The sequence below is a fragment of the Dasypus novemcinctus genome, chromosome 26 (assembly GCF_030445035.2).
Source record: "Dasypus novemcinctus isolate mDasNov1 chromosome 26, mDasNov1.1.hap2, whole genome shotgun sequence".
NCBI lineage: Eukaryota > Metazoa > Chordata > Mammalia > Cingulata > Dasypodidae > Dasypus > Dasypus novemcinctus.
The window spans coordinates 48881092-49169449 of NC_080698.1; the positions used below are offsets into that span (position 1 = coordinate 48881092).

The 288358-nt window shown below is 48.3% G+C and overlaps 1 protein-coding gene and 1 long non-coding RNA gene across 2 annotated transcripts; one reads left to right on the plus strand and one right to left on the minus strand.

The window, feature by feature from the left end:
- The first annotated feature begins 67622 nt into the window (after positions 1 to 67622).
- Positions 67623 to 214379, plus strand: SLC6A11 (solute carrier family 6 member 11). The gene is made up of 14 exons (XM_004469541.4): positions 67623 to 67890; positions 70747 to 70881; positions 71013 to 71153; positions 74476 to 74566; positions 109131 to 109263; positions 145931 to 146065; positions 178948 to 179051; positions 185820 to 185944; positions 201433 to 201545; positions 202695 to 202832; positions 206715 to 206817; positions 207563 to 207663; positions 208505 to 208675; positions 211778 to 214379. Exons 1-14 carry the CDS (start codon positions 67656 to 67658, stop codon positions 211928 to 211930), a joined length of 1878 nt encoding a protein of 625 aa, XP_004469598.3. The 5' UTR covers positions 67623 to 67655; the 3' UTR covers positions 211931 to 214379.
- LOC131276157 (uncharacterized) lies at positions 117851 to 119381 on the minus strand. The gene is made up of 2 exons (XR_009183638.2): positions 118510 to 119381; positions 117851 to 118054 (listed from the first exon to the last, which is right to left on the minus strand). It is a non-coding gene; the product is annotated as an uncharacterized lncRNA (long non-coding RNA).
- Positions 214380 to 288358: the final 73979 nt, after the last annotated feature.

Below are 288358 nucleotides of genomic sequence, written 5' to 3' on the forward strand. Positions count from 1 at the left end.
TTCTGTGTCAATCGAGATGATCGTGTAATTTTTCTTCTTTGATTTGTTGAATGTGATGTGTCACACTGATTGATTTTCTTGTGTTTAGCCACCCTTGCATGCCTGGGATAAAACCCACTTGGTCATAGTGGATAATTGTTTTCATGTGTTGATGGATTTGATTAGTGAGTATTTTGTTGAGGATTTTTGCCTCTTTATTCATTAGGGAAATGGGTTTGCAATTTTCTTTTTTTGTAATGTCTTTGTTTGGCTTTGGTATTATGGTGATGTTGGCTTCATAGAACGAGTTTGGTAGCATTCATTCTTATTCAATTTTTTGGAATAGTTTGAGTAAGACTGGTATTAAATCTTCCTTGAATGATTGGTAGAATTCACTGTGAAGCCAACTGGTCCAGGGCTTTTCATTTTGGGGAGGTTTTTGATGACTGCTCTGTATAAATGTTGAGCTTTTAAAATTTATTGAGACCTGTTTTGTGGTCTGCCCTGGAGAATGATCCATGAGCACTTGAGAAGAATGTATATCCTGCAATTTTGCAGTTCTGTATATGTCTGTTAGGTTGAGTTCATATATCATAATATTTAAGCTCTTTGTTTCCTTTTTGATCCTCTGCTGAGACTGATGCACTGAATTCTCCAACTATTATTGTGGAGATGTCTATTTTTCCCTTAAGTTTTGCCAGTGTTTGCCTCATGTATTTTAGGGCACCCTAGTTAGGTACATATACATCTATGATTGTTACTTCTTCCTGGTGAATTGCCCCTTTTATTGATCTATAACCTGCTTTATCATTTTTTTCAAAACACTTTCTACCATGAGACATAAGACATATGTATTTATTTTTTCCTCTCCTTCCTCCATTAGAGTCCAAACCCCATGAATGCAAGGACTTGGTATTTTCTGTCCACTGTTGCATCTCCAGCACATAGTACAGTTCCTGGCACTGAGCAGGCGCTTAAGACTTAAAATTAAATGAATGAAGGCCTGAGTGAAAATCTAATTCTCCACTGGATCTTCCTCACAGCCTACAAACATGCCCATGTCTCTACATTTAAAACAAGTGAGAAAAACCGAAATGTTTGCTAGCCCATTTAATTTATCATCTTTGTTTTACCTTTCACTGCCAAGCCTCTTTTTAAAAGGTTTTTAAATGCCTCTTTAAATGCCCTGAAAGAAACTTCCCCTGATCCCACCCTCTATCTATAATAACTACATGTATTTATCTGTGTCCTCTTATAATCCCTAGCCAGATGCATAACTCATTTTGTTCATAGCTGCTATCAAGGTGTGTGTACAATTCTGAGTGCCTCCTTGTCTCTTACACAGACCCTGTACATGCTGGTCTCTGTTCTAGATGCTGGGAAGCGTTCCCCACAGTTCATTCATTCTGATTCCACTCCCCAACTTTTGCCACATCCTTACAGCTCCATTATAATCTTCAGTCAAATTTTTCTTTAAAACCACTCACTTTTTATTTAGGTAAAGTTATTTTCCAAAGAAACCTTATAATGCTACCACAGATGGAAAGTTAGTGTAACCAGCTACAATTCGAACACACCTATAAAAATAAAATAAAAACCAAAAGCAACGTGATTAAATTCTAGACGGAGGCTGCCTTGCTCGAGGTTCTGGGCCTGAGCTCTGCCCCCGCTTTTCTCTTGGTGGAAGGGAAGATTAGCATGAACCTAATGCTCTAATTCATGAGGTGCATTAAAGGTAGACAGCACAAAACAGAGACGTAGCGTGACTGGGCTGAAAGCCCTGAAAAAACGGACTGCCCTTTTCGTAGTGTCGTTCAAAGACAGTTCATGCCCCTGAATCCACGGCACTTAATGTCCTGCCTGTGTTCCCCTGAAACTAATCTCCTGAGTGGTACATAAAGCACACTTTGGAGAATCCTGAATTGGTGGAAGAGAGACAGCTGGCCTGGGGGCAGCCCTGAGCGCTGGTCCTGGCCCCAGTCCTGCCTTGTACACAATCTCAGAGACATCCTTTCTACCTTCTGTACCGCAGTGTCCTCATCTCTAAGAGATCAACAGCTGGCCAGGGGCAGCTCTGACCTCCATGATCCACTGGGTCTTAGGCTTATCCTTTTAGTGGCTGTAGAACATTCCGCCCAAACCACTTAGCCCTGCTCTAGCATGTTTACACTGTTTTTGTTCTTTCGCAGTTCTCATTCCCAGGGCTACAGCAGTCTTCCCCTCATACATTATTTTTTCTATCTTTGAATAATTTCCTTAGAGTAAATTTCCAGAATTGGGATTCCTGGATCAGAGCACCTGAGTTTCAAGGCCTCACTGGCCAATGGCCCTCCCAAAGGTCGTGCTATCTCACGGTCACGCTCACCGAGCCTGGGGGGGGCTACGGGCACAGTCCACGACTGCTATCATCAAGAAGAGCTCTAACCCACAGCTTATTCCTACATCCTACGGACCCTGGGATGGTGATGTCCTCTCCACCTCTATATAAAGTGGGACTTAAATCCCATGTGGCTGATGGGTGGAATTCTCCTGCTTGCAGTTGTAGACCTTCTCAGTCCCCTGGTGTGGTGGTTGCCCATCCTCACCTCCTTGTTAGCTGACCTGGGTGAGTCCAACAGACTGGAGAGTAGGTGTTGCAACTCTGCTGAGGCTCAGGGCCCAGCTGGCACATGGACAGTCCAGAGATTCAAGTCTCCTGAGCGTACACCAATCCCAGTGCCAACCACAGGTTCAGTAAAAGTGACAGAAGAGGCATGTGTAGAGAAGTCACATCTGAGTCCAACTCTATCACACTCAGGAGCACAAATTCCAAAGTAGGGCCCACTGGCAAGGCGCTGCGCTCCAGAGCCACCTACCATGACCTAGGACCCGGGTGTCTCTGTAGCCCTCAGGAGCACCACTACCTGGGGTTGTATCTACTGGGCTGTCCCTGGGATCCTGCTGAGACGTGCGTAAGTGCGACCCTTCTGATGACTTCCCGACTCATTTTGAAGTCTTTTAGCTATACGAACTCATTTGGATTTACCATTTCCCCCTTTTTATTTGTGACTTTAGCAATGGAATAAATTGTATCATTGATGTGGAAACAGTGGCCATGGGAGTTGCTGGGGGCAGGGAGAGGTGTGATATGGTGTGATATGGGCCATTTTGGGGGCTTGGAGTTGTCCTAAATGATATTGCAGGACATCATATATCCTGCCATAACCCAATGAATGGACTGGGGGAGAGTGTAAATTACAATGTAAACCATAATCCATGCTGTGTAGCAGTGTTCCAAATGTATTCATCAAATGCAATGAATGTGCCACAGTGGTGAAGGAAGTTGTTGACGTGGGAGGAGTGTGGGGTGTGAGGAGTGGGGTATATGGGAACCTCCTATATTTTTTTAATGTAACATTTTCTGTTATCCATGTATCTTTGAAAAAAAAAGACAATAAAAATAAATAAATTTTTTTAAAAAAGAAGAGCTGACACCTTTTTTAGACGTCGTAGGCAGTCTGGGGCTTGGGGGAGATGTGTGACTTTGAGGGGAAGAGCTGGCCCCCTTTCAGGCAGAGCTATGAGTCTGCACAGAGCTCGCCTCCTGCCAAGCCCAGGGGCCTCGAACGCCCCCCCCCCCCTTTATCTAAAACCCTGTTCTTCCCGTTCTCAGGTTCTCTGACAGCCAGAACATGTGATGGGTTTCAGTGAGTGGAACTTCCCCCTTTGCTTTCCCTGTGGACTCATCCCTTCCCACACCTCCAGGAGCCCACCAGGATGGACTCGGAAACAGCACCCAAGACCGGCACCCTTTGAGATGAGTTTGGTTGTTTGGGTGTATCTTTGCTTTCCCAAAGATTTATTTTTTATTTCTTTCTCTCCCCCCACCTCCGGTTGTCTGCTCTCTGTGTCCATTCACTGTGTGTTCTTCTGTGTCTGCTTGCTTTCTTGTCAGCAGCACCGGGAATCTGTGTTTCTTTTTGTTGCATCATCTTGCTGCGTCAGCAGCAGTGTGGCACCAGTCCTGGGCAGGCTGCGCTTTTTTCGCACTGGGTGGTTCTCCTTATGGGGCGCACTCCTGGCATGCGGGGCTTCCCTACAAGGGGGGCACCCCTGCATGGCACAGCACTCCTTGCGTGCATCAGCACTGCACGTGGGCCAGCTCATCACACAGATCAGGAGGCCCTGGGTTTGAACTCTGGACCTCCCATGTGGTAGGCAGACGCTCTATCAGTTGAGCCAGATCTGCTTCCCTAGGTGTATCTTATTCTTGATTATGAAGAGGGACGTGGTTTTTCTAGATGTTCCCTCATTCATTTCTCAGATATATGATTTCTCAACTTCATCCAGCTATGAAAGGGCTTCTTCTAAAGCTCCCTGGTGAGCATGTCCACTCCCTGAGGGTGGGGTGCTATGGGCACAGTCCACGATTGCTATCATCAAGAAGAGCCCTAACCCATAGTTTATTCCTCCATCTTGCAGACTCTGGGATGGTGATGTCCTCTCCACCTCTGTATCAAAAGGGGGCTTAAATCCCACATGGCTGATGGGTGGAATTCTCCTGCTTGCAGTTGTAGACCCTCTCAGTCCCCTGGTGTGGTGGTTGCCCATCCTCACCTCCTTGTTAGCTGACCTGGGTGAGTCCAACAGACTGGAGAGTAGGTGTTGCAACTCTGCTGAGGCTCAGGGCCCAGCTGGCACATGGACAGTCCAGAGATTCAAGACTCCTGAGCGTACACCAACCCCAGCGCCAACCACAGGTTCAGTAAAAGTGACAGAAGAGGCATGTGTAGAGAAGTCACATCTGAGTCCAACTCTATCACACTCAGGAGCACAAATTCCAAAGTAGGGCCCACCGGCAAGGCGCTGAGCTCCAGAGCCACCTGCCATGACCTAGGACCTGGGTGTCTCTGTAGCCCTCAGGAGCACCAATACCTGGGGTTGTATCTACTGGGCTGTCCCTGGGATCCTGCTGAGACGTGCGACCCCTCTGATGACTTCCCGACTCATTTTGAAGTCTCTTAGCCATACGAACTCATTTGGCTTTACCATTTCCCCCTTTTTATTTGTGACTTTAGCAATGGAAGAAATTGTATCATTGATGTGGAAACAGTGGCCATGGGAGTTGCTGGGGGCAGGGAGAGGTGTGATATGGGCCATTTTTGGGACTTGGAGTTGTCCTAAATGATATTGCAGGGGCAGATGCAGGACATCATATATCCTGCCATAACCCACTGAATGGACTGGGGGAGAGTGTAAACTACAATGTAAACCACTATCCATGTGGTGCAGCAGTGCTCCAAAATGTATTCATCAAATGCATCATTGTGGCACATTCACTGCATTTGTGTCTGGGCTGGTCACAGCTGCCCTTCCAGAATCTAGAGCAGTGCCCGGTGCACTCAGTACCTGTTTGCTGAGTGCAAGGACCTTGCCACAAAGTTCCTCCACTTTGAGGTGTGCGTGGTGTAGGATATGGGGAGAGACATTCCAAGTCATAGCTTTTGGCCCCAAAGGGAAAGAAAAAAATTCTAACAACACCGGAGCTATGGAGAAATAAGACTTCTTAGCTTGGAGAACTTCAGGATTACTCAAGTTCAAATTAAGAATATGAATAAAGTGAGTCCAAAGCGAATCAGTTTTTTTCCAGAAGGTAATTCACACGTGTTTCCTTCTCCCCTGGAGGAAGAGGAGATCCAGGCTGAACACAGAGGGAGAGGGTAGAGGAGGAGAAGGACAAAGGAGAGGGGAGGAAAAGAGAAAGGGGAGAAGGACGAGAGAAAGAGAGAGGGAAGAGAGGAGCAGAATATGTGACTTGTCGAACAAATACAAAGAATAAAAAGCAAAACAGGGCCAGTCCCAGGTCGAAAACATTGTTCAGTAAATTGCTTTAAAACATTAGGAGGGATGGGGAATGGTTGAGGCTCCCCATGCGTGGGGTCCTGCGTTCAATCCCCGGTACCTCCTAAAAAATAAAAATAAATAAAATAAAAAATTAGGAGGGAAAGGTAACTGGTTTTAAAGCAGATTAGAAACAGGTTTCTGAGTGTTTTCCAGGGTGTTGTGATGAAGCTTGCCCCGAGGCCCGCCTCTGTCCCTGGGGAACTGCGGCTGACTTGTCACTCCAGGGCAGAAGGAACGGCAGGGATGAGGGGGCAGTTTCCAGGACCAGGAACCAAAGCGGGGCCAGGCTGGCACGGGAGAGCTCCAAGCCTGCGTGGAGCACTGCCCGGCAGACCCGGCCAGCGGGAAGAAGCTGCTTCCTCCGACGCCCTCCTGGTCTTTAAAGGGTTGGCGTCTTCCACTCCTGGACGAGAGCTGGTGTCCACCAGGGCTGCGGGGCTGGAAAATGGAACCTTGGAGTTCTGGATCCGAAAGTAGCTGTCACTGTTTTCCCTGTGAGATTCCAACCTCAGTTCTGAGGGCTTTGTCCCCTCACCCACCTCCAATCCCCCATTATAGACTTCTGGGTGCAGGAGATATTTGGTCCTCTACTCTGCCCATATTACAGGTGAGAAAACTGAGCCCCAGAGAAATGACATGAAATTAACTCAAAGGTTACCCCTGAACCAATAACTCGCATTCTGAAGGGGAAGAGGATGTGCAAAGGGGTTGGGCACTTGTTAAACTATGACTCCTCCTCAGAGGGCAGCGCTGGACCCTCTGGGCTTCCAGTAAGGTGATTCCATCTGACGGCCCATGAAGACTCAAGGCTTTGAAACTCTTGGTGCTTTAGTGTAACTTGCTTTTCCTTTTTTCCCTCCAGCTGGGGTGCTGCTTAAATACTCACTTTCTCTAAGGAATGGTCACGATGCTCGTCACAGATCAGTGGACAGGGACTGACTCCTCACAGCTTTGGAAACATATAAGCCCCCACTCTGCTGTGGTCTGGAGAAAGCTCAGTCCTTCCTGGGGCTCGTCACTGTGCTGCTAGGTGGCTGCAAATGCAAAATTGTGAGGTCCCGGTGACTGCAGGAAATCAGGAGGGCTGGATTCTGGTGTCACTTCTCCGAGGAAGCACCAATGGCACCCAGAGCTTAGAGAGAGAAAATCCCCTGCTCAGGGTCAGAAGCAAATGAGCCCGGAGCTGGGGTGGGGGCAGAGCAGCTGGACAGTCTCAGACTTCGGATGAGACCTCAAAGCCATTGCCGCTCCACCCGGGGGTGGTCCATCTCCTGGGGCCGGCGTGACACTCTCGGATGGGACTGGCGTGGGGTCCCCCCACTATAGGTCATGAGGGGCACAGCAATGTGGTCTCCTGTCCCCAAGTGCCCCCTCCCCCAGGCACAGCAAGGTCAGAAATTGCACCCTTTCTTTTATTTGCGCATTGCCCCGTCTCCCTGTGCCCTCACGGGGGACACAACTAGTGCTTCAAAGACAAGCAACTCCAAAGCTGATCTCTGGCCGGGGGCGGGGACTTTGACCCCGACCGTGCCCCTGGGACAGGACTTTGTAAAGACCCCTTTCTGCCGTGACCCTGGGGGTCTGATCTAGGGTTGGAGGGTGGCCTCGTTCCATTCTCAACCCACACGGGCGAGTTTGCCCCCAAGAGTCTAATTTGCTGCTGCTGCTAATTCAGCATCCACGCATGTGGCTCACACCTGTGGCTGCAAGGAGCCACCTGGGGGGCTTTTAAACCACCCCCCTCGCCAGGATCGCACCGCAGACCAACATCGCATGGGCACCTCTGAGGCGGGGCCCAGCCTCTGAAGTCTGGAGCGCTCCCCAGTGGTATCAGCGTAGAGCCGCAGCTCTGCTGGAGAGCAGACACGGGGCCTTTCAACTCCCGGTCCACCGAGTGGGAGCCCGGCGTCAGCCCGCAGGAGGCAGGTTTTAAATGCCCGCTGCACGCGAGGAGGCAGCAAAGAAAACCCACAGAGCCTAAATGGCAATGCTTGACAATCTAAGGTTTACTGCAGGGAGAAGATACAATGTAACAGCACCACGAATGTAACATTGTACGTCACAGCTTAAAGGGACCCAAGAGGCCAGGGGAGGGCTCGATCGTCACACCAATATGCCAGGGCCATACCCCATGTACTTTCTCTTGGATTGAGAGGTATACACCTAAGCTCTTAAAACCAGGAAGCACAAATGGAATGTAGTGCTAGGCTTCTTACACCTGGCCACTTAGGCGTACTCTGGTGACCTAACCAGCCCCAGTGGCAGCATCCTCTCAGGGGCTCACTGAGACCATCAGTCTCATCCTCAAGAAACCACACTGACAAGCTGACCCAACCACCTGAAGCTCACCCGGACTCCTGGCCACAAAGCAGCACACCTACTCAGTACCCTTTTGACCCCCTGACCAGGGGTCCAAGCTGAGCAGGCGCATCTCTTACCTCAGCAAAACAGCTCAGGCCACATCCAGACCTGCTGCAAGGAACCCTCACAGCTTACCTGCAAGACAAACTGACCTGCTTCTCCTTCAACCTCCAACTCAAAGTGCGGCCTGGAGGCCGCAGCATCAGGGTGCGCGGGGGCTTGTGGGCAAATCTCCAGCCCCACCCCCTGCACCGGCAGCTGCCCGTGACACCCACCTCGCCCTTCTTTTCTTCTTCCTGGCCCGCGAATGCAGGCGAAGTAGCCGAGAGCTGCAGCTGATGGCGCCTTAAGGGGAAATCAGCGTGACCAGTCATCGCCAGCAGCGGGCGACATCCACAGCCACCCGGCCCCGCCTACCGCCAGCCGGCAGCGCCCTGAGCGTCGACTGCGCGCCGGGCACGCGCCACAGGCTTTGTCCACCGCAGCTCACCCCTTTGCACAACTCCATCGAGTAGATGCTTGTTATCCCCAGTTTACGGAGGAGGAAACTGAGTCTTAGGTGACCTTATCCAAGGTCACCCAAACTGAAGGACCAGTGTCAGGACTGGGGCTCAGAGATCTGCCTCCAAAGACCCCCTGCGCGCCACGCGGAGCCTGTCCTGTTTTGAGAACTGAGCCCTCCAGTCCTGCCGGGAACACCACAGAGCTCCTGCCCTGTAACATCTCAGGGGAATAATTTCTGAGCTTGTCTGTGTGCGTGGCCCTGTGCTTTGCTTATACACAGCCATTTAGCTATAGAACGACCCTTAACACACCATTTGACACACTGAGGCAAGGTTCAGAGAGGCTAAGGAACTGCTGGAGGGTTGCACAGCTGGATCTGGCAAGGTGGAGAAAGGGTAGATGAACAGGTGCCCCAGGGACAGTTCAAGGGGTGTGTGTGCTTACGGGGACTTTTTGAACCCTGCCTGACCTCTTGCCAGAGGCTTTTCTGAGCCAGAATTTCAGAGTCCTCTAAACCCACCGGGAGGAGGCTGGTGTCCCCTCGCATCCTCTGGCATTCCTAGGCATTCTCTCACTTCTGGTCCCAGCGTGTCCCCAGCTAGCTGTGTGGCTGGGACCTCCGAGCCGCTGCTTCCTCAGCAGTAAGCGAGATCATGCTCTTTACCTGGCAAGGACACTGTGATGACAGACGTATCGGTCAGCCAAGACTCTGCTGGCTTTTATGAAGGGTATTTATTTGGGGTAGAAGCTTACAGTCACAGAGCCACGAGGAGTCCAACCTTCTCATCCCAGGTCTCCTGCCCTGTGTTGACACAAGGTGGCAGGTGGCGCTGCGAGGCTTCAGCTCCCTCTTCCCTCTCGAGGCTCCTGGTCCCAGCTTCTTCCCATCTCAGCCGCGGGCGGGCACGGGCTCGTCTCTCTCCCGGGGCTCGTTTCCTTCCGGGCTCAGCTGCTCTGTTCTCTGCACGAGGTCAGCTGTGAATGGCTCAGCCATCCCTGCGGCTCCAGCTGCAAAACCAAGTCCTCTGCTCCGCCGTGTCTGCTTCTGTGTGTGTCTACTTCCGCGTGAGAGTCAGTTTTATGAGGCCAAGGAGGACTGGACTCGACACCGAGTCGCACTCTAATGGCATGGTCGAATCAAAGCCCTAATCTTAACATAATTTAATCAGACGGCTCCGCTGAATCTAACACAATCAAAGGGCACCATGCCCAGAAAACAGACCAGGCTACAGACATAATCACTCTCTCTTTTTGGAATTCATAAATACTATCAAACTGCCCCAATAGAATAAGACAGGCTGTTTTCCTAAATCACAGTGGGCGCCTAATACATGTCAGTCTCATCCAGATCTCAGAAGGGCTGTGAGGTCACGGGAGAGCCACACCGGCCCCTGGGAGGACCATTAGCCAAGCGGGAGCGCGCAGACGAGCCACAGGGCGCCAGGCGCAGAGACGCCGCCAGCACTGGTGCAGTTCCCACCTTTGCCACATGAGGGCAGCACACACCCGTGCAAAGCCCACCCTGGCCGCGGCGTGTCTTGGGAGCGGGGATCTTAGCGCAGCTTCCAGAATCCAGGGCAGCCCGAGCTCCTGCGCACAGAGCCCTGAGACCTCGCGCCACGGTGCCCGCCTCCCCTACTCTGCCCAGTACTCCCCTTGCCTACACCCTGGCTGACGGACATCAGCAAATCCTCTCGGAGCTAAGCGCTTACTTGAGGGGTGGAAGCCACAGGCCAGCCATTGTGCTGTCTGCTCCGTCATTTTCCATCCAGCCAACACTTCCTTGAGTTCCCGTTTCATGCCAGGCACTATTGCAGGTGCTGGAGACTCAGAAGCGGACAAAACAGGCAAAGGTCTCTGTCCTCACAGAGCTCACATTCTGAGACTTTTGTAGCTGCCTTCCCTGCGACACCCAACATTTTATCACAGAAATGTTCACGCAGGCAGAAAAGCAGAAATAATTGAACAGTGGACATTTATCACATAGCTGTCGTCTTTCTCCCCCCTCTCCATCCATCAACTTTTTTATGCATTTCAAAATAAGGTGCAGACCTCACCCAACCTCATCCAGAGGTACGGCATTTCATTACCGAGCGCACAGTGTCCATTTACACTCTTTTGAAGACATAAAATCAACAGAGAGCCAAAGGCACAGATCGTAGGTGAACCATTTGATGAGTTTTGACAAATGCATCCTTGTGCGCCCACATCTCATCAAGACCGTGTAAGTTGCCCCGTGGACACTCTACAGCTTTGAGCTGCTATTCTCACCTTTCTGGATTGGTTTTCTTGGCTTTCTACAGAACAGTAAAGTTGTTGAGAGCATCAAGTGAGATCATATATGAGAGCAGCTCGACCCCAACAGACATCTGGGCTGCACAATCTGCCTCCTGAACGGGATTCTCGTGCTATTTTCTTGCTGTGTGACTTTGAGTAAGTTGCTTAACCTCTTTGAGCCTCTGTTTCCTTCTCTGCAGTCAGTCATAAAACTCACTTTCTAGTAATGGGCTCACCCTGGCTGAATGTTAGAATCATCTAGGGAACTGCTAAACACTACACCTGGCCTTCACCCAACCTTGTTGGGTGAGAATCTCTGGGAATGGGGCCCGGGACCTCAGTCATACTTTAAATATTCCCCAGATGATTTCCACATCCTTCTAGGATGAAGGACTGGTGCTTTCTAGGGTAGTTTATGAAGATTCAAGGAGATAATGCATGTACAGTATTTGTTATGGAATCTGGCACATGGTAAGCATTTACGAATGTTAGTCTTTTCGTTAGGATTGTAATCATCATAAGACCTGTTCCGTTACTTATGGGTGATATATCCTGGGGCAAATAATTTTCTGTTCTCTGACCCTTAGTTTCCAAGAGGGTGAAATGAAATATCACACATAACGCCCTCACCGTGGAGCCAGGCCCCTAAAGGAAGCTATGTGAACGCTAATTAACCGCCGAGGGAGTGAGTGCGGCAGTGGGAGCTTCAGCCCGGGGCAGGAGCCCGGGTCTGTGTCTAGAGGTGGTTTGGAAGGCTGAGCGCCATCTCTGCCTCTCTGTAAAAGAGCCTTCATGTTGGGGTGGCTCAGCCTCTGCCATAGGCATCCGCAGCACCCCCATCCACTCAGGGGGACGTTTCCCGCTGCCAGAGCTCTGTTCCAAGACGACAGAGGAGGTTGCGTCAAGGGAGCCTCCCAGCTCTAGGCCCCGCCGTGCCTCCGGCGCTTCGGGCCTGTGCCTTCAGAGGGCAGAGCTCTCTGAGAGAGAAATCTCAAAAGTCCACCCTGGGGTACAGGCTGGGTCAGGGAGGTAGGGGGGGGGCCCACCCTGCACAACCGCAGGGAGGGGTCTGGAGAGCCAGAGCAGGACCCCTCGCAGCCTTGAGAGCCCCTGACCCCAAAATTCTTCTCTTCCTCTGAAAGCAGACGCCTTAACAAGGGCCCGTCTCCGTAATGATTTAGCCACGTGCGAATGCACCTTCAGATTGGAGGTGGCCGGAGTTGGGAGAGCTGGGTGCTAGAACTCCCCTGCTGCTCACTGGTGGGCTGACCTTGAGTAAGAACTTGGCTTCAGCTCTGCAGACCTCAGGTCTTTCTTCTGTGGACTGGCAGCCTCATGGGCTTCTATAGAGCACAGAAGAGCCAATACCTATGACGGGAGGGTGGGGACTGTCAGGTGTTCCACCTTCGCGAGATGTTAGTATTTAGGGAGTATAAGGTCGGAAAGGACCTTGCGGATCTTAATTTGACAGAATTAACCATTTTAAAGCAGAAGAAACAAAGGCCCAGGGAAGAGCCAAACTTTATTGCATCTGAGTAAATTCGACTTGAACCTGATGCTGCCTCAGCCCCCAGGGGGTGCAGTGACCCCAAACAGCTCACATCCTTCCTCCTTCAAGCAGCCTCTCCTAAGCCCAGCATTCTCTTTCTCTTTCCTCTCTTGTCTGTTTTATATAACTAGAAACTTAGTATAAATGCTCCTGTTTTCCACTGTGTAGAAACAGAGGCATGAAATCTGTGGCGCGTGTACCTCCACTACCCACTCCTGTGCCCAAAACAGACATTAGGAGTTGATTACTGAACGTTTCTCTCTGAGTCCCTGGCAGCCTCAGATGCCTCGCCCACCCAGTGCTCGGGCAGACATCCCCACGTGATCAGTGCTGACAGGTGAAATGAAAACTTTGCCATTTTTTTTCCTGATGTGGAATTTGAATAAACACTGGCCAGCAAGGTGAGTTGTTTTGTTTCATCCAATGGAGTATATTACCTCTGTGTTCCGACCAAGTTCCAAGCATGCTGGAGGCAGCTGTCCTCAGTCAGCCCTCTGTGGCTTCAAGGCCATGTGGGGATGGTCGCTAGAGTTAGAGGACCCTGAATTCTCACCATTGCACCTGATTGGCTGGGTGCCCTGGGGCAAACTGACTTCTGTTCTCCGAGCTCACCTGCAAAGCCTGGAAGCACACTGCCTCTTTGCAAAATACATCACAAAGTGTCCATGAGCCTCTGCAGGCAAATCCCCGAGCAGGGAGCCTGGCACTCAGCAGTGGCCAGTGAGTGAGCGTGTGTGCCATCAGCGTGTCTGCGGAGGAGGAAGGAGAGCCTGAGCCGAGGCTGGCTCACCAAGCCTGACACGGAATAAAACAAGACGACCCCAGGGCTTGAGACGGTGAGAGCATGGTAAGTGTGTGTCAGTTCACGTGGCAGCTGATAGGGATATGTGTCTCTGCAAAGGTGGCACATTCTGGGACAGAGCTAGACCGAAAAAGGCCTTGGTGAATTTGTGTCTGGAGAGCTCACAGTATCTAGGAGGGGGTGGGGGCGGGGGTCACCATGCCAACCAGGCACAGCCGGGCAGGTGCATCTGGAGAAGTACCTGTCTGCAGGCGAGGAGGAGCAAGGCAAGCCTGGCAGGTGGGACCTCGCATTGAGAGGACGGGGGCAGCGAGCAGCCCCACCCAGGTGCAAGGCCGGCTCAGGTGAGCCACCTGGGAAAAGGTGATGGGAAGGGGTCCAGGCAGGCAGGTGGTCGACAGGCAGAGCCCCCTGTCTGGAGGTTTGCGGGAGGGTCCCAGGCTTGGGGCCAGGAATAGCAAAGAGAAGAGAAACTGAGATACACGGTAGGGGTTGGGGTTTAAAAACGAAGCTTCGTTCAGCTCAGCAGCCAAACGAGCAGGGAAGGTTGGCGAAGCCAGGTCATGCGTGCTCCACTGCACCCGCGGGAGGGACCGTGACCCCAGCCCCAGGTGGCTCCCTGCTCCCGAGGCGCCCCCTGCCGCCAGCCCGCGGAGCGTCCCCGCGGCAGCTGCTCCTGGCCCGGCAGGAATGGGCGGGCGCGGCTGGGCCCTCCTGCCGGCGGCTGTCGGGGCGCAGTTGTGGCAGCCGCGCTCATCTGCGCTCCGCGAAGTCAGGGCCACGCCGGGGCACTCGGCGCATGGCCGCGTTTAGTGATGCTCAGTATTTCTGGATGACACCAGGGGACCCCCTTCCTGGTCAAAACAATGGAAAGTGGAGCTGGGTAGGTTTCCAGGGAGAAAGGAGGAATCTACCCAAGTGCCAGCACCTTGACTGCACTGGTCCCGAACGCAGGAAGAGCCGAGGTACCTCGGTGCAAAGTCTTGGCTCTGCTAAGCTGCTGTGTGTCGCGCCGGGTCTCTGTCTCCCCATCTGTAAAACGAACACAGTTAAACCTGCACTAACAGGGCAAAAATGAGGCTCAGAGACGAGCAAGTGCTTCAGAGCGTGCGAAGTAATACAGGAGGGATGACCGAGGCACCATCTCTAGGTGTCAGCTCCACCTGGTAGTGGCTCCCTGATGACTGTGTTGAGAAGGATTCTGAAGCTGAGGCCAGGACGAGCCAGGAGGAGTGCTGGGATTGCTTAGCTATGTCTGCCAGGAGCACAGAATTGGACGGTGTGTCCTCATATGCTATGCATTTGCCATTCCCTTTCTAAGGTACTATTGCTGTCATTTCTTCCTCTTTAGCCCAAAGCCAAAGTCACTCTGAGAAAAAGCCATTCAGGAGGATTGGGTGCTAATTCCACTTGCCCTTTTCTTCTTCCCTTCCTCCCTCTTTTTCCTTTTTTTCCCCTTCCCTTCCCTTCCCTGTTCCTCTCCCCCTCCCTCCCCTCCTCCCTTCCTTCTCCTGGTAGCACAGCCAGGTGAAGTAGACCCAGGCCAGATCTCAGGGTCGGGGTCCACCACATCAAACCCTGAAGAGCAGAAGCAACTGGAGACGCAGCTCCAGCCAGAGGCACGGCGGGCAGGATGGAGAGCGGCCTGGGAGGGCGCCCGGCTCGGAGAGCAGGCACGGAGGAGGGCTCGGGGCGCTGGGTCGGAGGGGTGGAGGCAGCCAAGGTCACTGAGGTTGGCGCCGGGCACATGGGCAGAGCAGGGGCTGGCTCCCACCGGCCTGGCAGGTGCGCGGCTGCTCCTGGAGCCCCAGTCTCCTCTCCTGTAAAACGAGAGCACGGCCCTCCCTCACCAGGTCGCTGTGAAGACTAACGCACACCTGGCGGGCCTGAAGGCAACCCCTCTCCCGCCAGGCTCTGGATCCCAGGTTCACCCCTGCAGGCCCAGGAGGGACCCCTGGCCAAAAGTGGGGGGTCTGAGGGCAAGGTCGCTTTTGGGCCATTCACCATCAATGGGCTTTCTCCCCTGTTCTTGAACACATGTGCAGAATGGCCCAGATTTCCCGGGATTTAGACCCACCCTGCCCAGGGCCTTCCAGCCCCTTCCAGGACCACCTTGGAATGGGGCTGGGAAGGAGGAAACTCGTGGCTCTCTCTCCAGGCCTTTGGAGCTCTGAATGGGGTGCTCGGGAGCATGCACTCGTCCCTCGGGGTCCTTGTCCTGTCCCAGGATCCCAGAGCCCATTTAGGGACACGACGTGCATGGGCTACAAACCCCTCTCCCAGGGGCACGTGCCCCCAAGACCTGCCTTGACAGGGAGGCGCGGGGCAGGCTGGCGAGAGCGCAGGTGGCAGGCTCGGGGCTCTGCCTCCAGTGCAGCCGGTCACTTCCTGCTTCAGACACCTCCGGGACCTTCCTGGGCCTCAGTTTCCCCATCTGCAGGTTCCCTCCCATCAGGGTGACTAGAGGGCTAATAAGATCGTGTGCACACATGAAAGGTCCTGTAAACTGCAGAACAGCGGAGATCCGTTAACTAACGCACCTCCCCGCATCCCCTCTGCCCAACTCACAGCTCAGAGAAACTCCAGGGACCTCTTTTGGCAGGACTGGGGGGCCGCTGGGTCACGGGGTCGTCCCACACCCATCGCTGCCCCATTTCCAGCTACATCCGCTCTTCACTTCAGTTAGAAGAGACTTTTGGTTAACCTCTAATCACGCCACGTGCTTTCCAACCACAGGGCCTTTGCTAAAGCTAGCCCTGCCTGGAAGGCCCTTTTCCTCCCCGTTTGGCGAACTCCTATGAATCCTTCAGGAGCCAGCACCAAGGCCAGCTCCTCAGCGAGGCCTCTCTGCCAGGCAGGGTTGGTGGCTTTCTCCTTGGGCTCCCACAGACCTTCTGGGCGTGCCGTAGTCAAACAGGTCGTCTTCCCCTCAAGGCCGTGAGCGGCTGAGAGAAGAAATGAGTTTGCCCGATGTGCGCAGGGACTTGAACTTGCTGCCCTGGCCTCAGGACTCAATGCAGGTCCACTGTCCTGGCCTGGTCCCGCGCCCCCGCCTCTCACCCTGGTTCAGCCTCCCCCCCCCCCACCTTCTCCCAGGCGGCACGCGCGGAGGTGGCCCCGAGGCGGCCCCTGGCCACGTGGGGCGTTGCCTCTGCGTGGCGGTGTGGGGGGGACACACGCGGTAACTAAAGGGGCAGTGGTCACGCAGGAGCCAACCGGAAGCTCCGAGGGCTGCCCGTCGCCATGGAGACGGGCCGCGTGGGCCAGCCGGGCGCGCTGGCCAGGGAATGAATCAACGTGGCCCATTTTTCGGCCTTTGTCTGCGGCCTCCTGGGGCCCCCCGCCGGCCGCCCCAGCTGTGGGGAAGGCGGCTCTCGCCTGATAGCGCTGAGCCGCGGCCTGGCAGCGCCCGGCCCCGCCGCCCCGCGCCAAGGCTCGCCCGCGAACAAGCCCCGCTTTGTTCCTGTGGGAAAGTCCGGCCTCTCAGGAAAGAGCCCCGTCTCCAGCCAGGCCCGGGGCTGGGCCCGCGGCGAGGCCAACAAAACCTCCATCCGCTGGCGCGATTCGCGGCCCGGGCCGGCCACGGGTGCTGCTCCGGGGCGGGCCTCCGGGGCGCCCTCGCTTTCCGCTCATCCCGGGGGGCCAAAGAGCTTGGCAGAAGGTCCCCCAGCTGCCGGGCGGTGATCCTGCCGGGCCTCCGGGTTCAGCAGCGGGGGAGGCCGCTGGGGGAGCCGGGGCTGGGTCGGCGGGCATGCGGGGGCCTCCAGGCGTCCCGAAGCTTTCCAGATAGTGCTGGCTGGAGCCCTGACTCGGCCGCTGTCCAGCCGGTGGCCTTGGCCTTAGAACGGCCCTGTGGACATCTCGGTGGCCGCCGGTAGGGACAGTAAGAGGAAGCAGCTGTACTTAGCGGAGCCCGTGCCAGGCTGTCCGCGAAGGGCCTCCCGCGGGCCGTCTCGCTGGACAGGTGCTCAGAAGAGAATTCACGAGCGCGGGTGTCGCCGGGCAGCGGGCGGGTGGCGTGCAGGACGGCGGCGGCCCCCGGGCTAGGCCAGCGGGGGCAGGCGGGAGCCGCGAGGATTCGGGCGTCACTGCCCGCCAGCGGTGCCCCAGGCTCCTGGGCTGCCAGCTGCCGCTGCGCGGAGATGTGGGTCCAGCCGGTGATGGGTCTTCTGATATTTGATTTTTTAAAGGAAGTTGGAAACCAGGATGTTGGCGTGAAATATGTCAATTTTAAAAAGTGCAAAACGAAACAATAGATAGTCTTCACACAAAGTCAAGCTTTTGAGGAAGGCCTATAGGGGCCGAGGAAGAGCACTTAGGGGGCCCAGCAGTCTTGGGGGGGATTTCCAAAGCAGGGAGGTGAGTTCGTGGGTGTTTACCACACGAGGCTTTCTGCCTTCCATCTGCTTTCTAAGATACTTTTAAAAATTGTGGTAAAATACACGTATAAGTCGGTTTAACCATTTTTAAGTGAAAAATCCTGTGACGTTAAGTAGAGGGACAATATTGTATGATTTTCACTACTCTTTCCAGAATATTTTCATCACCCCACACCGAAACTCATACCCATTAAGCAATACCCACCCCCACCCCCGGTAAAACCACTAGTCTGCCTTCTGTCTCTATGAATTTGCTTATTCTAAGCATTTCATGTAAGAGAAATCCTACAAAGTCTGCCCTTTTTTTATTTCACTCACACTTCATGTGGTTGTACGGACCAGAGCGCCATTTTCTTTTGTTGCTGGTAACGAGAACTGGTCCTGCTGCAGTAGAAAACAGGTGGGCAGCTGCTCAGAGAGTTTTACGCAGAATTACCATCTGAACTGGCAACCCCACTCCCAGGTGTCTACCCAGAAGAACTGAAAGCAGGGACTTGGACACTTGTCCGCCAATATTCATAGCCACATAATTCACAACATCCAATGGGGGAAGCAGCCCAAGGGTCCACTGACAGATGAATGGATAAACAAATGTGATACATCCATACACTGGAATACTATTCAGCCATCAAAAATGGGTGAACTTATATATTCTTATATACGTACGCTATATATTTTCTTTTGAATGGATGACATAGCCTCTGTGATAAATTATTTGAAAACCATCTGAAGACCAGAGAAAGCATATCTTGTCCTTACACTACCTGTTTGGGACACCTGCCCGATGCCTTAAGTGACATTATCCCCATTTGGCTGATGAGGAAACATGGATTTGGGGAGTTTAAGGAACTTGTCCAGGTCACACAGTCTCACTGACTGTCATTGTTTGGGTTCTTCCAGGAGCAGAGCCTGAGCTACGCATCTGAATGTGTGGCAGTTTGGTACTATTCGTGAATTCCAAAACGAGATATTGATTATGTTTGTACATGGCCTGTTTTCTGGGTGTGGTGCCCTTTGACTGTATTAGATTCAGCTGAAACCTCTGATTATTTTAAGATTAGGGTTTTGATTCAAGCACGTCCTTAGAATGTGACTCGGCATTGAGTTCCAGCCCCCTTGGGCTGATTAAACAGACTCACAAAGAAGTTGATAGAAGAACACAGAGGAAGAGAGATGGCTCATTAGACATGGCAGAGGCCCCGGGAAGAGAGACGAGCCTGACAGTTTGCAGCTGAAGAGAACAGCGCAGCCGGGAAGGCCTGCCAGAGGAGCCCTGTGCCAGCCTACAGCTGAGATCGGAAGAAGCTGGGACCACAGAGCCATAAGAGGAAGAAGGTGGGCTGACCCCTCGCGGACTTGGCCCGCCATCTTGCTTCAACACATGGCCAATGGCGGGGTGAGAAAGTGCCTCTTATGGTACCTTGAGTTGTACTCTTGAGGGCCTTGTGACTGTAAGCTTCTACCTCAAATAAATACCCTTTATAAAAGCCACCAGAGTTCTGGAACGTTGCATATGCACCCCTTTGGCTGACTAATACAGATTGGAAGTCATTTACTGGGAAAGTAGTTTATGCCACGGAGTACCTGCTGGGGAGCGGGAAGAGAAGGAGACCAAGGTAGGGTGTGCACTCAAGCAAGTGACCACAGGCCACTGGAGCCAAATCCTGCTGGGGACCTCTCGGAGACAGGGTGGACCATGCGCCTCAAAGCTGCCCTGCCTGCCTGTCGAGGAGCTGGGGCTTCATATTCAATGCCCGTCAGCCATCGGTCGAGCTGCTCCTGGAGGAGCTAATTTCCCAGCATTTCTGGCTTGCTGTTTGCAAGGGCAGAGTGACTCCCGGTTCAAGAGAGCCCTCGGGGAAGCAGGTGCAGGGCCAGCTGGCAGGTAGGGGTCAGGGGGATGTGCACTGAAGGGGTCAGAGAGAGGAAGCAGAGCAGGAGGCCGGTGGTCAGATTTGAAATGCAGGTGGCCAGGCTTCCGACACCAGGCTTTCGTGATCACCTCTTGGGAGCACGGCTCCTGTGACGTCACGCAGCTGCTCAGCCCCACTCATCCACTGCAAACCACTGAACAAGGGTCTCGGGGCTGGGGTCCAGGCAGCCATGTTTCCCACGTGGTCCCTCGCTAACTCTGAGGCCCACTGAAGTCCAAGTGCCACCGGCCTATGAGATAAAGCCCAGCTCAGCCTGCACGCAAGGCTGCCGCTGTGCTCAGCTCAAAACCTGCTCCTCCCTGCCCCAGCTCCCGCGGCGACAGTCCCTCAACCCGCTGGAGTCTCATGGAGCAGCCGGTGCACGGAAATGCAATGCTTGCAGAAAAGTTCATGGACAGCAATTTCAGACTGGTGGGATTTAAGAAACTGCCCAAATTGAGGGTTTCTGAAATTACTCCACTTATCTTTTCTTGGCCTTAAGATTGCTTTTTATAAATTGAGATGATGGAAATGTTTCTCTCTTCCACTGAGAGACATAAAGGGAACCAATTCCATTTCATAACCCAAAACATTGGCCTTAATTTTCTGTTTCCTCTGCAGCCACAGTAAAGCTGTTTATCTTTAAACCCACACTGATAGTCCTATCTTGGACATTAATGGAATCTCAAGGTTTATCCTCCTTCCCGGTGGTTTGTCAGAATTCAACCCTATACAACAGAGTTGGGTCACGTAAGCCTCGAGAACATTAGGGAGTCCTTTGATTTGAGAAATGTGTCTGCACTCTGTGTACAAATGTTTATTGAATAACTACTATGTGCCAGGCACTGCATTGAATTGTGGGAAGGCAGTGGGACTAGGCACCAGCCCCCATCTGGGCAAGCCAGGGTTCTCAGGAAGATGATCTCCTTACTATATGATTGTGCCGTGACCTATTCTGGGGGTGTGCAAGGGGCTCGGGTGTGAGCTGGAGGGTGTGAGCATGCGTCCCCGTGAGCTACAGCAGCATTTGCCTACTCCCTCCCCACCCCCAGCCAGGAATGACTCAAGACTGAACCCGATACAAAATGTAGCTCCAGCAATTTCTACTCATTCTTTCCAGACTCATCTCTAAAGACCACCGAGGAGAGGAATCTGAGCATCCTTGTTGCAGCAAAATGCCCCGGAGGCTCCTCCTCTGTTTTGGCAATGATCTCCAGGTTTCCCGATGGGATCAACAAGATCCCAGCAGGAGCAGGGGTCAGTGAAGGGGTCACTCAGGCAGGGAGGTGTGGCTTTAACATCAGCCCCTGCGGGGAGGGCCTTGCTTCTGCAGGGGAGGCAGACCAAGGGGCTGCGGTTCAAGAGGTAGGAGAGTGTCTTCCACCGTGGGCTGTGTGCGACACTGGTGCCCAGATGCCCTTTAGGAGAAGGGTCCATGATCAAACAGGTCTGAGAACAGCGGACAATGTTGCAGGGTCCCAACAGGATGGCGATGACATTGAGGCTGTTAAAGGGTCTATAACTTTTCTTTAAAAGCAAAGGCTACAGAGATGACCTGTTTTGTTTGGGGGTTCACACACAAAGCAGGATGCGGTACAGCTAGTGCCTGAAGGAGATTCAGGCTCTAGCATCTCCTAAGTGCCCCTCAGTTGCCAGTGCTACCTCCGACACGGTGTGTGGCTTCTGCCAGCGTCAGAACCCTGAATCCTCCCTTTCTCGGGGGTCGTTGCAGTCTGTGGCCCTTCTGGACTGTTTTGGACATTCTGGCTATAGCCTGTCTGTTCAGCAGGTGCAAGAAATGGCTACAACCCAACCCCAACCCCTTCCTGGGTGCTGGCTCCTGCCGGCTTCCCACATTCATCGTCCCCCTGGAAGTGGTTCTCAAATTTGGCAGCCCATTGGAATTACCAGGTGAACTTAGAAAAACAATCATCCCCAGAGATGCTGATGTAATTGGTCTGGGGTGGGGCTTGGGCATGGGGAATTTTTTAAAGCTCCCCAGGTAAGTCTTATGTGCAGCCAAATTTAAGACCACTGATCTAGAAGGACCAGGTCTTGGGCCCAACTGACCGTCTCTTTCTTTGAAAACGAAAAGATTCATTATAGTGAAGGCTCTGTGAATTCCCACAGGAAAGACCCCTGTTTAACCCAATGTTTCCCAAACTTACTTAACCATGGAGCACCTTTGTCTCCCAATACCTACTGACATCAGGGAAAGGAGCGGGGCTGGATTCATTGTGCACCCCAGTTTGGACATGTCCTTGGTCTCGGTCCACATTCTCGTGGGGTAGGCTCATGGTAAGATCTCTTTAAGATTTTACTTCCAACTGAATCAGGTTGGGCTTTAGTACAGATTCCTGGGGTCCTTTATTAGCAGAATGAAAGTCAGGTGGAAAGAGAAGCCACGGGAGAAGCAAGAAGCTACAAGTCAACAGAACCCAGAAGAGAAAGGGGAAGATGCCGCCATGTGCATTGCATTGATGGAAAAACCAAGCCAAGGCTTGCCAGCCAGCCAACGATACCACCCGGGAGGAAGGGAGTCTTCTAGCCTCTGAAACCCCGAGCTAATAAATCCCATAGTGAAGCCAACCCATTGTATGGCATTTGTTTTAGCAGCTGGGAACCTAAAACAATAGCCACTGTGGAGCAGACTTGAGGGTATGCTGGGAATGGAAACTGCACTGATCAAAGTGTCTACAGAAGAAAGTGTTTGGGAACAAACCATTCCATAGGGTACAGGGGCCCGTGGGGTAGAGAAATGGAAAGGGAGGGTCGATAGAGGCAGAAGATAATCCTGACCTTTGCCCATGGTGGCAGGCTGTTTTATAGATCAAAATACTCACTCTTCTTCTCTGTGGGAAGATTATACCTCCCTGATCTCTGGTTTGGCCATGTGACCTGCTCTGGCCCATGATATATGAGAGATGCTTTAAAAGTCACTTCTGGGTGCCACTGAATTCCTGTTTTCCTTTTATTGTGAGGCAGCAACATCCAAGAGAGGGGCTGCTCTGTTAGCCTAGATCTTACCATGAAAGAGACAAGAACAGAGCCATAGACAACCCACAGGGGACAAGTGACATGAGCGAGAAATAAATCTTTGTGGTTCCAAGTCACAGAGACTTGGTGGTACCTTGTTACCACAGCATAACTTAGCTTAAGGTGACTAACATAGCCAAGGAAATGGGGTTGGTTATATGCATGTTCTTGCCACAAAGCACTGAGAATTTAGGCTGAAGATGGAGAACTTCTGTACAATTTGAATTTTTCCTCCAGCGCATCTATTATTATTTCATTTAAGGAAAAAAAGGCTGTTTTAAAATGCTTCAAATTTTACCCTCATGTTGACCCTCCCAGATGAAATCTTCCTTCTGCTCAGATTGGCAGGGTCAATTGGAAGCTCTAAGCGCATTCTTTTCTCAAGGAGGACAACAAAATGCCTTTCCCGGAGGAGATGGCTAACCTTTAAAAAATTCCCTTTCAGAACTTGGATGTGCAAAAGGAAATGCTGCTGGGGACATGGTTTTAAAACCAGAGAATGTTAATTTTGGTCTCTGCCCAACACACACAGGCTCTGGGTCACCCACCTGGAGGGGAAATGGCTCAGTCAAAATGTCAAGGCAATAATTTCCACAAGACCTTCCACTTTCCTGCTCCGGGGACATCCAGGCAGCAGAGAGTCATGTCCACCCAGCCTTGGGAGGGGTGTCCAAGGACAGCAGGAGCTCATCCTTTCACGGCTCCCTAAAGTCAGCCGGCTCCCCTGGGTTGACCCCCATCATGGTGTCCTCCTGGCCTCCCCCAGCGCTCTGCGATGGAGCTTGGCTTATTCATAGGCAAATGTAATTGGCAGCAGGTCTGAAGATCGAAAGGGTGGTGCGATGGGATGGAAGTGAGTGGAAGGAGGCTAAGACACAAACAAGCCTGGTGTCACAGACCTGGTCAGGGGTCAGCAATACGCACGGCTGGTATTTAGCTGGCGAGCACTGGTATAACTAAGCCCATTGTTAAAATACTGAAATAATTCCATCTTATCGATAAATAACTGCAGTGATTGTGGGAGTCTAGGTACAGCGACAGGTAATGGGACTGCCCTAACCACTTTTCCCTGAGGACCCCCCCCCCCCATCCAGCAACCAAAAGGATTTGCACTAACTGGTCAACATATAGGACTTACTGGTATTCTACTATAGAACTATTGTGACTCTAGGAATGGGAGAAACTGTATCATTGATGTGGAGACAGTGGCCATGGGAGCTGCTAAGGGCAGGGAGAGGGAAGAAGAGATGTGATGTGGGGGCATTTTCTGAACTTGGAGTTGCCCTAAATGATATTGCAGGGTCAGATGCTGGACCTTATATAACCTGCCATAACCCACTGAACGGACTGGGGGAGAGTGTGAACTACAATGTAAACTATAATCCGTGTGGTGCAGCAGTGCTCCAAAATGTACTCACCAAATGCAATGAATGTGCCACAATGATGAAGGAAGTTGTTGATGTGGGAGGAGTGGGGTGAGGGGGTACATGGGAACCTCTTTTATATACATATATATATACATATATATATTTTTTAAGGTTTGTTTTTATTTATTTCTCTCCCCTTATCCCTCCCCCCCACCTCCCCTTTGTCTGGTCTCTGTGTCCATTTGCTGTGTGTGTTCTTCTGTGTCCACTTGTATTCTTGTCAGTGGCACCGGGAATCTGTGTCTCTTTTTGCTGCGTCTTCTTGCTGCGTCAGCTCTCCGTGTGTGTGGCGCCACACCTGGGCACGCTGTGCTTTTTTCACGCGGGGCGGCTTTCCTTATGGGAAGCACTTCTTGCGCGTGGGGCTCTCCTACGTGGGGGACACCCCCGTGTGGCACGGCACTCCTTGCGCGCATCAGCACTGCGCATGGGCCAGCTTGCCATATGGGTCAGGAGGCCTTGGGTTTGAACCTTGGACATCCCATGCGGTAGGTGGATGCTCTATCAGTTGAGCCAAATCTGCTTCCTTCTTATATTTTTTAATGTAACATTTTTTGTGGTCTATGTATCTTTAAAAAAAAAGACAATTGAAAAAACAAATTAAAAAAATACAAAAAAAAAAAAAGTGATTTGGTTTTTTTGGTGGCTGAAAGCAGGCCCCCATGGGAACTAATCCTGGGTGGGGGGGTTACCAAAAACTGAAAAGAAAGCCCAGAGGTGAAGGTGGGAGGGAGATAGGGACAAATTTTCCAACTTCTCTGAGTGCAAAGGAAAAAGCAGGCAGCATTAGGCTGCGTTTGAGAGCTGGGGAGGAGTGAGTCCCTCGAATGCTCATAATTAAAGGGGTTTCTATCAGAACCAGAAACCCCAGAGTCCTCAGAGTTTATCTGAGTGAGAGGTGGGAAACTTTCCAAAGGTTCTAAGGACCTAAAGAGTATCAAGAAAATACATAAACTTCTACACATCAACAAGAAGACAGCCCAATAGTTGCTTGGGTAAAAGATTTAAGCAGGCACATTAAAAAGATGATGTCCAAATGGCCGATAAGCATCTCTGCAGAAGCTCGTTAGTGGTCAGGGAAAGGCAAATTAAAAGCACAATGTGGTACCTCTACACCCTCACCACAATGGCTAAAATGCAAGACAGACAGTGCAAGTACAAGCATGGGGAGCCCTGGAACTTACATACCCTGGAATGGCTGGATGGATAGATCTCAGCCATGTAGCATCAAAGGAAAGAAGCCAGACACAAAAACACGACACGCTATAGGACTCAAGATCACGTCTTCTGTTGCTCACGGTGCGATGCTAACACCAAGAAGAGCACCCCATGGCTTCTGGATGCTAGTTTCATGGATGTCTTCAGTTAATGAAATCTGTCAAGCTCTCCACTTCTGATATGTGCATTCTTCTGCATGTCTCTTATGCTTCAGTAAAAATTAGGGGGGCCCTCAAAATAATTCAATGTTCTCTCCCTAGTCCCACATATCTAAGTGCAGAAAAAGTATTGAAAGAAATATCTTTCCTGAAAAAATGTTTTTCTGACTACATTTCCGGCCCTTTCTGCCAACACTGAAAGAACAACCATGTCTGTTAACACACACCTCTCAAAATAGAAGGTGCTTGGTTTGCAGGGTCTCTGGATGGATAGGTGAGCCGGCTTGCTCTGGGAACTGTTGTCTGTTCCCTGGTAGGGTCGTATTTAGCCATCATTTATCCAGAACCTGCAGCGTGCCAGGAACTTTCACCTATAGCATCTCACGTAATGCTCCCAGCAAGTGGCAAAGTAAAGATAGAGATGACATACATTTCACAGATAAGGCAGGAAGACTCCGAGTGGGTGGACAACAGTTACAAGGCCACCCAGCCACGTGCCAGGACTGGCTTGTGAACCCATGTACTTCTGGCTGCAAGTCCAGGGTTCTTCCTTCAGGTCACAACTGCCTGTTCACATTGGCCCCAAAGTACTGACACTTGAAATGAAAGGAAATCCTACATCAAGAACCATCTTTCACTGATGGTAAATCATTTTTCCCATTCACCCCTCTATTTCTGTTTAATTCACACAAATACACATCCAGCATCCTTCAAAGCAGTCTACCACCCGGCTCCGGGACCTGGTGGCCCCGGTTTCTGGGGAGGGCCATGGGGAAAGGCATGACTGTGGCCATGTCCTCATGCCCTTCCTTCCTGAGTGTGGTTCTGGCTTTTTCCCCTAGAACAGCCCAGAACTCCCTGCCCAGAACTCCCTGCCTGGGGGCCTGTCGCAGCTTTCCAAACAAGCCTTATGGATGCCAGCTGCTGGTATGAGCTGGTGAGTGGGACTTCTGTCCCAGCTGGGGAAGCTGGCGGAGGACTTTCTGAGAGGAGCGCTCCAGCCGTGAGGCTTGACTGGCGGGGGGGACAGACACCCCCAGGCACCCAGTGCCAGCTTCAGCCTCCAGGAGCTCCAGGCCGGGCCACTCCTATTGAAGGAGGTGAGCTTTGCCTCCTCCAGACCCACCTTCTCCTGAGCTCAGAGAAGGACTTAGCCACCCTGTTGTGGGACCCTGGCCAAGAACCTCCCTCTTCTCCTCCAGAAAATGAATTCTGGAGGCCTTTTCAATTTTCATACTTGGGGGTTTCTCAGGTCCCATTAAAAGCACAAACACCGATACCCCGTCGCTGCAGGATTCAGGATGGGCGTTCCTCTCTGACAATGGGTCTCAAACATGGCTGAGTCTGAATTTCCAGAGCACCCGTGCTGGAAACGGGTATTTTTAAACACTCCCAAGAGATGCCAATGAGCAGAGATGTGGGGGAATACTGGCCTTAGTTAAGGCAGGTTCTGCCGGCCGAGCTCCCCTACCAGGGATCCAAGTCTACTTACCCAACTGTGCCTTGTACATAAAGTGGAAATAGTGTTTTCCTATAGCCTCTGATGGGTAAGCGGGCATAGTTGGTTCCTGGAGCCCCACGAGGGAGAGTTCTGGGTTCTCTAAATCACAGGCGAGGCAGGATCGGGGTGGGAGGAGGGAGGCAAGCCCAGTCCCACCTCATAAATCACTAGCCAGGAAATGAAGGGCAGGCGATGCTGCCTTGATATATACTACACATTAGATGCTTCACTGGTGTCCCACAAGCGAGCTTTGTGAAACAAGGGTCAGGGAGGAGTGGGGGGCAATTGACATAAATAAAACCTTGGGCCAATTCTCCCCCAGGATCTACCAGCCTACAAGTCTCCATCACACAGGGGCCTGAAACTTAGCTGGGAAGGAACATTTGGCTCTGGGTTTGAGGACACACAAAAGGCCCTCAAAAAGGAGACAGAAATCCATTACCCGCCCGGCCAGAAACAGCCCTGGCAAAGGCTGGGCTGACGCCAAGGCTGAGAAGCCATCTGAGGGGGCTCGGGAGGCCTGCCGGGGCCGAGTGGGACAGCTCGCTGGGTCCCACGGTGCTGCTGGCTGCGGGGAAGGGCTGGCAGGGGACCTTTCAGCCTTGGGACAGTGTGTGTAATTTCAGGCTCTCCAACAGCAAGGAGTCCAGTTGGGGAGTCGCTCTGGGGTGCCTCAGGGGAGCAGTGAGCGGCCAGCCCAGGTGCACAGGCTGGCTCCTGAATAGGGGTGCTGGCCAAGGGTTCACATGAGGCTCAGAGGCCTGCCTGGCCCAGTGCCCCCCGGGCTGCACCCCCAGAGAAGGCACCCTGTTTAGAGCATCTTCCCCGAGGCGGTGGGGTTTTAGGGGGCCCTGGCCAAACTGACTCCCAAACCTGCTTTACTCTGCCTCAGGGTTCCTGATCCACCCAGCAGGGGAGTTGGGGGAACAGGGCTGTGGGTGGCAGGGTGAGCTGTTCAGCGAGGGCACTGGGGCGAGTCGAGCTTGGGCACTGGAGAACCCAGAGGCCAAGGTCAGGCAATGGGCTGGGCTGCAGGCTCCCCCATCAGTGCCTTGAGGAGGAGACAACGCCAAGGCAGGCATTTGTTCAGCCAGATTCTCAATAATGGGGCACACTCTCTGCCAGGCACTGGGTTAAATGCTGGCTGTGCAGGGGAGACAGTCTAGCTTAATGGCTAAGAACACAGATTCTCTTTCAGATCTAGCATTTCCCAGCTGTGTCGCCATGGGCAAGTTATTTCATCTCTCTGTGTCTGGATTTCCTGAGCTATAAAATATAGATAATGCAGTTGTTTTGAGGATTCAGTGAGAAAATGCATGGAAAGAATAATGCTGGGCACATAGTAGGTGCTTATTACATATAGCTGTTCTCTTTATTATCTCTTTAGGTCTTCACCACATAGAGGCAAGATTATGGATTAGTTAGGGTAATACTGGCTGCTGTAACAAATAAACCCTCCAAATTCAGGGGCATCACAAATGTCTTTTGAGCACATAATCCAGTGCTGGTGCTTCTTGTTGGGCAGGCAGCTTCCCTCCACGTGGGAATCAGGGACCCAGGCTTAGAACTCTGGAATCCTCCTGGGGAGGAAGCTGAAAGAGACAGTGAAGAAGATACACCTGCTTCTTACCCACATTGGCCTGGGAGAGCCACACATCCCTGGCACCCTCATCCATGGGTGGGAGCTAGTCACATGCCCCCATCGGGGGCGGGGGCATGCTGAGAAGTGCAGACCCTGGCTGGGCAGCTGCTTTCCAACTGAACTCTGTACTATGGAAGAGGGAGCACAAACTATGGAAGACTCTTGGCCATCTCTGCCCACATCTTTTAAGGTAAAGATGCTGAATCTCGGAGAGAGCAGCCCACTCAAAGAGGAGCAGCTTGTAAGTGGCAGTGCTGAGATTTGAACCCATATCTGTCCACCTCCTAAACTTGATGTCTTTCCATTGAGCTACACGGCCTCTGCCTGGGGCACTTGATCGCTCCCTGAGGTCACATCCTCCAACTGATGGGAGGGAAAACCTGAGCACCTGGCTCTGAAATGGCAGCTATACTAGCCACATGGTCCATGAAGACTTGAAGGTCTTCATTGATGCTGCAAATGGCCACCTCAGGACAGGTGGAACAGGATGGAGGGGGCCCAGGCAAGACCCCAGCTGGGAGGCAGACCCAGTCCTGAAGGTGGCATGGGGTGCAACAAGTTAGAAAGAAAGTGCAGGAAGAGAGGGAGGCCAAGCCCACCGGGCTGCACCACCTGCAGGGAACGGCAGCCAGGAGCTTCTGGGGAGGAGGTGAAAGGGTGTCTTGGTTTGTCCCTCCAGGAAAAGCCTTGAGACAAGGCTTCAAGCATCACAGTGTATTTGGAAGGCGGTCCTAGGAAACACCAGTAGGGGAGGTAGGGACTGAGGCAGGGCAAGGAAGGCAGCCAATAAATGGTACGTTCTCAAGCCAGTTTCCACAGTGGGCAACTGGGGCTCAAGGCTGCTGGGGACCTCTGGGACAGTGTAGAATACACCTCAAAATTGTCCCACCAAGTTTTTTTTAAATCCACCAGTTCTCCACGGTAAGCACCCTTCAGCATGTGGAGGGGCACGGGTGGGAAATCAGCAGCATCTGCTCACTGGGTATTATCCTTGGACTCAGAACTGCAGTAAGGCCCTGGATGGTGGTGCCAAGGCTCCTTGGCCAGGGATGGCTGAGAAATTGGGGTGAATCCGTGGCTGCATGTGTGGCAGCTAAAGGCCAGGTGTGACCTGGGAGGGAGGGTGGTAACCAGATCCTCCAGAGATGGGGGGCGCCATGTGGCACCCTCGAGAACCCCCAGGGTCCCACTGCCAGTGGAAGGCGCCCGTTCTCCCTCTCCCTTTCCAAGTCTACACCGAGACTGCCTCACCTGTATCCAGTGTCATCCACTGTGCCGCCCACCTAGGGTGGCAGAGGCGGTGTCCACGTGGGCTGGCGGCAGGAAGGCTCCCTCTGCACTGTGCAGTGACCCCCAGCTGCCAGCCCTGGCCCTGGAAGTCACACCTCTGAGGTCTTTTCTTTCTCATTTCAAAAGATTCCAGGGAAGACACCAGCCACAATGAATGCTCAATTAAATGCACTTAAAGGTAATTAAGTGTAATTTCCCTGCCGGAAACGCCAAGGCGGCTGGGGGCTGGCGGAATAGCAGCACCTCTCAGGCAACTCTTGGGGTTCCAGATTTGAGGTCAGAGTGGATGCAGAGTTTGGGGAAGTGGGAGGGGATGCCAGACACAGGCCCATGACCTTGTCCTTCTAGAAAAGCACCAGGACACCCAGGAAGTGGCAAAGGTTTCTCTGGAGACATTTGTGACAAACTATAGCTGAGCCCCAAGGAGCTTCCTCTGGAAAGAAAAGAATTGAGGATGCAGAGCCAACTCCCAACCCCCAGAGTCTGACAAAAGCCAAGCACCACCAGGCACGTTGTGGCATTTCTCAGAGCCTCTCATGTTCTCTGATTTCCAAGTGTGAGCAGTTCGTTTTATGTTTTCCAAATTCCACCATTCAATTAACCAGCCAGCAGGTGCCGCCTCTTCCACACAGCCTGGCCCACTGTGGGGTGAACTGGAAAGTTCTGCCCCCTGAGGTTCGATATTCCTTGTGTTTTACGTTCTGCCTCATCCAGGACTCTGCTCTCCCCTGTCAGTTCCTCTCCCCTCACCCCTTCTTTTCCATCTGCGTCTTTTGTATTTCTTTGCATCTCCTCACCTAAGCTTGTTCAGTTCAGGGTTGTCCACAACTGCAACTTAAAATAATTCTACACCTTTGTTTCATCTGCATTTTGATTGGTGGTGTGTGTTGATGTCTTCCTAAATGCCATTCAGTGAGTCAGACAGGTTTAGAAAGGAGGGGAGAATTGTGCAAACCAAAATGCCAAAGCCATTATTGAGATTTTTTAAAGTGGCAAGCCTTTTCGATTTGTGTCTAAAAGGCTATCTTTTCCTTCCCTTCCCTCTCCCTGGCCCTGCTGTTTTTGCTGTCTGTGTCCATTCACTGTGTGATCTTCTGTATCTATTTATCTTTTTTGTCTTCTCTTCACGTCTTTCTCCTCTAGGATTCACTGGGATTCGATCCTAGGGACCTCTGCTTTGGAGAAAGATTCCCTGTCAATTTGCGCCACCTCAGTTCCTGGTCTCTGCTGTGCTTCACCTTGACTCTCCCCTTTGTCTCTCTTTTTGTTGCGTCATCATCTTGCTGCGTGACTCACCTGCACAGGCACTGGCTTACTGCGCGGGCACTCAGCTTGCTGCGTGGGCACTCGGCTGGCCACACAGGCACTGGCTCACCACGTGGGTCCTTGGTTCGCCATGCGGGCACTCGTGCGGGCACTTGGCTTAAAAGGCTCTTTTCCAAAGGTTCTGACGTTCTGTTCCCCATGGACGCCCTTCCCCTCCCACTTGATCATTCTCTGCCCAGAAGGATCTCTGCCTCTGGGAGGAAAGATGAAGGCGTGGGGAGAGCTGGTAGCTGGGAATCAGATCTAGGGACCAAGCTGGGCTGCGGTGGAGGCACTGGACCAGACGGCCGTGGAATGCAGCCAGGACAGACGGGAAGGGCAGAGGCCACGGTTCAGGAACCTAGATGAGCCGAGGACGGCGGGGGATAGAGGCATTTCACCAGTTGTGATGGCAAACCCAGGCTAGGCGGTGGAAACCTGGGAATCGGCAAGTCTTGGGGTGATGTCTGAAAGCAGCCCCCAGGGCCAAAGTCATCACTGCGGGAAAGCCTGTATATAAAGCCTGGTTCCTGTTTGGAGTGATGGAAATGTTTTGGGTAATGGATGGTGGTGATGGTAGCATGTAATCACCACCACCAAATTGTCTATCTGAATGTGGTTAAAAGGGGGAGTTTTAGGTTGCATGTATGTTACCAGAAAAAAGAATTAAAAAAACACACATGTGAACAGTGAACCCTAATGCAAACTGTGGGCTAGTTAATAGTATAATTATAATAATACTATTTCATCAATTGTATCAAAGTTTCCATGCTAACGCAAAGTATTAATAATAAGGAAAATTGTCCATGTGTGGGTGGTACATGTGAATTCTGTACTTTCTGCATGATTTTTTTGTAAATCTACTTATCTAATTTTTTAAAAAGGCAACTGAAAAGAGAAAAAAACAAACAGACCCAATTCCAGTAAGCTACACAGTTGTTTTTTTTTTAAGAGGTATTTATTTCTCCCCCCCTCCCATCCCAGTTGTCTGTTCTCTGTGTCTATTTGCTGTGTGTGCTTCTTTGTCCGCTTCTGTTGTTGTCAGCAGCACGGGAATCTGTGTTTCTTTTTGTTGCATCATCTTGTTGTATCAGCTGTCTGTGTGGGCGGCACCATTCCTGGGCAGGCTGCACTTTCTTTTGCACTGGGCGGCTCTCCTTATGGGGCGCACTCCTTGCGCGTGGGGCTCCCCTACGTGGGGACACCCCTGCGTGGCAGGGCACTCCTTGCGCGCATCAGCACTGTGCGTGGGCCAGCTCCACACGGGTCAAGGAGGCCCGGGGTTTGAACCGCAGACCTCCCATGTGGTAGATGGATGCCCTAACCACTGGGCCAAGGTCGACTTCCTATGCAGTTGTTTTTGAGAGTAGAATCCAATGGTTCCATTCACATCTTGGATTGTTTGACACTTTTTCATGTGTGTACTCCTTGTCGTGGCAAATAGGCTGCAAGATTGGGGAGTGGCTGCAGGCTCCGTGCCCTCTTTGGAATCCCCCGGGGGCTGAGCAGAGAGGACAGTGGCAGGGAGAGTCAGTCTAGGGATGGCTGGACCTGGGCTTGACACCACCTCTGCTGTGACCTTGGGCAAGTCACCGAAGCTCTCTGCACCTCCAGGGTGAATGGCATCCACTGTTCAAGGCTGTAATGAGGATTCGATGAGATTATATAGAGAGCATTTGGGTAATGGGGCTGGCACACAGGATCTGTCCTTTTCTCTTCTTCTTCCTTATCGAACACTTTATGCTTGCTGATTGCCTTTTAAAGATGTCATATTTATTTTTTTGAAAATGTCAGGGCACAAAGGCATAGGAAATACTCTCAGCCTTGAAGTGGCTTCTACTCTTTTGGGGTGTAGTCTAGTGTGCTAAGCTGTCAAGCAGATACCATGAAATGCACCGGCTTTTACAGTGGGGATTTATTAACTTACAAGCTTACAGTTTCGAAGCTGAGAAAAATGTCCAAATCAAGGTGCTGCAGGTGACCCTTGGGTCCTCTGCCCTGTGCCAAGGCATGAGGCAGGGTCTGCTGGTCTCTCCCTTTTCTGGGTTTCGTTCCTTTCAGCTTCTTGCTTCTGTGGCTTTCTCTTGTCTGAATTTCATTCACTTATAAAGGACTCTAGTGAGAAGATTAAGACCCTAACTTGGCCAAGCCTTAACTGAAATCACCTCATCGAAAGGTCCTAATTGCAATAGCTTCACACCCGCAGGATTGGATTAGCTTTAAGAACATGATTTTCTAGGGTCCAAACAGCTTCAGACCACCGCAGGGTGAAAAGCAGATGCACAAAGCAGGGAGAAAGCACAGAGGCGCGGTGAGGAAAAGCCCACCCTTCCAGTCCTGCTAACTACACCCCCGTGGGGGGTCACGTGGCCCCCTGAACTCTGCCATGCCCATTACCCTGCCATCAACAGCAGCAGACAAGTGCCAGCCAAGGGCCAGGCATCTCCCTCCTGCTCCACTTGGCTGAACTGGGCTGGACAGGGAAGTTTCCTCATTCAAAACTCACAACAGGTTCTGCTTTCTCTCTGCTGGGTCTTGCCTTGGCCCCTCTAACTCCTAAACCACTGAGGGGCTTCCCGAAAATTCAGCAGGCACCTTCTGGCCAAAATGAGATGGCAGGAGCAAGGGAAGAGCTCGTGCATAAAGCTTTCCACGGTTTACAACTTAACTCTGATCAGAGGTCCTGTTCCTGGGATGCAAGGAAGCAAATCCCACCCTCTCCCCAGCACTCACCAGATCTGGGGGTGGGTGGTATTTTCATGCACTGCAAAGCAGCCCTGCCCTCACTACATCAGTGTCAGCAGACGTGGGTGCAGCAGGAGGGACCTGTGGGGTGGAGACGTAAGGCCTGCCCTGGAGTCCCCGCTCTGCCGTTTCAGGGACCTGCAGTCCCAGGTGTTGAGGATAGGGGTCCCAGGTGCTACAAAGCCAGAAGAGGACTGCGGTGTTTGCAGGGTGGGGACCGCTCCTCACTTACCTGGGAGGTGCTCGACACAAGAGCGCATCTTCCTCTGGCACGAATGAGGTTGCGGTACTCTGAGACTGCCTTCCGTGGCCGTGGCATGGGGACCCCTGAGGGGCACATGACGTGCTGCATCCTTGGGTCTACCCTTCCCCTCCAGACGCAGCTCCTGCTGCTCCCCAGCAGGCTTCGCTCAGGCAGTTTCCTCTGCCTGGAATACCCATTTCCCTTTCTCCGCCTGGAAAGTTCCGGCTGGTCCGTTGCCCCGTCCTCCTTTCCTTCAGCGGAGCTGGTGGAGCACAGGAGGAAGGGCTGTGGGAGCAGAGCCCGGGTCAAACCCCAGGTCCATCACCTACCAGCTGGGCCGCCTCAGCCTCATTACCCAAAAAGACCAGGGATTCTATTTCTTTTAAATCCCATTCTCAGAGTAGGTCTGCGGTTGCTCAGACTCACATTACATTTCCTCCCTCTTCTTTGCCCATCTCTACACTCAGCAGAATGACGGCCCGAGGGACTGGGCAAACCTTAACCACCAATGACAGATCCAATGTTCTCGAGATGCGTGGGTGGTGGAAGGTCTCACCTGCTACCCTGTGGCAGAAATAAGGGACAAACCTGAAGGAGTCCAGGCCGTGTGCCATTGCTGATCTCCTCTTTACATAGTAGAGCTCCTACAGACCTTCCTCCGTGCTCACGCTCTCTCTGAACCATCTTGTCCGTTCTTCTGGCTCCACTCACCCCAAGACTCCATATACCCAAGAGCTGGCTGGACAGAGCCACCTGGACGCCCCATGGGCAAAGCACACTCAGTGTGTTCAGAACCAGCCGTCAGTGCCTCTCCTTGCCAATCTGTCCTTTCCCCTGGGTGCCCCATCTCAGGAATGAAGGTCCACCTGATTCCCCAGGCCAGCACCTGAACGCCAGCCCCCTCGACTACTCCTTCTCGCTCACCACGTCCTGCCAAGCCCACTCTGTTGGACACGTGGCCCTTTTCTCCCCCCTCGTCTCCATCCTGTCCCTCCCTGATGTGGGTCTCCTTCATCCCTCGCCGTGACAACCACGACAGCCTTTTCCCTCATCTCCGTGGAAATCTTCCTCCTCGCTGCCATCCAGGAGATTGCCCCCAAACCTAGCTGTCTGGTTCAGTCGCTCTCCTGCTTACAGAAATTCCAGCTGTCACATGATAGGCTCCAGCAGAGCAGGAGTCTTAGATGCTGTTTCTACCCCTCGCAGTCCTGGAAGGCTACAGATGGCACGCACCCAGGGGCAAATGAGCAAGCGGAGTAAGGGGGAAACTTGTACAGACAGGGGCAGAGTTCAAGGAGAAACAAAATGGGGAGCTCTGAGGGCTGGGAACAGTGGGGAGCTATCACCAGCCCCGAAGGACCACAGAGGGGAGCAGCTTCTCCAGAGCTGCTGGAGAGGGCGGCGGGCAGGAGCCGTGGCCAGGGTGCTCGGGTGCTGCTGACACATGCTGACCGCACAGGGAGGGAGCTGGGGGGACAAATGCCCTCACCTCACTCTCCTTCATCCTCTTCTCTCTTGCTTGTGCCTCCGATTTGCCAGCTGTGACCAGCAGCCAGGGGACACAGATGCCCCTTCATGCAGCCGGTAAAGATCAGCCTCCTGGGGCAGGTAGCAATGCCGAGAAGTGGGGCGAGGGGACCGGCAGGAGAAGAGGGACATTCCCAGCACCCCAGTGCACCCCTGACCCACACAAACCACCCAGAGAGTTGAATAAACCAGAGAACAAATCAATGTATTCTGACTGCCCTTGAAGGCAGAGACTTTTGGCCTGCATGTGGAATCCCTCACAAATCTGACCCAAATCCCCTTTCCACAAACCCAAGAACTGAGTTTCTGCCAGAACACTGCTCCTTGCCCAAGGCACATCTCCAGTGCCACCTCTTCTGGGAAGCCCTCCCTTTGCTCCCCCTGGAAAGCTCATCGCTCTGCTCTCACAGACCGCATCTATTCTTTGACTTATTATGTCATTTTGCTTTCTATTCACATTGCTTTTTGCACCTCTCTCTCCCCACTGGTATAGGCACTAATCAAATTTATCTTTATATCCCCGGCATCTGGTCCATATTAGTGCTCAATAAAATATTGAGTAGTGAAAGCATCCAAACTTCAAGGACAGAACTGCCAGCTACGATCCTCTGGAAAGCCACGCTGCAAGCACAGGGAACATTTTAATGTTCATTGCCAAAGACAGTTAAGGTTTTTACTTTCTGATTTGAGATCCAAAGCTGATGTAATGCTTTTATGCATCATAAAAGCCCCAAATTGGTAAGAGACCCAAAGGTGCTTCAGTTCAGACCTAAGCCAAATAACTTGGTGCCAGGGGAAGCTCCCCCATCGACGGTGGAGCCTGCCAGATTGCAATTCCTGCTTAGCTTCTCAAGCATCATAAACTAATGGAATTGAAAGCCACTGTTTGGAAGCAAGGTTTACAGTCCACTTAAGGATGGAGAAGTCTTTTGTGGACATGGGCTATGGCAGCTGTTTTCATTTTGATTGTTTTAAGAAAAAATCTAATTTCCATTCAAATACGAATGGATGTGTTCAAGAATAGGGACTTGGCAGATTATATGAACAGTGAGCTGCACAAATAATATTTGTGGGGCTGGAAGGTGTCCAAGAACATTTAAGGATTCCAGTATTAAAAAGGAAACGTAGTATGTTGTGATTAAAGCACTCACTGTCTTGAGGAAATAAATGAGCTGGCTTGGAAAAGGAGCCCTTTTGCACTGTCCATTGACTTCTGAGCCAGAATCTGTAATCATTTAAGAAGGTGTATTGTTTACACGTTGATTTAAAACTTTATACTTATTCAAATATTTTTAAAGTAGGATTTAAATATTCAGAGGAAGAAGAATGCAAAATTTCAGCCCTCAGATTGTGGAAATAATTTTTTAAAAAGGCAACACAGAGGAGGAGGGGTCCGCTAGCAGAATTTTAAGGAGTAATTTGTTTTTGCATTGCATGCAATACAGCACTGAGAATCATCCTGGACTTTAAAAGTGGGAGGGACACCCCAGTGGAGCATCTCTTAGGATTGAAAAAAAAGCATCATGAAGAAACATGGTGTGGGGAAATCAGGTTTATAATTCCAGACTTCCTTGGATTATGGCATATAAGAATTCAGCTTTGGGAATGTAAAATGGTACAGCTGCTGTGGAAGACAGCGGTTCCTTCAAAAAGTTAAGTATAGAAATACCATATGACCTGAAAGTCCCACTCCAGTTACAAATCCCCAAATAACTGAAAGCATGGACTCAAACAGATAATTACACACTGACGGTCATAGTAGCATTGTTCTCAATTCCCATCAGATGGAAGCTACCACGTGTCCACCAACTGATGAATGGATAAACAAAATGTGGTATGTACATACAATTGAATATTATTCAGTCATAAAAAGTAAGGAAGGACTGATACATGGACAACTTGGATGGCCCTTGAAGATAACATGTTGAATGAAATAAGCCAGACACAAAAGGACAACTATTGCAGGATCTCACTAATCTGTTCTAATAGGAACAAATTAGAATAAGCAAATTCATAGAATATAGATAATCTGGGGATGGGTTGGGAGTAGGGAATAAGAGTTAAGGCTTGAATATTACAGTTTCTATTTGGGATGATGAAAAAGTTTCAGTAATGGATGGTGGTGATGGTAACACAACATTGTGAATGTAATTATCAATCCTGAATTATATATTTGAAAGTGGTTAAAAGGGGAAATTTTAGGTTGCATATATGTTTCTAGAACAAACATAAAAAAAACAACATAGGACTGCACAATACAGTGAACCTTAATGTAAACCATGGACTATAGTTAATGAAAAATGTTCTTTCATCTATTGTAACAAATGTACTGCCTTAAGGCAAGGAGTTAATCATGGGATGGTAAATGGAAACTCTGTATTTTTTTTTTAATTTATTTTTTTATTTTTTAAATTATTTATTTATTTTTAAAAATTACATTAAAAAAATATGAGGTCCCATTTAACCCCACCGCCCCCACCCCCCACTCCCCCCACAGCAACACTTGCTCCCATCATCGTGACATATCCATTGCACCTGGTAAGAACATCTCTGAGCATCACTGCACCCCATAGTCAATGATCCACATCATAGCCCACACTCTCCCATGTTCCATCCAGTGGGCCCTGGGGGGATCTACAATGTCCTGTAATTGTCCGTGAAACACCACCCAGGACAACTCGACGTCCCGAAACCGGCTCCACATCTCATCTCTTCCTCCCATTCCCCAATCCCAGCAGCCACCATGGCTACCCTTCCCACACCCATTCCACATTTTCTCTGTGGACATTGGATTAGTTGTGTCCATTGCACATCTATGTCAAGTGGGGGCTTAGATTCCATATGGATACTGGATGCACTCCTCCTGCTTTCAGTTGTAGACACTCTAGGCTCCATGGTGTGGTGGTTGACCTTCTTCAACTCCATGTTAGCTGAGTGGGGTAAGTCCAATAAATCAAAGTGTAGAAGTTGAAGTCTGTTGAGGCTCTGGGCCTGGGTGTCATATTATCAGTCCAGATATTCAAATCCCCTAAATATATCTTAAACCCCAGCACCTATTACAATTCCAATAAAGTAGCATGGAAGTCTTGTGAAAAGAGATCCCCTCTGAGTCCAATTCCATCATGCAGAAACACAGGCTCCAAAGAAGGGCCATCTGCCCTAGCAGTGAACCCCATCTGCCATGACCATAGAACCCGTGGGTCTCTTTATCCCTCAAAAGAACCAATACCTGGGGTTGTATCTACTTTATCTGCCTCTCAGACTCTGCTCAGTTGTGCATAAGGGCATTCCTTCTGAAAACCTCCAGACTCTTTTTTAGAGACTCATAGCCTTATAATCTCATTTCTCCTTTCCATTTCCCCCTTACATTAGGTCAATCAGCATTTTGAAGTCATGTTATTATATGTAGACAGGGATATTCTGCTGATCCGTATTGAACCTTTAATTCAAGGTCATTTTCTAGTTGTATCTTCAGCTGGTATGTGGTAGTGGTCCCTCGGTGCCAGGGAGGCTCATCCCCGGGTGTCATGTCCCTCGCTGGGGGGAATGCACTGCATCTACATGCTGAATTTGGCTGTGAGAGTGGCCACATTTGAGTAATATGAAGGCTGTCAGGAGGAAACTCCCAGGCACAGTGCTACTCTAGGCCTTGTTCTCATTGCAGGTGCACAGGCTCAAAAGCATAGCCATTAGTATCAGGAGCCCACTGTTGGGCCCTCCTTCCTTCCTGGTTCTTGCCGTTGCACCTGGGGGACTGCCGCTGCTCCTCCAGGGTCCACGACAGTGACCCCCCGGCCAGGGGCCCAGTAATCCCCCCCGGCTGTTCTTTTTAATTGTTTCCACTAAAAAACTCTGTATTTTTTCATGATTTAACTGTAAACATACAACTTCTATAATAACCAAGTAAACTTAAAAAAAAGAATTCAGCTTTAACCTTATGTAGAAAGAAAAAGATATTTTATGGGGGGAGGAATAAAGTAGGAGAGGTAGTTCACATAGGAAGTTCACCAACTGAAATAGTTTGAAGTGGACAATTACTTTGTTTTATCTGATAAGATCAAGTGAATAGTACAAGGCTTTAAAGGGAACAAATGTACTCAGGTTTTTCCTTCGGCCTCTCTGTCTCTCCATCCCCAGTCCCCCCAGATGATGCCTGTGGCCTGCTGTTGGCCTGCAGGGGTTCCCAATGCAGCTTCCTTGGACCACTGCCCTGCCTTCTCCCCTATTTTGCAAGAGAGCTGCGCCCTGCCTGAGCTACTCTGCCACCATCTTCCCAATATCTTCTGTAAAATACACACGTCTTTGGTTTGTTTCTTTGTGGAACATTCTGGTACTAACAAAAAATACACATGAGAAAAGTAGTATCTTGGAATGTGTCATTAAGGTGACAAAACTTAAGACTGAGGAAGTTCCAAACAGGCTTAATGATTGTGAAAGTGGATTCACCCTGAGAAATCATGTCTGATGGAATAAAATGCATGTCATGATAGCTGAAGACTGGTGCAGAATGAAACAAGGAAAAAAGGAAAATGATGGAAGAAAATGCCTAAACCCTTAAGGAACCCTTTCGAAGTGACTCATTTCAGTGGGTTGTGTAATAGACTTATATTTGGTCTAATTTAGACTTTGATAGTGTCACTGAATCCAAGTTTTATATTTTAAGAAAAAAAACCCACTTAATTCACGAGTCAAGTGAATAAATAAATAGGTAAATTCGTAGCCTCCATACAGAGAAGCAAGAAACTGAGCTGGGGACCTGGAAAGCCCAGAAAGCTATTGTTTCTTCCTGATGCCAACTCAGGGACCAAGCTCAAAATACACAGTTAGAAGCCCATAAGGAGGGATGCAAGTTGGATGTAGACGTATGGAATTTTTCTTCTTTATTCCAAATCTTATATGAATGATAATTATTGTTTTGATATTAAGACCTTCCTGAAAGTATATATATCTAGGACATATATAGATCTAATATTGGATCTTAGTTATACACACTCCAAATCCACACTAATCACTACCTCCCCTAGTGGCCATTTCCATAGTTGCAGGCCTGTGACATGTTCTCTTGACAAAAGCACCCAGGGATACGCACCATCAATGAGTTTTAGAAACATGATTCTTGGATTCTTATTGCTCACAGGGTACCACTGCCAAGGGGAGCATACGTATCAAAAGCTCTGAAGGTTCCAACTAATGGGCCTGTGACATCCTTATCACATGCCTGTGAATTCCATTTTGAATAAAAAATTCTGGGAACTACTCTTCCAAGCCACTGAGGCAGCAGGAACTTCTTCCCTGCTTTCCTGGTGCACAGGCCAGAAGCAAGCTACATGCCCCTTCTCGGTCCCAAGGGGCCAAACACGTCCTTCATCCTGAGTCCCCTTAAACCGGCAGAGAGTCTTTAGCTCTCCCTTCCCTGATCGGAAAAAGCTGGTTGTACTTGGAAGATCTGTGTGGTGTGATGTCGACTGATCTGAATCTTTGTTTCAGTCTCATTCCTGCTCAAAGTACTCCCGGTTTGCATTTCTGCCACCGTTTTAGTCTAGTATCTTGGCAACCGCCTCCAAGGTTCTTACTCTCTGACAAGTGATGCAGCAGGGCAGGAGAAGTTGGAGAAATGTTTCTTAAAGTTGGAGGGGAAAGGAAGGTGGACTTGAGAGTGGATACGGTGGAGAAGAGGGGAGAAAGTGAGAAAAGGAGAAGGAAAGGGAAGGTGGGAAAGACCAAAAGGGAGAGAAAACACAAGGAAAGAAGGTGAAAGGAAGCCAAGGGGATGAAAAGGGGAGAGGAGATGGCAGGGAGGGGAGAGAGAGCTTGTGTCTATCGGGCTAGATGTCACCAACAGGCCATCATGGCTCAGCAGTGACACAAGGTGAGCAAGTGGGTGAAAACGAAGTCCTAACATCTGCTCCGGCCAGCCAGAGATGACTCACCTGATGACCTGGGAAGCCAGGTCAGCCCCTACTCCCTGGGACAGGAGGAGCAGGTAGGCTGCAGCATCCTTGGTTTGGAGGTGACTTGAGTTCAGGGGCTCAAGGCCACACCTAGCCCTCTCTTGGTTTCTGACCTGGACCTTGGTGCTACCTCTAGCCTCATGCCCAGGATTCTTCAAAATTTTTCTGGTTTCTGATTCATGCATTAGTTTTTGTGGTCCTATCTCCCAGGGAAGTCTTGGTTTGAGTACTCTGGGGAGGCTTTCCAGAGATCCTGAAGACAGGAAGGCTATCTTCACCACTGAAAAGAAGGGCAACTTCTGGCTACTCTGCAAAGGTAACACAAATAAATACAATGACTTGCCTTGGACGCTGGGTGACTTCTGGCAACCTGTATTTTCCATCCCACCTTAGGGCAAGAGACAGGCTTAGCAAAAGAGTGCCTCAGGCATTCTGAAATGTGTCCCCACCCCACTAACAACCAACAACACTATTTAAACATGCACTTAAAAACAACTAAAATGTTGTCACATGCTATCATAATTATTTCCCCAAAAGTGTTGGGATGGCTACCGGATTAGCCCATTGGCCACAGTAGGTGTGCTGATAAGCTAAAAAAAAAAAACCACTTTTTGGTTCAGGAGATTTTACATGGAGTCAATAATTATCTTGTTATGCTGGGAGGGAAATTTCTATGCCATAATTCCTTGAAAAACACAACTTGCCAAAACAGAAACAAGAATAAATACATCTGAATACATACATACACACATACAGAAACAAGAATACATGCATCTGAATAATCGTATGTTCTTAAAAAGACAATCCTCCCACACCGTAAAAAATCAATCTTATATCATCTTGTTGCAAAAATAGAGGAAGAGGAACATATCCCAAGTTTTTTCTTGAGACCAGCCTAACCCTGATACCAAACCTGACAAGAATATTATAAGAAAAGAGCATTACAGATTGATATTGCTCATGGATAGATGCTAAAGTCTAAAACAAAATATTAGCAAATTGAATACAGCAATATATAGATAGATAGGTAATGTATTATGACTCAATGAAATTTATTTAAAAATGCAAGAGTAGTTTAACATTCAAATATCAACTGATACATTTCACTACTTTTACAGATAAATCGTATCTTAATATATTTAGGAAAAACATGATGAAATCAACACCTGTTCATGATTTTTTTTTTAAAAAAAAACCTCTCAACATTAGGAATAAAAGGAAATTTCTTTAAACACAGTTTTTACAATATATAAATGGCTAATATCAAAGTTAATGGTGAAATACTGTACTTTCCCCCTAGGGTTAGGAATAAGGATGCCCACTCTTGTGATCCCAACCTCAAGGGCAAAGAAAACAATTAGAATTAATAAGTAAAGATATCAAGGTCATTAGGTATAAAGTCAATATAAAATGAATGAGTTTAAAGCTATTCAAATCACATAAATTGTGTCTTGAACTATAATGGAATTAAATTAGAAATCAATAACAGAAAGACAGCTGGAAAATTCCACAAATATTAGGGAAACAAAATAACACAGTTCTAATTAAACTATGGTTTAAAAAGAAATTACAAGTGAAATTACTAATATTTCAACTGAACCAAATTTAAAATATAACATATCAAAATTTGTGAATGCAGCTAAAACAGTGCTTAGAGGGAAATTTATAGTAATAAATGCTTATATTAGAAGTGAAGAAAGGTGCCACATCAATGACCCAGGTCTCTAACTTATGAAACTAGAATAGGAATAACAAATTAAATGCAAAATAAACAGAAAAAAATGAAATTTAAGAAAATCAATAAAATTGAAAACAGAAAAGCAACAAGGAAAAATCAAAAGTCAGTTCTTTGAGAAGATCAAGAAAACATATAAACTTCTTGCCAGAATAATCAGGAAAAATGAGAAGACATTAATTACAAACATTAGGAACGAGAGAGAGGATATTGTTACAGATCCTATAGGCTAATAAGAGAATATTATGTACAACTTTATAATAATACATTCAACAATTTAGATGAAAAGGGAAAATTCCTTGAAAGACATAATTTACCAAAGCTCACTCAAGAATAACCATATATCTTAAATAGACATATATCTGTTTGAAAACTTGAATGTGTAGTTAAAATCCTTCACATAGCTCACCTGCATGCTGCCGAGAGCCGCTGGCCTGGGTGCCGTGGGGTGCGGCCAGCCTGCCAGCGCTGCAGAGAGCCAACTCAGCAAAGTGATGCAACAAAAAAGGGAGACAAGCGAAAACACAGAAGAGCATACAGTGAATGGACACAGAGAGCGGACAGCAAGCAAGCCACAAGGGGGGGGGGGGAATAAATAAAAAATAAACACAGACACAGAAGAACGTACAGCGAATGGACCCAGAAAGCAGACAGCTAGTAAAAAAAAGCCTCGGGGGGGGGGGGGGGGATAAAAAAATCCCTCCAATAGCCTCACAACCAGCAAGATGGCAGCAGAGTAAGGAGCTCCTAGAGTCAGCTCATGCTACAGGGCAGTTAGCAATCACCCAGAGCTATCTAAAGCACCTGTTAGGGGGCTCCAGGAGACCAGGAGAGCATCCTGCAACATCCTTGAAGGAATGGAAGGAGATTGCCCCTCTGGAAGAAGGTTTGTAAGTAGAGCACTCCACGCTACAGAGGCTGGTGCCCATCCTCCACTGGCAGCACAAGCCACCCTGAGAGCTCTTCCGAGGCTGAAATGGAAGCTCCACTTCCTAAACACAGGGGAGGTAGCTCCACTTCAGCTACTGATTAGTAAATTCAGCGGGATAAAGTATAATCCTAAGAACAGCTAAAGTTTGAAAATGTCCAAGTCAGAAAGAGGCCAGTGGCCACCATCTTAACTCTGCCCCTGGCACGAGGGGAAGTGGTGCAGACTGAAAATCACAGTGCTGGGGGGACCAGCTTCTTTTCATCCAAAACAGATAGCAGGTGTAGCATAAGACCCAGTCTCGCCTCCAACAGAGAGGAGGCTGGGGGACCTGCGCCAGCCTCTCCAGGAAAACAGAGGTCAGCTGCGGGAGCCAGTGACCATCCTACTCTGGTGGCATAAGCTGTCCCAGGAGCTATTCTGTGGCTGGAATCGGAGGCTCCATTTCCAAAAACAGGGGAGGGAGAGACGGTTGGCCACTGACTTCAGCTATCGATGAGTAAATTCAGCTAGCTAAAGTATAACCCTAAGAACAGCTAAAATTTGAACCTGTCCAAGTCAGAAAGAGGCTGTCAGCCGCCATTTTGACTCCACCCTCAGCATAAGGGGAAGCCCAGATGACTGAAAATCACAGTGATGGCAGAGACCCGTTTCTTTTAGCCAGATGGGACTGCAGCCCTAGCCTAGGCTTCAATCCCACTGCTAGCAGGAAGAAAGCTGGTGAGCCCTGCATCATCCTCTCTGTATAAGTGCAGGAATATTTGGCTAGCACAGACAGAATAGTTGAAAATCTACCAGAGCAACTATGGTCATTTTGTACCTGCATGGTATAGACTGCTTCCCACACCTGCAGCTCCATCCCTGCCACAGGTAGGGGAGAAAGAGGTGTGAAACTTCATCAGTCTCTCTGGGCAACTACAGTATAGGCTTACACAACTTGGATTATTACACACAGCTATGGCTCTCTCCCTACCTCCAGCAAAGGAGAAAGTTGGGAGAAGCTTCATTGGTCCCTGAGGCAACGAGGGCAGCTTGAGCCTCCACAGCTTGCAGAACCAGCTACATCCTTGGCTCCTACTACACAACCAGCAAGAGAGAAAGGGCAAGAAAGCCCTAAAATTAAAGAGAGAAACTACACCCAGAATAAATATATCTAGTATTCCAGATGCCAAGACATCAACAAAAAATTGCAATCCACACTAAGAAACAGGAAAATATAGCCCAGTTAAAGGAACAAATGACATAAAGGAGTTGAGACAACTAATCACAGATGTTCAAACAAGTCTCCTTAGTAAATTCAATGAGATGGCTAAAGAGATTAAGATATTAAGATGACATTGGGTAAGCAAAAAGAAGAATCTGAAAGCATACATAGAAAAATAGCAGATATTACAGGAAAGAAAGGTGCAATAAATGAAATTTAAAATACACTGGAAATCATATAATAGCAGATTTTAGGAGGCAGAAGAAAGGATTGGTGAGCTTGAAGAAATGGTATCTGAAAGCAAACATACAAAAGAACAGATAAAAAAAAGAATGGAAAAAATTGAACACGTTCTCAGGGAACTAAACAATAGCAAGAGACATGCAAACATACATGTCATGGGTGTCTCAGAAGAAATAGAGAAGGGAAAAGGGGCAGAAGGAATATTTGAAGAAATAATGGTAGAAAATTTCCCAATCCTATTGAAGGGCATAGCTATTCATGTCCAAGAAGCACAACATACTCCCATTCGAATAAATCCAAATAGACCAACTCCTAGACACATATTAATCACAATGTCAAATACCAAGGACAAAAAGAGAATTCTGAAAGCAGCAAGAAAAAAGCAATGCATAAAATATAAGGGATACCCAATGAGATTAGGTGCCGATTTCTCATCAGAAACCACGGAGGCAAGAAGACAGTGGTGTAAGATATTGCAAGCAAAAAACTTCCAGCCAAGAATCTTATATCTGGTAAGACTGTCTCTCAAAAATGAGGGCAAGTTTAGAGTATTCACAGATAAACAGAAACTGAGAGTTTGTAACCAAGAGGCTGACTTTGCAGGAAATACTAAAGGGTGTGCTACAATCTGAGAAGAAAAGACAGGAGAGAGAAGCTTGGAAGAGAGTCTAGAAATAGAGTATATCAGTAAAGTAACCAAAAGTGTTTAAAGAGTGGTGAAAATAAAATATGACAGGATAAAATTCAAATATTTTGAAATAAACTTAACAAACAATATAAAGCACTTGTATTCAGAAAACTACAATTCATTGTTAAAAGAAATTTAAAGAGACCTAAATAATTAGAGGAATATTCCATGCTGACAGATCCGAAGACTAAATATCATTAAGATGTCAGTTCTACTCAAATTGATACACAGATTCAAAGCAATCCTGATAACAATTCTACCAGTATTTTTACATAAATGGAAAACATGATTATCAAATTTATTTGGAAGGGTACAGTGTCCTGAACAGCCAGAAACATTTTAAAAAGGAAAAGCAAAATTGGAGGACTCTCACTTCCAGACTTTAAAGCATTATTATCTAGCTACAGTGGTAAAAAACAGCATGGTACTGGCATAAAGACAGATACACAGGTCAATGGAACTGAACTGATGGTTCAGAAATAGACCCTCATATCTATGGTCAAGTGATTTCTTTTTATCACCCCCCCCCCCGGCTTGCTTGCTGTCTGCTCTCTGTGTCCTTTCACTGTGCATTCTTCTGTTGTGTGTCTGTATTTTTATTTTTATTTACCCCCCCTCCCCCGTGGCTTGCTTGTTGTCTGTTCTTCCCTGAGTCCATTCGCTGCATTCTCTTCTGTGGGAATGTGGCTGAAAAGGGCATTTTAGGGATGTAAATGTCAACTTAAAGAAAGCTAGAGAATAATCTAGGGGCTGAATAACACAGTGAACCCAAAGGTGAATGAGAATTGTGGTTAATGGTACAGATGCAAGAGTGTCCTTTGTGAGCTAGAGCAGACGTGCATCTCTATTGCAGGGTGGTGGGATTGTGGAGAAGCTATGGAAATAGAAAACTGGAGTGACCTATGGACTGTGGTTAACAGTAATAATGTAATATTCATGCATCTATGCCAAAGATGTACTGTGTTGATAATGGGGAAGTATGGAAAAAGTTTGCCAAATGTAAACTATGGACCTGGTAATAGTCTGATGATATTATCCCATAATCTGTAACAAATGTTCTACCACGGTGTGATGTGTTGACAGAGTGTTGTATGGAAATTCTGCACATGTGCATCATTGTTTTGTAAGTTTACAACTTCTATCATAAAAATATATTTAAAAAATAATAATAGGGTGAGTTGAGGGAAAAATACACCAAATATAAGATAAGGACTATAGTTAGTAGTAAAATTTTGACAATATTCTTTCATAATTTGTAAGTGTCTCACAATAATGCAAAGTGTTGGTCATGGGCTGATGTATGGGAATCCTGTATGATATGCATGCTTGTGAGTTCATAGCTTTTACCATACACACTTATTATTTATGTATGTTCATGTATAAATAATATAGTAATAATAAAAATAATAACAATAGGTTGGGTTGGGGGGAAAATTATACCAAATGTAAGATACTTTGGTTAGTAGTAGTATTTTTTTTCTCTCCCCTTCCCCCCCCCCAGGTTGTCTGTTCTCTTTGTCTATTTGCTGTGTGTTCTTCTTTGTCTGCTTCTGTTGTCAGTGGCATGGGAATCTGTGTTTCTTTTTGTTGCATCATCTTGTTGTGTCAGCTCTCCGTGTGTTCGGTGCCATTCCTGGGCAGGCTGAACTTTTTTTCGCGCTGGGTGGCTCTCCTTATGGGGCGCACTCCTTGTGCGTGGGGCTCCCCTACGTGGGGGACACCCCTGCGTGTCACGGCACTCCTTGTGCTCATCAGCACTGCATGTGCCACACGGGTCAAGTGCCACACGGGTCAAGGAGGCCCGGGGTTTGAAGACGGACCTCCCATGTGGTAGATGGATGCCCTAACCACTGGGCAAAGTTTGCTTCCCAGTAGTAGTATTTTGAGGATGCTCTTTTTTCATTATTATTATAATTTTATTTTCTTTTAAATGTTACATTAAAAAAATTTGAGGTTCCCATATACCCCCATCCCACCCAAGCCTCCCCTCCCCCATCAACAAACTCTTCCATCATTGTGGCACATCCAATGCACCTGGTGAATACACATTGTAGTCCACACTCTCCCCCAGTCCACCCAGTGGGCCATAACAGGACACACAATGTCCAGCATCCATCCCTGCAGCACTACCTAGGACAACTCCAAATCCTGAAAATGCCCCCACACCATATCTCTTCTTCCCTCTCCCAAGCATCAGCAGTCACCAGGGCTACCCTCTCCACATCACTATTACAATTTCTTCCCTTACTAATAACAATAGTTCCCCAGGAGAGCACCAGTTAAGTCCATTCTAATCCATATTCTATTCCTCCATCTTGTGGACCTGGGATGGCTATGTCCAGTCCCCCCCTACATCAAGAGGGGGTTTAGATTCCACATGGATGATGGATGCAATTGTCCTGCTTGACGCCGTAGGCATTCTTGGCTCCCTGGTGTGGCGGTTGACCCTCTTCACCTCCCTGTCAGCTGGCCAGGGTAAGTCCAAAAAACCAGAGGGTAGGAGCTGCAAGTCTGCTGAGGCCCAGGGCCTGGCCATCACATGGACAGTTCAGAGATCCAGGTCTCCTGAGCATACACCAACCCAAACGCCAACCACAGGTCCGGTAAAAGTGACAGAAGAGACATGTGTAGAAAGGTTATATCTGAGTCCTTTAATCATTAGTTAAAAATGTTTCATAACAATGTAAGGTATTGGTGGTAGGGTGAGGTGAGGTATGAGAGCCCTGTATGATGTTAATGTATGTTTGTTTTATAAGTTCACAACTATTACTATACACTTATTGTTTATGTATGAGTGATATACTTCAATAAATTTTTTTTAAAATCCCATAAAAAAAAAAAAATTTCCAGGCCCACATGGCTTCATTGGTGAATTCTACCAAATATAAAAAAGAAATAACACAAACTCTTCTAGAAAATTGAGGAGGATATAATACTTCCCAACAAATTCTATGAAGGTACCATTAAACTAATATCAAAACCAGAAAAAGACATTATAAGAAAAAAAAACAAAACTACAGACCAATATCTTTCATGAACACAGATGTAATTTTTTAAAAAATTAGGACATCATAATTACAATATATAAAAGAATAAAAAAGGTGGAGTTTATCCCAAGAATGCAAAGTTGGTTGTACATTTGAAAATCAATGTAATTTACTATATTATAGTTATAGGCTAGGAAGGAAGGAAGGAAGGAACATATGTTGACGCACAATAAATGCAAAAAAGAAAAATAAAAGAAATAGGCATTTGACAGAATTCACCAAACATTTATGATAGAAAATCCAAGCAAACTAAGAACAGAAGGGAACTTTCGCAATCTGATAAAAGTGGTCTATTTAAAACCTGCTAAGAGTTACCCCCTGAAAGCCTCCTTGTTGCTCAAATGTGGCCTCTCTCTAAGCCAAATTCAGCATATAAAATCACCACCTTACTTCTGGCATGGGGCATGACTCCCAGGGATGAGCCTCCCTGGTACTGAGGGATTATTACCAAATACCAACTAGTGATGCATTTGGAAAAAGATCTTGAACAAAAGGGAGAAATATTAAATTCAAATGAGTTTTTATGACTAAGAGATTTCAAAGTGAGTTGCGAGGTCATTTCAGAGGTTGCACATAGGCACATCTCAGTAGAATCTTATTGACCGCCACAGTAAACAGTGCCTCATACAGTGGGGTTCCTGAGGGCTCTAGAGACATCTAGACACTATAGGCAGAGTGGACAATCTCAGGAATTCAGCACCTTGCCAATGGGCTTGACTTTGGAATATATGCTTCCCAAAGTAACAAAGTTAGTCTCTTTTATAGTTTCCCTACATATGGCTCTTCTACCCCTTCAATTTGAATCTATAATTAGCACTATACTCTTTAAATATATGTCCCGGAGACTTAAATCTGCAGTCTGTTTATATGCTGGTTGAGCCCTGAATCTCAGCATAGTTGCACAACTTACTCTCCAGTTCATTGGACTCACCCAGGACAACTGAAAAAAGGATGATGATGGACAACATCCATCCAAAAAACCAGTGAATATCTACAACTGCAAAGAAGACAGTTCCATCCATCTGCCCCATGGTTCTAAGCCCCCTTTCAATCAGAAACAGGGTAGGAATCACCACCCTCAAATCCTTATGATCGAAGAATGAACAAAGATAAAGGGAAATGCAACTATGGCCTTATTATATAGTAGCAACGGAAGGACATGTGCCTTTGATATAAAGGCAGTGGCACCAGAGGTTTTGAAGGGAAGAAGAGGGAAGAAGAGGTGTAACATGAGGAATTTTTGGGACATTGGAGTTGTCCTGCATGATAATGCAATGATGGATACAGGCCATTACACTTTTTTTCAAAACCTATAAAATAGTGTGGATTAAAGTGTAAACTATAAAATAAACTATAGATGATGGTTAGTAGCAATCTGTTGGGTGGCATCCTGAAAAACTGAACTATGATACTCCTCTCTAGCTCCTTCTCCCTGAGCTTGCCCTGAAGGCAGAAGCAGTTTTCAAGCAATGGAAGCAGTATAAGAAACAAAGTGGCCTGGGGCAAAGGATTATGAAATACAACAGAGTGAGTGTGGAGGGGAAGACTCTCAGTTTCTTTTCACCTTAGACTGATCTTCTTCAAAGGAGGGCTAAATGCTGGAGGAGAGCACCCGTCAACAAAGAGCTAATTTTCAAAGACTGTGGATGGTGTATTTTGCATGTTTGTATTTGTTAGCTCCTGACACTTAAGGAAATCTCTGCCTTATCATAAGCTAGAAACGAAATTAAAGAACAGACTGCTCAGGGACTAAATCCCAAGGTTGATACTTTAAAATATTAAAATATACAGTGTGCAGTAAAAGATTACAAGACAAAGAAACAGGCAATGGTGGCCTATCCAAAAGAATAAAGTAAAAATTCAGAAATCATCAACCAAAATGACCATACTTTGGACCTATTAGACAAAACTTTTTAAAAATGATCTTCAATATATGCTCAAGGAGATAAAGAAAAATGCAGAGAAAAAACTAAAGGGTAAAGGAAAATGATGAATGAAAAATATGAGAGGAAAGCGGACTTGGCCCAGTGGTTAGGGCGTCTGTCTACCACATGGGAGGTCCGCAGTTCAAACCCCGGGCCTCCTTGACCTGTGTGGAGCTGGCCCATGCGCAGTGCTGATGCGAGCAAAGAGTACTGTGCCACACAGGGGTGTCCCCCGCATAGGGGAGCCCCACGTGCAAGGAGTGCGCCCCATAAGGAGAGCCACCCGCTGTGAAAGAAAGTGCAGCCTGCCCAAGAATGGTGCTCCCCACATGGACAACAAGATGATGCAACAAGAAGAAACACAGATTCCTGTGCTGCTGACAACAATAGAAGTGGACAAAGAAGAAGACACAGCAAATAGACACAGAGAACAGACAACCGGGGTGGGGGCGGGGGAAGGGAGAGAAATAAATAAATAAATCTTTAAAAAAAAAAGAAAAATTTGAGAGTCTCAATAAACAGACATGTATCTTTTTTAAATTATTTATTTATTTTTAAAAATTACATTCAAAAAATATGAGGTCCCATTTAACCCCACCGCCCCCACCCCCCACTCCCCCCACAGCAACACTTGCTCCCATCCTCATGACACATCATTGCACCTGGTAAGAACATCTCTGAGCATCACTGCACCCCATAGTCAATGATCCACATCATAGCCCACACTCTCCCACGTTCCATCCAGTGGGCCCTGGGGGGATCTACAATGTCCCGTAATTCAGACATGTATCTTAAAAAGAACTAAACATAAATACTGGAGTTGAAGACCATAATAAATGAAATGAAAAATTCCCTAGAGGGTTTAAATAGTAGATCAGGAGGAAGAGAAGAAGGAATCAGTGAACTTGAAGATAAGACAATTGAAATGAGTATGCTGAGAAGAAAGAAAAAGAATGAAAAAAGTTAATGAAGTCTAAGAAACCTGTGGGACACCAAGTATATCAATATACACATTACGAGAGTTCCAGAAGAAGAAGAAAGAGAGAAAGAGGCAGAAAGAATATTCAAAGAAATAATGGCAGAAATAATCCCAAATTCAATGAAATTTAAAGAAGCATGACCAACATGTGGTATGTCCATATAATGGGATATTATCTGGTCATATAAAGGAATGAAGTTCTGATACATCTCAGAACATGATAGAACCTCAGAAGCATTATGGTGAGTAAAATAAACCAGCCACAGTGGACAAATACTGTGTGATTCTATTTATACAAAATACCTAAAATAAGCAAGTTAATAGAGAGAAAATAGATTGTAAGTGACCAGGGACTAGTGCAAGTGGGAGATAGGGAGTTATTGCTCAATAGGTATAGAGTTTCTGTTTTGGTTCATGAAAAAGTCTTGGTAATGGATGGTGGTGATGGTAGCACAATATTGTGAATGTAATTAATATCAGTGAAGTATACACTTAAAAATGGTTAAAATGGCAAAGTTTATGGTTTCTATTACCACAGTAACAATAATAAAAATAAACGCTGTCAGTTCTCCCTAAATTAATCTATAGATTAAGTCAATCTCAATCATAATACTAGTGAGCTTTTTGGTAGAAAATGACAAATGTTCTAAAATTTATATGGAAATGCAAAGGCCCAATCATTTTGGAAAAAAAAAACAAAACAGATCGGAGGGCTTAGACTACCTGATTTCAAGACTTATTATAAAGCTGCAGTAATCAAGGCAGTGTGATATTAACATAAAGTTATAACATATAGATTAATGGAACAGAATAGAAAGCTCAGAAATACACCACACATGTGTGTGATCCATTGATTTTCAACAAAGGTGCCAACAGAGTTCAATGGGAAAAAGGATAATCTTTTCGACAAATGATCCCAGAACAACTGAACATTCAAAAGCAAAAAATGAACCCAGACTTTTATGAATTACACTGTACACAAAAATTTACTCAAAATGGATCATAGACCAATGTAAAAGCTAAAATTATAAAATTTTGTAGAGGAAACCACAGAAGAAAATCTTAGTGACCTTGATTTGGTAAAGATTTCTTAAACAGGACACAAAAAAGCACAAAAACACATTAATCAAAATTAAAAACTTTTGTTCTTCAACAGATACAGTTAAACAATGAAAAGGCATAACCCTGGAAGAAAATACCTGCAAACATATATCTAATAAAAGACCTGTATCTAGAATATTTAAAGAATTCTTACAAAGCCCAATAAATAATGGACAAAAGCTATGAACTGACACTTCACCAAAGAAGCACACTGATGGCGAATAAGCACATGAAAAGATGCTCAACATCATTAGCTTTTAGGGAAATGAAATTTAAAACCACAATGAGATACCACTACACAACTACTAGAAGGACTGAAATTAAAAAGAGTAAGCAATCGAAGTGCTAGTGAGGACATGGAGAAACTGAAACTTTCAAACTCTGCTGGCAGAAATATAAAATGGTTTAGCCACTTTAGAAAACAGATTGCAGTTTCCTGAAAAGAAATATACGCCAACCACATGACCCAGACATTTCAATCCTAGATATTTACACACAAGAGAAATGAAAGTAAATATCCACAGAAAGACTTGTCATAGCCCCAAGCTGCAAACATCATTAACAGATGAATGAAAAAATGAACTCTGTTATATCCATGCGGTGGATGCTAAGCAACAAAAAAGGAACCAAATATTTATACATGTAACCATATGGTTAAATCTCAAGATAATCCCAGTGAAAGAATGCAGACTCCCCCCTCCAAATGTACATAATGTATGAATTCCATATATATAAAATCCAGACAATACACACTTTAAAATACTCATCCATAGGGTCAGAAAGCATGTAAGTGGGTGTCTGGGGACAGGTTAGGGTAGTAAGGGATGGATTACAAAGTGTCATGAGGAAACTTTTGGGGATGATGAATATCTTCATTATCTTGATTATGATGATGGTTTCATGGTATATATCTACGTCAAACTTATTAATTGTATATTTTAAACATGTTCAGTTTATTGTACCTCAATAAAGCTGTCGAAGTCAATTGTATTCAACTGTATTGCTACTTACTAGCAGCAAACAATAGGAAATGAAATTTTAAAAATACTTTTTACAAAAGCATCAAAAGTGTCAAATATCTGAGAATAAATCTAACAAAAGATGCTGAAATTTTAAAACTTGGAATTAAATTAAAGAAGACCTAAATAAATAGAGGAGACTCAATATTGTCTAGACATCTCTAAGTGATTGAGAGAATCAATGCAAACCCAATTAAAAAAAAAACCCAATGAATTTTTTGTGGAAATTTAGAAATTATTTTAAAAATTTATTTTGAAATGCAAAGGATACAGAATAGCCAAGTCAATCTTAACGAATAAGACCAAGTTGGAAGACTTACAACATTTCACGACTTAGTAAAAAAATGACAATAAGTAAAACCATGTGGTATTGACACAAGGATAGACAAACAGACCCAAGGAACAAGACAGAGGGTCCAGAAAAGACCCACACTTACAAGGCTATGCAACCGTGTCACTGCAATACAGTGGAGGAAGGATGCTCTTCTCAATAAATAATGCCAGAGCAGTTAGATATCTGTATGGGGAGAAAAAACAAAGAGTCGTGTCCCCTAGCTTGTATCTTTCACAAAAATAAATTCCAGATGGCTCATAGATCTAAATGCGAGAGATAAACAATAAAATTTTCAGAAGAAAATATAGGAAAATATCTATGTGTGCTTGAGAATACAAAGACGTCTTAAACTAAAAACAAAAAATACAAATCCTAAAGGAAAATGTAGATTACATTAAAATTAACTAAGGTAGTGTAAAGGAAATACACATAGTAAGAGAAGATATTTGCAATACAAATAAATGACAACATTGTATGCAGAATTTAATAGGAATCCCTACAGCAAGGAAATAAAAAGACGAATAACCCAATGGAAAAATGGGCAAACAACCTGAACCAGCATTTCACAAAGGAGGATATCTAAATGGTCCAAGGACATATGAAAAGGTGCTCAACATCATGACAGAGAAAGGTAAAAATGTAAACTAAAAACAATATAATACCATCAAACACCAACCAGAATAGCTAAATTTAAAAGGCAGCTAATAGTAAGTGTTGACTAGGAGGTGGCGCAAATGGAACTCTCATATGTTCAAGTGTTTGGGGGTGACTCTTTGGGAGAATCTAAACTGATCATACATATGCCCGATGATCCAGTATTCTTCCTTCCCAGGTATATAAGCCAACAGGAATGTGAGCATTTGTTCACTAAAAGATACACAAAAATGTTCATTGCACACTATTTCTAATAGTAAAAACTGCAAACTAAATGCCCATGAACTATAGAATAGAAAAGTAAATTGTGGGAAATGGATGTGGCTCAAGCAGTTGGGCTCCTGTCTACCACACAGGAGGTCCAGGGTTCGATGCCCAGGGCCTCCTGGTGAAGGCGAGCTTGTCCATGCGGCAAGCTGGCCCACACGGAGGGCCAGCCCACGTGGGAGCGCCACCCCGCCGGGATGCTGCCCTGTGCAGGAGTCCCACCACCTGCAGGAGTGCTGGCTGATGTGGAGAGCTGGCGCAGCAAGGTGACACAACAAGAGACAGAGGAGAGACAATAAGAACAGGGAGCTGAGGTGGTGCAAGAGAATGATCGCCTCTCTCCCACTCCGAAAGGTCCCAGGATCAGTTCCCGGAGCTGCCTCATGAGAATACAAGCAGACACAGAATACACACAGCGAATGGATACAGAGAGCAGAGAGTGGGGGCGGGGCGGGGGGTGGGGATAAATAAATAAATCTTAAAAAAAAAAAAGGTAAATTGTACTGTGTTCACACCATGGGAATGAAGAAACTATAATGACATGGATGAAGCACTCCCAGGTAAAACTGAGCAAAACCACCAGAAACAAAGGAGCAGAGATGGAACCATTCGATTTACATGTAACATTTAAAAACAGGATGAGCAATCTATAACGTAAGAAGTCAGGATAAGTGCTACTCTAGGAGTGGTAGTTATTGGAAAGGGGTTGAAGGGTCCCTCAGTGCTGGCCTTGTTCTCTTTCTCGATCTATGTGCTGGTGACAAAGGTGGGTGCACCCCGTGAAAAGTCACCAAGCTGTACAATTACGATTTGTATACTTTTCTTATATATGTCAATTTTGAGAGTCAGGGAGGGCTCCCTGGAGGAGGGGGTATTTAGCTGAGAGATGGAGGATGAGAAAGAACACCGGGGAAGAGCTTCCTAGAGAGAAGGAACAGCATGGCCAAGGTTCTGAGGCTGAAATGAGTCTGAGACATTGGAGTGACTGAAGATAGAGGTGAGCTGGAGCTGAGGGTGCTGAAGCTGGGGGTGCTGGAGCTGGGGTGTGCCGGAGCTGGGGTGTGCCGGAGCTGGGGTGGCTGAAGCTGGGGTGTACTGGAGCTGGGGTGTGCCAGAGCTGGGGTGTGCCAGAGTCGGGGTGTGCCGGGGCTGGGGTGTACTGGTACACATACTGGTGCTTATACCACCTTGCAAGAGCTGATTCTGCTCATCTCTTCCCAGCTCCATGTTCAGAGATGTCATATTTGTAACGTGAAATATACAAATGATATGGAAAATCAGCAAATGCTATGTCACGACTCTTTTTTTTCTTCCTAGAAAACCACAACGGACCTGCCTTTGTTGAGCATTTAACTGTCGTCCAGTTAAATGCTGTCCCTTGATTACGTCCTAGGGTCCTGAGCTTGGTCCTCAGCTTTCTTCTCTTTCCTGCTGGAAAAAAAACAAGAGCTTCTTTGAATTCAACCAAAGAGGACCTCTGGCTTTCACTTGTCTGTTACTGACCCTTAGCTGTTTATTGTTTTTCTTTCACATAGAGTCAGGGTCAGCAAACTATGGACCATGGGCTGAGTCTGGCCCACAACCTGTTTTTGTTGTTGTTTTTGGTACTGGGGCCGGGGATTGAACCTGGGACCTCACATGTAGGAAGCCGGTGCTCAACCACCGAGCCACATCGGCTCCCATGAGTTGGGGATTTTGTTTGTTTGCTTGTTGTTTGTTTTTCTGTTTTTTTTTTTTTTTTTTTAAGGAGGACTGGGAGCTGAACCCAGGACTTTCCCATGTGGGAAGCAGGAGCTCAACTGTTTGAGCCACATCCACTCCCCCACAACCTGTTTTTATAAATAAAATTTTACTAGTTTACATACGGTTTAGATCTGCTATTATGCTAACACAGCAGAATTGAGACCATATGAGCTGCAAAGCCTGAAATATTTACTATTTATCCCTTTATGGAAAAAGTTTGCCAACCTCTGGTAGAGCATCAAGGGTGCTTAGCAGTAGTCACCCAATCCTTGGGTCTCCTATTGTCTTCATCCACATCAAATCCCTGTGATGCCAAGCCGGTGTGGTGTTCCCTTCCACAGGGACACCCTTATGGCCCCCCACCCATGCAAGTTTTAACACATGGGCTGTCCCTGCCCAGCTAGTCACCAGTGATGGGGAACTTACAGCCAGCCAGGCAGTGAGTGGTCTGGCTCCCAAAGTCCATCTTCCCACCCACGTTCTCAGACCAGTCCCAGCACCAACTGTTGGAGGCTGAGCTCCCCAAAAGGAGATGCTGAGATGAAGTGGGGGAGGGGGGGCAAAGCCATTTGTTAGAGGCCAGTATCTGAGAAGGGAAGCAAGCAAACGCAGGATTGGACAGATGGAGAGACGAAGCATGATGAAAGCCTGGCAAAGTCTTGGCAGGTCCAGCAGGGAGCTCCAGGGACCATCAGAAGGCCCTGGCCTGGCCGAACGGCTGGACCTCATACCCCTGCCCCTTAGTCACCAGGTGTGGACTGCCAGGCCGGGGGGACCTCTACAGCTGAAGCAGACCCTGAAGGAGTGGACAGCTGGGGGCACCTGCGGAGGCCACCCTATGGCTGGGAGGCGCGTCCTCCTTGGAAGGAGGAAACAGGAGGCAAAAAGACCACCACCCATGGGGCCAAGGTCTACCGTGAACCCACCACCTGGCATCCCAAGCTTCTTCCCATCATGGCCCCTTAGAGTACTGCTTCTGAAACATTGCACCTAACAAGCAAATCATACTGAGGAAAGGGGAGAGAAATCACCCTCATTGGGAGGTTACCGTGAGCCAGCTGCTTTATGGACATGACCTCGTGGTGCTCTGTTTTGCAGATGAGAAGACTGAGGCTCGGCACGGTGAGCTGCCTTGGCTGAGGTCACCCAGCTAGGAAGCGGCTGGGCTGGTAGTACTCACATGTAGTCTATCTAGCTTTCAACCCCAGGTTTTCTCCACTGTGTTCTACCACTTTTTTAAAGAAAGGATTGTGTGCTGCTACATTTGGTTCATCAAATACAAATAATGGGCCATCAGATCTCCTGAGCTCAAGCCAGCCAGCGTGCGTCTCGCCAGGGTCTGACGGATGTCAGGCACAGCGCCGAGTGCCCAGCTAATCCCCGCCCTGAAGAAGGTGCTGCTATTATCCCTGTTTTTCAAGAGGTGGAAACTGAGGCTTAGCAAAGGGTAAGTGCCTTGCCAAAAGCCCCCAGCCGACTGTTACACACGTCTGTTCAACTTTGCAAAGGGCTTCTGCCCCCCTGGGCGGAAGAAATTCTACCCAGCAATAGCAATTACTGTGTTGATTTTCTTGTACCTTCCAAGTGTAAGGATCTGTATAATTTTAAGCTCTTTGAAATATTTAAAGTATCCCAAGGAATCCCATCGCTGCCTTCACAGACCCCCAGGAGCCCAGGCACAAAGGAGGGGCTCCACTGGCCAGAGCAAGGGCAGAGCCTGGGGCAGGGGGAGGGCACAGGGATGGCACTCAGCTGATTTGGGGATCCCTTTCTCTGTTGGCTATGTTTTGTCTGTCGCTTTCCCCCTGAAGATTTGCGTTGTAAAAGGCAGCATTTACATCTTGTTTTATTGTTTTGCAATATGATGGTAAACAGCATCAGTGTTGCAATCAGCAGACAAGCACGCAAATCTGGGTTCTGCTCCTTAGGAACTGTGTGACCACCGTTAAATAGCTCTGCCTCTCTGAGCCTTGATTTTCCCATCTGTAAGGTATAACTCCTAACATCCCTATCTCCTGGCATTGTTGTAAGGAAATGTTCTTAAAAACAGGGTATGACACAGTGATGCTCAAAAAATGGATGCTGCTCTGGTCACCTCAGAACATGAGCTCTCTGGCCATCCAGGTAGATGATTCCTATTTCCAGCCCTAGATCACCCCATCAGCACAGAAGTCCTGCCTCAGTGCACATGTGGGGTCTCTCCTTCCCTCCCTGACTGCCAGAGAACCCCCATCTCCCTGACTCCTGGCCAGGTATGGAGTCTTCTTATACCTCTGAAGAACTGCATCTTGAAGAGGTGGAGAGAAGTTGGTCCCTAGATCCAGGCTGGGTTGTATTTTTTCTGAGTCATTTGTTAGCTGTGTGACCCCAGGCAAGTTTCTTAACCTCTCTGAGACTCCAAATCGTCACCTGCATAATGGGGCTAACAACTGTACCTACTTCAGGGGACCCTGAGTGGTCAAGGGATATATTTTTTGTAGTGGGTCACAGTAAAGAAAGTGGTAGAAAACAAGGCTTGGAAAATCATTGCCACCAGTGACAGAAACTCTGAAAAGCTGTGATTTGGGGCTGGATGTACCTTCACTAGCTATCCAGTTCTTCCCTTATGATCCCTTCTAAGAATCATCTGAGCAACCTTCATATATAGCTACAAGGCACTGTGTACCCGGGACCAGGGGCATACAGACCTCAAGGATTGCACGATGAGTTTCAGGAGGAGAGCATGGCACTTTACCAGCTGGGTAATCTGGGGTCCAATTTGGCATCTATAAGGGGGGGATCAGGGGCACTATTTCACACGACTCCAGGGGGCACCACAAGGTAATGTGAATGATGCTCCTGGAGCTGAGTGAGCACAGCCGGTGGGGCTGGATGCCGTGGTCCTGAGTCCCACCTACAGGTAAATGTATACGTCTGTGACATGCCATTGACTCTAGACATCCGACCCAGGATAGCGAGGAGGTGAGATGTAAACACAGGGAAACTCTGAACATGTGTGTTCACACTCACAGATGCTGTCAACTCCAGAAGGGCTGCAGCTTCAAGTCCAATTGTAAAATAACTGCTGTGGAACTTGGAAAGCTTTCTCCCATAGAAACAGTGCCCAGATGGGAGCGTCTCTTCCCAGATTGGCATCCAGAATACAATGATTAAGTTTGAGCCAATGTTCTTAGATCTTCTTCCTTACATGAGGAAGAGGATATCAACTTCCTCCTTTGTCCCCTACTTTTTTTTCACCTAGTTTAAACAGGGAAGGACAAAGTTCATGTGGGTGAAACCACTGACTAGAAAAGGACTGAAGTCAAATATGACAGACTTTAGAGAGTAAGTCAAAGATTTCTGACTTACTGGCTCTGCTGTGTACTTTCAGACAGGTTGCTCAAACTCTCTGAACTTCAGTCTCTTTATCTATAGAAATATACTACCACCCTTCCTCTATACTGTTGAACAGCATAACAGAGATGGGGTACATGGGGCCTCAGCACAGCCTCTAATAAGTGTATCAGTCAGTTTTTGCTACATAACCTCAAAATCTCAGTGACAAACAACAACACACATTTATTTCTCACCGCTGTGTCTGGGGGTTGGCTAGGGAAACTCTGCTCCATTGTCTCCTTCTGGGGCCCAGACTGGATGGGCAGCAACTAGATGAGCCACGTGCTTCTTCTGCTACAAGCAGCAGCTAGGGCAAGCTCAACTACGTAAGCACATTTCAAACCTCTGCTTGGCCAAAGTGAATCACATGACCAAGCCCAAAGTCTAGGATTGGAGACGTATACTCCACCCACCATGGGACATGACAAGAGTGAGGCTATACAATATGATTACCAGGGAGTGAGGAGTTGGGACCAATAATTCAATCTAACAACAAACAAATAGACTTATCGTCTAGATGTGCTCATTCACCCAAACATTTCCATGGAAAACCAGGCAGTTTCTATGGCATTTGCTTCTTTCCAAAGAAGGTTGTCCTAGGCATGTGGCAGAGGACAAGCACATGGGGTGAAGATTCAGGGAGATTGCCCAAGGGCAAGTAGAGGGAGGCACTACAGCAGAGGGTGTCCATCCTTCCATCTTAATTCTTCCCCTAAAGATGAAAAGAATTAAAGATCTTGCCCTGGACCAGCACTAGAAGTTTTAAAACAAGTGTTTCTACAGCCACCTGGCCAAGGTAATCCTGAGTCTGGTGTGTGTGATTGTAAAGATTGTGTGATGATATGACATCCTGGATGCCACAGTCATTGAAGTTCTTGAAGAGTTTAGAGGGTGAAGAAATCATTTTAGAATTCATGAAAAAGGTGAACACTAAGCTGGGATTATAAGAATGGACTGTATCAATAGGCAGCGAGGAATATTCAAGGATGGAAAGAATGTGAACAAACCTGTGTAAGTCTCATCAATACTCAAAGGCTCAAAGAAAAAACATTTATTTTTACAGGTCATGAGGCTGGAGGTCAACTGATCTGAGCTGGGCTAGGCTGATCTGGGCTGGTTTTGCTTGCATGTCTATGGGTTGACTGGCATTTCTGCTTTAGGCTGGGTTTGTCTGGGGGCTCCAGAGCTGGGACAGTTCTGCTCTGTGTGCATCTTGTCTTTCTCCTGGAACCAGCAGGCTGACCTAGAAGCATGCTTCTCCCAGGTGATGGCAGAGGCACAAGAAGGCAAGTAGGAATACTCAAGCTCTCTTGAGCTTGGAACTGGCACATCATCACATCTGCCTCATTCTAGTGCCAAAAAAGCCACATGGCTGAGCTCAGGTTCTGGGAGGACCCTACAGTTACGTGGTGAATCACGTGGATACATGTAAGTGTGAAAATTTGGGACCATGAATACAAGCCTACTAGAAAAATATGGTAGGAGAATAGAGATAAGGTTTTTTGCAGAAAAGGTGGACTCAAGGATTCTCATGATTGGGAAATCCCATCCCGATGTCCCCTCTCTGGTATTCCTGCCATGTGACACTCACTCCCTCCCCCCATATCCCTAGTGCCAAGGAGCTTGCTACCTTCTGGGGAACATTATTTTGTCATTGAACAACTTGCAGGGAATTCTTTTTGGTATTCAATTCCTCTTTGAGTCCACTCTCTGATCTTGGTTTTCTACCTTATGAGTTTCTGGTTCAGCAGCCAATTCCATATTTGAGGACAATCCACTGCCTGGTGGGCCATCACTCCAAAGTGAGGCAGCTGTGGGGGCATCAGCAGGAGTGGAGCAGGACCATTACTCCCTTGATGGGATGTCGTAGTTCTACTAATCTGGTGGACACACTTGACATGCTCCTTTCCCTTACCCTTCACATCCAGTCCTAGGTCCGATCGGTCTTGTTGATTTTACTCCCTGAATACCACTCAACTCCTCTTCCTTTCTCCCTTCCTAGTCTAAGCTGACATCATCCCCTGCCTGGACCACTGAGTAGCCTCTTCACTGTCTACCTCTCCCTGCCCTCTGTCATCCATTTTCCACACTATGGACAGACTAATCTTTATCAAATGCTAGAATGCTCATGTCACCCACTGGTAAAAGCACTTCCCCTTTAGGTACATCTTGTTCCACGCTCTGGACTCCAACCTTGGCGAGCATCTTTCAACATCCTCTGGGCCCCTCTTCATCTGGTTCACTGCTTTTCTCCCCTTAGGCTTCAGCTCATCTGCCACTTCCTCGGGGAGCCTGCCATGGTCCCCTTTGCAAGGTCAGACCCCTCAGTTACAGGCTCTCCCAGCTCTCTACACCTCCCCTTTGCAGCAGCTTCCACAGCCTCTGAATTTCTATTCACGTCTGTGATTACTTGATCGGCATCTGCCTCCTCCACCTGTCTGTGGAAATGTGCTGATAAGTCAAATGGGGGCGCTGGGGGCAGGGAGGTAAAGAGCTGATCTGCAGTACTTGCAGATTACTGTGGTGTAACTACATCCACCAGGGTAGATTTCAAGATACCAACAACTGTGGCTCACAAAACTCCTGAAGACTTAACAATCGGCTCTAGCACGTTGGCATGAGCTGGCTCCACTGGGGCACGCCTGGTATCTGGGTTTCTCCCTGGTGTCCCATAAAGTGCCTGGCCAATAACTGAAGAGCCATAAATATTTTGTGAATGAAAGAATGAATGAATAATGAACAATGCTGACATTTAAATGAAACTTTAGGATAGCAATTCCTGTTTCCAGAAGATGAAAGACTTTGAATGTCCACCCCAAGAAAGAAATAAGGGGGTCACGATATTTCTGTTGTCTGAAGACTATTTATATATTTAAATTAACAGACATGTCTAAATGCCAGGCACAAATCCAAGTGCTTTACAAATACTCATTTTATCCTCATAACAATGAAAAGGTAAATACTATTAGTACCTTGATTTTACAGATAAGGAAACTGAGGCTCATAGAAATGGGGCAATTTCCCCAAGGCCCTACAACTAGTAGTAGAAGAGCTGGGCTTTGAACCCAGGCACGGTGGCTCCAGAGCTCATGATCTTAACCACTCTGCCATGCTGCATCAGGATGAATCTTTAGAATGAAACATGGTTCATATTCTCATCTGTGCCCCACCTGAGTGCATCCATCTCATGGAAACTGATCTGTGCACGTCAAGTCACAGCACCTCAACAACAGCAACAAAAAAAAATGAGATGCAAAGCCTAGGGAAGAGGTACTGAAATAACAGAGCATTCTCAGCATTCTCCGAAGAACATAACCGATAGGATATATATCCTATTTATATTCTTTTAAGGAATTGGCTCATGCAATTGTGGGGGCTGGCAAGTCCAAAGTCTGAAATCTGTAGGACAGGCTGGAGAGTGGAAATTCTGGCAAGACTTGATGGAATGGTCTTTAGTCTGAATCTATAGGGGAGGTTGGCAGGCTGGATACTCAGACAAGAGTGGGTACTGCAGTCTTGAAGGAGAATTTATTCTTCAGAAAACCTCGGTTTTGCCTAAGAGCCTTCAACTGATTTTATGAGACCCACCAAATTACTGAGAGTAGTTTCCTTTATTTAAAGTTAACTGATTGTAGAGTCTAATCACATCTACAAAATATGTCCATAGCAACATCTAGGCCAGGGTTTGACCAAACAATTGGATGCAATAACTTAGCCATGTGGACACGTGGGATTACCCATCCCAGAGGGGAGGTGGGTTCTTCTGGAAAAGGGCAGAGTGAAAAGATTAAGGCTTTCAAGCCATTAAAAAACAAAACAAGGGATGGACTCTAAATATTTATTTACTAAATTCAAATACGAGGAAATTGACCTGGCCAAATTTCATAAAGGGAAACATTTAAACTCGAGAGGCAAATTCGGGATATTAGTATTTGTACAATGTTCTTCTTTGCAGATGGTCTCATTTCGACTTCAGGACCACCCTGGGAGGTGAGGATAATCAAGCTCGTTTTAAATAAATGAGGACAGTGAAGCTTGGAGAGGTTAGATGATGTTCCCAAGGCCGTAGATCTATCCCATCCCCTGCCCTCTCTTGCTGGTTCAGGATTACTTCACAAGCAGATCTCGCAGGAGTATAATTGCGCAGAAGAAGTAGATTCCAGGAGCTAATTATGCTGGATAGCAGTACAGAGTGAAAATATAATTAGGCCTAAACGAGGTTTACACCAATTCTGGGGTGATAGCCTAATACTGCAATAGTTAGGAAAGAAAACATGAGATTTGGGAATAGGTTTTTAACTTTGGTGTAGTTGATTTAACAAATTGACGCTGATGTGTTGTGGGCCTACTGTGTGTAGGGACTGACAAGGTTGAAGGTGGATTCCTTTCTTTACTGTCCGTCCTATATGCTACACTAGGGATCACCTGACATAAAACGAAAGCGTTGACTAGGACTTTTAAAGTGGGAGAGAATGGCGTTAACTCATAAGGCTAGGGCGTTCAGACTGTGGGAGAACATCGCGTGCCAGAGCCAGCAGTCTGATTTATCCTGTGGGTGAAGAAGGGCTAATGGGGGCTTTTAAGCAAGGGAAAATGTGGCTCATCGTCATCGCCGTTGTCACCACTGTCGCCATCCTCATCACAGCGTCATCACCATCCTCTCCATCACATCCCCACCGTCATCATTACTGTCACCACCATCATTATCACAGCCACCATCATCATCACAATAAAAATAATAGGTACTGCTCACACAGCACCTACTATGTGTCACTGTGCTCAAAGCTGTAGCTATACTTAACCCCTTCACCTTCCCGGTGAGATCAGCACAGAGATTATCCCTACCCGACAGACAAGGCGCCTGAGGCAGAGGTCAAACAGCTCTTAAGGAGCAGAGCCTAATCTGAACTCACCTCTTTCTGAATTCTATTTACTCTTATTCTCAATACTCTGCAGGATCTTTGCTCCCAAATTTACCTAGGCAACACCTGGGACGAAGGTTTGGGAGCCATCAGCATTTAATCGGGTGGCTGAAGGCACGAGAAAGGCCTAATTTAAAGGGAGGGAAAGAACCACCAAAGACACAGGGAGAGAAACAGCCGCTCAGGCTGGTGGGGTCAAGGAAACCGCGGTGGTGAGACTTTTAAGAAGGAAAGTGCAGAGCAGGAGCTAGAGGCCAGGCGGGATGGAGACGGCAAAGGAGCTGCAGGATTTGCCATATTCCAAGGGCTTCCAGGGGCCCAACAGGCAGCATTTGCAGGGTCAATGGGGTGGGTGCTAGGTTGCTGTGGGCACAAGAACGAGTGAGAGGTGAAGACAGGGCCTGCAGCAGGTAAGCTTCCTCTTTCAAGAAATATGACAGTAAGGGCGAGGGAAGGAAAGAGCCCAAAGGGGAAGATGGTGGCAGGAAGGGTTTCCTGGGCGGACGGAGGAGGGGAGAGACTTGAGCCATTTTGAGACAGGAACAAAGGAGAAGCAGAAGGCAAGAGTCTGAAGGATACAAGCAGAAGGGCTCTTTCCCTGACAGAGCCTGAGCGCTCCAAAGGACGGGTGGAGAGCAGAGCGGGCCTGCGTAATGAGAGCTCCTGCTGCACAGGGACTTCTCCAAGGCTGTCAAAGGGCGGGCTTGGATAGGCAACCTCCACGGCCCTTTGCAGTTCTCACGGTCTTTCTTTCCCTTTCCTTCTCCTCCCCTCAAATGTTTGCAAAGCACCTACTATGTGCCAGGCCTTGTGCTAGATTCTGTGGCTAATGTAACGAACAAGATAGTTTATATCATTCTTACAGTTGGGTGAGGAGACAGATATTAAACAAGAAGGCAAATGTGTGCCACTAAATTTCACTGACTACTTCCCATGCACTAAGAACTTCATAAGCACTTTCTCATTAACTCCTCACCACAAAGGAACGAAACGAGCAAGCCTATAAGGAAATGCTCTACTGGCATTCCCCTTTGTGGATCAGGCAACGAGGCACAGAGAGGACGATGACGGGGCCAAATAACTGGAGATACGGCTCGAATGGGTGAGGCCTGAGGTTCACTTTAGGTCTGCCTGTCTTGTGGCCCACGCCCTCTGCTCCCCCACTGCCCTGACTCGCTGCATTTAGAGCACTGGGTGCAAGGGTGCCCTGCCCTACACCGTCGTCCCTGAGTGCTGGAAAGACACCTGGGGTTCGCTTATTCCCTTCTTCCTCCAAGCGTGGTGCACCGACCGCTGGCATCACGGGGAGCTCGTTAGAAAGGAAGACTCTCCAGCTCCTCCCAGACCTCCGGGGATCTGGAGTTTAAGAGAAGCCCCGGTTGATTCGAGTGCACACTAAAGGTGGGGAATCTGGTCTGGCGATGGGAAGCCCACCGGGCCGAGAGGGTGGAAGGTTGCAGAGAGCGATGCAACTCCAGGGTTGGTGTGTGAAGCCCGGCCTAGGCCTGAACCGGCGCTTCTCCTCTCGTCCTAAGAGGGCAGCGAGGAGGGCCGGGAGGAGGGTGCGCGCCGCGGGCGCAGCGGTGCAGCAGGCCCCGGGGGCCGGCCCGGCCGGGCGGCGTGTTCGCCCCGAGGGCCCCGGGCGGCCGCGCCGCGTCCCGGTCCCCGCGCCGGCCCGGCCCGGCCCCTCAGCTCCACCCCCTGCGTCCCCCGCCCGCGCGCCCGCGCCTCCTGAAAAGCCGGCCCGCCCGGGGCGGCGGCGCAGAGCCGGGCCGGGCGCACGAGGCGGGCAGCGCGGCCATGACGGCGGAGAAGGCGCTGCCGCTGGGCAACGGGAAGGCTGCCGAGGAGGCGCGGGAGCCCGGGGCGCCGGGCGGCGGGGGCGCGGCGGGGGCGCGCGGCCCGCGCGACAAGGCGGTCCACGAGCGCGGCCACTGGAACAACAAGGTGGAGTTCGTGCTGAGCGTGGCCGGGGAGATCATCGGGCTGGGCAACGTGTGGCGCTTCCCCTACCTGTGCTACAAGAACGGAGGCGGTGAGGCGGCGCGCGGGCCCGGGGAGCGCGGGCGGGCAGCGGCCGGGGGCGAGCGCGAGACCCCCTCTCGCGCCTGCGTGACACGGGACCCTGGCGCGGACCCCCCGCCCCCCCACAGCCTCTGGCCAATGCGCACGCGCCGCTTCGCACCTGAGCGTGCCACCTGTCCGCCGGCGAGGACCACCTGTCCGCCGGCGAGGACTGGCACACCAGGCGCGTTGCGTCCCGGGCTTGGGGTGCGACCCTAGGGCGCAGAGGCAGGAGCCGGTGCTTCTGGTCCCTGCCCTGCCGTTTGGAGCTGGGAGACCTTAGCCCTCCGTGCCTCAGTTTCCCCTCTGGAAACCCTGAGGGGAAGAACTCCGAGTAGGCCCGGCTTCTGAGCTTGGAGCTGCCAGGCACCGTGTTAAACTCTGCCTGCAGCCGCTCCTTTAGTCCTTGCCGTCATCTTCCTGAGGTGGGCAACGGTATACCCATTTTGCAGATGAGGAAACCAAGGGTCAGAGAGGCCATGCCCTTAGTAAATGGTAAAGGTGATATTCTGACAAAAGATCTTGTTTTCAGCTGGACTGACAACAGGTGAGGCATTGGTGTTTGATTTCCTGCGCAGTCTCTCATGTGCCCTTTCTCATACTTGGAGCCTCGTTTTAGAAGAATAAACAGAGTGGTTTCTTTCATCCACGGCAAACAGCGAAAACATTGATTTAATGTTTATTTTGCATAGAGATGGTGGGGGCAGGTGCAGGGAAAGGAAGGTGAACGGAGAGGCCATTTTTAGTGACGACATCTCAGAGTCACTTTGGCAGAAGTAGCTGAGTCCACACGTCTCCCAGCTCAGGGAACGGGCCATCAGAAGCACCCACCTGTCATATCCGCGGGCCCATGGCAAGGGCTCTTGTCAATCTTAGCTCGGTGGCACAGTTTCTCCAAGAAAAACATCTTGTGCCTATGTACTCTCCCCTCTCTTGTGGTGCTTTCAGCCCTTCCAGAAAAAAGCCCCAAACCCCAAAGAAGGTAGCTCAGAAGTTGGCTAGGCTGTGTGGAGCAGGACTTCCTGTGCGAGTGCTGAAGGGAGAGTGAGAAGGGTACTTCTTGGCCTGCGTCCTTTCTTTGGAGACATTCATCCCGAGGGCACAGGCTGCTCCAAGCCTGCTCTGCACTGGCAACGAAGTGGCCGCCGGTGTTGGTGGCTTGGCAAGGGAGGTGGAAGGGGTGGACGCAGAGACCCTGAATGCACCCCACGTCCTTGGCTCTGAATCCCACCTCTCTCTGCCGATTCATCCTTTACACGCTGTCATGTCCACTTTGAAACCAGTGGCTATCCTTCCGGGTAGTTGCATGCAAAACTTGCTTTAACATCTTTTTCTTAATACAAGAAATTTGTAAGGCCAAAGCAAAACAAAACAAAAGCATTCCTTAAAAGCAGCACACAGGGTAAATTAGGTTCATTACAAATTCTGCCGCAGATTAAAAAAAAAAAGTTGTAATGAGTTAAGTTTAAAAAATGAGTCATTTTATTTTTACTCTAACTTGGCAAGAACCTTTGTTGGGTATACTGAGATACTGGTTTGATTGAATTTGTTATCTTAAGGATTCCTAGCTTTGTGAATACATGGGCCAAAAATAACTTTCAGAAAGGGTGAGCTGTTAGGTTCTAGAGGACCCATAGGTGGATTATAACACATTAGGGAACCTGCTACAGCTTGTTTAAATCACTTATATTTAGATTCAGGCAGAAGACTCTCCTATCCCTTTTCACATGCCTTTTTGCCTTGTAATATAATTGGGATATTTGCTCAACTGTTTGCCTTTTAAATAGCCTTTTAAATAGCATCCACATAGCTCTCTCCTAGATCTCAACAATAGTTGAAAATATTTCTTTCCCAATGTGAAACTTTAAAGTAGCCTCCTGCCCAGAAAAGCTAAGACGCTTTCAAAACCTGATAGATGTGGCCCTGCTATCGGGATTGATCAAAACTGTTGTCATTAATCCTTGAAGTTCAAGTGACTTCATTTAGCTAAAAGCCATTTCAGTTAAAGTCTTCATTTAGGAGATCAGATGGTGGGGAAATAGCATGTGTTTTCAGATTTTGTTATTAGAAGGGGGAGAGAAAGAGAGGGATTTGGGAAAATCCCTTTCAGGTTATAACAGCTCTTATTCACCTCACTTATTTAATTTGTTTCTCAGAAAGGCCCTGCTAGGTATTGTGTTTCAAGATTGAGGCACTGAGGCTTAGGGTGATCTTTTCTCAAACCCGTTTCCAAGCCAGCCTTGCTGGACAGATTCTTGCTGCAAACGTCTTACAACTCAGCCCCACACCTGGGCCTTGGGTACAAGGGTGCTGAAAGATTTGAAGCACATCATTACTTATTGCCCGAAGATGCTTTGCTTCATGATAAAGAAAATTTGCAAGTCACTTTCAAAGTAAACAAGAAGGCGGGCGCTCCCCATCACCTGACCTGTTGAGGTTACTTAAAGATGAAAAAGGAAGATGTGGCATTCAGGAAGGGAGTGGATTTGACCCGTGCTGAAGGAGAAAAGGTATACATAAAAGAACCAAGCAAACAAAACAAGTCCACATTGTTGTCTTAGCTGTACAACTGTTCTGTGCGTTCAGTGGTGCAGGTAGTATTTCATATTAAAGCCCCACTTTACAGATGGCTAAGTTGAGGCTTGGAGATGTGAGGTAGTAGGTGGCAGGGAGCACAAACTGAGGTCCATGTTTTCTGACCCTGATCCTCATTGCAGGACCATGCCCTCAAGTTCAGAAAACACTGTGCCTTATTAAAGATTTGTACGCTTAACAGGAAATTGTGGGGATGGTTTTCATTGTGCTCCTTAACTTTGTATCCTTGCAGGGGCGTTTCTGATTCCCTATGTGGTATTTTTCATTTGCTGTGGAATACCTGTATTTTTCCTGGAAACGGCTCTGGGGCAGTTCACAAGTGAAGGTGGCATCACCTGTTGGAGGAAAGTTTGCCCTTTATTTGAAGGTAAGTGTTGAGTTCATCAGAAAATAAAGTTTGGCCTGGGAAATGTCCAGCTGTTAAGCATAGCAGAAGGCTCTTTCGAGAAGGGAGGGAGAGAGAGAAACTCTGATTACGCCTTGGCCTCATCCTTGCAGGCATCGGCTATGCAACGCAGGTGATCGAGGCCCATCTCAACGTGTACTACATCATCATCCTAGCGTGGGCCATTTTCTACCTGAGCAACTGCTTCACCACCGAGCTCCCCTGGGCCACCTGTGGGCATGAGTGGAACACAGGTATGGCCCCCAGGGAGGGTCTCTCTGCTGGTCCTGCTGGGGACCTGGGGTGGGGGTGAGGGTCCTTGTCCTCGAGGCCAGCCCTGGCCCCGGGCCTCTCTGGTCCTGAGTCCTCCAGTTTCCGGGGCTGGCTTCCCGGGAGCAGGGGGGGCATCCTGCACTGGCCTCGGGGCATTCTGTGTGCCGTGCTCCTGAAGCCTGAGCTGAGCGTTCAGTCCAAAGGTGAGATGGTTAGTAGAATGGCGATGCTCTTTCCTCTCCAGGCCAGATACAGAGGCTGAGCCCCTTGGGGACAGAGTGGGGGCTTGAGGAGGCCACATTAGGCTGGGATTCAGGGGTTTGGGGCTCCAGGTCCCCTCCCTGAGGATTAGATTAGTTCAAGGACTGGGGACAGGGAGCTGATGGGCCAAATCAGTCCTCAGACCAGTGACCGGCAAACTTAAAACATGCATTTGATTGCTGAAAAGTAAAAAATCAGAAGACTTTATGTGAAAATCTGGATTTCCAGCTTCTCTTGAAAAAAACAGGAGATTTGGCCAGACCCGACCCACCTTCCTGCTTGGCAGCGCTCAGCTAGAGCTGATGAGTGGGCATTCCCTTAGGAGGGGGCCACAGTGCCTGTCCAGCCCACGTTACCTGCTCAACCCAGGTAGAGGTTTTAGCATATCCACCTCTCTGCACCCCGCCCCTCCCCACCAGACTATATGGTTTTTTTAGATTGCTTTAGCTTGAGGTATGTCGTTTGTTTTACAACTTGTCCTCCTTTCAGAGTTGCCTTATAATCTTGTGAAGGCAATGCCTGCCCAGCTCCTTTCCTCAGTGGCCACGCTGAGCACACTCATGTGTCCATCGTGGACTGTAGCACTCTTTCCTTTTGGGTCTAACTCTGGCCTCAGGACCCATTTTAGCAGTCCTCAAGGTAGCCCATACCATTTGACTGGAATTGGTACACACACCATATCCCATTTACCGTCCGTGGTCTAACTCGTGTGTGCTCGGCTGTGCTTAGAAGTGCCTGCCATTCCAAGGGCCGAGGTGCAGGAGGGCGAGTAGGATGTTGGAACAGCAGGTATTGGATCTAGAAAGTTCTGTGATCTAGTTCTTTGCCCTGTTTCCCCGATCTCACTGTATCTCTTGAGAGCCCTGGTTCTTAGCCTTTCTTTGGCCGGCGGCCTCCTAGAGATGTTTATCAAATGAAAATTCAAGGACATGTTCTTGGAAGCCTGAGTCCTGGATGATCATTTAATTTATGTGTTTATTTTGAGGATACTCTAAAAATATAAGCATGTTCGGGATCCTCTGTATAACACCTTTTAACTGAGAACGGTCAGGAGACCTTAGTGCCTGAGAGTGGGTGTGTTTCCAATTTCAGATTGTGTTTGTGGCAGAGAGGGTGATGGTGACCAAAGACAGAAGAGCAGAGAGACTAAACTCATGAATGGTGCCTTGGTGTGAAGGGAAGGTCACTTGAGAATATAATAAACTGTAGGAACAGAGCTTTTATAGAAACGTGATCGGAAAAAAAGGGGTTTACAGTATTGACTTTCAAATAGCCTGTGGAAGGATAAGCAAGGTGAACTCAACACACCCTGCCTCCTCCCTGCCTTTTTTGTGTGTGTAGGTGGGAAAACAATTTTGCAAAACAGGATTATCCTGCAGTCATTTTATGTTATCAGTTTGAATTGTGTTGGTTCCATAGTTTAGCTTGTATTTAATTTGCAAATTTATTTTGGGTTTTATAGTCGTATGAATGCTATTATCATCACAAAGACTTTATAATTTATTTTCCATTTGTGCATGATTAAATATCATTTTAATAAAAATAACCTGCCAACCTTGGATGTCTGAGAAATTTTTTTGCTCGAGAAAAACAGTTTGAGAGACACTAACTTTGAGAGCCTGATAAGAGTTAGAACAGGCGCAAGGGCACAGGCGCACGTCTTTTGCATATAATTTCAAGTTTCCAGATTCCTGTGCAGACTTTGGGCCCCAAAGAACCATGCTTGCCTCTCTGCAGAATATGGTTGCCACTTGCCCAGAGGAGTGGGGAGCAGGCGGGCAATGGGGGGGGAGCTTACCCCAGCGGACTCCAGACCCGTCTCTTTCACTGCCTTGCAATCCTTCTCCCTCTTTCTCCAAAGGCGTGTGAGCACTTGCTGCAAGGGAACATCACACACAGGAGGCGCCTCCTGCCCCAGAGGCCACAGAGCTAGTTCAGATTGTTCACACCAGTGAAGAGAGAGAAGTACAAGTGGGAAGCCGAGCCCAACTCGGTGCCCAACTCGGTGCCACCGCTGGCTGGGCACAGGGAGTTCTGGGTGGTTGGGCACAGGGACACCTGTCCTCAAGGAGCTCGTGGTCTGGTGGCCCAGGCTGCCCTGCAAGCAGAGCGCTGCTGTAAGAGGCTCGGGTGCCCGGGTCCCACGGTGGCCGACGGTCCCGGGAAATAACTAGCCAAGGACGCGAACTCCCGGTTTGAGTCCATTCCTAGTTCCACCCCTCGCTGGCTGGGTGACTTTATAGAGAAGAGGGTGGGCGTCCCTTGAGGATTTCTGAAGCTTAGAGTCTTCCTCCTCCAAATAAAGGGGCTGGGGAAAGTGATTCCCTGGAGGGCCTTTACATTCTCCCTTTCTTAGAAAGGTGGGAGTCAGGGAGGGTTTTCTGGACGAGGGGAGAAGTGGCGGATCTGGGCCTTGAAGGAGGAACCCTGGAATGTTTTCACTTCAGCTTCCCAACTCCCTTGGTCACCAAGTTTCATTCACTGGCATTGACTGGCTCCGAGGAGGGAATGAGGAGGAAACTAGGGATTCTCTACACACAGACTCAGTCCTCTCATTCTTCATCAGGTCTTTCAGGCAGCTGCGTTGTTAGTGCCTTTTTACAAAAAGGGAAACTGAGTCTAACCACATTGCTGCCCCAGGGTGCACCGGGACTAAGCCATGCCTTTAGTTCCCCTCTCTGCACCCCCCAGGGGCACTGAGTAGGGCAGGTAAATGCCAGGGACAGGCCTAAGGCAGAGAAGTGGAAGAAGGAAAGGAGGCTTCTATAGGGCATGCTGGGAGGGGATGGGAGAGAGCAGGCCTCCTGCCCAAACTGCTCCTCCTGTTCTAATCAGACTGGGCCTCCCTCTCCCTCTTCACCTGCTTCTCTTCAAACGATTATTGATCCCTGCCCGCCCCCCTCCCCAGTGTTCTTTGAAGCATGTTTACTCGAAATGACTAGGTAAAGCTGCCCGGTTGCGTCATCAGCTCTGAATGTTTTCCGAAATGCAGCCCTCGCGGAGGTTAATTTTCCTGTCTTTCTTACCTTGTTTCCACTGTAGAGAACTGTGTGGAGTTCCAGAAACTGAACGTGAGCAACTACAGCCACGTGACACTGCAGAATGCCGTCTCCCCAGTCATGGAGTTTTGGGAGTAAGTGACAAAAGAGCTTGTCTCCCCGCGACCTGTGGGGGCTGTCTTGGTTCTGCTCAGTTGACCTGGCCCCCGCTCCGAGCGAAAGCCTGACCTTTCCTCCGTGGGAAGGCGACAGCTTTGGAAGCCAGAGTGAGGACTTTTAGAGGTTTCCCAGAGGGGCAGCTGAAAGAAACGCTTTCCTATTCTCCAATGACGTGTCAGCATGCCTGGTTGCTCTCCAGGGCAAGAAGCACTTGGTAAAATGATAGGCATTTAGAAAATTCATTTATTAGCTTGAGAGAAGATGTAGAGTATTTGCAGTAAGCTAAATTAAGAGTGTATTTAGGGAAGTGGACTTGGCCCAATGGATAGGGCATCCGCCTACCAGATGGGAGGTTCACGGTTCAAACCCCAGGCCTCCTTGACCCGTGTGGAGCTGGCCCATGCTCAGTGCTGATGCATGCAAGGAGTGCCGTGCCTCGCAGGGGTGTCCCCCGCGTAGGGGTGTCCCCCGCGTAGGGGTGTCCCCCGCGTAGGGGTGTCCCCCACGTAGGGGTGTCCCCCGCATAGGGGTGCCCCCCGCATAGGGGTGCCCCATGTGCAAGGGGTGCCCCATGTGCAAGGAGTGTGCCCTGTAAGGAGAGCTGCCCAGCACGAAAGAAAGTGCAGCCTGCCCAGGAATGGCGCCGCACATGCGGAGGGCTGACACAAGATGACGCAATAAAAAGAAACACAGATTCCTGGTGCCGCTGATAAGGATAGAAGCAGTCATAAAAGAACACGCAGCAAACGGACACAGAGAGCAGACAACTTGGCGGGGGAGAGGGGAGAGAAATAAATAAAAAATAAATCTTTAAAAAAAAAGGAGTGTATTTAGCCTGGAAAGCAAAAGTCTCGGGGCGGGGTGGGGCGGGGGGGGGGGGGGGGGGGGGCGGGGACGGCAGTTGACTTTCAGTCGCTGAAGTGTTGTCCTGTGGAAAGGAAGTAGATTGCCTTTATGGCACAAAAGCAGAGATAGTCCAAAGGGTGGAGGTTATAAAGCAGCAGGTTTTCAATTTGCATAAAGAACTAAATCTCATAGTATTGTCTGGAAGTACTTCAGAGGATGGCCGGCACATAACCCCTGGAGGTGTTTAACCCACAGAGGGCTGTTGAGTGTTGCCAAGGAGGTGTCTGAAGCTACTGGAATTAGAGGCTGCATCTTGTGTCTGTGTGGCTGAGCCTTTCCCTGGAGATGAGCATGGTTTTTATTAGAGTTCTTCAGGGGTCTGTGACCTTAGCTACAGGGCTGCTGCAGATGGATGTATAAGTTGTTCACTGCACAACCCTAGGGGGCACTGGTTACACTATAAGATGTGCACTCCAGACTTGTGTAGTGTGTGACCTGCACAACCATACAGAGTGGCCCTGACTTAGGAGCTTCTCTAGTACAGGTCAGAGGGTCTCTTACCCCAAGATTTTGAAGAGCAGGTTCCTCTATGGGTTGAAGGCTGAACTAAGTGCTTTCTGAGGCTTTACAAACTGAAAAGGCCTGGCTTCATTGAAGCAGATCCCCTACCCTGATACTAATTAATTGTAGTGGGGGGCGGGTACCCACAGTGGTTTTATGAATGATCTTTATTCTTTTCCCAGATCCTGTTCTTCTCTGTCCCGTCTAGAGGTCACTATATTGAATTTAGATTTCTCATCCTCATGCATATCTTTGTATTTTTCTACAAATGTATAAGCCCCAAATAGTACCTAGGTCTTTATTAGATATATAAATATATTAATAGGTTTTTATTAAATATATTAAAATATACTTAATATAATATTAAATTTTATATTAATAGTATTCACTACTTACATTTTGACAATTCCTTTTCGCTTCAGTATTGGTTTTGAGATATCTCCATGTTGATACATATAGCTCTAATTCATTTGTTTTTCCTTGCTATATAGTATCTCATTATAAGAATATACTACCTTGTGTCTGCTCTCCTCTTGATGGGAATTTAGATTGTTCCCCATTTCCCACTGCTGCTAAGTATACTAGGAGAATGTCTTGGTCATGCTTCCCTGTTTGCTGGAATGAAGGTTTCTAGGTTGGATACCTAAGAGTGGAATTGCAGGGTCTTAGGGTCCATGTGTCTTCACTTTTATCAGATATTGCCAAATGGCTTTCTGAAGGGATCGGTCTGATTTACACTCCAGACAAAAGAGTATGAGAATTTCCACTGCTTCACATTCTGGGTAGCAGTAGGTATGGTCAGAGTTTTTAAGTTTTTCCAATGTCATGGGTACAAAACCCCTTGGTATTTTTTTTTTTTTCATTTCTCTAATTATGGGTGAGGTTGGGCATCTGTTCACATTTTTCACTATTTGGGTTTCCTCCTCTGTGAATTTCCTGTCCATATGCTTTTTTTTTTTCTCTCTCTCTCTTTTTTAAAGATTTATTTATTTATTTGATTTATTTCTCTCCCCTTCCCCGCCGCCCCAATTGCTTTTCTATTTGGATTGTTTGTCTTTCCTTATCGGTAGGAATTCTTGATACATTAAAGATATTTTTCTCTCTCTTACAAATATTTTTTCCACTGTATGGCTTTTCTTTCTTATTTGTTTCTGGCATCCTAGAGTTTCAATTTTATTGAAGTCAAATTTTCAGTCTTTTTCTTTTTGGTTTACACAGTGGTTGTCTTATTTGAGATATAGTTTCCTACCCCAAGGTTGTAAAAATTTTCTGTATTTTCTTCTAAAAGTTTAAAACCTTTGTTTCCACATTTAGGGGTATAATCTACATGGAATGTATTTTTGTATATGGTGTAAGGTTGGTATCAAATTTAATTTTTAATATAAATAACCAATTTTCCCAGCGGTATTTACTGAATCAGTCATCCTTTCCCCATTGATTTGCAATACCATCTTCTGCATATGGTTTTCCTAAAAGCACAGCTGGTTTGGGGGTCTTTGTTATGTTCTGTTGGTCTCTTTGTCTATGTCTGTGTCGATACCACACCTAGAACTTTATAGTAAGCCTTGAGCTGCTAAGGCAAGTCCCTCACCTTGTTCTTTTCCAAAATGGTTTTAGTCTTTTAAATAAATTTTAGAATCAGTTTGTCAGATTAAAAAATAATAACAGAACAACAACAACAAGAACAACTCTGTGAGGATTTTGCTTAGAAGTATATTGAACTTAAAAGTTAATTTGAGGAGAACTGGCATCTTTACAAGGGAACCTCTCTGTCCATGAACGTGGTATAGCCCCACCCTCCATTTATTTAGGCCTTTTACAATACCTTAGAGAGTAGTGCTATTCAAGTGTGGTCCACAGACCAGTAGCATTAGTGTCATATTGTTTGGAAAGCAAATTCTCAGGCCCTATATTAGACATAATGAGTCATGTCCACAAATGGAGAGTCCACTAGATGTGTCAGAGGGGAGGCGTCTGCGTGGGTATGCCTCTGTGGCTTTTCTCCACCCCATGGAAGCACCATAGTTCCCCAAGGGAATGTCACAGAGATCTCCTTTGGACCTGAACGTTTCAGGGACTACAAAGCATGGTGTCTCTGCTTCCTCAAAGAACCCAACTTGAACTCCCAGGCTGGATGAGGTCCCTGTGTAACTGACCGTTGTTTTGCACAATTCTTTTTCTTTATAACATATATGGAAAACCTTCATTAAATACTTCTTTGTGTAATATATTTGCTCATTATTTGTATTCCTAGTTATGCAGCAGCATTTTGTCATATTTTATTCATGGCTGGGCTATAGAATACTTTCAATAAATACTCATAGAATGGATGGGTGGGAAGAAGGAAGGAAGGAAGGAAAAGGGAGGAAGGAAGGAAGATATTTTCTAGAAAACACTATATGAAAAGGGTCAAATTGGGCTCTAGCAAGAACTCATGCTGTCACTAAGTTCCCCACCCAAATATTTGATTGCTTCGAGGATCCGTTTACAGTATCTATGTCATGCACTCATTTGGGCACCAAGTGGTTGAAGTTGATGGCTTGTCTGCATCCTCACAGTTCAATGGATCTTTTTTTTGCCTGTGACTTGGCCATTCAAGATAAAAATTCAGTGGGTGAATGGGCCCATCATTCTAATTTTCTACTCAGATTGCTTCAGCGACACATAGGCAGTATTGAATTCCACATCCTAAAAGTACACAAATACTTGTGCAGTGCTCACCCTTGCATAAGACGCTTTTGTCAAATAGCTCTAATTTTTCGTTTCTCCAGTGATGAACTTGGAACACAGGCTGTGTGAGATGTTCATAGCACCCCATGCAAAGCTTCTGGAGCCACATAAGTTTGGGAAGGGCTGAAAGCCATATCCTTCAATGAGACATCTGTTTACCTTTATTTAGCCCAACTTTCCAAACTTATTTTCCTATGAAATCATTTGAGATCTATCACCTCTGGTGGGGGTTGAATCAAGACATGTCCAGGTCCCGACCTCTGATGCTCTGGGTGTGAACCCATTTGTAAATAGGACTTTTTAAGATGTTACTACCAGTTAAGATGCATCCAAACTGAATGAGGATGGGTCTTAATCCAATACGGCTGGAGTTCTTATAAGCAAAGGAAATTGGACGCAGAAAAGAGAAACCACGGGGAACGGCTAGAAGCTGGGATCAGCGGAACCTAGAAGAGAAAGGAGGAGGTGCTGCCATGTGCATTGGAAAAGCCAAGGACCAAGGGTCTCCAGCAGTCAGCCTCAGAATGGCACAGTCTTCAGGGAGAAAGCATCACTTTACTGACAACTTGATTTTGGACTTTTCCTGGCCTCAAAACCATGAGCCCATAAATTCCCATTGTTTAAGCCAACCCACATTATGGTATTTGTTTTAGCAGCTGGAAATGAAAATCTTTTCCACCCTGGCTGCTCACCCACCCTCCCATCCCCACCTGTGAAAGCTTGCATTCCAGCAAACACACTCTGGGGAACACTTTGCTGAGAGGAAGCCCCTCCTTGAATTCAGCTGAAAGTTGACCCTTGAGGCTTGGGAAAGAACATGCCTAGTTTCTTTACCATGTGATGGCACTTCACAGATTGGATTCGGTTTCTTCAAACATGCTTTTTCTCCAGTTCTCTCCATTGTGTGGCCTAGTTCACAGATGCCCCTCTCTGTCCATATCTTGCATGTGTCCCCCTGGTGCTTTCATCATGGCCTCCAGCTCTGGGACCTCGTTCTGACCCACACTGTTTGGTCAGCGGACTGGATGGCTTGGTGTGGGGGGAGGGAAGGGATGGGGAAATATTGCTCCGTAAGCACTGAGTTCCCATTTGGAGTCATGAAAAAGTCTTGGTGATGGACAGTTGAAGATAGTACAACATTGTGAGTATAGTTGATACCTTTGAAGTGTACACTTGAAAATGGTGAAAATGTGAGGTTTTATTTTGTGTATTCATTCATAAGTTGCACATGAGGAGGTCACCATGAGGTCTCTTGGGGGGTAGAAGTGTGAGATGCAGTGTTAGCCCTCTAGAAGCAGAGGTAAAGCAGACGCACACATTCCCATAAAAGCAGTTACAGGGTGTTGCTTACCTGCCCATGCTGGCCGTGGCTTCGTTTTGGCCATGGAGACCTGGCCCATTCCCATCTTGAAGCTTCCTGTCGCTCTTCAGGGTATAATTAAAATCACTGAGGAGGAAACTTAGCAGTGGTCAGTCCTGGATTCTGCCATTGGCAGGAACACCTCCCACCCCCCGCCCCGGGGGCCTATGGGACAGGGACCTCTTGTCTTCCTGGGGTCAGATTTCAAAAGCAGGTCATCCTAGTTTCCCTTCCTCACCAATGATGCATCTGGCATCCATGCACTTATCTAAAACTGTTGGCAGGTCTGTATTCAGAGCCTTTCTTCTATGGGGGATTGCATTCTCTCAAGTGTGTAACTGGCATTAAGACATGAGGTGTGCTTTTGTAAGTCTTCACTTCCCTTTCCCAAGCCCCCAAATGCTATTAGCCCCGAAGTTTACAAGCAAGCTGAGCTCAGCATGCATGCAGTCTAAATGGCTTTTGCACTGCAGGCCAAGCAAGAAACATTTGCTGGGCGGGCCCCAGGGAAGGCCTATGAATGTTTGGTTTTATATATTTGTTCAAATGGCACAGACCTCATCTTTCTGGTCTGTCTCTGCTGTGCGTTACTGTTGGTAACACCCGGACACTTTAATTAATTTTCTTTGGACACCGAATGCGGGATCAGAGGAGCCAGGGTGAACCCTGGGCTCACTCTGGAATGGGGCAAGTCCCTGCTTCCCTCCCGGCCCTTGTCTTCCCCTTTGCCCACCGCCCTCCAGCCACCCTGGCCTTCTTTCTGTCCTTCAGTGGCCTGGGCTTGTGCTAGCCTCTAGCTCTTGTCCTTGCTGTTCCCTTTGCCTAGAAGATTCCTCACCAGATCCTTGTATTTCTAGCTCCTCATCACTGAGGTGTTTCGTTCTGTTTTTTTTTTAAGGAGGTACCCGGGTTTGAACCCAGGACCTTGTTCATGTGAAACATGCTCTCAACCGTGGAGTTATACCCGCTCCTGCTCCTCATTATTGGTTTTAATGCATTATAGAGTTTTAATGCATTTGGGCAGCCCTCTCTGACCACCCCAGCTGAGTCAGCACCCCATGGCTCTGTTTTATTGTCTACATAGTACTTATTCTTATCTGAAGCCCTAATGTAGTTCTTTACACGTTTATTCTCTCTCCTTCTGTTAGAATATAAGCCCCATGCTGCCAAGGACTATGTCTGTTTCATATACTGTTGTATTGCCAGCACATTCTAGGTGCTCAATAAATATTTGTTGAAATTAATGTTGCTTGGAGTTGCGTGTAATCTCCAGCTGCAGGGCTGGTAAGAGGGCTAAGCGAGAGCTCCCGTGGACCTAGCCCAGTACGTCAGTGGTTCTTAGGAAAGGTTAGAAGCCTAAGTACTTCTAAGTGCTTGCAGTTGATTCTGCAGCTGGGAAGTGGGGATGAGCCCAGATCCTACCTTACCAGCCCCTCTGGGGTGCTATGAGGATTAATGAGATAATGCATGCTAAGGATGTTGATAGGATATAAGTGGGGTACACAAGTTGGCTCCTATATTTGGGGGATGGTGACCTGGCCGGCCTGTCTCTGCAGATGATGAACCCATGGTTGAGACTGTCCTGCTGAGACCTGCCCAGTGTCAGCCTTTTTGCCTGACCTAGCCTATGGGACTCTAAGTTCAGGGTCAGAAGTGACCCCAGACCCTTCCCCTAAGTCAAAGCTGAACATTTTGTGGCACCATCCAGATGGCTAGGTTGGCTACTCCCTCTTCATGTATCTCACCCCACATGAGGCTATGGAGTGGACTTAACTCAGGCAAGCTCTGGGGCCCACTTTAGTCATTGCTTCCTGTACCTGCCAGCTGCCTGATTCTGGGCAAGTCATCTGGCCTCTTTCTGCCTCAGTTTGCTCCTCTGAAAAAGGGGTGATAACAGTAGCTACCTCTTAGAGTTGTTGAGACCATCAAATGAGATGATACCTCTAAAGCACTTAGCACATTGCCTGGCACACAGTAAGTGCTTAATAAATGGTAGCTATTTTTATGAGAAAAGCTATCTAAATCTTTGAAAGCCCACATGGATTATTTTCAACATTCTTTAGGAAAGGCTCATCAGACAGGCCTTGTTTGCCCACCAAGGTGGACATGGTGAACTTTCTTGGTGTATTTTCTCCATTTGGTTGTCTTTTGACATTTTCTGAGCATCTGCTGGGTGCTGGATGCCTTACCAGTTGCCAGAAAGATGTGGAGGACACTGCCACTTCCTGAAGAAGTATACTGCCTGGAAGGGGAAGCTGGAAAGTAAAAAAAGAAAGAAAAGAGGTTTTGGAACACAAGGCAACAGATACGTGTAGGATGCTTGCTTGGAAGCCAGATGAGGAAGCCTGGTTGCCTGGGCTTCGGGGAAGGCTTCATGGAGCTGGGTTTTGAAGGATGCATAGAAATTCAGGTGGTTGACTACGGAACGAGTGAATGGCATGGCATGCAAAGTGCAAGGAACAGCATAGGCAAATGCACAGAAACCTGGTTTCTGTTGAGGCCGGTGGATTTTACCTGTGATGCTCCTGCACCTGCAGGCCTAGAGAAGGGATGTGGACTTGAGGAGGGGGGCAGGGGCCAGAGCACTGGTGCAGTCCCAAGTCTTGCTTGAGCACTAATGCTTGTGAGGTATCACTGTAGGTTCTGCGGTGCAGCATGAACGAAGCAGACACGCTCTCAAGGAGCTGACATCCTAGCGGGGGCGGCTGCACAAACAAGCACATGAGGTACGATGTCAAGTTGTGATCAGTTTTCTGAAGCAATGTGAAACAGTGAGCGACTAGAGAACATCAAGGACTGTGGCTGTAGTCGGGGGTCAGGGAGGGCCTCTCTGAGGAGGTGGCATTTGAGCAGAGACCCAAGAGAAGTGAGGGGGCAAGCTGGGTGGGTGTCAGGGGCAAGCGCTGCCGGCCAAGGGGGCAGCCGGGGCGGCACCGTGGGGACGGGTGCTTGTGCTGGCCGAACACTCAGGTGGTCAGAGGGCTGGAGTAGAGCCTGAGGACCTGTGCCTCTGCAAGAGGTGGAAATGACCCGTGGTGTGCCTTCAGAGGGAAACCGTGGCTCTATGTGATCAGGTCTGGGGACAAGCCAGACCCCAGGGCAGAGGCAGGCGGAGCTGCAGTCCACATGCAGAAGCTCAGGCTTCTGCCCGGGCTGGGAGGGTGGGCAGGGTGCTCCTCACGTGTTGGGAATAAAGGGGCGGTGGCAGTCTTGGGAGGAAGGTGGCTAACTCTTCGTGGACCTGCCACAGATCGAAGGGGATAAGAGGTCTGTCCCTCTGACCTGTTAACAGTTCCACAGCCACCCACGTGTTTGAAGAGGGCTATTCTAACATTGCACATCCTTGGTAGGCTTTTCCTGAAAGAGACAGATGGGGGCTCCCAATTTGCCTGAACACTCAAGGCTTTTTGGACAACGAAAGTCGGTTTAACAATAACCCTTAACCCTTAGATTCCATACATGCTGTGTGCCAATTCTGAAACTTGTCCCAATTCTGAAATTTCACTTCTGAAAACTTGCTTTTACAGGGTGGCCACCCTGATTATGCAGAGTGTGTCTACAGCAGCGCTATTCATGAGATTTAAAAAGAGACGTGCAAAATGTTTTTTCCTTCTTCTTTATTTTCTTCTAAATATTACATTAAAAAAATATGAGATTCCCATATACCCCCCACCCCTCCCACATCAACAAACTCTTCCATCATTGTGGCACATCCACCACATCCAGCGAATACATTCTGGAGCACCACTGCACCACATGGACAGTAGTCCACATTGTAGTCCACACTCTCCCCCAGTCCACCCAGTGGGCTACAACAGGACACACAACATCCAGCATCCATCCCTGCAGCACCACCTAGGACAACTCCAAATCCTGAAAGTGCCCCCACACCATATCTCTTCTTCCCTCTCCCGACCATCAGCAGCCACCCTGGCCACCCTTTCCATATCACTACTACAATTTCTTCCCTTACTAATCACAATAGTTCCTCAGCGGAACACCAGTAAGTCCACTCTAATCCATACTCTATTCCTCCATCTTGTGGACCTGGGATGGCTATGTCCAGTCCCCCTCTACATCAAGAGGGGGTTTAGAGTCCACATGGATGATGGATGCAATTCTCCTGCTTGCAGCTGTAGGCCCTCTTGGCTCCCTGGTGTGGTAGTTGACCCTCTTCAACTCCCTATCAGCTGGCCAGGGTAAGTCCAAGAAACCAGAGGGTAGGAGCTGCAAGTCTGCTGAGGCCCAGGGCCTGGCCATCACGTGGACAGTTCAGAGATTCAGGTATCCTGAGTATACACCAACCCAAACACCAACCACAGGTCCAGTAAAAGTGACAGAAGAGGCATGTGTGGAAAGGTTATATCTGAGTCCAACTCCATCACACTCAGGAACACAAAGTAGGGCCAACTGACATGGCCCTGAACTCCAGAACCATCTGTCTTGACCATAGAACCTGTGGGTCACTGCAGCCCTCACGAGAACCATCACCTGGGTTTCCACCTACCTTGGCTGTCTCTGATACCCTCCTGAGGCATGCATAAACATCACCCTCTGATGACCTCCCGACTCTTTTTTGGAGATTCTTAGCCATATAAACTCACTTGTCCTTTCCATTTCCTCCTTTTTATCCAAAGTCAAAAGGCAGTTTTTAACACCTGATATTACATGTAGGCTGAGATATTCTGCCAGTCTGAGTTGACCTCTTTGTTCATGGTCTTTTTGTAGTTACATCATCAGCTGGTGCTTGGTAGTAATCCCTCGGTGCCAGGGAGGCTCATCCCCAGGAGTCATGTCCCATGCTGGGGGAAGGCAATGCATCTATATGCTGAGTTTGGCTTAGAGAGTGGCCACATTTGAGCAACATGGAGGCTCTCAGGAGGTAACTCTTAGGCACCCCACAGCTATAGGCCTAGTTCATATTTCAAGCACACAGGCTCATAATCGGAGCCATCAGTATCAAGGGCTCATCGCTGGACCATCAATCTTTATTGGTCTTTGCCATTGCACTTGGGGGATTGTTGTTGTTCTATTGGGGAATGTGATAGAGCTCCCCTGGTCAGGAATTGAGCACTCTCTCATTTGTCATTTCCAACTGAAACCACTATGAAAATATCCAAGCCTTTCTATTACCCTGTACACATGCCCTGGAGAACTCCCTCCCAACCGTGTGCCCCTCACCAATGACACCCCACACAAGTGCTCCTCCCCCGCCATAGTTGAACCTCTCTGTAGTCCAAAACTTCTTCAAAAAGGAAGCCCAATATATTGCCAGGTTCCCTTAATAGAAAAATGGAATACAGTGATGGGTTTAAAGGTTAGATATAGGATACATAGAAATTTAGAAAAATTAAATAAAGGAAAAATAAATTGGGGTATCAAAAAAATGAAAAAATGAAAAAGCTTTGTTTTTGACATTTTGCCTTTCATCACTGCTACAGGTGTTGCCCTGTATGTACAGTGGCAAGGCAGTTTCTTCCATTTCTTCCTCAGTGTCTACCTCCTTTCTTTTTTTTTTCCTGATTATTAAGTTTCTCTTGACATAAGTTTTAGGTCACAGTAATTCACATATACAATATATGGTGCTCCCACATATCCAACATCAAACTCTTTGTCCCTTCCCCAACAGTGATCTTTTCACATGTTCATATTTTATTTGCTGCAGCTAATGTACAGATATTGAAACAATAGCTTTCAAACATGGTTCCACATGCGTTTACGTTATGGTTTATATTTTAGACTTGTATAGTCTAATTGTATATTTTCAAAATTTTTAGTTATCTTATGTTTTACATTATGGTTTACATTTTAGCTATGGACTTTTATACATTTTTGGTGTAATTTAACAAGACCTGTATCTATCATGGCATGATCTTGTGGAGCACTTCCATTGCCCCATGGTTACCCTGATTCCATGTATTCAACACCTCTTTCCCCCTCCCTCAGAGCCCACCATGACAATCAATCTTCTTTACTTGAGGGACCATATGCAGAGATATTTGCAAAAATGTTGAGGGCTTCACATACTTGACTGCCCTAACCCTTTGGGAGCCACCGATTCTCTCAAGAGATACAATTCCCTCTGTCCTCCCCAGGATGTGGGTATACCTTCACTCTCATTGTATGGGTTTCCACCCAATGATATAATCCACTATGACAAAATGAGCACTCACACTCTCCCCAGAAGCTTGCCCTGTGTCAGATGCTACCCCCTCTCTTAAGCATCCCGAACAGGCAACCTTCCGTATTACATTCTCTAAAGAGTTTTCTCTGCACCACAATTTCAACCACATACCTGACAATCTCCCATGAACAAATGTTCCCTCACCCTCTCCCCAGTTTTTTGGGCAATCTGACTCATCCTCATCCCTAGCGCCTCTAAAGCCCACGCAGCCCCACCCTAAGTTATCCCTATGCCCTATTTTATCCCTTCCCTGTACAAATACTTAACCTTCAGCTTATCATAGATTTCACCCAAGTACCTGTCAATTCACAACCTTCCTCTGTCCTCCAACCACCGTAAAGTTTATCTTCCAGTCTCTAGCTCTCTGAGACAGCTTGGTTTACTTATTTCATATCAGAGAGATCATGTAGTATTTGTCCTTCAATGCCTGGGTTGCTTCATTCAACATAAGGTTCTCAAGATTCATCCATGTTATCACATGTGTTTTTACTGTATTTGTTCTTATAGCTGAGTAGTATTCCATTGTATGTATATACCACATTTTATTTATCCATTCATTTGTTGATGGGCATTTGGGTTAATTTCAACTTTTGGCAATAGTGAATAGTGCTGCTATGAACATTGGTGTGCATATATCAGTTTGTGTCCTTGTTTTCAGATCTTCTGGGTATATACCCAGCAGTGGAATTGCTGGGTTGTATGGCAAATCTATAGCTAGTGTTTTGAGAAACCACCAAACTGTCCTCCAGAATGGCTGGATCCTTCTGCATTCCCACCACCAGTGGATGAGTGTTCCCATTCCTCCACATCCTCTCCCAACAATTGTAGTCTTCTGATTTTTTGATAGCTGCCAGTCTTATGGGAGTAAGATGGTATCTCATGATTGTTTTGATTTGCATTTCCCTAATAGCTATGGATTTTGAGCAGTTTTTCTTGTTTTTTTAGCCATTTGTATATCATCTTTGGGGAAGTATCTGTTCAAATCTTTTTCCCATTTTTTAGATAGGCTGTCTTTTTATTTTCAAGATATAGGAGTTCTTTATATATGCAAGATATAAGTCTCTTATCAGATATATGGTTACCAAATATTTTCTCCCATTGTGTAGGCTCTCTTTTCACTTTCCTGACAAACTCCTTTGAGGTGCAGAAGGCTTTAATTTTGAGGAAGTCCCACTTATCTATTTGTTCTTTTGCTGCTCGTGCTTTTGGTGTGAAGTTCATGAAGCCCTTTCCTATTACAAGGTCCTGTAGATGCTTCCCTACTTTACTTTCTAAGGTCTTTATGGTTTTGGGTCTTATATTTAGGTCTTTGATCCATCTTGAGTTGATTTTCGTATAAGGCGTAACTTGGTAATCCTCTTTCATTCTTTTACATATGGATATCCAGTTCTCCAGGCACCATTTGTTGAAGAGGTCATTCTCTCCCAGTTGAGAGGGTTTGGTGGCCTTGTCAAATACCATATGGCTGTATGTACGAGGATCTATATCAGAACTCTCAATTTGGTTCCATTGGTCAGTGTGTCTATTCTTGCGCCAATACCATGCTGTTTTCACTACTGTAGCTTTGTAGTATGTTTTGAAGTCACTTAGTGTGATTTCTCCAATTTCATTTTTCTTTTTCAATATGTCTTTGGCAATTCGGGGCCTCTTTCCTTTCCAAATAAATGCCATAGTTAGTTTCTCTAGTTCATTAAAGAATGCTGTGTTGATTTTTATTGGGATTGCATTGAATCTGTAGATCAGTTTTGGTAGGATCGACATCTTAATAATATTTAGTCTTCCTATCCATGAACAGGGGATATTCTTCCATTTGTTTAGGTCTTCTTTGATTTCCTTTAACAGTGTTGTGTAGTTTTCTTTGTATAAGTCTTTTACATCTTTAGTTAAATTTATTCCTAGTATTTGATTTTTTTGTTTACTATTGTGAATGGTATTTGATTCCTGATTTCCTTCTCAGATTGCTCATTATTGGTGTTCAGAAATGCTACTGATTTTTGTGCATTTATCTTGTAACCTGCAACTTTACTGAACTCATTTATAAATTCTAGAAGCTTTGTTGTAGACTTCTCAGGGTTTTCTATGTATAGGATCATATCATCTGCAAATAGTGAAATTTTGGCTTCCTTTCCAATTTGGAAGCCTTTTATGTCTGGTTCTTGCCTCAGTGCTCAAGCAAATACTTCTAAGATTATGTTAAATGAGAAGGGTGATAGTGGGCATCCTTGTCTTGTTCCTGATCTTAGAGGGAAAGATTTTAGGATTTCATCATTGTAAATGATGTTAGCTGTGGGTTTTTCATATATACTCTTTATCATGGTCAGAAAGTTTCCTTCTATTCTGATCATTTGCAGTGTTTTTATCAGGAAAGGGCTCTGTATTTTGTTAAATGTTTTTTCTGCATCTATAGATATGATCATGTGATTTTTTTCCTTCAATCTGTTTTTGTGGTGTATTACATTAATTGATTTTCTTATGTTGAACCATCCTTGCATACCAGGAATGAACTCCACTTGGTCATGGTGTATAATTTGTTTAATGTGTTGTTGAGTACGATTAGCAAGTATTTTGTTGAGGATTTTCGCATCAAGGTTCATTAGAGAGATTGGTCTGTAAATTTCCTTTCTTGTGGTGTCTTTGTTTGGCTTTGGTATTAGAGTAATGTTGGCATCATAGAATGAGTTAGGCAATGTTCCTTCTGTTTCAGTTTTTTGGAAGAGTTTAAGCAAGATTGGTGTTAGTTCTTTCTGGAGTGTTTTATCACCTGTGAAGCCGTCTGGCCCAGGGCTCTTTTTAGTTGGGAGGTTTTTAATTACCGATTCTATCTCTTTACTTGTGATTGGTTTGTTGAGATCGTCAACTTCTTCTTTTGTCAATGTAGGCTGCTTATGTGTTTCTAGGAATTTGTCCATTTCCTCTAAATTGTTTTTTTTGTTGTTGTTGTTGGAATATAGTTTTTCAAAGTATCCTCTTACGATAGTCTTTATTTCTGTGGAATCAGTGGTGATATTTCCTTTCTCATTTCTTATTTTGTGTACTTGCATTCTCTCTCTTTTTTTCTTTGTTAATCTAGCTAAGGGTTTGTCAATTTTATTGATTTTCTCAAAGAACCAGCTCTTGGTCTTGTTTATTTTTTCAAGTGCTTTCTTATTTTCTATTTCATTTAGTTCTGCTCTGATCTTTATTATTTCTTTCCTTCATCTTCCTTTGGGGTTAGTTTGTTGCTTTTTAACTAATTCCTCCAAGTGTGCATTTAGTTCTTCAACTTTAGCTCTTCTTTTTGATGTATGAATTTATGGCTATAAATTTCCCTCTCAGTACTGCTTTTGCTGAGTCCCATAAGTTTAGATATGTTGTGTTATCATTTTCATTAGTTTCATGGTAGTTATTAATTTCTTTTGAGATTTCCTCCTTGACCCACTGTTTTTCTGAGAGTGTGTTATTTAACTTCCAAATCTTGGTGTCAAATCTGGGTCTCTGGCCCTTGAAGATTTCCAGCTTCATCCCACTGTGGTCAGAGAAATTATTTTGTATGATTTCTATCTTTCTGAATTCACTGAGACTTTTTCTGTGGCCTAGCATGTGGTCTATCTTGGAGAATGATCCGTGTGCACTTGAGAAGAATGTATATCCTGCTGTATTTGGGCGTAATGTTCTGTATATGTCTACTAGGTCCAGCTCCTCTAATATATTATTCAAAGTCTTTGTTTCTTTATTGATTCTCTTTTGAGATGTTCTGTCCAAAGTTGATAGTGGTGTATTAAAGTCCCCCACTATAATTGTAGAGGTATCTATTACTTCACTTAGCTTTTCCAGTGTTTGCCTCATGTATTTGGAGGCACCCTTGTTAGAAGCATAAATGTTTATGATTATTCTTTCTTCTTGAAAGATTATCCCTTTCACTAATATGTAGTGTCTGTCTTTGTCTCTCTTAATTGTTTTGCATTTGAAGTCTATTTTTTCTGATAGTAATATAGCTACTCCTGCCTTTTTTTGGTTATTGTTTGCTTGTAAGATTGTTTTCCAGCCATTCACTTTCAACCTCCTTGAATCCCTGGGTCTAAGATGTGTTTCTTGCAAACAATATATAGATGGGTCATATTTCCTTATCCAGTCTTCCAGTCTGAGTCTCTTGACAGGGGAGTTTAATCCATTGACATTCAGTGTTATTACTTTCAAGGAATTACTTGTATTAGCCATATTTTCTTTGGATTTGTGTTTGTCATATTCTGATTGATTTTCTTTTTCTGTTTTTGTCTTTTTAGTTGCTCTTACACTCTCCTCCAACTCTTTCTTGTTTTTTTCTTTCTTCCTGAGAACTCCCTTTAGTATTTGTTGAAGGGCAGGATTCTTGTTGGTATACTCTCTTAGTTTCTGTTTATCTGTGAATATTTTGAACTCTCTATCATTTTTGAATGCTAACTTTGCTGGATAGAGTATTCTCAGTTGGAAATTTTTTTCTTTTAGTACCTTGACTATATCATACCACTGTCTTCTTGCCTCCATTGTTTCAGATGAGAAATCAGCACTTAATCGTGTGGAGCCTCCTTTTTATGTGATGGTTCTCTTTTCTCTTGCTGCTTTTAGTATTTTCTCTTTGTCTTGAGCATTGGATAACTTGACAAATATATGTCTTGGGATAGGCCTGTTGGGATTTATGGTGTTTGGGGTGCGTTGTGCTTCCTGGACATGTATATCCATTTCCCTCAATAGGTTTGGGAAGTTTTCAGCCATTATTTCCTCCAACACCCCTCCTGTCCCCTTTCCCTTCTCTTATCCTTCTGGGATGCCTATGATGCATATGTTTGTGCATTTTGCATTGTCATTCAGGTACCTAAGCCCCTGCTGGATTTTTTCTATCTTTCTATCTACCAGTTCTGCTATCTGTTTGATTTCAGATGTACTGTCTTCCACATCACTTAAACTCTCCTCTGCCTGTTTGAGTCTGCTGTTATTTGCTGAGAGTATATTTTTGATTTCTTGAATTGTGCTGTTCATTACCATCATATCCGTTATATTTTTGCATATGATTGCAATTTCTTCCGTATTCTCTTCAATTGTTTTCTTCATATTCTTAACCTCTTCCTTTACCTCATCAAATTGGTCCCTAATATATGTTTTGTTCTCTTCAATGTTCTGCTCCTCTTCCTGGTTTTTAGTTTGTTCATTGGATTGGGGCATGTTTTCCTGATTATTGGTTTGGTTTGTAGTTTTTTGTTGCTGTCTGGTCATCATTTTATCTTGACGGGTTTAGTCAGTTGCTTAGCTTCTTTGTCTAGTTTGGAGTTAAATTAGTTGTTGTTTTTGTGCATGGTAAGTATACTCTTTGTCACTTTGTTCTTCTTCTATTTCCTTGTTGTTGGCTAAGTTCACTTGAAGGAAAATGTTAGGGCCAGAGAAAGCAAAAGGAGTAAGAAAAGAAAATGAATAATAGTAGTATTGATAGTAAATATTAACAGAGGAACCATCTGAGATATAGGAGAATGGATATTAGACTCATGTAAGGTAAGTAGAGTTATAACAGTAAGAAAAGTAGAGTACATAAAAATCTGAAATAGGGAGGAATACAATGTGAATTAAAAGGCCTGTGCATTCAGGAGAGAGAGAAAGAGAAAAGAGAGGACAATAATATAAGGAGTGAATATAAGGCAGAAAACAGAACAAAGGCATTAGTAATAAGAAGTCAAAAAATGGGGCAAACAAAGAGAGGTGTAATGTAAGAGAAACAATCAATGAGGAAGGATAGAAAGATGTAGAGGAAAGGGAATAGTTTTGGTGGCCAAAATCAATACACAGAAAAGTGTAAATGGAGGATGAGGAAATACATCAAATGTGAAGCTATCCCTGCAGCACCTAATGTAAGAAGAAGAATAAAGCAGAGAAAGAAGGAAAGAGAAAAAATAAGGGACAAAAGGGAGTGGGGAAGTAAGAAGGAAAAAGAAAAGGAAAAAGAAAGAAAAAAGGGCTTTGGGGGGAAAAAGAGGAAGGAAAAACTAGGAAAAACCAACCAAATACTAGGGAAAGTTTCAAGCAAGGAATCCTGTTTGTAGTTAAATAAAATGCTTAGGGATCTGACGTTCCCTCTTTTCTCCCTTCCTCACTTCCCTCTCTCCCAGGCAGCAGGAAAGCTGCCTGAGCGGTTTGGTAGGAGATGCAAGTGGGTCCTTGTTGAATCAGCTCCACACAGAAAACAATGACTCTTAATTTCCAGAGAGAGAGCACTCACACCTCACCAGGAACCCCAAGTTTCCTATTGGAGGCTTGGAAATCACCTCCTACAGTCCCTCTCCTTTAGGTGTGCTATGAGAGGTCTAGTTGATTTTCTGACTCCACCTTCTCCCAGGCCAAGTTTCCTATTCCAGGGTATTTAGGTAAACCGGGCTTTCTCAGCAGATTCGCCACTCCGATCTTCCCAGACTATCCCCAAGCCAGCTGGTATGCTCCTCCAAGAGCAAAAAAGGAAAAAAAAGAAAGAAAAAAAGAGGGGGAAACACCAGAAAATCGAACCCGCACTAGCCGGGCCCCCCTACTGCACACAAAATGTTCTTAAATTATGGTGTATCCCTGCAATAGCTGCTGAATGAGGAGATAGAAAATGTCTTGATATGGAAAAGACCTCTAAGCTACAATTATGTTACCAAGGTGAGGTGTAGACTGTTGTATATAATACCATATACGTAAATGCATGTTTATGCCTTTATACCCATAGAACATTTCTGGAAGGATACACAAGAAACTTCTGGCAATGTTTATCACCTGGAGTGGAGTAGGGGGTGAGTTAGGGCTCAAAAGACAATTTTACATTTTACTTTATATTCTTTTGTGCTATTTGAATTTTTAAAAATTAAAACTTGGAACATGATGATTTCATAATTTTAATAAAAGGAATCACGAGTTTCCCAAATAAGCGGTAATTTATTCTAGCAATCCCTCCCATTTGTGTGATAAGTGCCGTTTACGGCTCTGGTTTCAACTTTACAAGTCATTTCCTTTTTAAAATAAAGTCATGTTTGTTAACGTTATTTCATTTCATTCTTAAACGTCCTTGTGCAATGCTGTCTTAGTTTGTTGGGGCTGGTAGAACAAATACCACGGCCTGGTTGATTTTGAACAACAGCAGGTTATTGGCTCTCGTAGGGAGGTTAGAAGTCCAGAACGAAGGTGCGGGCAGCTTGTGCCTTCTCCGACGTCTGTAGCACCCTCCCTGGTCAGGGATGCGGCAGTCCCAGCTCAGCCCCTGCCTCGTCACATGGCCATCTGCCTCCTGCCTCCTCCTTGATGGAGACCTAATTTCCTCTCTTCCGAGCCTCTCGTTGTGCTGCTTGAAGGCCCACCTGATTCAGTTTGGCCTCAACCAGTACAGCTTCACAGACCTTGTTTGCAGGTGGTTCCCATCGGGGGTTAGGACTTGAGCATGTCTTTGGGGAACGTGGTTCAATTCATAATAGAGGGGGAGACAAGCACTCCGCATTTTACTATTAACCAAGGCGTTCTTGGAGTTGCTGAGGGATCGATTGTCCAGCTCATAGACCCAGAACCCAGCCCCCATGTCTCCGGAAGCCCCTGCCCTGGGGAAGCTGCCTCTCCCATGGGTGCTGCCGGCCACCTGGGTGAACAGAGGGGCTTGATGGAGAGAGGTTCGTTCCTGTGCTCTCGGCCCACCAGCAGAGTGCTTGGGTCCCCAGTTAGAGTCCACGGGACCATTGAGTTCGGTACACATTTCCGCAACACCAGTGGCTCGTGCCAAGGGCCTAGTCCTGGGCAGCCCTTTAGAATTCCCAGGGGTGTTACCAGAGCAGACCCTGCTTTGTTGTCCAGCCAGGGTGTGGCTGTCTTTTTTATTCTAATAGTATAATATTTAACTTACTCCAAAAATAGAAGATGCCCAGAATCCTCAGGGTTGGGGAATAAGATGTGGACTAAAGTGGACTGACTGGTATTCTTCTATAGACTTCTTGTGATTCTAGCAATGGAAGAAATGCTGTCATTGATGTGGAGACAGTGGCCACTGGAGGTGCTGAAGTCAGGGAGAGGGACAAAGAGGTGTAATATGGGGGCATTTTCCGGACTTGGAATTGACCTGATTGACATTGCAAAAACAGATATAGGACATATATATCCTGCCATAACCTCCAAAAGGAGTGGAAGAGAGTGTAAACGACAATGTAAACTATAATCCATGCTTGGTGGCAGTGCTCCAAAACGTGTTCATCAATTGCCATGAATGTACTACACTAATGAAAGAAGTTGTTAATGTGGGGAAAAGTGGGAGGCGTGGGGAGTGGGGCATATGGGAATCCCTTATATTTTTTATGTAACATTTTATGTAATCCAAGTATATTTTAAAAATAAATAAAAATATATTTTAAAAAGTAGTGGATGCTATGACAAGCAATTAAAATGCAACGGATATATGAACATAATACATTGACATATGATGTTATACAACTTATAAATATGTTGCTGCCACAGCCCCCTCTCTAGAGATAACTCAGCATTTCAGTCTCTTCCTGCTGGTATTTCGCTGTATATTTATTAACATTCTTTTTACCTTCATTTTTGCCCTAGAATATACATCCTCAGCTTCAGAAGTATAGGCATTGAATTCACCTCTTTTATGGTTCTCCTGTGGACCCGTGATTTCCTTCTTGCCAACGTAATCTGTGTTGATTGTAGAAATTTTAGGAAACATATTTAAGAAGATAAATCAGGTTACCTGCCAAAGTCTGCTCTCCCCAGCCCTCTGGCATCTATCAGACCCACTCTTGCAGTCATCCTTGTCACTTTTTTTTTTTTTGGCCTATTCATATTTATTTTATTTAAACATTTGTATCAATTTTACAAGTTACTCACGATAATAGCTACGATAACAATAAATCTGCTTCAGCCAGTGGCTACCCTCCCCCCTTATTTTATTCATTCCTCAGTCTTGAGGGATTTGGGACCATGGCCCCTCTGCTCCGGGCTGGGAAGGGATGTGGGATTGGGGGCAGAGGTTTCGCCTGCAGTTGAAGTTGTCCTTTGCCTTTGGGCAGGGGCTGCCCATCGTTGTCATTTTGTTAGGTCCAGGGCAGGCCTGGAGGGCTGGCTGGGAGGAGGAGCTGGCCGTCCCTGCTGGGTGTCAGGGCTGCGTCGGCACAGGACGAGCCCAAGGCCTTATTGTCTGGGAAATGTACTAACAGGTCAATTGAAAAGTGTAGGTTCAAATAAAAGAAGAATATGATCAGGGGATTTATAAGTGAGTGTTTCTAGGTTATACCGGAGAAATAGCTTTTCATGTATTCCCAAATAAGGCCCCCCAAGGGGGTGTTGGTTTCGTGAGGCCTTGTGCCGTGCCTGTGGCGCCTGCGTGGCCTGCCTGTGGCATCCGTGTGCCGTGCCCATGGCGTCTGTGTGCTGTGCCCATGGTGTCCATGTGGCCTGCTGTGGCATCTGTATGCCGTGCCCGTGACATCCGTGTGCTGTGCCCGTGGCGTCCATGTGGCCTGCTGTGGTGTCCATGTGCCGTGCCCGTGGTGTCCATGTGGCCTGCTGTGGCGTCTGTGTGCCATGCCCATGGCATCCGTGTGCTGTGCCCGTGGCATCCATGTGGCCTGCTGTGGTGTCCGTGTGCCGTGCCTGTGGTGTCCATGTGGCCTGCTGTGGTGTCCGTGTGCCGTGCCTGTGGTGTCCATGTGGCCTGCTGTGGTGTCCGTGTGCCGTGCCCATGGTGTCCGTGTGGCCTGCTGTGGTGTCCGTGTGCCGTGCCCGTGGCATCCATGTGGCCTGCTGTGGCATCCGTGTGCCGTGCCCGTGGCGTCCATGTGGCCTGCTGTGGCATCCGTGTGCCGTGCCTGTGGCGTCCATGTGGCCTGCTGTGGCGTCCGTGTGCCGTGCCCATGGCATCCGTGTGGCCTGCTGTGGTGTCCGTGTGCCGTGCCCGTGGCATCCATGTGGCGTCCGTGTGCCGTGCCCGTGGTGTCCGTGTGCCGTGCCCGTGGTGTCAGTGTGCCATGCCTGTGGCGTCTGTGTGCCGTGTCCGTGGCGTCCATGTGACCTGCTGTGGTGTCCGTGTGCTGTGCCCATGGTGTCTATGTGGCCTGCTGTGGCATCCGTGTGCTGTGCCCGTGGCATCCATGTGACCTGCTGTGGTGTCCTTGTGCTGTGCCCGTGGCATCCATGTGGCCTGCTGTGGCGTCTGTGTGCCGTGCCTGTGGCGTCCATGTGACCTGCTGTGGTGTCCGTGTGCTGTGCCCGTGGCGTCCATGTGACCTGCTGTGGTGTCCGTGTGCTGTGCCCGTGGCATCCATGTGGCCTGCTGTGGCATCCGTGTGCCGTGCCCGTGGCGTCTGTGTCCGTGCCTGTGGTGTCCATGTGACCTGCTGTGGCGTCCGTGTGGCCTGCCCATGGCATCCGTGTGGCCTGCCTGTGGCATCCAGACATCCCTAGAGCCCTTGGGAGCACTTTTGCTTGAGGCTTTGTTTACTGTGGCAGCTTGTGAAGTCTACCTGAGACCTGCACAATCACAGCTCCTGAATGACCTCCCAACTCACTTTCAAACCTCTTAGCCATAAAAACTCCATTTTAGTTAATACTTCCCCTTTCAGTAAAGTCTTCCTCCAAGCGTGTCGCTGATTAACACTTGGAATGATCCCTCGGGCCAGGCCTTCTGTTGACCTAGCAGCTTGAAGCGCTCCCTCACTGCCAGCGACGCTTAGGAGACGGAGGCCCAGGGTGAGCACCCAGGTCCCTGTCTTGTCCCTGCAGGAAGCTCTCTGCCCTAAGTGGTCAACTCTGGAGGTGGCCCTTGCTCAGGGCCCCTACCCCAGAGAAGGACAAGTTAACGCCCTGACGCTGACGCCCGCTGAATGCTGCACTGGAAGCAGGAGCTGAGTGGAGGTGCTGCTTGTATCCGTGATTACTGAAATGCTCTTTAAGACTCCTCGGCTGGATGTGCTCACAGACACCTAGGCTCTGAGGTCAGACAGCAAGAATGTGAATATCCCATGTCTTCTACTTACTAGCTTAGGGCTTGTGACTCAAATCTTTCTGCAACTCACTTTCTTTGCCTGTAAAATGGGAATAATGTTAATAGTAATTTGTATTAGCAGAGTTCTATAAGTAAACAGAATCAACAGGAGATACCTTTTTTTTTTTTTAAACAGGAGATACCATTAATAAAATGAGATTTTATAAGAGTCTCTCACGTGACCGTGGGGATGCACAAGTCCAGGTTCCGCAGGCAGCCTGCAAACCAGGGGCTCTGATGAGAGTCTGGTGAAGGTCCTTGATGAGTTTCCCAGAGACTCTGGCTGTCCAAAGACGAGCTGAGAAATTCTCTCTGAATGCTGAACTCACTTCCCCTTTTAAAGCATTCAACTGATTGGTTCAAGCCTCACTCATTGCTGGCGGCAATCTCCCTGACTGATGTAGGTGTAGTCAGCCATCTATGCTGTGAACTCACTGGGGACTAAAGTCCATAAATGTCCTTGTTTTACAATTAGCCCAGTGCTTGCTTGACCAAACAACTGGTCACAGTCCCCTGACTGAGTTGACAGAGTAGCCTAACCACCACATAGTTGTAGCAATTGGGGTTAGTAAATACAGAATATCTGCAATCTATTATCCATTCATGTTAATTAGAGTAAAAAAAATGGGGTATAAAATCAGCCACAAGGGTTTTGTACTTTCACATTGGATGTCTTCTACCTTATAATGGGAAACAGTGATTTATAGAACCAGAAGAGTTTTTCCCGAAGTTCCTTTTATGCCACGATCGATGCAGTGAGGGAAGGGAAGGCACGTGTACTTACTCAGCACCCACTGTGTACCTGGGTCTTGAGCATGGTGTGTTATTTGCTGCTTCATTTCATCCATCCACCCAGTATAAATGACACAGTAGGTGCTGTCCAATCTTCATCTCCTCAGGAGGTATCCGAGGCAAGGAGAGGTTAAAGGACTTCTGTGAAGTAACTCCCCTGGGGGAGTCGAGCCTAGCGAGCCTACCTGCGGGCTCCGAGCCTGCCGGCGCCCCTCTGCTTGCCCGCCGGTGCCCCTCTGCTTGCCCTGCTCCCCAAACCTGCCTGAGTCTGAGACGCCGGCAGCTCCTCTTTTCTTGTGGGCAGCAGAACTGACCAGCACGTGCTTCCTCCCTGCAGCCTGGGGGACTTAGACCCTTGAAGGAAGAGCTTTTCAGCAGATGGGAGGTATAATTGATCAAAAAAGGAAGGAAGGAAGGCAGAGAAACCAAGTAGGAATGGCTTAAGAGAAGGCTCCGGGGCTCAACAAAGAACAACTGTTGGGTGAGGTTGTGCCTGGATTTCCGGGAGTTCCTTTAAGAAGCGACTTGAGGTTTCTTTTAACAGAGTACCTTGGTTTCTAGCTGAGCAGACTACGTGATGACTAGATGGAAGCTGGCTCTGGGCCCCAGCCTGCTTTGCGCCCTGCAGCGGGTGACCCTGAACGAAAGCGAATGACTTCATTTAGGGTCGAGAGAAGCGTAACAGCGCGGTGGCTCTTAACCAAATTTCAGTGCTCCGTCTTGCTTCCAGATTATTTTTTAATAAGGCCACAGAAAGTATGTAAAGCCCTCCAGATGTAAACGCACTCATATGCAGGCGCACAGCCTCTGTTTCACGTTCCTGCCCCTGAGGGCGGACAGGTGGGAGACATCCAGGTGTGGGAGAAGCACCAGGGCTGGGTGGGAATCTGCCTCTCCCACCTACAGCTGGGCACCTTGGGCAGGTGTTTCTCAACTCCAGTTTTCTCCTTGGCTTTAAACAGGTGTGATGATCCTGCCTGTGAATTTTATGTGGCAACTTGGCCAGGCTGTAGTACCCAGTTATTCCACCAAACACTAAATCTAGGTGACGCTATGACAATCCGGTGACTTTAGGAAAGGATTACCTTTGGGAATTGGGTTGGGCCTCATCCAGCTAGTAGGAAGCCTTAGGAGCAAAAATCGAGGTATCCTGGAGGAGATGGTCTGCCTTAGACTGCAGCGTCAGGTCCTGTGTGTGCTTCCAGCCTGCCGCCCTGCCCTGCGGATCTCAGACTTGCCAGCCCCACAATCACATGAGCCAATTCCTTAAAATACACCATGCACCCTCATGTACGTCTATGCATGCACATATGTCTCCATGTGTGCGTGCATTCACACATTTGTCTTCATGAAGTATCCTCTGATTTCCTCTTGGTTCTTCTTCTCTGGAGAGCCCTGCCTGGCACGCCAGCCTCCAAGGTGCGACTGCTGCTAGATGAGCTGCGCCGGGGAAGGTGAAGGTCAGGGGCAGCGTGGGCTCCCCTTCCTCTCTTCACCAGGCTCATTTTCCATCCCACCCCGGCTGTCACTTTACTTTTAGGCCTGGCATTCAAAGAACAGAAGTGACCGGCCTGGGGGAACCAGACACTGCCCCACCCCGGGCCTCCTTCCCCAGGACTTCCCCGATCGCCGGCCCAGCCAAGCAGCAGCGCCCTGCCGGCCTTAGTGCAGAGCCCTCCAGAGGGCCCAGGATTTGCCCAAGCTCTCGTGACTTGTGTGTTCAGAGCGCTTTCCAGGGGACAAAGCACAGGGCTCTGAGAGGGCTCGGCCCTCTGTTCTAGAAGCCGGCTCAGGCAGTGCCTTGGGGCCGAGTGCTGTGAGGGGAGAAAGGGCCAGGAATCAGAGGGCCCGGGGGGTGAGGCCCTTTTTTTTTTTTCATTTATTTTATTTTTTTAATTTAGTTACCTTTTTAAAAAAAAGATGCATAGATCACAAAAAGTATTACATTAAAAAAAAATAAGGGGTTCCCATATATCCCACCCCACTCCTCCCACATCAACAACCTCTTGCATCTTGGCCCATTCACTGCATTTGGTGACTACATTTTGGAGCACTGCTGCACAGCATGGGTTATAGTTTACATTGTAGTTTACACTCTCCCCCAGTCCACTCAGTGGGCTGTGGCAGGATATGTAATGTCCAGCATCTGTCCCTGCAGTATCATTTAGGACAACTCCAAGTCCTGAAAACGCCCGAGTGCATCAGCGTCCACGTGCGAGAAAGGGCTGCGTGATGGACTGGCCTCTCTGTGCCTCGGCCCTCCACTGGCACACTCGCCCGGCCTGCAGAGCCTCTGTTCGCTTCTCTGTGAGGAACACGGGGCCTTCTCCTGACTCTCGAAGCTTGAACATGCCCCGCTTCTAGCCCCACTCTCTTCTTTCACACCCTTCTACTTCCCCAGATCCCACCCTGCAGCCCTGGGGGAGCAGGACAAGCGCTGACGTGGGTTTAGGAGACTTGGGTTGAAGGCCAGGCTCTGCACCCTAGAGTTTTGTGATCATGGGCAAAGCAAATAACCATTTGGAGCCTCCGTTTCCTCTGAGCTGTGGGTGTAAAGGTAACATGCATGAAAGTGCAAGATACTATTCTTTTTTTTTTTTTTAACTTTATTTTGTAAGTTTAATTGAAAATATAAACAATAATTTTAAAAGAAAACATAGTTGAATAAAAATGTACATTTCTCAATTAAATGTACCATATTCATAGATTTTTTAAAAAATCATACAATGTTACACAATGTATTTGGTTCATAGTAATGCAGTCATACAGTATTTGTCCTTTTGCAGACACTATGCTAAAGTGTGTTCTGTGCAATGTTACTAATTATTGCTTTGGAGAAGTAGAAGCATGATAGCGGGTGTGGCACTTCCTTCTTAACAACTTTTTTAGCAACTTTGTTAAGGTACAATTGACATGCCATAAAATCTAGCCACTTTTTAAGTCTATAATCCAGTGAATTTAGTAAGCGTACTGAGTGTGCAACCATTGCCACATTTCCATCGCCCCCAAAAGACCCTTCATGCTCATTTAAAGTCAACCCCGTTCCTCCCTCCAGGTGACCGCTAACCTAATTTCGGTCTCTGTAGATTTACCTGTTCCAGACACTTCGTAGACATGGAATTGTGCAATACATGGTCTTTTGCGACTGCGTCCACTTTCCAAAATGTTTTGAGCACCATCCATGATTTAGCACGTGTCAGTGCTTAATTCCTTTTTGTGGCTGAATAAAATTCCATTGCCTGGACATGCTGCCTTTTGTTTGTCCATCTGTCAGTTGATGGGCTTTTGGGTTGGTTCTACTTTTTGGCTTTATAAATAATGCCATGATGAACATTCATGTTCAGGTTTGTGTGGACTGAGTTTCCATTTCTTTTGGGTAGAAACCTCAGAGTGCATTTGCTGAGTTTTATTTTTCACTTTTTTTTTTAAGATTTATTTTATTTATTGCATTGTGGTTCCAATATGCATTTTGGTCCAGGGCACGTCTAAATAAATTTGGGAAACACTAGGTTAGACAAAGCTATACAGGTGTCTTTATTATAGGCCTTTTCAGAGCTTTTAGTATACCAATGGGCCTTGAGAATCTCTAAGGAGGGCTCCAGGGTGCAGTATTTTCTCAATGAGGTCCTAGTTTGGCCTGGGAACTCGGAGTGTCTTGAAGCATTAGTGTTGTTTGGGGAGCATTAGCCTAGGGCAGGAGTTAGCACACTACTGGGCAAATCCACTCTACTGCCTGTTGTAAATAAAGATGTATTGGAAGACAGCCACGCCCATTCAATTACAAAATTCTATGAAAGGCTTTCTCATTATGCAATAGGCTTGAGTAGTTGGGACAACCATGAAGACTGCACGGCCTGAAATATTTGGTATCTGGCCCTTCACAGAAAAAGTTTGTTGACCCCTGGCCTAGGCAAGTGCCTGGGACGGGAAGGGAGGATCCAGCCCTAAGGGAGCATGGGGCCTGCTGAAACACTGGGTGAGTGTGGCATTTGAGGGGTGCTTGAAGGATGGGTAGAATTTTTTTTTATTGTGGTAAAATATAGACATAACGTAAAATTTGCCTTTTTAACCATTTTAGGTGTGCAGGTCAGTGGCATTGCTTACAGTGTTGCACTACCATCACCATTATCCATTGCCAAAACGTTTTCATCATGAGTTCGTAGAATTTTGATAGATGGGGAGACTTGGGAAGGGCCTTCGTGGCAGGGGGAAGAGTGGGGTGACTTCTGGAGGATGGGGGGGTACGGGGTGTATTTAGAGACTGGCAGCCGTGGTGGAGGACTTCTGGGATGACAGGGGAAATTGGAGCAGTAGCTTCACACCCCTTAGTGCCTGGTTGTGCATTCCCCGGAACCGGCTGTCACACTCCTAATGACACGATTCTGGCCTGTTCTAGCCAAAACAAAGAGGGGGATCCAAGCTCTGCCTCTGAGCCTAACAGATGTCTGAAGCTCATGTCCCGTCCCTACGCCACAGTTTCCCCAACTGAAATGGAAACAGTCGTTGCATTCACCTCAGAGGGTGCTGGGAAGGGTGAATGAGAGTCTCCTGTGGCGTGCCTGGTGGGAGACGCCAGCCGTCGCCGCCCTGGTTATTTTTTACCCCTGCACAGTGAGCTCCCTGAGGGGCCACGTGCCTGCTTCCTTCCTCCCTGCACCTCTGGTCTGCAGCGGTGCTCAGCACAGCATCAGCCCACCAGAGAGCTGCTGAGTGCATGGAAATGATGCAGCGGCCAGGATTTCTTGCAGAGGAGGGCCCTCTCTGGGTCCCCAGCTCACCTCAGGGGTCTCTGCTGTGGACCCTGGAGGAGCAGGCTCCCATCGACAAGGTGGCGGCTACACCTCCTTCTTTCCAGAGAAGGCGGAGGAGAATCCCCGGCCCCGGCTGCAGCCCTGGAGGGTGAGGAAAGCCACGTTTGTCCCGGTGATGGGCCCTTATTTTGTTTGTCACTTGGGGAGACCAGAAAGGAGGAAGGAGCAAGGCTGTTTCTAGGCCAGCCCTCCCACGCCGGCTTTCGGGGCAGTCCCTGCGTCCGTGGCAGCACTTTTCTTGGTGGCGGGTTAAATGGTGACCCCCGGGCAAAGCAAGGTCATCTGTTTGCTGCTCTGGGCAGGACAGTAAAATGAGGGCTCCCCAGGCCGGCTGGGGTTTCCCCCGGGGCCTGCGCCGCCCTGCTCCCCACGGCTTAGCACGGGTGGCTCTGGGAAGCTGGTGTGTTTGGAAGGGCCGCTTCGGGCGTGAGGCGTCCTCCTCTCCAGGCTCAGCACTGGGGTATGTAGGTGCCAGGAGGGAAACGACGGTGATGCGGCTTCACGGGGAGGCGTTTCCCTCAGACTGGCGAGGGCAGGAGAGCCTCAGTCAGTGTGCACCCCCTCTCCAGGGTCAGTTCCTGCGGGCAGCGCGGCATGTCAGCGTTGGAAGAACCTGGTTCAAGTCCCAGTAGGGGCACTTTACCTCTCTGGGCCTTGGTTTGCCCATCTCTAAAACGGGCAAAACAATTCCCTCTTAGTAGTTATGTTTGCATGAGGCCTGAATAAAGCAGGATGTACGGCCTGCCAGATGGTGCCAGCTCCCTTCCGGTTCTTTCCTCCAAGAGCCTCTTAAGAAGGATGTAGTCTGCTGTTAAGCCCAAGCTCACCTCTTTTCTCCCCAGTCCTCCCTGCCATCCCTGTAGAAATAGCATCGCCATACTTAATGCCTCTACCTGGGCCCTGAATTCTTTCCCTGCTGCAATCTCAGAAACCTTTTCTCCTTTCCCCCCTCTTCTTCCAGTCCCTTCTGTATCTGAAACCTCTCCTTCCTCTCTTGCCTTTCCTATTAACTGTTCAAGTTGTGTTTACCTGAAAATAAAACAAATATAAGTAGAAAGCTCTCTGTACCTTGGGGCCCCTTCAGCTACCACCTTTTCTCTAACCCTTCAGAGCCAAACTTCCCAAAAGAGCCAGCTCACTTAGGAGCGCACCTTCTGTTCGCTCCCCACCCACTGCGTTGAGAATGCTCCCCACCTTTCCTGGTCCCCAAATCCTGCAGACTCTGGCTGCTCTGAGGCACTGGACAGATGGACGAGCACCCCTTCTGGGAACTCCCTCCTCCTCTGCCTTTGGGGAGTCCATCTTCTGTTGCCTCCCATTTTGCTTGCCCCTTTCCTCTGCTTCCTTCAAGGGCTCTTCTCTCTGCCCTTACAGGTTGGGGGCTCGGGGCTCTGGGCAGGCCCTCTCTCTTCCCGTTCTCCCACTCTCGGCAGGCAGCCTGAGGCTGAGAGATCAGGTCTGAGTCTCCTGCCTGCGTTTGGTCACTGAGCTTTGCATCCAGAGTTGCCTCTGGGCATTGCAGCTACCTGGGTATCCTGCAAGCACCTCCAAACCATCTTGTCGAAAGGAATGATTCTCCACCTTCTGCTCTCCTATCCCGCTCCAGTTCACCCCTGCTCAGCTAATGCCCTTCTCCTGCCATCATCCCCCAAACCATCCAGGAACTGGTGGCATGAACCTGAGTGCCAGCCTAGACCTCCCTTTAGCCTGCCACACCCAAACTTTTTGCTTCTGCTGCTCTCAAATCCATCCATTCCTCAGCCTCAGACCAGACTATCCCACCTATTGCCCAAAGGCGGGCAAAATTCTTTGCACTGGTCTCACCCTGACCATCTCTTCTTCCCACTGCATCCAAAGAGGGTTTTCTAAAATGTCCATCTGTGGTGTCTCACCCCTGCTTGAGGCTCTCCTACAAGGGCGAGGCCCCAGCTCCTCAGCAGGACTCCCCACCCTGCCCTGGCCACCCTCTCCGCCTCTCACCCAGTGCCCCTGCGGCACTGGCCTTCCCTGGCCGCTGAGCACCCCCACAGCCTCCAGCTTCCACCCTTGAGTGCACCTGCCCCCTTTGCTAACTCTCCTCCTGTTCTTGAGGGCGCCCCTCTCTGCCCCCCACATCCTGACACCTGGCCCTCATCCCTGACCCCCGGCGAGGGTCCTCTGCCGTGCCAAGGGGCTTGCAAGTCCCCGGCCTTCCCTCTGCCTTGGCCCTCTGCATGCTCGGCTCTGCCTGTCCTGTTATTCCACGAGCTCCTTGAGGGCCCCTAGGCTTAGCACAGTGCCTGGCACGTTGGAGACGCTTTAAAAACTATGACATTACTCCATGTGTAAGTGGATGCCTGCTACAGGCTACTTGTACCTGGTACACGGAGGTGTGGAAGATGGCTTAATTTATAAAGAAGAGAGAAAGGAGGGGATTTCAGTGTTACGGAGCAACGGAGAAGCTAGCCCTGAGGCTCCAGAGCCAGGATGCTTGGATTCAAATCCAAACTCTGTCACTTGCTTGTGACATGACTTTGGACAAGTTCCTTAACCTCTCTGTATCTCGGTTTCCCTGGCTTAAAAATGGTTATACTAATTGTACCTACCTCAAGGACTGCCGGGAGGGTTAAATAAAGCAGTGCTTCTAAAGTCATAGAAAGTAGAGCTCCTTCCCCTCCTTTTACAGATGAGGACGCAGAGCCTCAGAGAGAGGGTCGCCCCTCACCCGAGCTTGCACAGCTGCTAAGGCGCAGAGCTGGGATTCGAGCCCAGCTCATTTTCCTATGTGCCAAGGTCTGAAGCAGCAGGCGAACTGTAGCCTCGAGCTCTGAGCTTTTGGCCTCTGGGTGGAAATCTCCAGAAATATTCTACATGCTAGCCCGACAGAGGTGCTTTGTGAAGCCCCTGCTTTAGTGCCGGGCACCGAGGAGGTACACAGTAAATAATTCTTCGCGTAGATGCGCCTCTCCCGAGAGCCCCGTCGTTTCCCGCTCCCTGAGCGGTGTCTGCGGCTTGGACCTTTCTTTGCCAGGGTGTTGGCAGCCACCTCTTCCTTATTCAGCCTCTCTTCTGTCCGGCGCTTCACAGGGGAGGGTCATTAAGAAAGTTTTTTCCCAGGAAGAGCTGTGCCTTCTCCAAGTCTCCGGAGTTGAGTGTCCCAGCCCCCACGCGCTGAAAGGCTGTCCTTGTGGGTTTCGGAGCAACTCCGCGGCCCTGCGAGCTGAGAGCCTGGCCCTCGAGCCCCCCTTTCTTTAGCAACCGAAGGTCCAATCCTAGGCAAAGTCAGCACTGGTAAACCCTAAAGAAAATAGTTTTAGGATGTTTTCAAATAGCGTCTGGTGGAACAAAAGAGCAATTCATCCTCTGTCGCTTTTAGTAACCTGCTTCCCATTCTGGGAATTAGATTGTTCAAGTAACCGAGAGCGCCCAGGGGTAGGCAGCGTGACTCACAAGTTTGCAGCATCCAAAACGTGGAGGAGAGGGGTGCCCGCAGCCAGCTTGCTCCCGGCAGGTCTGCCCTTTCTTTTCTTCCTCTGCCCCTGTGTGGTCTCCGGTTTTCAGATTCCCGGTTGGAAAAACAACTGCATCAACAAGAAGGCATGTGGGGTGTGCCCCCCTGCAGGAGAGGGGCCTCGTGTGTTTCTTTGATGATAGGCAGTCTGGAGCGGCTGGTGTGGAATGCACCCAGGTCGGGTCCGTCTGCAGTGCCCAGTTCCTTTCCTGCTCTGTGCTGTCCTTGCTCATGCGTCAGCTCTCGGGCGGCGGGACGCCCTGAGCCACAGTTCGTAAGGTGGGAGGCATATGGGGACACGTAAGAATTTTTTAAAACTTTTTCAGTTGGAAAAAAATACAGGACAGTTGCAAAAATAATACAAATCCCATACAGAGAGCACCAACATACCCTTAACCCAGATTCCCAAATTGATCATCTTTTAACATTTTGCCACATTTGCTGTATCATTCTATTCATCCACCCAACCATCCATCTCTCCATCCGTTTGTCTGTCCTGTCCGTGTTCTAAACATTTGAGAGTAGGTTGCCTGCATCATGCTCCTTGAGCCCTTAGTACTGCCATGTACATTTCCTGAGAACAAAGGCAGTCACCTGTCTACCTGAAGCACAGTCATCAAGTTCTAGAAATTTAACATTGGCATAAAGCTTACAGTCTATATTCCATTTTTTTCATATGCGGGAAAAGGGAGGATTTTGCGAAGGAGGGTATTTCTCTGGGGAGAAGCTCCCTGGCCTCCAGTGGCTGGTCAGAGGAGCCACAACCCACTCCCCACCCATGCAAGCTCCTTCCCGAAAGAGAGTTCAGAAATATTCAGGCAGAGTTTGTCTCCCTTCCTTCCTTACTAGGAAACTACTCCCGTGGTGCTTAAGCTTCACTGAACATAAGAAATCCTTGGGGAACTGGACAAAATGCAGATGGCTGGGACCCACCCACAGGGGTTCTGAGTCAGGGGGGCTGGGGTGGGATGCAGGTGTGTTTGTATTTTTGCAAGCACCCCAAGGACCAAGCTCTGGCACATGCCTCTCGGTTATCCTGATAGATTCTCTTAAAGGTCCCATTAATAAAGCCTAGAGTTTTAAAATGAATTAAAGACTGATCCTGCTAAGGTATAAGATGGAAATAATGTAGTGGTTGCTAACAAGTCATCACTGAGCAGCTCTCTCCTTTCTTTCCCAAATCTCTTTTTGTCCAGCTTATCCTAGTAGAGGACAAGAAATCATATCATGCTTACCTTTATTAGCTTCAATAGCTAATGTAGTACTTGGCACACAGTAGGTGCTCAATAAAGATTTATTTGGTTGGAGGCTCCCTCTTCTCCTGGTTATACGAGGGGGAGCTGGTTTTCCTTTTGAATAAATGCACGGCTGCACACAGCCCAATTTTGTTTGGGACCTGCCTGATTTCTCGGGCGGGGTTAGGGGCTGGAGGGAGCCTGCAGCCCAGTGCTAATTGGTGGTCATTCAGTAATTAATGCAGAATCAGGCCCCAAGTGGACTCCCAGGGAGACAGACACGAGGCTTTCATGCTTGGTGGGATGGGAGCTGCTCTCTCGAAGGACGTTCCAGAGCGCCGAGGAGGCTGGCATGGTTTGGGGGTGGTTTGGCAGCCCGACTGGGGTTCGTGGAGTGAGCTTGGAGGGGGCTTGGGTTGGTGCTGCCGTTCTGTACAATATGGAGTGTGGCAAGTTTGACTTTAAAAAACACAAGCCACAGGCTTGGGGGCTGGGAGCCAGGCTCAGGTTGAATCTGAAGAATTGACCGGTTCAGAGGGAAGGGCTGGCCAGGCGGGCCCAGGAGTCCTCCCTTTCCTGTGGCCTGGGCCCTCCGGGGTACTTCTGCCCCTTGGTGTGATAGTTGGGGCTCCCTGTGCTCCCTCCTCTGTCCACCTTCCCTGCTATTCCTGCTTTAGTGCTGTGTTCTAGCTGACTGTGCCCCAGGTATCCACGCTCCATCTTCTGGGCCTTTGCCCTTCTCTTCCCTTGGTCTAAAGCACTCTTTACTCCCTTCTTCTACTGGTTAAATTCTGTTTATCCTCTAAAAGAGGATATCCTCTGTTTATCTCGCTTCTCTCAAGAAGGTTTCCCTGATCCCCTGTAGCAGTCAGGATAAGTTGGGTTGTGCTGTGGTAACAAATGTCCCCCCCCCAATTTTGTTAGCTTAAAGAAACAAAGTCTATTTCCTGTTCACACTACATCTCTGACAGAGAGTGAAAGAAGAGCTTGTGTAGTCGCTCGGCAACTGAGACTTGTAGAAAGTCCATCTTGACATGTGCTCTTGTGAGAGGCGGGGAAAGAGAACAGGGGAGCCACGTCTCCTGGCTCTTAAAGCTTCTGCCTGAAGTGACACACGTTCCATTGGCCAGCACAAGTCGTGGGGCCACACTCGGACTCAGCAGGACAAGGATAACTGTGAACAGTACTACGGGCTCCCAGGCACCCCTAAGACAGGTTGATGTCTGCCTGGTCTCCCCGAGCCCCCACGCTTCCTCCCTCACAGCCCTTACTGCTGTCCTGTAAAGGATCTGCTAACTGGTTCATCTTTTTCCCTAGAAAGACTGGGGCCCAGGTTTGCTTCTCTCCAAGGCCCCTGTGCCCAGGCCAGGGTCTGTCTCCCAGGAGCCGCTTGGCGAATAGCGGTGGGCCGGGTGAATGAGTGCCTGGGCTTGTGCCTGCACCTCTGCAGCACCAGCTTTGCTGAGGACGGGCCTGGGGTGGGCCGTCCCCCAGCCCCAGTGCCTCTTCGCCCTCTCTTCCGCAGGCGCCGTGTCCTGGCCATCTCCGACGGTATCGAGCACATCGGGAACCTCCGTGGGGAGCTGGCCTTGTGTCTCCTGGCAGCCTGGACCATCTGTTACTTCTGTATCTGGAAGGGGACCAAGTCTACGGGAAAGGTAAGAGACGGCACTTCAAGCAACCGAGGGGAACAGAGGAGGGCACGCGTCGTCCTCGTGCAAACCCCAGCCAAGCGCTTGGAGTCCCTGTTGTACAGCCCAGCGGCTCAGTTGGGAGGTGTGAGGAGCACTGGCCTGGGAGTCCATTTGGGGGCCCAGGGTTTGAATCCCAGCTGCAGCGCTTATTTGCTGCACATGCTTTAGGGCTCTTCACTTTACTCTTCTACGAAATTGCCAGGCCTTGCCCTGTCATTCTTACTGAGTTGAGTCACACCAGGTAAGGGGCATTGAAGTGCTTTTGGACAGGAAGTGTGAAACTCCTGTGATGATTCTTTTGTGTTTTATATTTATTTATTTTTAATTTTTTTTAAACTTACAATTTTTATCATCTATTTTTTTTGAGATTTATTTTTAATTTATTTCTCTCCCCTTCCTCCCCTAACTCTCCCCCCACCCCCACCCCCGTTGTCTGCTCTCTGTATCCATTTGCTGCATGTTCTTCTTTGTCCGGTTCTGTTGTTGTCAGCGGCACAGGAATCTGTGTTTCTTTTTGTTGCATCATCTTGTTGTGTCAGCTCTCCGTGTGTGTGGCGCCATTCCTGGGCAGGCTGCACTTTCTTTCACACTGGGTGGCTCTCCTTACGGGTGCACTCCTTGCGTGTGGGGCTCCCCTACGTGGGGTACACCCCTGCATGGCACGGCACTCCTTGTGCACATCAGCACTGCGCGTGGGCCAGCTCCACATGGGTCAAGGAGGCCCGGGGCTTGAACCGCGGACCTCCCATGTGGTAGATGGACGCCCTAACCACTGGGCAAAGTCCGCTTCCCTCTTTTGTAATTTAGACATAGCTTCAGTAGTGTGTAAGGGCAAGGAATGCTAGCTGCCTTCACACACACATCTTAAGATCCCAGTGAAGTATTTCTTACTCACATGAAGTCTCTGGAGGGTGAAGAACCCTCTTCCAGCTTGCTAAGCCACCTGGACCACGTGGCCATCAGGAACTGAAACCGAGGAGGCAGCCCAGCTCTTAGCCACCTAGGCCTGGAGGATACATGCAGGACTTTGGCTCATGGGCCGTGGGCCAAACCTGAGACCTGGCCCAACCTACCTGCAAGGGAGGCTGGGAAATGCTGGAGGGTACGGGGCATTTAGTGAACTCAATTGTCTGTACCCAGAAAGGTCAGTACAGCAGTTATAAGCTTGTAGCTCATAACCAAACCCAGCCCATATGTGTGTTTTATTAAAAAAAAAAAAAGTTGCCAATATTCGTAAATCAGATTTCATGTGGAAAAAACAAATCTGAGTTCTCGCAACCCTGGAAAAGTTGGAAAGTTTGGCAGCACAGCTTGCATAGCCATAGGGCAGCATTGGGCTGAGCTGAGCAGCAGCCACCTTCTTAGCGAGGTCCCTGGTTAGCTACAGTCCCCACCATTCCCTATCAATATGCCCAAGCCTGTGATTAAGTGTCAGTGCTGTTAGTCCCCTCATTTGTGCTACTCATTTTTCTAATTGAAAAGAGGAAAATGAAGCATTTCCTATGTGTAGGTCACCCTGATCACATCACTCATTGCCTGTCTGGTTCTGATAGGCAACTGTTTACAAACTCTGTTCTAAGCCATTGGGCCCGGGCTGGAGAGAAACAGGAATTTAGCAACTCTGGGCCCTTTTACCAAAAGATGGGTCCCTCAGCTCCTACCATGGTGGGAGGGATAAAGAGGAGACTGCTCAACTCTTTGAGGTTGAGTGGACCTGCAGAAGGGAAGTTAGCTGAGCCAAGAAGAGAGAGCAGGAGCCATGTTTGGTGCTCAGAGGAAGCTGAGGATGGCCTGGAAAAAAAAAATAACCACAAAGGGTCTTGGAAGGTAGAATAGAGATTCTCAAGTCCCGCCAGCCAGGGTGATTTTGCTGATCTTTGCCTTCTCTAGTTTTTATTATAAAGACAAGAAGATTTTTCTAGTTTTTCAAATATAAAATTGAATTACTGATATACTTCATTGGAGCAAACACCTGCTCCCCACCCTCCTCCTTGCTTCCTCTTCTGGCAAAACAGAAGGACAAAGAAGGACCAAGGACAAAACAGAAGGAATCATTCCGAGATCTGGAATCAGGTTTCAGATCCCAGGTCTGTGACTCACTAACGGCGACCTTGTGTATACAACTTAACTTCTCAGTTTCCTCTTCTGTAAAACAGGGACACTCGCTCCATGGGATGGTTGTAAGGATTAAATGCATTCCAGAATGTGTGGCTGATAGTAAATGCTCAGGAAATGGGAATTTTTTAAAAATCTTGCTGTAATGATACTTCTTTTTATTGTGCTTCGCTTTATTGCACTGACCTAGAACCAAATATGCAACGTCCCTGAGATCTGCCTGTATCACCAACTATGTACCTAGTGTTATACAGTGAGTGTCTAACCGTGAATTAATCACACCCTGTAGCCTTCCCAAATAACATATGTGAGAGGGCTTGTGAGCCATGAAGAGGAGGGGAGCATACCCTGTGGTTATCACTGTTAGGACTACTGCTGCTTTCTCCACCTTCTGGGAAGTCGAGGCAGAAGCCTGCAGGCCTTGGCCAAGGCCATGAGGGGAGGGCTGCTCAGAAGAGGTTTCAGTGGATGGACACATTTGGACTGTCCATGCCCAGGACATGGGCCACAGCCAAATTTGGTTCCTACAGACCTCCAGGGAAGCTCAGGTCGAGAGCGGCATCATTTGCCCTTTGCTGGGTGATGGAGCCTGTATGTAAGCGTCCTAATTCAGAAACCCGTTTCCAGGAAGGACAGGCCAAATTCTCAGAGATGTCAGACGAGGCATGTGGCACCACAAGGGAGCTGATATTTATCGACAGCCTTCGGCTCGCTAGGCACTTGGCCGGGAGTTGTCACCTACGTTAGTTCTTCTAATCCCAGGTCTGGGTGAGAGGGAATGCCCCTGTTCTGTAGATGGAGAAATGGAGGCTAAGAGAGGTTGGCCACCTGGCTGAGGTTTCAGAGCACCTTTCTACCTCAAGCCAGGTCTGGCTGGCCCCAAAGCGACAGCCCGCCTTGCTTCTCCCTGGACTCAGTGGTGTTTTGAGTGATGTCCTTTCACGTGCAGCCCTGGACCTTTTTTTTCATTCCTTGCTGTAGTAATCCTAATTAGGATTTGACATTTATTAACATTTCTTGAGAGCCTCCTGTGTGCTTCACGTACTTATTCCAGTCGGCCTTGAAACAACCCCACGAGACAGGGGCTGTCCTTATCTCCATTTTACAGGTGAGGGAAGTGAGGCTTGGAGAGACGAAGGAGCTCAGGGAGGACCAGGTAAACACCAGCCTCGGTGACGGCAGGACCATGCCTGGAGCGTGCTCCTGGCCTGCCATCTGTGAACTGGGGACAGCGACAGCCTCCTCGTGGGGCAAAGAGGCAGGTCAACCACAGAGTCTAACCTGTGGGAGTGCTCACTGACTGCTGGCTGCAGCTGCATCTAAGTGGAGTCACTAAGGAAATGCCATGAGCCACGGCCGCATGTTCCTGGAGACTGGGTTTCATCGGCTCTTCCAGATGGCCCGTGCCAAGACTGTTAGTATCCAGGATGAAACGTGGCTTCCAGAGCTGTGAGAATCCTTAAATACCGCCTGGTCCACTCCTACCCTTATTTTTATGGATGGAGGAACTGAGGTTCAGAGGGGGATAGGAAATTGTCCAAGGCCACACAGCAACTGAGTCAGACCAGGAAGAGAAGCTGGTGGCCCAGGTCCCCAGCCGTGTATAAACAATGTGGCTCTGAGGGTCCCATCAGACCAGCAGCCCGGGTCATCAGCTGGGCTCTACAGGGAGAACTGGTACCTCTCTTAGTGTTTATTACTTGCTTCACCTTGGAGAGGAGCCCAGTGTCCAAAGGTTTGTTGTTGGTTTGTTTTTTTTGGTTCGGTACATAAATATCTAAAATTAAACACAGGGTCATCTGAGTCTCCCTGAGTGAGCAGAGGTCACTCCTGCCTCCCTGTCTGTGAGACCCTGGCCAGAGTCACTTTCAAGGAAGAAGCCCCATCTTCCCGTCCCGACCCTGATGGCGTTGTCGTGTCCTCTTCCTCTCCTGACGGGACTTTCAGTCTGCTCCCCGTACTCGGACCTCGGCAGAAACTTCTGTTTTAATCAATGTTTGTTAACTAGAGAAAAAGGTCTTGGCTCTATGTATCCCCTGGATAAAAACTGTAAGCCCAACTTTAATTCAGTTCAACAGCATTGCCCCCTGGTTGGGGAGTTAGAAATGGCAGGGCTGACCTGTAGGCGAGGGGGTCTCTGTGTGGGGATTTGAGAAGTAGGCCACCGAGGAGGCATGGCACGGCCACAGGGCAAGCCCCAGCCACACCCCCCAGCGGGCCAGCGGGCAGGAGGTGGGCCAGCGAGGCTGGGCGGGCGCTGCGGCGCGCCGCCCGGGAAACACCCGCACGAGCTCATCAGGCTGCCCTCTCTGGTGCCCCGCCTCCAGCATCTCACAGCCTCTCACGTCTCAGCGTTGGGGATCTCTCCAGGGTCAAGGTGAGCAGACGAGACTCAGACATAGCTCCTCTGACCCTGGAGAGTCACTAACTAGGTCACAGCTGCAGGACCTAGAACCGTGCCTGCCACCTAACCATTGCCTAATGAGCATTTGAGGAATGACTAAATTCCAGCTGTGCCTCAGCTCACCGCAAAGTGCTGGGGATACAACAGAGAGAGCAGTGCGTGACTGTGTCCCTGCAGAGGGTGCAGCCTCCCAGGCGTGGGGCAGCAACAGATAAGCAGTCGTACTTCAGAGTATTGGTGCTAGCATTCAACAAAAGAAGGGTTGGAGGAATCAGATCCTAAGAACTTGGAGATCCTAAGGACTGACAGGCTGTTAGAATAAAGCAAGTCAGAGCTGGGAGGCATCTTGGTTTTTAATCCAAATCTCATCTTACAAATATGGAAGTGGAGGCCTAGGGGATTGCAAGGTTTGCCCAAATCTACCCCACTTGGAAAGGAACAGAGCTGGGATTCAAACCTGGGCCGCTCTTGACATCTGTCTCAGTAGGCAGTTTATTTCCAGGGCTCAGGGACGTAGCTTCAGGTTTAGTTCCACGTAGTTATTCTTCCTCTCTCTTTAGACAGTATTGAACATTCCAGAAGTCTCCTGTGCATTAACAAGACGCAATAAAAACCTATCTCAATTGTATATTAAATGCTGAGAAAAGGTAGGATCTGAAGCTCTAGCTTTGTTCAGGAGGAATCTTCCATGCTATCTGAACTTGACATCTTCTGGATGATAAATAATTTCGCTCTGGATCATTGAAACCTGGACAATTGAAATCAAGTGACCCGAACATGGAGATAGCTTTGTGATTTTCCCATGTCCTTGTTTTCATACATCAGCCAAATTCATCTCACCCATTCCTGCCTCTGCTTCCCCTCCCATTCTCATAGGGCTGAAACCATTATGTTACTTTTGACAACTTCTCCCTTTACCCTCATCCAATTATTGACCATGTCTATTTTTTAATCACCCTGGAAAAGTTCTGTCTTCTACATTCTTCTCCATCTTCCCATCCACCCACCCCTCCTCTTCTCCAACTATGCATCCATCCGTCTACCATCCACCCACCCACCCCTCCCATCCCTTCATCCACCCACCTTCCTATCTACCCACGCTCCCGTCCATCCATCCATCCATTCTCCTATCCACCCACATTTATCTACCCACACAGTCATCAAATACTGAGACCTTAGTAACTCTCTAGTATCTCCAGATTGAACACTCTTCTTAGAATTTCCCATTTAAACAAACATATTGCTGATATGCATATAATATGTGTGAAATATCTATATTCTATGAAACAGTTTCAAATATATGCATAGTGCTTCTGTTTTTATTCTATCATGTGTGACAATGTTATGGTTTTGTGATAGTTTCCCAGCACCTGCTATGCCTATTTGTTGATGACTAAAAAAAGCTCATTATTACTATGTACCTTTCTCTTGTGGCTCTCCTGGGCCTTGGTCTAATCCAGGGATCAGCCAATTATAGCTTGAGGGCCAGATCCACCCACTGCTTGTTTTTGTAAATAAAGTTTTATTGGCACACAGCCACATCCATTTGTTCATGTATTATCTGTGGTAGCTTTCATGCTACCACAATGGCAGAGTTGAGTAATTGTTACACAGACCATGTGCCCCCCAAAGCTTAAAATATTCACATGCTGGCCCTTTGCAGAAAAAGTCTGAAGACCTCTAGTCTAACCTAGAAAATGAATGCATGCAAATTATTTTCCATTTAATAAGAAACTGTAACGTATAAATTGTTGTCACCCAAAGGATCCTTGAAATCTGACCCCCAGTCTTTCCAACTCCTGAGTATGATTAGCTCTTGTATCCAGATGTTCATGTGTTGGTATCATTCACTCATTCATCCTTTTGTTCATTTACTGTGCACTTGCTGTTTGCCAGGCACTGGCTGGGGACCATTTTCAGGGGTGAGTGAACCAGATCTCGTTGCTCATAGACTGGTGAGGAGATAGACAGTAAACACGCCACAGTGTACTGTGGAGGGGAGAGTGAGGGCTGAGAGAGAAAAACGGGGCAGCGGACCGCCTCAGAGAGGGCAGGGAAGGCCTCCCAGACGCTGAGTCTTCAGCTCCATCTGCTCTAGAACGATGAGAAGGGACCGGCCAGGGGAGAGGCACTTGGAGTCGTGAAGTGGGAAGGGTGGGGTGTCTGGGAGGCGAAGGAAAGCTAAGGGGCTCGAGTCTGTGGTTGAGAGAGAGGGTGGCGAGAGGTGAGGCGGGAGATTGGCAGGGGTCAGGCCTCGTGCACCTTGCTGGAGCACTGGGAGTCTGATTTGAAGAGCGGTGGAGAGCCCTGAACGTTCTTAAGCAGGGGTGACATGGTCTGATTTTCATCTTTAAATGCTCGTTATGCCTGCTTTGCTGAGAATGGGTTGGTGGGGAATTGAGCAGCGGTGGGAGATGTGTGTAGGCACCTGGGGTGGTGGCGACTGGAATGGAGAGAAGGGGTCCGATTTGAGACCTCTTCTGGGGCGGCGTTCTTGTGCTCCAAGGCAATCTTGAACCTGGCCCGATGCTGGCTTGTATTTGGAGATCTTGCTGTCCTCTGACTTTGGAACGGAGGTGGCTCCCCGGCCTTTGGCCTGGACACTGTGCCCTCTGCAGACAGCTGCCCCCATCACGCCCACCAGACAGAGTGTCCCCCGTGCTGCCCCCACACCCCTTCCCCGGCTGGCTCCTGGTCTCTGCTCTCTCCCCTGCCCAGTTCCTTCTCCTGTCCCTCGCTTGGTGGATGATTTATGGATTTTTCCCCCTCATTTCCTGGTTTCCAGGAGCAGTGGTTGAGAGGGGAGGGCACTGCAAAAACAATTCTGGGTCCTTCCCCGCCTCCTCCTAGTGCCGTTTTAAAGGAAGCTGCAGGATTAGCTGGGATTTTAAGAAGAATCATGCCTTTTCACTGCTTTAGGGCTCTGTTTTCATTCTTTTCAGCTCCAGGACACCAAGGCAGGAAAAACACACACGCACTCGCACAGAAACAGCTGCAAATAGCCTTGAATTGGTTTTTCTTTCTTTCCCTTGCTTCATTCACTGGCAAGTTGAGGAACTGGGGGTGGCACCAGGACTCCAACAGGCCCCCTCCTCGGGAGGATGATCGCGGCTAAGCAGACCCTTCCAGGGCGTTTGTCCTCGCTCCAGGCCTGCCCTGCGGCCTTGGCCTGTACTATCCATTCCTCACCAGGACCCACCGAGGGAGGTAAGGCCTTGGCCCCATTTCACAGATGAGGAAACAAAGGCACGAGTGCACACAGCCAGCGGGCGGTGGCGCCCCGAGACCGCGGGCTGCAGGGCAAGGCTGAACGAGCCGCACGGGTCAGGGAGGAGCAGGGTGCGGGTCCCCTGGGCCGCAGCGGGCCCTGCCTCCCCGCTGCCCCGTGAGCCCGCGTGCCCTCGCCGCCCCCCTCCCCTCCGCCGCCCACCACCGGGGCAGGCCCGGGCTGCCCACAGGCAAGACTGTCAGGAGCCCCACACAGAAAATTTATTCTTCAGGAGCACCCTGTAAAGTGGCTAATGGATTCAATGAGGCGTAAAGAAGGAGCGAAGGGGGCCGGGGGGAAAAGAAAAGGGAGGGATGTGTGAAAGAGAAGAGGACAGGCCGGGAAAGAGAACTGGCCAGCGCTGCCTCTGGGCCCTGGAGCGCCCTTTGTTGCAGCCCGGCGCGGGCGGGAGAACGGCCCTTGGTGGCCGGCCCTGCCAGCGGGGCCGGGGCTGATGTCTGCATTCAGAGAGGAAACTAGAGCGTTCATGAGATGCATGCAGAGAGCCCGCCGCCTGCTGGCCCTGGGACCGTCCCCTGCCCTCCGCGGCTCCCAGGGCCCCAGGACACCCGCCGCGACCAGGGGGCCTTGGAGCGGGCCTCGGGACCCTTTCCACGCCCCCGGGGCTCTGGGAGAGCGGTAGATTGCAGCGTCAAGTCAAAAGCCTTTCGCCTTGATTCAGCCCTTTCTTTGGCCTTGACTGGCAGGACTTCACCTTTAGCGAGAACCCTGGCAGCCGAGGAAGGCTGGAGAGGAGGGAAGGCTTTGCGACTCAGTAATACTGTCTTTATTAGAGCACAAAGGCCCCCCAAAGTCGGAGCGATGGCTGGGGCCGGTGGGGGCTCCGCGGGCTCTGGGCGGCCTGGGGCGGGATGGACACTGTTAACCCTTCCCCCGCAGCTCCGGGGTTTCGGCCCCTTCCTCTTCCCGGGGACATGGAGCAATCAGTGGGATCAAGTGCAGCGCTACTGCAAAGCGAAAGCAGAGATCAGTTAGGTGATCATTTTGTGCCTTTTAAGTTTTTCTTTTTAGACCAGTAATTTATTAAGGTAGGGAGGGAAAAGAAATGGGAGAAAATAACAGAGCAGGGGTCGGTCCCAACGAGAGAGGAAGGGGCTGAAAAGTGATAAAAGAGGGCTAATTTACAGGCGACAGTTTCCCATTATAGGTTATAAAGGCCCAGGTGTTACTTGCGTGGTGATTCAAGCAGGGGAGAAGGCACCTGGAGTCCGGGTCCAGAGGCGAGAGAGCACGAGAGCCCTTTTGAGAATTCACGCTGTGTGAGACACAACTGGGGGTGGCCTTTAAAAGAATTCCTAGCTGTGTGTCCTACCCTCAGAATTGGGGGAAGAAGACGAAAACACAGACAGCAAAGAGGGAGAGTGGAACCAGCAGGCATATGGAGTCAGAAGTCCTTACTTACCAGCTGAGAGATTTGCTGGACAAGCCACCAAGTCCACCTGGGCAGTGTCTGCTCGAGCCGCCTCTCTGGACCTCGTTTTCCCCTTCTGCCAAGGTGTGCTGACAGGTGCACTGGTGGGTGCGGAGCTGTGCTGTTGACCGGGCGCAGTTGAGTCGGCCTGAGCCTGGCCAGCACGGAGCAGCAGAAGGCGGCCTTGGGGCCAGCACGTGCCGGGATGCTCCCAGCAGGGGCGGCGTGAGCGGGCCCTGAGCAGAAGTGGTGGAGCAACGAGGAGCAAGGACAGATGACGTAAGCACGGGAAGGTGACGGAAGGGCAGCTCAGCCTGGGGTCACGTGTTCCGGAAGTGTTGCCTGCCCTTGGCCTAGAAGCAGCGCACTCTGCCTCGGGAAGGACAGCTTCTTCCAGAGGGTTGTGTCTTCCCCCAGGGTGCCTGCCTGGGCCCCTCCCCACCGCCCACCTGCACCCGCCACGTCCCTCCAGAGGAACAGAACTGGCGGAGGGCTGATGAAGACACATGCAGGGCATTAGCTTGGGCAGTCGTGGGGCTGGCTAGGCAGGTTCAGAATCCAGAAGGCGGCCGGGAAGGGCAGGCAGGACTCCTGCGAGGCGGATGCTGCCGTCCACAGGTGGAATCCCTTCTTCCCCGGGGAAGCCTCAGCTCTGCTCTTACGCCCTCTCAATAGATGGCATCACACCCTCCGGATTATCTACTTAAAGTCACCTGATTCCGGACTTCAATCGCATCTACGAAATACCTGCACAGCAGCACCAGGTTAGGGCTTGACTGGGTAACCGGGTCTGCCGCCTCGCCAGGCTAAGGCATGTCAAGCCCCAGACCCTGTCTGTTGGGGCCGCCCCTGCCAGACTCAGTTTTCTTAAAGACGCCTCTCGTTCTGTGACTCCTCCCCTCAAAACCCTTCAATGGCTCCCTATTGCCCAGAGCATCAAGTTTGGTTTTTAAAAATTGCCCAAAAAAGATTATAAAACAGGCTCTTTCAAAATCAAAGAATATTCTTTCCAAATCCCACGACCACAAACACTTGGTGTTGGCATGTTGCCTTCTAACGCCTGTGTGGGTATAACCGTGTTTGTACCTCCTTTAATTATAACACGATATAATTTAATAGACTGCCTTTTTCTCTTGACTGTTTACCTCTGTTTTGCCAAACAAAGATTTTTCAAATCCCACTGGGTAAATATGCCACGACGTGATAAACTATCCCATGACTGTTGGACTGTGAGGATGGTCACACTTTTTCCACACAGTCACTATTTCATTCATATGGAGTTTATTTTGTTAGGAAGGTTAGACGGTGGGAACCCACTGCCAAAACTGCCTGTTTTATCTGTCTGGAAAAATCTGTGTCCTTCTCGCCCCTCCAAGCAAGGCTGGCTGCCCCGCTGTCCTCTCTCAAGGGGGTGGAATTGTTCTTTCATCTGCCTGGAAGCCTCTTCCCGCTCCATTCTGCGCATGGTTGAAAGCTCACTTAAAGCCTGCCTGGGCAGCTGGGAAATGTTAGGAGTGGATGGAGAAGATTTAAGACCCCTCGTCCCCAACGCTCCTCCCCTCCCCTGCCCGTGTCACTCCCGCTTCCCCCTCCCCTCCTCCCTTCCAGACCTGCCCTCTTCCCCGCCCCCCTCGCCACACATACACGCCAGCCTTCCCACAAGGTGCTCTGCCCAGTTGCGGCTCTGTGCTTTGGAAGCATCTAGAGCTCCTGCTGAAGGAAGCAGCTGCGGCACCATCAGAGCTGATGTTCATGGGGTTCTCACCATGGCCACTGTGCCACGTACTTTGCTGCTTACCTCCTTAATCTTCAAAGCAGCCCTCTGGGGGCCGTGTCGCCCAGAGAGGTTGCATAACCTAGTCAGGATTTCAGCCAGCATGTGGTAGTGGCAGGATTTGAACCCAGACCTGTCTGATTCCAGAGCATTTGCTTTAATGTCACTCCTTAGCCTGGAACTGAGGCCCCTTCTCCACTGGAGTCCAGTCTTCCTGTCACCTTATTGTAGACTTAATAAATTTAGAATTTTACTACGTGTTTATACACTTATATGTCTCATTAGAAAATAAGTTCCTGAAAGGCAGGGTATTTTTTTCTTTCATTCTCCAGTGCCTGGCAATGAACCTGCTGCATAAATACTAAATGATGACTAGGAGGTTGGGTGGATAGATGAGAGGGTGACTAAGTGGGTGCGTGAGGGGGTGAGTGGATGGATGGTTAGATGAACAGAGGTATAGGTAAATGTGTAGGAGGATGGTTGAATGGATAGGTGGGTGGATGAGTGGGTGGGTGGAGGAATGGAAAGGCATATGGGCAGCTATATAGACAGATGGACAGGTGGATCAACTAATCAACAAGTCCAGTCCTCTCTCTTTACTGGTGAGGTGGTGATTTGCTTCGGATGACAATTAGCTAACAAAATACCTCCCTTCATATGTGCTCGCTTCACAAGCACCTCTGAAGTAGGTATGAGTCAGCCCATTTTGCAGATGTGAAAATCTGAGGCTCTGAAGGTTGAAAACCCATGCCAAGGTTAGTTATTAGTGGCAGAACTATGATTCAGATCCAGGTATTGTGACTGGGATCCCTAGCAGTCCTCTCCCTCTAGAATACTGTAGTTGTGGGTGCTCTGGCTCTTGCTTCTTTGTCCCTTGTTTTTGACCACACCCTTCTGTCCCTGCTCTTGCAGGAAGCCTTCCTGACTTTCCCCACCTCATCATTCTCTGCCTTCCCTTAATTGCACCTGTGACTCCACTGCAGCAGCTTCCAACTCGTGTCCGCAGTTGGCCCCTCATTGTCTTGTGACTGTCGGGCTTGTGAGCTCGGGGACTTTTACCCCATGAAGCAAATATTTACTATCCACCTACCACATACCATGGCCTGTGCCAGGAGCTGCAAATATAAACTCGAAACACGTTTACAGGCTACAGTGTGAGACGGACAAGTAAACAGGCCGTTAACAAATTCCCCACAGAAGGGATAAATTGAGGTACCTACGCTCATCACCATCTCCATCTCCAGAGGTTGGAGAAAAGGAGGCAGGGTCATCTAAGGTGGTGAAGGATGTAAATTACCTGAAGGCGGGAGAGAAAGAGGGTTCGTCTACAATGGTCACAAAGCCGGCTTGCTTCCTCCTTAGCCCCTCCTTTCCTCTCTTCCTTACATATGTTGAGCATCCTTTGGATTGAGCATCTTTTGCCCATCAGGGACTCTGAGAGCACGAATTTCTTGGTCCTTGAGGTGAGCCACATACGGGGTGCAGTGAGTGGTCGTTGGTCGATTGGCCCCATAGTCATCACGTGATTGTGGTGAAACTTCCACAGCATTTCCTGGAAGCCACACAAGCAATTCCTCTTCTCCTTCTCCCCCCACAGTGGCTAAGGAAGCATGTCTTGGGGAAGAGGAGTGGAAACTGAGGAATTTGTGTATGATTGAGTATGCAGCTTTGGGCGTGAGGCCCGGGAGCAAATGGAGGGTGAGCGCAGGGTGATGGGGAAGCGGGGAGATGAGGGAGAAGGTGCAGATGCCATAGAGTCAGGCAGAGCGGAGTTCAAAGCTCAGCCCCTCCCCTGACCCCCACTCCCCAACCGCCCCACACTCACCCTTGAGCGAAGGAAGCATCCTTGACAGAGGACCCACCCTGTCTCACTGATTGGGCTTAGGACTCTACTCTCATTATTTAATTTAATCCTCACAACAGACCGTCAGGGACGTATTAGCAAACCCGCTTTACAAATGAAAATACTGGGGCCCTGAGAGGTAACATGCACAGGATTCCAGAGCTAGGGCAGAAGTCAGAATTTGAACCCAGGTCCACACAGGTAGATTCCAAACCAGTGCTTTCCCCACTGGCACGACCCATCCATCGGTAAGTGTGGGGTCCCTTCCTCACCTTGGCGAGCACTCACTCATCAGCCAGGCTGAGTGCTTCCCATACCCGAGGACACAAAAGCGGGCGGGCAGAAGAAAGCAGAGTCCAGGGGCGCTGCCCCTGAGCCAGGTGGACTTGGGTTGACTCCTAGCTCTGCCTCCCGTGTGACCTCAGGCCTGGGCCTTTGCCTCTGAGCTGTTTCTCACCTTAATGTGGGACGATCATAGCCCGCCTCTTTAGTTTATTATAGGATTAAGTGCATGGAAATATTAGCACAGTGCATGCTCCACACTCAGCACAGAGGCTCACACCACTGTTAACTTTTTTGTTTGATCCCTTGGGGTTTTTGTAAAGCCATTCTCTGCCTTAAAGGCATTCTCAGTCTAATGAAGAAGTAGGATTTGATTCCCATATGAAGATCATGACTGTGAACTCGTAGTATATATTCATTGCCAAGTAATGGTACAGTCAAAGCTGCTACCGAGTTTGCATAAGGCAGTTCTTGTGGCCCCGGGAAGGCTTCCTGGAAGAGGTGGGATTTGCGCTTCACTTCGAGGGACAGCCAAGTGGAGAGGCTGAGGGGTGGGGAAAGGGAGTTCAGGATGACGAGGGGAGTGGGAAGACATAGGTTGAGCCGAATTGAGGGGTAGGGAGAACACGCCTGTGGGCAGTGGGGGGCTGCCGAAGGTTCTTGAGCTGGGGTGTGTTTTGGGAAAGTGGAGGTGGCACCGACAGACCTCACACTGTGCTGTATGCTGCTGCAGCAGCCGTCTTCCTTCCTGCCTGACAACCCCCCACATGTAATGAACAAGAAGCCCCTGTGAGAACATGGGAGCAGGTGATACTTCGCTGTTCTGAGCCAGACAAGATCTTCATCCTGAAGCATGATGATGCCGCATCATCGCTGTGATTGACCCACTGTCTTGATGGTAACAGTGCCAACCACAGGAAGTGAGTGCTTACTCCATGCCAGCACCGGCGCTGGGGACCTTACAAACCCCTGGTGCTTCCCAAGCCACTCACAGACCCAGCACCCCACTTACGACAAGGATAGTTTGTAATGCTGCCTTGAACCCCCTGAAACAGAATTTGTAAATAACCTATGTTATACATAGATTCAAGAAAATGGATGTCAAAACCCTAGCTATAATAGAAGGGAAAACTGAAGGAAATCAATTTATGATAAAATAATGAGTTTCAATATGTAAATGCTCAGGCGCACTGGAAAACATAATGAAGCCATCAGGTGCTGGCACCAATTACCATGAATATATTTGGATGTAAGAGAAGAGAGACAGTGTTGCACTGAATATTGTCAGGCCTTTTGCTCTGTGTGCTGTACCTTGAAATGAGAGCTAACATATATTCTTATAGAATCACCGTGAACACAACAGCTACAAATGCAGACTGATGCAGGGCTGTTGGGTGGGGGACTTTAAATTCCAGGGGTAGCATTGTTATTACTGACATGATATTGCAAAATGATAAATGACATTTGGTAAAGAACTGAGCAAAAGAGAGTACATGCATCCTCCAGTTTACATGGTAATTGCATTTCTGGAAAATTGTTCATATGTTAAAATGATGTAAAAAATACTTTGCTGTTATATGCAAAGCAGAGTTCGATTCTAGGCTTAATAATTATAAACAGCTTCTCCACTCATGCCCAAGTGTCTGGTGGGACATATGGAAATTGCAAGGAGGAGGACAGTTTTTTATTGTGCAGGTCTGCCCCATGCATTGCAGCTTTGCCAACCTTCCTAGCCCTTAGTCATTAAATGCCGCACCTCACTCTTTGTGATGAACACAAGTGCCCCCAGCCTCTCCAAGTTGCTCCTGAGAGGACAGGACTGCCTTTGTTGCAAACAACCACTTGAATTCTATTGTTTAATCTTCACACCAGTCCTTTGAAGTGAGTATTTCCCACCGCACTTTATAGATGTGCACTCTTGGGCTTAGAGAGGTGCCGTAACCTGTTCAAGGTCACAGAGCAGGAGCTGGAACCCGCTCCATTTCTCTGCCTTACTGTCACTTCTGGTACTGTGTCTGCATTTTCTGGATCCATGTACCTCCAGGGGAATGGAGCAAGCATTTATTAAACACCTACTGGGTAATGGGCAGGTAGGTGCCCTTACTGGGTAAGGTGCAGGTAGTAATGGGTGCTGGAGACAGAAGGCAAATATCTAAGATGTGGTCCCTGTTCAGCATGTGTGATAGTCCAGAGAGAGAGAGAATGTGGCCCAGTAAAAGTAAAGGAAGGGAAAAAGCTCAGTGTGCCTGGAACAGGGAACCCTCGAGAGTGGGAGGGAGACAGGCTGGACTGGTAGGTAGAGGTTTTCCTGGTAACACTTTGAGCGCAATGGAGAGTCACTGACGGGCTCAGAGTGGAGGGGTGATATGGCCAGTCTTTCTTTATAAGAGAGCCACTCTGATCGTGGGGGGTGGATTGGAGGGAGGACACTAGAGCCCTCCTGGTGCAAGTTCCGGCCGGAGAGGATGGCAGCTGAGACACGGATGCAGGTGGACAGCTTTGAGAGCTATGCAGATGTTTGAATGAAGCCACGGAAGACTGAATGTAAAGGGTCCCAAAAGAAACTCATGGGAGAAGAGGTCTTTGGGTGGCAGGCAGGGATGTCTAGAGCTTGAAGAGAGAAATGTGGAGTGATGTCAATAGCATATGTTAGAATTTCTTTGCCTGAACCCTTTGGAATTGTGTAAAAATCATGGGATTGTATGAATATGTACATTTTCTACGGTGAGTGTCTACAGCTATAATATGATTTTCAAAGTGGCCTGAGCCCCGAAATATATTTCATATGATCAAATTGATGCCATATTTCATCTGCCCTAAGATACACCATTATTTTATGTCCCAGAGGGTACCTAATATATCAAGTTAAGGATATTTACCAGAAGTAAAATACTTCCAATTAAACCCCTACACTTTGTTTTAACATTGTTGCTGTGTGACTCATCAAGTAGTCATATCAAACTCTTTGGAAGTTTCTTTATTCCCAAGGAATTGGCAAATTCTCCTGTCTTCGGTGTATTGTTTGGGAGTTTAATAGCAATTTAATTCCACGCATTGTGATCACAGAATGTGATACATCTTCATCTACTTGTGGGTATTTTCTTGTCTTAGATCCTGTAGCAGTTTGATATTATTGATGAATTCCAAAAATAGATATTGGATTATGTTTGTAATGTGATCTGTACCTGAGCATGATTGAGTTACGATTAGGGTGGTGAGTCCCCACCCCTTGATGGGTGGGGACTTGCAGATAAAAGGCATGGCAAAGAACAGAGTTGAGGGTTTCTGATGTTGGAGATTGATGCTGAAGACTTAAGCTGGAGCCCAGGGAAGGAAACTCACAGAGGAAAAAGAAGCCAGCCCCAGGAAGAAAGGAACCTTGAACCCAAAGAAAAGCAAGACCCTGGAAGGGAGGAACCCAGGAAGCCTGAACCCTTCAGCCGTTGGCAGCCATCTCTCTCTAACAAGTGAAAATAGACTTTGGTGAGGGAAGTAACTTATGCTTTATGGCCCGGTATCTGTAAGCTCCTACCCCAAATAAATACCCTTTATAAAAAGCAACCAATTTCTGGTATTTTGCATCAGCACCCCTTTGGCTGACTAATACAGATCCCTAAAGCACTCGATTGCTTCTTTGCAAGAAAGTGTGGAATTGGCGTTTTCTCTCATGATTTATATTTGCTTCCCAGTATCAAATTTCACCCTGCTTTGTTTCTGTGCCTTTCTGCCAAAAACACAGCATCATCTTTTAAAAGGCATTTTAAACACCAAAGAGCAATTAATTTAATTTAATGAAAAACTCTCTAACCCCCAAAGCCCATACCTCAACGGAAGGGCAAACGTAGGAACAGCCAAGTCCTGGGCCCTACATTCAGGCCCCGGTAATGACATCACAGCTGCCACCGGGGAGACCGCCTGACTTCAGAGACGACACTGTGAGCAGTTCTAGCAAGCTGCGCCTTAGGATTGTTGGGTCGAAGCAGAGGATACCCAGGAGGAGACTGTAAAAGAGAGGGGCAGAGAGGTCAAGGTGGAACTCAAGCAGCGTGGGAGGGGCTGCGAGGGGAGGAGGAAGCTGCGAAGGAAACAGGAGTTCCCAGAGAAGTAGGAGAAAAGCCAGGACAGCCCCACCTGGAGCAGGCCAGGGGAGGAGAGCGTTCGAGGAGACGTGGAGGGGCCCCACTTGGCAGGAGCAGCTTCTGTGGAGGGAGAAGGCTTGAGGGGAGTGTGGACTGATTGTGCATTTTCCCCTTTCCGGAGGTTTATCGTGAAGGGAGGAGAGAGAGAAGGTGGTTGCTGAAATCGAAGGTGATACAATGGGTTTGTATCTAGGGTGGCACCATTATTCCAAACAGGGACACCAGAGGAGGAACAGATGTGGGGGAGAAGATCACGGTTTTTGTTTTCAGCATGTGGAGTTTGTAAGAAACCCAGGTGGACGTGTACACAGGGAGTTGAACATACGAGTCTTAATCGCAAGAGATTAGGCTGGTGGGAGAAAGTGGAGGCCATCGGCTCGTAGCTGGCTCGTGGAACCTCAGGAGCAGAGAAGGAAACTCATGGGAGTGTGGGGAGAATAGAAGTGGGGTGAGGGCAGATTTAGGGAGTGGCTTAGACATCTGCAGAGAGCAAGCTACCACGGTGAGCTCTGGAGGGTAGGAGTTGCTCCTGATTAATTTACCTTTGCGTCCCCTAGGCCTAGCACAGCATCTGGCCCACGGCAGAAGCTAATCAAAGTGGATTGGTTGGTTGATTACCTGAAAGGAGAAGCAAAGAAATGAACCTGTAAAAGTTACTAAAAAATCATGGGGAAATCATGAAAGCAGAAAGTGAGAGGAGTCTGATGTGGAGACAGAGAAGAGGGACAGTGTTTAAAGCTGAAAAGATGGGGAGTGGGTGTAGCTCAGGGGCTGAGCGCCTGCCTCGCATGTGTGAGGTCCCGGGTTCAATGGGGAGGAAGACAAAAACCATGAAGCCGTGAGGTCTGACTAGCGGCGGGGGGGGGGGGGGGGGTCCTGGTGGCCTCTGGATTGGCTGCTCAGTAGAGAGGCGGATGGCAAAAGCCAGATTGTGTCAACTGAGGCAAGAACAGGAAGTGAGCCTAGATTATACGTTCAAGAAATGAGGCTGCATCAAGAAATGAGGCTGCGTCAAGAAAGGAAGGAGCACATTGTAGTCAGCACAGGTGGTCCGGGAGGGCTGCCTGCTTGCTTAGGACTCCTGAGGAAGGGTCCTGGAAAGCCCCACGTCCTGGGTCTAGGGGATAGCTGGGGGGCAGAGAGTCTGGTTCAGAGAAGAGGATCCGGGCAGCCCCTTGCTCTTTCTGGCTGCTGATGTTGTCCCTGAGTATGGCGCTCTCCTCCCCGTGCCTCCCCACCACGATCCGGTTTGATAGAGTAAGAGGACGCGGGATGGTGCTTCTCACCCACCAGCATCTCCCCACCAGCAAATCCCTGCCTGGGGAATGTGCACTTGCATGGTGCGCTTGGTTGCCATGGTGACACCAGCTTTCTAGTCCAAGAGAGATGAATGGGATTTAAATCATTATTAGCCAAGGTACCGAGTGTGTCTTCCAGGCAGTAAATAATAGCCCCTAATACCAGCATCAGCTTGGCTGGGCACTGCATGGAATATTTATGTTGCTTGGGCTAGTTTGGGGATTTGTGTTCACTTTTGTGGTCTTTATGGCAGAACTATGTAAAAATCAACAGCTAATCTTAATTCTCCAGCTAATCTTAATCCACCGTGACATGGGCTTCCGCGCTAGCCTGGCCACGCCCCAGGCAGTGCCGGTTGGCTGGCCCATGGACAAGGATTCGAGTCGCGGCTCAGCCATCTTAATGGCAGTGGTTGCTGTTGAAGAATGTCTCCCTAGGCGCCTGGCTTTGTGGACCCATGCAGGGCTCGTTTCTTTCCCTGGAGAGGCTAATGCGCTCTGCCTGCTCCACGTCCTGAGCCCTTCTTGGATTAAGGCATTTGTTCATGTAGCTCATTCTGGGATCAGGAATCTCTGGAGCAGCAGGGTCCCCCTCTTGCCCCCTTGAGAGCCCTGCTCCAGGAAAACGTCCCTGGCTGCACCGTGCCTGCCCCGCTCTGCCTGAGCTGCCCACTCCAGCATCACCCTGCATGCCCCTGAACTTCCACTGAGAGGTCAGTTGTAGATTTATGTCCGTATCTAAGGGTCATCTTATGCACGCTTTGCTGGCAGGGACCCGGCTCAGTCGTCAGCATGCCTTCAGAAGCCAGCACAGGGTCTGGCACACAGCGGGCTCAGTAGGCAGCTGGTGAATTGACTTACAGAATGTGCTTTGCTCTTGGATGGAGAGGCTTAAATGAGAACATGGACTGTTTACACAGAAGGCCCATTACAGACGTGTGGGCTTATCTTGCTTTGTTCCCTTCATTCTTACTGCATTATTCATCCAACTATTTGCATTCTCTCTAGGACTTTGGGAGAAGTGTTTCGGAGCCCTTATCCTACTTATCCTTGAATAGATTCCAACCTACAAGGGGAGGCAGATGTGTAAACAGCTAACTAGATTACGAGGCAGAATGCAATAAGGGGCTAAATCAAAGGAGGAAGGAAAGCTCCTCTTCATTAAGGGCTGATGGGTCAAGATACTATACCTGGAGCTGTTGAGGCAGCAACTCATGTCATTCTCACACTGGCCTTGAGAGGCAGGAACTCTTCTCCACGTTTCATAGATTAAGAACCTGAGATGCAAAAGGGTTGAATTAATCCACTGTATTATCATAATCCCCATTTTGCAGAAGAGACCAAGAAAGACAATAACTTGCCTGAGGCCAGTCACACAGATAGAAAGTGCCAGAGGCTGGGTTTGCATCTCGTTTTCCTGAGGTCAAGGCCATTCTCCTGAATCCATATGTCGTATTGCTACAGTGTATGGTGGGTTTGTAAAAGGGATGTTTCATTCTACCTGGACAGCCTATGCTGACTCTTGGAAGACCTGGTCGTATTAGTCAGCCAAAGGGCTGCTGATGAAAAATACAAGAAATCTGTTGGCTTTTCTAAAAGGTATTTATTTGGGGTAGAACCTTACAGTTACCAGGCCATAAAGCATAAGTTACTTCCCTCACCAAAGTCTGTTGCCACATGTTGGAGCAAGATGGCTGCCGGTCTCTACAAGGGTTTAGGCTTCCTCTTCCTCTGTAGTCCCAGTTTCTTCCAATCTCAGCTGCAGTCTGGGACAAGTCTTATCTCTCTCCCAGGGCTGGCTTCTCTCCAGGCTCAGCTGCTCTGCTCTCTCCACAAAGCCAGCTGTGGACTATCAGGCGAACAGCTCATCTCTCTTACAGGGGCCTCTGCCATGTCTAAGGAGACTCTCTTCCTCTGTGTTCTCCTCTGTGTGCTTACTTCCCAGGGCTCCAGCACTGAAACTCCTCCTCCCTTCTCTGTGGTACAGTTTCTCTCTCACCAAGGGGGTGGGGACTCAATGTCCACCTGACGTGGCCCAATCAAAGCCTTAATCATTATTTAATCAAGTCAAAGTGAAACCTCTGAGTCCAAAATAACCTAATCTGCCCAGAGAAACAAACCAGCTTATAAACATTATCCAATACCTATTTTTGGAATTCATAAAATATCGAATTGCTACAATGGTCACTGAACTGGTCTGGAAGGTTGGCAAGAATTTGACAGGTAGAGAAAGGGGAGAGGACGTTGCAAGGTAAAGAGCATGGCAACATGCGCAGTGCTGATGCACGCAAGGAGTGCTGTGCCACGCAAGGGTGTCCCCCGCGTAGGGGAGCCCCATGCGCAAGGAGTGTGCCCGTGAGGAGAGCCGCCCAGCGCGCAGGAGGGAGCAGCCTGCCGAGGAATGGCGCCGCCCACACTTCCCATGCCGCTGACGACAACAGAAGCGGACAAAGAAACAAGACGCAGCAAAAAGACACAGAAAACAGACAACCGGGGGAGGGGAATTAAATAAATAAATAAAAATAAATCTTTAAAAAAAAAAAAAAAAGAGCATGGCAAAAGCAAAAGCTTGCAGGGTTTGTTCAGGGAACACACAGGGAGATGAGGTGTGAGGATTCCCTGCACAGGACTGCAGTGGTTGAGCATACAGGCTTCAGAGCTGGGTGGCTCTAAGTGTGACTCTTGCTATATTGTCTGGCTTTATGAGCAAAATATTCAACTTAGGGTGTTCAGTTTCCACTTCTGTGAAATGGAAATAATAGTTTCTACCTTATAGAACTGAACTATGTAATAATAAAGCAGACAATAAATGCTGGCCCCATCATTATTAGATATCTCTTCATTGTCCTTTTCTTCTGAGCACTTCAAGCCCTCTGCTTCCAACCAGGATGTCACCAGTTGCCAAGTAGTAAGGCTATCTCAGGGTCGAAAAGGATCTTGGTGTTGATGATCTTTTTGACTCCAACAATCAGCAAGAAGAAAGGCTCACACTTTTCCTGGACTCCTAGCATGTTTTGTTTCTTGCCTTCAGTCCCCCAGCCCCTGAAGATGTCTCTGATGGTCTCACCCTTCCATTTTGATCTTTTAGAGCTGAGGAGTGGCATTTTGGGGTCAGCATCTGAGAAGTCTCAGCAACTTTTCCTCCATTAGCTGGATCTGAGCACCCCCAAAAAAAAATTCCACGTAGCCCCACATTTCCTGGTCGTGGCCCTCACCAGATCCTGGACCTCACAGAGCTTGGTGACACTCACTGTCCTCACCATCTCGAGAAAGTCTGGCTTCTGCCTTTATAGGACAAGCCTCATCCTTGTTATGTACGTGTCTGAGATGGCACAGTTGGGTCCCATCCTCCCTCTTCACTCATCAGTTAGTCCCTTCTATCCTTTCAGATTGGAATTTGGCCTTGCCTGGTTTCATCTGATAAATTTCTTCTAAGTCCTGCCTGTACCTGGCCCCTCAGTTGCCATGGCCATTGGCTGGAGTGGGACTGGAGAGGATTCTCCTCCACAAGTCTACTTTGTCTGACTCTTCATTCCAGAGTCTGGCTCCTCCAGCTCCTCTTCTGAAGTTTTTCTTCTCTCTGGGTCCCATTCACCCAGCTGTCCCCAGCCAGGAGCTAGCAGTGACCACCTCTTGTGACCAGCCTTCCCTGCCACTACATTGCCAGCTGCCGCCATCCACCAGGGAGAGGGTCCCCCAAGGGTCTTAGAGAGCCACTCACCTGTCTCCACGCACAGCCGAGACAGGGCTGACTCCAGCCCTGCTGCCCACATGCTAGAACCCCCAGTTCTCTGCCACCCAAGGCCCTGCTCTCACTGGGTGGGAGAGGCGTTGCTTATTGATCCAGTGAGAGCATGCCAAAGGCAATCGCCATTTTTCCCTTCATTGAGCAGTTTCTTTGTGTCAGGTGCTTTGCATAGTGAAAGTTAAGTACTTCTCACATCAATCTTAGAAATAAGCATTATCCTCATTTCACAGATAAGGAAGACAATGTCAGGAAGGCCTTAAAGACCTTCTAACCCATGCATGGATCTTTTTACTTGGTGATGGGTTCTGTACCAAATTTGGCCACCCCTATAATGCTCATTTTAAACTGTGGCAGAGAAGGTTAACCATGGTTTAGCCAAGAAATGGTGATATCTTGGCTGATCTGTTATATCTGGGTTTTTTTTCCATCTATTTTACTTGCTAGACCTTTCTAGTCACTTCCTGACTCCATTTCTTGTCATTCCTCATTGACTTCAGGTATAGAAGGATGGTCACTCTCATACATTCACTGACAGGAGACTCAGATCATCCTTAAAATCTTCTCTTCATGTCTGAGTCAAAAGGATCAGTGAGAATCATCTGATCCAGTGCCTTCATTTAACTAAAAAGGGGACAGACTTAGGGGCATGATCACAGAGGCAATCAGTGGTGGTTTATTTGGGTTAAAAATTTCATTTCTCATGATGGAGACCTCAAAGAGCAGTAGCTTAAACAAGAAACTCTACTTCTCTCTCACACAACAGCCCAGGTATAAGCCCAGAAGGGGCCCCAGCACCTTCTGTTCTGTTGCTGGGCCTGCCTAGCGAGCTGCTCTCGTTTATGTGGTCTACCTTGGCCTGCTGCCTTGTCCTCGTTCCAGCCAGTGGGAAGGACAAGAAGGTTGGGATGAGATATACCCCTTTCTTTTAAGGATGTGACCTTGAGGTTGTACATATTTCCTTTGTTCATATTTTAATCAGGGGAATGTACACACGTGGCCACATCTAGCAGCAAGGTCTTTTTTCGAGGTGACCATGGGTCCAGTTGGAAATTAGTGGTTTACCACTGCAGAAGAAGGGAAAGCAGATATGGGGGAGAACTCATGGTCTCTGCCACAGTGGAGATCGGACACTAGATCCTGCCACGCTGCCTGTCACCTCTAACCCTGTCCCTTCACACCTTCCCTCTTTTCCTTTGCATCTCAGCTCAGGTATTGTTTCAGTTTGCTTGCCTGTCGAAAGCAGATGCCTTAAAATGGATTGGCTTTTAACAGTGAGAATTGTGTGTGTGTGTTTGTTTTTACTTTTGTTTTTGTCTTTTTATTGTTTTTGTTTTTTGGTTTAACGGTAGGAATTTATTAGCTTACAAGCTAACAGTTCTGAGCCTGTGAAAATGTCCAAATCAGGGCATCATCAAGGTGGTGCTTTCTTCCCAAAGACTAGCTGCCCGTGATCCCTGACTCCTCTGTCACGTGGCAAGGCACATGGCAGTGTCTGCCGGTCTCTCCCCTCTCTTCCAGGTTTTGTTGCTTTCAGCTTCTCACGTTCATGCTTTCGTGGTGTTCTCTCTCTTTTTTTTTTTAAGATTTATTTATTTATTTCTCTCCCCCTCCCCCACCCCAGTTGTCTGTTCTCTGTGTCTATTTGCTGCATCGTCTTCTTTGTCTGCTTCTGTTGTTGTCAGCGGCACGGGAATCTGTGTTTCTTTTTGTTGCATCATCTTGTTGTGTCAGCTCTCCGTGTGTGCGGCACCATTCCAGGGCAGGCTGCACTTTCTTTTGTGCTGGGCAGCTCTCCTTACGGGGCGCACTCCTTGCACATGGGGCTCCCCTACGCAGGGGACACCCCTGTGTGGCAGGGCACTCCTTGTGCGCATCAGCACTGCGCATGGGCCAGCTCCACACGGGTCGAGGAGGCCAGGGGTTTGAACCGCGGACCTCCCATGTGGTAGGCGGGCGCCCTAACCACTGGGCCAAGTCCGCCGCCAGGCATTCTCTCTCTTTGTATTCATCCTGTTTATAAAGGACTCCAGTAAGAGGATTACGACCCATCCTGAATGATCTTATAGCCTTGTTATAAGATCCTACTTAAAATGGGACCACATTCTCAGGAGTAGATTAATTTTAAGAACTTGCTTTTCTGGGGTATATGTATTTTCCAACTACCACAGGGCTGATGGCATGAAAATGGATCCTCAGGCAAGCCAATGTTTTGTTCAATTATTTTAGATTCCATGCATGGGCTGACTTTCATAGCTAATGAGAATCCACTTATCATTGCACAAAAATTATAACTTTAGCTCTCTATGGAAATGTCACTGCAGTGTTAAAGTATCATTACCTCCTTGAAGAAATACTATGATTTTCTTGTGAGAACGTGCTTTTACCTATTTAGAATTGGGTTGCTTAAAACAGATAGGAAGGTTTTTTCTACATTTGTTATTTGCATTAGGACATTCTATTAACAATACCTCTGATGCTGGTGAAGATTGTGAAAAGGCAAAATGTGTCCATGGTGACCTTTTCTCTTCAGATATGCTTTCTCATAGTATCATGTTCCCAAAGATAAATGATATCTTAGTGGAGATTATGTCTGATTGTTTGGTGACTGCTATAGCATTCTTTCCTGGGTATTCAGATAGTAGTCTCTAAAAACCCAAAGGGAAAAAAATCAGTTGGTATTCAAAAGAATGATTCTGTAATAGTTGGGTGTTCAGTTCCAACCATATGGGGTGAGCAGATGCACCCCAGACACAGAGGCAAGACTGGCTGGTGACGGCAGTGGGGGAGGGGCGGGAGAAACAGTCTCCCCGGCTCGGGCAGTGGGCGGTGATGACTCACTGCCAAGAGCAGGCAAGCTGGACCCTTGAGATTAAGGCATCCTAAGGAGAATACAGGAGGTGAAACAGGAAGGCAATGACTAGCCAGATTTGAGGCAGAGAGCAGTCACTTGCTTCCTTAGTCTTCGGAGGCTTGGGGACTGCAAAGTGGGGATAGCACCTGAGTGGCGTGAAGATCAGCTAGAGATACTATGTAAAGGTCTCTGCCACGAAGTTGATGTTCCATTAACGGCAGCATCCTCTAAGGCTCTAAGGAGCCGCCTCACAGAAGGGTCAGTTCACGTCAGGACCCTGGACAGCTCCGCGGCGCCCTGCTGCTTTGGAAGGACTTGCAATTGAAAAAGGACTTTTCTGCTAGTAAACACTGTCAGAGCTGGGAAGGACCCAGAGATCATCTATCTGCTATTCTCCCCAAATACAAGAAGTGTCCTCTTGTATACGCTGTCCCTAGGCTAATTTAGTGATGCATAAGCCCAGATCAATCTATGACATTCAATCACGTCATAAGAAAATTTTTCTCTTAAAGAGAAAGGTTGAATGAGGTGCTGGTTTCTTTTTTAACACTTCTCTGACACTTGCTACTCTTGTTTTTGAACAAAGAGAAAGCGTAGCTCAGGCGCAGATCCTTCGGCAAGAATTTAATCAAATTTTGTTTTCATTGTTTATTTTTGAAATTACCCTCTGTGGTAAGAGATAATCCTTTTTCAATTTACAGTGGTGATTCAAAGCTTTCTCATTAAATATATCTATGGTAACAAAGTGTATTGATTTATAGAAAATACTAAGTAAATAAGACAAAGGTGATAATATAACACACACAAAAAAATCAGGAAAATGGTACAGGAATGATTGAAGGTTGGGTTAGTCTAACCTGGCCTCTTTACAGACAGTAAAATGCCAGCCCAGAGAGGGGGTGGAAGTTGCCCGCGTTGCCCAGCACACTGGATCTTCTGACCCTGTGGTTCTGGGTTCTTGCCCTCATGCCACCTGCTTTTCCAGTGCCTTCTGAGCAACACTGGGCCTTCCAATTAACCCCGTTACCCTGGAAAACTTGAGGAGGGATGGCCCGTCTGCAACTTGTGTGACATTCCCAGTGATCTTCCTGCTATGGAATAAGTAGCTGTATCCTGGAAATAGGGGGGGAAACACCCCACTATGCTGGGAGTGGTATGCAAATGAGCAATTAGAGCCCATTAAAACAGGATACAGTGTAATTACCACCAGTTGTGCTAACCTTTATTTCACAAGGACTTGACCTGCTAAAAGGAAATGAAACAATAAGGGGAAAACTCTTTCTTAACCACAGTGTGTGTTTGGGAAGCAGGGCTTCATTTCCCTGGGTCTGAGAGGGCTGGCAGATCAGACCCCCCACCCCAGCCCCCCACCCTGACCTCTCAGTCTTGAGCCGCTCTGGCAGGAGCAGCCTGGCTTGATGGTACCTTGTCAGAGACCTTATTGTGCCTGTCACCAAGCACTGCATAATTTAGCATAATGCCTGAGCCCTGCGGCAGCCCCTTGGCTCTTCCAGAGAAATCCGAGGGCCTTGGGTGTCTTGAAATGGACACTGAACTTTGCCAGGAAGTATCCAGCCTCCCCACCCCTGCAGTTCCTTGCCCTCCGTCTTTGGCCCTTCCTCTAAAACCAAGTCCCTTGGACTTTTCCTACCTCTAAACACACCTTTTAAAATTCAGTTCTATTTTCTGAATCCCAGCTTACTTGGCTCCAGCGTTTCTTGCTGGATGATGCACGCAGGGGCGCTCCAGCCTCAGAGCCCAGACCTCAGCCTGCGGGCTTGTTTATCCCTCCCACAAATATTTATCGAGCACTTCTCATATATGAGGCACTGCTCTGGGCACTGTGGACTCAGCAGGAAAATGAAAAACAAAAATCCCTTCCCTCGTAGAACTTGTATTTGAGAAATCATGAGCTTACGGCAATAAGACAGCCGACGGAGGCTGCCGGAATGGCTGGGGTGATGAACGTGAGAAAGGGGTCAGGCTGGACCTAGTAATTCCTCCTCTCGACCTTTGGGCTGACGGTTTGGTGTGTTGGTTAAGGAGGGAGCTCCTATAGCGAGACTAGTAAGACTTCACATGGGCCACTCTGAACCCCAGCTTTGTGACTGTAAAATGGACAGAACAATGGTGTCTCAGCTGGGACGGACGAGTCTTGGCTTTGTGGGGATTCAGACATACGCAGGACTAAGGCCGATACGGTGGGGTGCCGAGGGAGGGACAGACAGCTTCACCGTGCTGGGGAGCGGCCAGCTCTGGGAAAGGCTCCATGAAGATTGCCTCATAAGCTGGGCTCCAGAGGGTCAGTTTCCCTTGGGTGACTGAGGAGCTGGGGATGGACATTATGAACTTAAGGAAGCATGAGAAAAGACTGAAGGAACTGGCCTGGTCTGCCACAGCTGCACACCTGGGAGAGCAGAGTGGCTGGGAGAAGGGACTGAGACAAAGTCACATAGCCAGGCACTCAGCCGGGATTTGAACCCAGGGCTGTCTGACTGCAGAGCCCAGCCCATTTCACTGTACCCCACAACCTTCAAAAGTGGGGCTAGAGAGGTTAGACTCCAGTAACAGGGACGGGATGTGTCAGATTAGTATTTTTGAAACTCACATCACTGTGTGCAATTCACGCCCTGGTGCGGACAGTGGCTGAGAAGAGAGGTGACAAGGGCCGTGGCAGTGGGAATGAGGAGGGGAGGCAACTTGGGAATACAGCTGGAGATCAAATTGGCAGGGCTGGGTCACTGACTGAATGTGGAGGAAGATGAGGCAAGAGGTGAGGCTCATTCTAGCTTGAGCCCCGGGATGGTAACCTGGGGGTTCCTCCGTGTCCCAGGGGGGCAGTATTCTGTGCCCACCTCCACATCCTTGGCTAGTTCCCTGTATCCCCTTCTTGACTCTGCCTCTTCCTTGGAGTGGAGACCCAGCTCAAACAGCAGCCAAGAGAAGGCTGAGGCCCTTCTCAGGTACTGTGAGAGCCCTTTTCCAGCCTATCTTTATGGCTTGATCCTGTTTGTGGGTTGTCATGACTTAGGGAGTCTTATTCATGCACGCAAACATTCAGCAACCCTGTGCTCAAGGGTGCTTGGGTAAGACCTGCAAGCAACCCTGACAAGGTATCAATGAAAGATGGACTGCATCACGCAGGCAAATAGGTGGATTTTGTCCAGGCGGATTCTGAGGGCTGCCTGGAGTGCTATTCTTAGGCTGCATCCAGGCTCAGCTGCAAAGAGTGCTGTGATCAATTAGTGATGCCTGGCATGAGCACAGCAGGATAACTGGCAGCATGCATGTCATGTATGAGCAATCTCTGGATGACAAGATCTGTATGGATTGCTTCCATTTTGACAGTCTACAGCTGGTCTTAGGATAATGGGAGATGATGTTCAAGTGTCTGGCATGTTTGAGGGCAGATGTAGATTAGAAGGGGCTTTTAAGAGACCTGGGACAAGCAACGGATGCAGACTGTTCTTAGTCTCTGCATTTTCAACTTTCATCCCACCCTCTGCTTTTGTGCATTGCATAATGATGCCCCTAAACTACCTTTTGTACCCTGACTTGAGGCTCTCAAACCTCAGCCTACAAATGAATTTTTTTTAGCTAATGCCTGCCAGCCAGTGGTTTTGTCTTTTGGCAGCCTAACTCGTTGTCTGCACTGTGTTCTTTGGGAAACTCATTTGAATATTTATTTTCCTCACAGCTTTATGAAAGGAGTGTAAAAGTGAAGGTGCGGACAAATGTAAGCTATGGGTTATAGTTAGTAGTGATATTTTGACGATGATCTTTCAAAGCTTTTAACAAATATTTCACAACAATGCAAGGTGTTGGTGGCGGGACGATGTATGGGAGTCCAGTGTGATGACATACATGTTGGTTTTGTAAGGCTATCTACTTTGACTATACACTCATTGTTTATGTATGTTCAGGTATGAATCATATACTCCAATAAAATTTTCAAAATGAAGGTGTGGCTACCAGTGGAGGGAGAAATCATACCACTGTAATAATGGAGCATGGCCTGCTGTATACGTGGCATCTGAGGTCTGGTGCTGGTGCATTTGGCCAGGTTATAAAGAACCCCTACTGATACCCAGTCCACTCAATACAGACCAGGCAGAAGATAAGTAGCCAGTTCAAGGGCATCAGGATGGTCCCACAGTGAAGGACAAATTGCTATGATTTTCACTTGTTATGTTTTACATGGTAATGCCCCTTTCCTTAAATTTTGTGAACTTTGAGGGTTAAGATAACTAAGCTATCTCAACTTCATCTGGAACAGGTCAGGTCCTGGGCATTCTGGATAATTAATCATCTGATGTTCAGTTGAGACAAAAGTGGAAATTGTTAAGTGAAAGCAACAGACTTTTAACCTTCAATTGGTTTAAGCTTAAGCTGGTTGACCAGGGGGGGAAAAATTCAAGAACTTATATGAAATGCTGAAGATCTATCATAGATTATGCCTACAAAGCTAAGTGGAATTGGTGATTTTGTTACTCTTTTAGCTCTTCAGGCAGGAACCATCAACTCTTATCCATTGCTGGCATCTTGTTTGAGTATTACGTGTCTGACCTATGTTCACCTTTTCTGGATTATGTTATATTTCACAGTGAGAGGTTGTGTGGATCACCTGAAGTGTTGATTGGAAACTGATGGCTGATTTGGAAAGAGGGATGTGGGAAATGGTAGGGGCAGGGTGGTGAGTGGGAGGATGCTGCTGGTCCTTACCATAAAATAGAGCTAGTGTCTGCATAAAATAGTCCAGCCTTTCAGGCTGTGTTTGCAGGACTCCCAGTCCCCCCCTCTTGTGGTCCCCCCCCCACTTGTGGCTTTTTCGTGCTGTCTGCTCTCTGTGTCCATTCACTGTGTGTTCTTCTGTGTCTGTATTTTATTTATTTCCCTCCCCCCCCCTTGCGGCTTGCTTGTTGTCTGCTCTCTGTGTCCATTCGCTGCGTGCTTTTCTGTGTTTTTGCTTTGTCTCTCTTTTTGTTGCATTACCTTGCTGAGTCGGTTCTCCGCAGTGCTTGCGGGCCAGGTGGCTCCACGGTGCTTGCAGGCGAGCCTGCCTTCACAAGGAGGCCCTAGGACAGAAACCTAGGGCTTCCCATATGGTAGGCGGGAGCCCAACTGATTGAGACACAGCCGCTTCCCCTCATGTACTTTCTGTTTCCTATTTTTGATATCCGGAATGTACTTCTCTCCCTGGGCTTAAATCCTTGCTCTGTCGCTCACTAACTGAATTACCACTCTGATCCCTAAAATGGGGTAAATAGCACTCTATTTGCATGTATGTCCTGAGGATTAATATACAGCCTGACGTTGAAGCCAGCCAGGTCTGCCTGTGAATCCTGCATCTGTTATTCCTTAGCTGGGTGACCCTGGGCAAATTATTCATCTTTGACTCTCAAGTCAGATATGAAAAAAAGAGCTTATCTATGCCTGTTCAGAGAACGGATGCATTTTGTTGATGTGCTAATAGTTGGTAACAAATGTAGTCTGAGAGGCTGCACTTGAGCTAGGGGAATTTAGGTAGTAGATATTAGAGCATAGGTGCATTATCTGGGGAACTTGGGCCTCTGAACCCTCAAAGATTGTACCCAAATCTGTGTCTACGCAGACTTGGGGGTGCAGGGAAGGGAGAGGGTCCCTTAAAACGGTCCATGGCCCCCAAATATTGACAAGTCTAAACAGATGGGAAGGCAGACTCCATAGAATAGAGAGAAGCAAACTATGGGAGCAGAGGATGGGACAAAGAAGAAAATATCAGACACTGTCCTGCAGTGGGGGATGGGGTACAGCGCTTGCATGTAACCCCCATGGCAGGAGCCCCAGCAAGCTGGGAAGCCACTGCCATTTCCTTCTAAATAGCTCCTGTGCAAGAAAGCTCAGGGAAGGTTTTTGTTTCTTTCATCATCTCAGTTCTCTCACGGAATCCATGGGCTGAAAAGGCTTCCAGATTATGTCTGCTCACTTGCCTCCAAGTAGACCAACCCAAAGTGACGCCAGACAAGCAGAAAGTAGAGCCTTTCATGCCACAAAGTTTTCCTTTCCTTCTTTTATCCTATGCTATGCTGTGCTATGCTATGCTGTGCTATGCTGTGCCATCCTATGCTATGCTGTGCTATGCTATGTTACACTATTTTATACTTATTCTATGCTGCTCTATGCTATGCTGTGCTGTGCTATCCCATGCTGTGCTGTGCTATGCAATCCTATGCTATACTATTCTATACTATCTTATGCTATGCTGTGCTATGCTATGTTACACTATTTTATACTTATTCTATGCTGCTCTATGCTATTCTATGCTATGCTGTGCTGTGCTGTGCTATCCCATGCTGTGCTGTGCTATGCAATCCTATGCTATACTATTCTATACTATCTTATGCTATGCTGTCCTATGCTATGTTATCCTATGCTATCTGTAGCAGTTTGATGTGGTTATGAATTCCAAAAATAGATATTGGATTATGTTTGTAATCTGGTCTGTACCTGGGCATGATTAAGTTATGATTAGCCACATCATTAGGATGTTGAGTCCCCTACCCTTGGTGGATGGGGACTCACAGATAAAAGGCACGGCAAGGACAGAGTTGAGGGTTTTTGATGTTGGAGTTTTGATGTAGGAGTCTGATGCTGAAGCCTTAAGTGGAGCCCCAGGAAGTAAGCTCACAGAGGAAAGAGAAGCAAGCCCTAGGAAAAGAGGAACACTGAGCCCAGGAAGAAGCAAGCCCTGGGAAGAGGGGAACTCTGAACCCCAAAAGAAGCAAGACCCTAGAAGGGAGGAACCCAGGAAGCCTGAACCCTTGCAGATGTCAGGAGCCATCTTGCTCCAACATGTGAAAATAGACTTTGGTGAAGGAAGTAACTTATGATTTATGACCTGGTATCTGTAAGCTCCTACCCCAAATAAATACCCTTTATAAAAGGCAACCAATTTCTGGTATTTTGCATCAGCACCCCTTTGGCTGACTACTACAGAATTTGGTAACAAGGGGTGGGGAACTGTTTTTGCAATTACCGAAATGCTGGAATGGTTTTATAAATGGGTAAGGGGTATTTTTTGGAGGAATTGTGAGATGCTTGGAAGAAAAGACCTGCGGTCACCCCTCGGGCTGAAGTGTGGTTTGCTGGCCTGGCGGGGGAGCAGCCACGGCAGGCCAAGCCGCTGCCCCCATAATAGGGTGGCTGGTCGGACTCACCGCCACCCCTGAAGGGAGCTTGGCATGGGCGCAGAGTGCCCTCAGGTCTCCCCTTCTCGGCAGCCATGCTTCCGCGGCCGCCCCTTCTCCCAGATGGCGCCACCCGATGCCTGTGGGGCGGCACCCTTCTTCTTCCTTCTCCCTGCACAGGCGCAGGGCGGAAAAATCCAGTCTGCCCTTTTCCCCTCCCCCGACAGCAGCAACAGCCAGGCGTGGGTGGGAAACTCAAGTCTGCCCTCCACCCCAGCAACAGCAGCCACCAATCCCTAAACCCTGCCCCTTCCCCCAGCAACAGCGACAGCCAATCCCTAACCACCACCCCTCCCCCGTCCAGTACCGCCCACTGACCTTTCTCCGGCAACCAATCAGAACAGGGCGTGGCTTCGACCAATCAGCCTTCCCCAGCCCCTATAAAACTGTTGCCTCTCCCTCAATAAAGTGGACTTGCGTGTTTACCTTGTCTCCGCGGTAGTTCTTCTGCCGTGCGCCCTCCAGTCCTGAGAGCCCCCAACAAGGGCCTGGCCTCCCTTGTCCCCAGTTCATCGCCTGCTTCTCCGGGTGACCCCTTCATCGCCGGCTTCGCCGGGCGACCCCGTCAGCCGAACCGCGCAACCCCTGTGAGACCGACCCCTCGTCTGCTGCCGGACTGACCCCTCGTCCCAAGCGGGACCGACCCCTCGTCCAGAGCTGGACCGACCCCTCGTCCGCAGCCAGACCCCACCTCTACCGACCGAGCAAGCCGCCGCAAAGACCTGCAGTGCATTGAAGAGACTGTTGATAGCAATGTGGATGCTAAAGAGACTTTTTATGGTGCCTCAGATAAATGATGAAATTATTATTGGAAACTGGAGGAAAGATGATCCATGTTTTAAAGTTGCAGAGAACTTAACAAGATTAACTCCTGGTGTTTTATGGAAGGCAGAATTTGAAAATGGCGAGCCTGGGCATTTAGCTGAAGAAGTTTGCAAAGCAAACCTGGAGAATGCAACTTAGCTTCTGCTTGCAGCTTATAGCAAAATGCTAGACAAGAGAGAGATGCTGAGGACTGAACTGTCGGGCACAAAGAAAACAGAAACTGATTCTGGAAATTCCAAGCCTCTGGAAAGCAAGCTCCCAGATGAAAGTGCCCCATTGGAGGACTTAACTAAACTTGGAACTGGTAAATCAAGACTGAAGATGCAGTTATCTAGGAAAGACTTGTGGAAAGTATTATTGTCTGATGGCTTGGATTCCTGCTCTTTCATGCTAAACCAACAAGGTTTTTGAGAGAGCTGTATGAACAAAACCAGTGTCAGCCTGGAACAAAAAGGACACGGAAAGGAGAAATTGAAGGGGAAACGACTTCAAGGGGAAAACCATGGAAGCTGAGGTCTGGAATTAGGACATCACCTTGGGCCAAGAGAGGAACCCCACCCAAGTGTACAGAGAGGGTGAGTTTGCCCCAGCAGTTAAAGAGGGTGAATGTTCCTACCTGATGTTCTGGGAGAGTTTTGCTGCCACAGGGTGCAGCTAGGGTGGAGCACATTCCCCAAGGATTAGGGCAGTTAAGGTCAGCACCCCACATGTCTAGAGGGGTGGACTTGTCCCCCAAAGGTTAGGGAAGGCCAGGTGGTCAACTCATTGCTCTGAGAGGATTGAGCCTATATGCCAAAGGTTAGGGGAATGTTGTCTTCACATCACTGTACTAAAGGGGTTAATACTCTAACCCAAAGATTGGGTAAGATGTGTCAAGCACCCCAACACTCTTGGAGGGAGAGGTCTAGAATGTGGCCAGCACCCAGATGCTTGATAAGGGTGGAACCAAGAAAATGGCCATTGGGTAAGCATGTGGAAAGGGTGGGTTCCTATAAGGCGGCAAGGAGAAGAAACCATCATTTTAAGAATGACTAACAGACTGAAATCAAATGGAGGATGCCCTGTGAGTTTACTGAACAGTAGAGGACCCATGACTCATGTTTCCCCTCACTTTCTCCCAATTGTAATGAAAATGTTTATCCTTTGTCTGTCCATTTGTGTATTGGAAATAGATAAACTGTTTTGTAAGTTTCAGGGATCTATAAGGTCTATAGCAGATGGGACTTTTCCCCAAGACAAACTGTATTTCTTTAAATTGATAATGATATGATTTAGTACTTGCATTGCTGCTGATTTAATGTTTTTTTCAAATATTGTAATATCTTTTTGGAATTCAGAGGGTGGAGTGCAGCAGTTTGATATGGTTTTGAATTCCAAAACTAGATATTGTAATCAGATTTGTAATCTGGTCTGTGCCTGGGCATGATTAAGTTATGATTAGGGCTTTGATTGGGCCATGTCATTAGATAAAGGCATGGCAAAGAACAGAGTTGGAAGGCTTTTGATGTTGGAGGTTGATGCTGAAGCCTTATGCTGGAGCCCTGAGAAGTAAGCTCACAGAGGAAAGAAAAGCAAGCCCCAGGAAGAGAGGAACCCTGAGCCCAGAGAGAAGCAAGACCCTGGAAGGAGGAACCCAGGAAGCTTGAACCTTCTCAGACATTGGCAGCCATCTTGCTCCAACACGTGAAAATAGACTTTGGTGAAGGAAGTAACTTTTCTTTATGGCCTGGTATCTGTAAGCTCCTACCCCAAATAAACATCCTTTATAAAAGGCAACCAATTTATGGTATTTTGCATCGGCACCCCTTTGGTTGACTAATACACTATCCTATACTATCTTATGCTCTGCTATCCTATCCTATGTTCTGCTATCCTGTGCTAGGCTGTGCTAGCTATGCTGTGTTGTGCTATCCATGCTCTGCTATGCTATCCTATATTACCTTATGCAATGATATCCTATGCTATGCTTATGCTATCCTATCCTATCCTATCCTATTCTATTCTATGCTATGCTGTTCTGTCCTGTGCTGTCCCATGCTGTGCTATGCTATGCTATGCTATACTATATTGTCTTATGCTATGCTGTCCTGTGCTACGCTATGCTTATGCTATCCTATCTTATGCTCTGCTATCCTATACTAGGCTATGCTATGCTATGCTCTGTTGTGCTATCCCATGCTGTGCTATGCTATACTATGTTTTACTATACTATATTATACTATCTTATGCTATGCTTATGCTATCCTATCCTATCCTGTGCTATGCTATGCTATGCTGTGCTATGCTATACTATTCTACACTATCTTATGCTATGCTTATGCTATGCTATCCCATTCTATACTGTGCTATTCTGTTATCCTGTCCTATCCTACACTATACTACGCTATCCTATGCTATGATATCCTGTGCTGTGTTATGCTATGCTCTCGTATCCTATGCTACTCTCTATTCTGCTATGCTATGTTATGCGATGCTATCCAATGCTATGCTGTGCTGTTCTATGCTATGCTCTTTTATGCTCTCCTCTGCTAGGCTATGCTATCTTATGCTGTCCTATCCTATGCTATGCTTTGATGTGCTGTGCTATGCTATTCTATGCTGTCCTGTGCTATCCTATGCTATGCTAGCCTATCCTGTCCTATCTTTGGCTACGCAGAAATGATTTTCATTAAGAACAATGTTTTTTAAAAATGTGGGTCTTGGCCCTTTGATGAATTATGAAATTAAAAAACAAAACATATAACTGTACAACAAAAATAGTGAACCTAATGTAAATTATGTACTATAGTTAGTAGTATAATTACAGTAATAGCCTTTCTTTGGTTATAATAAAGGTACCACATTAATGCAAAATGTTAATAGTATGGAACACTGGGAAGCAGATATAGGGGGACTCTCTCCTTTCTGCATGATTTTTCTGTAAACCTACAACTGCTCTAATAAAAAAGAAAAAAAAGGGCAGGTCTTGGCCCATCGGTGATTTATGAAATGACTGCGGTGGGTCATGATCAGCTTTTTTTTAAAAAAAAAAACATGAACTAGAACATGATAGAAAACTCCTGAGTGCACCACATAGCAGAGTAAGTCTTGATTGGGAAACTCCTGTTTCAGCTGTCTGTGACTGGGTTGTGATATAACCTTTCTGTCCATGGGTTGTGGTCAGAAACATTTCAGAATTGCTAGGCTCCAGTCCTGGGCTTGGAACATAGCAGGCCCTCCCCAGATAAAACAAATATTAAACGAATATTGTTTCTCCTTCTATAAAGAACCAGCGCTTTATAAAAAAAAGTGGCTAGAGATGGGCGGGAGAGCAGGCTGAGTCCAGGACTCGGTGCGACGCGCTGCGCTGGATAGCCCCTCTTCTGCTTGCTCCCGCCACAGGGCTGTAATCCCCCGCTTGACGCTGTCCTCTCTTCTCCTGGGCAGGTCGTGTACGTCACCGCGACATTTCCCTACATCATGCTTCTTATCCTCCTGATCCGAGGGGTGACGCTGCCCGGAGCCTCTGAAGGCATCAAGTTCTACCTGTACCCCGACCTCTCCCGCCTCTCTGACCCACAGGTAAGAGGTGCTCAGAGCCCCCTGCCACCACCAGGATGCCTTCTGCAGGGTCCGTACCCCAGCGTGGGGGACCAACGGCTGGCTTCCCACCCCCAGGCCGTTGGAAGCCATGCATCCCTTCCCAGAACAACATTTTTAAATGCATAAAATAAAATATGTAGGAAATCACACATATTGAAGTATAACATGGTAAAATATGTGCTTCTTTACTAGTATATTGAATCAAGATCCAGTAGCAGGAGCTAACAGCTGCCATGATTCCGAAGCAGCCATTAGCATAAAGGATATTTCAAGATATCTATATTGTGGTATGAAAATATCTGAGGTTTCTACTGCTAACAGCACTGCCGTTTTTCATCTGCATTCATAATTCAGGGAAATGCTGAAATTCCGTGAGAAGTTAGTGAAAATCAAAGCATTTTTTTCCCCCATCTCACTCTCAGATGGCTGCAATGGTGCAACTCAGTGAGAGAAAAGGGGTCTAGGTTGGCATTGATTTTTCCTCTGTGGGGTAGCGCACAGAAAGAACGTACTTGGAGAGAACTTGCTCCCCGCTTAGTTGTCTTGGGTGAAGCAGTGACAGTTCAGAGAAGGAGGTCATTTATGCTTTGCTGTTTATACTTATGCTTCTCTAAGTGGGTATGCAGTGGTGTGCTGGGAGGTGATTAAACCAGAAAATGAAAATGTGGCGTCTTACTAGCCCAATGGTTACTCATTAGAAGTTTCTAAAAAATTCCAACACCCAGACCACAACCCAGATCAATTAAAATAAGTTCTCTGGGGGTCACCCCCTGGCATCCATATTTTTAAAGACCCCCACATCATCCCAATTTGCAAAATGTCTTACTCAAAGACAGTAGAGTTGGGAGGGGGGACACATTTTTCTATTAAAACCAATATGGTTAGACCATGCAGCAAATGTGGAATCTGCATAAAAATTTTCAAACAGAACGTGAGGCTTGTAAGAAATTTCAAGTGTCTGTCTGTAGCTTCCAGCCACCCACTTTTAGAGGAACTTGGGTGGAAAGATTTATGGAGTGTCTCAGCTGTATCTCATAGTGGTTAATTAAAGCAGACAGCGGAGTGGCAACGTGTGCTGGGATTTTTTTCCCCCTCTTCTCTCAGTTTGCCATGCCTCGGGCTGGTCTCTTTGACCTTGAAGCTCAGAGCACCACCATGCACCTGAAGGCAGCATCCTGAATCAGAGGCAGAATCCCTAGGAAGCAGGAAATTAGCTCCCGACTGCTGGCCTTGCCAACCCCAACCTCTGATGGTCAAGGCTCAGTTGAGGCAGTTTTGGAAAACCTATTTCCACAGTCACCAGTCTGTGCGTTTTTGTTAGGCACAATTCTGCCTTGATCAAAGACCAATGTCCTGTTCTGTCTTCTGCTCCTGGACTCTTTACTGGACTTCAAGGTCATCAGTCAAGAGGTTCCGAGCACTGCCCAGAGGTGAGCAAACCTACCTGATCATCGGAATCCCTCGGAGCTTAATAAAGATGCAGACTCCAGTCTCTACCCCTGGAGATTCCGGGTCAGTGGGTCTGAGATGGTGCCTGGGAATCTATATTCTTAAGAAGCTTCAGAGGTGATGATGATGATCAGAAAGATCTGGGAGTATGCAGGTGTGTGCAAACACATGCACATTCACACAAACACACACACACACACAGCCAGCACAAACGTGAGGCCCAGGCAGTTCTCCGTTCAGCTCATCTGCCCGAATCATCCCAGTTTCTTACTGTTTCTTTTCTTTTTGGCATTGGCTACCAGGCCAGTGCTTGTCTGCAAGGCTCTTCTCCAGAGTGGTCACTTGGATAGTGGAAAATACTAGAAATTGGGACGTGGCTTCTGCTTCTGGTTCTGCCACTGATCCCAAGTGACTTTGGGCAAGTTCTTTCCCACTTTTCCCTTCTGGTCCTCAGTTTCTCCACTGATTAAAGATTTGAATTCATTCAGTGGTTTTCAAAGTGGGTATGGGTTTTCCGTGAGTATCGGTTGGCAAACTATGGCCTGCAACCCAAATCCTGCCTTCTGCCTGGTTTTGGAAATCAAGTTTTACGGGAACACAGCCGTGCTTATTTGTTTACACACTATCTATTTCTGCTTTCACACTACAAGGACAGAGCTGAAGAGTTGAGACAGTTGTATGACCTACTGTGGTGGGGGTCCCAAGACCACCCATACATTCGGTGATTCCCTGGAAGGACTCACAGGACGCAGAAGCAGTTATACTCATAGAAATGGTTTATTTCAGTGATCACCAAGGGAAGAAGATGCATCGGGCGGATCTGGAAGAATCCTATGCTCACTCTCTTCCTCCCGCCTTGGAGGGGTCCCACAGAACATGCCCCTTTCTCCAGCAGTGCAGTGCAGCAGCACACGGGCAATGTTTCTGCCCAGAGGAGCCTGCTGGAGACCCAAAGTCCAAGGTTGTGATTGGCGGCTGGTCACACGCACTCTCTGCCCGCGTGATCAATCACAATCTGCAAATCCCACGCTCTCGGAAGGCACGCCGGTGCCTACCACCTGCTCGTCCCAGCAGTCCAGGCAGGCTGGCGCAGCGGAATTCCGCGCTCCTGCCTTGAGGAGCAGCTTCGTTCCATCGGGAACATTTTAAAAGCCAAGTCCCCAGACACCAGTCAAGGGCCAGCCGCGCCAGCAGGCCCTGCTCATGAGCACGGGGCCTGCCGGGTCAGCTCTTTCCTGCACACCTGCCAAACCTCAAAGCCTTCCCGGTTAGGCCTTTATGGACTGTGTGTCTCTCCCCGGCCCTGGGACATCCTGGGGCGGTTGAGGGGGGATGCCGATGGGCGGGCTCCATGGCCCTGCCCTATCCCCGGCCCTGGCCAGGCTTCTCTCCGCCTCTGCTGTTGCCCCTGTGCAGACCACCGCCGTCTTCCACTTGCTCTTCCAAAAGTGGCTCTTGACTCCACCAGACCATCGCCCGTTCAGCCGCAGAGTGATCTTTTCTAAGTGTGAATCCGATGGCATCTCTTTGCTCAAACCCTCCTGGGGTACGCCGTGGTGTCTGATCCCCCGTGAACTGCCTCCTCGTCACATTCCCTATCGCCGTCCCCTCTTTCAGGTTATTCCAGGTATCGGCCTCCTTTCTGGACCTCAGGTATGAATGATCTTCCTGCCTCAGGACCTTTGCACTTCCTGAACTCTCCCTTTTCCTTCCCCAAACTCTCTTTCCCACCTTGCCTAACACCCACTCATCCTTGAGGACCTTAGGCAAGTCCTTCCCCACTGCCAACCGCGCATCCCCCTAGCAGCCTGTACTTCTTTTCCAAAGCAGCTTTGATGCTTGCAATGAAATAGTTACATAATTACAGATATACTCTATGAATGATTTATTTGCTCATTGCTCATTCAATAAACAAATATGTACTGCATGCCTACTCTGTATCAGAGATTATGATAGGTATTAGGGATATAGCAGTGAACAAAACAGTTATCCCTGCCCCATGGAGTTTATATCCTAGGTGAAGTAGGCAAGCAAGAAACAAAATTAGAAAGTAAAATATGTAATCCATTCGAGGGTGACAAGTACCACGGAGACAAAAGGATGACAGTGGAGAGGAAGTGCTGGAGGCAGAGGCTGTGATTTTCAACAGATGGCTAGGGAGGGCTGGCTGAGAAGGCAGCTTAGGAGCAGCCCCTACATCTTCATTGCCCGCCTTTGTATACCCAGGCCCTGGTGAGCTCACTACCTGGTACGTAGCTCAACAAATGTTTGTTGAATGAATATAAGAAGCAGAGCTCTTCTGATTTTTGAAGAAACATTTCTTTTGCTTTAACAAAAAGTATCTAGAAACCTCCAGACCACCAGATCTGTGAGCTGTAACTTTTTTTTTTTTCAATGTACTGTTAGCACTGTCCAGAAAAATGTGCGTTTGTGTGTGTGCCTGTATGTCCTAAAAAGTAGTTGTGACGGCTGGTTGGCTGGAGCAAAGAAGGAAAGGATGTTGCTGACAGCAAGAAGAGGCATACGTAAGACTTCGGTGGCCCCAAGAGGGAAAGGGAAGCAAAACTCCAGGTAAACTGGGGTTTTGGATGCTGAGGTGTGTTGCTAAAAAGGGAGGTGGGGGCTTCTCTGAGCCTGGCTCTCAGTCTGCTCGGGGGCCTGAGAAACCTGGCAGCTGGGTGTGTAGCCACACTGAGTCTGGACAGGCTCCTCAAAGGTTTGGAAGCTGGCGCTTGACATAAGGTTTGTCTCGGGCGTGCACAGGGAAGGCAGCCTGGGAGAGGGTCAGAAAAATCAGAGTACCCCAGCTAGAACATCCATTTAACAGATGACAAGACCCAGATCAGAGAGGCTGAGCTGCTTTCTCATGGCCACACAGCAGCTGAGCAGCCTAATTAGGACAGAGCCCAGAGTTTCCAGGGTTCAGGGAGGGGAAATTTCTTAAGGAAAGAAAGTGAGGTCTTAGAAGAAAACAACAGATACCTACTATCCAATTTCAACTGTACCATTTCTCAATACCCAAGTCTATGAAGAAGCAAGAAGAGGATTCCTGGACCCACTGCTGCTGACATTTGACCTTGACCAAATCTCCTAATTTTGCTGGGGCTGGGCCCTCTTTCGTAGAATGAAGATTGTAGGTTGTACTTTCCTGCCCTACCAGAGGGTTGTAAAGGTCAAGTACAGTGAGTTTTTAGACAGAGGAGCTTTTTTCCTTTTATGTTATGTGCAGTTGATCATCATTATTCACAGATTTCCTATCTGTGGATTTGCCTATTTGGTAAATTTATTTGTAAACCTCAAAATCAATACATGGTTTCTGTGGTCTTTCATGGACGTGCACAGAATGCAAAATGTCGAGTGCCAGACACCCGTGTTCCCAGCTGAGGTCAAACGAGATGACGCTCTGCCACCTTGTTTCAGCTCTCATGCTGTAAATGAGCATCCTGGTGGCACTGCAGGTGGTGCCACGTTTTTGCATTGTTTGTGCTTTATGTTGTTGGTTTCACAGTTTAAAATGCCCCCAAGCACAGTGCCAAGTGCTGTCTAGTGTTCCTGAGCACAAGGAGCCTGTGACCGCCTTACAGGGAGATTGTGTGGGTGGGGCCAGAGCTCCCGAGAGCCCCACCCTATATTTCCTCTCGGAACAGTTCAGGACTTTTTTTTTTTTTTTTTTTTTTTGAGGTAGCAGGGCCAGGGCTTGAACCCGGGACCTCGTGCATGGGAAGCAGGCGCTCAACCACCCAAGCTACGTCCACTCCTAGTGGTTCAATATTTGTAGATTCAGTGTTCATGGTGACTTTATAGAACATAATTACCAAAAATAGTAAGAACTGTCTTTTTTTAATGTGCACTAGGAAAAAAAAATTACAGGAACACCAATCACATTAAATCCATGATTTCATAGTTTTTATTTGTTTTTATTTTTTATTTACTTTATTTTTTAATTTTTAAAAAATGTTAGATTACATCAATGTTACATAAAAAATATAGGTGATTCCCATATACCCCACTCCCACCCCTCCTACACTTTCCCCCATTAACAACATCTTTCATTGGTGTGGGACATTTGTTACAATTGATGAACACATATTGAAGCAGTGCTTCTAACCATGGACTATAGTTTATATTGTAGTTTAGATTTTGCCCCACACAATTTTGTAGGTTTTGACAAAAGTGTAATGACCTTATCCATCATCACAATATCATGCAGAACAATTCCAGTGTCCCAAAAATGTCCCCATATTACACCTGTTTTTCCCTCTTTCTCCCCTCAGAACTTCCAGCGGCCACTGCCTCCACATCAATGATATAAGTTCTTACGTTATATGTAAGTCCCATTAAGTCTATAGTAGAATACCAGTAAGTCTACTTTGGTCTTGAGTTCATTCCTCAGTCCTGAGAAGTCTGAGATGGTGATGCCCATTCCACCTCTAATTGAGAGGGGGCTTCAATCCCATAGGGCAGATGGATGGGACTCTCTTGCTTGCCGGTGTAGACTGTCTCAGTTCCTTGGGATGGTCATTGCCATCATCATCTCCTTGTTGGTTGTCCTTGGTGATCTGATGAGCTGAAGAGTAGGTATTGCAACTCCGTTGAGGTTCAGGGTCCAGCTGGTACATGGACAGCCCAAAGGTTTAAGTCTCTTGGGCATACATCTATCAACTCTAGCACTAATTATAGGTTCAGATAGAAGGGTCAGAAGAGCCTTGTGTAGGGAAACCACAACTGAATCTACCTCTGTCACACTGGGGAGCATAAATTCCAAAGTAGGGCCCACTGCCAAGCACCAAACTCCTGAGCTGTCTGCCCTGCCTATAGTGTCTGGATGTCTCCAGAGCCCTCAGGGGCCCTGCTATTTGAGGTAGTATTTACTTTGGCAGTCAATGAGATCCTGCTGAGACATGCATAAGCATGACCTCTGGATTGACCTCCCAACTCACTTTGTAGTCTCTTAGCCATGTAGACTCATTTGTCTTTACATTTCCCTTTTGGTCAAGGTCTTTCTCAATTTGCATTGCTGGTTGGTGCTTGGTAGTTAGCCCTTAGCGCCAGGGAGGCTCATCCCTGGAGTCAAGTCCCACACGTGGGGGAAGGTGAGGGAGGGAAAAAACGTGACAAAAAATGAGGTTAATTTTAGGCAAATATTAAGCAAATAGTTGAACAAATATGGGTGTGACAAGAACCGTGCAGGCGGAAGATGGATAGCTAAAGTTTAGAAAGCAGTATTGCCTGGGGCAAGACAAATGTCTGATGATGGGGCTAGGACATTGGAACTTAGCCACACAGTCCCCCAGAGAGAACCGCAGCTGGCCCCTCCAGCTGGAAGTCTTTTATCAGGAGTGAGTCAGAGGATCTACCTTATTTCTCTTGGTGATTGTCTTATTTTGTCAGAGATGCTATGATAAATCCCACACAATGGGTTGGCTTAAACAGTAAGAATTTGTTGGCTTACAGTTTCAGAGGCCAGACATCGAAATTCAGGGCACTGGCAAGGCATGCTTTCTCCTATGCCTGCTGGTGCTGGCTTGCGGCAGGACTTGGGGTTCCTTGGCTGGCGTCTCTGCATCTGTCACCGGGTGGTTTCTCTCTCCTTGTGTCTGCTCTTCCGGGTCTGCGGACGTCCGCTTCTCCCTGTGGTACTCTGCACCTGACTTTCCTCTCTTTGTAAGGCCTCCGGTAATACAGCATGAGACTCACCCTGATTTCCTTTGGCCACACCTTATAGCAAACACATTTTCGAAAGGTCTTATTTACAAGTGGGTTCGCACGCGCAAGAATGCAGGTCCAGGCTGCGCATTTTGGTTGTTGGGGACATGATTCCATCTACCGCAGTGGAGGTCTCCCTTTAGCAAGGCAAGCTCTTTTGCTGAATAATGATCCCTATCTGTCCTTCAAATCACACCACAAATAAAAAGTCCAGGAATGTGTCACTGAGCCTGAGAGCCCCTGTAGCAAATCCTGGTGGTTTGGCTGGTCTGGGGTGTGCATACCTCATTTGTTTGGGATCATCTAGAAATCGCCATTCCAGGGCACTTGCCTCTATGAGAAATTGAAGGGTTGATACCATAGCTACCGAAGCCTCTCTTTGGGATGGAGAGAGGGGCAGGAGAGCTGATGACAGAAGGGGAGGGTGAGCCCAAGGGACTTTGGGGGACAGGGCTGAAAGGGGAGCTCCAGGTCACGCTCCGATGTCCAGCCTCTGGGTTCACTGGTCCCCAGGGATGTCCCTCAGTCCCTTGGGGTACAGGGGAGGGTGTGCAAGGCAGACTGAAGTCAGCAGAGTGGTGAAATGAGCACTTGATTGGGAGTCTCACTAGTCTGTGAGCTCTGTGAGGGCTGGGGTTCATGACCGTGTTTCGTCCCACTCATCTCCTGCCAGAGCCGAGCAAAGCTAGTCATTAGTTTATTCCACTAATATTTATTGCATGCCCACATGGGCCAGGCACTCAGCATGGAGAATAAGACTTGACTTGTCCCCGAGAAGCCCACAGCCTGACAGCAGAGAACGTTCTCACCTCTCCTCACCCAGGTTTCCCTCCGCACAGAAAAAGGGAGACGGGATTGGGTGAGATCAGGGGTTCCGAGAAGACTTGTTACTGGGACTGGCCTAAGGGTCGAGGCCTGCGGGAGACTCATGCTTTTTATCAATTAGAGGGGATTGAAAGTGACTGCACCTGTGCTGTCACCGTCCCTCACTCGTCTTCCCGGGGACTTGCGTGGAGGGGGGTCAGGGGAGGCCTTACAGTGGAGGCCTCAGGCCTTAGAACCCCGAAGTTGCTCGTCTCTCCTGCAGCCTGGGGGGCCGTCCTGGTGCCCAGCAGTAACCGTGGGATTCCCGTTATCATCACCTCTGCACACGTGTGTGCGTTTCATTAATCCTGGACCTGGGGCATTGTGGGGAGGGGGACAGGAAATGGCCCTGGGAGGAGCGGCCCGGGTGCCGTCCACCCTGAGGGGTCCTCCTCCTGCCTGGGTCCAGGCGAGGGCAAGGAAAAGCCCGACGCAGGCCTGCAGCCTGGCCATAACCCGGAGGGACCTGGAGCCCAGCGCCCTCCCCTTAGTCACATGGGGCCCACGCGCCGATTTCCTGTACTATTTACATTTCTAAGGGGCCGCCCTGGGCAGTGCCTAGTGAAAGGCCTGGTTCCGGCTCCCAGGGTCTTTTACTAGGGGACATGTCCTTTGAGGGGTCCAGGAGCTCCTGGACCCTTCCGGGCTCCTGAGGCAGGAACTGGGCATCAAGGCCCATAGAGCAGGTTCACAGTGGTCCCCACCGCCTCTTTCCCCAGACAGTGGGGGAGAGAACCCCAGAAAGGGCATATAGGAGAGCTCGGCCCTCCGGGAGCTGAGGGGGCAAAGCACATCATTCCCACTTTCTCCCTGGAGCCTTGGAACATTTCACCTTCTGTCTGTAGAACAGAGCTGATAGCTTCCTTACAGGTCCTGGGAATTATTCAAAAAGTCTAAAAGGTGTATTCTCTACGCTTGCATTCTCAGCAAGATCTTCCTGGATGCCTTATTTAAAATCGCGTCCCCTCCAGCTCCGGCATCTCCTCTCCATCTGCCTGGATTTTTTTTCTCTGTTGCACTCACATCTCAAACATTATTCATTTTATAATATATTTTCCACCCACTAGAATGTAAGTTCCACGAGGGCAGAGGCTTTGTTTCATTCCCTGCAGCCCCTGGTACACAGTAAGCACTGAATATTTTTTGAATGAATGAATGAGTGGAAAAAGCATGATTTCCAGCAGAGCCCATGTTATTTTGGGTTGCAGTGACAGAATACATCTTGCTCTGAGGGCCATGGTCTTCAGAGAGAGGGGATTTTGGGGTGGTGCAATCTGGTGTGGGGAGAAGTTTGAGACATTCTCTAATGCCACTAACGAGCTGGGTGACCTTTGTCGCGCCCTTGGCTTGCGGGGTTCAGTGCTCTGCCTGGCCGGTAGGGTTACATAAGAATCTCGGTGGCACCAGGCAGCTGTGAGATAGATGCAGCTGTGTATACAAAAAGGCTTGTACTCATTTCTGCTGCCCAGCCCAGGGCCTGGCGCTTAGTAGGCCTCCAGGACCCCCAGAGCTGTTCTCGTGTTCCCTCCGATTTCACTGGCCCAGGGCAGGGGGAGCCCCGGCCCCACAGCCCAAAGGGAAGGCTTTGAACTCGGAACCAAATGCCTTAATTGTGGATCCAGTAAATTAAGTTTCTCGTCAAGAACTTGAAGCGACACAGCAGCTTGCTCTCTTTGTTCCCCCGAAATTTGCATTCCGTGGTCTGTTATAACTTTCTAAACATCTATTTGTCTTCCCTGTCAGCCCTCTGTTCTCTCTGAAGTGTGAAGTGCTTCCACTCCATTTTTCCCCCTCAAATTTTTATTTTCTGTCTTTTCAGTCTTTGGGGAGTTTAGGGCCTCTTGCAGGAAATCACATTCTCCCTGCCCCAGATTCCTGCCACTCTCACTCTTTATTGTGTTTCGAGTGTGTGTTTTCAGGGCAAGAACAGAAAGACCTGTCACAGATCCAAAACGCGGGGTCTGCCCTCCCAGTGCGTGAACAAGTTCCCCAGGCCTGCGTTCCCCCTGGAGGGAAATGGAGCCTGAGGCTGAGGTGTCCAAATCCTGGGGGTGGAGGGTGGAAAGATGCCCAAATAGCGAGAACCCCTTAAAAAGAAAAAAAGAAAAAAAAAGTCCTTGGTTAAAAACCCTACCTGCTTAGCCTCATGGATGCGGCTTTGGAATTGCTGCCACCTGGTGGCAGCATACCCTGATTCCAGGCAAGTACTGGGGGAAATGGGCCTCTTGGCTACTGGATGTTCGAACTAAAACATAAATGTTGACATCAAGACATTGGAGATATTTTTGAAATGATTGCATAAATGACTTGGGGGCTACTTTCTGGGGCTGAAAATTCTTGAAAGGCCTCCTTTCAGTAAATTCGACTCTGTTCCACCAGTATTTGTTGTCCTCTCAGCGGCAGGCACTGAGGATGCACTGTCAGGTCAGTGGTGGTTCCTCCTTCAAGGAGATGACAGTCTCTTGGGAGACAGACACATGAGGAAGTCAGTGATAACAGTATGGAGCCGTGCCAGAGCTGGAATTCACCTGACACGGGTGTGCTCCTTCTAGGCAATGGGTCAATTCCTTGGGAGTTAGTGATCCATTACTGATCTTACATCAGACACACTTGAAGGAAGGTGGCAAACGTTTCTTCTTTCCTTGTCCTTGAAGTTCCTTAAGAGTTGCCTGTCTTTTGGAATCAGAATTCCTGTATACCCCACTGAGATTCTGTGCATCATTGGGGTGCCTCATTAAATTGTTTCAGCCACAGGTTTGCACATAAAAACTATGATTTTTAGTTCCCAGCTGTGTTAGCAACACCTTATTTCTCCAGAAAAATAAGGTGGCTGGAGAGCTGCTTAGGTACCCATAATAGTAGAAATGCTAATTATCATTTTTATAAAGGGCTGACTCTGTGCCAGGTACTGGGCTTACAAATGTGTCATTATCTGATTCACTCAATTCCCCCAATTATTGAAATTTTTGATGTTCTAGATGCAGGGCTAAGTGCTTTATAACTACATTAAGTTCTTATGAGAATTTAAAACCTGTGTCTTAAATTTGGTGTTATTGAGGAGGACACTGAGGCGCAGAGAGGTTAAAGCACTTGCCTGGAGCTTGCACAGCTAGCATTTGACCCCAGTGAGTCTGATGCAGTTGGTCAAAGGATACCTGAAGCTGCCTGTTGTATCTGACTTTTCTGGCCTCTCTCTGACTCTGCCTGTCCCTGACCTGGCAATCCTAGTCATCTTCTGGAGGCTTTGAGTGTCCCAGACCTATGTCCTTTGATGACTTTGCAAGAATCCTAGAATCTCAGCCTCAGGAAGGTTCCTTCCCCACCCACTGCAGGAATCCCCTCAGTGGTGACCTGGCTGGCCTTGAGTGACTCCCTGTGACAGGACGGCTTCTCTCCTTGGGTGGTTCTTTCTCATTGCTGAGAAATTCCTTCATGCCTTCATTTGTTTATTCATTATTGACTTAACTGCCCTAATTTGTCAGTGCCCCACTTTGAGAGTATTCCCCAAGGTTGAAGACATTAATTTAAGTGCAGCCTAAACAACAAGCCAGCCTCTCCTGACAAATAATGCAGCCTCCCAGGTGGCTTCCCTGTTCTCTCCTGCTCACTGCTGCTTTCTTCCTCACACAGCAGACTGAAAGAGCTTTTAGAAGTGGATCTTAGATCAAGCAATTTCCTGGCATTGTTCTTTGAATGTGTTTTTTTAAATCTGTGAATATATTTATAATAGTTACTTTAAAGTCTTTATCTGCTAAACCTAACATCTGGGCCATCTTATTGGTTTATAGTGATTTTTTTTTTCAGACAATGATCATATTTTCCTATTTCTTTGTAAGACTTGTAGTTTTTGATTGAATACTAGATATTGTGGGTCATATGTTGTAGACATTCTGTATTCTGTTATCTTCCTCTGAAGAGTATTGATTTGTATTCTATAGGTAGTTTAGGAACAGGCTGACCATCTTAAACTTGTGTTAATTGGTTTTATGTTTTCTTAGTGCAGACCTGTGGAAATTCCATGCTGTTTCCCAAGCCTCTCTAACTTAATAGGACTCAATTTGCAAATTGTCTCCCCTGTAAATCTTAACAGGGCTTGGTTTTAGAACTTATTAGGTTGGGTCTGGAGTAGTTCTTATCCTAGATCCGTGGTTCTCAACCAGGGATGATTTTTTACCCTTCCCCCCTCACCCCCAGGGGACATTTGTTAATGTCTAGAGACATTTTTAATTGTCACAACTGGGGGCATGGGTGCTACTGACACCTAGTGAGTAGAGGCCAGGGGTGCTTCTAAACATGCTACAATTCACAGAATGGCCCCACAACAAAGAATTATTAGGCCCCCAATATCATTAGCGGCACAGTAGAGAAACCCTGCCGCAGGGCAGCGTTCCCGAGTTCCTGTTGTCTCAGCTGCGCCCGAGGGTGGGAATCTGATGCTAATGAGGATCTCCACCCTGGCAGGCAGGGCCTCTCAACAGCCCTTGGCCCTGCCCTTCCCCAGCAGCGTCTGACCTCCAGTATCTGCTCCAATGCCACCGCAGCGCTATCTGGTCAGCCCTCGGTGGTCATGCCCTGTGCGCGTACCCTCCAGCCCTCAGCCACCGCCTTCCGGGGGCCTCCACGTGGACTCCTGCCCCCAGGCATAGCCCCCTCTCTCTGATGCGCCACCCTGTGAAGTCCAGTTATTTCAGCCTTCTCAAACTCGGGCCCCACCTCCTGCCTCTGGGAGACCACGCGCTCTGCTCGGATGCCGGCACTCTGTGCCAAGTTCAGGTCATGGGGCTCCCCTCAGAGGGTTTCCCCTTCTCTTGGGGATCGCAGTCTTGCCCTGCCTCTGATCCACTGCCTGAAAACAGCGGCCTCCTGTGTTTTGTCTGCTCTGATAGGCGCTTATGCAGGAGGGGTTCGCCTGCGGCCAGATACTCCAGCATCACTAGAAGCAGACCCCTGGCCTTCCCTCAGTGGCTTCCCCTTGCACTAGGATCAAAACCCCGATTGCTCACCGTGGCCAAGGCCAGGGGGCGCTCGGTGACCTGACCCCATCTCCCATACAGCCCTCTGCCTGCTCCTTGGGCATCTCAGGCTCATTCCCACCTTAGGGCCCTGGCTCCCCGCCCACCCCAGCTGAGTCGCCGTTCCCCCAGGTCCTCCCATGGCTGGCCCCCTCCTACCCTGCAGGCCTCAGCTCCAAGGTCAGGTTGTCTCAGACCACCTCAGCTAAAACATCTTCCACTGAACACTTGACTTTTAGCAAAGCCCATTTTATTTTATTCATAGGATGATCGCCATCTCAAGTAACCCCATGTGTTCATTTGTTGACTTGCTCACTGTCAGTGACGGGAGCACAAAACTTGTCTACCTTGTCCACTGAGGACTTGCCGGCCCCCAGCACAGAGTCTGTTACACAGGCTCACAGTCAATACTAGCAGAATGAATGCATGCACGAATGAGGTGCATGCAATAATAGTGCTTTAAAAAAAGACTACAAACGGTCAGAGGAGAACAAAATTATTTACAGTTGCGGGTACCAGGGAAGTCTTTATGAGATAGGTAGACTTTGATTTTATCCTTGAAGGATGGGGAAGGACAGGCTGTTTGGAGATAAGCAAAGATAAGACATAGAAAAGTCTTAAATATATAGAGGAGTATTATATGTTTAAGAAGCATAATATATTGTCTACTCGCAAATGTTCAGAAAAATGGGTGGATGGATGGATGGATGGATGATACGGCAAATGTGGCAAAGTGTTAAAATTGGTGGATCTGGGTGTGGAGTATGTTAGAGTTCTCTGTGTGGGTTTGGTATTATTTTTACAACTGACCTATAGTTTGAAATTATTTAAAAATATAAAGTTTAAAGAAAGAAAAAGACATATGCAGGAAACAGTAGTTGTTTGACTGCAGGATAGATTTTGTAACAGGGAATCAATAGAAATAAAGCTACGAAAGTAGACTAAGACTCCTTCATTGGGTTCTCAGAAAAAAATTTTAGACTTCATTCCATGGTCAGCTCTTGAACCTTTCTGAGCAAGATATTGAGTGGCATGAACAGAGCTGTAATTTCAGAGAATTACCCTACAACTTTTAATGTAAGCTTTTATTATGTTCGCTGTCATTGTTCATGTAGGCAGAGCTAACTGACTTGTCAAGACAATTGTCTAAGATCTTACTACTCCAAGTGTGGCTTCCGGACCAGCAGCATCAGCTGCCTTTGACAGCCTGTTAAAAACACAGACTCTTGCTGAATCAGAATCCACATTTTGACACCATCTGGTGGTTTGTATGCACATGAAGATTTAAGGAGCACAGGTTGAAAACATTCTAGGCAGGCTGAGCTCTGTCAGAACAACCAGGGAATGCTGTGGTTGGAGGAGGTAGAGGTTCTAGGGCCAAGTGATTCTAGCAAGAAGGATTTTCTGGGTGTTGGGACCACCCACCTGCCCTTGCCCACACCCGGGGAAGAAGGAGGTAGAGAATCCCATGTCTCATGGGAGTGGAATGAATTCCTTCAAGGACTGCCCACTCTCTAGAACTATACTACATAGTATGATAGCCCTAAGTCACATCTATTTAAATTTAAATTAATTGAAATGAAATAAAGTTTCAGACATAGTTGCTCAGTTGTGCGGGCCACATTTCCGATGCTCAGCAGCCCCGTGTGGCTAGGACTGCCATGTTGGAGAGCACATTTGTATCATTGCAGAAAATTTATTCCCCAGTGCTGCTCATGAGGAGCAGGGGCCCCAGAAGCAGGAGAATTTGTGGTAACTGAAACTCGGATTGCACCAGGCACTTGGAAATGGAGCCGTGACCTCAGGCCTGGCTACCCACTGGCACACGGTCAGTCAGTGAAGATTTCCATCCTTTACTCCCAGGGGGCGGGTATTTCCAGCAGAGTCCAAAGAATGCTCAATGAAGAGTGGGAACCAGAACTGTGGCCACATCATCTGGGACAGGAAGGGCCGCAACTGGAAGTCCACCCTGTGGAGTGCTGAAGGAGCCTGAGAGCTGCACCTGTAGGAGCTCCGGGCTGAGAAGAGTACGTCTTCCCTTGAGCACAGGAGAGGACAGAGATTTGGGTGCTGAGTCAGCCCAGGGGCCTGTAGACAGGCTTTGTCCTCCTCCTAAAGAGAAAGTACCATAGGACACTAATTTCTTCCCATCATCCATGTTTTTATCTACCACTTTTTTTTTTGGTCTTTATTTTTTTAATGTTACATTCAAAAAATATGAGGTCCCCATGTACCCCACCCTCCTCACCCCTCTCCTCCCCCCATAGCAACAACCTCCTCCATTTTTAATATTGCCTTATTACATTTTAGAGTAGTAATTACTTAGATTCTCCAAGATGTTATACTGATTTCTTTGCTCCCAATCATTTTTACTCCTTACTACTATTAAATTTCCTTCCTGCTGAAGCACATCCTTTAGCGTTTGTTTTTTTTTTTCCAGCAAGGGCCCTTGGAAACAAAGCACTCTTAGTCTGTGTATAGCCAAAAAGATAACTATTTCACTGTCCCTCTTGAATGGTAGTTTAGTTGGGTAGGGAATTCTTAAGTTATTAAGTGGTAATTTTTAACTTATTTTAAACTTGGAGGTCCATATTGCAGGAGCAGTGTGTGATCAGACTCATAATTAATTCTTCCATGTTGAATCCTGGGCCAACAGGTAGAGTTTTCTAACATCTCATTTACCATAGGACAATCCTTTTTCAGCTGATTAGCATTTTACACTAAATCCTTTCACCTTTCGGTCATACCCAGGGCCTGTGATGTTACCTCTGCCCTTGGAAAGGCATTAAAACCTCAGCTGCTTGTGCTTCTCTCTGCTTGCATAGCCTCACAGGCTACTGGATCTACTACTCCTCATGAGCTTTCAGCTTGGCCTTTCATTCCTGGCACCTGGGAGAGTTTTGTATCTTCCTTTCAAGCAAGGCAATGAACATAAAATGTTTTTTTAATATTTCATAATCATTTTCTGTATGTCTCAAAAATATTTTTAACCTTTGGTGTTTGCTTCTCTTGATCTGCTTGGCTTGAATATGGCATACTTAATGTTCAAGTAGCAAATTAACCCCAAGAGAACTGTTCCCTAGTCACTCAAGATTAACTCAACAGCTCAATTTTATTCAAAGTCATCTGTTTGTGGTGGTGACTTCGTACTTCATAAATGTCCCTGGTTATGTTTTCGGACAATAAAATTGTTTCTAGTGCAGAGTAAAATTATATTCATCAAGGTATTCAACAAAGAGCACCCCCGAACCCCGTTTATTTGCTGCTTTTATAAGATTAAGAGTCAAAGCCAAAGTCTACCTTCTTTTGTGGATGAGCCACTGAGGCTCAGATAGAGGCCAGTACCTCACTCTAGGCAGCACAGTTGGTGGAGAACTGAGACTAGAATGGAGAACCTCCAGTTGCCTCATCTGTCTTTGAGCCTGTTCCCTCATCTATGAAATGAACAAGGTAGACCCAACAAGCAGCCAGGTCCTGACTCGCTAGCTTTGTGACCTTGCCATGCCGCTTAACTTCCTGTGCTTCCATCTCAATAAGCCCTATCCTCTTCTCCTCGAATGGCCATTGAGATAATCAAACAAGCTGATGTGCAAAGAGCATAGAGAAATGCAAGAGCTTAGAAAAGTGCAAGAGGCATACACAATTCGTGTTATGAAGTCGCCGGCTGGCTCCTGCCCTCCTTGCCGGTTTGGAAGGAAGGTGCTTTACAAATGCAGGGTATTCTAATGAGGTCTTGCCCAGCACTGCTTTGTGAGAGAGGAAGGGTTTCTTCTGTCTTCAAAGCAATATGACGGGGCTTTGAGACATCTTAGTTTGCTGGATTGTGACATTTGACGTTCTTCTCTGTGAAAACTCACTGGTGCGTGAATCTCATGTTCCATTTCTCTCACTTCTCATATGCAAGCCAAGCACTGGAAAGCCCTTCCGGCAAGTCCTGAGTACAGCACAATGTTAACAAAGAGGTCAAACGCAGCCCTGTCTTCTGGATTAGAGCACTAGAGATGTTCCAAATGCTAGAGCAGCTGAGCCTCCAGTGCCACCTGCCCACCACAGGAGGCAGCGAGGCTCGGGGGCGAAACTCCTGGGGTCAGAATCAGGAAATTCAACTCCATCACTAATCTTGAACAAGCCATTTTCCCTCCCTATACCAAAGTTCCCTCATCTGTAAAATGAGAGGGTTGAGTAACACCAATGATTTAAAATATCTTCACTATCAATAACTAGTTTTCTTTCCTTCTTTATGATTCTGCCCCTCCATCCCCCCACGCCCCAGTGACTATTTCAGGCTGATAGGAATTTCTTCATAGCAGTTGTATATGTCTGTTTAATAAAAGGTGTCAAAGCCCAGGAATTTTTTAAAAATGTCTTTTGGGGAAAATGAGGCCCAGAGAAATAAAATGACCTATCTATGGTCATGTACATGTTTTTATCATATAAATCATTTGAAGGAAGATTCCACCTGTCTCCAAGATTATAGAAAACAGTGCATGCAGATTTCTCAAGGTTATGTGAGTAGGTGGGGGGAAGGTGTCAGATGAATTATTTCTAAACAAATATGTGGTTAACATCCTTGCGAGAATAATCTAAACTACACGTGATTACCATCTAAGAGAACCCTTCCAGAAATGAGCAGATCTTACTCATCTCTGCCTCTCCCTTGGTGGTTGGCATTTTGCCTGACCCATAGTAGGTGTCATTAAATGCTCATTATAGAATGTGATCATCATCTCAGAGCTATGCTCCTGCCAGGGTAGTGGGTACTGTAATAATGCTTTATACCTCAAGAAGAAGTGATGGCTGGAGAAGATACAAAGTTGGAAGGGAGGGAGAAAGGGAAGGAGGTAGGAAAACAAGGAGGGAGGGAGATGGGAAGTGGATTTGGCTCAACTGATAGCTTGTCTGCCTACCACATGGGAGGTCCAGGGTTCAAACCCAGGCCCTCCTGACCTGTGCGGTAAACTGGCCCACACACAGTGCTGATGTGCGCAAGGAGTGCGCAAGGTGTCCCCCGCATAGGGGAGCCCCACGTGCAAGGAGCGTGCCCCGTAAAGAGAGCCACCCCACGCGAAAAAAGCACAGCCTGCCCAGGAATGGCACTGCACACATGGAGAGCTGACGCGGCAAGATGATGCAACAGAGATACAGATTCCTGGTGCCATTGACAAGAATCCATGCAGACACAGAAGAACACACAGAGAATGGACACAGAGAGCAGACAGTGGGGGGGAGGGAGAGAAATAAATAAAAAATCTTTCAAAAAAAAAAAAAAAAAAAGGAGGGAGGGAGAGCTCCCTGATAGACAGATGAGGAAAATAACAGCTAGAGGCTTTTCTGTGAATGCTTCAGAGACAGAATAAAAAATAAATCCATAAAATTGTGCAAGGTGCCGTTAGGACAGTGCAAACTCTCACGTTCTTGTGCACTGCTTCCACTTCTCTTCGACCGTGAAAGATTGTCCCACCTCCAGAAGGGAATCATGGCTGCAAATGAAGTTGAAGAACTGCTCAGATAAAATGATTTAAGGAATTCCAAAGCATTTTTTCATCTTTGAGGCAATGTCAGCGAGGACAGACAACTCCCTTGAGACAACTGAACCCCAGAAAACTCCTCTAGCTTTTCTGGTCAGGGACTGAATGCTGGGTTTGGATCCTAACTGTCCCCGCAGCAGGGTAGGAATTTCCTTAATTAATTCCAGTCAGTTGATAATGTTATCTGTCATAAAGTGTATTTCTTCTCATTAATGCATCCTGGGAAGTGCTTTCCTTCTTTTAGGTAGATAAAACACATCTCTGCCCGCACCCTCCCCCTCCACGAGACCACCAGTTCCCACTGCCAGGATGGAAGCTTCCCTTTTGTCATCTTTTTGGTTCCACTTGCAGAGTGAACACACATGTACCCACTACTAGAGTCTACAATCAACATTTTGCTCTTTCTGCTTCACGACAGATCTCTCCATCTTCTATTCATCCATTCATTTAATTTTGAGGGAACGTTTCAAAGTAAATTGCAGACTTCAGTACACTTCACCTCTAAACACTGCAACATACATGCCTCGATTTTTAAAAAATGGTCATTCTTGATGTTGTTGCTCAAGCTAAGGCCTGGGGAAGTGTCAGAGGAAGGCAACGTTTGCCCCAAAGCTGAGGCCACTGTGTCCTAGAGCCTCTTGTGTGGAAATGCTACTTTGCACTGCTGGAGTGATCATTGTAGCAGCCTGTCCTGTCTCCCTTTAGTCCCTAACCTCATGGCTGGCCATCACTTCTATTTCCTTGTCCTCCAAGACCTTGCTGTGGTCAGGAAGACTGATTTGGAACTTGCAAATGGGAGGAGCCCGCCATCCCCCTGTCCCCATTCACCCATTCAGCCATCCTGGGCGTGCTTCTCACCTCTACCATGGATGCTCTGAGCTTGCTGCTACAAGAGTCATAATCCATAGGCTCTGGTGTCCTTTTGATCTGTCAATTCTTCCATCCAGATGAGTAGAGGAGAATGTGTGGACCAGGTGGCTCTGTGTCCTTGAAGGTAGGCAAGGGTTCTAAAAAGTGGAGAGAGAATAGCTTGTGTATACATACAGGAGGTCACCTGATGGCAAGCAACAAAATCAGGTTGGACATTGGGCTTGTGAGGAATGGAGAAAATGACAGCATGGAATAGCTTATGAATAGAAACATGGGCCAGGGCAGTCCATGCAGGGCACTTTCACCTTGGTTAAGATGGTGACAATCTACTGTGAAGATTTAAGTGAGGGCTTTGGGCCAAACATTTCTGGGTTTGATTCTTCCACTTAACTGCTGGGTGAGCAATTCCTATAACCTATAGCCTCTCTGGGCCTCATTTTCCTCATCTGTAAGTGGAACTAAGAGTACCTATTTCATAGCCTTGTGGTGAAAATTAAACAAGAAAATGCCCAGCCTCATTAGCACCCCATAAGGGAGGCTGTTTTTAAGCAAGAAAGGTCAGTGAGGAGTCAGGAAGCCAGTTTTCTGCTGCTATGATCTACGAAAATCCACCCACCTTCTCTTTTCGGGAGTGAAGGGTTGTCTTTGTATTTCCAGGTGATACTCATATGGGCAGCTTATGTGGGTTCTCAGAAGCCCACATTGGGGTGTTGGCTGTCCCCACCATTCTTGCGTCTTCTGATGCTACCCAGAGAATGGCTTTGGGTAGACCAGAAGGCCTAGTGAGGAGGCCGGGCAGGGGGACCGGCTCTCGTGGCATTTCCAAAGCACCAGTGTGTAGGCCAGACCCACTGCCCTGGAAGGAGCCATCTCCCAGGGTGGTGAGGAGGGGAATGTGGCAGCTAGGAAGGCTCCTGCCCACATCTGGAAAAGCTAACTTTCCTCTGCTTCCCCATCTGGGACACACCTACTCAGTCCGCCCACCCAACCCCAGACCCACGGCAGATGCTTTCTCAGCCCAGAGGGACAACCTCTCTCTAGCCACTCATCCCCCCTCAGAGTGGAGGAGCACTTCCCGTGAGCCAGGTGCTGGACCATAAGCTTCACGTGCATCGGCTCATTCCATCTCCAGAGCAGCTCAGCAGCTCAGAGCTACCAGTAATGCTCATTATTAGTGATGGCTCCATTCTATAAAGTCTGGATTAGCAAATACCGAACCACTGCTCCTGGGGGAAATATAGGGGGAGGGTTCTGTGAGCGTGTGCTCACAGCATTTTCATCAACTGAATCAATGAATGACCTTGTTTTATGTGTTTCTGTTTAAAGTCACCTGCTTACTATGTATCATTGATTTGCTAATATTGAACTCAAGGCTAACAGCAAGATGACTCATACCTGACCGAAGTTTTTCTAACACTTGTATTTTCTCTGTAAGGCACATCACAGCCTTCGTGCACTTAGGAAGAGCAGGTGAGCGCTACACTTGGGGGCTATTTTAAACAGTGAAATCAACGTAAAGCACAAAAATGAAAAAAAAAAAGCGGCACTAAATAAACCGTGAAAAGGACATTTGTTTACAGGATGTGAGCTGAAACAAGAAGGCAGAAGGTTGCCTTGTTCAACCTCAGCGGGGAACGTGTGCCTCGGGTGGGTGATAAATTTTTCACCGCTCTGTGTGTGTCCGTGAATGACCACAAAGAACCATGAATATCGAATGTGGGTTATAAATAAATTTTAGCAAGTAGGTGAACTCACAAATATAGAATCACGAATAATGGGGATCAACTGCATTATTATCCTTATTGTATCCATGAAGAAACCGAGGCTCAAAGAATTAACCTCCCCATGGCCACCCAGGCAAATAAAAAGAGGCAGAGCTGGACCCAGAAAATAATGTTGGAGGAAATAGACCCATCGACTCTTCAGTTTCTCAGCAGAAAGCTTCTGTGATCTTCCGGCCTAACCTCCAGCGCATTGCAGAAATGTCCTCAGTGGCAGCCCTGACTATCTGATTATCTGTAGGAGCAGGGACTGCATCCCAGCGTAGAAGCTTGGCTGGGCCACGAAGGAAACTCTTCCTCTGTTGCCTAAGGTCTCCAATCTGTCACCGTCCCCAACCCTCACCCACCATGGATTCGCCTCTGGGAATCTCCTCAAGGCAGAATTCCAGTGCTTCCTTTTCACGGTCCAAATTGTATTTCACACCAAACTGAGTAGTGTCTACCTATCTCCTGGCTTCAGCTACCACAGTCCTTTTTCCACTCAGGGTCTCTGAGCGACTTCCTGCCAAAGATGTAGTGACTAATGAAGTCCCAACTTTATGAACTCCATAGAGTTCCAGAAGGTCCATTCCATTCTGTCCCTCAGTCCTTTTCTTAGAAGCGTTCCTTTCGGGAAACTTCAGGCAGATCCTGCTTTTTCCTGTCTCTAAGACGTGGCTTATGCTGTTTGCTCCACTGAAATATCCCTCCACTTCCTTCCAGCCTTCCAGATCCAGCACAAGTGCCAGAAACCCATCTCTGTGAGCATTTTATAAAGACTCCCTATCCCTTGTGTTTGCCTTGACATTGGTCCTTAATGTGGGGGAGGACTTTACATTCTGTGGTGCAGTGGGCTCTTCCTGGGCTTTCAAGACTCTAAGGTTGAAACACCCCAAGGAAGATGAACCTCAGCTGGCACCAAAACATAAAGGTCCTCACTCTATAAATCTAGGATATCTGAGCTGGAAGATCTTCTCTCTTCACTTTCAGCTCCCATCCCAACTCTAACTGGGAATGGACGTCTTTCTCCATAGCTTGACCCAGGGGAGAAGAGTGCTGTGATTGATTAGCAATGTCTGCCACAGGCAGGAAGGGAGCATGGTCCATGTTTGCCATCTCTGTTGCAATTCAGTTTTCTTATTCTACAGACTGGAAGACTGAGGCCAGGAGAAAAGAAAAAGTTTGCCCAAGAACAATGCAGTACCTTTAGGAGTAATTGTTCTGAGTCCAGGTACCCTGACCCTCTCAGTCCAGCGCCTTGGCCTTGGCCTTGGCCTTGGCCTTGTAACTGGAATTCTGGCTGAGCCATGAACGTGCCCTTCCTTTGTGCCAGGGACTCTAAGCAGCTGTAGGTGTTCAGTCACTGAGCAGATGTTTTTGGGGGGTGTGAAGTGCTGCAGATTCAGCAGTGAAGAAAACACAACAATCCCTGCTCTCCGGAAGCTTCTGTTCTGGTTGGGGGACACAGACAATAACCAGTGAATGTAATCAAATGACAATGTTTATTTCTCATCTGTGGGCAGGCGCAGAGGTGGCTTCTTTCATCAACCTTGGCTGCTTCCTTTTTTCACGTTCCTCCCCAGGTAGCCCTTTCTCCAGAAACGGCACACGCGCTGCTGCTTGGCTCTTCCAGGGTGGGAAGCCTCCCAGCTTGCCATTTCCCTGGCTTTCTGCCTCTGGAGCAGTTCCGTGGTAGTCAGAAGGGAGAGAGCCGGTACGGGGGGAGCTGGTGAGGCTTCATCTCAGCCTCTTGCTTCATTTCAGTTGCCACGATGACTGGGGCTGTCCCTAGGGTTTAGAGTGTGGATGCCGTGAACAGGAAACATCTCACCTTGAACAGGACAGTCCCTCCCAGTGAACGGCCCTGTCTAAAAGGAACCTAGCTCCCCACTTGAGAGACGCCCCTGGGGAAAGGCCTTTGCTTACGTTTTAGGCCCCGAGGCTCTACTGGCATGCTCATGGCTGAGAACGCGCCGTCTTTGTTGCTCGAGCTCTTCATTACTCTGAAACTCTGTCTAGCTCTTGGTAAAATGGAATTGAACAGTATCACGTGGTAGATTAAGGGGCAGGTGTGCACGACCCCCAGGACTCTACCATATAAGGCAGGGGGGGTCACTGCCGGCTGCCCGGTGCCAACAACGCCGGCCACTCCCCCCATTCCATGCCTGGCCCCCCAGCCTCCTGGGCCCAGGCCCAGCCACCGTGACCCCTGCTCCACACAAAGGGGCCACCAGGGTCAGCCTACAACCCCGGCCCCCTACCCTCACCACCCGCAGGGCAGCCCTTCAGCCCAGTGACACTTTCCTGGCAGGGCTGCTGGGCCCTGGCCAAGCTGGGGCCACAGCCCCGACCCGCTCCGGGTGGGAGCCCAGAGTCGGCCCCCAGGGCAGGCTGCCCGGGGAAGGGCTTGGCATGGGCGCAAGAAGCTGCAGAACATATTTCCAGTTGAGCTTCCAGGCCAAGAGCTCCAGTCCCTTCCCACCGCCTTGCCGCTGGCCCTGCCTGCCTGCCCAGCGCATTAGCATTTAAATATAACCGAAGTCCTCTCCACCAAAGCCCGCCCTCCCTCCCTGAGTCTACCAGGGAGGGAGCATTTGAATCCTTCTCCTGGCCTCCCCTGCCCTCATAATGGCCATACTGTATTCTTCAGCTTCTGTATGTGGCATTAGCCGAAAGAAGGAGAGAGGGCGCCTAGCAACCCATGGGAGGCTGAGAAAGAGGTGGGAAGGAAGTGATTTTCATGTAATTATTCACTTCTACAAAAGCCGTTGTCAGGTACACACTGGAAACACAGCTGTTTCATTCTTCTCCTAACCTACTTTTAATCTTTTGAGAATCTTTACCCACATAAAAGGTGAAAAGAAAGAGCCTAATTCAGCCATTTTCTGCCGGGCCATATAAGTTATGTTCTTGCCTCCATCGGCCGCTTGGCTTACCAAAGTGGTGCTGTGGATGTGTGTGTGTTTGTGTATGTGTGGCTTGGCTGCCTGGAAGGAAAACGTGGAAGAGAGAAAAGGCTGTGGCTGAGGGCCCCGGGAAGGGCCCCGAGCCCCGTGCGCCCTACTCGGGTCCACAAGCCAAGAGCCGCATGTGCCGCTGGGCCTGGCGCTGGGGGCGGCGTCTTTGGGGCAAGGAGCCCAGGAGGGCCGAGATGCCGACCCTTCCCGCCAAGGGGCAGGGTGGTCTGCTTCAGGGGTGGACAGCTGCAGTATCAGACAGGCGCTTCTCCAAAAGCTGCCCTCCTGCGGGAGCGGGCTGGGCCCTTTGGAAGGACGTGGGAGGCTGTCATCACAGTATCCTGAGACGTGCCCGCCACCAAAAGAAATCGGATTGAGAGGATTGTACCCGGTACCTCACTATGCACACTTCATTCACCGATAAAGGAATTGAGTCTCAGAGAGGTGAAGGAACTTGCCCAGGGTTGCACAGCTGGCAGGTGTCCCACCTGGGAATGTCTCTTGCCCGTTCCATTAGACCCCTGCAAGGCTCCCTACCGGGCACCTGACAAAGGCATCTCCTTGAACTGATCTCCCGTTCCACAGTACTTTGGCGCCTTCTCCCATAGGGTGGGCCAGGTTCCTGAGGGGTGTTCATTTGTTCCTAAGCCCAGAGTGACTCTTTAGACAGTGGCCAAGGTGTACATCTCTCTGTAAAGCTAAGTAGGCGAGTGACTTCACCTTTCTGGGCATCGGGTCTTTCCATCGATCTAGAAGGCTACGGACAGCACCTGCTTTCACAGTGTGGATGAGGAAGTTGAAGGAGAGCCCCTGCTATGAAGATCAGCTGCTCCCATCAAGATTCCTAGCCCCACCGCCCTCCTGCACTTCCTCTTACTAGTGCTTGGGGGGCAGATGCCTCCATGCCACGTTTGGCGAAACCGCAAGGTTCAGCGTGGGCCGCAGAGGCCGGTGAAGTGAAGGAGGCGGGGCCCAGCACACCACGCACCTGCCTCCGGCGAGGAGCAGACGCTGGGCGCTCTCCCTGGCGGGTGGCGCTGTGGGGAGACCAGACACGCTTCTCCAGGGGAGCTGCTTTCGCAGCCTGTACCGCCCTAGACGCTGTAGGAAATCCCGCCTTCCGCCCCAGTGCCCTTTCAGCTCCCCGGCCAGCAGCTGCCCCCCTCACGGAGCCACGTCCCACCTCATCTCCCGTCCTCTTCTCCCCCCTCTCCTCCTCTCTGCCAGATGTTGTACTGTAGTCTGTCCATCTTTGCTTCTTGTCAGTCCCTCCCGCTAGAATGTAAGCCCCTTGAGGGTCGGGACAGCACCTGCAATTGTGCCTGGCCCTTAGCAGACACGCCGTGTATATTCGTGGGCATGGAGGAAAGGGCAAGAGGCCTGCTTTCCCCTCCAGATTCTGAGTATTGGGATATCTTGGGGAGTTGTGCAGTAAACCTCCCGGCGCTTCGCGTCCACGGCAGGGCGTCCGGGTGCTTCCTCCCAGAGCGCGGCGCTGGCTGGGTGCTTGTGTCACGTGTATGCTCTTCATCCTCTTGTGGGAGGGTGAAAGGGATCCACTGGCCACATACACGTGACAGCCTCACCCCGATGGCCCCTACTGGATGCCACGCCTCTCCAAGAGGTGGCAGAGGCCCACAGCTCTCCCCCAGACCAAGAGAGCAGCCATTCTCGGTTTATGTCAAGACGGGAATGGAGGGAGAAAGCAGTGTTTCCCCCGCACCCGTCAGGCACCTGGGGACACTGACGCCCACCCCGGAGCAGTGGGCGGGCCACGAGAGTTAAGGTGCCTGTACGTGGCAGTAATATTCTGACAATGCCCTTCCATGGTTTGTAGCAAATGTTTCACAAACATGCAGGGTGTTGGTGGTGGGATGATGTAGAGGAGCACTGTATTATGATATGTATACTTTTTTGTTTTTTGTTTTTGTATGTTTATTAGCCTAAACGAGAGAGTTTATTGGCTGGCTGTTTTGAGGCTAGAAGTCCAAAATCAAAATGTCAGCCTGCAAGGCCGTGCATTGTCCCAGAGCCAGTAGCATTTTTTTAAAAAACAAATCCATTTTATCAATACATATTAATAAAACATACAATCTATCCAGAGTGTACAATCATTGGTAGTTGGTATAATCACATAGTTGTGCATTCATCAATTCAGTCGTCATTAGAGCATTTTCATTATTCCAATAATAATAATTTTAAAAAAACAGACAAAAGCTCATCACCTCTCAATCTCTCTCTGCCTCCCCTGCTGTACATAGCTGCTGTTCTGTTTCTGTCTCTCTGCATGTTTGTTTAGTAAGTTCACAACTTTTACTACACACTTATTGTTTATGTATGTTCATGTATGAATGATACACTTCAGTAAATTTTAATGGAAAAAAAAAGGAAGGTGCCTGTAAACTGTAAAGTGCCGTCCATGTGGGCTGGGACGGGGGTTGCAAGCGCCCATCCTGACGAATGAAGCACCCAAGTGTGGTAGGAGAGAGCTGCTCCTTGTCCCTCCGTCCCTCCTGGCTTCTCTCAGCAAGTCATGGAGGCCCTACTCTGTGAAGCTCTGCACTGACCCTGGGGTGTGGTCACTTTCTGTACCTACTGTGCGCCGGGGCTCACCGGAACCAGTTGCTCTGAAAGAGCTAGAGAGAGGGACCCACCTCTCTCCAAAAGGGGCTCTGCTCCCCTGTTCCCATGCAAATCTGTCCTCCAGGCCTCTGAATGGGGACCGCCCCCAGCCGCGCTGCCAGAACGCCCCCATTCATTGCTGCAGAGTATGGGGAGTGACCCGTCTCTCGGCTACTGACCCAGCTTCCTTAGGGTTTGTTTCGTTGAGGCTATTTTCCCTTCAAATTGTGTTGAGAAATAGGAAGCCCTTTCTCCAGTGGGCAGCTCGCTTCGTACGTCCTGGGAGATGCTGGTCAATGGGCTGCCTTTCCCTGAGGTCGCATGGCCTTTGTTGTCTGACTTGACGGCCACTGAGCAGTCGGAATCCCAGCCGAGGCTCCAGGCCTGCTGAGCAGAGCAGGAGGCCCCGGAGTTTCTCTTCAGTGTGCAGCCAGGGTGCCTTGGGTTTGAACTGACGCCCTTATTAGCTGCTTGACCTTGTATGCAGCCATTTCCTCTTCTGTAAAAAGGGAGGTAAGGATATACTTACCAAGTGGAATGGTTGTGCAAATTATAAGATTGTGTGCATGTGAAGGCATGTGATACTTGGTAAGTTTTCAGCGTATGTTAACTCAGTTTCCCTTTTTTTAAGACATGACCAAAGTGGTGGAAGAGTTCATGAATGTTCTATTAGTCTGTTTTGTTAGCTTCTTTTTTTCCCCTTTTATCAAATCACTCCAGGGGACACCACAATTTTGTTTGATCTCTGGGTGTTTGTGGGATTCCAAGGTGAGGAAAGACATGGCCCTGGATGACCTTGACCCAAGTTAATGGCTGTGGCAGGGATAATGCTGTGTTCACCAACCATTTATATTTTTCTCCTCCTGGATAAGAAGAAGGACTACATTTCCCAGCCTCCCTTGCATTCAGGTTGCCGCCATGCAACTGGTTTTGGGTCAGTGACATGGGCAGAAGTGACGTTAAGAGACTGGCCCTTAAAAACACATCAAGGAAACCTCCAGTTTTCTGTTCCTCTGCCTAAGAGGCTGTAGACACCTGTGTTGAGATGGCGGCATCACAGTCAGGGGGAAGGGCTCATGTCACTAAGTCATTTGATGGAAGAGAGCCCCCACAATCTGCACTGGGCTTTGTGGAGATGAGAAATAAACTTTTATTGCAATAAGCCCCTGAGATTTCAGGGTTAATTTTTTAACACAGCATAGCCTATCATTAATCATCTTGATAAATACAGCAGTCCACTGATGAGGTAACTCGTTCTTCCCAGAGTGAGGAACAAGGCTGAAAATTGGAGCCCTGTTGCATTTTCATAACGCAGAAAAATATTTAAGAATATTGAACCATACATCAAATTATGCCGATGTGCTGAAAAGTCAAATGCTGCAGGTTCTGTGCAGAGATGCGTACAATCTAATCTTGAAAGCTCTCAGATACTGCTATGCCCAAGGAGCAGGTGTCACAGCAGAAAAGTTGTTATCATGGGTTTTCCAAATGTGGAAAATAGGCTTTCCTAATGTGGACTAGATGAAAAGCCAGTGGAAAAAGTTTTGGATCTGGAGTCAGGGAGATGTTAAATTGTAACTAAATTCCTCATGACTTTCAAATTGCTTTATTTAGCCCTGGAATTTCCAGCTGTCTTCTGAACATCTCATACTTAGCTCATCCAGAACTATACAAACCCACCTTCCCATTTTAACTTTCCAGCTCCCAAAACAAACAAACAGCAACAAAAAGCTGATGTTTCTCCCACCCACTGAATTGCTCAAATTGGTGAATTCTTCTCTCACGTCCAGCCAAGACTAATTTTGTTTATTCTACCCTCTAAAGATTTCTTGAGTATACACAGGCAAAAGAGCAAATAGAAAAAAATGTTTTTTTTTTAATTCCCCAGAATCTCCCTGCCCAGAGAAACTAGGTTAGGAGAACAAAAATCCTATGGACAATACCTTCCGTGTAACTGGGTAACTCCATGAACCACAAAACGTGAGCAGATGGGGCCAAACACCGAGAGCAACCACACTGCGTGACGTCAGCGCTGTGGGATGAGGTGAAGATGAAGATGAAGGGGGAGAACCAAGAAACCCAGGAATCTCTAGCACGTGTGCACCCCCAGAAGGAGAGGACTGCGCTTGGGAGTGGAGCTTGGGGGGCTTATCTGAGGCTAGCACGCCAAACTGGAAGGGCTGCGCAGGCTCCAAGCTGCGGGTGGATGTAGGAGGGCTGCAGGGAGTTTGGGGAGGGCCTGGGTCCTGCAAACTCCAGGAATTAACCAGCTGAAGTTCCATTGCAAGAGAGCTCCTCATTGAGGAGAAACTCCTAGAAGTAGAATCAAAACTGAGCACAACAGAGACACTGGAGGAAAAGGAAAGAGTTTTGGATAAAAGTTGGGGAAGGGAACAGATAACTATAATATCAGAAATTACCATCTGCATGGCCTTAGCTTTAAAGACTCTTTTTTTAAAAGATTTATTTATTTATTTCTCTCCCCTTCCCCCCAACCCCGGTTGCCTGTTCTCTGTGTCTATTTGCTGCATCTTTTGTCTGCTTCTGTTGTTGTCAGCAGCACGGGAATCTGTGTTTCTTTTTGCTGCGTCATCTTGTGTCATTTCTCCGGGTGGGCAGCACCATTCTTAGGCAGGCTGCACTTTGTTTCGCGCTAGGCGGCTCTCCTTACGGGGCGCACTCCTTGCGCGTGGGGCTCCCCTACGCAGGGGACACCCCTGCATGGCAGGGCACTCCTTGCGTGCATCAGCACTGCGCATGGGCCAGCTGCACACGGGTCAAGGAGGCCTGGGGTTTGAACCATGAACCTCCCATGTGGTAGACGGACACCCTAACCACTGGGCCAAGTCCGCTGCCTAAAGACTTTTTTTGTAACAACAGAAGGGCCCTGAGAGCTGTGAGACTGGAAAATGTATTCTGGACTAGCCCCATTCATCTCTTCTCTCATCTTTAAATCTTCTCCAGGAAGCCTCCGACTGCCCTAGCATGTGTAGATCTTTCCCTCCTCTGCCCCTCCCAGGTACTGGACATCTTGTTTGTGACTATTTTGTCTTATCTCATCTGAGGCCAGAGATGGAGCCATCTATATCATGGTGCAGTACTTGTTTTAGAGTCTGGCTTAGGTCACTGCAAACAAGAAGCACTCAGCAAATTCAGATTGATCGGTAATTCAGGATTTGAGCTTATATCCACTAGATTCTTCTAAAAACTTAATGTTGCTATTAGAATTCTTTCAGTTTGAAGTGACATTCATCCATTTCACACTAGCTTAAGTAAAACAGGAATGTATGGTCCTCCGTAAAGGAAGTGTTTCAGAGCAGGTCTGACGTCAGGCATGGCTGGATACAGTCTTTCTTTGCCCCTCGACTCTGCATTCCTCTACATAGGTTTTATTCTCAGGCATGCTCTTCCCTCGTGGCCAATGATAGCCCTAGCAGTTACAAACTTAACATCCCCAGCAGAAAAGACGGTTCCCATTTCCAATAGCTCTAGCAAAAGTCCCAGGATTGAGTTTCATTGACTTGGCTTACATCATGTGCTCATCCCTGAACCAATCACATGGCCAAAAAAATGCTTTGACTGGCCAGGTCTATGTCATGTGACCACTCCTGCAGCTAGCTCTAAGCAGGAAGGAAGTTATTTCCCCAAGGAAAATTAGGGTGCTATTACCCAAAAAGAAGAGATGAATCCTGGGTAGGTAAAAAAAAAACAGTGGATGTCCATTCTAGTGTTGACATACTCAAATATGCAAGCTGCAAGAAAAATTACCTGCCGGTGAAAACCATTGGTTTGGGGTGAGGGTCAAGGACACATACTTGGGGTGTGTGGATTGAAATTTCTCTTTGGTGTTTCTCTAACCATGTAGGGCAGCTGTGCTAATGATGGGATCGAGTTGCAATGGGGGAACCAACTTTTTCCCAAGTCTGACCTGCACACTCAGCCAGAGGACAGTAAAGGGCTGGAAAGATGGATTCTCAGTATAGGTGGGGAATTTGCAAATGCATTAAAAACAGAAATTAAATTAAAAATTATTTTTTCAACACAAGAATTGGTGTTTAATCAAGGGACTGGTCATCTCAGTGGGCTCCCCAGTTATCTGGCTTCCTGTTTCCTGGGTCAGTGGAATAGGAAATAATACTGTTTTTTGCTTCTCTATATTGCTTACTGACCCAAGCAAATAGAAAAGGGAATTCACTCAGGCAACAAGTGCGGGAACTGAGACAGCACAGGAGAAATTAAAAATACCCTCATTCCTGTACTGAATCGTCAACACTTTTTTTTCTGCACTGGATCCTACTTAACATTTAATCTTTCTCAAATTCCTACCATTTAAAAAATCCTAAGTTTTATTCACCCCTTACTGAGACCCTATCTCCCCCTTCTCCTTTAGGACAAAATTTCTTGCAAAAGTATTTTTTGTTTTTCATTCCCGATTTCCATTTCCTCATGTCTCGACCTACTCCAAATGTGCTGCCACTCACCGCCCCCCTCCCCATTTTACAAAAGAGCCCTCCCTAAATTCCCACTTGGTTCTCGACACTGTGTTAGAAATAAAAACAACAGCAGCATTCGTTTCTAAGGTTCAGAGGCAGCAGTATGATATCCAATTTTCCTAAGTAAGTGTTGAATGACCTCACAAATGTGAACAGATCCCGGGTGGAGTAACCTGTTCTATGTAATCCAGCCCCCAAAAGAGAGGAAATAGAGGTCTTTTGCCTGGAGAGTCCTGTGGTCCTGGGGACACTGCTGACTTCTTTGGGCTCTTGGTGCCACATGGAAGAGAGAGGTGGCCCCAAAACTAGAACACAGCAAGGGAGAGTCTCTCACTTTAAGAAATGTTCTCATGGTCAAGACTCGCTACAGCAAAAAGAGGCTACCTCCACAGCTAGTGAGCTCCCTGTCACTAGCTGTAATCAAGCAAGGGTACTCGGAAAAGAGTCCTAATTGGTGGGAGGCTACACCCCAGGATTTCTGAGGCAGATTCCAGATCTGAAACTCTGTGCTTTGGTTAAGGCTGTGTGGAAACGCATCTGCCACTTTCAAGCTGTGTGCTCCTGCACAAGTTACTCAAATCTCTCTGCTCCTCAGAGTCCTCAGCTATAATGGAAGGATAAAAATAATTATTACAATAATAGTAGAGTTGCCATAAAAACCCAAGTGCATAATGCAAAAAAGACTCAGCACAGAGACTGGCACAAAGTAAGTACTCAATAAATATTTGCTGTTCTTTGTAGTTAGCGTAAAGCCCTGTTCTCAAGGTGGTGGTTGATTCCCAAGCATCTGTCTCATCACCTGCATTTGGGTTTTAGCCCTGGGTTTTCCTTGGCAGACACCAGAAGTAACTTCCAGGAGCTGGGTTCAAAGAGAGCACAGGTGAAAGTGTTCCAGCAGCCACTGCAACTCCCCTTTTGGTGAAAGTGGTTACTCTGTAGCAGATAGGAAGCTAAATGGGAGGGTCTACTGTGAAAGGTGATAAGATTGCGAGAACTTCCTTCCCCTTTCCCCAACCTTCCCCCCTCCTCTGGGGCTCCATCAGCTGTGCAAGTGCCCTCCCCCAAACACAACCCTAAGACAGTTTTCTCTTGGCCATCTTAAGCACAAAGAAAAAGCCCTCGTTTTGGCTTTCGGCCTGACCTACTGAGCACGCACCAGGTCTTGGGTGTTTACGCCTTGTCATTAATACTCACCCCAATTATGAGAGAGAGTTGATTCCCCAGTTTACAGGTGAGAAAACGAAGCCTCTGAGAGGGTAAATTTTGCAAGGCACAGAGCTGATTGATGATGGAGCCAGGGTCTTACTATTACAAATTCTTGCTCTTGCATGTGCAAATTATCCATAACCTCCAGAAAATTTGGAAATTAATTAAGGACATGAATTTTGAATCAAGTGGTCCCCAAGAATAGAACTTAAAAACATGTGGTCCTGAGAAGGCCAGGAGTTCTGCATCATCACTTTGCTGAGGTTTTTTTTTTTTATGGTGTAGGGTATGGGGGTGGGGTGGGGATTTCGGAAACCTGGGACCACCTCTGCACACCCACCGCTGCACATCTGACTCCTCTGCTTTATGCCCGCTTCTTTGTGCCTCCCTGCAGGTCTGGGTAGATGCCGGAACGCAGATATTTTTCTCCTATGCCATTTGCCTGGGCTGTCTGACCGCTCTGGGAAGCTATAACAATTATAACAACAACTGCTACAGGTGAGCACTTTCTCCAGACCCTGCCAGCTCTCCACCAAGCCCCAGAGCCTATCAGGCTCTTCGTTGGCCTCTTCCTCTCTGAGGGTCAGAGTGGGCCACTGAAGGAACTAGCAAAATAGCAACTGTAAGCATCTGTTTTCTGTTCCTTTCTATCCACCTCTACAATCTCACCTGGGCCTCAGTCCCATCCTGTAAGGCAAATTTTTCTCTTCTGTCCCCTCCAATGGATGAGGAAGAGAAGCCCAATGTGAGCGGGTGGCCTGTGGCCGCGCGGCCAGTAAGTGGTAAAGGCAGGGTCGAAACCAGGTCTCAGCACCGAGGGCCTTGATCTTCGGCCTCTGTCCAGAAACCGGCTTCCTGCCCCTCTCACTCGACTCTAGGATCCTCTCTCGCATCGTCCTGGAGGGGCTGGTGACCCCTGTCCCTTGGCCTCCCCGGCCTTGCAGGGGGTGGTCTGAGCCTTGGCTCTCGGCCCCCGGCTGCTTGCCCTCATCCCTGCCATCTAAATTCTGCAGCGAGGCTGAGACCCACAGAGGGCGGAGTTGCCAAGGCCATTTGCAGTTCCTCTAAGGCGACAGCTGTATGCCGAGGTCTCGTAGGGGCTGCGCTCGTGGGTGGGCGGGCAGTGTGCCCCTTAGAGCCTAAGCCCTCTGCAGGAATCCGGTCATCGGAAAATGGCCGCGAAGCCATCCCTGATCACAGGTGCATTGAGAAAGGAAGTTTTTCAACAAATGATTCTGAGCTAAGGTAAGTATCAAGGGGAATTTATAAAATTAGAGTCTCATACCTTGTCCCATATAGTCACCAAAATAAGGGTCACACTGATTAAAGAGCTATTTTTCTTTTAATGAAACCATCCTAAAACTAGGAATAAAATAATGATTTTAGAATGGGAAAAGATGTAGAAAACATCAAAATAATTAAAGGAAGCACAAAAGAAGGAAATGGCAGATTGGTCCTCATAAAACTCTAGAACTTCTAACATTTCTGCAGAGAAACACAGTAAACCATTAAAAATAGCCACCTCTAAAGAGTGGGACAGGGAAGTCATAGGTGGGACTTTTTCCTCCCCTTATACCATTCCTATACAGTTAAAATGTGTGTTTGTTTTTATCCTAAATACATATTGCTTTTATAATTTTTAAAATCCAGTTATATACTATTCTGTATTATATCTCAAATGAAATATTATGAAAATCATCTATAAAATTAAAAGGCATACTAGCCACATATCATACGGTACTCAAAGGGCTTGTATCCATAATATGTAAAGAGTACAAACAGATCAATAGGAAAAACATCGAAACACCAGTAGGAAAAGAAGCACCATACTCTGAAAATAACGGAAGAGTGGTTTTCAACTTACAAGTTGGGAGTGGTCTAAATACTAAGCCCATTTGATGAAAGAAAAGATGCAGCCAGAGGCCTATTTCACACCTTGTTGAGGGGCGGCAAGGTGGAACAACCCTTGGGGGGTTGTATGGCGCAAAGGAGGCCATTTAGTTGAAAGAACTTTGTAAAGGAAAAATTCCCTCCCTCATCATCCCCATCGTAGAGGAGAGTGAGGCTTGCGGAGATGAAGTAGCTTGTCCACAGTGCCCAGCTAGGAAGTGCAGAGTCTGGAGTCTGACCAGGCTCTCCAGATCCCCAGCCCACCGTGGCTGAAATGTCTGTTCCACCCTTGCTGAAAGCTTAGTGACCACTTTTTTAGTGCATTCGTTAAGTCATCCCTGTTTCTGGGCTGCCTCCTGAGTCCAAGACACTGGAATCAACACCAGGGGAGATACGGAAAGGAACGGCATGGCCCCCGTCCACACAGTTTGTAATTTGGAAAAATCGAGGTGCTGAGGAAGGTGACGTGGACAGGTACAAGCTGCTGAAGAAAAGCTGAAACTGAGGAAAGAAAAGAAACCCCAAGGAAAGCTACCGTAGAATCTAGATGTGCCATTGGGGAGCGGGCCTGATAGTCCTGGGGTCTTCGGGCAGAGAGTCACTGGATATGGTCAGGGCAAAGGTTGGTGGGGGACCGGAAGGACAGGCAGGTAACCCCTAGGGTTCTTCCTACCTGCAAGGCTTCGGAGGTCAGGTGGCCAGGCCTGGAGCGGGGGCTGTGGTGGGGCTGGAGCGGGGCTGTGGTGGGGCTGTGGCGGGGCTGTGGTGGGGCTGGAGCGGGGCTGTGGCGGGGCTGTGGCGGGGCTGTGGTGGGGCTGGAGCGGGGCTGTGGCGGGGCTGTGGCGGGGCTGTGGTGGGGCTGGAGCGGGGCTGTGGTGGGGCTGTGGCGGGGCTGTGGCGGGGCTGTGGTGGGGCTGGAGCGGGGTTGTGGTGGGGCTGTGGTGGGGCTGGAGCGGGGCTGTGGCGGGGCTGGAGCGGGGCTGTGGTGGGGCTGTGGTGGGGCTGGAGCGGGGCTGGAGCGGGGGCTGTGGTGGGGCTGGAGCGGGGGCTGTGGTGGGGCTGGAGCGGGGCTGTGGTGGGGCTGTGGTGGGGCTGGAGCGGGGCTGGAGCGGGGGCTGTGGCGGGGCTGGAGCGGGGCTGTGGTGGGGCTGGAGCGGGGCTGGAGCGGGGGCTGTGGCGGGGCTGGAGCGGGGCTGTGGTGGGGCTGGAGCGGGGCTGGAGCGGGGGCTGTGGTGGGGCTGGAGCGGGGCTGTGGTGGGGCTGTGGTGGGGCTGTGGTGGGGCTGTGCGCCCCGGTTTGGACACCGTCTTGGTCTTGGCATTCTGCCATTGTCGATAGGCTCTCTTGAAGATGCTACTTCAGTTTAGGTGTGGCCCAACTAAATCAGTTTGGCCTTTAATTCAGATTACTAGAGTCCCTTATAAGCAGAATGAAATCCAGACAGAAATAGAAAGCCACGGGAGGAAGCTGGAAGTCAGCAGAACCCAGAGGTGCATTGCCATATGACAGGAAAACCAGAGACCCAAGGATCACTAACAGCCTGCCCTGGAATGCCAGCCTAAGGGAGAGAGCATTGCCTTGCTGGTGCCTTGATTTTGGAATTCTGTAAGCCTCGAAACTGTGAACCAGTAAGTCCCTGTTGTTTAAGCCGACTTATTGCCTGGTATTTGTTTTAGCAGCTGGGAAGCTGAGACAGGAGTTGACAGCTTGTCAGCCACAATACAAAATAACAACCATGGACCGGAAGAGAAAGGCACCCCTGGAAAGGGAGAACAGGCCAGCAAAGACTTCCAATCTGGGTTGAGCGGGTTCTCCTTGGGATGCTGGAGCAGGACGCTGCCTGATACCATTTTGACCACTTGGGGAGCCAGTGTCCAGGGCGCACACGGCCCCTCTGCGCTAGGCATGGCTGAAGTGGCTCGGCCGCTGTCCACCACCTCCACTGGGCTGCCAGCTCCGTGAGGGCAGGGGCTGGGTTTCCTTGTTCACCACCGTGTCCCTGGTGCCTCGTGTAGGGCTGGCTTACATGGCAGGAAGGAGCCACACAAATGAGAAACTGAGGCTCCTGGGATGAGGTCCCCTGGCTAAGTGCACGTTGCCAGTGACGGAGCATGGCTTTGAACCCAGATCTTTCTGGCTCCAGCACCCCTGTTGCTCACTCCCTGAGGTGATCAGTCCTTTCCCGACTGGTAGAGTTGAAGAGGATTTGGCCAAGACCACTTTCTCCTTTGGGACAGTGGCAGCTTTCTTCCACTGAGCATCGTGGATTGCTGTGTTGGCTGCCTCGGCTCTCTTCTGCTTTCCCATCTAACAGGCAGGGTTCCCCGCCTCCGATCAGTAAGAAAAAGCAAATCCCCCAGGTGATATTGCAATATCAGAAAGCTTATTTTGTTTCCCTTCCCAGACTGTTCCACACGTGGCTCTTCCCAACCCAGAGTAAATTGGTGCCCTCTCTTCTGACAGTGTAATAGCTTCTGCAAATCTTAAAAGCCCAGCTGAGCTCCTGCCAACTTCAAAGCGCCTGTTACATAAGCCACCACCTAGACCATCGGGGGAGCAGAGGGACTGGAGACGAGGAAACCAGACGGGGAAAACCTGACTTTCCAAACACACACCGTTAGGCCCTAAGGACAGGAGTCACAGGGCTGGAAGGGACCTCAGACTCTATCTAGAGCTTCTCTGTCCCTCTCTCTGTCTCTCTGGTGGTGTGAGAAAAATCACTGGAGAGTGCTCCAGGAGAAGACTGTGATTTTTTTTTTTACATGGGATATTGGTTTTTCAGCACCTAAGTGGATGCTCAGAGACAACTGTTCCAAAGTTAGGACTTGGACATTTTAATTCTTAAGCAGCATCGTTTCTGTTTAGCTCCTAGAAAGTGTGTGGGCTTTGGTGTCTGAGAAAACTGGATTCACATCCTGCTTCCAACAACAGCTGACTGTGAGGCTTCATACAAGTCTCCCTCCCTGAGCTTCCGAATGAAATGATGTAGTGGTCCCAAAATCCTATCACAGGGTCTGGTAGGTACTTTAAAAATCACACAGGGGAATCCCAGAATGTAGAGGATATGGGGGAAAAAACACTTTCCTCACCAAACCACTTTATATCCCACTACTTAATAAGTTAGGGTTATTTTACTGAAGACTTCAGGAAAAAGACCCAATGAGCAGGTTTATCCCATCTTTAGGAATAACTCTGCCCTTTTCTGGGCTAAACTGAATTCCCTTTGAAAGATGGTAAATCAGACTTGCTGATAAAGTTCTCAGGTTTACCAGCTCAGCCAATGCTTACAATGCCAGAGTTTGTCCTTTATTTTTGAAGGAGGTATCAGAAATTGAACCAGGACCTTGTACATGAGAAGCAGGCACTCAACCACTGAGCTACACCTGCTCCCCAGCAATGCCAGCATTCTTTAAAGAGACTTGTGTCAGTCAGCTACTGCCACAGTAATGCTATGTAACAAGCAATCCCCAAACTCAGAGGCTTACCACACAAGCATTTGCAGTTACTGCTCATAGGCTGCTGGCCATCTGGGGAAGATTCAGGCTATGAATTGGGTAGACTAGGCTCCAGGGTCCAGGCTAGGCATAAGTCTGTTCCACATGTGTTCATGCTGGGATCCAGGCTGAACGGACAAGTTCTTCTCGTGGCATTTTACTGAAGTGAGATGGGACAAATCCATTCACACTAATGCAGCTGAAACCTCTGTTTATGTTACATCTTAAATATCCCAGTGGCCAAAGCAAGCCACAAAGCTAAGCCCAAAGTCAGTGGGAGAGGGAAATATACCCCACCCCATGGAGAAACTAAGGGTAGTGACTAGTTGGTGGAAAATAATTCAAACTGTCACAAAGCCCAAGAGACCTTCTTAACTAAGTACTTTATCTTACAGAGAGTGAGATCAGACCCAGAGGGGGTACTGCGGGAGAATTGGAACTCAAGGCTCTTGACTCCCAGCCCAGTGCTCTCTCCACTATTCTCTTGATTCCTGTGGTCATCACAGGGAACAGGTGTTACAGTCAACAAAACATTAGTGCAACCTTTGGTTGCATTACAAAGAGTATGAGATCAGGAAAAGATGAGGTGAGAGTCCGACTGTGTCCTTGAGCAAAGTGCTCCGTCCTGGCTGTGATATTTGAAGACAGACTTGACAAACCAGAGTATATAACATATCATGAGTAGGATCAGAAATTGGTAAGGGAACTGGGACATTTGACTGAGAACTTAAGGAGATAGAGGGCCACTGTCTTCAGATCCCCCAGGGCTTAAGGAATTCTAGGCACTTTGGGAAAGTAGAATTAAAACCTGTGGTAGAAGACTGATTCGGGGTGAATGTAAGGAAGCTCTTACCAGTCTAAGTAGTAAGAACTGCCCACCCCAGGACCTTTGCACATGCGCTTCCTGCTGGAACCTCTCCCCCTCCCTGTCCTAGATGTAGAATCACCATGAATGTGAGTGCGATCAACAAGCCCCTTTTCACTAGGGGTACAACAAAGCAGAGGCCAGCTCCCCGCCGCCTTCAGGGATGCTGTTGAGATTCGGCATGCCTCTGAGAGGAGGTTGAACAAAGTCCCCTGTGGGATCCTCCCCTTTAAAGATCGCTCACATGTACTGATTTTCACCTGCAAGTGCACGCCCTGCAGTGGCTGAGGTCCTAAGAGACTGACTCTGTGGCTCGGTGGCATAAGGACGCAGAGCCCGTGGTAGGAGCGGCACTATCCTCCTCAGAGCCCCGTTGCTTGTGGTCTGATTTCTCTTGGTCTCAGTCACATCCCTGACACTTCACACTGGCGCCTCCTTGCTGGGGAGCCCTCCCGAGAGCAGGTGACGGTCTGATAAATCCTCCATGGGAGGGGCGGACCCTGGAAGGGCCTTGCTGCCCCGCAGCGGAGGGCAGAGCGAGGGCAGAGTGAGGTGCTGCTCTGGTAGCGGGGCTCGTGCTCTCTCCAGGGGCTGCTAGGAGCTGCAGGAACGCAGCCTGCCGTTGCTCCCTGGCTGAGCCGCGGCCGCTGCTTACGTCCAGCTTCTGGTGTCCTCCTGCCTGACTTCTGAGGGGCACAGTCCTCCCTGGCTGTGCCTGGTTTTCCCTCCTACCTGGGACTTAGGGGAGTGGGGGTCTGTTCTCACCTAGGCGCGCCCCCTCCCCCTCGCCAGCCTGCCTTCCCTCCCACCCCCTCTCGGGGCCTCAGCACACCTTGTATTCTAGAAAGGCAGGGGGATCCGCGTGGCCACAGGTCACCTGACCTCTCTGAATCGCAAGCACTTCAAGAAAACCAAGCGCCCGCCCTGCCCGCCCCACGGTGTGGCTGTGGCGCCCAGGTGGGGACGCGGGCAGTTCAGCCCCGCTCTGACCCGCGTCCCTCTCGCTGCTCCCCGCAGGGACTGCATCATGCTCTGCTGCCTGAACAGCGGCACCAGCTTCGTGGCCGGGTTTGCCATCTTCTCCGTCCTGGGCTTCATGGCGTACGAGCAGGGGGTGCCCATCGCCGAGGTGGCGGAGTCAGGTGGGTTTGCCGAAGGCGCGGTGCTAAAGCAGAGGGGGATAACTCGGGGCCGGCTGGAATGATCCTCCTCGGGTGTATCCTTCTCCTGCGCGGCCCTGCCGTCTATCCACAAACCGGGACCTTGGGAATTCCCCAGGAGGGACACCTGGCCATCTCCCCACTCCTGAATCCAAAGCGTCCCCAGGTCCGGCAGGTTCGGCCTGCTCAGTGTCTCTCCTCCCCCCCGGCTCCGATGTCTCCCCACTAGCGCAGACCAGCACCCCTCCCTGGATGACCAAGGACACCCTGCCCTGGCCTCCCCACGTCCCTACCGCCCCTCCATTACGTTCTCCACGTCAGAGTGTTAGTTTCCAGAATGCAAGTCTGAGCATGTCGTTTTCAGAGGAAAAAGCCTTTTCTGGCTTCTCATAGAGCTGGGTCCTTGGGTGGCTCCCCAGAGCCCCGTGCCAGCCTGTGCCTGCAGCCTCACCGGCCACAGGTGAGCCACCACCTTTGTCCCCCCACACTCACTCTGCCCCGCCACAATGGTCTGCTTCCACTCCTGCAACATCACTCCCTCCCTCCCACCACAGGGCCTTGGCACATGCTGTTGCCTCTGCTCCGAGAGCCTCTCCTCCTCCCTGTCCTAGATGTAGAATCACCACGAGTATCACGGCCTTAAATGCAGACTCATGTCTGTATCAAATGCACTGAGGCCAGGTTATTGCGGAGGTGATTTTGCAGAATGGTGAATAATGCTTGCCTTTACTTGGTGTGCGAATGCTAGGAAAATGCAGCATACGTTAAGTACAAAAATATTTTGTGTTTACATGTTAAAGTTATATTCTAGGTCGGATAACTCTAAATAGTTTTTTTTTTTTGCAACAAAAATGTCTGATGGGACAGTTTGTCGCGAGCAGCACAGGGAGTCTAGCCGCCCTCCACCTACTCAGTGCTCATGGGGCCCCCCATTCACTGTGACAACTCTACAAGCCCCTGGGGCCTCATTGCCCCCATCAAGAATCCTGGTCTAGGGTATGGCTGTTTGCCCAGTGCTCACAGTCCCTGCCAAAAACAGGAGTTCAGAGCTAGACCTGATGATATTAATGTGATCAAAGCTCTCAGTCATTGCGTGCCCACTCCAAGCAGGAGCTGTCTCATACGTTATCACACAGGACCCTCAGATCAGTGCTGTGAGGTGGTACTTTTTCTGTCTCCACTTTACAGATGAAAAAATTGAGGATCAGAGAGGGGAGGTCACTCTCCTCTGCTCACACAGCCTGGAAGTGCAGAGCTGGGATTTAGTCCCAGACCATCTGGCTCAAGAGTCCATGCTCTTACCTCTCCATACAACCTCTCACTGTGGACAAAGCACCTGGCAATTCACAAACCACCCCTGTATCTTTCTCTCAATAAACCATATACAGCACTGTGAGGAGGGATCATTATCTTCTCTATGACAGCTTTCTCCTTGAGAACCCATTTCCTTCTCTGTAAAATGAACATCCTAATCCCTACCTGATGGTGTTAAGTGAGATAGGATATACTGCATTATTGTTTCCTGACCTTCCCCGCATGTCTCCCAGGCTGTATCTCTGATACTCTTTACATTCAGGGTACTCTGTCCTGAAGATTGAATTTTCAAACAGCTTATAGTTGGATCTTTCTCTTTTTATCCAGTCTTATAATCTCTGCCTTTTAATTGAAATATTTCATCCATTTGTACTTAATGTAATTATTTTATGGTTGGGTCCTGAAGTCTGTTTTAAGACAGAAAGTAGAATAGTAATCATAAGTGGGAAGTGTCAGATGTGCAGTAGAAAGTGGTACACTATTAACTCTAAGTCGGCTTTAATATATTACAGATGTATATTGTTAGCTCAAGAGCAATTTTCTAGAAAATAATTTTTTAAAAGATAGAACTAAAAAGCTAAGAGATGAAATAAAATGGAACATTAAAAAGTATTGATTAACCCAAAAGAAGGCAGGAGAAGCACAGTAGAGTTTTTTTTAAAAACATAGGGATAAAAGAAAAACAAATACAAAATGGTAGACTTAAGCCCCAACCATACCAATAACCACATTACATGCATATGGACTAAAAATTCAATTAAAAAGCAGAGATTATCAAATTGGATAGCCAGACCCAAACAAGCTATCTGAAAGAGACATATTTTATTTTAAAGGCACAGATAAATGAAGAGTAAAAGAATAAGAAAAGATATACCATGCAAGTAATAAATAAAAGAAAACTGACTTGGCTATATTAGAATCAGACAAAGTAGACAAAGTCAAAGATAAAGGATATTACATAATGATAAAAGGGGCAATTCATTGGAAAGAGATCATGTTAAATGTGTTTTATCTAATAACAGATTAAAATACATAAAACAAATGTTGACAAAACTGAGGGAGAAAATAGACTACTCCACATTCATATATGGAAATTTTAATATCCCCCTCTCAGTAACAGAACAACTAGACAAAATATTAGTAAAGACATAGAGATCTGAACAACACAATAAACAACATTGACTTAACCAGCATTTATAAAATACTATGCCCAACAACTGCAGAATACACATTCTTTTCAAATGCACATGAAACATTAACCCAGATGGACCATACACTGGGTCATAAAAATAAGTTTCAATACATTTCAAAAGATTAAAATCTGATAGAATGTGCGCTTTGACTGCCACTGAATTAAGTGAGAAATACATAAATTAGAAAAAGACATCTAGACTATCACCAAGCATATGTGAATTGAAAAACACTTCTAACTATCCCATGGGTTTAAGAGAAAAATATTTCCAACTGTATGCTGATGAAAACACAACCTTCAAATTTTGTGGGATAGTTAGAGTAGTGTTTACAGGGAAATTTATAACCTTGAATACCTGTATGAGAATGAAAAGTTTAAGATCAAAGGTCTCAAAGCTGGAAAATGAGGTACAAATTAAGCCCAAGGTAAGTACAAGGAAAAAAATGATAAAGAACGTGAGACATACAAAAAATAGGAAAAAATTTTTAAGTCAAAATTTGGTTCTTAGAAAAGATTAACAAAATTTATAACACCCTATCAAGGCTAATTAAGGAAAACCATGAGCAAGAAAAAATTACTAATATCAGGAATTAAAGAGGAGCTATGACTACAGATCCTACATTTAAGAAGATAAGGGAATATTTTGAACAGCTTCAAGCCAATATATTTGATAACATAGATAAAATAGACACATTGTTATAGAAAAACCTACCTTACTAAAAGCAGACATGAGAAGAAATGGAAAAACTGAATAGCTCTGTATCTATTAAAGAAATTGAATTTATTATCAAGACCTCCCAACCGAAAAAAAAAAAAAAAAAAGAGGAAACAAAACTTCAGGCCCAATTGGTTTCATTGGTGAGATGAATTCTATCTAACATTTAAGGAAGAAATAATATCAATATTATACAAATTATTTTAAAAATTAGAAGAGGTAGACTTCTGGGTATCTGAGAACAATGATACTTGACATAATTACCTGTCTCCCCAAAATTTCTCCGTAAACAATAAAAAAAAAAAAAGGAAAAGTAATTTCCTCATAAAAACCACACCATCTGCATAACTTAGAGACAGAAATTGCAAAAGTTGCAGAATAACTCTGAGTTAAAAATGTACAAGAAAAGAAAGAAAAACTACCAAATCCCAGAACACACTGGCTCGTACTGCTACCCGACTCCTATCTTGCTGTGAGCCTTTGTGGTAAGCAAAGGCAGATTGAAAAAAACTGGGGAAAATAGGAGAGAAAGGCTAGCGCCTGTGGGTGGTTTAGAATAATCACCAGAAGGAGTAAATCTGTTCTAAACCTGAAAATACCGGGAAATGGTCAAGGAAAATTTTATCATGGACTAATGAGAAGGAATTCAAAGTATGTGGCACTTCATGGGGCGGGCACCTTTTAAAGAGGAGGTGGGATTGTAAAGCACGAGCAGTCCTTCAAGAGGGCACTTTGAAATACATAGTTCCGGAGCAGAGAGAGAGGCAAAAGGAAGGGGCAAGTGCCCTTTGACAACTGGGTGATGAAGGGAAAATTAAGAAAAGGGGAGACAATTTAAAGTCCTAAATCCAAAAGAAAACCTTAAAATTAGGGGATTCACAACCCTTCCCTCAGCATCAAAGCAAACAAACCCCCATTTAAAACTCTGGACTTTGGTATACTGACAAAAGAGGACACCACTAAACTAGGAATATTGTAAAACACACCACTAGCGTAAAAATGAATAAGTGAAGTCCGTACAAGAGCTGTTACATAAAATCAGGTCTAGAAATTTCCCACACATCTACTGAAGAATTGCAGCCCCCAAAAACTAATCATGGAGCAGAAGAAAACTGCAAGGCAATTCTCCAAACATGATTAAATTTGCTCAAATAAGCGTTTGTGAAGAGGAAAAACCACTTTGAGTCGGAAATTTTGAAACTAAGAAATACACAAAAACGGGGAAAATGAAAAGAATGGATTTGACTCAGGAAATAAATGGAAAAGTGACAGCATTAACTCAGAAATAAAGAATAAATTACAAGGTGCCCAATGGAGAATAACCTCAATTTAATAAGAAAAATTGAAGAAAAGCAAGAAAACAGTCAAGAAAATTAAAATGACATGAAGAAGTAAAAACTATCAGAAGTAAAAAAGAAGGAAATGAAAGACAAGCAAAGAATAAATAGCATTCTTATTGTTACAGAGTTCCTGAAGAAGAAAACAAAATAATCGAACAGGATATTTAAAACTATTATCCAAGAAAACTTTTCAGAAAGAGAAAAATATCTGAGTCTAAACATTGAAAGGACTCCCTGGGTACTGGAAAAAATTTAATGATTAACAAGATATCCTACCCCGGGCCTCCTTGACCCGTGTGGAGCTGGCCATGCGCAGTGCTGATGCGCGCAAGGAGTGCCGTGCCACGCAGGGGTGTCCCCCGCGTAGGGGGGCCCCACGCGCAAGAAGTACACCCGTAAGGAGAGCCTCCCAGCGCGAAAGAAAGTGCAGCCTGCCCAGGAATGGCGCCACCCACACTTCCCGTGATGCTGACGACAACAGAAGCGGACAAAGAAACAAGACGCAGCAAATAGACACCAAGAACAGACAACCGGGGGGGGGGGGGGCGGAATTAAATAAATAAATAAATCTTTAAAAAAAAAAAAAGATATCCTAGTAAAGCAAAGATAAAGGTAAAATCCTCAAGGCTTCCAGGCAAAGAGCAAATAATTTATAAAGACAAAGAATTATACTACTTCAGACTTGTAAAGACCAACATACAAATCAAAGCAACAATAGAGGTGCATTTTAAAATAACTGAAAAAAAAATCAAGGATTTTATATCCAGCTTTCCTTCAAATATCAACATAAAAGAACTTAGGAAATTCTGGAGTCATTAGTCTTTCTTGACCAGGAGACCTTCAGCAGAAGGAATGATGCATTTTTAAATGCATCCGAGTATATCTAAGACTAAAATAAACGTGGAGATGAAAGTTGGAGGACTAATACAAAAGGTATATACTGTTACAAGTTAGAAATAATTCAACTAAAAATAGAAAGAGAAGGAAAAGGGAAATAGGAAAATAGAAAAAGTTCATTGTTGTACAGGCACTAGGTATTGAGATAGGAAAACAAGCAAACCACAAGGGGAGGGGAGAATAAATAAATACAGACACAGAAGAACACACAGCAAATGGACACAGAGACCAGATAGCAAGCAAAAAGCCACAAGAAGGGGTGGGGAATGAAAAACAAAATGAAACAAAAATACACATAACTAGAAAATATTTTGACAGCTAAGACCAAACACATATATCAAATCAATAAACTGGTTGAGTGGGCTTAACTTACCTATTACAAGAAAAATATTTTCTTCATCTCTTGGATCACAGAATGAAACTCAACGGTAAGCTCTATTCAAGAGACAAACCTAAAACAAAATGATTCACAAAGTTTTAATGTCCTTGCATCTCCAGCTGTTTTTGCTTCAAAAAGACTATTGGGGTATTATTTGGTGTATTTATCTTTATCCATGTTATCTCTTCATTATGAAACACACTAGCTTTAGGAGATTAAACCACCATTCTCAATATAAGATTGACCATGTGGACAAAAATAAGCAAGGAGATAGGAGATCTAAACAACAAAATCAGTAGGGTAGTTTCTGGATATTTACCAAACTCTACATCAGGAGTTCTTAACCTTTTTTGTTCCATGGACCCCTTTGCCAGTCTGGTGAAATCCACAGACTCCTTACTAAATCCACACTATAATGTGTATTATTTAATAAATATATCAAACCCTCATCAACCCTTCTCTGCAAGAATGCTTTTTTGAATTTCAGTTCAAGCTCACAGACCCCTTGTTAAGAACCCCTGCTCTACCTTCTGATAATAAAGAATACACATTCTTCTCAAGTGCTACAGCGCATCATTCACACACAGACACACAGAAAAAGTTAACAAACTAGGTCATGGAGAAAGCATCCATTAATTTCCATTAAAGTAGAATGATTACAAACGTGCTTTCTGATCACAATGAAATAAAGCCAGAGGTTACTAACAAAAACAAAAAGGCCCTCCCATTGGATATGTCCATCTGGGAGGGGGATCTCCTATTAAACAACTCTTGGATAAAAGGGGAAATCAATGGAAATTATGGAATTTGATTTAACAAAAAAAAAGAAGAATGACAGAACCTATGGACTGTTTCTAAAGCATTGAGCAGAGAAAAGCTCACTGTACCAAACATTTTATCAATAAAAATGAAAGAATCAAAGTAAATTAGTAAAATTCCCAGCTCAAAACATTAGGCAAACAACAACAAAGTAAACCCAAAGAAAGTACAAGGAAGAAAATAGTAAAGATAAAAACAGAAGTTAACGAAGAAGAGAATTTTTGAAAAGTAGATCTAAATTTGATTTAGTAAGCTTGAACAGACCAATTTCTGTAGAAGAAAAATAGAAAGTTATTGAGGAACTATCCCCACAAGAAAGCACTGCACCCAGAGGATGTTACAGGGGAATTGTACCAAACCTTCAAAGAGCAAGTGTCCTAGTGCTCTATAAATTACTTCAGAGCATTGAAAAGGAAGGAAAACTTCCCAACTGCTTTCATGAAGTATGTATGGCAGGTATTTAAACCAGATGAAGACAATACACAGAGGGAGCGGACGCGGCTCAAGTGGTTAAGCTCCCGCCTCCCACGCGAGAGGTCCAAAGTTCAGTTCCTGGTACCTCCTGAAAAAAGAAAAGCAACAAACAAAGCAAATGAGAAAAAAACAAAACAAAAACAACTCCGAGAAGCTGATGTGGCTCGGTGTTGAGCACTGGCTTCCCAAGTTCCATCCCTGGGGCCAGTACCTCAAAAAAAAAAAAAAGCCGTCTTCGCAGAGAGTCGCCGTGGTTTCCGCACTCCCCTGTCGGCCAGCCACCCCCAGCTGCCTTCCTCTGTCCTTCCAGTGACTCATAGCTGCTGCTGCTCCTAAACCGCCCGCCGCGACCACCACCCCCGGGGCAGGTGCGCCAGAACGACACCCAGGCCTCGGAGGCCGCCGTCAGCCGCCAGGACTCCCTGGCGCTCTTCGCCTGTTACGTCTACCTGTCGACGTCTTACTACTTTGACCGTGATGATGTGGCTTTCAAGAGCTTTGCCAAATATTTTCCTCACCAGTCTCATGAGGAGAGGGAATGTGCTGAGAAACTAGTGAAGCTGCAGGACCAAGGAGGCGACCGCACCTTCCTTCAGGATGTCAGGAAACCAGATACCCTGGGAGAGCGGAGTGCAATGGCGCGTGCATTACACTTGGGAAAAGGGTCAATCAGCCACGACTGGAACTGCACAAACTGGCCACTGACAGAAACGACCTCCACTTGTGTGACTTCATTGAGACCCATGACCTGAACGAGCAGGTGAAGTCCATCGAGGAACTGGGCCACTCCGGAACCAGCTGGAGCAGGATGGGGGGGGGGGGGGGGCCAGCTTGGCAGATTATCTCTTCGACAAGCACGCTCTGGGAAACAGTGATGAGAGCTAAACCTTACGCCGGCTTCCCGAGCCCCGGGGCGGTGCATGTGTGTTGGGTTTACCTTTTCTGTAAGTTGTATCAACGTCTAACCAAGTTCTTTCATTGGTACCATTCCTTCAAATAAAGTAATTTGGTACCTGCCCCCCCAAAAAAGACAATACAAAGAAAGAAAATTATAGACGAATATCACTCATGGATATTGATGCAAGCCTATAAATATAATAACTATTAGCAAACAGTGTCCAACGCTACGTTAAGAAAGTAAAGCACTATGACTAAGTGCGACTTATTCCAGGAATCATGCAAGGGTGTTTCAATATTAAGAAATCATATCTACCATATTAATATATCTAAAGGGAAAAGTCATAAAATTACCTTTGACTAATTTCAACATCCATTCATGATAAATGATTCAATGTAATAGCAATTGAGGGATATTTTTTAATGATGATAATATACATATGCACTCATTATAGTCTTAAAGCCAGTATTTTATTTAATGAGAAAACCCTAGAGGCATTTCCACTAAGGTTGCTCGCTATCTCCACTACGATTCAGCATTTTACTAGAGATATTAGCCAATGCAATTAGAAAAAAACAAATCAGAGGGATAAGAATGGATAAGGAAAAGGAAACCTGTCTCTATTTACAGATTATGTGATAGTATACCTGATAGCCCCAGAGATGTAATGATAAAATCTAACTCAAACAACAAAAGAATTCAATAGAGTAGGAGGATATAAAATGACCATACAAATCTGGAGCCTTCATATACACAAACAATAAACAGAGGGTGTAATGGTAAAGAAAATCCTATTTACAAACGCAGTAATGAAGATTAAATACTAAGGCATAAATTTAAACAGAAATATGCAAAATCTATGTAAGCAATATATTAAAACACTACTAAAAGATATAAAAGTGAACTTGAACATCTGGAAAACATCTCTGTTCTTTGATAATACAGGTCAACATTATAAAAATGACAGCACTCCCTACATTAATTTATGAATTCAGTGCAATTGAGTTGCACTGAATAAGCCAGTGAAAACACCATCAAGCTATTTTATGGAGTTAGACAAAGTAATTAAAGTTCCACTGGAAAAGCCAGCAAGCACAATAGCCAGGGAAACATTGAGAAAGAAAAGCCACAAGGGGAAACTTGCCTTTCCAGACATTAGCACATTCTATAAAGCTGTATAATGAGACAACATGCACTATAGACAAATAGACCATGGAATTGAATAGACAGTCCAGAAGCAGACATATGGAAATTTAGTATATGATAAAGATGGTATCTCAAATCACTGGACTAAAGATGTACTTTTTGAGAAATAATGTTGGAACAAGTGAGTAACTATTTGATAAAAGATAAAATCAGATTCTTATCACATACCATGCACAAGAATAAACGTCAAATGGGCTGGGAACTAAATGTAAAAAAACTGAAACCATGTGGGTACTAGAAGAAAACATGGGTTAATTCCTTTAGTCTGCTCAGGGCCAATTGAGCCCTGAATCTCCACAGAGGTGCAGCCAACGCCTACTCTCCAGCTCGTTGGACTCACCCAGGACAACTAACAAAAGGTTGTGCATGGAAAACACCCATCCCAAAAAACAGAGTGTGTGCAACTGCAAGTAAGACAGTTCCATCCATCTGCCCCATGGGATCTAAGCCCCCTCTCAATCAGAAGCAGAGTGGGCATCACCATCCCCAAATCCTCAAGATTGAGGAGTGAACAAATATAATGGGAATGCAACTATGGACTAAATTGCATTAGTCATAATAAATGACATTTTTATTCTAGCAATGGAAGAACTTGTATCATTGATATAGAGGCAGGCCACCAGAGGTTCTGAGGGGAGGAAGAGGGAAGAAGAAATGTAACATGGGGGCATTTTGGGGACATTGGAGTTGTCCTGCATGACATTGCAATGCTGGATACAGGCCATTATATGTTTTGTCAAAACCTATGAAATTGGTGGGGCAAAATATAAACTATAATGTAAACTATAGTCCACAGTTAGTAGCAGTGCTTCAATATGGGTTCATCAATTGTAAGAAATGTGCCACACTAATGAAAGATGTTGTTAATTGGGAAAAGTGGGGGGAGGGGACGAATGGGGTAGGCTATATAGGAATCCCCTATATTCTTGATATAATATTTTTGTAACCAAAGCTCCTTTAAAAATAAAATAATAAAATCCAGAGGCAAGTAAATAAGGTAAATTTGACTCATAGGAATAAAAAAAAAAAAATGCATGGCAGAAATTCCCACCATAAACAAAAAGAAAAAGACCCTGATAATCCACAAGAAAACATCCACAACATGTATGACAGACGAAGGGCTAATATCCCTCAATATACTGAGGGGTATTAAAGAACTCTTAAAACTTGAGGGACAGGGAGTGGATGTGGCTCAAGTGGCTGAGCACTCGCCTCACACATGGGAAGTCCTGGTGCCTCCTGAAAAAACAAAACAAAAATAAGCAAAACAAACGGAAAAAAACAACTCAGGGAAGCCAATGCGGCTCATTGGTTGAGCACCAGCTTCCCACGTATGAGGTCCCAGGTTCAGTCCCCAGCCCCTGGTACCTCAAAAAACAAAAACAGGGAAACAGACTTTGGCCTAGTGGTTAGGGCGTCCGTCTACCACATGGGAGGTCCGCGGTTCAAACCCCGGGCCTCCTTGACCCGTGTGGAGCTGGCCTATGCGCAGTGCTGATGCGCGCAAGGAGTGCCCTGCCACGCAGGGGTGTCCCCCGCGTCGGGGAGCCCCACGCGCAAGGAGTGTGCCCATGAGGAAAGCCGCCCAGAGTGAAAAGAAAGTGCAGCCTGCCCAGGAATGGCGCCACCCACACTTCCCGTGCCACTGACGACAACAGAAGCGGACAAAGAAACAAGACGCAGCAAATAGACACCGAGAACAGACAACCAGGGGAGGGGGGGAAATTAAATAAATAAATAAATCTTTAAAAAAAAAAAAAAACAGGGACGCAGATTGGGCTCAACTGATGGAGCGTCCGCCTACCATATGAGAGGTCCAGGGTTCAAACCCATGTGGTGAGCTGGCCCACACACAGTGCTGATGCACGCAAGGAGGCCATGCCACACAGGGTGTCCCCCGCGTAGGGGAGCCCCATGCACAAGGAGTGCACCCTGCAAGGAGAGTCGCCCAGTGTGAAAAAAGCACAGCCTGCCCAGGAGTGGCGCCGCACACACGGAGAGCTGACGCAGCAAGATGACACAACTAAGAGAGACACAGATTCCCGGTGCCGCTGACAAAACTGCAAGTGGACACGGAAGAACACACAGTGAATGGGCCCAGAGAGCAGACAACTTGGAGGGGGTGTGGCAGGGAAGGGAGAGAAATAAATAAAAAATAAATTTAAAAAAAACAAACAAAAAATCTTGAGGGTGAAAGGACCAAAAACCTGATAGGAAAATGGGAAAAGACAAACAGATAATTCACAGAAGGATGGCCCTTCTTAAAAATGACTGTCAGACTCATAAAAGAATGTTGAAACTCACTAATAATTATAGAAATGCAAATTGAAACAGCCTTGAGGTACCACTTGTCACTTACCAGACTGGCACACATTAAAAGTGTGACAACACATTCCCATTGATGAAGCCGTACAGAAAGCTGTTCTCATACATAGCTGGTAGGTCTGCAAACTGGCTATAGCTCACCTGGAGAGGAATTCAGCTATATCTACAGGGTTATTTGTTGCAGTATTGTTGGTAATTTCAAAATATTGGAAACAACCTAAATACCATACATAGGAGAGTATTTATATAAACTATTGTATAGCCATACGATCTAGTACTGTATCACTATAAAAATGAAAGAGGGAGATCTCTATGAGCTGATATGGACTGATTTATAGGATATACTGTTAAGTAAAAAAAGAAAAGCAAGTATCTGTAGTATACTAGCCATCATGCAAGAAAGAAGGGGATGTAAGAAAATATTTCTGCTCATTTGTGCAAAAGAACTATAGAAAGAAAAAACGAGAAACTGAAGAGATTGGCTAACTGCAGAAGGTGGGTGGGAAGAAGGGAGGAATGGAAATGAGGTAGTAGGGAAGCAACACTGCCTGTATATTTTTATTAGTGCTGACTTTTAGAACCATGGTAATATTTCACATATCCCCCAAATAAATAATTACTTCTAGTGGGTAGAACCCAAAATGTAATGCAAATAGTAACAAGTGAGCTTAACTGTATTACAAATGAATAGTGAAACCACACTGAAGGGGATGAGGAAGAAAAAAACTAACCTAAATAACTTCAGAAAGCAGTATTTTGACTGGATACTATATGGCTGAAAACAAAAGTAAGTGTGCTCTTGTCAATAAACCTTTATCATAGGGATATGGGTTAGCAATTCTTCATTCTGTAGGCATATTAAAATTGAACATATAAATAAATACATTATACATAATAAAAGATAGGTTTTCACTGTCTGGGGAAAAAGTTACATATAAAGAAGGGGAAGTTATGACATTGGGCTGGAATTGGAAATATCAGTATGAACTCATGGTTTTTAGTTTATATACAGATAGATATAAAAATATGTGTATGTGTGGGGGGGGTGTAATATATATATGTATGTATGTATGTATTTCCTAGATTAGTGTGCTGAGAGGGCCTAGAAGCAATGACATCCCACTAGCAATGAGCACACCCCAGGGCCCAGATCCTGGTTTCTAAACACCATTCTTCAATAAAAGGAACCAAGGCTCCTTGGAGAAGCAGTTGATGCAAGTGCTGGGGCAAGACAAGATGAAGCTAGAACATTTGGTGGTGCTAGAAAATAAGGAAGTGCTCAGAACAGGGATGGAAACATGCCAAAAGGACATGGGAGTCAACCTAAAGAAGCTCCCAATTGCCAAAACTGGAAGAGTTTGAGCACCAGTATAAGTAACGGTAATATTGGATTTATGATCAATAGAATAAACTAAATCTCCGGGAGTCCATAAAGATACAAAAATAATTGAATAAATTAAAAAATGGAGGTGAAGGAAAAGCGCTTCCTTAGAATTCCAGTTAGTAAATAGAGAAGGAATAAGGGAAATGTGAAATTACCATTAGGTAAACACAACGATAATCATTGTTGCAAGATCCACCAACAGATGCTAAAATCAGTAGGCAAAAGTTTCAGGAGAAACAGGACATTTTCAGAATCTCAAAGTATGTCCCCAAGGTACTTATCAGATCCAAATGGAAAAATGGTAACGTTACAGTAATGAAACTTCTGGTCGACCCTGACTTAATCAAGTGATCAAGCTCATCACCAGTAGTAAGACTTTCTGACATGATTGCATTGAGGAGGACACAACATCAATTCTGTGGTGTCCTTGCCAAAAATGAATAACCTCAGTCTCATCATGGGAAAATATCAGACAAACCCACATTGAGAGACATTCTGCAAAATAATGACCAGTAGTCATCAAAAGTATTAAGTCATGAAAGATAAGAAAAGACTGAGAAACTGTCACAGATTGGAGGAGACCAAGGAGATACAACAATTGGATGCAATGTGGGATCCTGAATTGGATATTGGAACAGAAAAAGGACATTAGGGGAAAAGCTGGTAAAATACGAATAAAAATGTAATTTAGTTTAAAGTATTGTACCAACGTGAGTTTCCTGATTATGAAATACTGGATGCTTTTCCCTAAGATTGGGAATAAAGCCAGGATGCATGTTCTCTCTGTTTTTGTGCTTTATTTTATTGGCGTTTCTAGAGAGTACAATAAGGCAAGAAAAAAATTTAAAGCATTAAGATTATGAAGGAATAGTAAAAACTGTCTTTATTCACAAATAACATGATTGATTACATAGGAAATCTAAGGAACCTACAAGAGGAAAAAAAAGCTACTAGAATAAATAAGTGAATTTAGCAAGGCCACAGGATAAAGGGACAAAAACAAAAATATGTATTTATTATATACTAGCAACAAATAATTGGAACATTTAAAACTTCTGCTTTTCAATAGACACCATTAAGCAAATGAAAATGTAAGCCACAGACTTGGAGAAAATATTTTTAATCCCTCTCTGACAAAGGATTTATATCCTAAATATATAAAGAACTCTCAAAACTCAACAAAAAGATAACCAAATAAAAATGGGTAGAAGGAAAACTGAAACAGGGCCTTCACTAAAGAAAATATGAGATTGGCCAATAGGCATATGTGAAAATACTCAATATCATTAGTCATTAGAGAAATATAAATTAAACCAGTAATAGTAGAATCCTTCATACCCATTATAATGGCTAAAATTAATAAGACTGATAATATCAAGTGTTGGCGAGAATGTGGACCCACTGGATGCCTTGAACATTGCTGGTAGGAATTGAAAAAGGCACAGCTACTTTGGAAAACAGCTTGGCATTTCTTATAAGGTTAAAACACACCCTTGCCATATGACCCAACAATTCCACTCCGAGGTCAAACGTGCAAAGCTAATTGAAGGTGAAAAAAAATTGGATCATTGGTTGCCCAGGGCGACGACAGGGAACAGACGTGGACAGATTGCAGGGGTGCGCCGTGAAAATGTTCTATATCTTGGTTGCAGTGGTGGTTATCAGGGCAGATAACTTCACAAAATTCATTGAACTGCACCCTTAAAACGGGTGCTTCCTGTGCATATCATACCTTAGTAAAGCTGTTTTTTAAAAGTAAAAAACAAATCATCAGAGAGAACGTTTATGGAGCATTTACCTTTCTATGTGCTCTTTGTATTCCGTCCTATCTCATTGAATTCCCAGACATGCCCTATGGAGTAGGACTTTATTATCCCCATTTTTCAGCTGAGGAAACATAAGACACAGATCACAGTAAATAATAAGAGCCGGGATTTGAATCCAGGACACCTGGCGACAGAGCCTGTGTGCCCTTAGCCACCGTGCTGGAACATCGGGGACTTCCCCTGAAATTATCGAGTCATCCTAGGGCAAGCAGGGCACGCCTCGTATTTGGAGCAGTTGAAATAGGGGAGTGTGGCCCTGGGACAGGAGGCGAGGGGCCCAAACGGAGAGTCAGCCCGGGGGCGAGGGGACAGCATTTCTCCAAGGTGGGACCCTTGCCTACCTTCACTGGAGTTGCTGGGGTGATGGTCTCTGCCTCGCCCTGGACTGACAGAATCTCTGGGGTGGGCCTGAGGACTCCCGGGGAGCGCGGCAGGTCTGTGTGAGACCAACCCGGGTTTGAATCCTGGCCCTTCCGGGCTCTGCCCTCTCTTAGCTCTCTGGGCCTCAGCTTGCTCATCCGCCAAATGGGCATCCGTAGAGGCCCCGCTGCACAGGTAGTGGGGGCAGTTCAGGGGCTTTGGGGAGAAACAGCAGGGCCCCGGGCCCAGGGAAGCGCTCTGTGAAGGACGGGTCAAGAGGACACGCGACGAGGGGGCCGCGACCCCCGCCCAGCGCCTCTCTCTCGCCCCTTCCTCTCCAGGCCCCGGCCTGGCCTTCATTGCTTACCCCAAGGCTGTCACCATGATGCCTCTGTCCCCGCTGTGGGCCACCCTCTTCTTCATGATGCTCATCTTCCTCGGTCTGGACAGCCAGGTAAGGGGAGGGAGGCGGCGGGGCCCGGGCGGGGAGGCGGGGGTCCCAGGCCAGGAGGCGGGCGGCCGGCGCTGCTCTGCGGGAGGCCCCAGCCTGGCGGCCGCTGCCCTACCCTCTCCCTTCCCAACACACCCTCCCGCCCAGCCAGGGGCTCCCCACAGTCACCCCCAAACACAGCTGCTCCAGTCCCTCCAGCTCATCATCAACCCCGTTTTCCTTACCTGGGATTCCCAAGTCCCAATTTTTGTTTTTTTAATCCAATTCAATTTTTTTTTTAAATCACTAAATATCGCCATTCTGCCAAACTGCTTCCACCCTGTCCACACCACCAGCGAAGCAGAGACGTGCTCCAAGTGGGCATCGGTGAGCAGCGTGGCTCCGGCAGCCCCACCCGCTCCCTCTCCCGCCCCCGCCCCCTAGCTCAGGGCAGGGACCAAGGAAGGCCTCCTCCTTCCTGTCCCCCACCTCTCCGCCGGGGCCACGGAGCCAGGGGCCCGGCTCTCCCCATGTCCCGCCTGCCCTCCTGTCTGTTCTCGTCTCCACTTGGAGACTTTTCTCGGACCACCCTCTGCTTCCTCGGAGAGGGAGCTGGATGAGAACTCGCAGCCTATCCATTTACGCATTTTCCCTTTTTCTGCACCGAGAAGCGGGGGTTGTTGTCTCAGCTCCGGTGACCCCCAACTAGGCAGGGGGGCTCTTTCCCACCAGGAGCAAAGGGCAGGGGGACGATGGCAGGATTGGAGAAGGAGCGGATCAAGAGCCTGGCCGGGGCCTGCCACCCGTGGAGCGCTCAGCTCAGGGCACGGTGGCAGATGCCCGCCTTGCCCAAGAGCAGAGGCAGGGTCTCACTTAGATCCGTGACCCCAGCGGGGGACCCGGCACAGAGCAGGCAAGGGGCGGCAAGAGGGAGAAGAGGGGGTCCCAGAGGTTCACGCCCTGGCTGCGCCCCTTCCTCGCGCGCGCGCTCAGCGCCCTCGCTGGCCTCACCTTTCCCCTCTGCTAAATGGGCACGTGGCGCTGCGCTCCGTCAGGCCGGCCGGGAGCGTTCCTCTTTCCCCCCGGTGGTGCGAGCGAGCGCGGGCGGGACGGGAAGGCTGCCTGGGGGTGGCGCCTCCCGCGGCCTCACGCCAGCGTCTCCGCCCCGGCCAGTTCGTGTGCGTGGAAAGCCTGGTGACCGCCGTGGTGGACATGTACCCCAAGGTCTTCCGGAGGGGCTATCGGCGGGAGCTGCTCATCCTGGCGCTGTCGGTCATCTCCTACTTCCTGGGCCTCGTGATGCTCACGGAGGTGAGCGACCGGGAGGGCCGGGGGCGCGGGGGTGCCAAAGGCCGGCTCTGAAGTCGACCAGGTGCAGACCCTCCTCCCCGGCTTGGCTTCTCACCTTCCTGGGGGGTCGCTGGGAGAAGCGAGGGAGAGTTCTCGCTGGGTGCCTGGCACAGCGTCCTGCAGGCGTCAGTGCTCACAGGCAGCTGCTGGTGCAAAGAGGGAGATAAACCACCCGCCCGAAATGCCTGGCGCACCGCGCCAGCGTGCGTGTCTGCAGCCTGGGGCACCCCTGACTAAGCTCTGGGCGGAGGGGGCTAAACTAGTCACCTATGGCTGGCCTCAAGGGCATACAGGCTTTTCTGGAGGGGGGCGGTCCCTGAGAATAGACAAGCATGATGAATTTGGGTCCAGCCTCAGCCCTCCATGTGTGCCCCTCTTCTCATTGTCCCTTCTGGGGGCTGCAGGGCAAGAGGGCTTCACCATGACCCAAAAGTTAAGACTGACATATAAAACTGTGCTTCTCTGTAGCTCAGTGGTTGAGTGCCTGCCTCCCATGTACGAGGTCCTAGGTTCAATCCCCCGTACCTCCCGAAAAACCAACCAAACCAAAAACTATGCTTCTCTCCCCTCCTGCAGCCATCCTCTCTAATAAATACTTTCTCACGGGTTTTGCAAAGGTGAGACTAGGTGTCTTTCTTCTCACACTCCTCTCCCCACCCCCCAAAAAAGGGAAAACCCTGTTGCCTGCAGACAAGAAGAGATTTTGTAAGAAATATGAAGTGAAATGAAGTACCTCAGAGTCAGTAAAAACAACGGATGATTTCTAGGTGGTCCTAGAAAGCACTGGGGCTCATGTCACCTTGTTGAGCCTACTCATCATCCAGTTCTCAGCTCAAACATCACCTCCTCCTGGAAGCCTGCCCTGTTTTCATCCTGGCCACCATTGTACTTCCTCCCTCTTTCTTGCCCCCAGCCCCTCATTCTCTGCTCAGAGCTCCGTCGAGCATCTTTCCTGCCCTCACAGCGTTCCGTCTGCGCGCCCATCTCCCCCACCACCCCGCGAGTCCTGTGAGAACAGAGCAGGGCCCTGTTGCCAGCTCGGTGCCTGGCCCGGGGCGGGCGCTCAGTGGCGCGGTGGCTGGTCTGGCTACTTCTCCTACTCATTGTCACATTAATGAGGGTGATGATCATCGCTCAGGCAAATGAATGGTGAGACGTTTCCTGTTTTCCACCTCATCTCTTCCCCACGCAGGGAAACCGGGCGTTCCAGCAAGCAGGGCCTCATTAAGGGCTGATTAATTACACAGAGTAGAGTCTTTTGTCACATACAAATTGGGGGGTTCACGCAATGCGTTAAAGAGGCTAACAGCGATGAGGTTACAAGGAAAGCAAGGCTTGGGACGGGCATTCCTGGCTGGACCCAACACTCCAGGCACCCCAGCCTCTGCCCAAGGGGTGCCTTATGGCCCCCCGAGAACCGTGAGGGAGCTGGCACCGCAGCCGCCCAAGACCACGCGTAATCAGAGGCTCGGGCTTCACGTGCCAGCCCTCCACCCCCACAGAGGACTGTCTTGAGCCATTACACCAGAAAGCTAGGATTGCCAAATGGGCCGTGTCAGCCTCGGCCTTCACGGTAATTGCTGGCAGGATCTGCCACCTCATTTATGCACATTTAAGGCTCAGCTCCAAGGAAAAACTAGGACAGCAGTTTTTTTCCATCGGGGCAGTGTGGTGGGGTGGTTAAGCGTGTGGACTCAGCGGCCATGCTGCACTGGCCCAACCTGAGCCCCGGGACTTACTAGTTCCGTGATCTTTGGTAAGTGTTCTCCCCTCTCTGTACCTCAGTTTCCCCTTAGGAACATTGGGGGATAAAGTAGTGCATTAGTAGTGCACAATACTTTGCAGTTGTATTGGGAGGGATCAAGTGGAATAAGACATGGGAAGCAGTTAAAATGGAGCCCACTGCCTGTGAACACTATATAAGGGTTTCTTCTTTATGATTTTTCACAGAAGGAGACACGAGTAATTTGGAGAGTGGTCTTAGGTTTTAACACGATGGCGTAACAGAGGAACAGAAATCCAAGCTCTGAGCTAGTCACAGAGCTGCTTCGAATCCTCACAGACCTGAAAATCCCCTGGAGTTATCACAGATGGGAGACCCCAGACCAGAGAAGGCCCAGAAATCTATTTTGTTCAGTTCTCATGGTGTTTTTTAACAATATGGAGAGATTGCCAATGATGAAAGAGAAAGATTTCCCATGAAAATCTGGAACTCTGGCATTTCCTGGAAAATTGGCAGATCTGGCCACACCCAGGCCTGGGTCCCCCAACAGCGATTGACCAGAGTTGTGTGGCCAACTGGGGTCTTTTAGTCACAGTCTCCACCACTCCCTAGTATCATACCCCACAGCCCACTTTTCTCATTTCTAAGTACCTGTCTGCCTCTGTGGGCAGTTGAGGTGTTATTCCTTGTATGGCTGAAGAGATGAAAGAGGGAATAGATATTCCCAGGACTGCAGTCCATGTATGAGAGAAGGAAACCCTGAGAACTTTGGGAGCACAGAGGGGGCAGCCTAACTGCAAGTAGTTCCCCATGGCAGCCATACAGGGGTCTAGGTTTTAGCCTGACTTCTTAACCCACTGTCCCAGCATTTTGAGCCCCCCAAACCCCGCTCTCCATCCTTTCTCCCTTCTTCACTTTTATTTCCCAGGCCTTCAAGTGTGCCCCAAGCACCCTCGTTGTGTTATAAAGACCTTGGGGATAGAACCCAAGTCCTCTCTCTGCACTGGCCATGCCTCCTCTGCCCCCAGATGCCCTCCACCCCTCCTCGAGAAGCCTTCCCAGACCCCCTCATCCCGCTGAGCCCCTACCTCCCAGGGCGTCTTCTGAACCTCATCGTCACAGGCTTGTGTATTTGAGGGCGAGCCCACTGCCAAGCCCTCACTCCACAAAGATCAGCTGTGCACCGGCTGGCGTGCCAAGCACCGGCCCTGAAGCTGGGGCACGGCTCTGAATGAGCCACAGTCCCTCCATGCGTGGAGCTCATACCCCGTGATTCCACGTACATTAGTCAGGCACCTACTGTGCACCAGACCCTGTGCTAAGCCCTGGAGATACAAAGAGGACTGGCATGCAGGCCTTCCCCTGTGGAAACTCAGAAGCTTCTGCAGCAGCTGGCAGGGGAGCGCTGTTTTTCCACTGAGTCCACAAAATGTGCTAGGGCGGCCCAAAGAAAGAATGAGACTGGGGTGTCCGGGAAGACTTCTTGGTGGCGGTGACATTTGAGCTGAACTTGGAAGGAACATACCAAACAAAAAGGGAACAGCATGTGCGAAGGCACAGAGTGAGATGGCCCTGAGGTCTGTCAAGAGAACTGTTGAGTGTGGCTGCTAGGAAGGGGACACAGGGCCAGTGAGGAGGATGCATTTCTGACCGGCAGGCTGAGGCAGCCAACGAATTAGTTTAAACCGGAGAGTGACAGGGTTGCCTCCAAAGAGTTCTCCCCTCTCCCACAGCCCTCTGGTGTGTGGGAGGGCTGGGGAGGGGGAGGTTAGAGGCAGGGAGGCCGGCCAGGTGGCTGTCACGGCCATCCAGGGGGGCAGCTGAGGCTGCCCAGCCTTCAGGGTATGATTTTCTGGTAGGCGCAGAGCTGGGAAGGGAGAGGCGGGTCAGGACAAACCATATGCGACCCCAGCAGACCACCGAGGACGGTGTATCGGGGACGCCAGGTGCAGAGTGAGCAAGGTTTTGCCAGAGTAGGGAGAAACAGCCTGCGCCAGCAAAACTGACTCCGTGAGGGCTGGTCCGAGCGGCAGGGCCCCCTCCTGAGGCCGGCTGGGCTGCCCTGCTCACCTGCGTGTCCCTCATCCGTCTGTCATTTCCTCTCTCCACTCCCCCTGCAGGGTGGCATGTACATCTTCCAGCTCTTTGACTCCTACGCCGCCAGTGGGATGTGCCTTCTCTTTGTGGCCATCTTCGAGTGCGTCTGTATCGGCTGGGTGTACGGTGAGTGGCGGCCAAGCCAGTCCACAGCCCCGCTGCCAGCCACGGTGCCCAGGAGGCCGGCTCCCGAGCCGCCTCCTTCTTCTCCTCGGGGACTCCCTGGGCCCTTCCCACTTGTCAGGGCCGCGCCTGCTTCTGCAGCCCTGCAGGGCACTGGAGGGCTCAGGCATCAGGCTTTGGGGCCCAATGGGTCCTGGTGGGAGCCCCGTCTTGGCCTCTGACAGCCTCCGTGACCTTGGGCCCATCCTTCTGTCCCTGAGACTCAGTTTCCCCATCTGTAAAACGGGGCGGTCATCACCACGTCTCCACGGAGGAGATAACACAGGCACAGCAGCAACGTGGTGCCTGGCCCCTGCGGAAACCCCCCGCGGGGCTAGGGCTGTCAGGCGATGGACACCCCCTCACTAAGGCAGACCGCCCTGCTCACGGGCAGCCTGTCCAGGCCCCCACCTTCAGACCCCCAGCCCTCATGAAAGGTGGCGGGCCCCTCGCCTCTGCCAGCCTCCCGTGCCCTCAGAAGCCCCTCGCCGTTTCCCTAACCGCCCGTCGCCCAGGAGAATTCATCCAAGCTCAGAGCAGGATCCGCACCTCCTGCAGTTCATCCTGAAACCCCACCTCCCGGAAGCCTTGGAGGTTTTCAGGCTGTCGCTGGGGTCACATGCACAGTTACTCCACCCCCTGCCTCTCCTCTGAGTCTCATGCAGAAATTCCCTGGGGGACGCATGTCTGTCTGTCTGGTTCTGGACAGGAAGCAACCGGTTCTATGATAACATCGAAGACATGATCGGCTACCGGCCGCTGTGGCTCATCAAATGGTGCTGGAAGGTGGTGACGCCAGGAATCTGTGCAGTAAGGACCGGCCAGGAGCCAGGCGCCCACCCGCTCTCGAGCCCTGGGAGCTGCTGCTCGAGCCCTCGGCCCGGCCCTGGGGGCCGCCTGGCATCCTGCGGGACAGTCCCTGTGCTTGGGGGAGGGGGGCCCATCTGCACCCCAGCTCAGACACCGTTTGGCTGGGTGACAGTGAGCCAGTCACTCCCTGCCTGGGTCCTCGCATTGAAACCCAAAGAGCGGGCGCTGATATGGGCCCCAGGGGGCTGGGAGGATCACGCCGCAGGGACGGTTTTGCGTGGATGTGAACCCCCGATGCCGCAGAATCGAGGGGCAAGCCACGGCTTACGGTCTGCCCCCCAGACCAGACCAGAGCGGGGCCTCCTGAGCCGGTGTTGAATAAAAAAGCCACCTCATCTCTCTCCACCCCCGTCTTGGCCCTGGAATTCTCTCAAAACATCTTGCCCATCTTCGCAGCCCGTCACAGTTCTGGAAAAAGGCCTTGAAACCGAGCCCGCGAAGCACCTAGGGAAAACATAGAGATTCCTAGCCGGGCAGAGGCAGGGGAGGAGGGCTCGGGGGCGAGCGGGCAGGGCCTCCCAGCCCCAGCCCGGCCGGGGGTCCCGAGCCTGTGCTGCGGGCCCCTGGCCGCCCCGGAGCCGGCTCTGTGCCTGCTGCGAATCCGGCGCTGGGGGGCCGAGCTTCCGGGCCCCCCCCGCCCCCAGGGAGACCCCGGGCAGGGGCTCTGGGGCGCCACGTGGGGTCAGCCCCCCCCTTGCCAACCTCGCGGGTCGGTGCCCGGGCGCCCCGTGGCCAAGCAGGGCTGAAGGCCACCCCAGGCCCTCTCCCCGCCCCCCCGCAGGGCATCTTCATCTTCTTCCTGGTCAAGTACAAGCCCCTCAAGTACAACAACGTCTACACCTACCCCGCCTGGGGCTACGGCATCGGCTGGCTCATGGCCCTGTCCTCCATGCTCTGCATCCCGCTCTGGGTCTTCCTCAAGGTGTGGAACACGGAGGGCACGCTGCCCGAGGTGAGCGGGCCGGGGCGGGGGCGCGGGGGGCGCGGGGGGCGCGGGGGGCGGGCCACCCGGGCTGAGCGCAGGCGCGGGCGGGCAGCGCCACCACCCGCCACCGCCAGGGGGCGCCGCCACCGCCAGGGGGCGCCGCCACCGCCAGGGGGCGCCGCCACCGCCAGGGGGCGCCGCCACCGCCAGGGGGCGCCGCCACCGCCAGGGGGCGCCGCCACCGCCAGGGGGCGCCGCGCCTCGCCCTCTCCCCGGCAGGCGTCAGTCCCGGGGATGGCGGGGGCTGTGCCCTCGCTGCCTGGGGCTGAGCGGGGTTCCGTGAACACAGCCTCGGTTTCCTCCGTTGTGCAGGAGAGTGACAGCAGGAGAGGGTTCAGTGAGCTCCCGGATGCACAGCGCTAAGGCCAGGACCCCGAACCCAGAGAGGCAGAGGTCGAGCATTAGCTCTGCCTGCCCTGCTGACGAAAGCCCCATCCCCAGGCAGCATTTGTGGGGTCGCGGCGGGGGGCACCTGTCCTGGGCCTTCACCACACCAGGACTCCACGTGCTGTACCACATTTAGTTTTACAGCATCCCAGGGCCATAGGCACCATTTCCTGCTTTTAACAGGTGGGGGAAACTGAGGCTCAGAGAAAATAAATCACTTGCCTAAGATCCCACGGGCAAAAATTAGCACACCAGATTTTTTCTAACAATTTTTATCGAAGTATGTTTTCTACATCATCCCGTTCACCCAACTTAGGTGTACAAAACAATGGTTTTTAGTAACATTACCAAGTCGTACATGCATCACCATAAATCCATTTTAGAACATTTTTTCATTACTCTGGAAAGATCCCTCACATCCCCTGACAGTCCCTGTTCCCATGCCAGGCAGCCACCAGTCTACCTTCTGCCTCTATAGATTTGCCTTTTATGGACATGTCATAGAACTAGAATCATGCACTGTGTGGTCTCTGGCTAGCAGACTGAATTTCAACCCAAGTCCGTCTTTCTCCAGAGTGTAAGCTGTCTGCTTAGATTCCTTTCCAACCAGTCAGTGAATCAGGTGGAGTTAGTTTCTCCTTTCTTTAGCAAACAGTGTTTGCTGTGTGCCAAACACTGTTCTAAGCCCCTGAGTAATTTTAAACCGTTTAGTCCTCATAGCAACCCTAGGAGGTAGCCGTGGAGACTCTTGTCCCCATTTTACAGAGGAAGAAACCGAAGCACAGAGAAGTACAGCAGCTTGGCGAGGGCACACAGCCTCCGAGTGGTGGAGTGGCTGGCTCTGGGGTCTGTGCACTTGTCCCTGGAGCCTTGCTGCCTCTTGCAGAGGACATCCAGGTGGCTTCCTCTGCTGGTCAGGCCATGCCCCATTGCGGGGTCCTGTCCCTGCCACACCCCAGGAGACATTTGTCTCCCAACCCTAGAGAGAGGAAGGCGGGGTGGTGTGTGTGCAGGGGCCAGAGGCCAGGGCCAGCTCAGCGTCGCTTCAGCCAGTCCACCACCACCGCCCCCAGACCTGGGCTCAGCAGCAGCACAGCCAGGTGGGCAGAGCTGGCCGAGGGCGGCTGGTTCGTTGTTCTGGTCTCAGACCAACTGTGTCCAGGGGGCACTGGCCTGGGGCTCTCCACCTGGCCTTCCAGGGGGCCTTTTGCTGGTATCTCCTGGTGAATCCTCCAGAGGGTCTCTCAGGCCAGGAGTGGGAGAGAGGAAGGAGAGGCCGCTTCTCCGGGCTGCCTCCATGCCCCCGGGTCGCACGCCCTGGGCTCAGGCAGGGGGCTGATGAGTGGGAGTGAGTTCTCTGGAGGTCCTCCTGGAGAACTCGTGCCCTTTAGTTCCCCTCCCCGAGCCTCAGTTTCCACGAAGGTTCTGCTGGCTGACCACAAGGCAAAATAGGGCAATGTCACCTACCTCGGAGAATTGGCGTGAGGATGGGTGATTCTGATAGACAGTAACACACGCTAATTCTGTGTCTAGCCTAATTATTTGAGGCCTGTGGATAATCCTACAAGGCAGGTGCCATTACTATCCCCCTTTTACAGATGAGGAAACAGGCCCGGGGAGGTTAAGTGATAGCGCTGGGATTCCCACCCAGCTCCAGCTCTTCCACTGCTGTCTGGGGGCCCAGCCCAGCCCACATGGGTGCTTTTGCCTGTTTGATCCTGCCTGGACAGTGCTGGCTTAGCCTCTGAGCACGGCAGGATTTACAAGAGGAGACAGAACCTGGAGCATGAGAAACTGGCCACCCGAAAGTCTTTCCAGCCTTCCTGGGGAAAGGGTTTCCTGTCCGGAAAGGGTTCTCCAAATCCTGGCTTGGGGTCTTGTCCCGAGGGAAGCCAGGAAGCGCAGGGGAAGGGCTTGCTACGGGCTGCCATGCTGTGCCAAGGGGTAGGAAGGCGCTATAGCGGGAGGAGCGTGTCTCCAGAGTCTGCCCCTGGCCGCGCCCTCTCATCGGGAGAGAGGGGAAGATACCCATCCCGTCCCCATCCCACCCCCGAGCCCAATGCCAGCCACCTGCCAGGCAGCACGAGGCTGAGGCGGTGAGCGCTGGCGAAACCGGGCAGTCCCGAGCCCACCTTAGCCATAACGCGTACATCTCTGAGCATAGCCCAAGGAGCACGTTGCACACACTTCACGTTCCCCCGGACGGGCGGCAGCACAGTGACAAGGCTTTCAGTGGCAAACTTACCATTCTTCCAGCAAGCCTGTAAAGAGCCCTAGGGTTTCCCTCCTGCTCACCTCACCACAGCCCTTGCAGGCAGACTTAGGATCCCATCCTGCAGGCGAGGAACCTGCAGCTCAGCGAGGTGAGGGCACGTGCCCAGGAGAGCTAGCGAGTTGCAGAGCAGCCCGCCAGAGGGAAGGGGCGAGAAAGGGGGCCCCGATCACAGCTCTCCAGCAGGCCGGGTACCTCCGCACTCCCTCTACTGCCTCCTCCCTTAACGCTGCAAGTAGGTACCGCTGTTCCTACTTCCAGGTGAGGAAACTGAGGACACACAACTACAAGTGGCTTGGGGCTGACGATGACTCCCCAGCCCCATGGGAGGGGTCTGCCCTGAGAGGGGCGGGGGCAGACCCCGGCACCCGGCAGCCCCCCTCACTCAGCCCTTCTCTCCAACCATCTAGAAATTCAGGAAGTTGACAGTCCCCAGCGCCGATCTGAAAATGCAGGGCAAGCTTGGGGCCGGCCCACGGACGGTGATGGTTAATGACTGTGACCCCAAAGTCAAGGGCGACGGCACCATTGCAGCCATCACAGAGAAGGAGACGCACTTCTGAGCTGCCGCCCGCCGCCTCGGATCCTTCGCTTCCTCCCCCTCCCCCCCACGTGTATAAAGGAACGCCTGAGACACATGCTTCACCTAATGATAGGGGCTCGCTCGTTTTGCACAGGATTTATTAACAAGTTAATTTTAAGGTGTCCCCTGCCCACTTTGGTTTAGAGTCACGTCCTCCTCCAGGCCCCCAATTATCACGGAAGTAACCATTGCCAAGAGATAATACTGTACAGCGGCTAGCAATATCTCCTTGTGGTTTTTAATCGATGTTTTTTTAGGGGTTAGGAAGACGTGTATAAAATTGTAAAACTTTTATACTTGGGCTGTGGGGAAGGTGGGGTGGGGTAAGATGCCCGTCCGCCCCCCCTCCAGGCCTTTTAGCTGACCATTCCACGGCTGCTGTTTGTCCGTGGCCATCTTTGACCTCCCTCCTCCCACACCCCCCAGGGAAGGTTTCTCCTCCGAAGCTCCCCTTTTCGAGGCCAGACCCTCTTGGCAGGTGGTTTGCAGGGAGCAAGGCTTCAAGGCAGAGAAGACAGCATTGCTGCGGGGCCTCTGGATTCCTGGGTTGCAGCCTGCACCCCCTCGCCCCTGGGTGCCTCCAGCTCGTTCAGTGGCCCGGGACGCTCCCTTCCATTCCCTGGGCACCCAGTCGCCGTCTCCTGAATCCAGAGGGCCGGGCTGAGTGAGCTCCGCTGAGGCCCTTTTTTGGCCTTTGGGCTTCTCTTGGCAGCCCCTCGCCAGCTTCACCCAGCTGCCCTTGAACTCAGATTTTTCTGAAGACCGCAGGGCGTAACCCCAGCCCCCTCGCCAACCCCGCATGCTTTTAAAACAAGCCCATGCATTTAAAATCAGATTTTACCATGGAAATGATGTGATGGTGTCATGTGTTCCCCCCCCCCCCCCCCCCCGCCAGAAACGCTGGTTTGAGTTCGTCCGTGAGCAGCCCCCTCTCTGAGGGCCAGCCGGGTCCTCAGCCGCCAAGGCCAAGGCTGCTGCTTTGGGACCCTGGTCTGCTCTCCCCTCTGCCCTGCAGTGGGCTGGGAGCTGGCTGGGGTGGGGAGCTGGCTTGCCTGGGGGCTGGCTGGGGTGGGGGTCTGGCTCGCCGTGGAGGCAGGTTTTCTGGGTCAGAAAACAGCATCTAGCCTCCTTGCAGCGGCGTTTCTTGGCACTGCCCACAGCCGGCTCTGGTCGTGGACCTCCCACCAGCCTCCAGGGGCAGGTGCTGAAGGCACAGCCCCTGCACCGTCCCCAGCAGCCTCTGCTCCCTCCCGCTGCCGCCTCTGCTCCTCCCTCTCCCACCACCCTGCTCCTTCCATTTCTCCCCAATCCTCCCTGCCACTGGCAGAACCTTCCCAGAGGTCTCATCCCCGCTTTCTTACTGGAGGAGAGCACTGGGCACCCCGCTTCTACCCCATGCACCCCTGGCCTCTGCCGAGGAGGCCGGCAGCCCCTCCGAGCCTGGCCGCAGACCTCTCTGGCTGACAGCTCTCTTCTTCTGTAATTAGCTTTTACGTCAAGTCTCTGCCTTGGGTTCTGAGTTATTTGGGGGTGGAGAAGGTACCTTCCTCTTCCTTTCTCTTCCTATTCCCAGTTTCATTTGGTGGAAACTCAAGCTTTCTCCAAGCTAAGGCTTCCGTTTCCTATAGGGCCAGAAGAAAGGAGACCTTGCTAGGACCTTAGCCTAAAGGCGGACCCAACTGCTTGATTCACCCCAAAGTTCCTCCACTCCCAGCTCTTCGGCTCTGGCCGGCTCCCACCTAAGGCCCAGGGGTGCTAAGCAGGGTGCCCAGGGCCCCCCTAGCAGGTCAGGATGCTAGCTCTGGAGCCCCACTGTGTGCACCCAGCCCAGACCTGCCCACTCCTTCCCAGACAGGCCGCCCCCATCCTGTCCTCGGCAAGTCCAGCCTCTCCCCTGAGCCGTCTTGTGCTGTGGCCCTGGGAAGACAGGGGCCCGGGCTGGCCCTGCTGCTTGCACCCGTCCCCGTCTGCCCTTCTCCCAGCAGGCCCCTGGGAGGGAAACTTCACTGCTGCTGCTGCTACCGGTTTTCCACCAACAGCTCTCACAGACGCACGGATCCTCGTCGTGTGTCATCACGACGCACGGGCATCGTACGTGGGGCACCTAACACTTGACTCATTTAACACTACTCATGGGGCAGGGCAGTGGGCGGATTTTTTTTTTTTTTTTTTTTTTGTAATTTGCTACTAGTATCTGGGTAACTTTGGGGGGGTGGGGAGGGAAGTGTGGGTGCAGGGGAGACATGCTATTGTGATGACTTTTTTGATATTCATTAGAAACAATACATCCTTTCTGAGATATTTACGGTATTATTAAAATAATGAAAAAGGTTGTACTGTTTTGCATAATGAATGTTTTTATTTGGTATTCAAAGGGCACAAGATTGTCTGCTTACTCATTTTTAAAAATTAAAGAAATGAACAAACTATCATGCCACTGTTCCCAGCCGAGTGGTTTTGTTTTTTATTCCCTGGTTTTGTTTTGTTTTTGTTTTTGTCACCTCCATGATATCCCCAAAAAACCAGCTTGGTCTCATGGGTTGAGCTTGCCATCTCAACTTGGTTTTATAAAATGTAAACACCCTAAATCAGGAGGCCACACTTTGCTTCAGTTTATGGAAGGGCTCCTATATGCTAGAAGTCATCTCCTTAATCCTTACAACCACTCTATAAAGCAGGCACTATTGCTGCCTCCACTTGACATATGGGGGAAGCTGAGACAGAGAAGTTAAGCAATTTGCCAGTGGTCACACAGCTAGTCAACAGCAGGACCTGGACAAGAATTCAGGCCTATCTCACCCCAAAGCCCAGCCTCTTAATCACTGGCTTACTGTTTCTCATGTCACAAGACCCAAAGAAAGCAAAAGCCACCTCCCAGTGGCAGCAGCTGCCACCAAGCTCAGGCACCTGCCCTAGCTGGTGACTCCAGTGTGTGAGGCAGGCAGGATGGAGTGGAAAGAGATAAGGATTTGGAGTATGTACTTCTGGTTTAGGCTCCAGGATCTGCCCTTACCAGCCTCAGTTTCCTCATCTCTAAAATGGGGGGAATAGCTCCTGTGTTGCTGGGCGATATGACGATTCCGTGAACTCACGGGTGTGAATGGTGAAGTTCTGTATGCAGACTGGTTACCATTTATCCTCACGAATAATGCCCAGTCTCAGAGAGTGTTTGTGATATTGATCAGAACTTGGGCAAAATCTCCAGACTTGGGCCTGAGATTTCCAAACACCTGCTCTGGACCATGAACGCATGTTCTTTTCCTGCCAGCCCATGGCACAGTAAGGTCATTGACACAGTGTCTGCTCGTTCTCCTGTCTGGTTGACTCTTTTCCTTAAAATGCCTGATCTCAGAGCCCACCTGAACCTGTCTTGGCCTCTAAGCCTCTCTAAAGTGGTAACATCAGCTCACCAGGAAAGCATCCCATAAATTTGGATGCTCAGAAACACAGAATTCATAAAATCATTCTGTGAGCTACAGAGGGTCCCTTAGCTCTGTAGAGATCCAGGGATTGGTGCCTGTATCACCTGCCCCCCTGCCACCATTCCCTGCCATTGTCTAAAAGTATATTGTGTTAAGCAGATCTCAGCAGCAAGACAGGAAGAAGCTATCTTGGAAACCTGGTTTGCAGACCCTTGAGCCTGCAGAATTGGAGCATTAATTTACCCAGGAGATGGGAAGCAGATGTGGCTCAGCTGATAGAGCATCCATCTACCATATGGAGGGTCCAGGGCTTGATCCCCAGGGCCTCCTGGCCCATGTGGTAAGCTAGTCCACGCACAGTGGTGCTGCATGCAAGGAGTGCTGTGCCCCACACGCAAGGAGTGTGCCCCGCAAGGAGAGGTGCCCTGCGTAAAAAAAGCACAGCCCGCCCAGGCATGGCACCACACACACGTAGAGCATACACAGCAAGATGATGCAACAAAAAAGACGCAGTTTCCCAGTGCCACCAGATAATGCAAGCAGATGCAGAAGCACACAGCAAATGGACAGAAAGCAGACAACAGAGGGGAAGCGTAGAGAAATAAATAAATCTTAAAAAAAAAATTTACCCAGGAGACCCTGCAGGCTGCTGTGTATGTGCTAACGACCCCTGCTGGCCAAGAATGACTTTGCTGCCTAGCTCTATTAGTCACTGCAAAAAAAACAGAGAAGGGGAGGGGAGTTTTGGAAGTGAAATCAAGGGATACTTCAGGCCAAGAGGTTTTCCTCTGGGATGAGTAAGAGGATCAGGAGCCAAAGATTGGCCACTTTCTGCTGAGAGCTGCAGACTTTGGAAAATTGGGGCCTTTCATTCTTTTGGCAGGCCTTTAGGAGCACCCACCATGTCCCATGGCTGGGCCTAAGACCTAGAACTAGGACTTGAGCATTCCCTTGCTCTTCCTAGTCTTTCAGCTGCCCAAGAGGGGAGGTGTTCTACCTTCCCATTCCCAGTCTTTTCCAGTCAGCTTGAGTTCTCCAATGTGGGACTGGGCAAGGCTGGGCCTCAGTTTAGCCACCTGTAGAATGGGGAAGGAAATGAGATCCTAGGACTCACTCCTTGCACTACCAGCACTGGCTCATCTCCCTGGACTTCCTTAGGCTGATGAAAAGCAAGTGAGCCCTCATTATCCATCAGGAAGCAAAGTCTGCCTTTGTCGCTTACTCTGGGCCTGAGACAGTCTCTCACCTTTGAATTAAGGTCTCATTGAATGTGTTACATGGGACAAGTAACACATTCTCTGCTCTCAGAGGTCCAGTCTAACTAAAGGGTCAGAACCATCCCCACAAGAAACTAGAGGAGAATGTGCTGAGGACCAAGTGCTCAGAGAGTGGCGAGATTAGAAATAACTGCTTTTTTTGAGTACCTACTCTGTTCCCAGTGTCCTACCTGCATTACCTGATCAGATCCTCACCACAAACCTAAGAGGTAAGTGTCTCCAACACCATCCTACAGATGAAGAAACTGAGGTTTAGAAACTGTAAATAACTTTCTCTTACCTGATGTATCTCCTGGTAGGAGGAGGAGCTGGGCCTGGACCAAGGTTTGCCTGGGTCTAAATAGAGCACATGCACCCAACCACTCAGCCAAGTGGGACTTGAGCTCCACCTTAAGGGATGGGAGGATTTAGCCAGGCAGGAAGTATAGAGAAAGGCATTTGAGACAAGGGAACAGCCTGAGCAAAGGTAGAAGCAGACAACTGTCTTTGGGAAAGCAGGATAGAAAGCAGTTCTCCCCATTGCTGGTCTACATTCCTAACACCTTGTGTGCCTTCACCTGCTGTGAGTCTGGATGGCCCCTCCCCAATCTCTCTGGTGGAGCACGGGGATCAGGTCACAGCATACTTGTCAGGGATGGCATTTGGTACAGTTCCTGACACAGAATTGGTGCTCCATGGGGCAGGTGCCCAGCTTGTCCCAGAGTGGACAGGGATGATAAAGGGATTCAACAGACACTGACGACCAGCTCAGGGCTGGAAGCCGTGCTGGGCTCTGCCATATTTGGACCTTGCCCTCAACCACCCCTGCAGCTTGGCATGGCCTTCCCATTCTACCAATGAGGAGACAGGCTTAGAGAAACAGAATCTGCTGCCTAAGGTCACAGTGCTGGGAAGTGTCAAAGCTGGGATAAGAGCCCAAGTGCCTCGACTCCGAGGCCCATGCTCTCTTCACAGACCACCTGTGGAGCTGCTGAGTGTCACCGTGGACTTCAGCAATGACTTGGGATCATCCAAGGCCATGGCGACTCTGACGGATGATGGTGGAACCATTCAGGGAAAGTCTGAGGGTCTCCAGGGACCTCAAGAAGACTTCTGGAGACAGTAGGGACTTCTGGAAGCCTCCATAGTTTTCTGGCCACGACATAGGGCCACTGGGATCCACTGAGATGGACAAAGGGATGTTTGGAGCGGTACTGTGAGAGGTACTGAGAGTAGAAGGGACCATCGGGAGCCAATGGAGACCTGAAAAAGGCAAGGGAAGGGGCTCCTGGGGACCCAGTAGAATCGTACGGAGCCATCAGTGAGTGATGGAGCCATCTGCAAGTTACAGGGGTACTGAGAGTTACTGGAGGGCATGAGAGTGAGAGGGGGGTGATGAGGGATATGGAGGATTATCGGGGAGCATAAAGGAGTTATGGGGGTGGGCAGTTAAGAGTTATAAAAAATATCAAGGCCACTGGTCATTACTGGGGACATTGGAGCCACCCAGAGTTCCAAGGAGTACCTGGTGTGACCGTGGGGAGCCGTGCATCTAAGAGAACCTTGCAGACGGCAGCCACAAGGAAGGTGAAGGAAGCGGGGAGTGAAATGCTCCTAGAGGAGGCAGGGGGCTGTGGGGCTGAATGTGTGACTGAGGCAGGCCAGCCAGAGCTGCAAACCACGAAAGAGGTTGGGCTTGGGCCAAGGACTCCACGACCTTGACCTCCCTCGGCCGGGCCAGGCCTGGCTTTTCCAGGGGGTCCCCCAGCTCGGTGTGCCAGCCCCAGTGCCAGCCCCGTCTGGCTTTGCCTGTCCTCCCAGACGTTTTCTCGGCCTCCCTTTGGAGGGTCTTTCCATAGCCACCCATTGCTGGAGGCTTTTGTAGTCTGGTCTGAGCAGAGACCCTTCCAGAGATGGGGATTCAGGGGAAGCCCAAGGGGGAGTCTGGGTCTTGTCTCTGGGAGCCCTGGTCAGAAGTTTGGAGAAAGAGGACAGAGAGGGCAGCCAAGTGAAGGCCGGTATCATTGACTGAGCACCTAACATGCACCTGGCATGGGGGCAGGTATTTTCAGTAAACTTCAGAACAACCACACCTGTTACTCATCCCCATGTCGCGGACCACGAAGAAGCCCAGGAGGTGGGGGACTTGCCCTGCGTCACACAGGCTGAGCTGGCACTCAGAGCCAGGTTTAGCAAGCCCGGGTCTGTTCAAATCCAGAGGCCTCGGTTTTTCCCTCTACACCTGGAAGCTGTCAGCTGGACCCGGGTCCCTGGCAGGGAAGAGTGAGCCCCGCGCCCGCCCGCCCGCCCTCATCACTGCCCTCCCGTCCCCAGTCCCGGGGCGCGGGCAGGCAGCGGACGGCCACCAGGTGGCGCTGCTGCTAAACCCAAGCCCCTCCGGGGGTCCAGATTCTGCGGGTGAAGTCAGAGGGAGACGGGGCTGGCACTTAAGTGGAGTGGGTCCAGGGATGAGGCACAAAGACGCCCCTTGGCAAAAAGACGCAATTCACCCTTCTCACCCTGCCCCGCCCCGCCTCCTGTTGCAGCACTACCCTCAACAGCCAGGCACACCTGCATTTGACTCTCAGTCCCCCACGCACTGGCTGTGCGACCTTGGGTTTTAACCCTGACTTCAATTTCCTCAAAAGCGGGCACACTCCTTCCGACAGGGACGCTGAGAGGACGACACGAGGTGGTGTGTGCAGAGGGTCTGCACCCAGGGGGAAGGGGCTCTCATCCCCTGTTGCTCCTCTCAGGGACACGTCAGAGGGGTTCCAGCCTGGGCCACGGGGACTCCTTTTGCCTTGGACAAAGTCGCTTTGCCTCCCCGGGCTAATCCAAGGAACTCACCCTTTTTGGTTATTCTGAGGATTAAATGAGACTGTGGCTATAGGAATGTGTGTCTTTTAAAGTGCTAGACAAGAAAGGTGATTACTAAAGACGTTAGACGTTATTAAAGCTTCCAGGGCGTGCGGCCAGGTGCCCCTGTACCTGGCGGAGAGGTGTGAGGAGCCTCGGGCTAACACGGGTCCCCCCAGCAAACCCCACCCCCACCCCTACTTCCTTCCATCTGCCCCGGAGTCCTGGTCCCACCCCATTTGGGCACAAAAACCCGTGACTGCCCACATAGAGGAAGATGGGAAGGCCCAACACTGAAATGTAAATGAAGATTATCTCTGGGTGAGGGGGTTTTGAGCTGATTTTTCTTCTCTTTTTTTCTGCACGCTCTTTTTTTTTTAAATACAGAACATCTAATTATTAGCTTTTACATTCCACCATCAAAGTCAATAAAGCTATTTAAAAAACAAAACACCTCTCCTCACCACTGAGAAGGTACACAGAGAAAGAAACGATTCTTTCGTGGTTGGAGAAACGGTGAGTCGGGGGTGAGGGGTGGGAGAGAGGAGGTATTGCTACCCAGAAAATTCCTTCAAGACCTCCAGCTCCAGCCTGCGCAGCATGGCCTCGGGATGAGGGAGCAGCAAATGAAGCAGAAGCCCTCCTCCGGGCCACACAGCTGTCCCCCCCGTGGCCCGGCATTCCAGCGGCTCTGAGCTTGTTGCATTTTGCAGGGATGTGGTTGCAGCTGTTCAAAGAGAGAAAGCAGCAAGCAAGGAGGCCACCTTTGGTTGTTACATTCTGACTATTTGGGAAGGACTGCCACCCCTTTATCTCATCAGTCCCCCGCTCCCCACACACCCCCACGGAGGGGGCTGGGCTCTTCAGCCCAGTTTACAGACGAGGAACCTGAGGCACGGGTCTGCATACCTGACTGCCTTCTGGCTGTCTCCTTTTGGATGTCCCTGTGGGCCTCTGGAACTTAAATTTCCACATGGAACTCATCACCTCCACCCCCCACCCCCAGTCTGTTCTGATCTTGTAATGACCCATCACCCAACCACCCCACTCAGCCAATCTTGGTCAAACACTTCCCCTGTCCCTGCCCTCAGGAAGCTGACATTCTAGTGGGAGGACACAGACAACACGCATTTGATAAAGGAAAAAGACGCGGTCTGGCAGAAGAGGATACATGACCTGGCTCAAAATAAAGTGGGGAGGAGATCTAGGGAGGGCCAGGGCGTCCTGCAGAGGGGGCAGTGGCAGTGTTAAACGGAATGGCCCTTCAGGCAGAGGAACCACACGTGCAGCGCGCTGAGGGCGGAGCCTGTCTGTCCTGGCCAAAGAGCAGCACGGACGCCAGGACGGCTGAGGCAACGTGAGCGAGGGGGAGAGTGGAGCTGAGAGGCGTGAGATCGGGCAGATCACCAAGGGCCCCGTGGGCCAGTGTGACGTGAGGGTTTTAAGCAGCAAGTGATGTGACTTCAGGTCTGTTTCAGTAAGACCCCTCTGGCCGCTGGGGCGGGGAGGGCATGGGGCTTGGGTGGAAGCGGGAGACTTGTGAGAAGGCCATTAAAATCCAGGCGAGACGTGACGTGGCTGGACCAAGGAGAGGGCAGGGCAGAAGTGATCAGATTCCGGCCATATTCTGAAGACAGATGGGTGGGATTTCCAGGTGGGTTGAAGTGCTATAGGCTGAACTGTGTTCCCCCAAAGGCTTATGTTGACAGTACCCTGTACCTGGGGATGTGACCTGATTTGGAAACAGGGTCTCTGCAGGTGTGCGTGAATTAAGATGAAGTCCTCCTGGAGTCGGGTTGACCCTCATCCAATATGACCGATGTCCTTACAAGAAAAGGAGGACAGACGAGGGGAGAGGGCCCGGGGATGAAAGAGGCAGATGGAGTGCTGCGTCCACAAGGCAAGGGGCGCTCAGGCTTGCTGGCCAGCACCAGAGGCTGGAAGGCAAGGAGGGACTGTCCCCTCCATGCCCCAGAAGCAGTGTGGTCCTGCCAACTCTTGGATTTCAGACTTCCAGCCTCCAGAGCTGTGACTGATACCTTTTCGTTGTTCTCAGCTGCCCGATTTGGGGTGCTTTGCTCCCTCAGCCCTAGGAACTAAGACATGGGGCGGGGGGAGTAAAAGAGGACTCAAGGATGCTCGCGAGGTTGGGGCCAGTTGGTCAAGCTGGAAAACCCCCTCTACCTCCACGTTCATCGATCAGCAGTGTTGGTCCCTCCTCCCAAGAATCTCGCAAGCCCACTCACGTCCCTCCATCCCAGCCGCCGCCCTGGGCCCGCCAGCCATCGCCATCCTCACCTGGCCTCCCTGCAGCCTGTCAGCACCTGGGATAAAGCATTCCACACCTGTTAGCTCTCCTGGCCCAGTCGACCTGAGCCATAGCGCTCCTGCCTCACCCGCCACCTGCTGACAAGGAGCTCCCTTTCTGCCCGAGAGTTACCACCCCAGAAGGAGAGCAGGGGGGCGTGAGTACCAGCAGAAGGGGGAATGCTGCTGGGTGGCCCGAACTCCGCAGTGTCCACCACACGGCCACACCCGCTCACGGGGGCAGCTCTGCGCTATCCAGCTATCATTTCCGGGGGGGAGCGCCACAGGTCCAGGGCTAGGGAAGGCTTTCCCACGACGGTGGCAGGGCTGGTGATGTCAAAGGTGGGCTCTGGCAGCCCACAGACCTGCGTTTAAATCCTGGCTCTGCCCCTTACACTGTCTGGGGGGCCTGGCACAAGTCTCTTCACCTCTCTGAGCCTCAGTTTGCCTCGTCTGCAAATTGGGACCAACAATCCCCAGGGCTCAAGATATTTTTTTGCAAGACCTGAGAGGTCTGTTAAGGTGGTAGCTTATGTGAACCTCAGGCAATGTCTCCTCAAATCCAATGGTCCCCTCCCCCAACCGCACCCCCCCCCCCAACACACACACAAACATAGGGACAAGCTTTGGGGTCAGGCAGACCCGAATTCCCATCCCAGCTCTCCCACTTAGCAGCCCTGGGCCCCGGGTGAGCCCCCACCTCTCCACGCACCAGCACACAGTAGGTGCTCTGCCAAGGGGCTAAGGCGTTTGGGCTCCGCCCCGGCGGCGGCTGGACGGCTGTCTGAACGCCCCCCACTCTGTGCGGGGGCCGCTGCGGGCCTGCCGGGGTGTTTTTCTCCCGCAGCCGCAGTGGGCGCCGCAGAGGCCCCGGGCGCGCGGACAAAGCGCTGCGGCTGGCGGATCTAAAATTGCCTCGCTCTGATTGCCGCTATACAAAGCCCGCGCCGCGGCGGCTCGCCTCCCCAGCCAGTTGGGTCTATTTCAAGAACACGCTGATTAGTGCTGATTGCGCCTTGATGAGGGCGAGCGTCCTGCCCAGCCCCCTCCCCAGGCCCCGCCGGGAGCGCAGGCTCGCGCGCCCCGACCCCAGCCCGGCACCCGGGGGCCCGCCGAGCGGGAGGGGGCGCAGCGCGGGCCGCGGCCCCCGGCCTGCCGCCACCTGTCGGCGGGACTTTGCGCAGGTCACCTGCCCCGGCCCCGCGCCCTGCCTCCTCGCTGCTCCCCGCATCTGCGCTCAGGAAGGCGCGCAACAAAATAGCGCCTAGGGGAATGCGGCTGTGATGGTGACTTTCAGGCACCGGATAGGTCACGCGGTGGAAGAGACGAGATTTTAGCCAGGGGCGGTAGCTCTTCAAAGCACGCATCTCACACACAGACCACGAGCTCAGCCTGTTCCTTCCTCTGCTTGGACTTGAGTCTGCCCTCGGGTGGGATGGAGCTTTGACAATCCCTTGATTCAGCACCCGCCAGGTGCCTTTGGCATACGATCACATGCAAATCCCACAACCGCCCTTTTGGGGAAAAAATTGCATTGCAGCCACATACATAGAACATAAATTTTTTTGTTTACCCATTTTCGTGTTTACCCATTCTTCAATGTACAATCTGTTGCTATCAGTTACACTCCCAGTGCTGTGCTACCCCCGCCACTCTCCATTACCAAAACTCCATCCACCCAAACTCTGCCCCGGGTAAGCCATGCTTCCCCCACTCCGCACCCCTCCCCACCCCACCCCCATCCTCATAACCTTTCTGGCTTACAAATTTGCTTATTGTATGTATTTTACGTAAGCGCAACCACCTTTTGAGGTTTGTATTTTGCACCCGTGTTGCAGGTGAGGAACCCAGGACTGGTGGAGGTGACGTGGCTTGCCCAGTGTCTGCCAGCTCCTGAAGGACGACCACCAGATCTTGACCAAGGCCAGTGTGAGGCCCAAGCCTGTGCTCCCCCCCCACCCCACAGCCTGCGTCGGGATTTGTCACCAGGTTTAGGGAAACCACGTGTGGGAAACGTGTGTCAGGCGTCAGGGCTAGTTATTTCCTGCTCTGCTAGCCTTGTGAGAACCTGGAAAGGGATCCCCTCTGAGGACTGATCCTTCTGTAAGATGGGTGTGGGGGAGATGGGCTCAGCGTACCCTATACTCTATCTAGCCAGGGGTTCTTCATCTTTTCTCTTCCACGGACCCCTTTGCCAGTCAGGTGAAAGCCACGGACCCCTTATTAAGTCCACACTGTACTGTGTATTATTTAATCAATACATCACACCTGCACCAACATGTCCCCACAAGAATAATGAGTTTTTGCATTCCAATTCAAGCTCACGGACCCCTGGTCAGGAAGCCCTGCTCTAGGGCATTGTCCACGGCAGCCGGGCTGATTCTTGGAATAACCTGGAGGCACACCTTTAAAATGCAGGTCTGAACCCCATCCTTAGAGACCTGGACTCAGTAGGCCTGGGCTGGGCTCAGGAATCAGGCGACTGGGGGGTCTGTTTAAGGAATGGTCCCATTGACCTCTTGTCTCCCAAGCCAGAAACTAGACATCTGTCCATCCACCCCAGACTCCCTCACCCCCCACCCAACCCCATGCTTCAGCCAGAACTATCTGTTCCACTTTCAAGCAGGTCTCCAGTTTACCCAGTTCTCTGCACCCCCGTTATCGCATGCCTCCTCCCTGGACTCCCTGCTGTTCCCCTACGACCCATTCTCTATACAACTTATAGAAGGATCTTCTTGAAATGCAAGCTTCCCTCACCACCTTTGGCTTAAACCATCTATAGCTCCCCATTGCTCAGAGGACCAAGGCTAAATACTTCCCTGTGGCCTACAAGACCCTGTAGGGACTGGCCTCTGGCTCCTCTTCACCCTCATTTATACCACAAATTCCCCTTGCAGTGCCCAGTCTTCTCTCACATTTCAGATTTCAGCCCACCGCGTGCCTGTCCACCACAGGGCCTTTGCACGGCTCTTCCTTCTTCCTGGAGCACCCTTATCTCCTCTCCTCCAGTAAACTCCCACTCATTCTTTAGACTGAACTCAAACCTCACTTCCTGGAACTATCCTGGGAGGGATTCGACTGCCCTGAAGGTAATAAGCTCCCTGTGCAGGGGGAAGGCAAGAAGACTCTGAGTAGCCACTTGAACGGAGATCGTGGAGAGGACGTCTGCTTTGGGTGCGAGCCCAGATCCTTCTTCCTGCCCAGGAGAGCCAGTGGGTCAAGGGAGCCCTGCCCTCCTGGGGTGTGGGGAGCAAGGATGCAGTGGACACCTGGCCCCGGTCCCCAGCATCTCAGGTAGCCTGAGCAAATGGCTGTCGGCAGCGGAGGGAGCTCCAGGGCGCTGCTCGGAGATGAATTCTGGCTGGAAGTCCCACTTGGCCCGGGGTTCTGGACAGTGGAGCAGAGCAATCGCCCGGCCCCGCCCCTGGTGGGAAGCAGGGAGGGAGCTGGCGGCTGGGAGGTCTGCGAGCAGGTGGCAGGTCCGCGCTCTCTCCTCCCCTCTGCGCTGCTCTGAGACCCTCTCTCTCTGCAGCAGCCCACTCCTCCTCCTCCCTATCTCCTCCTCTTCATCCCCTTCCCCCCCCTTTGCCCCCTCCCCTCTCCCTGCTTCCCTGCCCCCACCAGCTCCTTCCTCTCCATGCTCCTGCTTCATCCTCCCCCCTTTCCCATCTCTTCGCCCACCCCCCATATCTGTCTGCCTGGTCCCTTCTTGACTGCTCCCCACGCACACACAGGGCAGGCCCTAAGCCCCCGTTCACCTACCCCAGCGTCAAAGGGAGGTGTGCGAGTGCCAGGGCAGGCTGTCTCAGCAAAAGGCCTGAGTCACACAGGCCTGGGTTCAAATCCTGCCTCCGCTACTTCCTGGCTATGTGACCCTGGACAAGTCGCCTGACCTCTCTGGGCCTCAGCTTCCCCATCTGTAAAATGTCTTGCTGGATTGTTGAGCAGATTCAACCAGCTGACAGATGCCAAGTGCTCAGATAGCCAAGTAGGGACTAAACTTGGTCTCGCACTTGATATCTGGGGTGAGGTGAGGAGTGGACACCTGTGCCATTTTCAGAGTTTCTTTCTTTTTTTTTTAATTTATCTTTTTTTTAAACTGGAATAGGTTTATTTTTATAGATGTAGAAAAATTTTTAAAGATACATAGATGATACAAAATATTACATTAAAAATATAAGAAGACGTCCTGAATGATACTGCAGGGACAGATGTGGGACATTATATATCCTGCTTAGACCACTGAATGGACTGGGGGAGAGTGTAAGCTACAGTGTAAACCATAATCCACGCGGTGCAGCAGGACTCCAAAATGTATTCACCAAATGCAATGAGTGTGCCTCACTGACGGAAGAATTCGGTGTGTGGGAGGACTGGGGGTGGGGAGTGGGGTATCTGGGATTCTCTGGGTTTCTCGATGAGCCCTCAGAGTTGGAATGGGGACTCCGGAGTTAAAATTCCCAAGGCACCTTCACACCCACCATCTTGTGTAGACTTCCCACTTTCTGGGCCAGGTGGGAAGCTTTTTCCGGGTGTTGCGCATGAAGAAACCAGTGCTTGGGAAGGGGAGGCCATGTGCTCTGAGCTTCGCGGCCCACCCAGCAAAGCCAGGACTTGAACTCAGCCGTTTGACCCCTCCAGCCTGTCTCCCTCGATCTCCAGGCACGGGACCCTGGACTCCGGCTGTGGGGATCCCCCCAGGGCTGGCACGGAGTCTCCAAGGCCCGTGCCTGAGGGGCAGGAGAGAGGCAGCTCACAGGGTGCTGCAGCCCCCTCCCAGCCTCCGAGCCCCTGTTGCTAGGCGACGGCTCCTCGCTGCTTAGGTGCAAGCCGAGGTTGAGCGGAGGGAGGCTACAGCAGCTGGCTCTGCCCTTCCCAGAGGCCTGTGGGAGCTGCTCCAGACCACGCAGGCTGAACCCGAGCCCCTGCGAGGAGCAGGGCCCTGTCCAAGTCACCGGGGAGGTGGGTCAGCACATCCCAGCGCCAGGACACCAGAGCCGGCAGTGCGTTGGAAAGCCTGCTAACGCACAGCACAGGAGCCCTGCCCTCACTTCCCCACCCAGGGCCGGCATTGCTGTTCAGTGGTCAAACTCCCCCCACCCCCAGCCTCGGCCTCAGAATCCTCAGTCCGAGGTCAGGCAGCCTCTGGCGATGGATCCGAGCGGGCACGCAAGTTACGGCTAGTCACCGTCTCCCTTCTATCCCACCCCTCTGCTTGTTGGTGGGGAGATGTGGAATGAAATGAGCCAGAGGACCAAGGCTTTAGCTCTATGACCACTGGTGGCTGTGTGACCCCGGGCACGCGCCTTCACTCTCTGAGCCTCAGATTCCATGTGTGTAAAGTGGATTTGATGACAGCAAAACCTGCCAGTGAACAGCAAGGGGGGAAGGCAGCAGTAAGCACGGGGAGTGTCAGGCTCCGACCCTCCTGTCTTGTCTGGGTCCTCCAGGGCTTGGCAGCAGCAGGCCTGACCCCCAGGCCTCCCCTCTTCCCCCGACATCCCCTCCCCAGTGCCGGCCTCGCCAGCCAGCTCCATCCCCCCGCGGGTGCTTACCCAGCAAGCGGTTTTAAGTGCTGGAGGATGGGGGTGGGGGGGATCGGGCCAGCGGGGGCCTGCAGGAACCCCACACCTGAGGGGGTGGGGGCAGGGGCCAGGCTGGGGCGTTGCCTGGCAACCGCAGGGGTGGGTCCCAGTGTCTTTCTGGCTGGGGTGGGGCATGGAGCCAGCAAACTTCTCTCCCCCTGGCCGCCGCCTTCTCCCAGCCCCTGGCTCAGTCCCCAGCCCCCCAAGGGGGAGAGCCTAGCAAGGGCCTCTACACACTCACACACACACCACACTCACACACTCACACACTCACACACACACACACCCCTCAAATGAGCTCATTCAACCCTGTGCCCCAGGGAGTCTCTGGCCCTGAGCCAGGCACTTAGCCCTGTACCTCCAGGTCCCGGCTCCTCTAGCCCACCCACCCAGCTCCTGCGAGCTCCCCTTCTGCAGCTGCCCTCAGCACCCAAGGTCTGAACCGTTCACATGGGTGCTCACCAAGCCTCCCAAGCAAGATGGGGCTCCCTGACGGGTCTGTGGCTCTGGCAGCTCTGTTCACCCACGGCACACAGTAGGTGCTTTTAGTAAAAAACGTTCGTGGCGTGTACTGCGTGAGTGCATAAATGTAGTGAGCACAAGCGTGCATGCTTGAATGAATGAGCAAGTACCGCGCAGGGCCCGCTGGAGCCTTCCCCTTCCAGGCGCCTGGACGGGGCCCACGTGGTGGGTCAAGCACCGAGTTGGGGGCCAGGGTGCTGGGTTCTGGCCTGGGGCCTGCCCCTAGCTGGCTGGACAGCCCTGGCAAGCCCCAACCCCTTTGGCCTCAGTTTCTTCATCTGCCAAATAAGGAGGTTGGAAACGATGCTCGGGCACCGTGATGTGGTTTACAATCCCCAAGGCCCGGCCCTCCAGACGCAGTGGGTGCTGGAAGGGAGAAAATCTCCCCCTCCACTGGGTCAGGGAGGACATCGGGGCATTGTCTGCCCCTGTGGATGGAGCAGTGAGGGTCGAGAGGGGGGCGGGAGGGGGCTTACTGTAGAGAGTTTCTAGACGGGAAAGTGGAATTTGAGATCGAGAGATCTGAAGGAGAGAGACACATGCACATCCACAGGCACACGTGCAGACATCCACACCACACTGAGGGACACGTGTATACAGACACACACGGACACATGCACACATGCACAGATGCACGGACACACACACACCGAGGCACACGGTGCCGACTCTCCCTGGGGAATTGTTTGGCTCCCGTGCCTCTGAAATGTTTCCACTGTCTTCTCGATCTTGTCATCTCCGATGGGTCATTCCCCACCCAGCCAAGAGCGCCGGGCACGGCGAGGCTGGGCAGAAACGGCCAGGGCCTTGGGAGGGGGCCGCGGCGGCAGCACGGGTCCTGTGGAGGAGGGGTAGCAGCCATGGGGGAGCAGGCACGAGGGTCCTGGGGCGGCTTGCCCCACCTGCAGCCCCTGTGGTAGGGCAGGGTCTCCCCCACCTCTCTGCCCTGCTTCTGGCTCGGGTGCCTTTCAAATCTGGACAAGGACTTTACACAGCCTTCCGTGGCGTCATTTTTTTTTTTTTTAAAGAGTTACTTATTTATTTCTCCCCCTACTCCTCTCATTTTGCTCTTGCTTCCTGCTCTCTGGGTCCATTCGCTGTCTGCTTTCCTGTGTCTGCTTGTCTTCTCTTTAGGTGGCACTGGGAACTGATCCTGGGACTTTCTGGAGTGGGAGAGAGATGCTTAATCTCTTGCACCACCTCAGCTCCCTGGTCTGCTGTGTTTCTTATTGTCTCTCCTCTGTGTCTCTTTTTGTTGTGTCACCTTGCTGCACCAGCTCTCCGCATTGGCCAGCTTGCCTTCTCAGGAGTCGAACCCAGGACCTCCTATATGGTAGACGGGAGCCCAATCGCTTGAGCCACCTCTGCTTCCCATTGTGGCATCTCTCATTCTAGATTTGGGGACTCATCACAACTGCTATTCCCCAGATTTCTTTATATCTTGTTAAAATCATCTTTTCATTCTGATTATGTAAGTCCCTTTTATCTCTGCATTTTCAAAGTGCAAAGGGACAGGGAGCCAGGAGCAGGTGTGAAGAAATCCCGTGGGAAGCACTGGTTTGAGATTGTTCATGCGTTGTTCCCTAATTCACTAAATAAAATTTTATTGAGCATCTACTATGAGCCAGCTGCCAGATGCATGCTTCTTGTCTCATGGAGCATACATACTAAGAAGCAGGAGAGTAAATTCATCAGTCAAAAGATAAAAGAATGAGCACAGTATGTGCTCTGAAGGGCTGAGGGGGTGAACCGCGAGGCTAGCGTTGCTGGCTCCTGGCCCCTGGGTGGTCACCTTTCTAGAAAGGTGCCTTTTGAGCGTGGCCTTCCGGGTGGAAGAGTCAGCCAGGCAGAGGGGACAGCATGCCCAGCAAAGGACCCTGGAAATCCGGAGGCAGGAAGCAGCGTGGTGATACTAAGCACAGAAGGAGGCAGCGAACCGAGGCGCTGGGCGAGGGTGCCCGGAAGGCTAGAGAGCATGCACCTGGGCGATGGTTTGCTGGGGCGGGCGGGGAGCAGGGGCGTGGGGGAGAAAACTGGGTCCAGCTGCTCCTTTTCCCAGGAAGCCCCCAGCTGAGCTGGTCACGGCCAGCAGCTGCAAAAACACGCCTCCTCTCTGCCTCCCCGTGACCTGCCGCCTCTCCCGGCACCTGGAGCCCCGGCAGGGAGGCTCGGCGCAGGCCCGCCTGCTGGCATTTAACCTGGAGGCAGCCGGGAGGCCCGGGGCTCAGAAAACACAGTCCTCTCACCCTGGTGATTTCTGCCTTTTGTTCCCTCGAGTCCCAAGTTGGGGGGCGGTGGGGGATTTGACCCAAGCAGGGACAGCCAGGATACCCCGTCCCAGATGCTAGGACCCCCACCTAGAACTACCTTCCACCTTCAAAGTTGGTTCCTCCTCCAAACGGGGCTCCCATCCCACCAAAAACATCCCTGCAATTCCTAAAAGTTCCGGCCTGCCAGGCCCCACCCTGACTTACCAGTTCAGAATCTCCCCGGGAAGCCTGTGATTTTAACAAGCTTGCCCTCGGCTGGGGCCCCTGCTCTTGCGTGGGGTCCTGGCAGGCCTTGGCATCAGGACAGAGGGAAAAGCCGCGAGCTCTGGAATCAGGAAGCCCCAGGTTTAAATCGCAGTGAATCCACTATGTGGCGTGTGTGTGTGTGTGTGTGTGTGTGTGTGTGTGTGTGGACTTAACCTCTCTGAGTCTCCCTCTCCCCCATCTACGGGGGGGGGAAATTGAATATAACACCTAAAGGCACAGGGTCCCTTCGTCCAGAGCAAGGGTTTTTTGGAAGGTATGTCCAGTTCCTTTCACATGGCATTTAATCAATGGCAGGTGTTTTCACAGTTGCCTTCGAGGTAGGTCTCTCTTGTGGAGAGATGAGATTGACAGCACTGGCTTGTAATGCCTCGCCCGTAAGTCCCCGGGTCGTCTGAGCTGGCCCCTTGTGCCTGGTGCGTGTGCTGGAATCTCCGGAGCGGGCCTCCCTGGCTGCAGCGGAGGGCGGCAGGCAAGTGCTTTCCCCAGCAGGCAGAGGAGTGAGGGGAGGATGGGTCGAGCTTCCTGGGTCCCCCGGGGGTCTGGGTGGAAAAAAGAGGAAGGGGCTTAGGAAGGCATAGGGAGAGGAAAACAAGCCCGAGGTGGGCCAGCCCTGCCCTGGACATGCCTCCCCTTCTGCCCCCTCCTCCCGCAGGCCCGCGGCCAAGGCTCTGTCCTCTTGCCTTCTCCTGGTCTGCCAACCCTTTGGCCCCGTTTTTCACCTCTTCCCAGCGCAGGGCGAGGCAGGTTTGCGCAGCTCAACCAGACCTCGGGGGCTATAGGGAGGGCCTTTAGGGTGTCACCCTCCCAGGCCTTTATTTGGAGAGGTGATTACGGAGGGGCGCTGTGGTAGTCAAAGGAGAGCAGGCTTTTTTAAACGTAGAATTACCGTGCAACCCGTCCCTCCACTCCTAGGGGGATTCCAAAGAACTGAAAACCGAGACCCTGACAGGGGCTCGCACGCTGGACTTCACAGACGCATTACTCACAATTGCCAGAAGCTGGAAACAACCCAAGTGCCCATCAGACGATGGATGGGGACACAAAACGTGGCACACCCATGCCATGGAGGAGTATTTAGTCTTAAAATCCTATGACACAGATGAAGCTTGAAAACATGTGAGTGAAATGATCCAGACCCAGAGGGCCACATATTGTATGATTCTACTTACCTGAAATATCTAGAATGAGCAAGTTCACTGAGACTGAAAGTGGGTTCAAGGTCACCAGGGGCCCGGGGCGGGGGGGGGGGGGGGGGGGGGGAATGGGGAGCTGTTACTTAATATGTACAGAGTGTCCATTTGGAGCGATGAAATCATTTTGGTAATGGATGGTGGCACAACGCTGTGAAGGTAATTAATGCCACTGAATTGTGCTTAGAAATGGTCCTAATGGCAAATTTTATGGTATATATATATGTTACCACAATAAAAAACTTAGAGCAGGCAGATGTGGGTTCTCAACACAACTCTCCCACTTCCAAGCTATGTGGTCTTGTGCCCTTGGGTTAATTTCTTCTCAGTCTTTGTTTCCTCCTCCTTAAAATGGGCTGTTGCAAAGGTCAAATGAGATGTTTTTAAAAACAAGCAAACGTGTGGTCTGCTGGGAGGAATTCTCCAAACGCAGTAGCTGTGACGCTCAATGCTAGAGCATGGGAGGCTAAGAGGCTGTGGAGTCACCAGAACCTGAGTTTGAATCCCGGCTCTGCGCCGGTAGCTGTGTGCTTTGAGGCAAGGGATGTAACCTTTCAGCCCCTGTTTCCTGGTCTGTAAAGTGGAAACCCTCGCCTCCCTGGCTGGGTGTGAAGACGGCACGGGACCATCCTCATGACCGAGCTTTGCAGGTAGATTCTCCATTAAGTTTGATTTATCCACCATGTGTTTAGTGAGCATTTGGCTGGGTGGGGCGCTGGGTGCTGCACCTAGCAGGGAATAAGGCTCAGGGAATAAGCAGAGAACAAGGAATATGCAGGGAATAAGGGTCAGAGGCCTGAGCTCTGGAGGAACCTGCTGACAAGTGAATGGACAATCCCAGGGCAGGCTGCCACCCGCTCCTCCTCCCTCACCCACACCCGCTCCTCCCTCATCCCTACCCACTCCTCCTCCCTCACCCCCACTCTCTCTGTCCTCCCTGACCCCACCCGCTCCTCTTCCCTCACCCCCACCCTCTCCGTCCTCCCTGACCCCCACCCGCTCCTCCTCCCTCACCCCACCCTCTCTGTACTCTCTGACCCCCATCTGCTCCTCCTCCCTCACCCCCACCCTCTCTGTCCTCCCTGACCCCACCCTCTCCATCCTCCCTGACCCCACCCTCTCCATCCTCCCTGACCCCACCCACTCCTCCTCCCTGAACCCCCACGTCTGATCCCTTGCTCAGCAGTGGGAACCAAGGAAGAGCGGTGGACTTGAGCCACCCAGCCAGAACCCCAGGTCACCCCACTGCCGCCCACACCCCACACTCCGGGGGTTGTCTGGGGGGCAGTCCTCGTGCTCCTAGGGAGCAGGGCCTTCAGTGCCATCGGGGCCCCGGGGGCTTCCAGAGCTCCCAGAGCTCCCAGCCTCAGGGGCCAGGGAGCCTCCAGTGGGGCAGCAATTTCTCGACAGTTCTGGGGTCACCGTCGGCGGGAGGTGATTCTCTGTTGGGACTGAAGCCCACACAGGGCCAGGGGCAGAGGGACCTCACCAGGAGGGGGCTGCCGAGCAGACCCAGAGGAGGCTGGCGGGGTCTGAGGAGGGCCGGGGGTGCCCCCATTCTCCCTGACACCCCAGGGCTGGGGACACAGCATTCTCTGCCTGGAAGCCTCCTCAGGAAACCAGCCGAGCCAGCTGCTGCCACGTGCTGCTCAGATAGCAGGTGCCTCCCGCGGGGCAGGCACCTGGAACGTGGGGCGGCCCAGGAGAGTGGGCAGAGGTTCAGACTAACCCTCGCCACTTCCCAGCCTCACCTCAGTTTTCTCATCTTTAAGTGGAAGCAACAGCAATAGAGCTTAGCTGACAGGGCAGGGGGAGGTTTACGTGAGTCCCTACATGAAAAGCGTCTAGAACGAGGCTTAGCACATCAGAAAGCCTGAGGAAATGGTACTGAGTATCGTTATTCAGAGAGAACTTCACTGTTCGGGGCACAGACAGGCTGAATTGCCAACAGTTCCCTGGAGGAAGCTGATGTGGATGGCAGGGACGGTTTGGGGTGGGCTCAGGGCATCTGACACGGCACCCCCTCTTGACTTGCCCTCTGTGCGGGCTCCTGCTCACTGCACCGATGGGTCATGCTCGAGGATGAGCTGCGTGTCTGTCTAAAGGCAGGGGATGGGAACATGCGCATGCACAGCTCAGAAGTATGGGGGATCTAACACCCCTTCCTGTGCAACCCTCAGCAAGTGGGGTCCAGTCGATGGCTCTACACTCTTGTCAGAATGGAATCCCTGTTGCCACAGCTTTTCCTCCCCCTCATTCTCCCTGCTCCCTCACTCCTGTTCCCGCACTCACCTCTCACCTACAGACCTGGTCTCAGGCTCTGATGGCAGAGGAACCTGAGCTCCCGCCCGGCTCTGCTGGCAGCCCCGTGTGTGGCCCTCGAGCAAGCCCAGGCCCTCCTCTCACTGGTCTTAGTTTCTTTTGCTCCGTGAGTGGGTTGGGTCTTTGTACCTGTGACCTGGGACACAAGTGGCCCCAGCATTGGTGTTCCTTGGGTGAGCTCAGCCCCCACTCGGTCCTCCTCTTCCCCTCCCCCACCTCCATCTTGAAGGGAACCCCACAGGGGTCCCTCCGGGTTCTTGCATGGAGCAGATGAATTGGAGTCCACATCTGGAGGTCATGAGAGGAGACAGGCTTAGGAGACAGGGGTGTCTCCAACCTGCCTTCCCAGAACCACGGGAAGAAGGAGTTTTTTGTTTGTTTGTTTTTTAATTTATTTTTAAAAGATACATAGATTACATAAAATGTTACATTAGAATATGTAGGAGACTTGGCCCATTGGTTAGGGCATCTGCCTACCACATGGGAGGTCCACGGTTCAAACCCCGGGCCTCCTTGACCCATGTGTGGGGCTGGCCCACGCGCAGTGCTGATGCGCGCAAGGAGTGCTGTGCCACGCAGGGGTGTCCCTGAGTAAGGGAGCCCCATGCACAAGGAGTGCGCCCCGTAAGGAGAGCCGCCCAGTGCGAAAGAAAGTGCAGCCTGCCCAGGAATGGTGCCGCACACATGGAGAGCTGACACAACAAGATGACACAACAAAAAGAAACACAGATTCCCGTGCCGCTGACAACAACAGAAGCAGACAAAGAAGAACACGCAGCAAATGGACACAGGGAGCAGACAATGGGGGGGCTGGGGGGGGGGATGGGAGAGAAATAAATAAAAAATAAATCTTTAAAAAAAAAAAAAGAAAAGAAAATGTAGGGGATTCCCATATGCCCACTCCCCACACCTCCCACTTTTCCCTATATTAATAACTTCTTTCATTAGTGTGGTACATTCACTGCAATTGATGAACACATTTTGGAGCATTGCCACACAGCACGGTTTGTAGTTTACATTGTAGTTTACACTCTCTCCCACTCCTTTCATGGGTTATGGCAGGATAGATAATGTCCTGTATCTTCTTTGTAATGTCATTCAGGACAATTGCAAGTCCTGAAAATGTCCCATGTTACACCTCTTTTTCCCACTCCCTGCCTTCAGCAACTCCCATGGCCACTGTCTCCACATCAATGATGTAAGTCCTTCCATTGCTAGAATCACAGTAAGTCTATGGAAGAATACCAGTAAGTCCACTCTAGTCCATATTTTATTTCCCGGTCCTGAGGATTTGGGGATGGTGATGCCCACTCCACCTCTAATTGAGGAGGGGTTTCGATTCCATATGGCAAATGGATGGGACTCTCTTGCCTGCAGTTGAAGACTCTCTCATTTCCTTGGTGTGGTGGTTGTCCATCCTCGCCTCCTTGTTAGTTGTCCTGGGTGAGTCCAATGAACTGGAGAGTAGGTGTTGCAGCTCTGCTGAGGCTCAGGGCAAGCAAGCAGGGAGAGTAGAGCGGTTACCATCACGATAGTAAGTGTACACAAGGGTGAGTTTTGAAATAACCATAAACAAAGGTAAGGTCAGCTTACTAATTTCAGGTATTAACTTTTGGCTATTTTTAATATACTACACAGGTTAAAAAAAAGTGTTTATATAGTGTCTCAGTAATCATAATTATTTGTCAATTCTTAACTCTCAGTTCCAGTTTTAGACTTCATTTTTGTTTCAAAACAAACTGGGTACTTTTGTTTATCAACTAAGCAACTGTAACTATTTTAACATTAGGTTATTGAGAACAGGACTGCCTCAATCTAGATCCTGGTGTTCACAGAAACCAAAGTGGGGCTGGATTTAAATTGCTGTGGTTCAAGTCCACCCCCTCCCCGGAATAGGATCATTTACCAATCTTGGGGACAGGAACAAAAACTGCTCTTAACTGCTTCCTGCTGGCAAGAGGCAGTATTAGGGGATTTGGGGATGAAAGGTGGATCCATGCCATGGAGAAACTGTTGACTGGATGTTTCTTTTTTTTGAGTCTCTGGTCTGGAGAGGCTGGTATGCTACAAAAAGTCCTGTAGCCTGCAATCACTTAGAAATCAAAAGATGTGGTTAGTCTTAAGAATAATTGGGGAGAAGAGCAAGATGAAAATAATAGTCATCATAGGGTCAAGCAGACTTATTGATGAGTTAGGAGTTCCTGGAAAGGAATCTTTTCTTGATTTCCGGGTTGTCTGTGCAGAGGGTTCATTAAAGTTATGTAACCAGGTTGATTGTTTTCATATATTGTAACTTGCTAATTCCTTTCCCTAGGCTCAGGCTTGTGAAATTTTAATAATGAAATGATTATTAAAAGATTTAATAGGCGGCGGACTTGGCCCAGTGGTTAGGGCGTCCGTCTACCACATGGGAGGTCCGCAGTTCAAACCCCGGACCTCCTTGACCCGTGTAGAGCTGGCCCATGCGCAGTGCTGATGCGCACAAGGAGTGCCGTGCCACGCAGGGGTGTCCCCCGAGTAGAGGAGCCCCACACGCAAGGAGTGCGCCCCATAAGGAGAGCCACCCAGCACGCAAGAAAGTGCAGCCTGCCCAGGAATGGCGCCACACACACGGAGAGCTGACACAGCAAGATGACGCAACAAAAAGAAACACAGATTCCCGTGCCACGGACAACAACAGAAGCAGACAAAGAACATACAGCAAATAGACACAGAGAACAGACAACTGGGTGTGTGTGGGGTGGGGAGGGGAGAGAAATAAATAAATAAATAAATCTTTTTAAAAAAAGTTTTAATAATGAAATCTTTTCATTTGCTCATGAGGCACGGAAGATGGCATAGGGATAAAATTTCAAGGAACAAAATGAAGGGTGCTCTTCTGGTATTTGGTGGGGTTTGCTTATGAGGAAAACCCAGAAGTCCAGGCTCACTAGGCTCTAGGCAATCCCCTGCCACTAGGAGAGAGATTGGAATGAAACAGCACAGCCAGCAGGGGTGCCAGGTTCAATATTCAGGCTAGAGGGTTTCCCTGGGCATCGAGGATGCTTCCTGAAACCTAATCTCACTGCGACCCTGGCGTGGAGGGGCTGCAGGGTGAATTCCCTGCCACTTGAGAGGGGAGTGAGGGACACGTCATGCTGGGTGGGGCCCCCGTTCACTGGGGGCTGAGTTGACCTTCGGATGGTGACTTTTCAGATGGGAAGCCACGCCCCCCTCCCGGTTGGCATGAGAAGCAAAGCTTTGGGCCTCCTTCAGGGTAGCACCCCAAGATCGAACATATCAGAGAGTCAATCATTCAGAACCGGCAGGCATGTTACCTATATGCTCGCTTTTAAGAAGTGGCCTTCCACAAGTCATTTTATAAGAATTTAAACCAAGTGCTCTTGGGGAGCTGTTCTTTCAGTAGGGCAGGGGGCAAGGCTTTATCTTACTTGAGGCGTGTCTCTAGACAAATCCTAAGCTGTGGCTTCTTTCAAGCTGTGATTCATTCCCCCAGCCTTTCTGGTAGATTAAGGCCTCCAGAGAGAAAGCAAGTGTTAGTCTGTACCTAATAGCCCAGGTACATCTTTGGTTACTTCAGAGACAAAGGCTGCTTGCTCTGTTACCACTTTGTGTGGAAATAGCAAGTCTGAACTTTGGGATGACTTCCGTAAGTAAAATTCTTACTACTTCTTGAGCTTTTCTGGCCAGCAAGGAAAAGATCTCTACCCATCTGGGGAAAGTGTCTATAAAAATTAGCAAGTGTTTGAAACTTCCTCGTGCTTTGGGCATTATAGTGAAGTTAATTTGAGGAGTAAAAAACACTATACGCAGTCCCAAGGTAAGTTTTCAGCTTCACGCAAAAGATCACAGGGGGCTACCCTTCGGCTACTGACTCTAACTGCTTAGACAAATAAGCCCCCTGGTCAAATATTGTCTTTAAAAGGTTGGGTTAGGACTCCTAGCACAACCGCCTGGCGCCTATGCACGAGAATCTCATTAGTTACGGGCACCAAGTGCTCTGCAGGTGTCATCTCCTCTTATCCCCACAATAGCTTTGGGGCATAGGGATTGGAAGCACACTTTGGGGTAGAGGATTGTGTCAGGAGATGGGGCACTCATGTAGACTCTGAGTTTTAAATCCTGGTTCCACCACTCACAAGTTCTGGGAAAGTGCTTTAATGTCTGTGTCTCAATATCCTCATCTGTAAAATGGGGCTACTTCTTAGGATTTTAGTGGATTTCAGGGGGGAAAATGGATGCAAAGTGCTTTTAGTCCAGTACCTGGCATAGGGGAAAACAAATTATTGTAAATGAGGGGTATGATTATTACCGGAATGATACGAGATGAGGGGCAGGGACCGTGGGCCCAGACCCCCACCTTCTCAGCAAGACCCCCTTCTCCCTCCTGGTCAGCCTGCGGGGAGGCAGCTTTCCCAGAGGCCTCCCCCCTCCCTCCCCCAAGGCGCTCACCTCTGATCAGCAGAACATTGGAGAAGGCAGCTAGAGCACGTGAGCACCCCTCCCCCAGCCCCTCTAAGACAAAAACAAAGTGTGGAGCTGTCAGAATCCTTATGGAGCTGTCACGGGTATATGAAATCATTCCCGTGAATTATTAATAAGTCACGGGTCTAACTAATCACTGACAGTATAAAGAACGACTAAAATGCACATCAAGACTTTTAAAATTAAGAAAAAAATAAAGAAAAAGAAATGCCATGATCTGTGGGAATAGTTGGCCATGAATTTTCAGGGCCCAGGGTTTAAAAGTTGGGAGAACTGATGGAGAACCCGGCTCGTGGTGTTTCAGGACCATGGAAAGCAACACAGAGGGGCAGGGGGTCGCCAGCTCGGTGGCAATGCTACAGGCCAACCCTGTCTACGTGGGGTCCCTAGAGGCAGAGAGAATTCCCCTGAAACCACCACCCCCTGTCACCAAGGTTCCTCTGATTCAGGAAGAAGCAACCACAACTTTCTGGATCTTCACTCCAGTGGCTTCCTGCTCACTTTTGCCCAAAACCAGGGTCAGAGCCAGTGACCCCACAGCTGTGGCCTGGCCTCCCTAGACTGCAGCTGGCTGTGGAAATCACCGAGCCTGGGGTCTCCCCATCATCCCTCTACCTCCGCTGGAAGAGAGGCTAGGGGTGCAGGCAGAAGGTAATTGTCCTTCTCCGCACAATCCAAGGTAACTAATCAGCACCATGATGCTGATAGAGTTAGAAACTGTCAGGCTGAAGGTAATCATTGTCTCCTTTATAAAAAAAAAAAAACCGAGTTAATTAGCATACTCAGGGCATAAATGGGCTAGTATTCCTATCCTAACCTGGGAGATGAGTATGAATGATGATGTCTTGGGGTCTCCGGTAGAGATATCAACGCCAACCAGGAGGTTGGGGTCATCAGTTCAGAAGGAAAAAGAAAAGAGGGCAGGAAATGTGCACGTATATGGGGTGTCGCTGGCTGAGGGACCTCAGGAGGTGCTGCTGGGGAAAACGCACTCCTGTTTTCCAGGCAGCGATGTACGTCTTGGCATTTTTGCAATCCATCCTTTTGATGTGTTTTACTGAGCACCTGCTGGGAAGACAGCCAGGATTCATTCTTGGCAACAACAAAAAAAGTTGAAATTCACAGAGCGTGCTTTCTATCCCCTAAGCCCCTCATCTCCCATCCCACTTCCATATAGCTTTGCTCTCTGAGTCGTCAGGGTAAAACGGAAGCTCATTCTAAGGGATAAATGTCTGGTAGAAGTACCTGGGGAGGGAGGGGGCTCTGGGAATTGACAAAAACCTCGTCTTTCAAAGTCATCTCTCAAGTCAGGGCAGGCAGCCTTTCTGATGGGTTTATCAAGGGGAGCTGTAGAGAGCAGAGCAGTCCTGACCTGCACTTGCTGTGCTCTGGGCACTGGTCAGGGCGACACGGAGATTCATTTGGTCCTCCCTACAACACCATGAGATAGATGCCATTATAATCCCCATTTTATAGAGGAGGAAACTGAGGCACACACTAGTCAAACTATTTGCCCAAATTCACACTGCTTGCAAGTTCCAGAGCCATGATTTGAGTGCAGGCAGCCTAGCCCTAGGGCTCATGTTCAAAAACCTCACTGTGCCACAGAACAGGTATGTGTGATGAAGCCAAGCTTCTGTAAGAAACGGGGAGTAAGAGAGCAGCAGCATATATTGAGCACCCAGTATGTGGTAGGCACTGGGTTGGGTGCAAGGACACCTGAGAACCAAGTACCAAGGCACTGTAGGCTGAGGCAGGGAGTGTAACGTGTAATGAGCACTGGGCCCTTGGGCAAGCACTTCATGTGCTCTGGGTTCGAATCTTGCTCCTCCACTCACCAGTTAGATGCCTTTGGGCAGGGGTCTGAGTTTTCCTCCCCCCAGATGCTGACCCTAAGACAAGGATTTCAAATTCAAGTAGTTTGTTTGGGAGATGATACTGGGATGTATCAAAAGTGAAGTGAGAAATGTATGTTAGCTATTGCATGATAATTCACTCCAAACTTAACAGCTTAAAACAACAAACATTTTATCATCACAGTTTCTGAGGGACAGGAATCTGGAAATGCATGAGCTGGGTGGTCACAGTTTAGGGTCTGCCACGAGGCTTCTGTCAAGCTGTCAGCCAGGGCACGACAGAACTGGAGGACCCGCTTCCAATCTCACTCACTTGGCTACTAACAGGTCTTAGTTCCTCACTAGCTGCTGGCTGAAGGCTTCATTCCTTTACCACATGGTCTCTCCATATGGTTGGTGACTTGGCAGCTGACTTTGCCAGAGTGAATGACCCAGGAGAGGTCGATAAAGAAAGGGGAGATCGAGGCGGAAGCCAGTGTCTTTTGTAGGCTAATCTCAGAAGCAGCATGCCATGCCTTTGCCATATTCTATTGGTCCCACAGACCAACCCTGATACAAAGTGGGGGGGTTCTGAAAAGGTGGTCCCTTCTGAGGCGGGGATCACAGGGGCTATCTTAGAGGCTGGCCTGACAGAAGGTGAGACAGAGGGCAGGGAAGGCAGCCAATGCAGGCTGTGTTGTCATTGTGGGTCCCACCGTGGGCAGCTGGAGCTTAACTGCACGGGAGACCTCTGGGAGACAGAGCAGAACACACCTCAGCGCTATTCCTAACCAATGGGTGGGGACACTGGGGTATTTTTCCATCCAGTCCTCCCCAGAACGTTGGCTGAGGGTTGTTTCCATAAGGTTTAACTCCTGCCCTGTGAACTGGCCAAGCATGCTCCTGTACCAGGGAAAAATCCCTCGGGCAGAGCCAGAGGTGCTTGACACCAGCAGCCTTCAGCACGTGGAGGGGAGGGCAAGAGGATCTGCACCAACAGACCCTGCTACAGTGGCGGCTTCTCTCTCACCTAAGTTTCCTGCTCTGTAAGTGAGGATGACAATGGCACTTACATGGCAGTGTAATTGTGCAGTGCTTGTACCTGGCACGTAGAAAGTATTCCATAAGCAAGTGGTGGTGTTTCCAAGGTGGTCATGCTGAGCAGCGACTGAGGGTGGAAAGAAAGGATGTCAATGCCGCCCTTTCCCTTACTCATTCTTGTGCTCTCTCCAGCTCAGAATTTCGCTTCTGAACTTGAAACAGTGAAGACAGGCTGGGGTGGGGAGCGGATTATGTCAAAATCCCTGCCAACAACATGATCCATGAGATGAGCAGGGCCCTGGCAGCGCAAAGCAGTGCCAGCACCTTGGAGAGCTCCCCAAGTCTGCGTCCCGGCTCCAGGCGCCCGTTTTCAGGTTAGATGTCAGATGTCTTGGGGTTGTCCTGGATGTCATTGCAAGATCTGTCTGAGGCTCCCAAGCTAGAAGGGGCAGAGCCAGGGCTCAAAGCCCAGGTATAATTGTGTGGCCTTAAAGTGTCTTATCTCTCTGTGCCTCAGTTTCTTTATCTGTAACATGGGAATGTGGCTGACTTCATGGGATGTAACTTGGTTCAGTGCTCTGCCACCGTCATCCTGAAATTCTTAATAATTTTTTAACAAGGGACCTGTTTTAGTCTGGTAGGCTGCTGAAATGTGGATACTGTGAAATGGGCTGGCCTTTTTTTTTTTTAAAGATTTATTTTATTTATTTATCTTTCCCTACCCCCTTATTGTCTTGCACTTGCTATGTCTGTTTGTCTTCTTTGTTTCTTTAGGAGGCACCAGGAACCGAACCCAGGACCTCCAATGTGGGAGGGAAGCGCCTAATCACTTAAGTCACCTCTGTTCCCTGCTTTGTTGTGTCTCTCACTGTCTATGTTTTACTTTAGTCCTTTGAGCATATTAAGAACCACTTTTTATAAGTCTTTGTCTGGGGAAGTGGATGTGGCTCAGGCAACTGGGCTCCCACCTACCACATGGGAGGTCTGTGGTTTGGTTCCCTGTGCCTCTTAAAGAAGACAGCAAGCTGGCACAATGGGTAGGTGCAGCAAGCTGACACAACAAGCTGATGCAACAAGAGGCACAAGAAGATAAAACATTATGAGAGACACGACAAAGTCGGGAGCAGAGGTTCCTGGTGCCTCCTAAAGAGGACGAGCAGGATGGTGAGGTGGTGCAACGGGCAGGCATGTTGAGCTGATTAGACAAGCTGACACAACAAAAGACACGAGGGGGAAAACATAATGATAGAAACAACAAAGCAGGGAACAGAGGTGACTTAAGTGATTAGGTGCTTCCCTCCCACAGTGAGAATTTATTAGTTTATAAGCTTACAGTTTTGAGGCTAGAAAAATGTCCAAATCAAGGCATAATCAAGTGATGCTTTCTCTCAGAAGACCACCTCCAGTGGTCCTGGACTCCTCTGCCACATGGCAGGACACACAGCAGTGTCTGCTGGGCTCTTCCTTCTCTTCTGGGTTTCCTTGCTTTCAGTTTCTGGCTTTTATGGCTTTCTACCGCCCCCTTCCTCCTCCCCCTTCCCCCCTCCAACCTTCGCCTTTACTGCAATCTTCATCCCATTTATAAAGGACTCCAGTAAGAGGGTTAAGGTCCAGCCTGGGTCATGACTTAGCTGAAGTAACCCAATCCAAAAGCCCTGCTTACACCCACAGGGATGGATTAACTTCAAGAATATGGTTTTCTGGGGTCCATGCAACTGGAAACCACCCCAGGTCCCCACATTTCCATTTTGTGCTGAACCCTGCAAGTCACATAGCCAGTCCTTCAAGGGGATGCAAATAATAGTGCCCCTCCCTCTCCTGGACGTGCTCTGTTTCCCCCTCCAGGTCCACCTTCCACCCTCTCTACACTGCCCTGTGGCCCAGGAGGCTGGCCTATAAGGAGTACACCTCCAGGCTCCCTGGCCTCTGACACACAGGTGGACTCAGCCTATGAGAGGCCCTGGCAGGAGATTGGCGGGCAGAGAAGAGTGGCTGCTGGATCCAAGGGCAAGCTCCCATCCCAGCAGGGCGTCTCCCCCGCTCCCCGCCTGCTGGGCCATGGCAGGTGGGCTGCGTTCCTCTATCACAGCCACAGCCCCTGCCAGGCAGTGCTCCCTTAGCGCTATTGCCACTCTCACCCTGTTCTGGAAATTTCTCCCCTGATGTCTTTGCTCGTGGTTGCTGATGCTGGGTGCCTCATCGTTCCTTGTTGGTTTGCCTCCACTGTTCATTAAACTCGCCTCAATTTCACCATATGCTTTTGCCTTCTGTTTCCTGCTAAGATCCTGCCTTATTTGCTCTCTCATGGCGTTTGTTGGGAAGAGGAAGTGAAATCCCACCTGCAACACACTTAGCGCAGTTCCTGGCACTTGGTTTGTACTGAGTAAATTGTCACTATTACTGTCGACCACCTACCTCTAAAGGCCAAATGTCTTGACTAGTATACCACATTGCCACCCCCTCCTAACACTCACACACACCACTCCACTCCACTCCACTGAAAACAGTTCATTTGGCAGAATGCAGACAACCAGAGAAAAATGGCTCCAGGGGTTTCCGGCTTTGTGAGCCTAAACTGTCCCCAAAGATCTCTTGTTCCCAGTCCATGGCTGCTCTCTGGTTCTCATCTCCAGAATTTCCCTGTCCCCCTCTGCCTCCTCCTCCCCTTCTCCCTCCCCCTCCCCCTCTCCCTCTTCTTTCTCTCCCCCCTCTGTCATCCTCTACCTTCCCTCTCACCTCGTCTTTATTCCAGCTCAACAGTAAGGGGAGGCAGCCGGCTGGCTGGCCCCTGGAGGGCCTCATCACTCTCCAAGGCTTGGATCACTACAGCCTTGACCTTTATTGGGAAACATGAAAAGAAGGAAGCCAGAAACTGGCATCTCTCTCTACCTGGGTGGACAAATCATCTCACGGCTCTGTCGCTCCTTCCCAAGGGTCATCGGGAGACCTTGAAAGGCCAAGGGGGTGTGTAAAGACCTCAACAATGTGGCCAGGATGGACCAGCACCCCCGGCCCCGAAGGCAAACTGTGACTGCTTCTGCCTGCCCAGAGCAGCGTGGGGGACCTTCAGGGGCAGGCTCAGATCCCACCAGATTCCCAAAGCCACCGACCCCTGATCCCAGAGCTACTGCAGCCACGTTGCCTGGAGCTGTCTCTCTCACACTCCCCACTGCTGCTGGATCCTGACACATACAGTGGAAGTTCCATAAATGTGTATTTTTCTTAGAAGATTTTTAAAATTTATTTCCCACCCCACCCCCGACTGTCTGCTCTCTGTGTGCTTTCGCTGTGTGTTGGTCTGCATCTGCTTGCATTGTCAGGCGGCACTGGGAAACTGCTTCTCTTTTTTGTTGTGTCATCTTGCTGCATCAGCTCTCCGTGTGTGCAGCGCCATTCCTCAGCAGGCTGCTCCCTCCTTCGCGCTGGGCAGCTCTCCTTATGGGCGCACTCCTTGCGCGTGGGGCTCCCCTACGCGGGGGACACCCCTGCGTGGCAGGGCACTCCTTGCGCACATCAGCACTGCGCATGGGCCAGCTCCACACGGGTCAAGGAGGCCCGGGGTTTGAACCCTGGACCCTCCATATGGTAGATGGACGCCCTATCAGTTGAACCACGTCTGCTTCCCCATAAATGTGTACTGAATGAACACTTGAGCCCATAGACTAGTAAGAGAGCCGGCTGAGCGCTTCCTGTTTCAGACAGAGTCCCCTCCGCCTCCCGTGGGGTCTCTAGGAGGTGGAAGAAGCACCCACAGACATTTTCCTCTCAGTGACATTTTGATTCAACTGAAGACATGCCCCTTGATTTAGGACAATCCTAGCTGGAGGACAAAAATACCTTCTGCTACTTTAATTCTCCCTCTACCACGCAGCCCAGGGGGGCATGGAGAGGGTGGAATTTCAAAGAAAAACCCTCAGGCGCTTTGATGAGAACCACAGAGAGGACTGTTGACATGGGGAGGCTTGGATGCGCTGACACCGCAGGGGGCAGTGTTCCCCGTGAGCCCCCCAGGCCCGCCTGTCTCAGGGTGGACTTGCCAACAGCTGACCCTGAGACGAGGACTCGACCCCAGCGCTTCTCCTGGGGGGTGACCCCCGGCCGCCCCGGCAGGGAGGAAGGGCATGGAGAAGGGAGGAACCGAGTGCACGCTCCGAGCTGAGCGGGTTCCCTCCGCGAGACACCTCAGCGCGGGCCCAGGGGAGGCACCGGGGATCCAGGGGCTCAGCCCCCAGGCCCCGTCACCCGCTGGCCCAGGGCTGCTTTAGGGACGGGGAGGCCGGGCACCCGCAGCCCGCCCTGCGCAGGCGACAAGGCCCGCAGGCAAAGACCGGCAGGCCCTTCTAGGAGGCTGGGGCGCCGGGGGCCTGGGTGGCCGCCGCCCCGGCCCTTCTAAACGCGCCCACTCGTGTCACCTACCACCGCCACGGGCCGCCTGTGACGAGTCCTCGCCCCCCCACCCCACCCCCGCCGTCTCCGCAGGCGGCCTCAGGACACGATTACTAGCAGGAAACAGCCTCTGGGAAGGGGTTTGCCTTTAACGGATCCTTTCTCACAACAGCCCTATCTGCATTTTACAGATGAGGAAACCGAGGCATGACGGGCACACCACGTCCCCGGGCTCACAGCTCACAGCTGATGAGCGGACAGAATGAATGAAAATTCCTGCCCCCGCACAGCTTGAAGTCTAGGGAAGAAGATGGACAATAAGCAAAACAGATATATAAGATGTATAGGGCCACGGAGAAAAAGAAAGGCGGGGATGCTGGGCGAGGAGGGACAGATCAGGGCTCAGGGGAGGGGGCCCCAAGGTGGCACCTGAGTCACAGACCTGAAGGAGGTGTGTGTGGGGGGGAGCTGTGGGGCTATTTGAGGGAACGGAGTTTCAGGTAGAGGGAACAGCAAGTGTGAAACCCTGAAGCAAGAGTCTGAGAGCGGAGGAGCAGGGACGGCCAGGAGGTCACGGCAGCTGAGCCAGGGGCAGGCACTCGGGGTGTAGGGTCAGAGGTCATGGAGCCTCGCCACCCCAGGGCAGAGCTATTGCAGAGACTTTAGTGTCTCCTCTGAATGAGGCTGATTCTGAGCAGAGGAAGGACCTGACTTGCCTTACCTTTTAACAGACTCACTCTGACTGCAGGGCTGAGAAGAGAACGAATGTGCGAATGGATGAATGGATGAATAAATGAATGGGTAAGCTTTTCACAGAAGGCGAGGCAGGAGGCAGCAAGGAAACGCAGCAGAGTCTGGAATGCGGGTCCAGCGGGCAGGCAGCTGGGCCTGCTGGGAAGCCCCCTGGTCTTCGCTGTGCTCCAGCTGCCCCCGCGCCCCCGCGCCCCACCCGCCCACCAGCACGACCCCAGGGAGCTGGTGTGATCACAGACATGAAAGCCAGCCCCACGCGGAGATGATCAAAAGGCTGTTTTCCCGTCGAGTGCTGCTTTCAAGGGCCCCCCCGGCCATCCCCGGGAGCCCCGCGGCCAGGGGCAGCCCTTCCCCTCCTCGGCCAGCCCCAGCCCCCCCAGCCGCCGCCCCCAGCGCCGGTGGGCAGAGGACACGCTCTCATCCAGCAGGAGAAATGGCCTCTCATCCAGCAGGGGAAATGGCCGGCAGGTGCTGACATAATGAGGACCCTGGGCCGGCACCCCTGCAGCGCTGGGGGAAGGGGGCTGGGTGGACAAGCAGAGCTGCCACTGAAGCATTCCTGGTCAAAATGAGCAGCGAGATGCCACAGTTTCCCAACAGGACAAGTGCTCCTTTGAACCAAGCGTTCCCCCTCCCTCTCCAGTGGTGCCTCTGAGCTGTAATCTGGGAATGAGTTCAGGGTGTAAGGAAGGGGTGGAGCTGGAAGGGAAGAGAAAAGAAGAAAAAGAAGACCTTGGTATGAACACTGGCTGTGGCCAAGACTCATCGCCGGAGGCTTCCAACTCACTTCACCTGACCTGCACTACAGCCCGATGAGGGAGGGCCTGTCAACGTGCCCATTTTTCAGACGTGAAGCATGAGGCTCAGAAAGGTTAAGTCACCTGCCCTAAGTCACAGAGCAGGGAAGCGAAGGAACCCGGATTCTGCGTTCTAACGCCGGTCCCGCCTGCATACACGCTCTGACGTGGCCACGTCCTGTGCCTGGTTCCTTGGCAGGGGCAGGCCTGGGCAGCCTGGGTTCCAGGCCCGGATGAGAGACAGGGCCCGAGAGAGGAGAGGACGGCTGGCGGCCGAGCAGGCTGGCTCTGTCTTTTGCCCCAGAACTCCCCTGGCTCCAGGCTGCCCTCAGCTCCTAGGGCTCCACTCGGCCACCCCCTGCCGTGGGCCCTGCCCTGAGCCGGGCGAGGCAGGGGATCCTGAGAGGATGCAGACATGAGCCCTGCCCTCAGGGGCCACCAGTCCAGGGACACACAAGCAAAACTCAAGGTAAACGTCAACACCTCCCAAAGGCCGTCTTGCAATCTTCAATGGGGATTTAACCAATTCTCTTCGTTCCAAAGCCTTCCCTGAGCACCCCTACGTGACAGGCCGGCGCCTGGCCCTGGGACCACTGTGGTGAAGAAGAGCCAGTCCCCTTACAGACCTCATAGCTGGCTAATGGGGGGGAGGGGAGGAGAGGAGACATGCACACAGATCCATCCAGAGCAAGATCATAAAAGCCTCTGGGCAATCTTTTTTCTGAGTTGGAATGTAAACCCAGAAAGGGCTGACGATTGAAGGTGTTGTAACAGAGTGGACACTGGGGCTGGGTTTTGAAGCCTGATTAGGAGTTTGTTCAAACCAAGAAGAAAGACTTGGGCATTCCAGCAGGAAGGAACAGTTTAGGGGAAGGCCTGGGTGTACGAAAGGTCGTGGTGTGGGCACGGCATCGCCCGAGGGCCAAGGTGATACGCGCAGCTAGAGTACTACTCACCATGCTCTCCAGAGACTGGCTGTTGCCTCAGAATGCAATCCACAATTCTTACCACATCTCCAAGCCCCTGAGGGTCTGTCCTTACCAAATTCTTCTGCCTAAGTCTTACCACATGCCCCATGAAGTGGCGCTGACCCAGCTGATCAAGGTTCTGTGGCCTGAGGTGGCCATATCCTCCCTCTGGGTCTTTTCATGTGCACTGTGCTCAGACCGTAACACGCCTCCATCTCTCTTTGGCCTGTTTAACTCCTCTTCACCCTTCAGAGCCTAGTCTGGGTGTCACTTCCTCCTGGAAGGCTTCCCTGACTATCCAGATGGCACGAGAGGCATTTATTGCCACCTCCCAGTGCCTCTCATCTCCCCCTCACGATGCTTTCTTGCCCGGGATTGGACAGTGGAGCAAGAGCTCCCACCCCCTAGTTTGTGCGCGCCTCAAGGGCAGGGGTCACAACTGTATCTCCGCACCCAGGACAGTGCGCGGCACATAGTAGGCCGGCAAGAAGCAGACTTTGGATGAAAGCGTGAGTGAAATTTAAGGGAAGACTTGGCACCCCGGTCTACTTGGAGAGCAGGGGCAGGGTTAGAACCTGGGTGTAGGTAGAGATAAAAGCCAGAAAAGTAAACTGAGGCACTCCTAGGGTCTTTCTAAGTCAGGCTGAGGGGCTTAGTCTGTCCTCCTGGCTTAGCAGTGGCTGGCAGGGAGGGTTTGAGGAGTGGAGATGCCATCTGGGGCATCTTCCACACTCTCTCTGACTTCTGACTCCGCAGCTGAGCCCTGAACGAGTCACATCCCTTCATGAGCTTTGATTCCTTCCCTGTAAAATGGAGCTAAAAAATAGGTCTCGCCTGCCTCGCTCTGTGGGTATTGCCATCAGGCTTAAAAGAGATAAGGGGTGTGCAGATACCTTTGGACTCTGAGACAAGGGTTCAAGTGCAAGTATCTTATTGGGAGGTGGTCCCAGAAAATGCCAGGTGGGTAGTGGGAAGTGAGACAGGGAAGGGAAGGAGAACAATGTAGGGCATGTTCTCAAGCAAGTGGCCACTGGGCAACTGGAAGTTTATCCTGCCGGGGACCTCTGGGAGATAGCGTGGGCCATGCACCTCAAAGCTATCCTGCACATGGATGAGCGAGCTGGAGTTTATACCCAAAACCCATCAGCTGTTGGTTGAAAGCTACTCCCTTGGTGTTTTTTGTTTTGTTTTTTTAATGAGATACTGCGGGTTGAACCCGGGACCTTGTATATGTGAGGCAGGCACCCAATACCACCCACTCTCCAGAGGTTTTTGACCTGTGGGTGGCAGGCAGAGAAGATGTGGTCACCTGCAGCATCTGCTACAACTGAACAAGCTGCTTAGAGGCAGAGTACCTCTCCCTTCCCAGTTGACTTGTCTCTTCCTTTCTCTTCTCCCCAGACAGTCTTTAAAAATCCTCTCTACTGCTGGAACAATTCCGCTCAGCCCTTGATTTGCATCCCCCAATTGGTAATTATTCCCACGTGCTCTTTAGAGATCCTCAGTCTCAGAAAAACTCATGCAAGTATTCATTCAAACAATGCAAGTCTCTTCCTAGGAGAAAAAAAATCAGCTGCTGAGATCAATGCACACTGTTGCCCAAGAGATGGGGGAGTTTTGTCTCATTTGCTTGGAGGCCACCATTCTAGCAGGGGAGGCTGAAAGATTTTGGCATGTTCATGGAGTGGATCAGGGAGCAGAGGAATTAATAGATGGAAAGGAGAAAGGGTGGACTTCGATTAAGGAGAAGAGCCCAGGGTGAGCTGCTAGATGTGCTGAGCGAGGCAGGAGCTGCCACAGGCAGCTCGGCTGGACCGGACTCTGGGTGGTGCAGCCAGTGGCCACCCCAGGCCTACTTGGGGTGAGCGCAGAGTTGCGTTTGGAGCTGTCAGAGGTGGTTAATTCATCAACAACACAGCACACTGAAAAACTGGCTCTGACTCAATAGTTCATTAATACCCAGACTCTGATCAGCCCGCAGATGCTAATTAAAGCTGCTCCCAATATCGGGTGGCCTCTTGGGATCTCCAGCATCAACCTCTTCCCCTCTCTCCTTGGCAGGGCACACTCAAAGCCCCAGAAGAGCATGGGGGGTGAGCTCCAGGCCACCAGCTGTCCTCCAGTGTGAGGAGACTAAAGCCCAGCCACATCAGAGACAGTGAGGCCCATTTTACAGATGAAGACACTGAGGGTCAGGAGGGGCGGGAGCTTGCCCAAGCTCACTCGGTAAGAATCCAACTCCACTCCTCTGTCTCCCAGCCCCGGATGCAGCCCCAGGTGCCAGACACAAGGCCAGCCAGCAGGAAGGACAGAAAGATGGACTGAGTGTGGCCATGGCCCTCAGACTGATTTCAAGTAAACGGAGGGAGGAATTTCTGGGAGGGCAGCAAATAGTCTTATTCATCTTAGCCACCTCCCAGCCCTCAGCTGAGGGCCTAGCACAAAGAAGACGTTTAATCAATGTGGGGGGAAAATCCATGAATGAACGAACTGCAATTCCCACCAGAATGTGAACAGGTGTTCTGATCAATTGTAAAGGGCCCTGTGAGTTTGGAGGAAGAGCAGATCAAGGAAGGCTTCCTGGGGGAAGGGGCATCCAAAGTGGAGCTCTGCCTCTGAGTGAAGAGGCAGAGACTGGCCCGCCTGGGACTGCTCTGACCATCAACTCATTTCAACCTCGCAACAACTCAGTGAGAGAGAGATGGTTATACCCATTCTACAAATGAGGAGACTGAGGCCTAGTCAGGGTAGGTCTTTTATCCAAGGGCCAACAACCAGAAAGCAAAGGAGTTGGGACTTGAACTCAGGTTTTTCTTGCTGCTAAAACCCATACCCTTACCACCATTTGGAGGGCCCGGCTCAAACACCCTGCTGTGGAGAAGTCTTTCCAAAGTACCCAGACCACTCGTTCCATCCCAAGACCACGTCTGTACCCTCCTGCTGTGGGTTCTAGACAGGTGTGTCCATGGGGAGTCATCGTGGTATCACCCCCACACCCAGCACAGGGCTTGGCAAGCTGGGGCCACCCCCAAATGCCCGCTGGGGTGACTGTAAGCCAATTAGACCCGACCTCTCAAAAATGCCTTCCACCGAGGCTTGGGTGAGGATTCCAGGAACGGGCGCACACGGAGCTGGGCTAGCGCCGGGCACACAGCAGGCGCTCGCTGCACGGGCAGGCTGCCGGCGGGCTGTTTGTGTCGACGGTGACGAGCACTGCGCTGGCCTCCCTTCCTGGACTCGGTCCTCCCTGTCCACGGACAGGTGCCGACCAGGGCAGTGCCACGGCCCCGCGAGGCGCAAGGCCAGTGACGCTGCAGCAAGGGCTCCCTGCCCCTCCAAAAACCGCCCGCTCGGCCAAGATTGAGGTTTGGGCCGTTTGATGACACAAAGGCCCTTCTGATGAAATGCTCAACCCCGAGTCCATCACAACACACAGACCTTCCCCAGCTAATCCTGTTCCTGATCAGAGGGTGGATGCGCAGTGTGACAGGCAAGCCTGGATGTGCTGGGTGTGAGCCCAGCCTGAGTGTGTATGTGGGTGTGAGCCAGCCTGAGTGTGTGTGTGAGCCCAACCTGAGTGTGTATGTGGGTGTGAGCTCAGCATGAGTGTGTGTGTGAGCCCAGCCTGAGTGTGTATGTGGGTGTGAGCCCAGCATGAGTGTGTGTGTGAGCCCAGCCTGAGTGTGTATGTGGGTGTGAGCCCAGCATGAGTGTGTGTGTGTGAGCCCAGCCTGAGTGTGTATGTGGGTGTGAGCTAGCATGAGGTGTGTGTGAGCCCAGCGTGTGTGTGAGACTACCATGAGTGTGTGTGAGTGTGTGTGAACCCAGCAGGAGGGTGTGTGAGCCCAGCATGAGAATGTATGTGTGTGCACCCAGCATGAAGGTATGCATATGTGCAAGATAGAGCACCCAGCAGAGTATGTGGTTGTGTGACATGTGTGAACATAGCATTGATGTGTGTGAAGAGTGAGCCCAGCCTAAGAGGGGGTGAGTGTAAAAAGTGTGTGAACCAGGAAGGTGTGTGTAGGTGTGGAGGTGAGAGTGTTGTTTCAGTCAGCTAAGGCTAGGTTATGCTCCAGTAACAAATGGGCCCCCAATCTCAGTAGTTCACAGCAGCTGAGATTTATTTCTCAGCATCTGCCAATTAGGACATGGTCACCTATAGCTCAGCTCCTGTCAACTGCACCCTGGGACCCAGAGTAAATGGCAACTTCTACCCAAACACTGCTGGTCACCGCAGTAGAAGGAAAAGGGACCATGGAGTCGGTGAGCTGGCTCTCAAAGCTCTCGCCAAAGGGGCACACAGCTCCTGCCCTCGCATTTCATTGGCTGGAGAGCTGGTGTCGTGGCTGAGCCTGACTTCACCAGGAGGGAAAGTGGAGCCTCCCTCAGGGAGGGGCGGGAAATACCTGTGACCAAAGAGCAGAGAGGCAGTGGACACCACTGGGAGTCCAGGAGAAGCCAATTCAAACAAGCACCTGCATCTCAGTGCGGAAAGCATGTGGCTTCCTTGTGTCAGGTTGAGAGACCAAGGGCGGGTGTGTGACTACAGCGGGCAGTGTGCATTGCACTCTGGATGTGTCCAGGTGCAGGCTGGTATTCCTGGGTGCAGAGGTGAGTACCAGAGCCTGTGGCTGAGTGGGAAAATGTGTGTGTGATGGGAAGACTGTGGGTCAGGAGACTGTGTGTGTGTTTGCATGTGTGCATCCCTTGTACGCATATGGACCTGTGTACTGTTTGTGTGTGCTTGTGAACACGCAGGCGTACTCTTTGTGCGTGTGTATGCACACACGCCTCACCACAGCACTGCGTCCGCCTGTCTGTACATCAAAAGCCCCCCACTTTCACAGCCAAGCATAAGCTCCCTTCCCCGGGGAAGAGGCTCTCACAGATGGGAGGTGAGATGCTCAATTTCCCAGCTGATGATTTAGCAGGTCCGTTCACCCCTCATTTGCCGGCCGTCTGTCACCTGCACGCGGTGGCTGTCTCCACCTCCTTTCCGCTGTGGCTGCAAAGGAATGGCGGCAGGACCGGGATGCAGAGACGCTGTCCTCAGCTGGTCCTCCTGGAGCTGCCTCGGGGTGGGAGCCCTGAGCTGTGCCCAAGGATAGGTCCCCCCCAGAGGGGATTTGGGGGCTCTCCACTGTGCCTTGGAATTCCCCAAACCTCCAGCAACCCTTCCCTCCTCCCACTCCATCCCCTAAAAGAACCTCCAACCAGAACGAGCCAACGCCTAATGACCCTGGGGAGAGTCGCCGCCCCGTCTGGGTGCTGGTCCTTGACAAGCACTGGAGATACAGGGTCTCGTTTAGTCCCCACAGGGCTGGAGCGACAGAGGCGATTGCTCTCCCTGTTTGACTGATGAGGAAACTGAGGCACAAACTCAAGCAGCCCATTTGCAGCAAAACTGGATCTTATGCTAAGGTCTCCTGATAACCTGTTCGTCTTTTTTATTATTTTAAAAAATTTTTTATCTTCGAATTTTTTATTTAGTTACTTAGTTAGTTAGAGACACGGGGCCAGGGATTGAAACGGGGGACCTTGTATTCGAGAAGCCGGCACTCAACCGCTGAGCCGCAATGGCTCCGCTGACTTGGTTTTTCCGTGTTTGCTGGTTGTTCCTTTTTGGTTTTAGGGAGTACCCGGGACCTCTCACGAGGGAAGCAGGCGCTCAATCACACGAGCCACATCCGCTCCCCTGTTCATCCTTTTTAAATGGACCGGGGGCTGCCTCCTCCGGGAAGCCAGTACCCCTGACAGACAGAAGAGGCCGGGCCTGAGATGGGGGTGGGGGGGGATGGGGGAGGCCTGAGAGCAGCCGTGGGCGTAGGTGCTGGGGGTGTAGGCCAGCGAGCCAAGGGGCCGGCGCTTCCTCTCCAGCGGAGACCCCCTCCCCGCGGGCAGCCCCCTCCCCTCTGCCCTGCCTTCGGATTCTAACACACCCTTGAAATGGTTTTTGTCATGTCCCTGTCATCCTGGCACCCCTTCACCCTTAGGATGACGCTCAGTCTCCCTAAAATGCCGTGAGAGGCCCTGCGGGGTTGCGCCTGCCCCTCTCTTCTGTCTCTGCTCCCCACTCCCCACCTCCCTGACTTTCAATTCTTAGACCTGCCACTCTCTCCTCTGAGCCTTTGCGGATACTGTTCCGTCTCCCAGGAACCCTTCCCTTCTCCCTCACACGTCGCCAGCTCCCTCCCGATCATCCTTTGGGCCTCCACTTAGGTGTGGCCTCTGCAAAAAAGCCTTTCCCACCTGCCAGGTCCACATCAGGGACCCTGTCTCTCTGCCCCCACCTTCCCCCTCACCAACTTAAGTACCTTTCCCTCTGCCAGAGGATTGTGTCTTCCTCGGAACTCTGAATTCCCTGGTGGCAAGCGCTGTGGCTCGGTAACTGCTCTATTCCCTGCTACTCATTTAACAATGATTATTTATCCTCCCTGCCGCCCTGCCCCATGCCCTGGGCCAGGGACTCTTCCAGAGGCCAGTGATACAAGAAAATAAGAAAAGGATGAGATGGAGAATGCCTAGGCTTGGCAGCTGCTCTAAGAAGGCTGTCCTGGAAGGCTTCTTGGAGGCGAGGACAAGCATGCTGAGACCTGAGGGGCTCCTGGCGGCGGGAACAGCAAGTGCAAAGGCCCTGAGGCAGGAACGGGCTTGGCATATTCCAGCAGGCCTGAGTGGCTGGATGGGGAGAGGGTTTCAGAAAGGCCGCAAAGGGTTTGTGAGCATTTTGTGAGTTTGCTTTCGAATGCTCCAGGCCTCCTCCTTCACTGACCCTTCTCGGACAGCCCAGCTGTCAGGCCTCTGAGCTCTTCCAGCTCCTATCCCTGATAAACCACACTCACATCTGGTCCCCTTAAGATGCAGGAGTCACCAAAGCCCTGCATCCTCTCCTCCAGAGGGGGGAGCTGCACTTATCCCCTGGGCTTTCCTTTGGCCCCTGCTTCCAGGAGAACGTGAGTGAGATTTGGATGGGGCCCCCAACAAGATGATTGTCCCCTGGGTCTGCTCCAGCCCCAGTTAGCAAGTCCCTGGGGGAGGCAGGCTGGACTGGCTGGGAAGGGAGGTGGTGACTTGTGACTTCAATTCTCCCAGGAGCATCATCGGGAGATGGCCTAGGAGAGGGCAGGGTCGAAGGTCAAGTGAATCAAACTCCCCTAGGGACATTCTGGGTGGTATCTGAGGGGCAGATTGAGACAATACACAGGGCTTTAGGCCTGGAGTAGCTAAAAACCAGCTTCTAGTCCTGGCTCTGCCCCAGCTTTAAGCAAGGCCTTCTCTGGGCCCAAGTTTTCATCTTAATAAGGTGAGGGAGATCGGCCTGGGTCAGAGGTCAGTGACTTTCTTTAGTAAAGGGCCAAATAGCAAATATTTTAGGCCATGTGGGCCCTAAGGCCTCTGTCATAGCTACTCAAGTCTGCCTTGTAGTGCGAAGGCAGCCACAGAAAAGAGGAAAGCTGGATTCCTGGCCAGTAAGACTTTAATTACCAACAGGTAGTGGGATGGATTTGCTCTGCACTATAGTTTACTGACCCCTGAACTAGGTGATCCTTCTGGTGTACCAATCAGGGCATTTTGGGTTGCGAGCAAAAGGATCTCAATGCAAACTTGCCAAAACAGAACACTATTGGAGCGGGAGCTTACTGGGTAACATAAGAGAAAAGTCCTGGGAAGACTTCAGGCACGGCTTGATCCAGGGGCTCAGATGACAGTAGGACTCCTTAGGACCGAGTTTCACTCTTACCGTCGCTTGGCTGCATTTGCCCCTATTTTGACTTTGTTTGGGGGGCGGTTACTCTTCTTGTAGCCACAGTACAAGGATTCATTGTGATTGGACCTGCCTCGGTCAGGTGCTGCTTCCTGGACCCATCACCATGGAAGGCGCAATGAATGTACCCTGACTGGCCAGCTTTGAGTCGTGTGCCCATCCCTGGGGCTTTAGGTAGGTCCAGCCCCACCTAAACCACATGGCCTGAGAAAGGGGGAGAGGGGGTGCCCCAGGGAAATTTGGGGTGCTGTTCCTCAAAGAAAGGGCAATAGACAGGGCTGCAACTTGCCTACAGCAAGTCTTTATTAGACCTGCCTCTCCTCTGGGGGTACACAGACCCGCAGTGGATTCCAGACCCCCCAGCCCTCCTGTCAGTCACCCAGAAGGGCGAAGGACATACATCTTGGGAATGAGCAAGGAGAGATGTGCACGTGGCCCTCCAAGGTGGCCAGGCAGGGTCTCTTAGCAAGGAGCGTGCTGTGATATTTCCTCGCTGCATAGTTACACCGCAGGGACAGCTCTTAGTCTCCACGCACTCTCTCCCCGTCCAACCCACACAGCACACCATCACAAAGGTAATCTTCCCACAGCTGCCAAGCCACTCCCCTGCTCAAGAACCTTCGTGGCTTCTCAGCGCCATTAGGACGAGATCCTTATGCCTCAGTCCGGTGCTCAAGAGCGTCCGCCGTCTCACCTGGCTCCGCTTCTCAGCCTTGTTTCCTCCATCCCTCAGGGCAGGACTACGAGTCCTAGATTTGAGTCGGCGCCACCATTCCTAGGCTGTGTGACCTTGAGCAAATCACTGTCCTTCCCTGGATCCTCTGCCTCCTCCTCTGTCTTCCGAAACACAAGTCACCTTTTAACTGTAAAATATTACACAAATTATTATTATCCTACCTCCAGTTGCCCCGGGCCTCACCAGCTTGAGTTTCAGATGCGACCCTGGGAATGGTCGTAACTGGCATTTCATTGGCGCTGTCCCCCACCTCTCACACAGGTCCTCCCTCAACAGTGGAAGTCCACTCAGTTATGTCAGGGAGGCCCCAGGAGTCACCTCCCAGGTGTCACCCTGCAGCCCATCAGCTACAGTCTCCTGGAGCAGCCCCAGGCTCCTCTCTCCATGTCTGGGAAGTATCCATATTTGCTGTTGCTCGAAGGGCTGTTTCCTACTGTCCACATGGATGCCTGGGCTTAGGAGGCCGTCCCCAAGTGCCTCTCAGGCTGCTGGGCTGGCGATGAGGCTGGACAAAAGTGGGGAGAAGGAAGCCTCCTCTTTCCCTCTGTCTCACCTATCCCCTGGGCCAGGAAGCAGCACTGTGTGAGCCCAGAGCCCCGTTGGAAGGGACTCCTCCAGCTTCCACTGTAGCCCCTTCCTCTGGGTGAAAGGGAGGTGCCAGGGAGCTGCTCTGACAGCCCAGCCCAGGGTGTCCTCACCAGCAGGCCCCAGTGCAGAGAGAATTTAGGGAGCCTGTGACCCTGGATAGGGAACAATTACATCTTTATTTTAATTCACCTGTAACTGAAATTTACCATTTCCTTTTGTTAGATGTTGGTTTGAGTCTGTTACATGTTGGTTGGACCCTGGAAAAATTATGTCCTTAAATTGAACCTATTGGGAACCTTTGATTAGAAGTGTTAAGGCGCATTTGGTTAGAGTGCTCTAGTGGGGCATATCCCAGGGTGGGTCTTAATCCTCGTACTGGAATCCTTTATAAAGAGAGGGGGAAAAGCCACAGACAAAGAAAAAAGGGCTACAGAGGCAGAGAGAAGCCTCCAGAAGCTGAAATCAATGAACCCAGGAGAGAGAAAAACCCCAGATGGAGCAGCCTGAAGTTGAAAGCAAGGAGGCGAAGGGAGAGAGAGACTGACTGACGGATGCCACTGCCCTGCCACGGGGAGGAATCGGGACCACCACCAGCCGCTCCTTGGGGGGAGGAGCATTGCCTGCTGAAGCCTAGGTTTGGATGTTTTCACAGCCTCAGAACTGTAAGCTTTTAACTGAATAAACTCCCATTGTAAAACCCAACCCATCTCTCGTACGTTGCTCCCAACAGCATTTAGCAAAGTAAAACAAATGAAGGGGAGCACAATCAATTAGCAGCACCTGTGACTCTGTTGCCAAAAATAAAAAAAAATCACGTATGTTTTCATATCACTTTATCGTTATTGCAGAACTCTCTTAAATATTGTTGTGCTCCTCACCGCCTTGAGATTACAGTGGCAATTAGATCCAAGGCTAGGTCTTGATATTGAATGCATTCGTAGAGAAGAATACACTCGTTATGCCACAGTTTTGATTTTTATAAAAAGTGTTCTGCTAAATGGCTCCCTTTGTCAACATGTGTATTTTATTTCATGCATTTAAAAACATTATTCTCAGGGAGTGGGTGTGGCTCAGTGGTTGGGAGCCTGCTTACCACATACGAGTTTCATTCCCGGTAATTCCTAGGATAAACAGATAAATACATACAGACATACATACATTATCAGAGAGGGGAGGGGGCCTAATAGCCCATGGCACACAGAACAAGATCCATCTAGACATCAGGAGTCAGTCATCAGATATCAGCTCCCAGTCTTTCCTGCCCCTTCTTCTCCCTCTCTCCCTCCTCCTCTTCCCAACTCAGCAGTAGGGGTGCACCATGCATCAGACAGGCCTGCGCTGTCAGAATCGCAGCTGTGGGCAGATGCCAAGTTCACGCCAGCTCCTTCCCAGCCTCCTGTGCTGCTCCTCCATCACCATGGCACTGTGCAAAGTGAAAAGAAGGCACCTGCTCTGTCGATTGTCAAAAGCCTGCACCCTAAGAAAAGCAAAACAAAACAAAAAAAACAATAAAACCAAAAAAGTCCACACCCTCCCAGGGGCTCCATGTGTCTGGTTTTGTAAACAAAGGTCCCACCCCACCCAAAGCACTGACCTCCCCGTTGCATTTTGGAGGAAAGGGACCTTTGCATTGTGATCGCCTGGGAATGAGTTCCCGGCTGGATCTCCTGACCCAGAAAGGAATCCAGTCTGACTTTCCACTGGGCTCAGCACAAAAGAATGAGAGCTGGTTCTCCCTCCGCCCGTCTCTTAAGGAGGCAAGCTGGGGCGTAGGGTCTGAAGGTTGCGTTTGAGGCTGAAAGAATCTTGAGCAGAGAAGCGGGACCCAAGCTTGTCCAGAGATGGGAGGCGGTCCACAAACCCCACTGCTTTTCTGGGCAGCAGGATGCGTGGGCTTGGGGTGGGGGACACTTGCATCCTCCCACATGGAGGATTTATATCTGAGAACACTTGATTTTTAAAAGGGCACAGTGAAAACAGGTGGGAGAGGGCTGGAGCAGGAAAGAGGCAAAGAGAGAGCTAAGGTATAAGAGCGTCCCCTGCTAGCAGGTTTGCCATAGCAAAGAGTGTTGAGCACCTGCCTGACCCTCAGCAGGGGGTGTGCAGATAGCACCAGAGAGCCACAGTCTGGAATACTCTACAGTACTTCAAAAGGACAAAGTAGGTCTACACACCCTAAAACCCAAAGATTATCAAGATGTTGCTGAGTGCAAAAAGCAAGGAGCAGAATGATAGCTAGAGTCTGTGCTATTTTTATCATTTCAACACAGACAAACCAAACAAACATCATTCAATGTCTTCTTAGTGTTTATGTATTAACAGATGGAAACAAATGAAAAGGAAAAAAAAAAAAAGACTGGAAGGACATGCAGTAAATGTTTAATGGTGGTTACATCTGGAGAGAGAGGAGTAAAAGTTACGTGCCACAATCAAAGGGAGCTTCTGTCTTAAATATGCGAGGAGTGAGTACACTTGAAATAGTTGTAACCGAGGGTTAAGAATTAACAGACATTTATGAATAATGAATGATTATATAGATGCCTTTATATTACCAATGGCAAAAATGAACACCTGAAATACTGAAATTACAGAAGCTCACCCCTGTGTGTGTTTACTATTGCGATGCTAACAACCACTCCACCCCCCTCTGTTTGATACGGATGAAAAGCCTCGCGACCCCCTCTGCTGTGCTCTCCCATCCTGGGACCTTGTGACACACCCTGCTTTAGGGTCCACCCCCATCCTGCTCAACCCCATAATGTTTATTAACGAAGGAACCTGTGCCAGCTCCACCCCAATTACTCACTAGCATCCTGATGTTATAAAAATGTTTGAATTTCTGCAGATCCAGGAGGCAGTCTCTGGGCCCAGAAGGCCACTGACCCCCTTTGCTCACGCAAACAAATCCTTTCTGTCTTTGAAACCCCGTTGCCCGTGAATTGGTCTTCCATGTCCATCCCGCAGAGGAACCTTGCTCATGATCCATTTGGTGACCCAGCCTGGACTAAAGACAAAGGGGTCCCTGACGAAGTCCAACTGCAGGAGGCTGTGGAGACCCAGGCGGAGAGAAAAGCACGGTAATGGGTTCTTTTGTAGCTACCGGACCCTCTAAGTCACCAAGCAGATTTTTCCTACCTTGCTGGCACTCCAGGCCAAAGAGGTACTTGGAAACTTCAGAGAGAGAAACGGTTCCAGCCCCAAGTCCAGACATCTGACCGGGTGAGTGGGTCACAAGGGCAGAAGTGGACCAGGTGGTTTGAGTCCCCTTAGACTGCTTCCCTTTACTCTGAGCTCTCCACCTTTTCCTGTTGTTTTTATTGGGGGGGTTTCCCGTTCTGTTTGGAGTTCAAGTCCCCATCTTAAATCTGAATAACTGTACTCCTGAACCTTAAGGAGTAAGGTCCAAAATCCAGCATCCTTTTCTTTTTCTCTTTTTGTATAATGGAGTTTGGTTTTTTTTTTTTAAGAATGAAAGCATACATTTCTCAAATATACTGGATACATATAAGTTTTTTTAAAATCATACAATATGTTACACAATATATTTGGTTCATAGTAATGCAGTCGTACAATATCTGTCTTTTTGTGTCTGGATTGCTTTGCAGGTTGACCCATTTTGTTATATGCTTTACAACTTCATTTCTTCTTACTGCTGCATAATACTCTATCATGTGAATACACCACAGTTTGTTGATCCATTCATCGGTTGATGGAGATGGGTTGTTTCCATCTTTTGGCAATCCTGAATAATGCCTCTATGAGCATCGGTGTGCAGATGTCTGCTCATGCCACTGCTCTCAGTTCTTCTGGATACATACCCAGTAGTGGTATTGCAGGGTCATATGGTAAGTCTATATTCAGCTTCTTTAGGAACAGCCAAACAGACCTCCAGAGTGGCTGTAGCATTTTGCATTCCCACCAACAGTAAGTGTTCCTATCTATTCACATCCTCTCCAACACTTGTAGTTGTCTGTCTTTTTAAGAGTGGCCATTCTGATAGGTGTGAAATGATGTCTCATTGTAGTTTTGATTGCATTTCCCTAATCATTAGTGATGTTGAACATTTCTTCATGTATTTTTTTGCCATTTGTATTTCTTCTTTGGACAAATGTCTATTCAAGTCTTTTGCCCATTTCTAAATTCACTTGTTTGTCTTTTCATTGTTGAATTGTAACAACTTTTTATATACCCTGGATATTAAACCCTTATTGGATATGTGATTTCCAAATATTTTCTCCCATTGAGTTGGCTGCCTTTTCACCCTTCTGACAAAGTCCTGTGAGGTGCAACAGGACTTTGAGGACGTTCCATTTATCTATTTTTTATTTTTTCTTTCTTTTTTTTTTTTTATCTATTTTTTCTTTTATTGAGCATGCTTTGGGTGTAAGATTCAAGAAACCACCACCTACTACAAGGTCTTGAAAATGCTTCCCTACATTTTCTTCTAGTAGTTTTATGGTCCTGGCATTTATATTTAGGTATTTGATACATTTTGAGTTGATTCTTACATAGGGGTCCTCTTTCATTCTTTTGGTTTTAGATATCCAGTTCTCCCAGCACCATTTATTGAAGAGACTGTTTTGTCCCAATAACATGGTCTTGGTAGACTTGTCAAAAACTAATTGGCTGTAGAGATGAGGGTTTATTTCTGGACTCTCAGTTTTATTTCACTGATCAATGTGCCTGTCTTTATGCCAATACCATGCTGTTTTGACCACTATAGCTTTGTAATATGTTTCAGGGTCAGGCAGAGAAACTCCTCCCATGTTGCTCTTCTTTTATAGAATGGTTTTGGCTATTTGGGTGCACTTTCCCTTCCAAATGAATTTGGTCATTGCCTTTTCTAATTCTGTAAAGTAGGCTATTAGAATTTTAATGGTTATTACATTGAATCTGTAAGTCAGTTTGGGTAAGACAATATCTATTCTTCTAGTCTATGAACATGGAAAGTCTTTCTATTTGTTTAGGTCTTTTTTGATATTTTTTAGCATTGTTTTATAGTTTTCTGCATATAGGTCCAGTACATCTTTGGTTAAATTAATTCCTAGGTATTTGATTCTTTCCATTGCTATTGTAAATGGAATCCCCCCCCCCCCCCCCCCCCGGTTTCCTCCTCAGATTGTTCGTTACAAGTGTACTAGATCATTACTGATTTCTGCAAGTTAATCTTGTTTCCTGCCACTTTGCTGAACTTATTAGCCCAAGTAACTTTGTTGTGGATACTTTAGAATTTTCTAACTACAGGATCATGTCATCTGCAAACAGTGAGAGTTTTACTTCCTCTTTTCCTATTTGGATGCCTTTAATTTTTTATTTTCCTGTCTACTTGCCCTGGTTAGAACTTCTAGTACAATATTGAATAGCGATGGTGACTGTGGGCATCCTTGTCTTGCTCTGGATCTTAGAGGGAAAGCTTTCAACCTTTCTCCATTGAGTACGATGTTGGCTGTGGGTTTTTCATGTATGTCTTTTATTGGATTGAGGAATTTTCCTTTTATTCCTATCTTTTGAAGTGTTTTTTTTTTTAATCAAAAAAGGATGCTGGATTTTGTTGGATGCCTTTTCTGCATCAAATGAGATGATCATGTGGTTTTCTTCCTTCAATTTGTTAATGTGGTGTAGTATGTTGATTGATTTTCTTATGTTGAACCAGGCTTGCATACCAGGAATAAATCCCACTTGGTGGTGATGTATAAGTCTTTTGATATACTACTGGATTTGATTTGCAAGATTTTGTTCTTTTTTTATGGATAGACTCTTTTTCCTCCTCCCCTTCCCATCCCCCCCCCCTGCTGTTTTTGCTGTCCGTGTCCATTCGCTGTGTAATCTTCTGTACCTATTTCTCTTTTATCTTCTCTTCTCATCTTTCTCCTCTAGGGTTCACTGGGATTTGATCCTGGGGACCTCTAATGTAGAGAGAGGTTCCCTGTCAATTGCTCCACCTTCGTTCCTGGTCTCTGCTGCCCTTCACCTTGACTCTCCCCTTCATCTCTCTTTTGTTGTGTCATCATCTTGCTGCCTGACTCACTTGCACGGGCACTGCTCACTGCGTGAGCACTTGGCTTGCTCTATGGGCACTCGGCTCACCACGCAGGCACTCAGTGGGTACTTGGCTCACCACGCAGGCACTCAGTGGGTACTTGGCTCACCACGCAGGCACTTGGCTCACCATGTGGGCACTCATGCAGGCACTCAGCTCACCATGCAGGCACTTGGCTCACCATGCAGGCACTTGGCTTGCCACGTGGGCACTGGCTCACCATGTGGGCACTCGCGTCGGCACTTGGCTCACCATGTGGGCACTGGCTTGCCACATGAACACTGGTTCACCATGAGGGCACTCACACGGGCACTCACGCAGGCACTCAGCTCACCACGCAGGCACTTGGCTCACCATGCGGGCACTCACGCAGGCACTCAGCTCACCATGCAGGCACTTGGCTTGCCATGTGGGCACTGGCTCACCATGTGGGCACTGGCTCACCATGCGGGCACCCACACGGGCACTTGGCTTGCTGCGCAGACACTCGGTTCACCACATGGGCACTTGGCCCACCAGGCAGGTGCTCTTTCTCTTCTTTTTTTCAACAGGAGGCCCTAGGGATCGAACCTAGGCCCTCCCATATTGGTAGGTGGAGGCCTTATCACTTGAGCCACATCCACTTCCCAATTTGTAAGTATTTTGCTGAGATTTTTGCATCTATGTTCATTAGAGAGATTGGTCTGTAATTTTCTTTTCTTATAGTAGCTTTGTCTAGTTTTGGTATTAGGGTGATGGTAGCTTCATAAAATGTGTTGGGTAATTTTCTCTCCTCTTCAATGTTTTCGGAAGAGTTTAAACAAGATTGGTGTTAATTGTCTTCGAAATGCTTGGTAGAATTCACCTGTGAAGACTTCTGGTCCTGGAATTTTCTTTGCTGGGAGATTTTTGATGATGGAGTCAATCTCTTTAAATGTGATTTCTTTGTTAAGTTCTTGTGTTTCTTGTAGTGTCAGATTAGGTTTCTAGGAATTTGTCCATTTCATCTCAGTTGTCTAGTTGGTTGGCATACAGTTTCTCATAATATCCTCTTATGATTCTTTTTATTTCTGTGGGGTCAGTTATAAATTCCCCCTTTCATTTCTGATTGTATTTATTTGCATCTTCTCTGTGTTTTTGTTAGTCTAGCTAGGGGCTTGTCAATTTTATTGATCTTCTCAAAGAACCGGCATTTGGTTTTGTTGATTTTCTCTATTGTTTTTTGATTCTCAATTTTATTTATTTCTGCTCTAATCTTTATTATTTCTTTCCTTCTGCTTGCTTTGGGATTGGTTTGCTGTTCTTTTTCTAGTTTCTCTAGTTGTTCAGTTAAATCTTTGAGTTCAGCTCTTTCTTCTTTTTTAGTATAGGCATTTAGGGCTATAAATTTCCCTCTCAGACTGCCTTCACTGTATCCTATAAGTTTTGATAAGTTGGGTTCTCATTTTCATTTGTTTCAATATATTTACTGATTTCACTTGTAATTTCTTCTCTGACCCACTTATTATTTTGGAGTGTGTTGTTGAGCCTCCACACATTTACAAGTTTACTTTTTTCCTGTCTATTATTGATTTCCAGTTTCAATTCGTTATGATTTGAGAAAGTTCTTTGTATAATTTCAATCTTTTTATATTTATTGAGAGCTGCATTGTGCCCTAATATACGGCCTACCCTGGAGAAAGTTCCATGAGCACTTAAGAAGAATGTATAACCCACTGAATTTGGATGCAGTGTTCTATATAGTCTATTAGGTCTAATTCGTTTATCATATTGTTCAAGTTCTCTGTTTCCTTGTTGAACTTCTATCTACTTGTTCTATCTAAAGTTGTGAGTGAGGTGTTGAAGTCTCCAACTATTATTGTAGAGATGCCTATTTCTCCCTTCAACTTTGCCGGAGTTTGTCTCATGTATTTTGGGGCATCATAGTTAGGTGTATAGATATTTATGACTGTAATTTCTTCTTGGTGGATTGTTCCTTTTATTAATATATAATGGCCTTCTATAACTCTTATAACTTTTTTGCATTTAAAGTCTGCTTTGTCCAATATTAGTATAGCTACTACCCCTGCTCTTTTTTGGTTACTGTTTCATTGGAGTGTCTTTTTTCAACCTTTCACTTTCAGCTAGTTTGTATCCCTGGGTCTAAGGTGAGTTTCAGGTAAGCAGCTTATGGATGGATCATGTTTTTTTATCCATTCTATCAGCCTATATCTTTTGATTGGGGAGTTTAATCCATTCACATTCAATGATATTACAGTAAATGCATTATTTACTTCCACCATTTTATTCTTTGGTTCATATGTCATATCATATTTTTATCTGTCTTTTTACTCTTTTAGTTATCCTTTCTCTATTCTTTCTTCTATACTTTCCTCCAGGCCTCTCCCTCTTGTCTTTTTATTTCAGGTTCTAAGGCTTCCTTTATTATTTCCTGCAAAGGTGGATTCTTTTTCGCAAGCTCTCTTAGTTTTTGTTTGTTTGTGAATATTTTATGCTCACCTTTATATTTGAAGGACAATTTTGCTGGATAAAGAATTCTTGGCTGGCAGTTTTGCTCTTTCAATATCCTAATTGTATCATACCACTTTCTTCTCACCTCTATAGTTTCTGATAAGAAATCTGCATTGTTTTACTGGGCATCCCTTGTATATGATGGTTTGCTTCTCCCTTGCTACCCTGAGAATTTTCTCTTTTTCTTTGACACTTGACATTCTGCGTAGTATGTGTATTTGAGTAGGTCTATTCAGATATATTCTGAATGGTGTACGGTGTTATTCTTGGACATGTAAGTTCATTTATTTCATGAGAGTTGGGAAATTTTTAGCTATTATTTCCTCAAACACTCTTTCTGCCCCTTTCCCCTTCTCTTCTCCTTCTGGAACTCCCATGACACATGTGTTTTTGTTTTCATGTTGTCATTCAACTCTCTGAGGCCCTGCTCAATTTTTCCATTCTTCTCTCTCTTCAATTTCAGCTGTTCAGTCTTTGGTATCACTTATTCTTTCTTCTGTCATTTCAAGTCTGCTGTTGTATGCCTCTAATGTGTTTTTTATTTCACCTATTGTATCTTTCATTCCCATGAGCTTTGTTACTTTTTCTGTTTAGGACTTCAAATTCTTCTTTGCACTTGCTCAGTGTCTTCTTGATGTCATTTATCTCTTCAGCCATATTGTCTTTCAGCTTATTAATTTGATTTTGGAAACTTGTGCACATCTCACTAATGTGTTCTCTCAAATCCTGTGTCTCTTCTGGGGTTTTAGCATGTTCCTTTTCTTGGACCATGTCTACCATTTTCTTAGTATGGCTCATAATTTTTTGCTGATGACTAGGCGTCTGATTAGGATGTAGTTTACACAGACGCTCAGTTTCTTTTTTTGTAGGGATTTAGTGGTGGGAGGCTGTGTTTTACCACTGCTCTTTGATTCTTGACTTGACCTCAATTGTTAGGATTATACCTGCTGGTTGTTCAAACTGTGTTCTGGGCCTAGTAATTGGTTACAGACCTGCTTCCTAGACTTTGGGGAGGGACTCTATAAAGGCCAAAAAAAAGCCTCCCTTATTTGTTTTTAATTTTCTCACATACAATTCCTTGGTCTGCCAGCAGATGGTGCTCTTTGGAAACTCTCAGTTCAATGCTTGGTTGGAGTGTATTTACTGCTACACAGACTGCCTCAATATGATAGAGCTTCCTGCCTGGAGGCTAAGAGCCTTGTAATTCAAATGTTCTCAGAGACAGTTCTCTAGCCTTCTCTGGCATTCCCCCTCCCTTTTCCTGGGTACTTCTGTTCCCCTCTGTGTCCTCAACTATCAGTCCTGGTCAGTAAAGAAGGAGATTGGGAGCATCATATCTCTTTAGCCCCTTGCCTGCTCCCAAAGCAAACAATGGTGCAGCCCCAGCCGGCCTGGATGGGCTCCTGGACACAGCAGACCAAATTTGTAAGTCAAAACCTGAGTCAGCCTAAGGTTGAGTCCTTTCCTCTCCCCTTTCCTGGGGAGATGGGTTCTCCACAATTGGTCAGGGCAAGAAGAGAGGGAGATTGAGAGGGTCAGATTCCTCCAGTCCTTTGCCAGCTCCCACAGCAAACCACGTGTAGTCCTTGTCCCAACTGACCTGGAAGGGCTGGTGACACAGCAGACCAAATCTGTGGGTCAGAAACTGGATCAGCCTTAGGCTGTGTCCCTCTCTCTCCCCTTTCCTGGGGTGGTTGATCCCTAGAGCACACTTTGTCTGTAGCCACAGGCCCAGAGGCCTGAGAATTCTAACCTGTCTTTAGTGTGGGGGACAGTGCTGGCAGCAGCGGCCGTGGTTTCAACTCAGAGTCCTTTGTCCCTCTCTGGGCAGTTTTCAGCCTTCGCCTGGTGTCCTAAACCCTAGAAGATCTTTTTCCCTGCTGTTTCAGCCTGTCTTCTAGCTAATTTTCTGGAGGAGAAGAGAGTCCTGTGTCTTTCTAGTCTGCCATCTGCCCAGAAGTCCTCCAGCATCCTTCCTTGATGAAAACACTTCAAAACATGGGAATAGAAGGAAAATTCCTCAATATGATAAAGGGCATATATAAAAAACCCACAGCCAATATCAAACTCAATGTGGAAAGGTTGAAAGCTTTTCCTCTAAGATTGGGAACAAGACAAGGATGCCCATAGTTATGGCTGTTATTCGATATTGTGTTAGAAGTTCTAGCCAGGGCAATTAGATAAGAAAAAAAAAAGTCACCCAATTAGGAAAAGAGGAAGTAAAACTCACACTATTTTGGATGATATGATCCTATATTTAGAAAATTCTGAAAGGTCTATGACAAAGCTCCTTGGGCTAATAAATAAGAATAGCAAATTGGCAGGATACAAGATTAACATGCAAAAATCAGAAATGTTTCTGTACACTAGTATTGAACAATCTGAGGAGGAAATCAGAAAAAAAATTCCATTTATAATACCCAAAAAAGACTCAAATACCTAGGAATCAATTTAACCAAAGAAGTGCAGGACCTTATTCAGAAAACTACAAAATCAATGCTGAAAGAGATCAAAGAAGACCTAAATAAATGGAAAAACATTCTGTGTTCATGGATTGGAAGACTAAATACCATGAAGATGTCAATCCTACCCAAACTGTCTTATACATACAATGCAATATCAATCAAAATTCCACCAACCTACTTTACAGAAACAGAAAAGGCAATTACCAAATTTATTTGGAAGAGAAAGTGTGCCCAATGGCCAAAAGCATCCTAAAAAGAAAATTGATATGGGAGTTATTCACTGCCTGAACTTGAAATATACCACAAAGCTACAGTGGTGAAAATAGCATGGCATTGGCATAGAGATAGACATATTGATCAGTGGAATAGAATTGAGAGTCTAGAAATAAAACCTCACCTCTATGGCCAATTGGTTTTTGACAAACCTACCAAGTTCATGTTAACGGGACAAAATAGTCTATTCAACAAATGTTACTGGGAAAACTGGATATCCATAACTAAAAGACTGTAGAAGAATCAACTCAAAATGGATCAAAGACCTAAATATTAAACCCAGGACCATACAATTCCTAGAAGAAAATGTAGGGAAACATCTTCAAGGTCTTGTGGTTTCTTGGATGTTACACCCAAAGCACAAACAACAAAAGAAAAATTGGATCAATGGGACCTCCTCAAAATTAAACAGTTTTGTACCTCACAGGACTTTATTAAAAGGGTGAAAATGCAGTCAACTCAATGGGAGAAAATATTTGGAAATCACATATCTAATAAGGATTTAATATCTATGATATATAAAGAGATGCTACAACCCAACAGTAAAAAGCCAAACGACCCAATTAAAAATGGACAAATAAGAACTACGAATGGTAAAAAATCACATGAAAAAATGTTCATCACTAGCAATTAGGGAAATGCAAATCAAAGCTACAATAAGATACCATTTCATACCTGTTAGACTGGCCACTATTAAAATGACAGAAAACTACAAGTGTTGGAGAGGATGTGGAAAGATAGGAACACTTATTCCCTGTTGGCAAGAATGCAGAATGGTACAGCCACTGTGGAGGACTCTTTGGCAGTTCCTAAAGAAGTTGAATATAGACTGCCATGTGATCCTGCAGTACCACTACTGGGTATATACCCAGAAGAACTGAGAGCAGTGACACAAACAGACATCTGTACACCCATGTCCATAGCGACATTATTCATGATTGCCAAAAGCTGGAAACAACCCAGGTTTCCATCAGCCGATGAATGGATAAACAAACTGTGGTGTAGTCACACAGTGGACTATTATGCAGCTGAAAGAAGAAATGAAGTTTGAAAGCATATGACAACATGATTGAAACTGGAAGACATTATGTTGCATGAAGCAAGTCAGACACAAAAGGTCAAATACTATATGACTATACTACTATGAATTAAATATATTGTGTAAAATATATGAATCCATTTATATAAAATGTAAATATAAATCAATTTACAAAGATGAAATTTGATTAGTGGTTATGTAGGGCTAGGGAAGGCCTGTTAAGGGCTGTGGAGATTTTCTTTTTGGAGTAATGAATTTTTGTGATGATAAATGCACAACATTGTGATTATACTAAAAGCCATTGATTATATATTTGGATAGAGTATATGGTATGTGAATGTATTTTAATGAAACTGCTTAATTAATAAGTAAATAATTGTGCAAGAACAGCCAGAAATTGGAGCTGTGTGCAGCAGGGGAAACAGAGAGTCTGAGAGGTGAAGAATTTTCTTGTTTGTTGACCTGTTTTTTATTTATTATTATTATTGAAATAATGAAAATGCTCTAATAATGATGGCTGCCAATGTCTGCAAGGGTTCAGCCTTCCTCTTCCCCTTAAGGCTCCATGGTCCCACCTTCTTCCAGTATCCTCTGTAGGCTGGGATAAGGCTCATCTCTCTCCCAGGGCTCGTTCCTCTCCAGGCTCAGCTACTCTGGCCTCTCCACAAGGCCAGCTATAAACTATCAGGTGAACCACTCTTCTCGTGGCCTCTGCTGTGTCTACTGGAGCCTTCTCTTTCCTCATGTATCTGCTTCTCTGTGTATTTACTTCCTGGGGCTCCAGCATTAAAACTCCAACTCTCTCCTCTGCCATGTAGTTTTCTCTGTGAGTCTCCACTTTGGTGGGCAGGGACTCAACATCCTACTGACACGTCCTAATCCAATTCTTAATCATTACTCAATCAAATAAAAGTGAAACCTCTAACTCCAATCCAATTTAATATGCCCAGAGAAATAGACCCGTTCACAAACATAATCCAATATCTATTTCTGGAATTCATAAACAATATCAAACTACTACAAGTAATATTGTATATATAAGACTGTTTTTCTTTGAACTAAACAAATGTACATTAATGTTACAAGATGTTACTATCAGGCAAAAAACAAACAAACAACCATTACGCTAAGTGAAAGAATATTGTATGATTCCATTTTTATAAAATGTAAATATATATCATTTTATAAAGATGGAATTAGATTAGTGGTTACGTAGGGCTGGAGAAGGATAGAGGTGTTGAGAGGTAACTGCTAAGAGGTGTTGACTTTTTCTTTTTGGAGTAATACAATTTTTATAAATTTTTTTGTGGCGATGAATGGACAACTTGTGATTATACTAAAAGCCATTGATTGTACACTTTGGATAGATTATATGGTATGTGAATATAACTCATAAAACTGCTTTTATAAAACCTATTGGATATAGCAAAGGGAGTGCCGAGAGGGAATTTCTTGACCTCAATTGTTGCATTAAAAAAGAAGAAAGAGCTAAAATTGAAGACCTAACTGCACACCTGGAGGGACTAGAAAAAGAACAGCAAAGTAATCCCATCCCAAACTGGAAGGAAGAAATAAATGAAATTCAGAACAAAATCAATAGAGAGATCAACAAAACCAAAAGTTGGCTCTTCAAGAAAATCAACAAAATTGAAAAACCCTTAGACTGACAAAGAAAAAAAGAGGGATGATGCAAATACATAAAATCAGAATTAAGAGAGAGGACAATATCATAGACTCCAGAGAAATGAGAGAACATAAGAGGATACTTTGAATAGTTTTGTATCAACAAACTAGGTAACATAGATGAAATGGACAGAATTCCTAGAAATACACGAACAACATATACTGACCCTGGAAGAAATAGAAGACCTCAACAAACTAATTACAAGTAAAGAGATTTGAACAGTCATCAAAAACCTCCCCAAAATGAAAAGCCCTGGACCAGATGGCTTTACAGGTGAATTCTACCAATCATTCAAAGAAGATCTAATACCAATCTTGCTCAAACACTTCCAAAAAAATGAAACAGGAAGGAATGCTACCAAACTCATTCTATGAAGCCAATACCATCCTAATACCACAGTCAGATAAAGATATTATGGGAAAAAAAAAAAAGGAAAATTACAGGCCAATTTCTCTAAAGAATATAAATGCAAAGAAAAAATACTTGCTAACTGAATCCAAAAGCACATTAAAAGAAGTATACACCATGATCAAGTGGGTTTTATCCCAGCTATGCAAGGCAAATTCAACACAAGAAAATTAGTGTAATAAATCATATTGATAAATTGAACACAAAAAAAAATCACGTGATCATCTTGATTGATGCAGAAAAGACATTTGAAAAATACAACATCATTTCTTGATAAAAAACATTCCAAAAAAACATTCTCAACAGTGCATATATGAAAACCCCTAGCTAGCTTTGAACTCAACTGTGAAAGACTGAAAGCTCTCCCACTGGGATTGGGAACAAGATAAAGATGGGCACTGTCTCCACTGTTATTCATTATTGTGCTAGAAGTTCTAGCTAGAAAAATTAGGCAAGAAGAAGAAATAAAAGGCACCCAAATAAGAAAAGAAGAAATAAAACTTTTACTGTTCACTGACAATATGATTCTATAACCAGAAAATCCAAAAAAAAAAAATCCACAAGAAAGCCACTAGAACTAAGAGAAGTGTTCTGCAAAGTGATGGGATACAATATTAATACACAAAAATCTGTAGTGTTTCTACACTACTAATGAGCAATCTGAGGAAGAAATCAGAAAAAAAATTCCATTTACTATAGCAACTAAAAGAATCAAGTATTTCAGAATAAATTTAATCTAGGACATAAATTATCTGCATTCAGAAAACTACAAAACGTTACTAGAAGAAACCAAAGAAGACATAAATAAGTGGGAGGACGTCCATGCTTATGGATTAGAAGACTAAATATCACTAAGATGTCATTTATTCCCAAACTGATTTACAGATTCAATGCAAATCCAATAAACATCCCAACATCCTTTTTTGGAGAAATGGAAAAGCCAATTATCAAATTTATTTGGAAGGGTAAGGGGCCCCAAATAGCCAAAAATGTCTTTAAAAAGGAAAAGGAATTTGGAGGACTCTCTTTACTGAATTTAAAGCATATTACTTAGCTACGCTGATAAAAACAGCATGGTACTGGCATGAGGATAGACATATTGATCAGTGGAATTGACTTGAGAATTCAGAAATAGACCCTCACATCTACAGTCAAGTAATTTTCAACAAGGTCATCAAACCTACCCAGTTGGGTCAGAACAGTCTATTCAACAAATGGCAGTGGGAGAACTGGATATCCATAGCTAAAGAAAAGAAAAAGAACCCTTACCTTACACCTTATATGAAAATTAACTCAAAATAGATCAAGGACCTAAGTATAAAATCTATAACCATAAAACTCCTAGAATACAATGTAGGGAAACATCTTGAAGATCTTGTGGTAGGGGGTGGCTTCTTAAACCTTATACCCAAAACAATGAAAAAAATAGAAAAAGGGACCTTCTCAAAATTAATCATTTTTATGCTTCAAAAGACATTGTTACGAAGGTGAAAAGACAGCCTACTCCATGGGAGAAAATTTTTGAAACCATATGTCTGATAAGGGTTTGATCTCCATGTTATATAGTGATCCTACAACTCCGATAAAATGAGAAGCAACCCAATTTAAAAATGGGTAAGCAACTTGAATAGACATTTTTCCAAAGAAGAAAAACAAATGACCAAAAAGCACATGAAAAGATGCTCAACATCACTATGCATTAGAGAAATGCTGATCAAAGCTACACTGAGATATCATTTCCCTCCTTACAGAATGGCCATTACTAAAAAATCAGAAAGCTGCATTTGCTGGAGGGGATGCGGAGAAGTAGGATCACTCCTTCACTACTGGTGGGAAATAAAATGGTGCAGCTTCTGTAAAAGACAGTTTGCAGTTCCTCAGAAAGCTAAACATAGAACTGCCATATGATTTGGCAGTCCAACTATTAGGAGTATCTTAAGAAGTGAAAGCAAAGATGAGAACAGACATTTGCACACCACTGTTCATAACAGCCTTTTCACAATTGCTAAAAGATGGAAACAACCCAAGTGTCCATCAACTGATGAGTGGATAAACAAATATGGTATATACATACAATGAAATACTATTCAGCTATTTTAAAAAATGAATTGGGGAAGCATAAACAACATGAAGGAGCCTTGAGGACATTATGTTGAGTGAAATAAGCCAGGCGAAAAAGGACAAATATTGTACGGTCTTTATTAATATGAACTAAATATGATGAGTAAACTCATGGAGTTAAACTATAGAGTGTAGGTTACTAGGAAATAGAATGTAAGGTGAGAAGATGAAGTTGATGTCGAATGTATGTAGAATGTTTAATAAGGAGGATTATAACTGTAAGGAAATGGATAGAGTTGATGGTAACACATTATAGTGAACATAATGAGGTCATCTAGGGAGGCTAATGCAAATTGAAAAAAAGCTAGAGGAATAGTACAAACACAAGAATGTTCTTCTATTGCAAGGTGTTAAGAATATGGAGATACATGGAAAGATACGACTAATGTAACATATAGCCTATAGTTAATAGTAATATCGTAACATTTTTGCAGCAATGGCAAAGGCAGTACTCTGTCAATGCTAAGGGTTAATATGGGGGTGTAACAGGGTATGGGGTTCTTTCTTTTGGAGTAATGAAAACCTTCTGAAATGGACTGAGATGATGACAGCACCGAGAGCCACTGAGGGTACACTTTGGATGGATTGAACAAGCAGGGGTCCATATATTCACAGTGAATCTCATAGTAAATGATGGACTGTGGTTAACAGCACAAATAGGAGAACATTCTTTCTGAACTAGATCAAGTATACATTCTAAAACACGATGTTAATAATAGGATGGCTTGTGGGAAAAAAATATACCAAATATAAACTATGGATTATAAATAGCAGTAATATCATGATGATGTTCTCTCATCAATAGGAATGAAAGTGTCACAACCATGTAGGTGCTGGTGACGGGGCATTGTAAGGGAATCTTGTGGTATGGGTGGAAGTTTGAAATTATTTTATGAATCCCCAAAAGAGAAAGATTATGTTTTGAATTAATCCATTCCTGTGGGTGTGAGACCCTTTCAATTGGACTATGCCAGTGAGGCGTGACTCAGGTTTAGTCTCTGCGCTTTTCTCTGGGTCTGATAAAAATGGAGACACAGAGGGAGACCCACAGGGGAAAGAGAAGCCGCTACTTTTTATCATGCCACACGAGAGGACGAGAGGACTGCTTAAGCACCAAGCCCCCAAGAGGCTGGGCCCCCGGAGCAGCTCCAGAGGAGATGAGCCCTGCCATGTACCTGATACCTTACAGCTGAACTCGGGAAGAAGGCAGAGAAGCTGAGACTGATAGAAGAGGCCCCGAAAGAGACAAGCCCTCTGCCTGGCTGCTCACAGCTGAGCTCGGGAAGCCGGGCTGCGAGCCACGGGGAGCCTGGAGAGGAAGGCTGAGACTTCGACAGAGGTGAGCGGCCGTCTTGCTTTGCCACGTGCCTGGACAACGGGACCAACAGCAGCTGACTTGGGTGAGAAAACACCTCTGATGGTGACTTGAGTTGGACTTCATAGCCTTGGAACTTTAGGCTTTCACCCGAAATAAATCCTCTTTATAAAAGTCAACCCATTTCTGGTACTTACATGGGCAGCCCTTTGGCAAACTAAAACAGCACGCATGATTGTTTTGCAAACTCACTTCTCAAAAAGTAAAAAAAAAAGGCGCAAACAAGCAAAAAAACCTGTATGCTAATGAATCTTCATTGTTAAGACCAAAAAACAAACAGAAAAAACAAACAAAATTTGTCTTAAGGGGAAGTAACTTGTTTATAGGGTTATAGAGGGCTATGAGAGGTTATAAGAAATTATAGGTTGTAGGAAGTTTGTAAAAGCATTTTCTAAACTGAGAGATTTCAGTGTGAATGACTGATTCTGGGAAGTCACTCTTAAGTAGAAATCAATGAGTTGATAATGGTATGTGTATATTGCTCAATAAAACTGCTTCAAGTCTTCTGGGAAGATGGTGGACTAGAAAGACATGGAACTCTCTTCTCTCCCTGGAAAATAGCTAGAAGAAGGCAGAAATGGCCTGAAAAAAAAGTCTTCTAGGGTTTAGAACACCAGGGGAAGGATGGACATTGCCCAGAAAAGAGAAGGGCAAAGGAAAAGAATCATGCTGGCAAAACTGTGAGTTAAAAACCACAGCTGCAGCTGCCAGCATCCTCCCCCACCCTATCGACACTTGAATTCTCAGGACTTGCGGCTGGCAGCTATAGACAAAGGGGGCCCCAGGGACCCATCTCCCCAGGAAAGGGAAGAGAGAGGGACACAGCCTAAGGCTGACTCAGCTGATGATCCACAGATTTAGTCTGCTGTGTTCCACCAGCCCTTCCAGGCTTGGGGGGGGGGGGCACCATTGTTTGCCTTGGGAGCCAGCTCTGGACAAAAGAGATCCAGGACGAAAGAGATCTGACCCTCTCAATCTCCCGCTATACTACTGGGACTGGTTGTTGAGGACACAGAGGGGAATGGAATTATTTTCTACCTGGGAAAAGGGAGGGAGCTGCCAGCAGGAAAACTGCCTCTAAGAAAGTTTGAATTACCAGGCTCTTAGCCTCCAGGCAGGATTCTCTATCACACTGAGCCAGTCCCAGTTGCAGCAAACACACTCTGACCTGGCATTAAACTGAGAGGGTTGTCAAGGAGTGCCATCTGCTGGCATGCCAAGGAGGTACATGTGAGGAAATTGAAAGTAAGTAAGTGGGGCTTTTCCCTGCCTTTACAGCCTCCCTCCCCAAGGCCCTAAGAAGCAGATCGTGCAACCTACTACTGTGCCCAGGGCCCAGATTTGAGCAACTAACAGGGCAATCCTAAAGACCCAGAATGGGTTGAACCAAAAATCAAAGAACAGCAGTAACACACACCCTTCCACCACTAAATCCCTATGAAAGAGAGAAAATAAGCATCTAAGTAATCTCACCATCCTAATCAGATGATCAGACATTAGCAAAAAATCACAAACCATAATAAGAAAATGAAATAAATGACCCAAGGAAAGGAATATAGCAAAGCCCCAAAAGACACATGAGATTTAAGACAAGTAATCAATGAGATGCAGATACATTTCCAAAATCAAATTAATGAGATGAAAAACAATATGGATAAAGAGAAAATGGCCATCAAGAAGATACTGAGTGAGCACAAAGAAGAATTTGAAAATCTGAATAGAAAAGTAACAGAGCTCGTGGGAATGAAAGAAATGATAGGTAATCAAAAACACATTAGAGGGAAGCAGATGTGGCTCAACTGATTGAGCTCCTGCCTACCCATGGGATATCCTGGGTTCACTTCCCAGTGCCTCTTAAAGAAGATGACCAAGAGAGCAAGCTGATATGACGGGCTGGCACAGCAAGTTGATGCAACAAGATACACAACAAAGCAGGGAGCAGAAGTGGCTCAAGCAGTTAGGTGCCTCCCTCCTACCTGGGAAGTCCCGGGTTCAGTTACTAGTGCCTCCTAAAAGGAAGATGAGCACACAATGAACAGACACAGCAAATGCAAACAATGAGGTAGCATGGAGAAATTTAAAAATAAAATAAATCTTTAAAAAAACATAATAAAAAAACATTAGAGTCATACAACAGCAAACTCAAAATGATAGAAGAAAGAATAAGTGATACCTAACACAGAATAGCTGAAATAGAAGAAAGAAAGGAACAGAGAGAGAGAAGAATGGAAAAAAATTGAGCAGGGGCTCAGGGAGTTGAATGATCACATGAAGCACAACAACATAATGTCAAGAAGGAGAAGGGAAAGGAAAGGAACAGAATGAGAATTTGAGGAAATTATAGCTGAAAATTTCCCTCTCACAAAAGAAATGAATTTGCAGGTCTAAGAAGCACAGCATACCTCAATCAGAATAAATTTGAATAGACCTACTCCAAAGCACATAATGCTCAGAATGTTAAATGTCCAAGACAAAGAGAAAATTCTGAGTGGAACAAGGGAGAAGCAAACCATTATATACAAAGGACATCCAATGTGTTAGTCAGCCAAAGGGGTGCGGATGCAAAATGCCAGAAAATGGTTGGTTTTTATAAAGGGTATTTATTTGGTGTAGGTGCTTACAGATACTAGGTCATAAGGCATAAGTTACTTCCCTCACCAAAGTCTATTTTCACATGTTGGAACAAGATGTCTGCTGATGTCTGAGAGGGTTCAGGCTTCCTGGGTTCCTCTCTTCCAGGGTCTTGCTTCTCTCTGGGTTCAGGGTTCCTCTCTTCCCAGGGCTTGCTTATTCCTGGGCTCAGGGTTCCTCTCTTCCTGGGGCTTGCTTCTCTTTCCTTTCTGAGCTTATTTCCTGGGGCTCCAGCTTAAGGCTTCAGCATCAAACTTCAACATCAGAAACCCTCACCTCTGTCCTTTGCCATGCCTTTTATCTGTGAGTCCCCACCCACTAAGTGGTGGGTAATGACATGGCCCAATCAAAGCCCTAATCATAACCTAATCGTGCCCAAGTAGAGATCAGATTACAAACATAATCCAATATCTATTTCTTGGAATTCATAACCATATCAAACTGCTACACCCAGGAAAACTTAGTGCAGATTTCTCACCAGTAACTATGGAGGTGAGAAGACAGTGGTATGATACAATTAGGATACTGAAAGAAAAACTGGGAACTGAGAGGTCTTTATCCAGCAAAATTATGCTTCAAATATGAAAGTGAATTTTAAAAATTCAAACAAACATAACTAAGAGTTCATAAAAAAGAATCTATCTTTTCAGTAAATATTAAAGGAAACCTTAGAACCTGAAGAAAAAGACAGGAGAGAAAGGACTGGAGGAAAGTGTCGGAGACACGGACCCAAAGGGTATCGAGAATGAAAGACAAAGAGAGATTGGGATCAGGGGATCTGTGAGCATTGAAGCCTCAAGCTCATCAGACAAGTTTATTAATATCAGGGGCTTCTTTATATACCCCAAGCAATCATGAGAACCAGCAACTATCCTAGCTAACTATTCCCATAACTTCATTAATGAAAACACAGTGCACAGTGGATAAGATTGTAACTAAAGCCCAAGATGTTCTCTTATGTTATTGAAACAAGTATACTCATAAATCTTGTTGCCCAGGTTACTTGAGATATCAAGTCTGGGTTCTGTTGGAACGTTATGTTTCCCAGAGAGATTAGCCACCTGCATGTATATTTCTAGGGACAGCATGACCCAGTGGTCAGAAAGTAACTTGCAGATCTAACCTTTAAACTCATTGCTATATTCCATTTTACTAGTAAGGGAACCTGACATTATATTGGCATTCACTTTACAGGAAGTTTTGGATCACAGAGTGGTTCAACAATGGCAGCGGAGGAATACTGGTATGGGATGTTATTGACAGGCTATATATGGTTGACAGGGAGTTATACAGGGCATATGTCCAGGGTGCATGGTAATGTTTAGATATACTCATAGTGGAAACAATTAAAAACAACAGCTGGGGGGGGTACTGGGTTCCTGGCTGGGGGGGCTCTGTTGTAGTCCCTAGGGGAGCAGCGGCAGTCCCCCAGGTGCAACGGTAAGAACCAGGAAGGAATGAGGGTCCAACAGTGGGCTCCAGATACTAATGACTATGCTTGTGAGCCTATACGCCTGCAATAAGAACAAGGCCTAGAGCAGCATTGTGCCTGGGAGTTTCCCCCTGACAGCCTTCATGTTACTCAAATGTGGCCAGTCTCAAAGCCAAACTCAGCAGGTAGATGCAGTGCATTCCCCCCAGTGTGGGACATGACACCCGGGGATGAGCCTCCCTGGCACCGAGGGATCACTACCAAATATCAGCTGAAGATGCAACTAGAAAATGACCTTGAATTAAAGGTTCAATGCGGATCAGCAGAATATCCCTGTCTACATATAATAACATGACTTCAAAATGCTGTTTGACCTAATGTAAGGGGGAAATGGAAAGGAGAAATAAGTTTATATGGCTACGAGTCTCTAAAAAAGAGTCTGGAGGTTGTCAGAAGGATTGCCCTTATGCACACCTGAGCAGAGTCTCAGAGACAGATGAAGTAGATACAACCCCAGGTATTGGTTCTTTTGAGGGATAAAGAGACCCACGGGTTCTATGGTCATGGCAGATGGGGTTCACTGCCATGTCAGATGGCCCTTCTTTGGAGCTGGTGTTTCTGCATGATGGAACTGGACTCAGATGGGATCTCTTTTCACAAGACTTTCATGCTACTTTACTGGAATTGTAGTTGGTGTTGCGGTTTAAGATATATTTAGGGGATTTGAATCTCTGGACTGACAATATGATAGCCAGGCCCTGAGCCTCAACAGACTTCAACTCCTACACTCTGATTTATTGGACTTACCCCACTCAGCTAACATGGAGCTGAAGAATGTCAACCACCACACCATGGAGCCTAGAGTGCCTACAACTGAAAGCAGGAGATTGAATCCAGTATCCATGTGGAATCTAAGCCTCCTCTTGACATAGAGGTGCAATGGACACAACCAATCCAATGTCCACAGAGAAAATGTGGCATTGGTGTGGGAAGGGTGGCCATGGTGGCTGCTGGGTGCAGGGAATGGGAGGAAGAGATGAGATGGGGAGGTGTTTTCGGGACTTGGAATTGTCCTGGGTGGTGCTTCACGGACAACTACGGGACATTGTAGATCCCCCCAGGGCCCACTGGATGGAATGATGTGGACCATTGACTATGGGGTGCAGTGATGCCCAGAGATGTACTTACCAGGTGCAATGGATGTGTCATGATGATGGGAGAGAGTGTTGCTGTGGGGGGAGTGGGGGGGTGGGGGTGGTGGGGTTGAATGGTACCTCATATTTTTTGAATGTAATATTTTTTAAAAAAATGAATAAAAATTAAAAAATAAAAAAAATAAAAATAAGTAAAAATAAAAAAGAAAGTAACTTGCTACCATGGAAACAGCATGCCTTTGTTTCCCACATTTCCCCCTTTTTGTTTTAGTCAGGGTGGCTGTGCCTGTCTTAGGTTGCCCTCCTCTGAGAGTCTTACCGGTCATTGGCTACCAGTCAAGCACTCTGACCATGGGGAATTATATCAGGGTTTTAGCAAGTACCAAATTATTAGCTTGTCCCATTGTGTCAACATGGTGCAGTCTTCGACAGACTTCTCATCCCAGGCAAGCAACAACAATGAGCAACAAGATTAATACACAAAATCCTATTCCTAATGCTGATAAAAAATGATGAGACTTCCACCACCAATTTACTGGATTAAACTTATTGAAATGAGAAATCAAATCATTAAAGATATCCTTATCAATAACTACATGAATTTGATTTTGAGACATTTCTAATATTTTTCTTTGTAATTCAATTATTTCCAAAGAGATATTATTTTTATGGCCTAATAAATTATTCTCAATTTTCCCCCATTCTATATCAGATGAATTATAGGCAAGAGGAGTAATACAAAAGTTGTTTTCATTCCAATCACATTTCAATCCCCTAAGTTTAAATTATACAATTGATTTCCAATATGCAAAACAGCAGATTGTAAATCATTAACCCTATTGTGTAAAGCTACCACAGCAGTAGCAACAGCTGTAATGATTTTGATCAGTCCCAAAATGCTTATAATAAGCAGTCCAATAAAGCATCTAGTCCGTTTTAAGAATTCTTGTACCATATATAGCAATAATTGACTTTCAGGAGACGACTGCCAAATCCACATCATTCTCACAGGTATCCAGATGCCTTTTCTTCTTCTGGCCATTGCAATTGCCTCTCCATCCTGCAACACACTTTGATGTTTGTTTTTTCAGTGGAGCCACCCCGCCTCTCTCAGGTTTTAGTGGTAGGGCCCTGGATCTTCACAAAGTCATCTGCGTCAACAGTCCTAAAAGGGATGTTAGTGGGATGGGTAGGGACATGACAGTCACCTGTTAGCACTAGCAGGTATTCCAAATGTTTTTTCATAGAACTGAGGGTGATTTACAACAGTCCATTATTTTTGTCTTGCTTTTAGTATTTGCAATCCACCCCTGGATAGGGGTGGCAGTTTTCAGAGTGACCAGACACTATTGGGTTAAATCTTTCACTTTTAGCAGGACCTCCTATGCTGCACACAATTACTTTTTTATATTGCATTTTTGGCCTCCTTCCAGAATTGTGATTAAGACCCAAGGGGTATTTGTTTAGATTTGCCTTTGCCACAAACTCCACCCAAGGCCAATATTCGTGCTTGTCACATCCAATTCATAGGCTAAGTTAATGTTTACAATTTACTTTTCTTTTATTATTATTTAAAGCAGCTTGCTGGAGGTTTTCCTACTTCTGTGAAGGACTTTTCTCAATTAACACATACAATGGTTTTAATATTTGAGCTAAATGAGGGATGAAAGATTTTTAGTATTTTAACAATATTACAGATTTTATTAACATGAGAAAACACTGTACTTTATTAATTACAGCAGAAAGTATAGTTTTATCTTACCCAACCAAACAACATTTAAAAATTTGATAGAGCAGGAGGGACTTTGCCGCTTATTCCAATTGTTTGCCTAGTTTAGGCTTTTAAGATACTGTTGTCTCTGATGTTTCTTTTAATTCTGAAAAAAAGGATTACTGGTTAACATCATCAGTAGGGTTTCGGCTACAGATATTTTCTACACAGCCAGATTATTATCACCATACCAGGAGAGATGGTTGGGCTATGCACATTGCCCTGAAAAGCACTGCAAAAGTCCATTGTTGGGTTTTTCACAGATCGAGGAATGCAGGCTGGCTTGACCTGTCTAAGAAGACACTAAAGAAAGTCTTAGCAAATTTTAAAACAAAGTGATAGCAACACAGCTGGACATTAACTTTTTGCAACAAACTAGCAGTGTTTGGGATTGATGCATACTACAGTGTTGTTATTTTAATCAATGATAAGAGGTTGTTTCTGTGACACATACTCTTTTATAATAATTAAAACTATAATTAACCACATTGTACTTTTCTTTAATGTTATGCTGAAATATTGGTAACTTTATACACTCTTAAGCATTCATAGGAACTTTTTACTCATACAACTTTAATTAACAGAGGGTTAAAGAAAAATAAACCTGTTAATTTTATAGCACTTTTAAATACCTTCTATTTGATTTATAACATATTAAATGAACTTAACTATTACTTTAATTTTTCTTTCAAGGTAAAAGAACAAATCCCTCTATAATTAGTTTGGAATAAAAGGCTACTTTTCAGGATTTGATTTTGAGAAAGCAGATTTGAACGTTATGTTCTTTTAAAAGAGATAAAACTTTTCCTTCTTGGAACACTGAGGAAATGATGAGGTTAAAGCACAAGAAGTTATTTTGATAAAACAGACTTTCTTTGTATACTGATTATTGAGGATAAAAACTTTTACAAAACAGATTAATGACTTGAGAAACGTTGAGAAAGAACAAAATTTTAACTTTGCATTAGTATACTACTTGATACTAAACCTTTTAAAATTTTATAGATAGACCCATCAAATTTTATTTAACTTTAATCATAAAAATTTCTTTTCTACAAACCTTCTACACTTTCAGTATTCACCTAGGTTTTGTTTCACATTCTACTCTTTCCCAATAATCAATCATTTTATCGTAGAACAAAATCATCTCCTGTTTCCTTAATAATAAAAACACATTCCATATAACCCACATACGAAGTTATCGAGCAAACTTCTTACAACATAATACCATCAACACTAAACAAGCTTGTTAAAGTAATAAACTTTTCTTCACTTTAAAAACTTAGTAGCATGCAATATTAGAAACAGTCCCCTAGAAGCAAGTTGTCAGGGGAGGCTGGCTGCTGCCAAATTTTCCCATTATAAAATTACCTTTTATTATTATTATTATTAATTCAGGTTTGTTTAATAATGACTTTTGGAATTAGCCATTTAAACACTTTAATTTAAACAATGCTTTGTTAAATTTCTTATAATTATTTATAACCATATAGACTATAATTACATTAAGACAAATTTTACCTTCACAGAACACATATCTTTACTTAAAGTTACCACAATACTTTCTATAATTTGCCTCATGCATTTAAGTTCCAAGAGTTTGCGAAAATTAGCAATCCTACTTTAGGACAAAACACACTTTTTAGAAAAAACTTATTAAATTTCAGTCAGTATTTCCACAAAATTTTAACCTTCTTTAATATTCATTTAAGTTTTACATCCTTCATTTTATCCTGTGAAGAAAAATAAACCATTTCAATTTAGGCAAGAACAACTTTTTATGAAAAGACTTACAGTAATTTTGTTAATCAAGACTTACAATTTTTATCATTGTAGAGACCTTATTAACATTTAAACTTAAGTATTAATATAAGTGCTTATTTAATTTTTGGCTATTTGAATAGAGCTCTTTTTAAAATTTTTATTAATTTATATTACCATCCAGAGGTATCAAAATATACAGACATTGAATGAACAGACAAACACAGAACAACCACAACATATTAACAGAAACATACAGTTTACAATTAACCCATAATTCTTACTTTCTTGGTATAGCTGTTTTTAAGTTCTCCATTATCTCACATCTTAGATTTCACTTTTTAAGATTTCCTCTGGAATCCATGTTGCCTGTAACATGCAAGCGTGTGCTTGGAAACATTTTTATTAGTTATCAGCAATCAGTTAAGATACCTTGAGCAGCATAAATGTAGCTAAGCTCTAATTTAGCAGTTTAGACAGACCGTTAACACACATTTTTGGATTACTACTCTGTAAGACTATACTGAGACTTGAAGTTCAGGAGTAAACTACTGATTTAAAACTGAAAATTCCTTTTTAAACCTTGATAAAAATTTTGTATTAATTTTATTATCTTGGTTAAATAGGCCCAATCAGAATTAGCATGGAAACAAAACAGAACACCAATGTCGCCATGTTTTTTCTCTTTTTCCAGTGGCTTAACTCTATTAACCCCCACTAGCCCACAGCTACATTGTCTTGTAGACAGCAGGGGGTTTGCAGAGTTGCTGCCAGAATAGTTTCCTTATCTTAGTTAACACTTTAACAGAGAGTTTTCTTACAAGCCTGATTTCACTAACAAGGACTTTATTTAGTATTTTTGCCCATTTTAAATCTTTCAATAGTTTAAAAGGTATTGGCTCAGGATGAAACTTGACACCCCCTTGCAGATTCTTTGTATCAGGTGGTATCGCATGTAATGTTACGGGGAAAGCAGATAATAATTGTTTAACATAAGGCAAAGCATCAGCAACATCTGAAAACATTTCTAATTTAGGCTTAGTAACAGAAGGCAATTCAGTAGGTACAGACGATTGTACTGGATACACAGAACACAGAAAGTATTTCATTAGGACACTTCACTGAGCTTTTATTGATGAAAGGGTTAATATCAGGATGAGGGGGAAAACCTGAGGGTTCCCCATTCGCCTCAAGCTCCTGTTTTTGTTCCAATTTACTTTCTTTCATTTCAAATTTACTTATGGGCTTAGAAAATATAGTAATTTCATCTTTCTCTCCTTTAGACTGTAAAGGATCTAAGGCTGCTGCAATTTGTTGTCCTAAAGCCCACACCAACAGGGGTATAGTTTTTCTTTTTTGGTATGCTCTAAGTGGCACCTTCATTACTTGTTTCCACTGTTTAAGATTTAAAAGATTTTTCCCTTGTGACTGAAACCAATAACAGTGTTTTTGTACTAGAGCAAAAAGTTGAAGTAAATTAGCAGTTTTTACTGAGACTCCAACAGTATTTAAAAGAGTTTTCAGTACCTGTGAATATTCTTCCAGCCATCCTGGTTGATTACCCATACCCTGATGCTAGCAGAAAACAGAATTAATTAAAATTCTTACCGCTGTATGGTCAGACTCGAGTCGACCTTTGATGGATGCCTCAACCTTTCAGGAAGGTTTTCAGTTCCGCGTTCCGGATACTGTTGTGGAAGAATCTCTGCTGCAGTCACTACTTCAGGCCCCATGTTGGGCGCCAGATGTCAGAGTCGCGGACCTGAAGGGTATTGGAAATGAAAGATAAAGAAAGATTGGGATCAGGGGATCTGAGAGCATTGAAGCCTCAAGCTCATCAGACAAGTTTATTAATATCAGGGGCTTCTTTATATACCCCAAGCAATCATGAGAACCAGCAACTATCCTAGCTAACTATTCCCATAACTTCATTAATGAAAACACAGTGCACAGTGGATAAGATAGTAACTAAAGCCCAAGATGTTCTCTTATGTTATTGAAACAATTATACTCATAAATCTTGTTGCCCAGGTTACTTGAGATATCAAGTCTGGGTTCTGTTGGAATGTTATGTTTCCCAGAGAGATTAGCCACCTGCACATATATCTCTAGGGACAGCATGACCCAGTGGTCAGAAAGTAACTTGCTACCATGGAAACAGCATGCCTTTTTTTCCCACAGGAGAGTATAGAAGAAAGAATAGCAGAAAGGATAACCAAAAGGGTAAAGTACAGATGAAAATAAGATATAACATATGCAAACCAAAGAATAAAATGGTGAAAGTAAATAATACATTTACAGTAATATCATTGAATGTGAATGGATCAAATTCCCCAGTCAAAATATATAGGCTACAACCAGCAAGATGGCAGCAGAGTATGGAGTTCCTAGAGGCAGCTCCTGCTACAGTGCAATTAGCTATCACTCAGAACTATCTAAAGCACCTGTTTGGGGGCTCCAGAAGACCAGAAGAACATCCTGAAACATTACTGAAAGAATGGAAGGAGGAGATGACCCATCTGCAGAGAAGATTTGTAAGTAGAGCACTTCACACCATGTAGGCTGGTGCCCATCCTCCAGTGGCAGCACAAGCCACGTTGGGAGCTATTCTATGGCTGGATTTGGAAGCTCCACTTCCAAAATGGGGGAGGAAGAGATGGTTGGGCATCAACTTCAGTTACTGATTAGTAAATTTGGCAGGCTAAAGTGCAATCCTAAGAACAGCTAAAGTTTCAACCTCAGTCAGAAAGAGGCCAGTAGCAACCATTTAAACTCTGCCCCTGGCATGAGGGAAAGCAGGGTGGACTGAAAATTACAGTGCTGGTAGGGACCAGTTTCTTTCAGTCCAGATCAGAGTGCAGATCTAACATAAGCCCCAGCCCCATTTCTGGCAGGGAGGAAACTGGGAGAACCTGCACCAGCCTCTCCAGGAAAATACAGGCCATGCTGCATAGGCTGGTGATCACCATTTTGGCAGTGCAAGCCACCTCAGGAGCTATTCTGTGGCTGGAGTTGAAGCTCCAATTCCCCAAAACAGGGAAGAGATGGTTGGTCACCAATTTCAGCTACTGATTAGTAAATGTGGCTGGCTACAGTATACCCCTAAGAACAGTTAAGTTTGAACCTGTCCAAGTTGGAAAAAAGGCCAGTAGCCACAATTTTGACTCTCCCCCAGCATGAGGGGAAGGTGGGCTGACCAAAAGTCACAGTGACTGTAGGGACCAGCTTCTTTCACCCAAATCAGCCTGCAGCCCTAACCGAGGCTTCAGTCCCACCTCTGGCTGGGAGGAAGCTGGCAGGCCCCACACCAGCCTATCCAGATAACTGCAGGTACATTCAGCTGGCACAGACTGAATAGTAAGAAGTCTACCGGGACAACTGCCGTCATCTCTCTGGACCCACACGGCATAGATTGCTACCCACATCTGCAGCCCCATCCCTGCCCTGGGCAGGGGAGAAAGGGGCATGAAGAATCATCAGTCTCTCTGGGCAACTACAGTCTAGGCTTGAATGACCTGGATTATTACACACAGCTATGGTTCTGTTCTGACCCCCAGCAAAAGAGAAGCTTCTTTGGTCCCTGGGGCAATGAGGGCAGCTTTAGCCTCCACAGCTTATGGCACCAATTACATCCTTGGCTCGTACTGCACAACCAGCAAAGGAGAAAGGTTAGGAAACCCTAAACTAAAGAGAAAAACTTCACCCAGAATAAACACTCTAGTAAGCCAGATGCCAAGACACCAACAAAAAATTACAATCCACACAAAGGAACAGGAGGATATTGCCCAGTAAAAGGAACAAGACAAGCCTCCAGATGACATAAAGGAGTTGAGACAACTAATCATAGATGTTGAAACAAATCTTCTTAATAAATTCAATGAGATGACTATAGAGATTAAGGATATTAAGAAGACACTGGATGAGCACAAAGAAGAATTTGAAACCATACATAGAAAAATAGCAGACCTTATGGGAATGAAAGGTGCAATAAATGAAATAAAAAATATACTGGAATCATATAATAGCAGATTTGAGGAGGCAGAAGAAAGGATTGGTGAGCTTGAAGAAATGGCCTCTGAAAGTGAACATACAAAAGAAAAGATGAAGAAAAGAATGGAAAAAATTGAACAAGGTCTCAGGGAAATAAAGGCAGCAAGAGACATGCAAACATACCTGACATGGGTTTCCCAGAAGACTATTAGAAGGAAAAAGGGACAGAAGGAATATTTGAAGAAATAATGGCAGAAAATTTTCCAACCCTATTGAAAGACATAGATATCTATGTCCAAGAAGCACAAGGTACTCCCATCCAAATAAATCTGAGTAGGTAAACTCCAAGACACATACTAATGAAAATGTCAAATGCCAAAGACAAAGAGAATTCTGAGAGCAGCGAGAGAATGCAAT

Coding starts and splice junctions, on each gene's coding strand:
- SLC6A11 (XM_004469541.4), top strand. CDS start 67,656: ATGACGGCGGAGAAGGCGCTGCCGCTGGGCAACGGGAAGGCTGCCGAG. Junction 67,891..70,746: donor GTGCTACAAGAACGGAGGCG/GTGAGGCGGCGC, acceptor GTATCCTTGCAG/GGGCGTTTCTGATTCCCTAT. Junction 202,833..206,714: donor GCCTCGTGATGCTCACGGAG/GTGAGCGACCGG, acceptor CTCCCCCTGCAG/GGTGGCATGTACATCTTCCA.